Source organism: Leptodactylus fuscus, chromosome 11 (genome assembly GCF_031893055.1).
Source record: "Leptodactylus fuscus isolate aLepFus1 chromosome 11, aLepFus1.hap2, whole genome shotgun sequence".
In the NCBI taxonomy this organism is placed as follows: Eukaryota; Metazoa; Chordata; class Amphibia; order Anura; family Leptodactylidae; genus Leptodactylus; species Leptodactylus fuscus.
Genome location: NC_134275.1, coordinates 40,532,020 through 40,775,812, shown reverse-complemented (window position 1 = coordinate 40,775,812; position 243,793 = coordinate 40,532,020). Strand labels below are relative to the sequence as shown.

The window sequence follows — 243,793 nt, the reverse complement described above, 5'->3', positions numbered from 1 at the left end:
AGGATCCATATCAGATATGTATAGGTCTTACCTTACATCACCTTGGCCACAAACACAAGTCTTTACAAGGTCACCCACTTTCTCGAAGTAGGGTCATTGATACAAGTCGTCAACCAGCGACTCACATCATGTATACTTTCCTTACAGGAAACAGTAGCTTGCAATAAAGAAAAAAAATGTGGCAAGATTGTATACCAACAGTGTGCTGTGTACTGTATATGCCAGCGGCGGGTACAGCTAAATAGTCAAAATGATTCATGGAAACGCTGGAAGCTGCTGACAGAATAAAATGGAACTTTGGTAAGAGAAGCCAACTTGGCGCCCGTAATACGCTTATCCCACACATCTATATTACTTTCATGTCACAAACCAGACGCAACACAACACTTTGCCAGGTACGTATCAAGTGTTGCTAATGGCCAGTATGCTATTAGGTTAATTAAGATTTAGTTTCATGCTGAGCCTCTTTGTACTGGCAAGTGATGTGGAGACAAGGAAATGAGAGGAACCAGTGAGTGCACAAAAATATTATCCTCCTGACTACGTAACCCTGCTGGAGAAAAGAACTGGAGATTCTATAGAAAAACAACCGCAACGCCATGAGCTATACCAACTAGTTTGGCATTTGTACCCATTTTGTAACCATTAGTGGCAAAAAAAGATCAAATGTGGATCCTTCTAGAAACACCACTGTTCTTACCTGTCCTATTTACACCTAAAAGGGTAATGGATGATCCCCAATACTGGCCTTCGCTTTAAACCTTAATCCCTACGAGGCATAAAAGGGGCCCAATAGCCTAAATTAAAATAGAGCCCACCAACTTGGTTGAGCAAACGCCTACAATGTTGGATTGAGGCCAACAAGATAAAATGATTTAAATGTTTCACCCCCAAACAAGCCCTAGAAAATAGACCAAGTTTTGGTGCCCCCTGAACATTTGTCCCCATACAGTTGTGCTACAGATGGGCAATGATCAAGAACAATTGTTCCTAGGGATGTCCGTTCCTGATTTGGCTGGCTCATAGGCCTATCTAAATGGGGCCTTAGAAAATGACTGGAGAGTTGAAGGACCTGGTGACGGAGGCAGGGGTAATGTGGTTCTCCCCCTATGCTCTGCAGTGATTGTTTGTCCTACCATGTAACATGCAAGGGTAGGAAGCTCCAAAAATATTGCTTGGCTTTTCTACGCCTGGGTGGTAACTAAATGCCCTTGGCACGGCACACCAGAGAACATTTCCTTCCTGGCCATGTCCCTGGGCACATCCCGCAGATTTGTTTTCACTGTTATTCCATTTCTGCTGTGTCATACAATCATGTTTGGTCACTTGTGCAAACATAACCATAAACTGTGTCTGTAGTGAAAGAATGTCCTGTTACGTGAGGTCCGGCCACGATACTCGCTTTATCACTGTGTGAAATCCAGCTCATGTATGACTCTCCGTTACATATTAACTAGACTAGAATGGTTTATTTTAACATATGTTTGATGGCACAATGATATAATACGACCTATAACAGAGAGTAAAATACACAAGTCGTCTCACGGTATTGGTAGGAATCTGTCCATGAACAAACCTTGGACCCAGAGGAGATGAACCCAACGCTCTGGTATGAACTGTAAGGCATTGGATCAATGGTAGAGCCATACTTCATGAAGAATTAAAAAGTTTTCAGTACGACATGATTAAGATAGAACTTTTACTACAAAGAGGGGTGAATCTAGAAGTAGCAGGCTCACATGGGATAAGCAGACCCCATTATTAGTGTGTGCACTTGGTAGACAAAATATCATAAAAGTTATCCCAATATAGAAGCTACTTGAGGATTCGGAAAAGAGGAAATGAGGACAAGGTTTTGGGGCAGGCAACAAGACAACTTAGAGTTTAAAGTAAAGAAAAAAACTCAAAAAGTGGTCAAAAGAAGCAGAACTTACTTGGAGTGAAACCCTTTTGTAGAAGATGACCCCAGGTTATGGTGGAACTCCATAGTAGATACGCCATCAAATCGAATCCTTAATCATGGAACATTTTAAGCTAACCCTTTAGATGCAAATATGTACAAATCCTGTCTCTCTGTGGTCCTGTGACAACAAAGTTCTGTGTTATTGGTATAGGTGTTGACAGATGTTATGCACTATATACTCTATATATTACATTACCTATCCCGTACTAATCCTTAGTTACAACTTGTATTATACTCCAGAGTTGCACTCACTATTCTGCTGGTACAGTCACTGTATACATACATTACATTACTTATCCTGTACTGATCCTGAGTTACATGGTGTATTATACTCCAGAGCTTAACTCGCTATTCTGCTCGTGCAGTCACTGTGTACATACATTACATTACTTATCCTGTATTATACTCCAGAGCTGAACTCACTATTCTGCTGGTGCAGTCACTGTGTACATTCATTACATTACTTATCTTGTACTGATCCTGAGTTATATCCTGTATTATACTCCAGAGCTGCGCTCACTATCCTGCTGGTACAGTCACTGTGTACATACATTACATTACTTATCTTGTACTGATCCTGAGTTACATCCTGTATTATACTCCAGAGCTGCACTCACTATTCTACTGGTACAGTCACTGTGTACATACATTACATTACTTATCCTGTACTGATCCTGAGTTACATCCTGTATTATACTCCAGAGCTGCACTCACTATTCTGTTGGTGTAGTCACTGTGTACATACATTACATTACTTATCCTGTACTGATCCTGAGTTACATCCTGTATTATACTCCAGAGCTGCACTCACTATTCTGCTGGTGCAGTCACTGTGTACATACATTACTTATCTTGTACTGATCCTGAGTTACATCCTGTATTATACTCCAGAGCTGCACTCACTATTCTACTGGTACAGTCACTGTGTACATACATTACATTACTTATCCTGTACTGATCCTGGGTTACATCCTGTATTATACTCCAGAGCTGCACTCACTATCCTGCTGGTACAGTCACTGTGTACATACATTACTTATCTTGTACTGATCCTGAGTTACATCCTGTATTATACTCCAGAGCTGCACTCACTATTCTGCTGGTATAGTCACTGTGTACATACATTACATGACTTATCCTGTACTGATCCTGAGTTACATCCTGTATCATACTCCAGAGCTGCACTCACTATTCTGCTGGTACAGTCACTGTGTACATACATTACATTACTTATCCTGTACTGATCCTGGGTTACATCCTGTATTATACTCCAGAGCTGCGCTCACTATTCTGCTGGAGCAGTCACTGTATACATACATTACATGACTTATCCTGTACTGATCCTGAGTTACATCCTGTATCATACTCCAGAGCTGCACTCACTGTTCTGCTGGTGTTGTCACTGTGTACATACATTACATTACTTATCCTGTACTGATCCTGAGTTACATCCTGTATTATACTCCAGAGCTGCACTCACTATTCTGCTGGTGCAGTCACTGTGTACATACATTACATTACTTATCCTGTACTGATCCTGAGTTACATCCTGTATTATACTCCAGAGCTTCACTCACTATTCTGTTCGTGCAGTCACTGTGTAAATACATTACATTACTTATCCTGTATTATACTCCAGAGCTGCACTCACTATTCTGCTGGTGCAGTCACTGTGTACATACATTACATTACTTATCTTGTACTGATCCTGAGTTACATCCTGTATTATACTCCAGAGCTGCACTCACTATTCTGCTGGTGTAGTCACTGTGTACATACATTACACTACTTATCCTGTACTGATCCTGAGTTACATCCTGTATTATACTCCAGAGCTTCACTCACTATTCTGCTCGTGCAGTCACTGTGCACATACATTACATTACCTATCCTGTATTATACTCCAGAGCTGCACTCACTATTCTGCTCGTGCAGTCACTGTGTACATACATTACACTACTTATCCTGTACTGATCCTGAGTTACATCCTGTATTATACTCCAGAGCTGCACTCACTATTCTGCTCGTGCAGTCACCGTGTACATACATTACATTACTTATCCTGTATTATACTCCAGAGCTGCACTCACTATTCTGCTGGTGCAGTCACTGTGTACATACATTACATTACTTATCATGTACTGATCCTGAGTTACATCCTGTATTATACTCCAGAGCTGCACTCACTATCCTGCTGGTACAGTCACTGTGTACATACATTACTTATCTTGTACTGATCCTGAGTTACATCCTGTATTATACTCCAGAGCTGCACTCACTATTCTGCTGGTATAGTCACTATGTACATACATTACATTACTTATCCTGTACTGATCCTGAGTTACATCCTGTATTATACTCCAGAGCTGCACTCACTATTCTGCTGGTGCAGTCACTGTGTACATACATTACATTACTTATCATGTACTGATCCTGAGTTACATCCTGTATTATACTCCAGAGCTGCACTCACTATCCTGCTGGTACAGTCACTGTGTACATACATTACTTATCTTGTACTGATCCTGAGTTACATCCTGTATTATACTCCAGAGCTGCACTCACTATTCTGCTGGTATAGTCACTGTGTACATACATTACATTACTTATCCTGTACTGATCCTGAGTTACATCCTGTATTATACTCCAGAGCTGCACTCACTATTCTGTTGGTGCAGTTAGGGCTCATTCACATCTGTGCCCGGGAGTCCGTTCTGCAGGTTTCAGTTTCCTGCCCGAAACTGGGCAGGAGACTGAAATCTGTAGTCATTTTTCAAACCCATTCATTTGAATGGGTTTGAAAAGTGTCCGGCCATGAGCGCCGGTGAGGGTTTTATGCTCTCCGTGGCAAAACTGTTTTTTTTTTTTTTTTTAACCAGACACAGAGTCGGACATACAGGACTTTGTGTCCGGTTTACAAAAAAGAAAAAAAACGGTTTTGCCGCGGAGAGCATAAAACGCTCACCGGCGCTCACGGCCGGACCCAGTCTGACAGGTTTCCGTCTTCTGCATATAGAAGACGGAAACCTCAGAATGAAGATCGAACACCGGTGTGAACCCAGCGTCACAGAGTACATACATTACATTTCTTATCCTGTACCGATCCTGAATTACATCCTGTATTATACTCTACAGCTGCATTCACAGCTCTGTAAACTTCAGAGCTTAAATCTCCCTGCACTCCCTGCTGACTAAATGTCTGTACAAGCTAGACTGTGGAGATTTACATGGTGGTAAAAAACCTGTACATGCCCTATGCTTAATGTAGGACCTGAAGTGGCACAATATGACACACGGTTTAAAGGCAATGAGTGATGCTCCCGCCCCTGCACTAAGTGGACCACCATGTTCCTTTAAGAAAAAATGCAGACAAAGCTAACATACGATGGTATACCTGGTAGGCTGAGGCGGCGGAGCATGACAAGGTTTTCTTTTTGTCATCCTGCACCTCACATCTGTCACCAAACATCATTTTATTCCTGCAGTGTAGAAGGAACATATCGCCAAGCCATGAGGTAGTGGGCGCCTCCGACCACAACAATGCCAATCATTTTCTTCAGATCAAACCCTTCCCATCAATTCTTTAAAAAAAAACGAAACAGTCAAAAAATATAATTTCAATCGACTTTATTATTCTGTAAATGTGAATTTTACAAAGCATCTTACAATGAATGGTCATGTCTGATGAAGCCAGTTTTAGTTACTCTCTCGTCCATGATATGAAAACCCGCTATGACCATTTCTTTGTTTTTCTTTTTTGGAAATGTTGGAATTTTTTTTTTTCTCCTCATTTTGATATATTAGGAAAGCCATGGTTACAAAATAACAGTCGTAACTATACATAGTAACAGCACATACGTACCAGTGGATGGAACAAACAACATAAAAAAGCAAACCGAGACTGGATAATAATAACTCAGCAGTGGATCTGTGAAGTCCGTGTCTAACAGTCATGAAATACAGTACTAGGCCCAACCTAAACAAACCTTAAAAAACACAATGTACTCCGTCTTTTCTCCCTAAACATCATGTCCCAAGGATTAATGTTTTATTTGACTCCGATGCCATCCAAGTGTTCAAGTCAAAATATTTAGAGGACTTTGCACCATTTTATTCGCTAAAAATAGTACTACATCACCCACCGTGTGCAAAATGCTTTGAATGGAAGAGACCGATTAAAATTAGAACCAAGGGGTCTTCAAGCTACATTCCTCCAAGTTTATGGTGAAACTACAATGCCCAGCATGCCTGGAGGTCACAACAAGAACGTGTAGGTTGGTTTTTTTAGATCAATGGGTACAAATGATGTTCCAAATTCTAGGGCATTTTCAGATGGGAAAGAAAGATCAGGGACAATGTTGGATTGGGCCACCAGAATATCAAAGGGATCCTCGGGTGGGCTCAGGCTTTAACACAATACTGGTCCAATAGAAGACACCTAAAGGTTGTTGGACGGCGAGTCCAAGGAACCTTAGTCCAACACTGACTAGCTTCTTTAAGGGGTTGTCTAATAAGGATAACCACTTTTTTTTTTTTTTTTTTTTTTTAAGTGAAAGGCTACCACAATGTTACAAATTTTACTTGCATGTAATGGGGTTTTGTGGAAAGACCCCCTCTACATAGTTGGCAACAATCCTGAATTTTGTGGAAGGCTTCCCTTTACATAGTTGGTAATAGTCCTGAGTTTTGTATAAGGACCCCCTCTACCTAGTTGGCCACAATTGTACTGAATTTTCAGTAACAATCCCAGGAAATTCAGCTTGTAGCTGCCTGAAAAGGTGCAGGGATTGTGCAAACCTTGTTTCAAAATTGACATTTCTAGGCAGATTAGGGGCACTTCTAGGGACAGGACTTAAATATCACCGTTTTTCAAACAAAAAATTGGTATCTGTGAATCGGTGACAACCACATGCCTTTAAGGGGTCGTCATAAGACAACCCTTCTAATTTTGGTTGTTTTTGAGAAATTTGGGTGTCAATATGGCTGGCAGTCAATGTGATGCCACCATGTTTTGCCTAATACTGAAGCAGTGAATAAGTCAGGAGTCTGTGAGAGCTGTAATGGCCACGATATTGCTTGTTCTATGACAATCTGACAATAGAGTGCGGCTTAGACTTGGTTTTAAAGGATTTATTTTAAAAGGGAAGATTACTTAAAGGGGATGTCCAACCATTATACAGTATAACTAATATTATCTGGATTTTATATTTTCATAAAGATAATGAAAAATGTATCTTCCTGGCTTTCTTCTAAGCTATGTCAAGGTGACTTATTTGGTTAGACAGGGCACATTGGGACTCCAGTGGTTAAAAGAGAGTGGTATGGTCCAGACCAACTAGAGTCCACCTTTTAGTGCAGGTAATAAAGTAAAGCAGTGTTCTGATTGGCTGCTATGGACAATGGCTTAATGTGTAAAAGCTACAGTGTGGTACATGGAAACGGATGATAAAGTCATGGGGGCCATATTTTGGTCTGTAACCACTAATCTGTTCACCACCCGGCAGGACATAGTGAGAGTTGTAGTTTTACAGCCTAGATTACTCAGCCTGTCAATTCACCAGAATACAGAAGTGTCTAAAGCCAAATCAATGCCCTTGGTTCCTAGTAAAATGAGTCGGCACATAAAATGGCAGCAGGGACTGGCGGCCATTATAATTCTTTCACAGTCACATGATGCAGCATAAACTGTTTACTTATACAAGAGTGGCCATTGGGGCTAGAAAATAGAACCTTATATGTAAATTATTATTATTATTTTTTTTTTGTTAAAAGGGGTCGTTGAATGAAGCCAAATCCTGTCCTAATGTCCTATTAGGGAATACAGTTATAATAGGTAAGGGGGATTGGGGGGGTTCACTTGCTTGGGAACCAGAATGCTCTGTTCTGGTTGACTAGAACCATGTATATAATGGATGAATATGTATAATTTATCTGAATGGTTACAATGTAATACCAAATCTATCCTGTAGTGGCCTCTACATGGAGATGCTCATCTGTCCCATGGAGTGACCCCCATTTTAAAGTGGTATTCCAGTCTTATGAATGGTAGTGGTCTGACTCTGGGACACTCATGATCCTGAGAATGAAGGGGCTTGCTCCATCATTCTCAGAACTGGTGGGAGTTCCAGTAATGGGACCCCCACCGATCATAAAGTGATGACACATCCTAGTGATTTTCTAACACTCAATACCCCTTTAACAGGAATACCCCTTTAACAGGGCCCATGACCAGTATGATGGATCAGTTATGAAAGTGATCCCAATGAATTTTAGACAGATATTTGCCAAATTACAAATGATGAACCTGCAATTACAAAAAAATGGCAAAAATTCTATCTTTTTGGATTAAAAAAGGTGTTTAAAAGTTTAGGGGAGAAAACGCAAACCCCAATGTGCTCATGAATATGGCAGAGCGATTCTGGCAGACCGTTTTTAAAGGTTGCATAAAATTTTATAAAATTGATCAATACAGGCCATATTATATTTAGTGCTGTTAATCTGCTATGTGGAATATAGGTTGGAGTATTTTGGTTACGGCTATAAATCTCCGGACAGTGACCCCTATAGGTTAGAAAGAGTATTACTCTCTGATGAGAAACGGCATATTATCGGAAAGCATTCATGGGCACACAGTGTGACTTGTGAGGAGTAGCCATACCCATCTTGGCACACCGTATCTTGCCTTCTGTAAGGAACAATGAGAACCTTGTTCTGTCTGGAGAGTCTGCCTGCGTTCTCTGCCTGATCCACAGGGGTTAACATCTATCAATTTCATGGCATGAACTTAAATTTTTTTAGATGCAAAATAACTGCAGGACAATGAAACACGGTGAAGTGAGACTGGAGGTCACTGTGCCCTTTAATAATGCAGTGTAACCATAAAACAAAAAAATAAAGTACAGTGTCATTACATGTGTGTGGAATTCAGAGGAAGAAGACACAGCAAGAATTTCAGCTTCTGCTTCATCCATCAATGTCCGATATTAAAGGGGAACAAAACCTATTATATAGAGTTCCCCTTTAAATGGGGTTTCAACCTTCAGATTATTTTTGGCTTGCACAGACCCTCCTTCAAAACCTTTAAAGGGAATGAGCCACCCCACAGACCCATTTCAATTACGGTACCTGTGATACATGCTTATAGGGAGTGTCACCAGCATCCAGCATATCAACTCAGTGCTGCAGATAGATAGGTCAGGGTCTTCTAAAACAAATGGTGTTTCCACGTTGTCAAAACAAGGGCGTTGCCATTACTCCATAGTAATGAGTGGCAACATCCTCGTTGCTCCAAGCAGCACATTAGCTTATTCACAAAAACAGTGATATCTCGGAAACAGAGGCAGCAATTCGCACGGGGAAAACAGCATTTGATTCAGGTGTCCCTAACCTATCTATTTGCAGGGTTAGGTGACAAGCTGAGTTCTGGTGACACAATCCCTTTAAGTAACCCCTGTCAATATTCCTTGTCAATCAGAAGGCAAGGTGGTTGATAAAGGCGCTTTCCCACCCCTTTAGAAACATATAAATATAGTGAGCCTAAGGGGGAGGGAAATACAAGAGAACCGTCCCTCTGACAGGAAGGTTTATTGAGGGCCGTTAGCATATTTTAGTGCAGTTTGCTTTGCTGGTCCATAATGTAAAGGGGTCTGTTTAATGGCCAGTTCCCTTTCACTAAATGGATTGACTCTAGTCACCATTATAGACTTACTCTTCATCTATATCACCAATATAAACTATTATTTTAGACGTGAGATGCGACATGAGATACAATCAAGCAGTTATTCTGAAGTGTCATATCTCATGGCAATGAAAATCCACAGTTCTGGTACAGAAAAACCGAGGACAGCTTGTAGCTGTGTACTCGGGTCAAAGTTGCAGGAGGACGCCATGCACAAGTTAAAGTTATCTGAAGGCAACCAACCCCTATAGGATCCTAAATCTTCACAAGACCTAGGATTAAAAGGTGCTTTATAGCATGCAAATACTTTTAATATTGCTAACAAATAAACATAAAGTAAAAAACATGCATTGCAATGATAACAAACGTCATATCAGGCAGACCTTTCTGTGAATACTAGACAGCCCACATCTGGCTAAATCGAACAAACTGTTGTAAACAGGAGGGATTTAATAAAGATTATTCAATCCCGTTAGGAAGAATTTTTTTTGACCTTCCACCCACAGACATAGAGGAACTCGTTTTTTGTTTTGTTTTTTTTATTAATTTTTCACATATTTTAGCAAAAAGAATCCTCTAAGGCACTCAGGAAAGCCTGTACAATCACAATTCTCTGTACATTCGACACCCACTTTTTTAATTTTGTGAAGTCTCATCCACGCAGTTTTTCCAATTATCATTAACCCTTGACACACAGAAAACGTTAGTGCAAATTTCTCACGTACGTCAGGGGGACGTCCGCAAGTCCTATACCTTTCACATTTTTTTTTTTTTTGTACATTTTTTTTAACCCTACATATTCTGCTTTCCTAAAATCAAAAATATATACAGGAAGAAATGAGCTAAATAAAAATATATATATATACTCTTCTTCTCTCCCATTGTGCAAGGTGCCTGTCAATACCCCATAAAAGGTTCTCCTTTCCCTCTCTCTATAGAGTCTGTGCAAGAAGTGAACTTTATTCTATATTTGCCCCTGGGGGCCCAAACATTTCTTCATTGTTCTAATGAAATTGGGGGTAGAACGTACATAAAACTTATGTATTTTACATTCAAGGCCATTCCGTAGAATTCCCATTTATTCACAGATCATGATCACTTATAACACACACACGCGTTTCACTCCCAATATAATAAGTGCTTTCTTATTCTTTAGATACTACAGATTAATACCACTTTGGTTTAACCTTATTGATCTTGAGCTATACTAATACCTGCACTGCAGATACCACTGTCAAGGTACACTGTGCAAGAAGGTACCTTGTTTTTTTATTTTCCCATATACGTATATTAAGATCTGGTAATTTGTGCCTACAATAATCTCAGCACTATGCTGCTAGAAGTACCGTACCTAAGTACGCTTATTGGTTTTAGCTTAAGGATATCAACACTTTTTGCCTCCTGAGTCGACAAGAGGTTCTTTTGTTTAGTTCTTGTATACACAAAATGTTTTGGTCCTTTCTAATTTGTGCACATTTTATAACTGGGTTGGGTAAATCTTTATAGGGAAATATAAGATTAAGGAGCCAAGAAACAGACATCCATAGTTCATAGCAAGCTGTATAGGGTTTTGTTATCATGGGCCTATTATGGTTCCTTGTAGGGCCAGAAAAGATGGGGGTCAACCCCGTTTTGGCACTAGCTATCCATCTTGGACAAAGTGCCATAATAACTGCCATGTTAAAAAGACCTAAGGGTATTTATAAAATCCTTTTCACCAGCATTGTGTAGGGTTATGGGTCCAACAAACTTCATGAACACCATGCAAACAATAACAGTCATCCTGCCTTCACTTAAAGAGACCTTTCCACTCCTCCAGCTATCATCCTTCAATAGGTGTTTTTTTTACCATTCCCAAGCAATTATTTCTGTTACTTTCTGAACAGTCAGGCTCCTTGTGGGCGATCCTTGGCTGGAGCAGAAGGACAAGGACCACCCCCCAGGAAGGAGACATCATAAATGTGCTGATACTAATAGAAATGATTGCTTAGGAATGGTAAGGACTAGAGAAAAAATTCCAACTGCACCAGAATCAGTGGAGTAACATCTATTGAGGAATGGAAAGAGTTGGAGTTAGTGGATGTTGCAAAAGGTCTTCTGCAACTATGAAAAAATAAATGAACATTAGAAATGGACTGGCACAAGTGCTATAATAATACATTAAAATATCTCCAAACCCAGTCCCATATAGTCCTCATCATCACTCAATCTCCATCCCATCATCACTCAATAACCAGTAGGACCCAAGAGGCCACATGTAGTTTGTCATAAATTATGTCAAAAGTGGTCAAAGTACCATCTTCTAATTGTTAACAACTTTGGCTGACCATTGCCCTACCCAAAGTCCTAAAGGTCTATGAATAATTGATACATATTTGTGTTATGGTCCCTTTCAAAAATATTTGTTCTACATTATAATTTTAGGAAATCTTTAGGATCTGTTCGATTTACTTTCCAAAAACAAGCTCCTCCCACCTCATCAGCTACGTATACCGTGAAAAAATGCCTAATCTACTCAAGCAAAAACACCTCCTAACGTAAGGATCCCATGGTTCATTTATTGGGTTCTAGGGGCATAAAGCGCCTATAGCCCTGTATTTTTACATACATTATTCCCGCAATAAAGTGCTTCACATTAATTTCAATCTGACTGAAAACAAACCAACAGAAGAGTCTGACGGTGTGACCTGATACTACCTTATCTGAAGAGGCCCCATAGGATTCTGGGAAATGCATGCATCAAAAGTAGATTCCATTAATTTGTCAAGTCTTGGGAGGTATCCAAAGACAAAAACAGAGGGTGGGGTGGTTTCTAAAATATACATTAAGACTGATACCAAATCGATAGACTGCTTTTACATGATAAATTAATGCACTCTTAATCCATTTTGAGGATATCGGGATAGCCTGAAGCTGTGTTAGCAAGGTTCAAGCGTTATCCTGCTAGAACTTCTGTAGATGACGTCTTACCCTAGAGATAAACATCCCATTTTAGAGGATGACTTTTTATAGAAGAAAAAAAAGCAATAGCTAAGCAAGCCTGAAGCCCTCTAATGAGACCATATCTCTAGCGACTTGATATTGGTCAAGTAGATTCATATTTGTTTGAGAAATCCAGGCCCATCTACCTTCTAAAGTAGTCAACCTAGTGCTGATTGACAGACTGGCCAAGAAGAGCTCCACAACAGTCAAGCCAAGACTATGCACTAGAAGTCCAAGGACAAGCTTGGTTTTAAACTCTCCATCGAAGTAGTCACTGTTGAGAAGCCCCCTAAATCAAAGCCTACAACATTGCATCCACTGACTTGTGGAACTCCCAAGCCAAGACCTGGAATACTCAAACCAAAGATGAGCAACAGAAACTCAATCCCCGAAGACATTATTACTGCTGATAAATAAAGGCCAAGGATCTCAAAACTTATCAACAAAATATGAACTCTATAGCAGGCCACAATAGTTGTCAAGACTGGTGGGTAAATGGGTTGAATTTGCCAATGGTTGTCAAGTTGTTGGCCATATGCCAATCACATGGACCTAAAGTCTACAATAAGATCCACCAATGACCATTTGTTCTATAGAAATTTTTCATGGGCCTATAGTCTAGCTAACCAAATATTGGCACCGAGTCTATCACTTTTTGGAGTCGTGCCCAATTCGGAAGAATCATTCAATACTTTTCAGTAACATGAACATCCTTCGAGAACACTTGCTCCTGTCCAGAGGACTAACTGACAAATAAGGGACTAGTACTTGGGTCTACTGGGGGAAAAAAAAAATCTATAGATTTTTAGCAGACTGTAGGTTTTCATGGCCATCTTCCCACCTACTACTTTACACCTCGTTGTAACAGTGCACATATTTCAGATATTTTAGTTCTGTGGAAAAATCATCTACATTTACATAGTTTAAGTTCTTCAACAAATTCCTGGACAACATTCCCGAAATGACAAATCCAGACTGTCTGTGGCCTAACCTAGTTCTTGAGTAATATCACCAGCCCAATGAACGACACAAATGATATTTTATCTGGTTTCAGATGTCCGTCATCGGTTTATGGTTACTATGGTGACATGTGTGTCCAAAGTTAGGTGGTCAGCCATGCAGCTCAGCCATGTTCTTCGACTGTCTATGTACCTAAAATACTGAATTAAACAACGGGGTACATGAACATGGCCTACTAATACTAGTTGATATATTAAAAGTGCATTTTTATAGGAAAATTTACAAGTATAACCTTTGTTTCACACAGAGGTGTGTTTGGCATTGCTATATATTTCAGCAACAACTCTCAAACGTCTATGAAGTTCTGCTGAGATCATCTGTTCCTACTAACATGTATTGATATCTTAATATTCTCATTTTTTGCTGCCCTTTCTTACTAATATAATTACTTCGTCCAGTCATTGCCTACTGCAGGATCAGCCCACTCATCTCCTACTGCTGTCATCATTCCCATCATAGGATCATTGCTTGGATATTTTCACTTCATGACACTAGTCCCGTCCTCGCTAACAACAACAGGAATGACAGATCACTGCTTGCCACAAGATTAACTCACTTATCTCCTCCTGCTGTCATCAGGATAACAGGTCAGTGCCCTCCATAAGATCAGCTCACTCATGTCCCGCTGTTGTCAACATTCTCATCATCATTTGACCATTTTTTGGATAATCTATCCTTCTTCCTTTCACGATGCCTACCTTGAGAATTACAGGTCACTGTCCACCAAAAGTTCAATTCACTCCTCTATTGCTGCTGTCTCTATTACCATTATTTGACCAAGTTTGGATATTTTATTCTTCACTTCATGAAACTAGTCCTGTCCTCGCTCGGTCATGGTAATGACTGGTCACTGCCTCTCACAAGATCAGTTCACTCTTCATCAGCTGTTGTCCCTTTCAGTCACCACTATAGTCTGACAAATTACTGAAGATTCTTTCCTTCTTCACTTCTAATTACTAGTCATATCTTCATTAGAAAATATGGGATGACAAGTCACTGCCTTACACAAGAACAACTCGCTCATCTCCAGCTGTCATCATTCTCCACATCATTTTAACATTTCTTAGATAACTTATCCTTCTTTGCTTCATGACACTAACCTTGTTACATTTAACTCGGTCCACCCTTATAAGTATAGCAACTGCTCTCCCACAAGATCAGCTTTACTCTTGCTCCGCTGTATATATCATCTTTCACATAATCTGACTGTTTATTGGATATTCTATCCTTCACTTCTAAACACTGGTCCTGTCCTAACAATCATGGGGATGACTGGTCACTGCCTCCCTCAAAATCAACTTATCAATCTACTGCTGTTATCAATATGGTCAACATGTGATCATTTACTGTATATTTTATCCTCCCCCCCCCCTTCATGATACTAGTCCCATCCTCACTGGTTATTATGAGAATGACAGGTCACTGCCTCCTTCAAGATCAACTCACTCGTCTCCTGCTGTTGTCAATATTGCCATAATTTTAACATTTACTGTATAGTTCGTCTTTCCCTCCTTTCACAATACTAGTCCTGTAATTATGAGAGTGACAGGTCACTGCCTCCCGCGAGATGAACACACTCCTCACCTGCTGCCATCATTCTTTACATTCATCCAATTGGCTTCCGAAGTAAAATGCACCATAAAAACAAGCCAGACTGCATCGTCAGTTGTCAGAAGCAGTTACATTAGTCTTAATGCAAGAGAAAAAAAGTAAACTAAGGAATGAGAAAAACCCAATAGTCTCTGTTGTACAAAAACGCCTCAATATGGCACCTAAACTTGTTCTGTGGATTCCAATTTCCATTAGGTCCTCTACCTTGAATGACTGATGTAAGTGACGGTGACATCTGTTTTACCCATGAACAGATGAATGGCGCTGATTATATTATTTTTTTGAGTTTTTGTTTTCTTACGTGCTTTTTGGATGATAGATCGTCCAACCTGGCTGGAAGAGAAAAAAAATCTAATGGATGCATTCATTTCGTTAGAGTAAGTTCTGTTAAAAAGGAGCCCGTTTTGTTGTCTTCTTATCTAATGAGGCCACTTCCGACCCGGTAATTTACAGTATAACGAATGCGATTATTTTTTTCCTTCATATTTTTTCTTTTTGTTTTTTTTCTTTTTTTAGTTTTTGTTTTTTAATACAAGCAGAATAAAAATCACATTTTAGTCAGGCAAAAGTAGCAGTTCTGAGGGTAAGTGGCTGATCACATTTGTTTTGTATTAGTAATTCATGCAAGCAGTGCTAATATTACACATCCCTTATCGGTCACCGTCTGGATGCTCGGACGCTTTCGTTCTTCCGTTCTTTTTTTTTTATAAAGTCCCACTGTAAGCAGCGTCTTGTCTTCTCGCCGGAGTTTCTGGCCTGCTAGTAGAGCCGGTGGTTTGTTCAAATGGTGGTGGAGGTGTGCTCTGGCTATCGGATGCCAATGGATCGGTGCCACCTACCTCCTGGATGACGGAACCTGTTGCCCCCTCTGTCTCCGGGGTCTGTTCAAACGGAGGGTTGGAGTTGTTGGTGAGGTCAATGTTTGCCGTGTTAGTTCTCAAAGATACTATGGCGCTAGAATCGCTTCTCCGCTCTGCATAGATTCGTTGCTCAAACGCCTGGGCTGGACTTTGCTGGAAGTCAGACTCTAGTGTGACCCCAGTGGCTGTGGCACCCATGACAGAGCGATACATCTCCACACCCTCTGGCAACATAGATTTTATTTTGGGGAGCCAACGCTTGCGCACCCTGCGGGCGTTGGTGCACATGTCTGCGGCTATGACATTCATCTCACTCTCCTTAAAGTTTGGTGCAAAATTCTGACAATATACTGGAGAGACAATACAAAAAATTAGAGCAGTATTATAATACCGTAAAAAAAATTACAGTCATACAGAAACACTACATCAAAATGAATCAAGGCTGAAATTTTGTGAGTGGTGGTGACAGCCCGTGGTCCAATGGTAATGCTCCTCCCACCTAGGTTTGCCATTTTGCACTGTGTAGGGTGATTTTATAGTGACCCAGTGATCTTATCCCCCCTGCCCCCATAAGTCTATACCCTAGATGAATAGATAGGCGTACATATCTATGTCAATAAAGGAGGCGCCCAATGCTCAGGACAAATATAGATTTTCTTCAACATATTATATCCCACGTTATCATGTAGGCCTTTCGCCCGCAGCAATAAACCAAGTGAGTGTTACTTTTATAGACTTCTAAGAGGTCGGATCAGGACTCCTGTGTATAAAACTAGTAATCTTTAGTGACTAAGCAAAAAATACCCAATCTCTTATATACACAAACATCTAGAGATGACGGTAGTAAAAACATAAGTCAACCATCCCCTTAAACCAGCATGCATTTGATATACATGACCCAACCCTTTAAAGCGGAGTTGACCTGTGTTGGATTTGCAAGATGTATTCTGGACAATGATTTGTAAAATGAAGGCAACTGATCAAGTTTAATTTGGCCGCCATTACAAATCTGCATCATTCAGTCCATGCTGGGTCACATGCTGCTACAATATGGCCGCCACCACTGTGTGTAAGGGACGAGGGCGCTTAAACTTTTTCCTACCACAACGCAGAAATAATATGTTCTTACACTTTACGGCATTGAGAACCCTGCTGTCCAGAGGCTTTCTACTTGGGTCGCTGGTGGAGGAGCGGATTCCTGTTCCACAGCTATTAGCCAGGGTATTCCTAAAATGAAGAAATATCAGCAGGTCAAAAACAGGACTAGAGAGCAGGTGAGATGATCACGGCAAAGACCCCAAATGGTCACTACTATTTATCACATTTGACCATTACCATCAGTTCATCAATGAAGTAGTATAGAAAAAAGGGTGGAAACCATCAACAAGCAGGATAACAGAAGATCTTCGTATTGCTTCAACAATCGTTAACATACTTGCCCGATTTCTACAAAGCCATGACCCTCTAAATAGTCTGATTGGCTAACAACCCAATTAAGTAAGGCAAATAAGCAAATTAGATCTATTACAAGCAACTTGTTGATGGTTTCCATCTAGGTCTACTGTATGTAGTGGCAACAGCAGAAAAATGGCTGATTGGCCACAGCACTGTGCATTGTATAGCGGCCGTGCTTGGTACTGTGCCTCAGCTCTATTCAATAGAATGGGATTAAACTGCAAGCAGGCCATGTGAGGAATGAGGACGTGATAGGTCATCAGTATGTAGATCCTGGAAACCCCTTTAAGCAATGCTTCAATGCCTAATCTCATGCTTTTGGTAAATTGCAGGCTTCCGTTTTGCTTCACCCCCTACTAGTGAAATGGTATGGTCCATATCCTGCATCAATTACTAGCAGAGTCCGGCTCAGATCATTGCTAGCTGTAGCTGCAGAGGTTTTCTTATACAAATATCTAATCATATTGGACACAGCGTGATGCTGTCAGTGACTCCGAGGGTTCCAGCTACGCCAGACAATATTAAAGTGAGGATGTGAGCGCTGCAGCTGAGAGTCGGGTTGTGGGCAGACAGAATTAGACACTTATCCCTGACTGCAAGAAATGGAGAATAAAACCACATTTGACTTATTGTCGCCTTTATCTGAAAATGACTGCGCCATAAAGAACTCTGGAAAAATTCAGCTTGGATTTGGATATGTACGTTATAAGAGATTACAAAAACACGATCAATTTCTTCCAAGCAACAGCGCCCCACCTGCCCACTGGATGTGTCTGGTAAATTGCAGGCTTCCGTTTTGCTTCACCCCCTACCAGTGAAATGGCATGGTCCATATCCTGCATCAATTGCTAGTAGAGTCCAGCTCAGATCATTGCTAGCTTTAGCCGCAGAGGTTTTCTGCAGCTACACATCTGCAGCGCAGACTTTTGAAAGGAGTCAGGTTGTGATGCAATAACACTCTCAACCCATGGATAGGTGAAAGCAGCCATGTTTTTCTCATCTTCTAGAATCCCTTTAAAGAAGACCTTTCACAACCTCAACCAACTCCAACTTTTTGCATCCTTCAATAGGCACTGTCCCAATGATTCTAATGTAGTTGGAATTTTTTCTATTGCTCCCATTGTTCCTGAGCCGTGGGCGCTGTTAGATTCACCACCAAATATGTCAGGTGGGAAGACCTTGGCTGGAGCAAATAATCTGGAACAGCCTACCTGACAGTACAGAACCTAAACAAACATGCTGGGTGATAAAACTAACAGCACCAATTGCTCACGAACGATGGGGGTGAAAAAAAATTCCAACTCAATTGGAAATAGAGGAGCTTTGAAAGAACCAAAGAGTTAGAGTTGGTGGAGGGCGGTGGTGAGAGGTCCTCCTCAAGGCTCCAGCGTTCGTTGGTGGTATTGTTTTTTGAACTGGTGGGTTCTTCTCATCTTAGACATTTATAAATCAAATCTGCCTGACTAATGAGGTTCCCTCTCCTCTCGGACCCTGACCAACTAGGACGAGGTAGATGTTTACATGAGAGGTCTGGAGAGATGGCCTCTCAATTAAGTCTTCTATGGAGGCTTCAAACTTGTCGCAAAGCTACCACAACAAAATTTGAGGTGGGGGAATAAATGAGACATGCCTACTCAATGGGGCAATGTGTTTTTTTTCACATGGCTGCACGATATCTTACAGATGGAAAAAAGGAATCCAGTTCTCCAGAACCTACCGGTCAAAGAAAGTGGCGAGGAGTCGTCTTAATAGGACCTTATGTTTCACGCCTGCACAAAGATGGCAATTCATGAGTTGTCCTCGGGTGATATAAACTCCGGAACCTAAGGAAACATGAGTTATTAAAGATTATTTCCCCTGAATACAAACAGAAAAACCATGAGCTGTCCTCTTCATATTCTCATAAACTATTTTTGGACTTGATGGCCTTCCAAAAAGTGCCAATGATACCCAACACTGCACCTATAACAAATTTCTGCCAGCAATCCACCAGGCCTCTTCAGCCCAGCTCCCGGCCTATGTAGGTATATAGCATATGGGATGGAAAGGCAATCCAGGTTTAAAGAACAAACAAATAAAATACATGGCTAATTCCTACCCCACCCACCCCCAAAAAAGAAAACCGCACACTATCAGTCTACAAGTTATGACTGATATTGCAGCTTAGCTTCACTGTAGTTGATGGGGGAGTTGTAATACCGGAAACAACCTCTGGACAAGGGTGGTGTGATATTTCATATTTCCAATTCTGGACAAGTCCTTTAAAGGAAAAAAACCAGGAGCTCAGGATGAACAGATCTTGACAGCTGAATGGAATTGTAGGATGTTACACAATCCAAAGGTAATTATAATAAATGATGTGATTAAAAGAAGTAATGTTATTAAAGGAGGCTCCTCGAAGAGTTGAAGAGGACCTTTTCCCACCTCCACCCACTCCAACTCATTCCATCCGTTAATAGGCAGCGCTCTGCTGATTCTGACACAGTTGAATTTTTTTCTTTAGCCCTCACCATTCCTGAGGAATCAGTGCCATTAGTTTTAGGATCTAATATGTTAATTAGGGTCTATACTGTTATGTGGGCGGGTCTCAAACTATGCGCTAGAGCCCATGACCACACACCTGACAGGAAAGAGCCTAATTGTGCTGAAACTATTAGCACCGATTGCTCAGGAATGGTGGGGACTAGAAAAAAAAATTCCAATTGTGCCAGAATCAGTACAGCAGTGATTATTGAAGCATGCCAAGAGTTGAGGAGAAGCAATCGTTATAGTAATAGTACAACGTCACTCAGTCTTAGGTGTAAGGTGCCAGGAAAAGACTTCTCACGGCCATAGTCTACAGTAGGAAGAATTTCCGGCACTCAAAATTGAAGCTTCCAGAAGTGTGTATTTATTTACATTCGACAATAGTGAACAAACGTTTCGGTCTGTTATAGATCTTCTTCAGGTGATTGGGCAATAAATGGAGGGGTGAAATGAAAGCCAAAGTAGCAGGTATGGAGTCCAGGTCAGATGGAGTACTAACCTGGACTCCATACCTGCTACTTTGGCTTCCATTTCACCCTTCCATTTATTGACCGACACACTGAAGAAGGTCTATAACAGACAGAAATGTTTGTTCACTATTGTCAGATGTAAATAAATATACATTTCTGGAAGCTTCAATTTTGAGTGCCGGAAATTCTTTCTACTGCAGAGTTGAGGAGAAGATGATGGACAGCTTTTTAACCCATTTAAAAAATATCCTCTATTTCTTTTTTGTAATTTATTTCTTAAATTTAGAGCACCACACCTGGTTATGTACGGTATTGCAAAACCTACTAAAGGGGGCTAAGCTGCAAGACAAGACATAATTTATGGATCGGGATGGTGCCACTTCTGAAAAGAATGGATATTTTTTGTTTTATTCCAGGCAATATCTCTGATCTCGTCTACACCACCATTGACATCACCATTTCTGCCTTTCCCCAACGCTCAGTTCTAGAGCCGAACTGGTTAACCCCATCGTCATGTGAAACTAAGGGTGAAAATGATAATTTCTCACTCCATTAAGGAGAAGCCGGTGGGGGGTGGGGAAGGATGCTTCGAGACGATGAAGAGGCCGACGTTGAACCTTTTTACAAATCACAGTCACCGATAAATCGATGGAATCAGAAAGCCAGCAATGGTCTCCGGTTAGCGCGCTCTGCCTCCCCCTCCCCAGTCCTCGTCTTCTTTACCTTGAATGAACTCCCACACACAGACCGGCAGCTCAGAGATCTGCGGGTATTGATTCTAATTATATACTGCTGACTGCAGAGGAGCGGAACTCCATCCCCTCCAGTCAAGTCAATATGCACACTGTGAGATAGGGAGGGTGTCTGCATTATAACACAGGCAGCTTCACCCTACTCTATAGGCGGGCACAACAGCTGTCTGAATGGCATTCCTGAGCACGGGGAAGGTGGCACTGGGAAAAGGAGACATTTTTATCACCCTTTTATATGTGGAACGTAAGGGTTTTGCAGAGGCAGGAGTCACATAATGCACAGTAGATCTGACGGGTAAGCAAAATGGACTGAATGGACAAAGCCAAAGTCTGTGCCAGCACGTGCGTCAGACCCTATGCAGTAGTTCTGATGCTATGCCATGGCACGAGAATTTATATACTGCAATAAATGTGTCCCATGATGATGCTAGAGAGTAAAGAGAAATTATATATCGGTTCAATTCTTCATCATCTCTGGAGACAACTATAAAGGACACATAGAGATGTAGCAGAGCTGGATGTATCACACATGTAGGGGTACTGGGGCTACATCACTTATACAGTGTAAAAGCAAGTCTTTGCAAAACCAAAGAGGCTAGATGATGGAGTGAAGGTGGAAAAAGAAGGGTCTATGCAGTTTCGGGAAGCTAGGTGACTCTGTGACTAAATTTGGGGCAGTAAATGATGGCTGTCAGCTAGCTACTTCCTGTATCCGCCTATAAGGGGAAGGTCGGATCAGAAACGTAGATTGCTAATATGGGAAGAACAAGGTGATGGGCAAATTTGGACAAACCTGCCTATCTTGTTTATGAGGCCTCCTGACTCTGTTTCTGGTAGCGGTCTACCACCCTCTCTATTGAGAACACATGCATACTCAGCTAAGCCATGTGTATGGGGGGAAAGGCATCTTCCCTAAATGCACAGATAACACACTGGGTTGCCAAAAGACTTATTCAGCAAGGCTGCGTAGTATTGCAGCCCGATTCTGGTCACTCTGCAGTACCGGTCCAAAGCCCATAGAGAGAGGTGGTGCTGTTTTTTTTAAAAAACAAAGCCATGTTATCCTAATCTTACACATCCCAGAGATTTTGGTGTAGCACGATAAGAACAACCTTATCAGAGGCTCAAGTCTAGTGCCCATATACCCACTGCCCAAATTTTTGGACATATTGGTCATGGAAATTTTTTATAGATACAGTAAAAGAATAATGCTTCACTGATACCGGAGGTGAGAAATAGTAGTGCTAGTATTAGTAGTAGGGGTAGTATCTGTATTATTAGTGGTAGTATTAGTAGTAGGGGTAGTATCGGTATTATTAGTGGTAGTATTAGTAGTAGGAGTAGTATCAGTATTATTAGTGGTAGTATTAGTAGTAGGGGTAGTATCGGTATTATTAGTGGTAGTATTAGTAGTAGGAGTAGTATCAGTATTATTAGTGGTAGTATTAGTAGTACTAATGCTGGTATTATTAGTAGGGTAGTAGCAGTAGTAGTCATTCAAGGAGTGGTGACAGAACTGGTGGTGGTAGTATAAATAGTGGGGTTAGGCGTATGATCCATACAAGGGGTAGTGCTAGTATCCATATTGGTGGTAGTCGAGTTAGTGATAGTGTGAGAGGTAGTATTAATATTCATAGCAGCGAACAAGGTGGTAACAGTAATAGTAGTAGTGGTAATAATAGTATAAGAGATTGGGTTAGTATTCATATTGGTGGTTGCAGTAGTAGTAGAGGTAGTAATAGTAGTGGTATTATTAGTACAAAGACTATTAGTAGCTGTAGTGGTGGTAGCAGTAATAATAACGGTGTTATTATTAGTACAAGGGATTGTGTTAGTATTTATAGTTGTGGTAGGAGTAATAGAAGTAACAGTAGAGTAGTGGAGGTAATAAAAGTAGTAGGAGTAGTGGTATTATTAGTGTTTGTATTAGTAGCAGCCTTAGTGGTGGTAGTAGTAACAATAGTAGTAGTATTATTAGTATTTATAGTGGTGGTAGCAGTAATAGTAGTTGAAGTTGTGGTGATGGTAGTATTATTATTATCATCGGTACAAAGAGTAGTGTTAGTAGTAGCAATAGTACTAGTACTGGTGGTAGTAGCAGTGGTAGCATCAGTAGTGGTAGAGGTAGTAGTACCAGTGGCATTATTAGTACAAGGCTAGTGGTAGTAGCAGTAATGGTAGAGGTAGTAGTACCAGTGGTACCAGTACTACTAATGGTAGTAGCAGTAGAGGTAGTAGTAGCAGTGGTATTGTTAGTACAAGGATAGTGGTAATAGCAGTAGTGGTAGAGGTAGTAGTACCAGTGGCATTATTAGTACAAGGCTAGTGGTAGTAGCAATAGTGGTGGAGGTAGTAGTAGCAGTGGCATTATTAGTACAAGGCTAGTGGTAGTAGCAGTAATGGTAGAGGTAGTAGTACCAGTGGCATTATTAGTACAAGGCTTGTGGTAGTAGCAGTAGTGGTGGAGGTAGTAGTAGCAGTGGTATTATTAGGACAAGGTTAGTGGTAGAAGCAGTAGCAGTGGTATTATTAGGACAAGGCTAGTGGTAGTAGCAGTAGTGGTGATAACAGTAGTAATAAAAATAGAAGTGGTAGTAGTAGTGATAGTTCTAATGGACTCTCATAATTAAGCCTACTGTTTAATTGCACTTATCAGGCACCTCAGAGGTTAATGCTACAGGTTTGGAAAGCAAAAAATATGTTGGCTTCTGGGAGGAAGTAGGAGGGGGGATAAAGAGCCCCTAACACCTGCCAATGGTGATATTAATGCAGGGGAGAGGAAATAAAACAGGCGCTACATGTATTATGAGCTGGAGATATTAATCTGCCTTCCGCAGATTGAAAAATGCAAATTGTCCTCATCCACAGGTGTGCCGAGACACGATTTACAGTTGTGCCTCACTGTGAAAATAACCCATGTCACATTTAATAGCAGCACATAAAATGTAAACTGCAACAAAATGAATATTCTAGCAGCATTACGAGTGTTGGTATTCTGTATGCTAACAACCATTTACAGTGCCCGGGCTATTGTGCGCTGCAAGTAAATTGATTTTGTTGGAAGTGTACACAGCACTTTGGATGTCAGGCTTGTTTAGTGGATGTGACAGTTTAGGAGAGGCCACTTAGAAAGGATAAACCTGAAGTCTGGATACGGAGCGTCCCCCGGATAATGTCTATGTTTGGAGGTGTTTGCCAAGACCACCCATGGTCACTGTTAACAATGCGTCCTATCTAATTGCTTGCTGCTGGCGAGCCGGATCGCCTGCAGATACCAGGTACAAGCTGTACCCAGAATGGATAGCATCTGCAACAAACACAATAGACTCCAGATCTTATGTATATTCATGTGAGAATGCTGGCTCTAGGAGGAGGTAGCCTAAAGTGTCTGCTATAGATTTCAATGCTCCTCATCCAACCTCACCTGCACCCTACACCCATTGCAGCCAAATGGATGGGGTAGTAAATGCTAGATGACACCTCTTTTGGCAGTGAGTATATGCTATCCTGAAGAGGAGTCCAGCTTGGTCTGGAAACATGTAGTTTGTTGGTTCCCCTCTTGGTCTGAAACCATGGTGCACCAAATACGAGCATTTTAAGTAATAATTTTTTATGGTTACATAGTTACATAGTAGATGAGGTTGGATAAAGACACTGGTTCATCAAGTCCAATGGTTATTTTGTACTATGTCGCCAATCCATATTGAATGACTGCCAGTGGCCAAAAGGTACATCTAGCCAAAAAAATGAAGATCCTTCCTTCAGACGTGGTCCTACAAACTCAATAAGTAAGGTAAGGTTATGGCCACCATATCTTAAACAGCATCCAAATGATTTTCCATTGAGAAAGAAAATTTCTTCCAGATTTTGGTTAAAACTGGTTTCCAACTCAAGATGCCACTAGTGATGTCACCAAACCAAGAATGTTACTGGTTACGCATCATAAGCCTGATAGCTTCAGGTGGGATCTTGTGTAGGACATTGCTCATGATCTGTAGTCCATACAAAGACCACATCCAATTGCCCAACACTCCACCCCCACTTCACCCCATTAACCCCTTTCCTCTCAGTTTTCAGCTTTTGTCTGGATACCAAGGCAAACATTTATTTCAGCCCAATCTTCTAAAATAAATCGAATCTAGGAAAAAAAAAAAATCAATACACAGAAGAGCAACATTGAGTCAACACAGTTCACTACAGAAGAAGGGGATTGTTACCTGCAACCAGTTCCAACTTTTCCCCAGGGTCTCCTTCCGAGTAGAGCTTAGGGTGGCAGCGGTATCCAATCTGACTTATCAGGCTGGCGGGAAGTGCCACCAAGTCTCGGCGGATTAGGACGCAGGAGCGATTCTCCATGGAGTTCTGGCTTTGATCCGCTTTCTCCTGTCCCACTAATTGGAAAACAAGAATCGCTGATAAGAAACATATCATGGTCCTATACTGCGCCATACACAAGTACTCTGGTATTGGTAATATTCATTAGAATTTTATTTATTTAGCACCAAGATATTCTAGCCAGGGATGGACTAACCATTGGGACATTAGGACAGAGCTCAACAGTCCACAGGCGTGGGAGACTACACTTATAGTATCTCTTTAAGGATATCCCGACAATTGGCATAAATGTCTGATAGGTCACGATTCCACTAATGCCAATATTTGGGCCCTGCGTCCTAGGTTGTGCTTTTAAGCCTGGCACTGTGTGAAGCACCAACCCAAGTGCACAAAGGCTTTAGTGGACTATCCCATAACCACCGTCCATCTGCCAAAGCTGTAATGTAAAAGTAATACTGACCCAAACAGTACCGCACAATAGCAGACACGGAGTCATTTTCTCAAAGATCAATTTGTCCGTCAACCGGTCACTAATCCTGACAAAACAACACATTAATATCGTAAAATACTCTGTGCTGCTGGAGCCCTGATCCTTTCACTATTTTCCTATGGTCTCTAGATATACAGCCCTGTCCACACTAATCATCACAACTTTGGTCACTGTCTCCCCCAAGATCAACACACTTATCGCTTGCTGCTAGGAACAACCCCAGAATCTGAATTTAGGGCCAAAAATTACAATGATCATCCATGTTATGGCAATCCCATATTGAGTAGAGTGTAGCGAGTAGACAGACAGATATAGAGACAGATAGGAGATAAAGAGAGAGAGAGAAATGCAATAAATAGAGAGACATATGAGATAGACATCAGATAAATATAAATATGAGATACATAGAGACATATGAGACAGAAAGATATAGCAGATAAATAGAGACACACATGAGAAAGAGAGACAGATGAGATAAAGAAATATCAGATAGAGACAGATATGAGATAAAGAGAGAGAGAAAGCTAGAAGATAGACAAATATATACATAATGAGACAGATGAGATAAAAAAGAGACAGATAGGAGATAAACATATGATGTAAATACTGAAACATATGAGAGATAATTAGAGAGCTATGCCGAAAGATAGACAGACAGTCGGACAAATCGAAGATCTGGCCGTCATCTGGGTCTCATCTCATACTGTCCTGTTATAGCTGGATGACATCACAGAGAACATAGATCTGTGGGTATCCTTATAGGACGAGGAGCCTCAGGTACCCATTATGGTATATGGTGAGGTGCCCAAGTAATGTTCCCCTTTCCCCTCTTCCATCTTCCCTCAATTCATAATCTCATTAACTCATTAGATCTTGGATCCCTTCGCCAACCTAAATCAAGGGATGGTATTCTGGGAAAAAGTGCCAGATCTTCCCTCTACGGGCCCCATAGCAACCACATGGCCCATCTCCATGGCAAATACACTACTCGTTCAGGCCAAGACACTTGAGGGTCATAGCCAAGGGTTCCAGTCACCCCCAGACCCAAAGCCCAAAATCCTAATAGGTCCATAACAAACCACTAGAGAGACTTGAAGTCAGGAATTGCATCAGCTAGTCAGCAACCACAGGCAAATTTTTACGGGTCATAGGAAATTTATATAAGTGCAACAATAGTGCAGAAGTGGGTGTAAACAGCCCCTGGGGTCAGCGAGCTGAGAACATGCCGAGGGCGTCATTCATCTCAATAAAGACCATGAAAGGCGCACACCAATAGCCGGGCACTGCACGCGGCGAGCAGAATACTAACACCAGCACTAACAATGACACTTTCTTCAGCAAACCTTACATAAAAGACACAATTCATGTACCCTCGGACATTCCCAGTATTAGCATAGTCTCTAGATTGCAAGCTCTTCAGCCTTGGTGATGTGTATACTATATGTATAGGATCTGGGCAGGTTCTAAAGAAAGAAAAGATTTTGACAGAGATTCAGTCCATCACTCTACTAGCATTGTGCTTCCAGTTTTACAATAATCTGACCAGTAGGTGGCGCCCACTTGAATAAGACTGAGTTGCAAACAGGCCAAGTGACCCCTGAACATCTCCAAGGGCCCTGACAGAGGATTCATGGTCTACCTATAACAATGAGCTTTTCTACTGCAAGCAAAATGGCAGCTCTTATTGTATTTGGGAGACAGGTCCACTTTATTGCCAAAAGGCTGCTCTTGAGGCAGGGTATTTATGGGTAGGCTCCCCTGCCAATGTTTGCACATATTATACACACATAAACCATCCTAAAGTAAGCATGGGTGACGGTAACGTTTGGCCAGGATGTGGCATAAGAGTGTATGAGATGTCTTGTTGTACAAAGTGCCAGGGTCTACATTAACAAAGATCAGTTATATCGGAGAAGACTGTCACACGTGAGACACTACAAAGGAAAGCTATTCCTGGGATGGTCTCCTCAACAAAACATAGCTCTCGCCATCCTGACTTACACCCGTCTAAAAGCAAATACTTCTCTGCCTTTGTTTGGGGCATCACTGTGTGTGCCAAGGTGCCCACCAACTCTACAGGCTACCAACAGAGCAGTGGGTATATATTAAAAATCTACATATAACATGGTAAAAATGGGACTACTAGGCTTCTGCCTTTGCACAGCAATATGGCAACAGAGGTCCATAGCATTACAAAGCAAAGCTGTCAAACTGCAGCCCTACCCACAGTGTAAATTATGGGGTCAGGAACGGGAAAATGTCTCAATTTAAAGAGGATTTTTCACCGCAAACTGTAGCTCTTTCCACAGATTCCAGCGCAGTTGGATTTATTTCTCTAGCCCCCACTATTCCTGAGCAATCAATGCACTTAGTTTTCTACCTGATATCCCAAATAGACTCTCTAATATCTAGTAGGTGGTGTTGGGCAGGAGAAGGCAAAGGGGGAGTCTCCCTTACCTGCTCCTGGCTGACATCACCCACTGGACATTAGGGAGCCTAGTTAGCATATAGTGGGGGCTAGAGAAAAAAATTCCAACTGCACAGGAATCCATGGAGGGGCATCTATTAAAGGAAGTTTTTCTAATGTAGCTCCTCACCGTAAAGCATCATGGTCGTGCCAAGCCCTGCAAAGGTTCCATAGTGTATAGGGAAATACATGGTCACTGCTTATACATGCTCTAGATCAAAGAGGGAGACAATATAGTGGTACGTCTATGGAGGTATTATATTGACAAAATTTATGGAAGTAATATGGTAATAATATAGAAGATCAATACGGCTGTATTATCTTGCTATTCTCATATGTATTACATACATATATACAATTTATGGGATTAACATGGCGATCATACATAGGCTGTATAGGGAAGTATTATAGTTGCACTATATGATGATTATTTATATATATATATATATACACACACACACAAAATTTATGGGAGTAGCATGATAATAAATAGACTACATATGGCACTGTTATATTGACACTACATAGCAGTATAATATGTACACAATTTACAGGTGTAATAAGGCAATAATATATAGGCTGTATACGGTAATATATGTTGCATGTATTAATATTATCTTTGAACTATATGGAAGTATATTATACAATTTATGGGAGTAATATGACAATGATTTATGCGGCTGTGTATATATATTATATATATGTTTGTCATTGTTCAGCCGGGGCCACATCATGTATGATTACAGTGGGCTTGCCACCACTGACCCCTGAGATCTCCAATAGCCGCTGTAATTTATATATAAAATATATATATGTTGCATATATTAATATTATCTTGGCACTATATGGCGGTATTTTGTGAAGTGAAATTACAGCGGCTATTGGAGATAGGCCCCGGCTGAACAATGACAAACAACAGGGACCTACAAAAGGGGCTATTGGGAGTGAGGATATGTGGGGTCATGTTGCATCCAATCTGGCATAGAACTGCATACAGATTCATGGGGTCCACAGCGCCTAACTCTTTGGTCTTGAATTCCGCCGCCCCCTCCACAAGTCTAACTGCCCTCTGTCAGATGGAAGAAATTGTCAGGACTGGAAATGACAGGTTAATCTCTGCGGCATATAAGGGATTACAGAACAGGTTACATGATGTTCTCCTAAATGGCAGCTCCTCCCTGGATTTTTCATTCCTATAAATTCCAAGGGAGCAGAACTTCTTCTTCTTCCTGTCTTGTAACTGGCCTTATCTGTCCTTTTTTAGACCTCGCTTCTTGTCACAACTTTCATGGTTTATAAATACTCGTATTTCAGCAGCACTTCAGATCTTGTGGAAAAGTCAAACCATCTGCCAGGCTGCATGTGCAATTAAACATCATCTCTGGAGTTTACCCGTTGTCAGCCAGAGAGAACCACAAAGCGCGCCGGGGTTATGTTAGGATACGCCGCTGGTTTACATTAACTCTTCCCTCCCTGGATACCCTTCCATACATATAGAATATTGAGATCCTCAGGGCCCACTAGAATCATTTCTCAAGAAGTTGTTGCCATGGGGCCAGGGAACTTGACCGCGGTTTTGTCACAAACCTTTGTAAGGATACCATAACCTTTTCCGATATTTCCAACAAGCTAGATATAACAAAAAATAACAAATACGCTCGGCACTTGTACCCCCAATGTTCGTCAGGTGCTGTTCTCCCCTTTCGGGTCTCTGGACAGCATTACATTCCAATTTTGGAACCATGGTCCTGTCCATACCGTCATCAACGTAAAAATAACAGGCCCAGGATAAGAGGTCATAGGATTGTCCAGTGACAGCCAATGGAGGACAGCAGCAAAGCTGGCAAAGGAACAGTAGACACATAAGTATCCTCACCAGGGAAGCAGGAAAGCAGCCACCATGGGGTCCAACAACTAAATGAACCATCGCCATTCAGTCATAAGGTATTGTTACTGATAACTATGGGCAATGGAAAAGGACAATAACTTTTCATTTTTTTATCATCTCCATAGTGTGACATCATCACATTGTTCTTCCTAGCGCTGTGATGTCACAGTTTAATGTGCACATAATATGTGCTATAATATAATTGTGCGTATTATCCCTGTACTGTGACATCACTGTGTGTATTATCCCTGTACTGTGACATCACTGTGTGTATTATCCCTGTACTGTGACATCACTGTGTGCATTATCCCTGTACTGTGACATCACGGTGTGCATTATCTCTGTACTGTGACATCACTGTGTGTATTATCCCTGTACTGTGACATCACTGTGTGTATTATCCCTGTACTGTGACATCACGGTGTGTATTATCCCTGTACTGTGACATCACGGTGTGTATTATCTCTGTACTGTGACATCACTGTGTGTATTATCCTTGTACTGTGACATCACTGTGTGTATTATCCCTGTACTGTGACATCACAGTGTGTATTATCCCTATACTGTGACATCACGGTGTGCATTATCTCTGTACTGTGACATCACTGTGTGTATTATCCTTGTACTGTGACATCACTGTGTGTATTATCCCTGTACTGTGACATCGCTGTGTGTATTATCCCTGTACTGTGACATCACTATGTGTATTATCTCTGTACTGTGACATCACTATGTGTATTATCTCTGTACTGTGACATCACTGTGTGTATTATCCTTGTACTGTGATATCACTGTGTGTATTATCCTTGTACTGTGACATCACTGTGTGTATTATCCCTGTACTGTGACATCACAGTGTGTATTATCCCTGTACTGTGACATCACTGTGTGTATTATCCCTGTACTGTGACATCACAGTGTGTATTATCCCTGTACTGTGACATCACAGTGTGTATTATCCCTATACTGTGATATCACTGTGTGTATTATCCCTGTACTGTGACATCACGGTGTGTATTATCTCTGTACTGTGAGATCACTGTGTGTATTATCTCTGTACTGTGACTTCACTGTGTGTATTATCCTGTACTGTGACATCATCATGTACATTATCCCTGTATTGTGACATCACTGTGTGTATTATCCCTGTACTGTGTCATCACAGTGTGTATTATTCCTGTACTGTGACTTCACTGTGTGTATTATCCTGTACTGTGACATCATCATGTACATTATCCCTGTACTGTGACATCACTGTGTGTATTACCCCTGTTCTGTGACATCACTGTGTGTATTAGCCTTGTACTGTGACATCACTGTGTATATTATCCTATTAGATTTGTAAACTTGCTGCTTAATGTTGCTATTGCCGAAGTAGGACCTAATCCCACATTTTGCTATGGGATGCCATGGTTGCTTGTTACACCATTAAGCAGGGAGTTATTGTCAGAGGCTCTTTGGTGTTTTAGGCATATGTAGCTATTAGACCATTACTGTATAAACTTGGAAAGCCCTTTAAATATTTAACATTTCTATGTAACTCTATTTTAGCCGCCACTTTATGGCTGAAACATTCATAAGGAGTTGAGTAAATCTACAATGACTTTGGGTTACAGATTTTGTACAGGTTTTGCTATTGTAAGTCCTGTCTTCCATTGCACTCATTATTATAAGCACAGTTTGGTTGCCCTTGGACGTGGAGAGAAATTTATCGCAACCCAATGTCAGACCTAGCAAATCATGTGGATAAATTGGCCTTGATGGCCAATCAGGGCTCAGCTTTCTATCCCTAACTGCTGACAAAATGGAAGCTGTGCTGTGATTGGTTGCTATGGGGAACAAGGATAGTTTTTCTACTGTCCAGTTTTGGTAAATGAGGCCTAGTATAACGGTACTCAGAAATCCCACAATGCATTGCTCTCGTTCTTAAATACTGTCTGGACAACCGTCTGGTACTGTAACCACAATGGGAGAATAGCTCCATGGCGAGGCGATGCACAGCATCCTGGGAAATAAGACCAATGTATTAAACAGATTTTACAGTTTTATCATAAAATTAGTCCTCATAATACCGCCATAGAGAATACTTCTATATGAAGCCTACATAATACTACCATATAGTGCCCAAATAATAAACATTGTCCAAATGACATGCCCTTAATGAATACACATAACACTACAACATCATTCCACCGACTGCCATAAAGAATTCACATAATACCGTCATATAGTGCCAAGAGAATACTTCTATACAACACCTACATAATAGCAATATTTAGTGCCCAAATAATACACAGCAACCAAATAACACACCCTTAAACAACCCACAAAATACTTACACATAGTTCCTACATACTGCCATATAGAATTCACATATTTCTGCCATATGGAGGCCACCTAAACCATTTGGCTCTCTGTGTCGGAGGAAGGATAACTTTTTTGCATGGTAGCATTAGGACCACTGGCCTAAAATCATACCATTCCTGCCCTTGGGTTGTGTCAGTTTAGCTATATTCACTTCAACCCAAGTTGAGTTGCAGCACCAGACACCAGTGTCAAACAGATGTACCTTGGGCCCGCCAGATAAAATACCGTCCAAAACCCAAAAGAAATAGATCATAGTACCCTTCAAATTTGGGTTTCTTGTGCTGCACTATTATTGTGTTACACCCTTAGCCTATAGGAGAATCCTCTGGCACTCTGAGGGTAAGTTCACACTGGGTTTTTTGATCAGGGTTTTGAGGCCGTATTCAATGGGAGCCGCTCGGGTCTTTTTTCTGGGAGCCGTTTCTTCTGGCTCCTGGAAAAAAGAAGCGAGGTGTTCATTCTTCAGGCCGAGTCGCCTTGTGATTTGGCCTGAAGACACTCCCTCCTCCGCACTAGGCCCATTCATTGGGCCTCCACTTCAGATCCAGAAAACCTGTGTGAACTTACTCTGACAGTGCCAGACACACCTAAGCGGTGTTATTTTGGGGGTAAAAAAAATTGTAACAATGATTTTATTTTTTAACAACCTGGACAGTCCCTTTAAGATCAAGGCCCGAATCTGCCCAGCGAATTGATCAAGAGTCGAATCTGCCCCGTGAATTGATTAATAGGCAATAGTGCAACCTCAGCACTGCTACAATCGGTAACCTCTGCCTAAATCGGTCTCGCTAGATACTTTGCTAAGCTACATAATGAGGATAGGAACAAAGCTGTAGCATGTAAACAGTGAGCAGCAGCGGATGTGGCCGCTCTCGGCCCATAATTAGAGGACTTTGCTGCCTGTCTAGACACACAGAGCCGTTGCTGGTGCTGAATATTGTTGTGTAAAGGCCGGGCCAACTCCCGAGTAAATAGAAGCAGTAGCAGGAGGAAAGCTTAGTGCTTATTGTATAGCAGGGACACAGAGATTAAATCCTGCTACCGCAACGTATCACAGCAAACACGGGAGTATTACAGGGAAATCAGCACAATCCCTACCCGTCCTATGTACAAACAGACGCTGCTTAGTGCTAGGAACAGCAAACATGGCTCAACCGCTTCAAGGACGGGGATAGATCTGACCTGATGGCCACTTATCTCCAAATGGCACAGCCTTGGTATAGCTGATCATAGTCGCCAGAAGAATATCTGGTCGCTCATGGTCAACTTTAAGAATTCATTTGCCTTTGGTGATACCCTGATTGAAGATGGCAAAAAAACCCAAAACAAAACACAATTTTAGTCCTCATAATACCGCCATATAATGACAAGAGAATACATCTATATGTAGCCCACATACCAACATATAATGCCCAATAATATGCAGCATTCGAAGCCCATGTAATACAACTTAACTCCACCGACTGCCTTAAAGAATTCACAACACCGCCATGTAGAACCAAGAGAACCAGCGCACATAATAAGATTACATTGTGTCCAAATAATATGTAGCATCCAAATAACACACCCTTAAAGTGTCTGCATAAAACTACAACATAGGTCCACCAACCGCTATAAGGATTTCTCATAATACCGCCATATAGTGCTAAGAGTATAAGTCTATATACAGTCTACATACCACCATATAGTGCCCAAATAATAGGCATCATCCAAAGAACACTACCTTAAAGAACCCACATAATACTGACACATAATTCAGACTTACTGCCATATAGAATCCACATAATACAGCCATATGGAACTCACATAATCCAGTTTTCTCTCTGTACTGGAGAAAGGATCACATTTGATCAAGGTGTCATTCAGAAGTAAGACAAAATTTAAGGGTTCCCAATTGTAATCACTGGCTGAGAAGCAATTAGTAGCAGGCCATATATTCCATTCTCAGCAGTAATCCTACATGCTGACGGTTTCCAGGCACTAGCAGGAAGTTGTAGATATTATGGTTACTACGTATTGAATTTCAACAGGCTTTCCACCCTGGGACCTTTAAGACATGTGGGTCAAAGTCGCCCCCCTGACACATTAGGAGCGCCATATTCTAATAGGGATTTCCTGTTTTAAAAAAAATGAAGTCGTTTTATAATAAAAAGCTATTTTCTTATATATTTTCTGCACAAATTCCTCAATACTTTTGGACATATCTGCTTGAACATGTATTGACCTAATACTTCTTACAGCTGATGGTTTGCTACAGTTGTATCCAGACTAGGCAATACCAAGACTGAGCAGACTTATTCATGGTAAGTGAACGTACCCCAGGATGTTGAGGTATGTTCACACATATCAGATGGGACACAGATTTTCTGTCTGGATTTGCAGATTTGAAATCTGCAGGTTATCGATTATTTTTGCATATTTTACCGCGACTTCATCTCTTTAAATGTAATGGGGTAAAATCCCCTGAAAAAATGATATTCTATGAAATGGCACAAAGTGGATCTAACTATTCGGGTTACTGGCTCTTTAAAAGTAAAAGTCATCAGGATGTCTCAACCGTTTCTTCGACCACCTGCGATCTCGGGTCTCCAGGATCAGGACTGTATCTCGGTAACATCCACCTGATATGTTGACTTGTGAGAACATCTGCTTAATGCAAGTGATAAAATTGCATTATCATAGGAAGGAAGGAAATGGAAGTCTTACTAATCCCACAGCACAGTCTAATCGGCAGGCAGCGTACCGGAGGGCTGGGTGAGGGCACAACACCCGGTATTAACCCCTTAAAACCACAAGTTCATCCGTGCCCTATGTACAGAAGACCTCAAGGCGTAAGAAATGACTGATCTTATCTTAGAAGATGGGCTACTGCTCTTGTACTTGTCTGCAGATATATCAGGACATCCTCCACGCTCCTCCCTGGTTTGATATTCTACTGCATAAACAAAAGTGTCCCTGTCCGATATCTTCTTCTGCCTAGACAAAGGAGATCAGAAGAAAAGGATGATCTACTGACCAACTGCTTCACTGCAAATTCTCTGAAGGATCCCGTCCAACAACCCAGGAGATCACAAAATCTCAAGCTATACCTAGATGTCTAAGTCGCTGACCAATTTGCAAAAACATCAACACCTGCATTGACCCACTAGGACTCTACAACCTACCCAAATACTCTCCATCTGCCTATCTTCAGACCTGACAGGCGGTGAAGGCCACCTTTCAACATCATAACCTCAAACTTTCCAGTTTACAGTGTCCATTGCTTCACCTGACCACAACATGTCCATTGACAAAGTCATTCCAGATGTCTCCACCAACTGAGCCCTAAAGTGATTACAAAGAATTCCTATTATATCGTATTGTTGGTGGTCCCACAAATAATATCCTTACATTGTAAGACTGGATGTGCCTAATGCTATTGAATTTTTTGGGTCTACATGCAAATTCAGAAGTAACTAACTTCAGTGAGGTCTTCATCAGGTTGTGATCCTCAAAGAAACACTATTCCTTCATTTTTAACTTTAAGCCACATTTTTTGGCATTTTATGGGTCATACATATGATCGAATAACAGATTACCAGAAAACATTTTTTGGGTTGACCAACAATGTCTCCTGCATGCATAGGTAGTCCCAAGTTGTCAATATTTGCCCCTCCAAACATCCTTGTTGCTATACAAGACCATGTATAAAAGTGGACGCGGCCTCATGCAACGGAGCAAATCTCGAAACCTGCTCACAAATAAAATTATACAATATCGTGATGGAAATAAACTGTTTGTTCTGGGGAAAAGGAGCAGTTGTCGTGGGGAAATAGAGAAGTCGTCGCATGGAAAGTTATCATAAGGAAATAGATTGGTTATTGGGTTGGTAACGAGTCTTGGAAATAAGTATTACCCTTTCTAACTGATACATAATACCAGAGCAATATAAAATGTTAAATAATTCATCTAGATGTCTATAGCAAATATACACAAAAAAAATCTGTCGCCATGTACAAGATGATTGTATACATCCTATCCTACTAATATTAAATGTGAAAGTTTGTGAGTTTGGACGTTTGTTCCTCAATCACGCAAAAACGGCTGAACGGATTTGCATGAAATTTGCCACATACATAGATAGGAACCCCGATTAAAACATAGGCTACTTTTTATCCCGGTAAATGACATCACTACACGACCGCAGTGAAGGAATTTAGGTTCACACTACACTAAAGGACCTGTGATGACATCATCACAGGTCCTTGAGCCATTCTCAGATAGGCTCATGCTAGGCAGTGGGTGGAGCTACACGCTATTCTGAGGGCTGAGCTATATAGGATGAAGCTGGACAGTGTGAAAGCTGAAGAAAATGGAGTCTCATAGAAGATCAGGAGACTACAGAACGTGCAGGCTGTGTGCGGGCAAGAGGACTATATCGGGTGTAGAGTTTCAGTGAGTACTACAGGGAATGAGTTGTTCTGCCTGTGATGGGGGAGGGGGGAGAATTTTGGCACATTTCAGCAACATCCGTTCAGCCCTTTGTAACACAGAAGCTGCTCAGACAGTCACATAACCAAATCCCTGTAATCACAATTGCCCGATGTAGAAAAGTTTAGGCAGCGCTGTAGCACACCTATCTAGGCTCTCCATATGCAAACATGTACATACAGCTGGGTATCCTATGCATATGCATCGATGTAGCAGAGCCAAGACGCAGGAGCAGGTTGATCGAACTGTGGTAAATTTCTGCAACATCCGTTCAGCCATTTCCAACACAGAAGCTGCTCAGACACTGACATAAGAACACCTCTGTAATCCAAATGGCCAAATGTACCAGAGCTTAGGCAGTGCTGTAGCACAGCTGAGTACGCTCTCCATATGCAGAGATGTACATACAACTGAGTATGCTGCACATATGCAGCGATGTAGCAGAGCCGAGATGCGGGAGCAGGCAGATCATCCACAACAGCAATTGGCTAAATATAAGCAGCTCAGCGCCAACACCAACCCGCAGACAAAGTCGTGGGCAGATGCTAGTAGGATATATACTCAGATTCAGACAAAGCCTGATAAATATGGCGGCAGCATTTCACACCTTGTGGTTTATATGTTACATTTTATCACTCCTATAAAAATCTAATATAATCAACCACCATGTCCGATACACAAAACATGTTCCGGATGAGTTTGTCGCAGTCTTCACTTGGTACACTGCTCTCAGAACCCCTTTTCTTCTTCTACATATTTGCTGGGACCTTTTGGGTCTTATAGAGTTCACCATCAGACAAGACAATCGGCTATATGAGTAATATATAGCTAGCCATACAGTCCTATGGTGAAGCGTTTTTAGGAGGAGGAATTTGAGTCAGTTTCCTGACCAAATTCCTAACCAAAAAACTCTGTGTGAATAAGGATTATCATTTCTTACATCTTATCTTTATGACCAGACACTACTCCTGTCTGGTTGGTACTGATAAATACCTGCAACTACCCTTAAAAGGAATCTGTCGTCACTAGAACCCAGCACATCTCCTCAACCCCGCAGATAGATAGGTTGATTTAGGTGACCCTAACCTATGTGTTCCACTTGTGAATTGATGCCTCCGTTACTTACTCTATCATACAGAGTCCTACTCTCGCTAACATGTCACTGCCTGCCACAAATTCGACACACTCCTCTCCTGTATACCCTGCAGTTCTATAAGAGTGTGCTCCCTCTACTACACTACTTCATGGGGAACCTCACATATCCAACCACAATCAGTCCCATAGCACCAAGTGTTTCCTGACTATAATATGAGAGAATGGGTCACTGCCTGCTACAAGATCACAATACTCATCCTCTTCTGTTAACATTATGGCCAAAGTCGGGTGCAAAAATCCCTTACATGTAGAATTCAGGACACATATTTTCTGGATATATTGATAAAATCTACCCATTTGGTACCATTATTTGACATATTTTTCAAGTTGAGGGGAAGTGAGATCTATGGAGTCAAACCCATTTGTTGTCTTTATATCCAGTTCATGCTATAGACTGAGTTCAGGGGTCACTGGTTATCCAACCACTTCGCTGTCCTGGTATTCACCAATGCCAATGGAACTTATAGGTGGTTGCCCACCAAAGCAAACACATATTGGTTGTAAATAACCAAATCACAATGAGCAACTCTCGACTGGTATAAAACGCTCTATTTTTAAATACATACATAGAATAAGTTACCAAAAATAACAAAAAGAAAGTACCTGAATAGCCACCAGTAGATTTAATGTACATATGTCCGTAATGTTCCTCCACCATGGTGTCATAGGCCTCATCGTCCTCTTCATCTTCTTCATTGTGGTAGGACGTGGGGCTGTCGGTGGTGGGAATACTGCTGGCCCCCGGGCTTGTGCGTTCCCCTTGAGAGTATTGTACTTGTTGTACATTGGGAAAAAGTGCTGCTAAGCTAGACATGCCATAGTATGATACACGGGGAACTTTTGTCGGAACAACAGCTGTAACACCCCCACCAGAACTGTCTCTATTTTGGGTCTCTGACGTCTTTTTGCCCGGCAAATTGGGCATGGCAATGGGTTGGCCCTCCAGACTTTCATTTTTCACTCTGGTTAAGAGAGGGATGGGCATGGAAGGGGACATGACGTAGGGTACCGTAGCGGCCTGCGTCTGGTTACAGGGGCTTTGTGGTTCCGAACTGGCATCTTCGATCATAGTAGTCTGAGAGTCACAATGGGGTGAGCTGACCTTGAACATCAAGTCCGTACCTCGCTCAACAATGTGCTGGATCTGAAGAAATCCTGCTGTGTACATGACCACGAGCTGCTCGCTGGCAGCCATAGTTAGCTTTCCAGTGTAGCAAAAAGAGAGGATCTGCTGAAAACATGCCGGTGGCACGGTGGCTGGCAACTCGAAAGCACTTTTGCTGTTCCCGCTGAATAAATCTCTAAAGTACAGACTGCTTGCTGCCAGCACGGCGCGGTGTGCCTTGAACGCTTGACCTTTCACGAGTATGGAGACATCGCAGTACAGTCCCATGAGCCTCTGCTCATTCAGGCAACCCAAGACAGTGTTCCCGAAATTGGGTATTTCAATGTGTAACATCTGTGACATGGCTGGGATTTTGCTTACAGAGACATTCAACAGAATCGTGGCTGAGACCGTTCACATCTGTAAAGACAAAAAAAAACAAACACCACAACAAAAAATTATTAGTAAAAAAATTTCAAAATAAAGTAATATCTAAGTCCATGCAAAACTAACAGTACATTGTAAAACCCAGCATCAGATCTGTGAGGCTCAGGCCCACCAGGGACAATAATCCATGGATCATCATCTAGGCTTGATCCATTTGTTTGGTGGCGGTCTCATTATTATATCTGAACCAGCCCCACTGGAAGGTCCTACCTCCATATGACACACTAACACGAGTACAGGAAGCTTAGATATGGGGTACTCTTTGACAAACCCCTTTAACTAGAGAGAACGAATGGTCACCACTTGACTCTTGTGGGACCAAATGTGTCATATTGTGGCCATGTCTCACTATTATTTTAGAGCTTGGTACACTGGAGGATCCTCATTCCTTTGGTCAAATTTCCATGGGTACAGGAGGCTGAGATATGAGTTGCTCTTTGACAGGGACCTCTTGCTACAGACCACTGTAGGTCACCAGTTGACTGAGATTGGAGACACTGCCATAAAATACCACATGTGGTCCAAGAGGGGTGAAGTGGCGACCTCCTCTTACTTCCACTTACTTAAGTCACATTTACATAGGTACAGAAAGATGAGATTTGGGGTCATGTTTGACAGGGTCTTATCAATGGAGAGAACTGGTGGCCACCACTTGACTGTTGGAGCACATGTGTCGCTCTGTGGCTGTACCTGGCATACTAGTGTTTTGTGCTTCCTTATGTCACACTTACAGGGGTACAGGAAACTGACATATAGTTCACTGTCTGACAAGATTAGCCCACTATAGAGGCCATCAATAATTAGATTTCCCTCCGAGCCATCATTTTAGTAAGACAAAACCCCCCAAGACCACAAAGCCAAGAAAATCTCCCCAACTAAGTGGGTAGGGGATTGTGGGATGCTCTGCCTGGCTACATTTTGACGTTTTTAGTGGAGCTGAGCATAAAAACAAGTAGCTCGGAAGTAAACAACGCTAAAGATACTTCCACTGCCGCATTACCACATGTGAATACATTCCTGAGCAGGAGCCGCGCGCTCGCAGACGTAGAGTTATCGGAGGTGACAGTTCTGCAGTATACACATATAAATAAATAAATGCTAAAAAATCCCTCAAATATAAAGAGAATTGGAAAGAAAAAAAGAAAACAGAACAAAGCAAATGTTCCCTTCTGGACTCTAGAAAGCTGGGTGGCAGTTATATTACTTTCCCGGGATCAGATATAACACAAACACAGTAGACGAGCAGTGACTGGTCATGGCATTGTTCAACAAGCATTGCTGTCTGGAACAAAAAGAATCATAAAAAACTATAAAAACATATAAAATACATCGCACAAGAGTGAACAATTTATAATAATAAAAATATATATATTATATAAAATAAATGGTAAACGTAAGCGAAAGCAATCCCCACGTAATTTTATTTACCGCATCCCGGCCTCGGAGTGATTACAGTCTAATTATACAATTAATTTGCTTTAGTAACGGAGTGTTCTGAAGTCAGACGACGCTACACATCAAATGGGGGCTCTTAACATGAGTGTCAACAGATGCCAAGTCACTGAAGATCCAAGTACATACAGTACATGCAAGGCAGACGTGGCGTAGACACACACATAGCAGAGCTGAGTTTGTCTCCTGCCACATAAGATTTAATAGGCTTTCCAGACCTCGTGGAACTAGAAGTCACAGCATATCCTGCCAGTATGACACAGACATTGCAGATCAGGACTTCAAGTGCTCATTTTTCTAAGGTACTACAAGTCCCAGCAAGTAAAACCTGTCTTATTAAACTGTACAGTGCAATTACCAGGGGCAAAACCATAGAGGCTATTAGGGTAACCGCTACTCAGCCCTGGATAATGCGGGGACCCAGGAGCCCCCATCTGTATTGGGGCTCCTGGGCCCCAATACAGATTTTGCCATGGGGCCCAGGAGCTTCAAGTTACACCTCTGGGAATTGCAACAGATTTTTAGTAAGTTTGGATAATGAATGATGGCTTGTAACAGAATCCTAGATATGCTGGAATTTGTGGTTCTACGACAACTGACGACTGACAACTGAGTATTGCCCACCAACTAAGACAAGCTCTGACTTGCAGGATACCCATAGTTCCACGGATCGTGAAGAGCCCTAAATCTAAGATACTGTGACTTGTAGTTCTACAACAGAATAGAATTTTTGCCTGAGATATTGAAAAAAATGAAAGTGATATGAAAGACCACAAAAAGTGCACGTCTAGATGAGAGGGCCGTGACCATTCCCTAACTCTTCAAGCAAAATGGCTCCTCAAGGGTCAAGAACAGAGGCCACCCACTCGCCAAAGTGTACTGCAACCATTTAATCACCTCCCCAATACGGGTATGCTCAGTGTCAGACCGAGGTTCCATGGGCCCACCAAATAAAACAATCTTGGCGCTCGCCCTCTAACAACCCCTAAGAAATAGACCATGGCAACCTTCAAATTTGGGCGTCTTCTGGTGGACCATTACGGTGTTAGAACCTGGGCCCACCAAAGGATCTTCTGGTACTTTTGACCAGTCCACCACTAGGTACACTCCAACTAACTACTGTAACATACTGAATTTCCTCATGATGGGACTATTAAAGGATTATCTTATCTTATCTTGGGTTTGAGAAACCTGACTAAATTCTGGTACCCATTACATAAATGTTGGCCAAACCCGCTACTTTTGGCAAGACCTGTGGACTCTCTAGGGTGTCCACCAAAAGAAACATCTGCACCCTGAAAAGTCCTTAGCCCAAACACATGAGGTGCTTCCTGGCCATAAGTAGTTCCTAAATATTCTGCCAAGCCAGAAGCGTCTGGAACGTGGTAGTCTGACAACTTCGTATCTCGATGGAACCCTGCAAAAAAAAGATCAACTTCTCCCAACGTCCCCAACTAGAGTCTTGAAGCTCCAAACTTACGGAGAGCAGATGGAGAATTATTATGTGTGCTGGCATGGAACTCGGTGGAAAGCCCAAGTTCACACAAAAAGCCTGTAAATCGTTCCGTCTCCTTATTACGCCTCACACATGCAATATGTTGTGGATTTGCAACTTATGTTAACACTCATCGACTCAGCACTGACTCATTTCATCTCGCCAGCCACGACTAAGAAGGAGCACGGTGGAAAGATCATCTGAACAAAACACCGCCCGGCGCAGACGGGGAAGTGCCATACATCATGCCAGCCAAGGGGGGCACATATTTTTTGAAGTGACAATTGTACCTTTAACCGCTCTCTGTCAAGGATTCGGGGATTTTTTCTGTTATTTACTGAAAGGAGTGATGTAACCATGGTGATAAAACTTTTCTGGTGTCTCTTTTCTAGTTCTTAAAGGTGTAACTTACTGGAAAATCAGACACGGTCATCTCTGGCACATCTGTATTTGTATATATGGGGGCAGCAACATATTTGACTCCTGGCTGATAACAGAGAGCAATATGAATTCGCCTGCTCAACAAACATGTTTTGTCTGCTCGATCCTGTCCCATCATCTTCCTATAATGCTAAAATATGTCGGAAATATAATTCTACATTCTGCGCATAGACGTCCAGCGTTAAATCGGAACATTGACAAAAAAATCTGAATGTTAATTTGGAACGTTATCGGAGCAAAACCACTTACGCAACAATCGGATGAAACTACAGGTGAAGCAAATCTTATTGTAGTAAGAAGGACTGAAAACTCGTCTCGTTCCTGCCAATTACTATTAGGTTAATTGACTGCCCATGAAATCGGCCCCTGTGTGTATGTATGTGAGTGAGCGGAGGAAATGAGATTGTGAGCCCACAGGGAGCAGGGCTGAAAGGAAGGAATTTGTCTGTTTCCCAAAATTGTGTCACAATATCTATCTATCTATCCATCTATCTAGTATCTATCTATCTATCTATCCATCTATCTAGTATCTATCTATCTATCTATCTATCTATCTATCTATCTATCCATCTAGTATCTATCTATCTATCTATCTATCTCATATCTATCCATCTATCTCTCTCTCTCTCTCATATCTATCTCATATCTATCTGTCTGTCTATCTGTATCTATCTATCAATCAATCTATCTATCTGAGAAAAGTCCAAAGCAACACAGCAATACTCAATGTGTGGGTGCAAATCCACTTGGGAAGACGGCCACTCCCAGCATATACAAAAAAATAATAAAAACAGCAGCACACCAAAGGTCATATAGCTAGTGTTTCTTTAATCCAAGGCGACATTTCGGTCTCCTTTGGAACCTTTCCAGATGGGACCGAAACGTCGCCTTGGATTAAAGACACACTAGATATATGACCTTTGGTGTGCTGCTGTTTTTATTATTTTTTACATCTATCTATCTATCTATCTATCTATCTATCTATCTATCTATCCATCCATGTCATTTCTATCCATCTATATATCTATGCCATATCCGTCTAATGTATCTGTCTGTCTACAGCAGCACATGTGAATACTAATAAACCCATAGTGGGTAAAAATCCCAGGTACCAGGCAGTAGGTCCCAAAGAGTACTCAAAGGAAGAGGCGCTGCTCCAGATATGCTGCCCATGCCTATAACTGTCTGTCCGTCCATCTATCCATCATTCTGTTTATCTACCTACCTAGTCATCCATCTATCTATCTATCTATCTATCTATCTATCCATCCATCTATCTTTTCATCTGTTTCTGTTTTATCACTCCATCATTTACTTATGTATTTTTATCATTCTCTCTTATAACTATCTGTCCATCTACTTCATATCCATCTCTCACTTTCTTTTTATCTCTCAAATATCTATTTCTCAAGGTCTTCATCTATCACATATCTATCCATCCAATACTATAGAAATATCCCACATGATATTACAGGGATCAGGAGTGAAATAAAGAATTTACAGACAGTGAACGCCTATGGGAACCTCAGCCACTTCCCCACCTGCCACATATTACAACACAATGGATATCCATATACTCTGCTAGAATCGGCTCCGGAGTCCTAATGAATATCGCTGCCAAATCTCAGGTAGTTAAAAAGTTAAATTCTGCCGATTTTCTGACCTCCCTTGCCAGATATATAAGGGGGTTCTAAACGCTCATGACACCGAAATAACATGTCCCGTATGCCAATTATTACTGGAGCCGTGGGGTCAATCACCCACTAAAAAGGGCACCACACTGGGCAGCTCTAATCTGATGCCAGGGCAGACGGATGGGGAAATGTGCCAACTAATCAAGATACTTCTCAAAGGTAATCCCCATTATTGCTACATTTGGGTATCAAAGCTGCCGAAGTACATATAGTGGCACTGACTATTACCATTGGGGTCTTCGAAACTGACCAAGTGTAAAATTCATATGGGAGTCTAGATACGTCATTTGGCTTCCTATAAAACTTTGACCTTAGAATGGTTGCTTGAAATGATGAGCCCCACTAAGGACAGGAATGGATACGGGTGCAGTGCTACAGCGTGTGGTGGTGGTATACAAAAACATCTTCTATATCACATACATATGCATAACATATAAGTTATATACATGTACCCAGGGCACCCTGGGTACGTGGGGCCACCGGCAATCCACTCTGTCTTAGGACTGAGCAAAAAAACTGAATCATTGCCCCAGGTGAAGGAAAGCTTTGCCATGACCACATACAAACACACATATATGTCAACATACGAACACCTCAGACAATGCACAGTGCCCGTCAGGACTCCTATATCGCAATACCGTCATCCCTGTAAGGCGTTAACTCTTTCCTGCCTCTCGCCAGCATCCGAATAAACATTTGCATAACGAGTAAACTTTTGATTTATAGACCGGCAATAGCAATGTGCTTCCAGCCGTCGCCAGCCCAGCCAGATTTCACCCTCTCAAAACCACGGAGGAGACGCGGCGTTGCTCGGTCCCTCTGGGTGCAGAAGGGGTTAACAATCTCAAGTAACGTGGAAGAATAAAATGAACAATGGAGATGTCACAGGGAGACAGAAGCAGGTCTGGCGGCTGGCTGTGTAAGCATGCAGTGGTCTTTTACTTACACGCTGCAGATCGTCTCCCCCCGTCCGGTAAGATTTCGGGTCTGGGAGAGCTCCGACGATAAGAAAAAGGGACCCGATTTTAAGTGTTTGGGACGTAAACATGCCATGCGGAGATGTGCCAGGACAGAGAGGGGCTCCCGTTGAATTATGTGGCACTGCTGCCTCCGAAATGATCTGAGTGGGCATTACATCCTATAGAACATGCTGCAGTGCGAACAGAGGAGTCTAAATTTTTAATACCCACTGGGTGGCTCGGGGGGGTATATGGGGGGGGCGTGGAGCAACGAGCACCTCTGTACTTCTGTCTGGAGACTCCTATGATCTCCACTCCGTGAAGATTTAAAAAGGAGAGTTGACAAAAGTGCAAGGATGCTTTTTCAAGTCAGACATGAGCCCATTAATGCATCCCCCCCCCCCTTCCTCTCCTGCCCGCCAGTGTCTGGATCTAAGGCGATGCAGCTCACATAGAGCCTTTAATATCTTGCACTGAAAACAACTCCAGTATCCCCAGTCTGTGTTATAGTATTGCATCAAATCGCCTCGCCATGGGCGAATTCAGGACAATAGCCCTGGTACTTGCTCTAATAAGATTTGCCTTTTTGCTGCATTAAAAAAAAAAGCAAGTGTGAACGCTACCCCGCAATAATCCCAAAGACTTAACCAGCCCAACAGTCCATGCGAAAAAAAACCCCAAACCCTCCCATGTATACTGACCACAAGTCAAGAGTCAATAGCCAGGGTTGACGGGCACCTGCATGGGCACCGGCTTTGCCCCTCTTCTTAGGGACGAGTGATCAAAGGCTAATATATCCGTGAAATAGCTCAACATATTCTGTCCAGTGGGGGCAAGAATCAAACTATTGTGTCCCTGAGTAGATGAGCAGCAAATAGACGGTGCAAGAGAATAGAGACAGTAGACAGACAGGCAAGAGGAGGAGGAGGTGGTGTTGGTGGAGGGGGGGGTATGTCCCATTTTCTTGTGTCTGCAGACTCTAACACATACACCGACACATACAGAACAAACCTTGGGCTAGAGCTGCCAACTTCTACGTGTCCGCCAGCACGAGAACCTACCTTAAAATTCCAAAACTGGTCCCAAGTTGGGGTTGGAGAAAAAAAAAAAAAAAGAGACAGAGGTCCTCCTCGTCGTCCCGCTTTCAGCCCGTCACTATGAAAACAAAAATAAAAAATAAAAAAGCGCCCATCGGAGGGAAAAAAGGAGGTTAAAAAAAATATATAGAAAAAAAAAAACTCTGTCTCAAGATTTTAGCAAGTCAAAATGTCCACGGCAGTACATAGCATGTCAATGAATTGGCCGGATGCAGATTAACATTCAGCTCGCTCTCCGCAATGAATAGACTCCTTTGATTAGAGACTTGGAGTAAATGCCAGTTCTGGGCTGAAGCTTTAGAAAACAGAGGAAGATCAGTGCCAGAATAATGCCTTCAGTGTTGGTACAAGACAGACTTCTGATGAGTCACTGCAATGCAAACAAAGATGGCAGGATTACTGTACTGTATGCTGATGGAGTGCTTAGTGGTGCCACAGCAACACAGACAGGTTGGAAATTTATAGTGCAGTTTTGCATATGAATTACACTGTAAACTGCCTCTCCTGCCATCCAGCCCTGAGTGTCAAAGCATCTCAACTATTCCAAACAGTCTGCAGAGCTGGCAGCCACCAGGTTTAACTCCTGCAGGCGGAGGATGCTGGAGAGTGGCCAGGACTTTACATATTATTACAGTGTGCAGTTTGCCATCCCCTTTGCTTCTTCCCTGCTACTTTCAGGAGTAGGGGAGTAGTTTGTGTTCGGATGTGTCTTCTCCCTACAGCCTGACATCTGGTCTGCAGCAGGATTCCAGACACAAGGGGAAAGCTGGGAGGTTTATCTGCAATAACAATTTAAGGGAGGGAGGGGAGGCATCAATCCTCACGGTTATGCTTCACATCAGGTCATTACCGGCCAGGTCAAGGAAATACCTAGCGTGGGGCTCCTGGAGATGTTCTCATGGTAATGGGGGAGGTGGCAATTTAATACGTGGGATTTGGTTTTTGTCTGGAGTTTGTAGAATTGATTCAATGTGGGTTAGACGCTTAGTTCTTGGATGAGCTGTTGTGCTGTGTTGCTGGGGAAGGGGTTAATAAAGGGGCCGTTAATCAGTGTCAAGTTTGGGATGGGGCAAAAGTGGGTATTTAACCTATAATTATGGTATCTACCCCCCAACTCCGATATCTACCCCTCTCTGACTCCGATATTTCAACTTCTCCGATATCTACCCCTCTCTCACTCCGATATCTTACCTTCTCCGATATCTACCCCTCTCTGACTCCGATATTTTACCTTCCCTGATATCTACCCCTCTCCAACTCAGATATGTAACTCCCGACTCCAATATCTACCCCTCTCCGATATCTAACATTCTCCAATATCTACCCCTCTCTGACTCTGATATCTTACCTTCTCCAATATCTACCCCTCTCCGATTCCAATATCTACCCCTCTCTGACTACAATACCTTACCTTCTCCGATATCTACCCCTCTCTGACTCCCGACTCCAATATCTACCCTTCTCCAATAGCACTGCTTCCGTTTTACAGGCCACAGCCATTCAAGTGAAGAAGTTGAGAAGCAATACGAAGCATGGCCATTACACAAAGTATGGTGCTGTGCTTGGTATACAGTGAAGAGGACACAACACTCACCTGAATACTGCAGTCAATGGGGTCTGATTGTTAGACCTCCACCAATCTGATATTTATGAACTATCTTAAGGAGAAGTCATTAATATTACAGGCCCAGAATGCCCCTTTCCATGTAATGAATGTAATCCACTGGTGGCTCCTGCTCTGCCTTCACTACTATCATTTAGACCGAGCCAATAGGTGCCCTCCACTGATTCTGGCGCAGTTGGAATTTTTTCTCTACCCTCCACCATTCCCAAGCAATCAGTGTAATTAATTTCAACACAATGATGTCATCTGTTTTCATGTGGGCGGTCCTTAACTGGAGCAGGTAGTCTGGGACCGCCCACCTATTTAACTGAAATGACAGCACTGACTGCTCAGGAATAGTAAGAGCTAGAGAAAAAATTCCAACTGTGTCCAAGTTAGTGATGCAAAGCCTAAAGATGGATGCAAAGTGTAAGGATTGGTAAAAGGTCCCCTTTAAGCTGCTAATGCCACTTTTCTCCAGTAGTGGATGCTGTGCGGGAAATGAACAAACAGCCTCATTTCTACCTAGAAAAATTGGCTTTTTAGTGGTATCAATAGTCAGAACCGCTCCGCCACTCATTTAAATGGGTTGCTGTGATAAGACAACCCCTTTAATAAAATTGTTACACGACAGTAGAGTTAATAGCCAAATAATCCTATATTATTACACTGACCTGTGACCTCACCACTTCCTATATTTATAGGATATATTTCATGGTAAACCCATCCATATTTTCAGTGCATTTAGTCAATATTGTACGGCTTCTATTAGGTACTCCGCCGCTGCCGGAGCTGTAATCCTCTCATCAGCATTCACACAAGGCACAGCTGCACAGGGCAAAGATTATCCCAATAATGCACTAAATGCTCACTGGCTTCCCTGCTTGTAGACAGGAAGGGGGCATCTAATCGGTCATTACAAAATACGTGGGCATGGTCGCAGGTTAAGAGCAGATTATGACGGCGCCAGCCAATACCAGGGCTGACAAAGGTATTAGAAAAATCTACAGTATATACAAGTCCTTGAGTCAATAAGATGCAACAGAAAAGATTCTGGTTTTGGTAAAGCTGGGTGACAACAATATGGCCGCCATATCATAGCCATAGGCAGAATTGATACTATTGATACTCTCTTAACATGTCTGTCTCCCTGACACCTTTCTTATAACTCTGTGTTGTGTCGTCCTTCTGTTATTCTTCCTGGAAATTTCGGAATAAATTGACAAGTGTGTGTTATCAGTTGGGACGTGTCCTTATACACTATGACATTGTCCAATCTGTGTTATACTCTGTAAGGTAACACCCCTTTGGAGAGGGAAACAGTAGCACCCATTTGTCAATTTATTCATATATTTCCAGGGAGGAATGACAGAGGAACCGCACGTTGTAGAGTTAGAAGTAAAGATACCCCAGAATGATTTACTTTTATATTTACTACAATGGACATGTCAGGAGAGTAACAACAGCCATATTGTTCATCACCCAACTTTCCCAGATACAGATCTTTATGTAGCATCACTTTTTAGCAACGGGAAACGACGAACCAAAGCTGTATATTTACCGGAAGAGTTTATCCTCTAGGGGGAGCTGCTCTGTCAGCTGCTGACAAGTAGTGCATGAGATGTAGCAGAGCTGAACTTATTATTTAGTAGTGTCTACATTTATCCAATAGCTCTGGGCGTATGAACATATTAGACCTCTACCGTATGTAACCAGCAGAGGGCACTGGCAGGAAGGGTGGAAGTAGCACTTAGTGTGACCATTGTATGACAGCTGAGGCAGTCACATTCATTCATAGGCTGCTTGATATGGTCTATGGCTGGCTACATTATGGGGTCACTGGGGTCTGCACTAGTTACTGCAGCTGGAAGGTTTGTGGTGGTCTGGTATTATGAGTACACAGACCACGGCTGGCAGCATTATAGAGGCACAGGTCATGGGTAACATAACGGGGACCAGAATACGGCTGACAATGTTATGGGAAAACAGACCATGTCGGGAAACATGACGGGGCACAGATCATGGCAGGAAGTGCTATGGGGGGCACAAATCATGACTGGCAACATTTTGAGGGCACAGATCATGACTGTCAATGTTATGAGGGCACAGACCAAATGTTGGCAACATCACAGAAGCATAGACCATGGCTGGAAAAGTTATAGGAGATTAGATCATGTCTGACATTATTATGAGGGCACAGGTCATAGCTAGCAATGTTATGAGGTTATAAATGACAAGATTATGAAGGCATAGGTGGTACTGTTATGAGGGTACAGGTCATAGGTGGCATTATGAGGGCATAGATGGTATTAAGAGGGCATAGGTCATAGCTAACAATATTATGGAGGCACAAGTCATAGGTGGTATTGTTATGAGGACACAGGTCATAGTGTCATTGTTATGAGGTCATAGGTGGTATTATGAGGGCATAGGTCATAGCTGACAACATTATGATGGTACAAGTCATAGGTCACAGCTGACAATATTATGGGGGCACAAGTCATAGGTGGTATTGTTATGAGGGCACAGGTCATAGGTGAAATTGATATGATGACATAGGTGGTATTGTTATGAGGGCATAGGTCATAGGTGGCATTGTTATGAGGGCATAGGTGGTATTGTTATGAGGTCATAGGTCATAGGTGAAATTGATATGAGGGCATAGGTCATAGCACATATGACACATAGATGGCATTATGAGGGCATAGGTCATAGCTGACAATATTATGGTGGCACAAGTCATAGGTGGCATTATGAGGGCACAGAACATAGGTGGTATTATTAAGAGAGCAGAGGTCATAGGTAACATTATGAGGGCACAGAACATAAGTGGTATTATTATGATGGCAGAGGTCATAGGTGGCAATGTTACTGAATGAATGAAGGGTTAAATGCTATTATTTGTCCTCTCCATACTGCAGCACATTGAGAAGTTTCCAAGTACCCGACACTGCAGTATATAGCAGTAGATATAATAGGAGCGGACAGGTACAAGGAGTGCCAACCTGCAGCAGTACGGGGCACTATCTATTGGGTAAAAATAAACCATATATATTTTAATTCTGCGCTGTCATATAATCCTGTTCTCTCAGTTTATTTTGTAGCACATAATAGGAGGTAAAGTATAAAAGATGGCGATATTACCAGCCTGCGGCGAACGTATATTACGTATTACTGTACTAAAATAGTGCTGAGCCGTGGAGCAAATCCTAAAAATATGGTTATAGGATAGCCACACACGGCTACCTATAGAGACCCAATGTAATATACCTTCATACATATATAGTCACAAGCTATATAAATAGAAACACAGTAAGATATACAGGGATACATATAGCACATGATATGGTCACATTATATATAGAATGGTATGATATAACATCCTGGCGTAGATCACTTCAGTACATGGGGAACCAGCTTATATAGAAGGATGTAAAGATCAGATTCCACATTATAGCAGTGTATGGTATATATGTATGATTAAGCTGCAGTATATGGTGTCATAGTGTTGGTATATAGGACAGTATTTTACATTAACTTGTCACACAATAGGCCATATACATATTCAGTATCCTACAGTATATACTCACATTACAGTACGTGGTAGTATAGTATAGTATAGATGTATAGCAGTATCCAACATATATGCTGCACTACGTCACCATATACTGTTAGATACTGGCATACTCTCATATTATAATATGCTATATATATACACACACACACACACACACACACACACGTTATTTACTTTATCCATATACTGTAAGATCCTAACGTATACTAAGACAATACCATACTGGAAAATACTGTAGGATATTGGAATATACTAACAAGAAATAATGCCACCATATACTGTAGGTTACTGATATATACCCATACTATACTGTGCCACAATATACTGTACTTATTTTATATGCCTCTATACTGTAGGTTACTGATCTATACAAATACTATACTGTGCCATAATATACTGTACATGTGTCATTTTATATGACTATATGCTTTAGGATAATGTTCAATACCGTGTCACAATATACTGTATGCATGTTATTTTATACACCTATATACTGTAGTATACCGGCATATTCAAACATTATATCAACGTCTACAGTCTGATGATGCTGGCATATAATGGCACCATCATATACCGACATGTACTGTAGGATACTGGCAAATAAGACTATATCATGCCCACATATACGTTATAATACAACATTATCATATGCTACCACATACTTTAATATACTGACTATACCATGGAAGCATATATTGTTGTCTGAACATATATACATGTTATTTTATGTGCCCATATATTGTAAGATACTGCAATATACAAGCATGATTGTATGCCAGCATATACATGTGCAATATTGCCCCCATGTACTGGAAAATACCAGTGATATACTATGCAACCATATACTGTAGATTGGACATATAGAAGTACATGTGCTATATCATGTCCCCATATACTATGCTGACGTTACGTGTGTGTGTGTGTGTATATATATATATATATATATATATATATATATATATATATTAGTTATATAGTATGGTATAGTATACGTAAAGAGGATACATGTAACCACTGCAAAATGCAGGCACGAGAACATCTGGTATACACTGTCATACATGTGTCACTATACAATCTAGTATATACTATGTAGTATCACATCCAATATATACCATATAGGTACAGTATGCCACACAATGACATCATGTGTACTACAATGAGGAATATTCTCTCCCATGTACTGCAGTGATACGTAACCTGTTTTTATGCCAGTATAATATCCCACCATACACTGAAGCATATGTACTGCCCCATACCCAGTGACTGTACAGTATATGGCGTCCTAGCCTGGCACACTGCAGTATGTGCTGACATAGTACAGTACATTGGCATCCACGCAGGCAATGTATCACTGCAGTACACGGGGGCCGCTGCAGTCTGTACAGGACACTAGTGATAATGTAGCACATGGCGTATACTAATCCAGCACTCAGACATGTAGCAGTCTGGGTGACAATGCAGGGATGTGCTCTGCCATACTAACAAGTTCTCTCCCCCTCTCACCCGTCTTATCAAACACGGGGGGTGCTGTTTTCACCAAACTCAAAATGTGCGAGGATCAGCAAGAACAGTGTCAGACTGGCAGTGACTTGGCTGGGAGGCAAATCAATTAGACATCAGGCTATCATTTGCCCTCACGCTTATACGAGACGACACCGACCGCCTCCATTCCTGCTGCAGACAAGCTGGTGGAGACCCACCGCCGCCACAGCTGCTGCGGAGCTCTTGGAGGAAGTACAAGTGTCAATCAAAGTTACTGAGTGACAAGTCAGCTCCAGCTACGCCTGTGCCCTGCGGTACTGATCTCAGCATCAGAAAAGCCTCTTGTCCCTGCTTACCACTTTCACAAGGGCCTTATTATACACCGTCACCCCCCCACCTCTTCTGCACAGCAGCTGGGTACACAACATGCAGATACCAAACAGACAGCATATGGCTGGCACAGACACTGGCAGTCAATATACAGAGTATAGAGAGTACACGGAGTATGCAAACTTCATCGCCATATTGTACCACTTCAGAAAAAAACATCATATGACGGGGGTATTAGTACCAGGTCAGGCACTGTACATAAGTGTGGCATATGTTTAATAATACCAGCCACCAAGTTTAAGGATGCTTTGGCAAGAGAAGAGTTAAACGACCATCAAGGCTGAAAGATGAAGCGTGGAATACAAAGAGTTAATATTCCCATCATGACCCGTCTATGCATCACAAAGCGGTCCGGACAGGGGGGCACAAAACTAAGCCGAACTGCAATATAATGCCTCAGCCTGCCCAGCAGCAGAGCTCCCTGCCATGCCGAACGCTACACAGCTTCTGCCACAACCCGGTAGCTGCTACTGAGAAAGAGAAGGCCGGCAGCCAGTCCAAGACCCCCAGAAATCACCACCCTCCCCTCCCCAATAAAAGTACAAAGCCGTAGAGGATCTTACAAGACATGCGGTGCAGTTCCTTGGCTGGGCTCAGTCATTACCTAGTATGGAGGAACAGTCTGCGTGTGTGTGTTTTCTCCCTCTGTCTTGTGCAAGTTAGTCTGTGAGTCAGCATTAACACACATGAGGAGATCAGGAGCCCTGCCGAGCTTGATGCAATGAATGTAGACTGGGAAAAAAAAAAAAAAAGAAAGTGAATTTTGTTGGACTGGAGCCCTGTACTGTAATTCAATTGCCTTTACTTTTCAATTACTGCATAGACTACTGGTAGCCGGAGGCAGGGGATGTGTAAGCATTGCTTACTGCTTACTGCCTGAGCCTAGACAGACATGGGGGCCTGAGCTTTATAGGGATCACATCTGGATGGGATGATGTCCGAGTACTTAGGAGATCCCCGCCAGAGGTCTTTATCTAGGTACAGCGAAGAAACTGGAACCTGGAGCTGCCCCGGGGCTATGCAAGCGGAGATCAGGCAGCACAGCGGGTTGTGCTTGACCAGGCATTGGATAATCAATGGCGGCTGTAATCGGTGTAGACCAGACATGTCCAGATAGAGAGTCTGGATTTGAGTGGGCTCTTAATCTGTTTTCATGGTCTCTACGTGACCTGCAGTCTATTAAGGGCAAATTCAGACAGCCGTGCGTGTGGTCAGGGTAAGGTAGTTTTCATGGCAGCTGCGTTATCCAACGCTGCCATGCCCAAAAACAGGGGTGACCACCTGGAAGACAGGGCAAATCTCATAGGATGTCTGGAAAGCTCCTGAAAACAGGGGTTAAGAACTGGACTCCTGTAAGACTTGGGAAAAACTCCTAGGACACCCAAGAGGCTCCCAAAAACAGATGTGACCTAGCAGTTTCCTGGAAGACTGGGAGAATCTACTGGGATGTCCATGAAGCTTCTGAAAAAAACCCAGTAATGACTACTGTAATCCTGGCCAGATCTCCCAAGATGACCAGGAGGTTCTCAAAAACAGGCATGAACTTCCAGACTCTAGGCAGACTGAGCCAATCTTCTGGGACGTCCAGGAGGCTTCGGATAAGAAGTGACCTTCTTGGTCTGCTAAGAGACTGGCCAAACCTATCAGGATGTCCCGGATGCTCCTCTAGAACAGTGGTGAGCGCCTGAACTCCTGGAAGACTTGGCAAATCTGTGGGGACAGCAAGAGATCATCGCTGTTTTGGGAAACCTCTGGGGACTATCAAAAGACTGGGCAAATCTCTCAAGATGTCCAGGAGGCTCCTAAAAACAGGGGTGCCCTCATGGACTTCTAGAAGAGCAGGCAGGTCTCCCTGGTCTGCCTGAATGCTCCCACATCCAGAGTTCTCTGTGAATTAATACATTATGTTGGCATGTTATGTGCTGGTAACTTCTCAAAAAAGGGGAATGACCAGCATCTTAAGATGTCCTCCTAACATAAAAAGTGGTGTGACGCTCAAAAAGGGGGCACGTCATGTCCCAAAAGGGGGTGTCTAAATTTAAGGCCACATTTGATTGGTCTGCTGCAGGACAACTGTCAGGGTCTCGGGTTTTGGACCTGCCAGTCGAATCCTAAGAATAGGTCATCAAGCTTGGAAAAGCCCTTTAAGGTGCTGTAGTTGTTAAAATCCACAGCATGTGTATGGCTAACGTAAATTCTACAAGAAAAGCCATAAAATAGTTCCATTGAAGAAAATTCGGTGGCTAACCTGCGGCAGAGATCAGAGAACTTCAGACTTGTGCCACAGATTGCCAGATCCATGCCATGGGAACATAATCCAACATGGCCTATGGGTAGGGAGAGTGACTGGACATGTGTGTCCACCAATCCTCCGCTCAGCAGGTGGATCCGCATGTTGCTATGCATTTTGAACACCAGGTGGTGCCATACTAAGCAAGTAAACGTAACTCTGCTTCAGTTTCTTTCATGGAAAATATTCATCTTCTATGATCTAGATAAGAAATATGATACTTAATGGTAGGACAACCCCTTTAAGAAAAGGTACAATTTTTTGAATGTGATGTTGGGAATTGTAAAAAGGTAGTCTACAACCTCTCCAGATTCACGCACACCTCTTCCCCATCACCACTTCCTATAGTTTTAGACAGAAATTTCTCTAAAGTTTCATTTCCTTGTGAAACTATTTGCAGACATGATCAGAAAATTAGATTGTTACTTAATTAAATCAACTTGAAATTCTCCTGAAATACTCTGCCATGCTGTGAATTCCCCATTCATTTAATACTACATAGTACTTTAAAACCAGACCAGCATGGACACACCATGAAGAACACTGACCAGAGTCTTAATGCTGTCAAAATGTACCCTGAGCCTTGCTGGTCTTTGTCACTTGTAAACTGTCCCCTAGTGGTGGCAGCTATTGTAGACCCTGAAGAAAAAAAAAAAAAAAAAAAAAAAAAAAAACACAACAAAAAACATAAAAACAGAAGAATCATAACTACATGCAAAGCCTTTAACTCACACGTTGATTTACCGCTATACAGATGCAACAGATATAAATTGGTCTGATATATTTTCCAAAGGCTTCATTTTGTTAATGGTTATTGTAAGAGAAAAAAAAAAAAAAAAAGATTCCGCTTTACTTTCCAAAGACAGCGCCACGCTTAGGCAAGGGCTGGGTCTGGAACTGCAACTCAAATCACTTGATTGAGGATGAGCTGCAATACCAGACACATCCTAAGGACATGTGTGGCGCTGTTGCACAAACAAAATAGGTCTGTTTTAGAATACCGTACAAAAAAAAAAAAAAAATCAGCTCTGCTACCTCTTTATGTATGTGATAGTAGACATACAGGAGAATGACCTTGGGCAAATATTGATCTTATGAAGAGAGGCGAGGTGCGGATTAAGTTAATGATGCTTGTGGTTTGGCTAGTTTAGTGACAACATACACAGTACGTGCACAATGGGACATGTGATAGATCACACAGCTTGTTGTGTTACACACACATCCAATAAACTTGGTTAACTAGGGCATGTTCTAAATAGGTCATGCAGATTGGTCTGGCCAAGGGGGATGTGTGGCCGGCAACCATCATGTTTACATATGCATGTGAAACAATTGTTTAATACATTGCTATGGGTAAGTGGCTTTATTTTATTAAAGGGGCATTCCCCCTATAGTAAATAATGGGCTATCATCAGGACTTTGAATCGGACTTTGGAAAGAGGATTCAGATTGAAGGGTGTGCAGTCAGGGGCGTAACTAAGGACCTTGGTGAAAAAGCTCAGCTTGGACCCACCTGCACAACTTCTCCTAAAAGGCATCAGCAGGTCCCATCTATACATTTTAGCAGCATTTACATTTCACATTCCTTCTCTACCTGGGCCCAGACTGCCATAATGACTTGTTCACAACATGTCTGTGCCCAAGCTTCCATTCCCTGTCTGTGCCCCCCACATAGTAATGGTGCACCATTTTGTCCCATATCATCTCTCCTCAACTATATACTGAACAAATACTCCTCTTAGCATTAAAACGTTACTTTTATTTCCTTTCTGAAAGTGGAAGGCTGTGTATCATAAATCTCCCTCCAGTGCACCAGAGGGCAGGGGAAATCAAAAACAAGATCAGAGAAGTTTATCCAATCCTAGAATGGTGAAGGTGACCTGTGGAGCCTCGTCTTGTGGGCCCAGTCAGAGTTGCAAAAACTGTGACCCCCTATACCCACTCCAATACATTTTGTCCCCCAAAGACTCCTGGGCCTGGGTTCATCTGCACCTGCCTCATGTACATCTTGCTGTAGTACTGTAGTTCTTTATAGGTTTGCCCTGTGCAGCGGTGTACTGGATTACCCAATCTACTTTAAAGAGTCCCATTTATTTCAATGGAGCAGTGATTCAGTCATTTGCATACTTAGTTGCTGACAGAACTACTGGGCAAGAAACATCCACAAGTTAGCCCTGTGACCCCGAAGGCTGGACCTCCGATTACAATGTGATAGTAAGTGCAAGCCAGGTCATTCTTTCCTTCAAGTCTTTATGTCTTCTACAAAAATTCACCTGATTCCTGTAAAACGTCTTTGAAGGTCCATCTACTGATTTACTGCCATTTGTTATACAATTAAAGGAGAATCCTCTGTGATGCAGCTTCAGCCTGTCTCCCCGGCCTCCTAACTGAGATAGGTTTCTCTCTGTCAGTTCTCACAAGCAGGAGGGAGGGAGAGTAGGGTAAAGTTTGGGCTAATTCACACAGAGCAAAATGGTCAGGATTTTGACACGGAATCCGAAATCAATGGGAGCCAGTCATTTCTTTTTTCCACAAGTCGTTTGTTCCCGCTAGCAGAAAAAAGCGAGCTGCCCTTTCTTCAGATGGATTCCACGGCTGATTCAGCCGTGGCATCCACCTCGCGACATCACCCTCCGGACTACGCCCATTAATTTGGGCCTAATCCGGAGCGGAATGCCGCAATGGGATGTCTGTGCACTGCACCGGCATCCTGTCGCAGCAGCTGCAACGGAATGAGTACACGCGGAACTCCGTGTGAACTTGCCCTTACAATTCATAGAAACACACAGGAGATTCTGCACACAGCACACAAAGATATATAGACAGACAGGGTAAGTCCGAAGAGTTATACCCTATTATATCAATAAGACATTATTGAATGACATCTTCAACAACCCTTTATGACTGTTGTGCAGGCCACATCCCCTTCTCTTCCAATGTTAGGAGTTGCCAGGCCAGGCTCACATGACCACGGAGATCAACCACTGGCCTCAGCAGTTGCTAGTGACATCACCCATTTGTTTATTAGTGATCGCTAACACCATCAATTGGTCTCAATGGTCACATGAGCCTCTCCACTTCTGCCTGGTGAATGGTGGCAAAGGAGGGAAAGGGAACATTAATGCCGGGGTAAGGACTGAGGAGTCAGAAGTTCTTACCAGTGGGGGTTTTGGTCCTGAGACATTTAGTAATTACTAAAATGAAGGGGCTGAACTTTGTGCCCCTTAATTTCTAATGGAGGTCTCAACAACTGGAATTCTAAGAACCAAATCTTCTGACATATCACTATGACACATCAAAAGTTTTTGATATGATAGGAGCTCTTTGAAGCCTTGGCAGATGGGGATGCCAACAATGGAACCATGGAGCACAGGCAGATGATCCTCTTCCGAACCTCTTTTGGGACGATAATGTCACTAGCCTAAACTAGGATTAAGGGGGTATTGTCACTCCTTAGGCAGAGACCACCATATAGGTGTGTGGAGACTTATTAAGCCTTTAGCACTCCACTTCGCAAAGGACCATGGGAAGCATATGCAAATCTGTCTTCCATGATGTAATTAGGAAGTCAGCTGCTGCCTCAGTGTTGCAAACCAATAGAGGGCGCTCACTGGAATGTTAACGGCCGTCCTTGATTGAGAGACTATACCTGGTAATAATCCCAGCGTCATTGCAAAACAAAGGCCTCTTGGAAGGTCGAGCATGATGCGAAAGGGAGCAGCCTTTATTGGGTTATTTCACTGGAGTTCTGTCTTCCTAACTACATCAGGGAAGACAGGCTTGCACATTCCAGTGAGCGCCCTCTATTGGTTTGCAACACTGAGGGAGCAGCTGACTTCCTAATTACATCATGGAAGACAGATTTGCATATTCTTCCCATAGCCTAAACTATTAATACAAAATTGAGAACCGATACTGAACATGCAGAATGGAGCTTCAATGTTCGCTTCATTGAGTTCCTAAATCAATGATGTAGACCCTTAGGGTATGTTCACACAGTGGAACTTGGTGCGGATTTTGTGGCAAATTCTTGATTCAAAGCAAAATTCTACCCCAATTTTTCCTCTCACTGTATTCAAGCAGAGATGGAAGCAGGACGATGCTTGTTCTTGCCGCAGATTCAGATGAAGAACCCTCAGCGGGAGCCACTCCGCTTATCGGCCCCCATCAGCAAGTGAAAGCTGCGGAAAGACAGAAACTGCAGAGGAATTTGAGGTGGAAGTCTGCCTTGAATTCTTCTTTCTTTCCATTATGTGAGCATACCCTTTGACAAACCTATATGTAGACGGCAGCATTGGCTTGGTGTCATGTTATTCCCATGCCCTAATAATTAGATTACACTTTGATTGGGAAGAACTTTCTGTGCCCGGCTAAATATAATCTCACCATTATTATGTCATGTGAAAGCTCCGTTATACAATGAACAACAAGTACACGACCATTAGCATTTCTATCAGTTTTGACTGCAATGTTCCTTAAAGGGGTTTGATGATCTTAGACATTTATGGCATATCCATCATGAATGGAGAGGTTACCAATTCTATTTTCTGTCCTTGATTATTGGGTCGGCCATCTTGCTTGAGCTTCTTCTCTGCTCTTTAAACAGCATTTAGGGACATGCTTTGCAGCATAGGCATGACCATGGGCAGCAATAGTCTGGGGCCAACTCATTCTATAGGAGAGTGTTCGGCACTGAAGGGAATAAGCCGCGACATCATCTATTGTCAGTAGTACATGTAATGATGGCTCAGCAGTGTTATCCTTAAACCTAGCCCCCGGTCTCTGTGCACACGATCTCCAAGCGATGACGTGTGGCCACGTCAATACGACATCAATGGAGGCAGAAACCAGCGGGAAATCATGGAAGCACCGCCATAGGAGCAGCAAAGTGCTGAATATAACGTTTTGGGTATTTTTTGGACTTGAAAATTTTGTCGCAGATCTGCCCCAAAATCCACAACAACATGGAATTTACAGGAAATGCTTGTAAATTTCTTAATCCCCATTGAATTCAATGGGGACAGTCTGCAAAAAATCTGACATGCTGTAGACTTAGAAATCTGCAATGCAGGTCGCACAGTCAGTTTTTGCTACATATGGATGAGACTTGAATCTGCAAATCTGTATTGAAACTCTGCAGCAACTCTGGTATGTGCAAAGGTACCGACAAGCTTCCTGCACATGGACAAATACAGTCTGAAAAAACGGAACGTGGTAGGAGTTCTTACCTGCCCACTGCTCTATATATATTACCAGACCAGACCGTAGATCTCCAGGGAGTCAGGGAATCGGAGCATCCTAGATCACTACAAGGAGCCGTTCCGTCCAGGAAATGCGGACTATACAAGGTCCAGATTTTTCTGAGGAAACATAATATGTGGGGGCCACTGAAGGCACTTATATCGGGGACACTAAAGAGATATAAGGCTTCATCACAATGTGTTACCTATTGAAGAGCACTTTACAATGCCAGGACATGGAAGGGAAGGGTGGCATCCAAAAGAGACAAAGGACAGGGCTAAAAAATCTGCGAGTCACCTCACTTGTCCATCGTTGTGTTCTCTAGAAAATATGAAGTATAAATATGGAAGTGACGGTGGTGGAGCCACTCACGAAACTTTTGCATTGAGTCAAGTGTTAAATGGCCTTATTTGCCCGTGTGGAAAAGGCCCAAGCTAGTGTAGTACCAAAGAACGTATAACCCTTACAGTGTTCGCACCCCCGCAATTCTGTCAGATAATACTCATTTTCTTCCAGAAAATGATTGCAATCACTAATTCTTTGGTATTATCATCTTCATTTAATTTGTCTTCAATGGAAAACCACAAAAAGAATTGTCAAAAAGCCAAATTGGATATAATTCTACAGCAAATATAAAAAGGGGGTGGACAAAAGTATTGGCACTGTTTGAAAAATCATGTGATACTTCTCTAATTTGTGTAATTAACAGCACCTGTTACTTACCTGAGGCACCTAACAGGTGGTGGCAATAACTAAATCACACTTGCAGCCAGTTGAAATGGATTAAAGTTGACTCAACCTCTTTCCTTTGTCCTTGTGTGTACCACATTGAGCATGGAGAAAAGAAAGAAGAACAAAGAACTGTCTGAGGACTTGAGAAGCAAAATTGTGAGGAAGCATGAGCAATCTTGTTCCTGTGTCTACCGTGCGTAGTGTCATTAAGAAGTTTAAAGCCCATGGCACTGTGGCTAACCTCCCTAGATGTGGACGGAAAAGAAAAATTGCCGAGAGATTTCAACGCAAGATTGTGCGGATGGTGGCTAAAGAATCTCGACTAACATCCAAACAAATTCAAGCTGCCCTGCAGTCCGAGGGTACAACAGTGTCACCACGTACTATCCGTCGGCGTCTGAATGAAAAGGGACTGTATGGTAGGATACCCAGGAAGACCCCACTTCTTACCCAGAGACATAAAAAAGCCAGGCTGGAGTTTGCCGAAACTTACCTGAGAAAGCCAAAAACGTTTTGGAAGAATGTTCTCTGGTCAGATGAGACAAAAGTGGAGCTTTTAGGGAAAAGGCATCAACATAGAGTTTACAGGAAAAAAAAGAGGCCTTCAAAGAAAAGAACACGGTCCCTACATTCAAACATAGCAGAGGTTCCCTGATGTTTTGGGGTTGCTTTGCTGCCTCTGGCACTGGACTGCTTGACCGTGTGCATGGCATTATGAAGTCTGAAGACTACCAACACATTGTGCAGCATAATGTAGGGCCCAGTGTGAGAAAGCTGGGTCTCCCTCAGGGGTCATGGGTCTTCCAGCAGGACAATGACCCAAAACACACTTCAAAAAGCACTAGAAAATGGTTTGAGAGAAAGCACTGGAGACTTGTAAAGTGGCCAGCAATGAGTCCAGACCTGAATCCCATAGAACACCTGTGGAGAGATCTCTTGATGGCAGTTTGGAGAAGGCCCCCTTCACATCTCAGGGACCTGGAGCAGTTTGCCAAAGAAGAATGGTCTAAAATTCCAGCAGAGCATTGTAAGAAACTCATTGATGGTTACCGGAAGCGGTTGTGCACAGTTATTTTGTCTAAAGGTTGTTCTACCAAGTATTAGGCTGAGGGGGCCAATACTTTTGTCCGGCCCGTTTTTGGAGTTTTGGGTAAAATGATCAATAATTTGACTTTTTTTCATTCTCTTTTGTGTTTTTGCATTGCAAGCAAAATAAATGAAGATATTGATACCAAAGAGTTTGGGCTTGCAATCATTTTCTGGAAGAAACAGTATTATCTGATAGAATTGCAGGGGTGCCAATACTTTTGGCCAACACTGTATATATGTATGAATAATTTCCTTTGATGGGCCTCACAGAAGCCTGCCTAACAATGGTTTTCATGTACTATTAGAATCTATAAAATATCACAGTATGTAAAGATATAATGCCGGTGAAATGTTCCTACATGTAAATCGGCCATGACCCGATAGCCTCCAGTCATATAAAACATGGTACAATAGAAACATAACTCAACCAATGTTCTAAGAGCTGAAAAGACAATACAACTTTGAATCAAGCACGTGTCGTAGACCCGAATGTCATGGTCGCTGGCCATTACAGTGAAAAGACCCTTCATAGACAATGGGTCGGTGGAATTCAATAAGTTATCTGCTCGGCAGAATCCATTTTCAAAGACAACGGTTTAGAGTTATCGGGGACAATAGAAAAGTTTCCTAAGCATTGTCCGCGGAGTCAGTTCTTGCCGCCACACACAAAGTGAAGCCTTCAATACGAAAATTACATTTCACTTGTGCAGCCACGAAGGTTGAGATTGAGAAATGAAGCAGAGAAATTCCTTTCCATTGCAAAAGAAGGGTCAGGGAGACATTGCCATGTGTAAAGGATTTTATCGGTGTGAAGACCTGAATGTTCCCGACACCTCTATACAGTGACAGTTTGGGTTATGACCGCATTGTGTTGTCAACACGTCTCCAAGGTAGCAGGGCTTGCAGTACCTTATCTGCCTATCTTGGGCTTTTGTAAGCTACGAGGAACTGTTTGTGACATATTGTACATTAGACGTGTCTAACGCCTCAGCTCTGCTTTGTCCCGGGAAGGGTTTTTGTTTGCAAGTTGGTCCTGGCAAGTGACCAAATTACATTTGTGTGTGCATGTCGGCAAGATGCCAGTCTACAAGTGTGGGATCTCATAGTCGTGTAGGCCAAGATAGCTGGTGGTGACACACGGGGGAAATCAGGGTGTAGTTCTTGTTTCGTCTTAATAGGTGGTGGTGGTCTTAGAGGTCTCCTACGTTTTTTGTTTTTTTAAATAGTGACTGCTCAAAGTAGCCCCGTTTAATATACATTTCTCAATGGACAGAGATCTAGTGGAGAACACAAATGCCAGTTACTAGTGATCTAGTGGGGTCTAAGTGGTCAGAAATGCAAGTTTTAGTAAGATGAAGCCTTATTGAAAATATTGTCACTAGATCCTGCTTGGCCTTGTTGGGACAGTACCAAATCTAGCCAGAATTAAATTGGGTAAAATTAACCCAAATTGGGTAAAATTAACCCAAAAATGGGCAGTTTGTGGTCATTGGTTGGATGCTGAAGGGGGGTATTCCCAATTTGGGTTAGGGCTGGGAAGGAGCTAAAGTCTTCCAGAATTTTGGTGTCAACTATAAGAAATTATTTCCTGTTGAGCTCATGTGTGATCTAGTGATTGTCCTAAATCAGATCAGTGTGAGATCCAGTGACTAACCACTATCAGACCGACATGTAAACTAGTGATAATGTGGACAAGTGTGAGATCTATTGCCCAAATGCATTTAAATCAGTGCAGTGTCTACTGATCAGCCCCCTTGTGTGTGATCTAGTAAGCCGCCGCTCTTGGACCAGTATGTGATCTAGTGAGCAGCCCTACTGCAAACTAGTATGTGATCTAACCCTCAGACCATTAGAGGCCAGGGTGAGATCTACCGCCCATTCCATTTTGGCTACGGTGGGAGATCTATTCACGCAGCTGCTTTAGTTGCAGTGTATGATCAAGTGATCAGCCCTTGTAGAGCCAATATGAGATCTAGTGAGCATCCCCTATAAACTCAATACGAGACTTAGTGATAATCCCAAGGGAGATAAATGTGAGATGTTGCACAAATTTAAAATGATCCTATCATTGGATACCCTTTTTTTCTTGATAACATGTCGGAATAGCCTTAAGAAAGGCTATTCGTCTCCTACCATTAGATGTCTTCTCCGCGTCTCCGTTAGGTAGAAAACAGGGTTTTCTTCGGTATGTAAATGAGTTCTCTCGCAGCACTGGGGGCATCCCCAATGCTGCGAGACCACTCTCCAGCGACACCTCCATCTTCTTCAGGAACCCGCCTCTCTGCGTGTCTTCTTCCGTCCTGGGTTTTCAATTATCTAGGCCTCAGGCAGAACCGACTGCACATGCCCAGGCCACAAGAAAATGACCGCTTATACAGCTTACAATGTAAGCGGATATTTTTAGTGGCCTGGGCATGCACAGTCGGCTCAGCCCGAAGCCTAGATAATTGAAAATGCAGAACGGAAGAAGACGCGCAGAGAGGAGTGTTCCTGTAGAAGATGGAGGCGTCGCTGGAGAGTTCTCTCGCAGCATTGGGGACGCCCCCAGTGCTCATTTACATACAGAAGAAAACCCAGTTTTCTACCAAACGGTGGCGTGGAGAAGACATCTAATGGTAGGAGATGAATAGCCTTTCTTAAGGCTTTTCCGACGTGTTATCGAGAAAAAAAAAGGGTATCCAATGATAGGATCCCTTTAAAATCTAGTAATGACCCTGTGTTGAGCCTTTCAGAGATTTCTATAAAGGTTTAGTGACATAGCAGTAGGGATATAAAACTATATAATCTTGTATCTCTGTCACATAGGACCTATAATAAGTTAGATCAGTAGTCTTCAAAACGCAGCTCGGCAGCTGTCAGGGACATGCCGGGAGTTGCAGTTTCAGATGAATGCCTCAGCTTTAAAGGGATGGTCAAGAAACAGTTAACCAGACTTCAGTCCCTTTATAGCCAACTATTACCGGGATTCAGCGACATCTTACAACACATTCTAACGGGTGGGGCCCAAATTCCAGAACCCTCAATCACGTATTATAAGAGGTGATGGGCACAATGCAAAACATTATCCCACAGACCAGTCACATCTGATCACGATAGGAAACGGGAATGTGCATGACCCACACAATGTGTATTTTACATGTTAGTGCCCACGCATCTTCTGGTTTATTTGGTCTTTTCTGCAACCGTGCAAGATTGCGACCTCCGGTAACATATGCAGGGCTGGGATAACAATGTACGTATTGTTTAAGCTATGAATATCTGCACTGGATACAAAGGCAGGTCACACGGAACAAAGCGTCTGTGTCACACATTTCCACATAACCACACACTTGTTTAGGAAACAGGGCATAGAGACAAATGTCACTATTTCACTTTGGCTACTGCCGATACGTAAAGGAGAAGGGTGAAGAAATAGAAGAATATTTATTTTTGGGAATAAGTAGGAAGTGTCACCACCACAATCACCGGTCCTATTGGCGCATACCAGGATGTGGACTGATCCGGTAATGGTAAAGTTGGTGCTGGCTGTATCGGGACGTGGCGCTAAGTTGTCCTTAGGCTATATGCACATGAATGGCATAAAATGGCCAAGAAAAACAGATGCAATGTCTTGTCTTCATCATGATTGTATTGAGTCCATGGGGCAACTTTTTTTCATGGATCCCTCAACTTGAGTCTATTACCATATCCAAGAAAACAGACAAAAATAATGCAACCTGGTTTTCGACAGTCTGTGTCATGTGCATGAGGCCTTAGAAATCAGATGTCCAGCAGCTGTTCCCAGCCATCTCCATGGGATCTGTCGACATTCTAATACCTGTGGTCTGGCACCAACATATTTTGAAGAAGTGCTGTACAAGGTATTTGTCTCCATTGGGACAAAAAACCTAATTTCCAAGTTGACGGAAGTATATTTTTGAAATATGGAAGAAAATTAAAATGCTTTCATATGGGCCAAGGAGACGCCATGCACGTTGGTTCACTCAGTAAGATTTAGCCTTCTGGCCTCAGTGCTCACCACTAACCACCCGTCTTTAAGGGCTGTTTCACGAGGCCAAGTCAAGGTCAAGAAACTCTGTCTACATATTGGTCAAATCTACCAGCCCATCCTGGCTTAGCTGAACTGAACTAGTCTAGGTCAGCTGACCAGAGTTTGGACCATTAAATCCAGCCATTGCATGGACCAAGTTTTCTGCCATGAATTCGGCCTAGTGAAGGAGTCCTAACACAACAACCAAAGATGGTCCTCTGGAAGAAGAAAACCAATATACAAATGATTTTGAAATCCACTTGCCATTGGTGGGGGAAATCATGTATATTAAGTTGTCGGTGGTCCTGCTGAAATCTTTGGGTAGACGGACGTTCATCTAATGTGTATAGAGGTTTTGGATATGCAATGATAGATTTGACTACTCTTTTTCTAAGCCCTCTCTATTGAAATTTTATGAATTTAGGGCAAAAATGATACTACGTGGATAAGTACTCATAGGGACACATAAAACCATAAGTAGAACTGTTCGTAGCCATTCCAGGAAAAGACTCTTAAAAAGGACAGTGTCATATAAGATAAAACACCACCACACATGTCCTTGGAGCTGGTCTTGTAGCTCAGCTCCACTAAAAAGAGAGTATAATATGTTTGGCCGCTTTAAAGAAACTAATGGTTTCTTCATTAACCCCCACAAAAAATTATGGATTTTACTAATTGGATATCCAAGCCACAAGAACCTAAAGTAGTCACCTGTAGTCACCTACAGGCACATTATCAGAGTCAAAGAACCAAGCTGTTTAAGAAGATGGTCCTAGCTGTAGTTGAGTCATATGCAGCTCTGTAGACTTGCTAAAGTCAGAGTTGGTGGATTTTGTTGGGTTCAGATGGTTCAGGGAGCTGGCACTAAGGATAGGACATGTACAGAATTTCTGCACTTCTTGAGTCTTGGGCCCAGAAAACCTATTTGTTCCTACCTCTACTGTAGTTCAGATGACCCAGTTGATTATGGTTGGAGAACTTCTTTCCAAAGTGACTACAAAGTTTGTGATGAAAAGTCTGAGATACAGGACATGGTAAAATTTCTTGAGAAATACTTGAATTTTCCATAGTCTACCTCTCTCGACTGGAACATGCATGAGGTCGCTGCAGAATGAGCAGATATTCTTAGGTTTGGGAAGGCAAGGCTATTCACTGTGTAGACATAAAAGACTCCATGGTTTCAGAAAGGCATTCCAGAGGGCAAGCATCAGGCCTAAACATTACAATAGTAAAGTATGTCACATCTCCTTTAACAATTTAACTCCTTCTGTTTCGAAAGCAGTTGTAAGTTTGTAACACACATCAGTTCTTGGAGGGCACCATAGATTTTAGGTACAGATTTGGCTTGGCTTACTGATGATCAGAGATATCATAAAACTTGTGGTTAGAGAATCTGGAAAGCTTCCAAAAACATTGAGGTTCTTGGTCACACAGGATATCTGAAGAGGAAACCAAACAGGTCTCTGAAACTTGTATAGGCAAACCTTCCAGACGCCATCTCACAATCTACGGCACTATAGTACAGTTATCAGTGTCCCCTCACTGGCCAAGTCTCCAGTCCTAAACTTTGTGGCCCATGGAAACTACAGATTACAGTACGGTAAAGAAGGAGGACTTGGCCCTAAGGTTACTGTAATGGCTGCCATTAACATTGTCCAACAATACCTACTAACTATGTAGGACACTGAGGCAATGAAGGAAAGGCATAATACACCATTAAATGGATTTTCCTCTTTGGACAATCCCTCTCTGTCAATGGATAAGCTGATCACTACTATATTACAGCTATAATCTGTGTGGGAACTTGGCAGCAAGTGTTCAATTCTCCTGCAGCGCCACCACAGACTAAATGAGGTATTACATCATTCTCATTTTTAGCTGTAGCATTTGGTAACTAACAATACTATAGTGGCACGCTATGATAGGATGGGACTCTACGAAATTAATACATGGAACATGGAATTGGTATTCAAGTGGGTGTGGCTAAATGAGAATGGACTTGGCTTACTCAAACAAAAAGCTGGTGCAAAATTTTGCTGCAAAGCAAAACCAATAGGTAGAGTTTAATTAAACTTTCTAAAGTTGCACCAAATTTATCATCCCGTATGAGCCACTATGATAAATCAGACTGTACAAATATGCAGCAGGATTAGTAAATCTGCCCTGGTATCACCAATGTATAAATTGCGTTGTACAGGGGCTCTGAAGATTATGGTACGTAAAAAGGTATTAATATTAGAGATCATTGGAGGGACCAGGTGCAGATTTTTCACTGATGCCCAGATCCGCACATCATGTCTCTACTCCTAGTGTAGGGAGTGCTCCCATGTAATTCAGCCGGATCTCTACTACATAAGCAGAGGCTCTGTTCTGCCATTATATATTCATGAAATGTATTAAACAGACTGAAGTGAGAGATATAAAATCTGCTTTCACGCCGTGTGCAGAAGCCTAAACAGCATCCAGCAGTAATTGGGTTAAGTCCTTATCCGCCCCTCCTTGTTAAATCTGTATAAATCAGTGGAAATAGGAACCAGCTAATCGCCCCCCGCTCAGCACAACCCTGAACAAACCCTCAAAATCTACTAACTAATGCAGTGTGACGCTTCTCAGGATCAATGAGAGATTTCATGGCTGATCTGTCTTATTCTAGACTCAAAGTGAGATTACCAGAATTTTATCCAAAAATGTCAGATTTCTGGAAAGTTTCCAACTATATACAGTTGTATAAGGCAGATATTTACTTGGATCCATTGTATATCATAGTGCAGCCCCCTAACCTATTAGCTCTTCCAAGATACAATGTTTTTTTGATTGGACTCAGTCTTTTTACAAGTACAACACTGGATTTGACCCTATGGTTCCAACATTAATAGCCCAAGCACATCTGAGGTTCAAGACTCTATAAGCATGGATATTGCTCCCCTACGTTTGGGGTAACCTTTGTGCTTTGGAGGAGGAGTCCTGGAGGTGATGAGATGGTCCCAATAGAGCCCTCATCTCAACTTCATCTAGTCTGTCTGGGATGACATGAAGAGACAGAAGGATTAAAGCAAGCCTACATCCACAGAAGACCTGAGCTTAGTTCTCTAGGATGGTGGGAACAACCGGTCTTCCAAAAACGGAGCGCAAGTATACCGAGAAAAACTAAAGTGAAGGGCAAAGGTCACACCAAATATAGATTGTATTGACATTTCTCTTTTCTTTATTTACTTTTTGGTAATTTTGGTAATTGACAAAAATAAATTATTAACCCTTCTATTTGAAAAAAATTATCTGAGCAGAATTTTTCCACACCTAAGGGTAAGTTCACACGATGTAACGTGCAGCGTGATCTGGCACAGATAAGGCGTGTCAGAGTTTGCGCGCCGTAAAAGCTCCCATTGATTTCAACGGGAGTTAGTATCGTATACGCCGCTTTATTTTGCACCCGTGATTTTGCGGCGTATACGATCCTAACTCCCATTTAAATGAATGGGATGTTTTTGCGAGCGCAATCTGCTCACTCGTGTATACGTGCCAGATTGCGCTCCACTTTCCTCCGTGTGAACTCACCCTTAAAACATTCCACTGCCTAAAACATTTGCACAGTACAGTAGGTGTCTCCATGGTTACAGACTAGAAAACAAACTTTGTGTAGTCTGATCGTGTAGTCACGTATTACGTCCTGCTCAGTCTCTTGATAAACTATAGACTGTACCGAGAGAAGTTTGGTTCTGTGAACCCCCTTAACGGCTTTTTTTTGCAGGCCCATTACTCCCTGTTCCTCACACAGATAGCTCACTGTTGCCCTTAGAGATCATTTAGGGTTGTTGTTCTCTAACCTCTTAGTACATGCCTCCCACTACTTTACTGTCCATCAGACATTTTTCATCTTGCATCAAGTGGTACCAAAAATGTGTAACTATGGTAATAATTGGGTTACCTAATGTATTACACCCATCACATGCAAACACATGTACAGTAGAAAAGAATTAGTGGTAATCCACCAATACTTACAACCTTGCACTTCTCCTCAGGGGCCTACACAGAAAAAAGGGGAGGGGTGACAGGATGGCAACGCCCATGAGGAAGTGAGCTAGAGATAACTATCTGCAGACTCCCTTGTCAAGGCTACTTCTATGGTACATACATGAACACGACCCTGAATTGTACCATGTATGCCATTTAGGACTCTCATATACCCAAACATGAACGATCAGCAGGTGTGCACCGTCCAGCAACGGACACTTTATTACAGTAATTCCAGTTAATACAATCTCAGCCTAATGAGAAGTGAAAGTCAACGTTTGCGTATCTTCACATGCAGCACACTCTGGCTTAGAGCCTGGGTCTATTTTTAATATTGTTTACTAGAAATCCGGTGAATTAAAAGGAAATACAGATAAATGTTGTAAGAATCCTGGGAGGCCACACAGAAGCTTTAGCGTTGTTTTCCTCCTGCATTAGAGGAAGATTACTTAACCACAAACACCAGATCCCCTTGCAGCTTTACACAGCGGTGATAAAGGGCCTTCTTCATCTCACCATCAAAACTAAGTTCCCAAGACAGACTTTAAAGGACAAATAAGACGTTTTATCAATAAGCACCCTCCATCCAACTTACAGGATTCTGAAGTGCTACATAAAGGCAGAAAACTGTGCCAAGGAGATGCCGCCGGTATATCCGATTGGTTAGCTCATCAGCTGGCTCAACATAAGGGAAGTGATAAGACATGAGAGTGCCCCAGAGGGAGAAAAATGCCCACAGGGCCCCTATAGTAGCATCCTTGTTTTAAAATGTTCCAAAATTCAAAGGCGCAATGGGAGGAATTTATTACTTGAATGGGTGCCGGCATACGTGCGCTCGCCATTGAAATCAATGGGAGGCTTTTTTACCTATTGTGCGTATCACATTGAAAGCAATAGGTAAAAAAGCCTCCCATTGATTTCAATGGGTAGCGCGCGTATGCCGGCACCCATTCCAGTCAATGGGATTTGTTTTTCACGCCGCTCACTCTGAACGAGTTTACGTTCAGAATGAGCAAGCGTAAACTCCGTGTGAAGGCTCCCCGAAGATTCCCAAACTTTATCAATTCCTTTATTGGCATGAGATCCTCCAAAATGGTTAAGAGGCTCTGGCAGGGATCAGGAGGTCTCGCATACCAGAAAGGAAATCTATGCCGGCCAGGGACTGGCAAAGGTTTCTGTTATAATTTGCAAGTTTTCTTTCGGCCGACACTGGATCGGGCTGCCTTGATCTCTGCCCCGCCCAGTTAAAAAAAAAAAAAAAAATCATAGGTGAAGTAAAGGACAAAATTGGAAATTTTTTGTTGCAAAATCATCACTTTACGCCAGAACATAAAAAAAAATTAAAAAAAAATCCACCAAATGACACAGATATATTCATATTAACTTAAAAAAAAAAAAAAAAAAAAAGTGTAAACTGAATTAGATCTATCACACCAGATCTATCACAGTGGCTGATGCTGGATGATAAATCTGGTGTATTTTTAGATGGCCTAGTCTATCTTTACACCTCTTATTAGTTGGCTTAGTTTACGTAAAAAAAGTTTCTTATAGCACAAATGATGTCAGAATTCTGCAGCATTTTTGTCTTCCTTATTTGAAAATGAGCCTGTGTAGTGTAACATTACTGAATAACTTTACAGTAAAGCTTCTAGTACGGTATGTGCTCCCTCCTCAGGAGCGCTGACCTCCTCTCTGCTCCTCTGATGCACAGTGTGTTACCAACAGGAGATTTAACGACCATTGCAGGTCTCAATTTGCCACCCAAAGACTTGCACTGAGTTTACCTCCTGTTCATACAGAAATGAACAGGAGGTGAAACTCTCATTTCTGGTCTATGGGAGTCAGACACTTGCACTGACAGACTTCCAGTTCATAATGGAAACACTGTGTGCATCAGAGGAGGTCAGTGCACCCCCATACACATTACATAGTTACACCATAGATGAGGCTGGATGAAGACACCGGACCCTCAAGCCCAACCTATAGTCATACAATAAACTACAGAGTCGATCCAGAGGAAGGCAAAAAATAAAAATAAAAAAAAATCCATGAAGCTTATGCCAATTGTCCTATTTCAGGGGAAAAAATTCCTTCCTGATTTCATTCTGGCATTCAGTATAAAACCCTGGATCAACTACTCAACAAAATCTAGAACCCATCCGTGATATTTTTCATTAATGGATTAAAAATAAAAAATTTAACAAAATCATCCTCAGAGGGCAACATTCATCTATGCATACCTTAAAGTACACGTCAGAATAGCCTTAAGAAAGACTATTCTTCTCTTACCTTTATTATTCTGATCCGCTACACTGTTCCTGAGAAATATCTTCTTTCTTCCCTATGTAAACGAGTCTTCAGACAGCACAGGGGGTGTTCCCCTGCGCTCTAACAGCAACCTCTCCCTCTCGGCCACAGGAAAATGGCTGACGGACATGTGCAGTCAATGCTTTAGAATGAAGATGCGACGGTGATGCTAAAGAAGAGGCGGAGAAGAAAATGGAGGCGTTGCTGGAGCATTGATGGAGAGTACTGTCTAAAAACTTGTTTATATAAGGAAGAAAGAAGATAATTCTCAGGAACGTTGGTGCGGATCAGAATAATAAAGGGTAAGAGAAGAATGGCCTTTCTTAAGGCTATTCCAACATGTACTTAGTTAAGAGAGGGATTCTAATGATAGAATCGCTTTAATAGTGTTAGGATTGCTCCATTAACGAAGAACCCTGTTGCAGGGAGACAAATTATGAGAACACGAAATATTGATGTCACTTCAATTGTACTTTTGGCCATTCACTTAATTTTGTTAATTGCCAAAAATAAAACTATTACGGCTTCTATTTTTACTTTGCATGTCTCCATGGTTTTAGACTACAAACAAACCTTGTGTAGTCTGATCCTGCAGCATGTATTGCTCATTGCCTTGCCTAGTCTTGTGTGTGAACCGGCTGCCAAATAAAGTATAACGGTATCGATTAGATACCAAGAGGTTCTCCACTGTCTGGCTCTCCACTATCCGCATTATTAAGAAATCTTGAGTAGGGACCCTCCCCCCTAAAGTCCAAATCACTCCCTTTAAGGCCAACTAACCCTTAACTCATTTGCAGCGATCGCCTCAAGCAGCCATAAAGAGAAAAGCTCCTTCCACACAGCAATTTTGTTTTTGTGAGTAAAAATATTCTGCAACGGCTACAACAAAACATATAGCGAGCCATAATATGTAATCACGCACTTATTTCTAGTTCATTACGGTTTTATTACACCGGAAAATGGAGCGGCTGCCTTTGGGATTTAAATGAAGGGTTTGGTCATGCAATTGATTCTCAACTATTATTGGCTGAAACCACGATGAAACCTTAACGTCTGGTACAGAGAAGGGGAGGAAGAAAAACAGCAGCAATAGGACAACGGGGACTTTTGTAGGATGAAGATATATGAGCTGAGGAGGGGACGCTAAGTGGGATTCTGACTGCAGTTAGCTCTGATCTAGTACTGCAGAGAAATTCCAAAAACAGCATGCTGTGAGGGAGGCGCATCCCAGGAACTGCTGTCCAGAACTTTTTGGTGTTCGACCAAGAAATTTGTTTAACTTTTTGGGTTGTTTGTATTTATTGACGTCTACAAAAGATCTTACTACTGGAACACAAAAAGTCACGTTGGTTTCACGAATGGTCTACACACACCACAATCACCTGTCCTTTGGTCCACTGTTCCAACCACAGCTTCCTCGTCCTTGGCACCAGTAAGAGTTTTGGACGTTCCAGTGATGGTGTCAATTGCCCTCCATGTGGCTTCTTCCGTCAACCACTGGCTTCAGCCTCAATGTGCAGTACTGGTTTTACTGCAGAAATCAAAACTCTGCAGCAATGATGTCCCCAACTATTGAACATAACGGTTGAGGCCAGTGATTGGTTACAGTCAGGTCATCATTTGCGCACCAGAACAGAAGACCAGCACCGACAGCCACGTATGTATGATATGTATGATATCAGATAACAAAAGAGGCCAATTGGACTCCACATAAGTTCTGTCCAGAGATTTTTTTAAATAATAAAAAATGCTCTTAAAAAGGGTCCTCTGCTTTGGATAAACCCAATTTGTCAGAAGTGTCCCTTAACAAACGTCTGATCACAATGTCTCTTCCTGCTGTGACCCCTAGCAATCAGCTGTAATAGGTGGGGAAACCTGGCAGTAAGTGTTCACTTTACCTGCAGCGCCACCACAGGGGAAATTAGGCATTACACAATGACCAATCAAATAAATGGGTTGTTTGCATGATTCAAGGCAGGAAGGTCCTCCATATAGTCAGTCACTCTTTGTAGTCTCTGTACAATCCGGCCAAGAGAGAAGGATCCTGAACAGAGAACGCCACCCAATTTAGTCAAAAGAAGGGTAGCCTAGACAACACCGTTAGTTCACCCGAATTTTACAGCCTGAATTTACCTCTACCTATATCGGACTAGACAAATATTAAACAATTATGCCTCCAATGTGCCTAGGCTCCATTACCTGAACCCTTCTGCCATTGGGTCACATAAGAACATGCAGTGGATTCCGTGAAGTTTGTACATCCATAATGAATTCTTTACCAAAGCCCAAGAAACTTTGGATTTCTTAAGTTATTTCAAGAAGCAGCATTGTAAATCAGGACAGCTGGACAGGATGCTGGGAGCTGTGGCTCTGCTAGTTCTAGATAGCGAGAACTTCAGACCTTAAGAAGGCGGTGGCGTCTGAAAGACAAGCTGGCAGAGACCATCGCTGCCAATTCCAATGTCCTTGTTGTGTGTCGTCTAAGAAATATGCTATCACTGCAGTAGTGGATTTCTCTTGTGTGTTCATCCCGTAGTGGAGTGTTCTTACCCTCAGAATCTGCTTTCCCAGTAAATGTCTCCAAGGTGAGAGAAATATTCTATTGGAAGGTGACCAATACATCTCAAGAATGGGAGAGTGACCTCTGAAGTTGGAAAGACAAATCTTTTCAGAGCGTCCATTTACTATAAAAAAAAAAAACTGAACTCAAAAAGTGAAAACTTTATGATGCCCATATAGATTGGAAATGGTCCATAATTCTATACAGGGCTTGCGTGGACATCAGTTAAAGTAAATGGCAGGGGCTACCCAATGTCAAGTACGTTCAACAATATGATGAAGTCGAGTGTAGGGTAGACAAGGTGCTCACTGGGACTCATTTGGTGCAAGCCCTGTCTCCATGTTTAGTCTCCGCTCATACATCTCTTGGTGATGGCTACTCTTGCTATTAGAATAGCAGCTACAGTGATAGACCCTATTTAAGGGTTTGTCAGGGCTTTTTTATGGCCTTCCATCAGGATAACATATATATAAGGCAAATGTAAATCCCACCAATATTTGGTGTGAGTTTTGGAGAAGGAGGAGTCCTGTAAATGACGATATGGCCCCCACAGATATAGCCCTGATCTCTTCACCCAGTCTGTCTAGGATGACATGAAGTGAAATGAAGAGACAGATGGATTGGAGCAAGCCCACATCCGCAGAAGATCTGTGCTTAGTTCTCCAAGATGGTGGAAAAAACCTCCCTGCTGATTTCTGCCAAAAACTGTCTGCAAGTACCTAGAACAACTGATGGAAGGCAAAGGGCAAAGGTTGATAGGGTTTATTTTTGACATGTAACAAAAGTAAATGAAGAAAAATGAAAAGTAAACCCCAAACACTTCTATTCCTGAAAGCATTCCCCCCACCACATGCCTAAAACTTTGGCACAATACATCAAAGGGCTCGGTGAATCCTTCACATCTTTAAATCTTGGTCAGGTCCACTCACTGTTCCTACTTAGGTCTGCTCTTACCAGAGGTCAAGGATCTGAAGTCTCCCTTACCCTGGTTTAGGGTTACAGAAATGGGTACATTTACCATTATCACATATGTTTACCGAAACATAACACGATTTATTGCAGATTTACACAATCATAAACAGAATAGCTTTTAAAATTCTACTGGTTGCCCTTGGAGACAGACAAAAATTCGCCTCCCCACCTGCGGTCAGACATGGGACTCATTGAATGTCCCCTGCCTCAGGGTCCCGCAGACATGTCCTATCTGACCAGTCCCCTTTATAGGTCTTCACAAATACACACAGCTTAGGCATAGGCAGATCACGCCGCGCTGAAAAGGCCATCCCAAACAGAAAACACAAAGCAATAATTCTCCTTCCCCCGTATTATAAGTCGTCAATTATACCTGATCAGAGCTTTGTAGGTTCAAGAAACACTGGCAGAGAATCGGAGAGGGGCAGAAGAGTTTGTATTTAATACTAAGCCGTAAAACACGCATGGCTTCATAAACTATTATGGTATTACGACCGACAATAACAGAAGCAATTGAGGGAACTCTCTAAGAGAAATGAAGCTTTTCAAATCCTCCGCAAACCATATTAGTTCCAGAAATTGTATCTGGCGCTAGAACCTGTTGCTCGGACACAGCGATTCTTACTTTCCTATATGGAGATATATAGCTGGACAGCTGATAGAGAGTGTATGGTGATGGCTTTAACGGGGCATCAAATGCATGTAGTAATACAAGTATTGCATATGGCAAGTACGGTCTTAAAGGGAGTCTGTCACTAGTCAGCGGCCTCAGGAGAGGACATGGGGCATCAAATTTAAAAAGTGGACAACCCTTTTAACATCTTTGTTTTCTGTATTTCCAATCACACGAGTGGTGTTCTAGGGCAAGGGCATGTGCCCTGGGTACTAAGTGCCAAGGGAGACACCAAGTTATTCGTCCGTGGCCAGTTTATTTAGATATGGGGCATGGATGAAGGAAAGTCTAGCTACAACAATTTATTTCAATGGGTGCCATGTAACACTTTATCCTGTGGGGGGCACTGTAGGTTGAACTTAGCACTTGTAGCTGGGGTCAAACCATGAAAAATGGATTGTAAAAAGTGAGTACTTTATACCACGACACGTCAACTGCTAAGTCTCTATGAGGCATGTAGGTCGAAAACAAATCAGCTATCTGAAAATGCAAAACCAGACATATGTACAAGTTGTTTATCCAAGTATGCAAATCTGTACACCCCCCGTTCCAATAAAAATAAAAGCAAAAAAAGTTGTAATTGTTACGAGTATGGGAAAATCAGATTGGTGAGAGTGTTTGTTAACAAGTGAACAATCTGCATATGTATGGCCACCTTCATTAAATACATAACATCTGTCACTTACCATTACATTACAACAGACGTTTTCGCATCTAAATCTTTCCATGGAATGAAAATATGTAATGCCCAAAAGATAATGAGATCATCTCTAGGCTCATCATTGGCCCATCTGTCGGGTTAATCTGACCCCTTGTACGGTAGCCAGTCTTCAGATATCAACACACAATAGGATAATGTAAGGAAAAGATTGACGGAAAGTAGAAAATTATCTAAAAGGAATTGTTATTTGATTGCAAGCAGATGTTGCCTTATAGCAGGGGATCAGTCATGAGTAAAAAACACACGAAACACAAGTATCAATCATTGTCTCCTACCAAATGCAGAAGAGTGATTTCTTGTGGTTTACCCTACGTTATATGTTAACCGAAGGTTGCAAAATACAGGAAAGCCAGTTGTCCACCTGTCAAGAAGCTTGGGTTCCCTTCCTAAAACACACAAGGCACTTCCATGATTTAGCTCTGCGAGAGTGGAAACAGCGCTGGCTGCCCAGTATCATTCGGAGGCAGATGGTCAGAGATGAACATGGGTGACATGTACTCAGCATGGAACGTAGACTAGACACTTACTCACATGGCACTTAGTCATCCTCGTGAACTGTACACTGCAATACTTCATGTAAATGTCACAGGGACTGACGTCGTAGAGAAGAGAAGAGGAATTTGCTCAGTAGATTAATAGAACACAATAAGTGTTATAGGAGGAATCTAGGTAGATCCCCTCCTGGTTGTTGGTTCCCCATTTTGTTTATTCCCATCTTCTTTTTTGCTTTAAGACAATGATTATGTAAATTTTCATCCAGTTCTGCCCCCCTAACCTCATTTTATGCTACCCCCTCCATAGATTACACTGAACGACCTTGGTCCATCGATGAGAAGATCTCACCAACATTGTTGGTTGGTGGTTATCCTGCTTATTCTTCATTAGATATGTTGTGGACAACAATGACAAACACTTTCCACTCCAGAAAGATCGAATTTGATTCAACTTGTGAGAACCCCCCCCCCCCTTCCCCAACTATCTTTTCAATGACTAGGTCTTAAGACACCACTAAGAATATTTCAGTAGCCAATTCTTACCATATAGTTGGCCTGATATCTATATAGGACCATCTTAGGAGTTCATAGTAACAATATCGGACCTCAGATAATGGCTACATGTCCTCCTTTAAAATATATTTCAATAAAGACAATGCTTCCTTCCATCGATAAATATCTGTAGACAAGATTCTGGAGACAATATTCTTATTATTTATTTTATTTCCAGGGTGCTGGCCATTTCAGGGATTACATATAGTACACAGAACAAGTACAATACTAACAATGACCAACTGGGACAGTGGGATGGAGATCCCTGCCCTCAAGGGTTTACAATGTAAGAGGGCAAGGAGATAAAGGCCATAGGTGAGGATAGAAGCTGTTCAGATGGTGGTGTGGTGGAACTAGTGTTATTGGAAGTTTTAGGCCTTCCTGAAAAGGCGAGTCTTCAAGGTCTTTTTGAAGCTTGTCAATGTGGGGGACAGAAGTTTTGACTGCAAGTGCTTCTTTGTTTTAGCATTTTCTTCAGTAACCCCTATTTGGTAAGCCAAGATCTGAGCAGTAGGTCAACCATTATCACGCTTCTTGAATAGGTCGGTCGGTCTACTTTGATGTGTTTGATTTCCATGTAAAAGTTCCTTCTCCGCTCTTTGTCTCATACAGAACTCCATAACCTGGCATCTATTTTGTGTACATGCAAAAAAATTTTTTACAGTAATGAAACTTTTCTCTTAATAAAATGATCCCGTAGTCTTGTATCATGCCTTTCCAGTTTTCTTCTGCCTCCGGAATCCCTCCGCGCGGACTTCTATATTAGTATGTTCCCGGTTTTCCTCCTGCTCATCTAGCAATGCTTCTGATCACCCTATGATTCCAAGCTCTTTGATGTCTCCACAAGCTTAAATCTTTTAGTTTGCTGAGTTTGCAAACTCCTATCGCGAAGGTGAAGAAAAAAAATTAAAAAGCTTCAGAAGTCTCAAAAAGAAGTTTGCATCTAACATATCACATAGCAAAGTACTAGTGCTTTACAAACAGTAGTGGAGTACTATCCAAAGTTGAACAGAGGGAAGGCATTGGGTCCTAAAATAAGAAAGATTGGGAGAAGTAGGCCAAGTCTTGAAAACAGGGCAGCGCAAATGAAGATGGAAGATTGGTAATGGGATGGTTGACACGGGCAGTAAGAGACAGGTGACCGGACCCAATAGGTATAGGAGATCCTGCAGAAAATATTAGTCTTTAGGGTACTGTCACAAGTGCTTGGTATATCTGGATTAGCACGGGTGTGTATGTATACCACTGACCTCCAGTAAGATCGCCTATTATAGAAAACCCTTTGAATTTGATGGGAATCCATTAATTTTCGTGTATGCTTGCAGCCCTCCAGAGAGCTGGGAAATCTTGATCTGGGAATGTGGCCTCAGCTCAACATTTTTTTTCCCAATGTTTTTTTTTTTTTGATCAATGTTAAAAATATTCCAGGTCACCATTTATATACTATATACATATACGTACTATATCCTGTAATTTTTGCTCTGACCACTAAACTGAATAATATGCCAGGCAATAGCCAATTCAGAAGAGGTGTACTTTAGCTGCAGTGATCTCATTTACATCACAGATAGGCTTCCAATAGCAGATAACAGCTCTACAACCCCAGTGACCCATTATTACATCCACTACTGACAGTAGGTGATGTCACAGGTCATCTCCTCACAGAGCATGCCCAGACCTCACAGAGTCAGCTCCAGAGTATTGCTGCCTATGGTCATGACTATGCTGTAAAACACTAAATGCTGTTAACAAGACAGAAAAAAAGCTCAGGCAATATGGCGGCCCACATAATGATGTACAGAAATACATTTCATCATGTATGAAGAAATAAAACATTTAGAGACACATTCCTCTTAAAGGGGATTCTCAGTTTGTGGCTTATCTTTAATCAGTGGGGGTCTGACTTTCACATTCCGGTAGTTGCCAGTACTCCAAGAAAATAAGTGAGAAGGGATGTGGTAAACCAGAAAAAGGTCAGGGCTTGGATAAGACTAATCCCCAAAAGTGGGCGGTTGGTGGGACTTTAAAGGGAGGGGCTAATTCTCCCAGAAATTTATTGGACTCTAAGTACCCCTTGCAAGTGTTTCATGGGGATGCAAGTGAGTGCTGTGAACTCTTCCCTGTTTACAATGCATCATACACTTGCACGCCATCTACCTAGTAGTGGCTGCGCAGGGTACTGCAGGTTTGTACAATATAAAGAGGTGGCCTGCATGGGTGCCAAGAGCCAGACCCTCACTAACCACACTGGCTATCAAAATTGTGAACCCAGGAAGACATCTTACTAGAGGATTATGTCCATTGGTTGGTCACTTCCACATTACCGCCATCTAGTACTGGACTCAGATCTTCAGTGCTTTAGATTGATGTCATTATATTGGTGTCCTCAATGCACATTAAGTTACTTTCTATTAGTGAAAACGCAGCTTCTATGCAAATCTGTCCTCAGACGCCAGCGCAGGAAAACGTGTAATGAGAGGCGGCGTATGAAGACATTTCTGTCTACCCTGTAAAGCCGCACACACGCCATGCATTTATAAATCACGTCTATATACTCTTGTGCTGTCTCTCTATGGTCTCCTGATTGCTGTACTAATTAATCTGGTTATTTTACCCCGAGAGAATTCCAAAAATTAAAAAAAAAAAAAAAAAACATTCAGACGGGGAAGGAGCAGAATCTAATGCCTGGATTCAGCATATGCATGTTTGTCGAGATAAAATATGAAATATCAAAATATAATAGCGTACAGCCAGAATCTCTCAGCTGGGCTCCAGCTTCAATCCCTTCAGTCCTGAACCTAAAGGCTGGAAAATGCAAATCTGCCGTAATTCAGGGAGGAGAACTGAAGTTTAGGTAAAAACGACATGAAAAACATTTCAGCCGGTCCTTTGTGTCGGGGATCGTTTTGCACGGCATTACCTTTTTAATGAGGCCGTGCGCAGTAATAATTGTACTTGGCCTGAAAACCCATCGACAATGGTATTTTCTGTTTGCAATTTAATTATAGGTTTCCATTAAGTGTATCGCACTATGACCGGCATGATGTGGAGGTTTACTGGAGTGGTGCAAGCTTTAAAGCAGGAAACATGCCCCTGCTGGGGTAAATTTAGCTTGTATAAAACTGTTCCAGGGTTAGGGACCACTCAACGGTGCGGATAGAAAGCAATGGACGTCATAGCGTCTTATTTTTATCTCCACCATCATAGATGTCCAATAGAGGGAGGTTCGTGATGAGATCTTGTCTGACAACTGGACCTACAGAGTGACTAGGGGGTGCCTAAACCAGACATCTTTTAATATGCAAAGAGGTTTTCCCAACATAGACATTATCACAGCTCTTGGACCACCACCTATGTGGAGGAGAGCGGTACTATAACTGCATTCCCCCTTCTGAGAGGTGAGGCAGCCAACACATTGAGGTGAAGAATGAGTGGAGAGATGGACACATATAGGACTCATTCCATGTCTATAGGAGCTGTTAAAACAACCAAGGAAATTGGTTGACCCCTACCTAGGATTTGGTGGCTATGGGCCCATCTGGACATTAGACATTTGTTGCCAAAAACTTTAAAAACTTCACAGAATGTGTACTGGAAACATTAACATACAGGCAGTCCATGCAACTGACATCGGGCATCTGGAGAGAGGCGAAAGAAGCCCAGGTCGGCCCGGATTATTATTTTATTGGGTAAAACCACTAGGCAGCAAAATATCACCAGGTCCTCCTCTCCTAGATAGTTCAAGATGCAGAGGTTTTAATCAGAACCATAAGGGGACTCCATTTTAAAGTCGTTCTCCAGGACTTAGAGAAGGTCCAAATGGTATTGTTGAGTCTCAGCTCCTTTGACTAGAAGGGGACTGAATTTCTCTATAGTGTAATATCAGGCAAAGTATGGAGCTGGTAACTAGTGATAAGGATGGGGTGTTTCAGTTGACCCCCACAGGTTTGATGATAATGAGACTGCTTAAAAGAGAATTAAAGTTCCCTACTGGCAGGGATAGTTATAAAGTTGCTATAACTCGTCCCCTCATTCCCATACTTGCCTAATTTTTAGGAGCAGACTCAGCAAATCTAGCATGTTCCGGTCAGAATAGTGGCATCGCATTTAAATCTCTATGTCAAAGAAGGTGGGCCTAGCAACTTTTGGAGTGGGCCTGACCAGTATAGGGATGGAACTAGGAAATTCCATGGTCAAGAATGGGACTTACTCAGGTAAATTGGCAAATATGCAATCCATTATGGATTGGTGGCTCTGGTTCTCCTAGCAAGGCTATGTTGGATGACATGTCCCAAGATCACCCAGTTCTGTCGCCAAACTGGTCAGTCCCACTCCTATAGTGACTGGGTCCACCCTCTTAGTGGTAGGAATTTGTATGCAACGCCAAGTTTAGGAGAATAATAGGATATGCCAAATTTGAAGGGACCGCTCCTATTAAGTACGGGACTGAGGAGGGGAATAGCCACTTGTTATCACTATATTGACCACTAGAAACTTTTATTCCTCCTGGATAACCCCTTTAAGTAAAGGCATCAATTTTCAAGGCCTGGAGAACCTCTTTAATCTTTGCAATGGGCTCTCTCACTTCTAAATATGACCCGTGATCATGTGAGCAGTTCTGAACTTTTTCCATTTTTCTTATTCTTCAAAAATCCAAAAATCTCCGAATCTGGTGCCCGACGTGTCCCGTAAAAGCTGATTATCAGACGTGCTTACTGCTAGATGATCTTCTAAGTAACACAACTACTTTTTCTTACATTTAATGGTCCGTTACAAAAAATATAGAGAAGAAGATTTTACAGGACATTTATTAAAAAAAAGTCATCTCGTAAAGGCGAGGATACTCCATTAATTTAACAAGAACTCTGTTTGCAACCACTGCATTTGGCGCGAGTGCACCGGGCTGGAGATTTCCCACCGAAGCACATGACCTAAACTAATACACATAAATCGCCATAAAGAGGCTTCCACGAGGGGTCGATTTCATTAGCTAATTTTATCTTCACTTATGCCGGAGTTTACGACTTGTGAGGTTAAGTCCCGACTTTATAAATCCCGTCAAATTTAAGAGATGCAGAGAGGGAGAAATCTCTGTGTATATTTTATGATCCCTAATAAATTCTGCCGGCTCAGATGTGCGCTCTGACATACAGCCGTCTCATTGATCCCGTTACCTCAAAACAAAGGAAATTTTGCATGAAGAACAACAGAATTTTTTTTTCCTTCCTGGCATGAATACAAAAGCCGCAGGAGATTTCCATTCATCCAGGAAATAAAGTAATTACCACAATTCTCGGCTAAGAATTGGAAGCCTTCAAATATTCTGCTATTGATCCAGATGATACAGACACAACACAAACTTCACGCCTTTGGGTGTAAAGTTTGGATGGAGTACTACACACGGTTAAAAAGATTGTCCAGAGTTTTGATACTATGGCTCCAGGGCGCCCCCTACCATGCAAAACCGTAGAAGACAGAATCGAGATGTACCTGGAAGGTTTGAGGTTGGAAATGTATAATAGACTGGTTAGGATTCTCTTGGACCAAGTGGTAACAAAGAGTGTCTCTTGTTCTGGAGGACTTGTCCTTTCCTGCATTACATACACAGCCCAATGAGTTGAACAGGCATTGTGTAATTCTTAAACTTCCCTGTGGTGGCGCTGTAGAGAAATTGAACAGGTTTCCCCAAAAAGGTTACAACTGCTTACTGAGGATCCCAGCAGAAGTCACTTCCGATAATAGATAGGATTGTCAAAAAAGTCTCTGAAGTCAGGACTGTCCAAAGTGGAGAACCCCTTCAAAACAAAGACAGCCAAATAGATCTGATCTAATCAAATGCTTGAGTAAACTTTTATATACATTGAATTACTTAAAAGAAACCTGTGACGCGGTTTCCCAAACAGCGTTGTTGTAACACCATCCTTGCTTGTATTAAAGATACTTTTTACTTGCCCAGTGGCTATACTCCCTGCATCTGTACAGTTCTTCAGTGAATGCTTTGGTGCAAGTTCCAGCGCATGCGCCGTGAAGCCAAGGTGTGCATCCCCTGCTTCTAAGAAGACCTGCGCAGGCCACAGGAGCACCAGAGAGGATTCTGATGAGACTATAGACTGAATTATAAAAGGTTTTTTTTTTGTTTTTTTTAATGCAGGTATGGACAGTATACAAGAGGTTTATTTGGAGCACTAAATCCCAGATTCATAAGAATCTATGGGTAGTTTAGTGTTCCAAATTGACCTGAGAGGTTCCTATTAACTAATAAAGAGTCAAAGTCTGTATTTTACTCATACTTGCCATCTCTCCTGGAATGTCTGGAGGTTCCTAAGATAAGGTAGACCTCCCGGAAGAGCTGTCAAATCTCCCAAGCCTGTGCCTTGTCTTGTCACAAAAAGGGATGTGACCAACATATTTTCATGCTTGCTTTGCAAAAAGTGGTGTGATCTCGCAGAAGGGGGCATGGTGGCCCCCACACATTCTTCTTTTCAGGCAAATGCCAGCAAGTATGATTTACTCCAGAGATGCATTCTCGGTTCTGCTGCTTGCTATTGATTTCAGTCAACAAGCCTGTTGACAGACTCACCCCTAACAGATTAGTTGAGCTGCTAAAATACAGTTACAGTATTTGTACATCATATTACTATAAACTATAAAGTACTAAAAACTATACTACCAAAAATGCAAACCGCCTAAAGCTTTGCAGATATTACTGGGAGAAATTCAAGAGGTTGTCCAGCAAGAGTGAACTCAAGGTACCCATTGGTCTCTGCTTCCTGGTCCGTCTAGACTCCCAGGAAATGCCCATTCAGCCCATCAATAGTCACAACCATGACCTGCCCCAGTCAATGATTGAGTGGCTTCCAATTCCTGTGTATTCAGAAATGAAAGGTGAGACTGAAAGGTGAACTGGTAAGCATGGGAGTGGGATTGGTAGGGGTTTGGTAAGTGAGCTTAATTTCTTTTTATTTTGTTCGGATATTTTGACCCTTAAGGCATACGGACATCACAGATGTTAGACCCTTCTCTCCATCAGCCACAGCTTAAAGGGGTTGTCCCATCACAAGGATCCTATCTATATTGCTTGTTAATGTGGATGTAAGACTTTTCCTAAATACACTGCTTCAGCAAAACTGCTTTGTTTGTCCACTATATTAATTTATTCAATTCATTGTTGACACAGCCCTGACTTATCTGCTCAAAAGTCAAGTGATGTATCTGCTGCTCTCAGGGGGGAGGGAGGAGGGGCTAAGTGCACGGGAGCGAGCCTGTGTTTCTAGCTATTCCTGTGTCTACACCACGTGACCTAGCTTCCTGCTCTCAGATAGAGGAGAGGAGCTGCTTCTGAACTCGTCTTCTGTTCTCCCAGTTATCAGGCTAGCTAATTCAATTGTGTTCATTATGGCAGAGACAGGCAGTCTCTGTATGTAACACAGAATGGAGTTGCTCCTGCCTGTACTTCATAGTCCAATATTGTGCATATAGTGTTGTTTGAGCACCTTTGATGACATCACAGGCCCTTCAGCCGCCCCATAGGATCACGCTATGTGGTGGGCGGAGCTACACACTAATTTGGGGCGGGGCTAAACGACAGGTTGCATATGAAACCCCGCCCACCAAATGACGCAAGAAACCAGGAAGAAAGAAGATTTTACAGCAGTAAAGATTGGTGAGTATGTGACGTGGGAATACCCCTTTTATCATTCTGACCCAACCAGGTCATATACTATACTTGCAAATGAATGGGCACCATGTAACGCTACCTTCCAAAGCCAACACAAGGATAATGTGTGGCCAGCAGCAACTTACTCAGAAGTTAGAACTTTGGCCATCATACCGAGAAAAACCCTGATTTAGCAGGGGGTGACAATGAGCACCAAAAAAAAGCAACATATGTTTCTTGAATACCATTTTAGCAACGTTCACTGCACTACCAGAGCTGCTCTTAGGAAAACCTTGTTTTACCGGAGGAGATGATTCCTAATTTTGCAGCACAGTCTTAATAGACACATTTCCTCCTAGCCATGCCTGTCACTTTACTTGTCTATAATCCGTATACCCAATACTAAGTGCACGGCTGTACGAAAGCAATCTTGCCTGGGTGGTCCAGTATTTTTATGAGGAAGGCAATTTCCTTGAAGTGTATTTGGTGTGGAGTATTCTTCTAAGCCTCTTCACATTTCAAGCATCATTAGAATGGCATTTTTATAAGCCCCCAACAAAGCCCAATGCCTGCCCTCCACTGCCTGTCATTGTGCTGCGCACACTTCTGCTGAACGCACATGAGGCGAGCTGGTCTGCGGCTATGAATCACATATTAACAATGCCGTAGAAGGTGTTACATGGGGTAAGCGCTTTCGTTTTATTGCGGCTCCCGTATATCTTGCTAAGTGGCTGTAGCAATTTAGCATTATCGTTTTAGCGCTGCAGCTGAAAACCAGATGCTAATGGCACCGTCCCTGTGACTTCGGAAAAACCCTTGGGCAAAACTGAATTTTAATAGCCATAAAAAGAATTCAATCAGTATATAATTTTACATTTGCACAGAGAGAAAGAGAAATATTTTATCTGTGATGGGTCAGGCTGACTTAAATGTACATATTAGCGCTGCTCTTCTCAGTCCCATTTTGTCTCCATCTGACAAGGTTAAAAAGCTAATGTACTCTGAGGCTTACACGGAACTGTGTCGATGTCACTAACAGCCGCCGCCATTAACACTTTACGCCCTCCCCTTTGCACTAGACGTTTCAGGTCAGGTCGCCTTGATGACCTCTGCTTGGTATGGCCGATATGACTTGGACTGACTACTTTCGTACAGATATTTTCCAATCGAACAGATGATGAACTCCATTTCTAACCAGGGCCTCTATGAAGAAGGTAGGAAGAAGTTGGTAACAAGTGGCAACCCTTTCCCCATAGAAGACAGGAGAACATCGGTAGATGATAGGTGTTGGTACACTCAAGGACACCCATTGCTCTTTGGGAGGGCCTACCCATGGCAACAAGCTTACTTCTATTAAACATAGAAGGATTGATCTCAAACTTTTGGACCCTGCCGGAGGGTCAAGGGTTCTTCCTTTTTCCCCATATAACCAAAGGATTTCTGTCTCTCATTTGGACCCATCCAGGTCATATACTAAAGGAGCAACCTTACAAATTTCTGGCAGCCATGTAACAAATTGGGGAAGAAACATATTGAACTCGTGGATCCACCATCTGTCACCATCCCTGGTCTCAGTGAGGTCTCTTTCCATGTATGGTGCAGCGAAATAATGCCAATCTTCCTTTTCCTAATAAAATAGAAAGACTTCTTTCCCCCCTTGCTGACATGGACGGGCCACGTAACAAAGGGCAACCCTATTAATTATTGGAAGCCATGTAACATTAAATTAGGGAAAAAAAAACAATGAAGAACTGGTAGATCTTTCACCATCCCTAGTCTCAGTGAGGCCTCTTCCCATGCAAGGTGACCTGCAATGTTGGCAACACTTCTATTTCTTCCTAGATGTTGAAAGAATCATCGGGAGTACCACGCTAGGCCCCAAAACACTAAAGGAATGTGTATGTATGCTTCAGCTTCCAGCTTTCTTATCCATACATTTTTATTCCAGCTTTCACTGCACAGTTGTCATGCAGTTTAGACTATGAGTAATTTAATTCGGGTTAAGGGGATCACAATACTTTAAAGGAATCTTCTAGAACTGTTCTCAGCAGGCTCAATGTGGGTTAAAAAATAAAATAAGCAATACACACATCAGCAACCCCTGCCTACTCCATTCCAACACTACCTGGGTTCCTCTTGGTCTCTACTTCCGGGTCCTGTCTCGAGACCCACAGGAAATAACTGCTCATCCAATGACTGGACACAGCATTGACCCGACTGGCTAAGTGAACATGTCCTGTTGGACAAACTGTGATAGTTGCCCCTCTTGCCCCATTATTTAAGCATTTCTTACATATGTCCATTAGTCAGTAGGGGTGAAGATGAATATGTGCTCCCCACGTATGGCAAACCGAATTTTGACTCTTCATACTACTCATATAATGTCACGTTAGGGTCGCACATTGACACTAGGGCAGAACCTAGAATGTATGGATTCCTAGGAAATTTAGGCACCACCTACTGTATCCATATGACTTCCTGTGACTGTTACTATTAGGTACCCCTCCCTGTACCCCTGTGCCTTCTAGTGACCGTCAGCATTAGGCACTATCCTGTGTCCATGTCAAAGCAGGTAAATTGGGGTTGTATTTAGGAGAGACATATTTACTTACTGTGACTTGGACCTCGCTACAATAAGACATGGAGGGTGTGTTAGCTGTGATGGGTTGGTGGATGGATTCCACTAGACTGCACAACTAACAAGTCTGGAGCCAAACAGCACCAACTACTGGATCCACATCTAGTGGGATCCTCCTATGAGCCCATACATTCTAGGGACAACCTTGACATGAGCCATCTCTATCCTTGGCAGCTGTAGCAATAGAAGGCGATATTGCTGCAGTGGTCATAAAACGTCAGCCGCATTGGATTGCACCTGTTTATGGACAGGACAGGACAACGCAAAGCATGGCACAGGGCCAAGATGGCAGCGTTGTCACACCTCGTCTGCATAGTCCTGGCCTAAGACACATGGTAGAGGACATTTATGAATGACTGCAGATATTACAGAGGAATAATACTAATAAAATAAAAATAATCTATGTTCCTTTAATTGTCCTGAAAGACATCTATAATGCGTATCAGTTTCCGTACAATCCTCCCCCCACATCTCATGAAACCAAACAGAAAGTGCTGACCTGGTTTTCACCAGTTTTGGCTCGAGCCCCTCGGCTGCCTCTGTTTAACTCACTGCTGTCCTTCTGTAGGGAACTTCACATGATTCACAATAACTGAGTGTGCCTGGATTACTTTGTGGGGGGGTTTTTTGGTGGGGGAGAGAATTTCTTCTACACCCCTGACTTCCTAGAACAATGTCATCACGTGTTTTAGTTAATTCTAAGCAATCACATACCCTGGATATTATGGACCTATAGGTTCATGTGCCTTGCCCCAAAGCCTGGTATGGAATGAGCATAACAGGTGCTGGGTGACAACCACTTATAGGGACCATTACATTGGTAACCAGGTTGTCACTCAGTCTTCCACAAAGCACAGTCACCGTCTATTCCTACACTGCCATATCCTACTCCTCCACAAACTAACCACAATATTGGGGTGGTGGTCTTGGTGCCCCCATCTCAGCTGTGGAGACTGTGCAGATCTCCCCACACACTAAATGGGAAACAAGACCAAACTGGAATGGGCTTCCTATCTCTTAAGGCACCATTGCAGCCACATGGGTTTCCTCAATAGTACATACAACCTATAGTTCTAGCATCTTAGCCATGAACAAGGCATCAGGAATGTAGATCAAGGTGGTATTCATGCAAAGGAATTTGATGCGGATTCCACCTCAAAACCAGACTCAAAAGTGCATCCTATTCATTTCAATAGGAAGAAGAGCCTGGTTTGTTCATCAGGAAGTTTCTGCCTGAGAACTCCCATTGATATGAATGGGAGGCAGAAAATAGCACTTTTTCTGTCCAAATTTGATGCAGAATTTTTCATATTCTGTGGTGTCTTTTGTCAAGCAGAAAAAAAATCTGCTTCAAATTATTCAAAAGGCCAATAATACAAAAAGGGGACATGGAATGCCCTTAATGGTTATGATCTTGTAGGAAAGGTGGTCACCACAGAAAGCTGTACCTCCCAGAATACTGCCAGCAAATGTTGATACACAGTGAATGGAGCAGGAAGCAGACAGCTCTGTTCTCTGTGTACTGATCCGACATGGTACTGTAGAACAGTTCCCATTGACTTGAATTGGAGACCAGCTGTAGTGACTAGATTCAGCCAATACACAGAGAACAGAGCTGTCTGCTTCTTGCTCCATTCTCTGTGTACCAGCTGCCAAAAACAGATGATCCATAGGGACCCTACTGATCTGAAATTGATGACCTATACTTATCATAGGTCATAAATATTTTTGGTCTGGAAAACCCCTTTAATTCTAAAAACATATACTCAGCACTCAACATGATACCACTATCATAGGATGATCCAACCATAGATATTAATAGATTTAATTTTCCAACGTTTAGGCACATCCCATAGCATAGCCATAAAATGTATGCACCGTTTCCGATCTAATTTTAGGTGCAATAAACGTCTTTTATTTATCGATAAAAATAAAATACGGCTCTGTAAAAATGAGGCATCTGCATATTCATGGACACAGAGCTGGTGTAACCAATCAATGTCAATTATAACCCTGCCAGATGGAAGACATTTGCATAAGTAAATGTCCTGTTGTTTAAACCTGCAGAAGTATCTTAACTTTCGGAAAGCCGGGAATAAGGGCACAGCAGATCTCTGGAAAAGCGCTACCAGTGTAGAGAGAGGCTTATGTAGAGGGGTTGTAGGAGATCTCAAAATCAGGATGATGTTCTTTCAGAAGCTTGTCCATGAGAGGAGTATGGCATTGCAGCTCAGCCACTAAGGTGGTATCAGTCCTTAATCCAGATTATGTCCCTTGGAGTAATCCCTCTTAGGTTCCCCAAGAGCATGGCCCATATGATTAACTGGAACAGAAGTCATGTAATGTAAGGTCATGGACACTGCGTAAAGTTCAGTTGGGTCTACTGAAACTTGGAAGAACAACTTTACCAGTTGGCAGTTCTGTGGGCTGGTATAAAGTAACTACTGCTTACTAGTGACAATTGTGCCGACACAAAGGGAATCTTCACCATCCGTTCAACTTTGCAGACTATACAAATCTTGGCCTCCACTCTGGACTCTTTGTAGCTGTGTCATCTGGTACCTCCTCACTCACATGGGAACTCAAAGTCTTGATGCCAGCTGACTTGTACATACCAACAACCAGGGTTTTACGTTTCCAGCACTTGACCAGGGTCTTCATATGGTATCACTGTGCCAGCCTCACAGCTATTTGTTGTACATAATCTAGTCATGGCTAGCCATATAACTTGATCTCAGAGTGGTACTTTTTCTAGTCTCCACACACTAGTTGCATTGGGCATGGTCTCTATTGCGTCTCAAGGCAGCAGGCTAACTGGGGACTATACAGGTCATTCTTAATAATTGGCATGGTTCACGCTTTCCGCACAAGACCCAGTCTCATTCCAGTGGTCTCAGTCACTTTTGGCACTACATACTTGGTTGCCCACTCTCTAGCTAATCTCAGAAAACAATCTCCCTAGTTTTTGTAGTCTTGGGGCTGCACTAGGTCAGTATTGCGTACCAATACGTCATTTTCTGGTCTGGTGTATGTAAAATATACATCTGTCCTTCTTGACTGATGAGAAAAGAGAGTCCACTTGGGTGACACCAAGAAACATCTGGAGTCCAAACCGTAGTGAGATGAAAGCAATAAAAGGTTTAATTAGGTTACATGAAGGCCAAAAGTTAAAATAACATAGAAAGTACATGACAGATGCCAAGTGTTAAAATGAAGACTAGGTGTGAGGGTGGAGTGAGTGCTCGCTCCTCATGCTACCAATGTCTGCTTTATAAAGGCTGAGGATGCTTTACCCATATCCAAGCTAATTCCTCATATATAAGTCTAGGTATGATCCTTCTATGTACTCTGGATCGTTCCTTGTATGGCCATAGCCCTAACTTTGGCTACAATGATGTATTGAGCTGATAATGAGACTTTTTTTTTTTTTACCTCTACTCAACATTCCACCAGCTCTTACGTCTGTCGGGAATGACATGCCGCACACAAATGCTACTCCAGGACCTTCTCCATACGTAGACTCTAAGTTTAGCAAACCATGAGATATAACAGTGTAGGATACGGTCACCCTCTCAGATCTCTATGGTTAACCATTCCAGGCACAACACTCCTGTCTCGCCGCTCACTACTTTTTCATTGGGTTGTGTGCAGCTACTGCCATGCATTTACACCATAAAATATAGGAGCATGATTATGTGGGGTGCACCTACACCAAGCCTGTGCAGCAGTAGAGGTAGTCTACTGCCTTACTTGCCAACATTTGGTGCGACTGGTCCTGGCAAATAAGGCAGTTGTTAGGTTGGGCACATCCCCTTTTGGCAAGACCATGGCTATGCCCCCTTCTTGTCACGCAGATATGAAAATGTGCCAAGTATGCCCCTGTTGGCAGCGTGCTCAGGAGAACATAACATCATTTACAGAATTATAGACACCCATGGGCCAGGAGATTCGTCAGCTCTTCAGAGACTTTGAGCTCACCTCTAATTTCGGAAGCCTCTCTGTTTTGGGAGAGTTGGCAGGTATGCCTATTGTACAGCAGACAGAACTTCATGGGAATACTTCACTTTGTTACATGTAGCTACTGAACATGTACTCAAAGGGTGGTCACCCATGTAAGAAGTTACATGGTTGCTAGCGATACAGTAGGCAGAATAAACCGGTTGGCACACACATCCGATAACTCATCAGGAGATGACATCCCATAGGGAAGTCCATGTGACCAAAGTCTTCTTCTGACTGGAAGCGCCGGGTTACCGTAGGACGTCTTTGCATGTTCAGTAAGGCACAACAAAATAAATTCCAGTGAAGTCCGAATTCTCACATGAAAGTTTATTATTTTTATCCTTCAATGTAATTCTCACTTACGGAAATTACTCAATTTGACATTTCAACAGTTTTCTAACTAAATAAGTTATTGAGTAATTTTTGATGATTTCTCAATATATTTTATATACAGTTTTTGAATATATAGGATGTATATAGATTGCAAAATAAATATAAAATGCCCTGTCATATGGCCCATATGTGGTATATGTAGCTACGGGATGAGCTCCCATCAGGACCCTCCAGCAGCATCTAAAGTGGACTTCAGACAGGCAGGTTTGGTCCATGAGTTATGGACCGGGTGTCAGATGTATTTCCCAGTCTGAGCCCGTAGCCTGGACCCGGACTGCCGGCATCATAGTCATTAGAAGACCCTGCTTTCCCCCGTGCTAAAAACATGCATACAATATGGAACAGAAAGCTGGGGCCCCCTAACATCATGCAAATGAATATGATGCTAGGTGTTAGGATCAAGGTTCATTGTAGGAAATACAGCCAACATCTGGTCCATACCAAACTCGCCCATGTGAAGCAGACCTAAAGCACTGGAGAAATACAAGGTTTCCCATGGCACAGGAGTTAAAAAAGGGGTTTCCTGGAACTTAGGATAGGTGATCTATGTGTTTTCGATGGGGTCTTGACACCAAGAACCTATGCTTATCCACTGTCTGAAGACTTTCTAAGCCAATGACGTCTTGTACATTAGACACATGGTACAGCAGCAGCTCTATATACCAATGCCAAGCATCGCCTGTATGATACGCATAGCACATCGTATGCCGTGAAAAGGCTGCAGTGCTCACCCGAACACTGTGACCTCTTCAAGCAGCTGATCTATTGCGGTCCCAGGTGTCAGACCCCCACCCATCACATACTGATGAACTATCCTAAGGAGAGGTCATCGATATTCATGTCCCATAAACACTTTAAAACTTTTCCCAAGTTTAGGATATTGATGGTCTACCCTCAACATAGGTCATCAGTATCAGACCAGTAGCGGACCAACTATCGGCAGTCCCATCGAACAGAGGTTACTCTGGGTACAAGTGTCATGTTTAGTGCAGGCGGTGAGTGCTCTGCCCCGAAGTATAACAGTATATCAAACTTTTACCCAGAGTGCTCTTGTAAGGAACATAACCCTTCTTACACTTACTCAACAGGCAATAAACTGCTGGAAAGATGGAAAATGTGGTAAGAAGTCCTACAAACTCAGTGACCCCTTTAAGATCCACACTCTGATAATATATAGAACATGCTACTGACTATTCCTCGCAAACTTATCAGTATAGAAGGAAGACAAAACCCCTAACTCCTTGCAGATGGAGCCCTGGCCAGACCTACATATGGCCTCACAACCACAAGGCGAATCCTACTAACCACTACACCACCCACCGTGCAGCATATCTGACACTCACAATTAGTTATCCTCACTCCAAAGGATTTCTGCTTCTTTGCTTGTAAATTGCTGAGAATTTTACAATTTGCACTTTATAGTGTGAAGATGTACAGAAAGCAAAGCCGAGTTACTTACTGTGCAGCGTATACGGAGAGAGTGGCCAACAGGGTCAGACTAAGTGTCACAAAGCGGTTACAGGGGGGGGGATGGGAGCTCCTGGTGGTCAAGTTATTTGTAGATTTTCAGGAGGAACAACACACCATAAACTGATAAAGATGCCAAAACATATGTCCTAAGACAAAGATTAGAACGTGATCCTCAGGGGAAAAAGGCTTAATGTGAAGATCCGGGGCCCCAGTACAAAATATTTAATAGGGCCCAAAGGTCTCTCTATCACATAAGACATCACCAGAACTATAGATAGAATATGGTCAGTGGGTACCCCCTTATATAGTTGGCATTGGGGCCCTGGATATTCACATTAAGCCCTTACCATGTGCTATCTACAATTCTGGTGTCTTATGTGACAGAGAGTGCTTTGGGCCCCTTGAGACTCCAGGGCATGGTAGCATTTGCTAACTCTGCCCCCTATAGTTACCACCCAGATCATGACGGGAGCACTAACATACATGAAATCAGCCAGAGCGATATCCCTCCCAGTTTTTGGAATTGCGGGGATGCCAGAGGTGGGGCACCTCTAATTCAGAATGTTAGGCCCCATTGTATAATTTTCATATAACATTACAAGGTGGGATACTCATTATTGGCAGCCAGTAGTACTAACAAGGGATTGTCACCCAGCTTATTACAGAAGCTATTAGTCGTTGCCATATGCAGAAATCTCCCTTGACTGTGCATTTAACTATTGTCGATGTATCCGTTGGATAGGCCATCAATATCAGGTTGGTGGGGGGCAGACATCATGGACCTCCAGAGGTCAGCTGTTTGAGGACACTATTGAGTGCTGCGACCTCTTCACTGAATACCAATCACAGCGCCATACAAGTTATAGTGGCAGTGCTTGGTATCTCAACTCAGCCCCATTCACTTGAATGGGACCAACCTACTGCTATACTATGTGACTGATGAACGTGAGGTTATCGACTGTCTCTTCAAACAGCTGATCAGTACAGCCCCCGCCCATTAGATATTAATGACCTATCCTAACAACAGACCATCAATATTTAAGTCCTGAAAATCCCCCTTACACTCTTATTCAGTTCATGAAGATCAGGATGAATATAATTATGGATTATTCCTACATAGACGATGCTGCAGGGCGGTGGGATTTTAGAGAAATGCATTCAATCTTATTAACCCTCTAAAATGTTATGAGAATAACTAATAACTGAAGGGGTTAAAGGATTAAGAAACCAACAAAAGCAACATAGAAAGTGCAGTAATTCCGGGTCGGCGTCCTCTTGTATGGCTCCATACAGAGACCCCATTGTTTGATTCTCCCGGACTGTTCCTCAGATTAGCACATATGCTCCACAAACCTTTACATCAGTCTATTTATAAGCAACCTAAAAAAAGATTTCTGTGCAGAAGGAGCACGATTTAGTCGTGTGAAGGATAAGAAGAAGAAGAAGTGCTCGGGTCAGGAGACACGTCTCATTCCAATCCACCAAGTAAACACATATGGTGCGGGATCACAAGCGGTGACGTGGAGCTCTGTGCACAGCCACGTTCCAAAATGGACCAATTATCAAAATATCATGAACTGTCTATGAAAGCCAATTTAGGGAAAAGGGCCCGAAATGTGTTTCTCTAACCTAGAAATAAAGGACTTTAAAATCTAGACCGATGGTTACACATGCAATGTGGAAGATATCAGATAGATACATAGATATGTGATAGATATGAGATGGCAGGATTAGATAGACAGATAGATAAATCCATTATAGGATACGGGACTATAGGGACTCCTATGTGATATCTGACAGACGTCTGACTCACAATCCCCCTCAATCCTTCATATACAAGAAGTGAGGACACTCTGGTCATGGCGCCCTGACCTTGATGTTCTGTGGATAAGTCCTCCAGTGTTTACTGAGGATATTCTACAGTTATTTAATAGTCACAGTTAGTATAACATATATTGTTATCGTGCTTTAAAGGGGTTCTCTGCTATGAGCAATCCGCTTTTATTAAAAATGACCCAGTGCAATAAGCAGATCACATGATGCTGGGACCCCTAGTATCCAACTGTAATCTATGGTCTGCAGCAAGTGCTTCAATCTCCTGCAGTGCCTCCACAGGCAAAATAAAGCATTACATAGGTTTCTATTAAAATGAATGGACTGCACATGTAATGTATGGATGTTCTGGGTTCTCCAGAGCAGGATACACTCTTTGTAGCTGTTCTCTTCCTAAAAGGTAATCTGTCATTATCTGCGCCTCTTTGCATCCCACAATAAGGATTGTTCTACTGATTCTGACACAGTTGAAATTTTTCTAGCCCCCACCATTCCCAAGCAATCTGCACTGTTATTTTCAGCACAACCAGGTTCTCAACTGTCAGGTGGGTGGTCCCTGCCTTCCTGTGTCAGCCCAGCACCACCCACTTGTCAGTAGATAATTATTCTGAAACCAACAGCAACCATTGCTTGGAAACGGCATAATAAGTGGAGTGGCGCCTATTGAAGGATGGCTTGATGGATTTGGTGAAAGGTCCTCTTTAAGGGTCTTCAATGAAGGACCCCCCCCCCCCCCCCCCGCTTCAATTAAATTATACCTTGTCCTACGTAATGAAGTGGCCCCAAACATTTTCACATTGCAAGACACATTTAGACACCTATAGGCGAGAGGGGCCATCAGTAGGTGATCATGGGGGTCTGACACCTGAAAGTACAGGGATGATGTAAGACAACAATGCTTTTAGAGGATGCCGCAGGGCTATGGAATGAGAGACGCGAAGAAGGACACAGACTGGACTTCATTGGCCTTTCTTCTTACACGTTTCATGATGAGGGGCGAAAGGAAAGGATCACAGGAAAAGATACAAACTGTTCGGAGAAGACGTCTTCACCTTACACTAGAACTGTACATAATAGCCAGGACTGAGCCAAGGCTGAATCAATGACAGGGCATACCAGCCATTTGCTGCAACCTTCACTGACCAAGCATGCAAAAGTAGAATCTGCCAGTACAAAGACACAGCCAGAGACTGCTGCACCCACAGCCAGCAATAGGGTACCGCTCACTTGTGGAAGTATTACTGGGGTTTCATCCAAATTTCCTATTTCCTACCATACTGGCTGTGTACATGTCAGTGTTTACTGTACATATGGAATTCTATTTATGAAACAGGAGGATCAGAATGAGCAAAACTATAGTCTTGCTGTTAGTACGGTATAGTACATAATACTGAGTGTATGGGTGGATTTGTATAAGAGGCTGATGGTGTGGCTGGTATCATGTGGCTACCAGGGAGGGGAAGAGTATACATGTCACGGAATGAAATATATCACATACTGTCACTGGAACATATATTTATCTCCAATAGCTGTGCCAGTGTAAAAGTGCCTGAATGTCATTCTGTTCATGAACCAGGAAGATTAGGATGAACAGGTCTATATATCTGCTCTGGAGATGTGGATGATAATGGTGAATATGCTTAATTTAAGTAATTTTAAAGGGGTTGTGAGGTTGTGTCTGGTATTGCAGCTCAAGCAAGTCAAGCTACAATACTACATAAACTCAGTCTGTGGCACAGTCTTTGGATACCCCAGTAAAGAGAACTTATCACCGTGTTTGGGGTCCCTAAACCCCCAGACCTCACTTCATTTATCGCGCTAGGAGTGGATTGGAGCAGAAGATAGAAGTATAAGAAGTTTATATATATCTCCCATTCCTTGTGTAGCCATTCTTAGCTTTGGCTCAAAAAACTGCAAAAAAAAAAAAAAAAAATCTGCGTTTCCACAATGTGGGGCCTTAGCCTAAATTAGTTTTCCAGCACTTTGGTCAGTTTTCATACCTATCCTTATGGTAATGTGGGGTGAATGTGGTGGTCAGACACCTGGACCCTGCACCAATCACTTATTCCAGCTGCCTCCAGGCCTCAGAAGGTATAAGAGGGCAGCGCCAGAAGGAGAAGGCCACTGAAGTGAAAGCTTGCAGAGCTGCAGTACCCCAGCTAAACTCCTATACAACAGATGGCGCCGTCTTCTTCTGACTACACTCCCTATATAGCAGCCAGAACAACAGATCTATGTAGAACTCTAACAAACAAGGGGAGAATACACAAACTCCTTGCAGATGTTGTCCTTGGCAGGATTAGAACTCAGGACTCGAGCGCTGCAAGGCTGTAGTGCTAACCACTGAGCCACCATGTTGCCCCTTCACGTCCCCTTGTGTGACATGGGTACTTTATGTGCTGGTCAAGCCTCTTTTTCAGGACATAACCTGCACATAAAGTGTCCAAGTCATGTATTAAATGACTTCTAGGAGATCACCCATCTTTTCGGGAGACTCTTGGACATTTCAAGTTGTTATGTATAGGATTGGTCAACAGTATAAAAATTGCTGGGGGGGGGGGGGGGAGAGACAGAAACCCCCTTTAACTCTTTCAGTTCTACAAGTACAAAGTAAGACTGCCAGGAAAAGATCTGATTTTGCACATTATTATAAATGAACTCATACTCCAGGCCTGGCGGACCGAAGCCGCAGAATCATTAGATTTTGTACTATATTAAAGTGAAGCACAGATGTGACCGGAAGCCTGAATAATTGTCCGACGTACACTGTAATAATCTCTAGAGATCTCGTCCAAGCTGAAATATTAATTCACCATTCAGCCCCCTGGGAGTAGCGAGAAGACTATGTAGGACTTGGGTGCTGGTGCTGTAGGATCAGATGGATTCAATGAAGTCATTAGACCTGCAAAGTGTAAGACATAGGGAAAATGTTTCTTAAAGGGTCACAAAAACTAAAAACTGGAGTCATGGGGTGCCACATAAAACGTTGCAAGCAATTATGGGGATCACAACGCATTCTGTGCAGTTTTTTGTCCACTTACTTGCTACAGCAGCAGCGACTGACCCTTTGGCGTGCCACGCTATTCATGTAACACGACAGGCGTTTGAGTTTGTAAGCTGCTATATATGTTCAATACTGGTTATCCAAGCAATATAGTGAATCAGTCATACATTGGACCCATCTATCTGATTCTTGCCTGAGGTTTTATCTATATAGTGTATGGTATATATCCCTGAACAGACTTCAGAACTACATAGCCCAGCTTACACAATCACGCCAGTGTATGAGACAGACATAGAGCACTAAGAATGAAGGCGAGTACACCCTTCAGATGGAACGCCCACGGAGCTCTGAACTTGTAGCACACCAAGAATATAAGGGTGAGTGCATGTTTCACAAGGGAACACTCACTGAGCTCTGAACTTGTAGCACACAAAGAATAAGGGTGAGTGCATGTTTCACAAGGGAACACTCACTGAGCTCTGAACTTGCAGCACATGAAGAATAAGGGTGACAGCATGTTTCACAAGGGAATGCTCACTGTGCTCTGAACTTGCAGCACATGAAGAATAAGGGTGACAGCATGTTTCACAAGGGAATGCTCACTGTGCTCTGAACTTGTAGAACTACAAGAAAACATGCCAGAGGAAGCAGGTCTTAAAAAAAAAAAAGAAACAAAGTGCAATAAGACTCCTCCCCCTATGCAAAGCCAGAGGTATAAAGAGAAATATGGTCTGCATTAGGAAAACCATATCAGTGGGGGAGAAGTATTACAGCTAGGAGGCAGCACATACATGATACATCAACTAAAATGGGTACATAGGTGGTATACACAATAGCTTCTACATTACCTTTAATAATAGCCAATATTTACTAATATTAAGCAGCATCAAGAGAGCTGTAACAACAAGCTGTACATGTCCCTTTGTTATGGGCAATGTACAGAAGGTAGAGAAAGAGAATTGTCACTATACACAAGCATCCAGGGACTGCAGAGCTGTGAAGGGCATTGTCCGCTCATGAATCACACTTGCCTCTGCCTGAACTATTGTTGCACTTGATATAATGTACGGACCATGGAGATAAATGGAGGGCATTTTTTACCAATGGCGTCACCGTAAAGCAGAGTCAATTTACTTCTTCACATACTACCTGTCAAATGTCTTATTATTCAGTGCTGGCCAAAACAAACAGAACTTCTCGTAACATGACAGTCTTGCCGTCCTGAGCCTCAGTAGTGTTCTGAAATATTTCCGTAGTCTCAGACAATAATAGGCCCTACCCAAACACAGTACATTCAGTTTATGGCAATTGAATGAGCAGTAAGTGATAGGGTGGCAGTTCCAATAGAATCCCTGGATACATGACTGATAGGGAAAGAGGCGTTATGCAAAAGATCTTGGATCACAAAATGTGAACCTATCTAAAATGAGCCATTTATAAAGTGGAGAGTCCATGGGTCCACATAGACATAAGGATTCGGGTTCAATGGCTATGTTCTTAAGGGGGGGGGGGGGGGGGGTTCCCACAGTCCACCTCTGGTGGCTTTATGTTAAAAAGTATCCACGAAGTACATTTTTGGAAAAATCTGATTAATAATTTAAAATAAGATGGACCTTTGAATAGGTTAAAGAAGACCTTTCACCGCCTCCAAAATCTTGAGCTCTTTACATCATTTAATAAATGGCAATCCATTTATTCTGGAAGGGTTGGTATTTTTTTTCTCTAGCCCCCATTATTCCTGAGCAATCACTGCTGTCAGTTTTGCCTGATATCTAAATTAGACTCTCTAAGGGCAAGTGGGTGGTGTCAGACAAGAGCAGGAGGCAGGTCATGTCTCAGAAGTCCAATCAGAGGCACTGTTAAGAGCTCATAACCATGCTCCATTGCCTGCTCCTCTCCAACATCACCCATTTGCCATTAGTGAGTCTAGTTTACATATCAGGCACCAAAACTAACTGCACCGATTGCTCAGGAACAGACAACAGAAAAAAATTCCAATGGCACTATAGAGGAGCGGTTATTGAAGGATGAAAAGAGCTCACGGTCTTGAAGGTGGTGAAAGGTTCTTTTCAACGGCCTACCCAGCATTGCCAAGTTAGAGAGGTTCTTAGGTAGTCCTAGATTTGCCATTTATAGCATATGCAAAGTATATGTCATATAGCTTTCTTAAGAAATGAGGTGGTCACAGTGCTTGAGCCCCAACCTTTAAGAATTGGGGTCATCACCAATTCATATGGATAAAATGTCCCTGACTAACCCATCATATTATTAACACCAGTTATCAATGGTGGCTCAAGAGGGTCAAAAAGACTTTTCAGCAATTGAAGGAAGTTTTCCTCTAATTTCTTTAATAATCAGATTTTTTTATGGAAATACATTAAGACGAAGAACTTCAAGAGAAGGAATCACTTCAATTTTTTCCTAAACATTCAGAACTTACTACACACAAAGCCCTTTTTTCCTTGGCATTTTCTAACGCGTGGAAGCTAATGGTTTTGCTGAGCAGTAAGATTACCATAAATAAATGGCAGGCCTATGTGCCTGGCATTATCAAGCAGTCGATACAGAACATAACACCCCTAGGAAGAAGTGAGGAGACGGATATCTTAATCAGCACAAATAGGAGACGGCTTTTTCTTCTTTTAGTTTCCGAATATTACAAGCCACTTGCCTTACTTTCCATAATTGTTATATAATCTTTCTATTATTTCTATAGAGGCTGGCATACAATCTGTAAACACTCATACAATCTGTAACAGGCCCCTGTGCTATATCATTTTGCCAGGGGTGCACACAAGGGGGGTGGTTTCATAGTTAAAATGGTCCACTAGACGGCCACCATTATGACACAGGAGAGGCGTGGACTGGTAACCATTGAGAGCTTCGATCAGTAATGATAATAAAGCACATTGGTTCCTGGCGGAGTCTACAGAGTGAGCAGAGAATAGGACAATGGTACCCTGTGCCACGGGCCCTGTACTGTGTATGGGCTAGAAGCAATGCCATAATACAGAGTGGAACCTGGGGGCATTATACTATGTGAGGTTAATAACGGGAGCAATATACTAGGTGTATGTGTGTGTGTGGGGGGGGACCCTGTGATCCCTCTTAACCCAGAAAATCCTGAGCACACCCCTGTCATTTGCTATAGGCCATTACTCCACTGAATCTTGTGACACACACCAGTCAACAGAATAAAGGGGCTGCAAGAAGTATACCCTTAGTATAGGCCATCACTTTTTGGTTGGCTGGGTTCCAAACTCTTGCAACCTTTGCCTAGCAGCATACGTAGCAGACGTATATGTTGTTGTCAACAAGTCTTTCCATTCTTCTGGTCGGCATTATTATTTATTATGCTTACTTGTATAGCGCCATCATATTCTGCAGCGCTTTACAGACATTGACAGTCACTGTCCCATATAGGGCTCACAATCTAAATTCCCTATCAGTATGTCTTTGATGTGTGGGAGGAAACCGGAGTACCTGGAGGAAACCCACACAAACATGGGGAGAACATACAAACTCCTTGCAGATGTTATCCTGGGCGGGATTTGATCCCAGGACTCCAGCCCTGACACATCTCAACCATATATTGGTGGCCTTTCCTAAGGATACTTCATTAATGTTATCTAACCCCTTAAAAAGGATGAATGTTCTTCCAGCTCCACCAGTCACGTGTCGGCAAGACACATGACCAAAGCAGCCAATCACTGACCACAATGGTGTTGACCACATGTGACTGGCTTTGGTGTTGAGATGTCGGAAAGGTGAGCAGAAAACCTTGTCTTACTTTACATCATTTTAGCCTTAGTCTCTCCCCTTTAGGGCTGAGAATGTGTACATGGGGTTAGACATTTTAGAGCGTTCAGCCCATTTGTTCTTTCGTCTATAGGATCACACAAGCTGATATAGGGATTCTAGTAGTATTCATGGAAAAAGGTCTTCGGAGTCGAAATGTGTAATAAAAAGGGTCGTGCACATGACTTGAAAGGAATTGCGGAATGTTTGCAGCATCTTCCTGAAGCATGCGATTGTATGAGAAGTGTATAGACTTGTAGATCTGTGCCACTCTCCGTACTTGGATTGGCCCTCTGTTATCACCATCACAAAATCTCTTCCCTCCAAATCTGATAAATGACAGCCTGACGTTTCATATATGAGGCTACAAATAGGAGTAAGGTGTCAGGTTTATTTTAAGATGTTAAGGTGGGAAAACAGCTACAGTAACAAGCTCGGATAGATTTATTCATCGCTTCCCCATCTTTGTTTTCATCAATTAAAAGTTCTATGTTATGATGTTAACCCTGAAAATGTTTATTTTTGTCGGTATTTTGGGGGGTGGCGGTGAGGGGGCTGCTACGTAATGGGTTTGGACTTCTCATTTCGGAGTGTTCCATACATCTGGGGTTCCAGGTTTATTGCTATTGACTCAATACGAAGAACAACTGGGAAACTAGAATGAACAAAAAGTGGAATGTTAATGGCTTTCATTAGTAGTGTCAGGTCACCAGGCCTGCGCAAGGGAAGTCTCCTTCTCCCTCACAAGAAGCTTATGGTTCTGCTACTACAGCTGCCCCGTTTTCTTTAGTTACCGATGACCCCTGTCACTCTCTTAGGGCTCTCTGGATTCCAGTGTTTTATCTCCGCTAACTCTGTCTTCCAGGCATCCAGGCGGTATCCTCCAATGAATCAGCCCCTCCTGAATACCTGCACTTAATGGGTAGGACACATCTGTAAGGCCATCGCTGCCCAGTGACAAGGGAAGGCGTGCCACACTGACTTTCTGAAATGCTCCACAATGGTTAAACTCAGGGCAATTTGGAACACTAAAGACACTAAAATCCTCAATGGCTGTGATAAAAAATAAACATTCATACTTGGTTCCAGTACTCCATTACTTAGCAAGGTTCCTGAACATGGGATCTATGTCTTAAAAATGCCCAGGATTTACATATTGATGACCTATCATTAAGGTCAGTCATCATAATCAGCTTGCGGCGGATCTGACACCCTTACACATCAACTAAAGAGACCGCAGCTTTTGGGTGAACGCTGCGTCCTCTTCTTCTTCACTGAATACCAAGCACCACATAGTGGCTGTGCTTGATATTGCAGCTCAGCTTTATTTACTTGAATGGGACTGAGGTGCAAATAGGCTACGTGATGAAGGAACATGACATCATGTTGTGGCATTCACCTGAGCAGCGGGTAGGATACGTCGCTTGTTCATGAATATACATTAAAAGAAATTAACCAAAAACCAATTGGTCACTATTCTGCACCAAGACGCGACACCAGTCCCAACAGTGAACAAGTCACATTGCTTGCGGTTTAACGTCAAGGTTGACCCTGCATAAAGCCGGCGTGAGCACATTGTAATTCTTATCTGTCTCATCAGTAACAATGGTTTATAGTTATGGAAAATTCACAGCATACAGCAGCCCGGCCACAATACATACAGCTCCGCTCTGCATCTAATCCTGAAACTCAGACTATAACATTCTCAGTGGGTTTCGGTATAAACTGAGCCCCTGCCGTTGTGCTCGGCAGGATAATGATTACAGCTCCTGGAATATGATGCTGAAAAGTAGAACATTGTTCAGTCCTAATTTCTGGATTGTTTCTGTAATGTATTTTTCCGTTCACTGGAGCAAAATTCTCTCCACATAATGATTGTATTTGGCAGGGGCAGAGGACGGATCTCTAAAGGACAACTGGCCATGAAAGTAATAACATGTCATATACATGGCGGTTATATAAGGTTTCACTGTCAGAGTACCGATGGTCAACACAGAAATCGATGGATAAAACTGCCCTATAGGGAAAAATGGGACTCCTTGGAGCTTATGATGTGCTCAAATATGCAGACAAATACCCAAAGGATTCCAGAATACTTTCTATGAAGCTTAGAGGGTACAGATCCTCACTGACATTATTATGCTGGTGGTCAAAAATGGCTGCTGAATGCTCATCATTGTGGATACAATACTCTGTCTACCGTCATACCCAACGCATCAGCAGCACTAACCTTATGGCTACTGTGCTCTCCAAGACTTCTCATGTGCTGCACCTAAGGCCTAGAATGCTATTTCTACAAACGTGCTGGAAAGGACATTTTTTTAGGAATACATGATAATCCTAGTTACACTGCAGGGTGTAGTACAGTCTAGGGACCACCTACGCTCCTCACACCATGATGTACTTTACAGTATCTGCCTTAGCATACATAGTGGATGGTTTATACAGTATATTCACCATGACAAACAGACCATATTGCTCAGGCACAGAATAAAAAGTCCGTTTAAAGCATTGACTGGAGCCAGGGGCATTTATCACACAGTGGCCCTGTAAGAGACAGGGAGATGGCTCATGTGTGTGGCCAATGGCCAGAGCAGCATCATGATAGACCAGAGCAGAGATCAAGACGAAGATGCCGGGCATGTGAAAGAGTAGAATGAGCTATAACAACTACTCAAACAATTGTATAGCGCTCTATGCTGCCTAAAAAGTGCAAAAACGACTGCCTAGATCATATGGTCATGTAATAATCGTGCCATACAGTGATCAAATCATGCAACACCACAATAATACACCCAAATACCATCATTGTCCTAAAAAAAAAAAAAAAAGCTTTAGATGATCTACAGAGAGGATCTTTAGACTGCACAAGAAAGAGACGGGGTGATGGCGGAGCTACCTAAATGTATAGTTACCAACTATTACATTACAGGGACTTTTAAAGAGGGCCTTTCATGTCCTCTAACATGTGCCATGGTAAATACTGCAGGAAGGCTGACAGTGAGCTGAATTTAGCATTATGCCAGTGTATGTCAGAGTTGCAGAGATATTGGTGCTGTTATTTTCAATACCAAGATCCTTGCACAGTCAGAGAGGCTGGCCTTCAATTTCATTGTAACCATAGGACGATGAGAGATATGACCTAACAGTAAAAGACCATATTAGTGTACTGTCAGAGGGGAGTTCCTCACTGGCCAGGGTGTCACTGAGCTGTAAGGCCATCTGCTCTGACATTGCAGGGATATCGGTAATAAAACAAATGGCACCAATATCTCTGCAACTGGGCCTGATGCTGGCTGAGTTCAGTGAACTCTCAGCTTTCCAGTGGTATATAACATGGCCGGTGTTAGAGGACATGAAAGGTCATCTTTAAGTCCAGCTTTGGTCTGTCCTTATAGAGCAGGGGTAGGGAACCTTCGGCTCTCCAGCTGCTGTGAAACTACAACTCCCAACATGCTCCATTCACGTCAATGGGAGTTCCAAGAACAGCAGAGCAAGTAAGCATGCTGGGAATTGTAGTTTTGCAACAGCTGGAGAGCCGTACGTTCCCTACCCCTGTTATAGAGCCTCAGAAGGCCCCTAAACTGTGTAGAGCCGCCTACTTTTTGGTTTGATTTACTAAATCTTGCCAATATACTGGAATTTTTTGGGATGGTTTCCAAAAATTTCAGGACAGTTACGCTAGGTCTACACCAGAGCTGTTACTCCATCAGAGGACCAGAAGAACAGACAAACAGACCGCTAAAACACTGGAGCCTGAAAGACCCCATTGACGGTATTGGGGTCAGCGGTAGACGGACACCTGCCGCAGATGCAAACTCAGCCTTAGCAATAAATAAAGCAATTACATTACGGAGACCCCTGGACACCTGTCCCTTTAGCATGACCCCAAAGCTGAAGAATAGATTGATGGGCAGCATGGTAGCTCAGTGGTTAGCACTGCAGCCTTGGAGTCTTGGGTTCAAATTCTGCCAAGGACAACATCTGCAAGGAGTTTTGTATGTTCTCCCCGTGTTTGCGCTGGTTTCCTCCCACACTCCAAAAAAACATACTGAGAGAGCATTTAGATTATGGGACAGTGACTGACAATATCCTTAAAGCGCTGCGGAATATGATGGCGCTATATAAGTAAGCAGAATGAAAGAATGACCCTGTGTTTCTCCTTTTTCTTTGTGGCATTGTTGTGCGTATCCTGCACTGGTATTGTGGCTTGGGGCCTATATCCTGGCCGCCTTTCTTGCCTGTTTATTTGCTTTTTGGATGCTGCACAGTTTACCCTATGTCTGTATGTCATAATTTTTGAAAAATCTTCAATAAAACCCGTTTATACATAATGAAAGAATGAATGAACGCTACTGTACAAATATTACTTTGTTTGTACCGGTTCCAAAAATAATCCAAAATGTAAGCATGAAAAAAAAATTGTGAGAAAAATTGGCTCAGAAAGCAGAAAAGTTGCAGCCCAAGAGAAGTTTCTCCCTAACAAACTTAGGAAAGCCTTGGGTTTGGTTTACTGACGCTAACTTTCACTGCTGTTTAATATTTTAGCTTTCAAAAAGATAAAACAATGTGATAGATCATCAATTACTCAATACACAAGATACCCGCTTGGCAAGCAGACGGGCACATCGCTGCCCACAACACAACATAAATGCCTCTTAAAAGGAAGGAACACACCAGCAGTATGCAGATTAATGAGTCAGCATGTAATGGAGGCTCCATTTAAAGTAATCCGAAGGAGAGCGTTTTACACAGAGAACATAAAGTACTCGTCTCAAGACTTTCTCAGGTTTTTTTTCAGGGATAAGCAGGTTTGAATAATGCATATTAAGGAACGGCAAATATGATTTAAAGGTGACATGTTGTACTCAGAGTCATCCTGCAAGGAGGGTCGGGCCAAATGGCCAATCATTTATGGTAAACAGAAGCATAAAACGGAAAATATAGCGCTTTTTTTTATTGAGCGAGTGTGTGTGTGTGATGGGGGGAGGGGGAGGCAGGGAGAAAGGGCGGGGGCATCAGTCATTGCCAATAAGGCATCAGGGATATGTTTCAGTAAGAAATGGTTGTCAGTAGTGGCCTTATGTTGATTTGAGACAGTAAGCCACCCATAGGTCCTTATGGACAGGGGGTTTAGTGTCCCAAATAGTCCTAATATAAAGCTGTCCAAAACCTGAATTAAAATAAAAATTTGAAAAAAAAAAAACAACAACTTTATATTAACCTAGAGATCGTCTCATCAGACTCCTCTCTGGTGCTCCCAGCACCTGCGCAGTTCTTCAGTGAGTTCAGGGACACACACCTTTGCCTTAGAGTATGTTCACACAGAGTTTTTTTGCAGGTTGATTTTGAGGCGTAATCTGCCTAAAGGATAAAAAAAAACCGACAAGACCTATATTGAGGTGGATACCACCTTGAAAAACCCATTGAAATCAATGGGAGGTGGAAAAAACATGACACAGAATGCTGCAACTGAATGCTGGTGCACTGCTTCTGATTAGGCGCGAATAAATGGGCCCCAACAGGAGCGTGTCTCAAGCCATGGACGCTGTGGCTGACTCAGCCGTGGAAATCGCAGCAAGATAGGTCATGTTACTTCTTTTTTCCGCTACTACCTAGCAGGAAAAATAAGTGAGCGGCTCCCACTGAAGTCATTGGGAGCCATTTTTGGAAGCAGATTTTGAGACGGATTCCACGTCAAAATCCGCTTGCAAAAAACTCCATGTGAACATACCCTTACTTTCTCCAGAGTTTTTAGACGCTGGGCCTGGGGATTCCAGGATGAGTAGGATGGTTGTTAGATCTTCATCGCTTCATTGGTTTGTGGCCACTCAGACAGGTTTCTGCTTCTGTTAAACATGGTGCTATTATTGGTTTGGGACCTGACACTCCCTTTAAGATGAGGTCTGATTAAAGCAGACAGGAGGCTGAACTGCAGGAATATGACACAATATAAATAAAATGTGCAGAGTGTAAAAGACTATCAGGATAGAGAAAAGATTTTTCTCTGAACTGTGTCCATGAATGATAAGATTCAGGTGGACTGTAGTCACCACTAGGGGGAGTTTAGTCGCTTAGTGTATACTGATTAATGGTATTCCCAACGAAGACACAAACCTATATTCACACATTGTGTTAAGTTCATGTTCTTGCTGCAATTTCCCAAAATTTCTTAAATAATGCAGCAATTTTGCCACAATTCAGAAAGTCTTGAAAAAAACACAACCTTAAAGGCATATCCATATGTATACAGTATCATAACTATTTGGCAGATGAGGGTCCCAAGTCGGGACCGTATGTAGAGAGTGGGGCTCCTGCGATACGTCCTAGCCTAATTCAGACTATTCACATAGTATATCCATATATATAATAAAGCTTCACTTTTGCAATTCCCTCTATATCCGGGGGTGTATATTCTGTTCTTCACAGCAGAAAGTAAAATCCTTTGTTATTTTTTTATTATCCCATGAAAACCACAAACCACCCAAGCAAGACTTGATGTTGCAACTATGGATCCGCCATCTCTCCTGTGGTCAGACATTCACCTATTTTTTCCTGTATGAATCCTTTCTCAAATATGCAAGAGTAACTGCCTGTGGTCAAAAAGGACATTGTGTACAGTGGCATCTACAAGATTGTGCCCTGTATGCCCTCACCCAGGACCCAGCACCCGGGCACATGCCTCACCGCAGCCTCTGGGTGTGTGTGACCTAAAGTACAAAGACTTTCCATGCAATAGGAAATAGTGATGTGACTAAGGCTGAAGTCACCGTATACAGTGTGTGCACTTTAAAGGGGGTTTCCAGTTAAAGACACTTCTACAATTATCAACAGGGCCAGACATGTACAACATAAATCTCTAGTAGGAAAACCCCTATAAACTGCATCTATAGCGGAATGATTTGAGAGTTTGGTCTGGATTATGTAACAAGAAGGCTATCTTTATTACCAAGTTGGTTTGATTCTCCATGTCATTTAAAGGGGTTTTCTGGTCATTGCGGAGGTTGGTAATAATGACCTATCATCAGGATAGATCATCAGTATTACATCAGTGGGGTCTGACATCTGGACCCCGCACCGATCAGCTGTTTCAACTAGCAGTGTACGGCGTCGTAAGCAGAATGATCCGTACACTGTATAGAGGCTGTGCTAGAGTACTGGAGTAGTGCAAGTGAATGGCAGAGTTGCAGTACTCCAGTAAAGGGCACTACACAGTGTACGGATCACTCTACCAGCTCCATACACTGTACAGTTCTGGAACTTTGAGGCTGCTTGGAAAAGCTGGACCCCCCACCCATCTCATACTGATAACCAAAACCAACCCAGGACCAGAAAACTCCATTATTAGGGTGCATTCACACTACGGATACGGTGACTGATTCTGAACGTTAAAACATGTTCAGAATCAGCGCGTATAAAGCACATCCCATTCATTTCAATAGGAGCTGGCATACGAGCGCTCCCCATTGAAATTAATGGGCTGCTTTTTACTCTACGAGCGCTCCCATTGAAGTGAATGGGAAGCACTCGCATGTACGGCTCGGACTGAGCCGAGCGCCGGGCCCCTTCACACGGTGAGCCGTACACGCGAGCGCTTCCCATTCACTTCAATGGGAGCGCTCGTAGAGTAAAAAGCAGCCCATTCATTTCAATGGGGAGCGCTTGTATGCCGGCTCCCCATTAAAATGAATGGGATCTGCTTTATACGCGCTGATTCTGAACGTGTTTTAACGTTCAGAATTAGTCACCGTATCTGTAGTGTGAATGCACCCTTAGGCTGAAGCCCCACATTACGGAAACACAGCTTTTTTTTGTTGTAGATTTTGTTGCGGTTTTTTGAGACAAATCCAGGAGTGGATCAAGCAGAAGGGAGAAGTATAAGAACTTCCTATATATTTTCCATTCGTTTTGTAGCCATTCTTGTCTTTGGCTCAAAAATCCGCAGCAAAATCTACAACAAAAAAAAGCTGTGTTTCCGCAATGTGGGGCTTAGCCTTAGGCTAAGGCCCCATGTTGTAGAAACGTAGCTTTTTGTTTGCAGATTTTGCTGCGCTTTTTTGAGGCAAAGCCAAGAGTGGATTAAGCGAAGGCAGAAGTATAAGAACTTCCTATATATTTCTGATTCCTATTGTAGCCATTCTTGGCCTTTGCTCAAAAACATGCAACAAAATCTGCAACAAAAAAAGCTGTGTTTCTGCAACGTGGGGCTTTAGCCTCAAGCTAACCATATACAGATGTAGCAGAGTTAACCCAAACATTTGTAGAGTGATATTTTGTCATAGAAGGCAACAAGAACCAATGAAAGTCATTGAAAAAAAACATTTTTAACTTGTCATTGATCTTCTTTGTCTTCTGCAGTTTAACCAGCTGCAGAAGTTTGGGTCAACTCTGCTACATCTGTATATTGTAAATGTATTCCAGACATTGTAATGAGTGACCGATAGCTATCTATGCATGCACACCAAAATGGAGAAGATCGTTTCCCTAAGCCCAGAATCAGCAGAGTTTTACATAAATAAATGACAAGTTATACTGAATCTGACTCATAAAACTATATATCACTGTATGTATTCTGCTCTATAACATCATGTCTGGTGCGCTCAGGGTTAGAAATAACCCCCTCCACCCCATGTAAAGTGCCCCATCCACAGGATCCATCACAAATATGTGATAGATGCAGGTCTCACCCATCTGGAGAGGGGTCCATGGAATAGAGTTTGTCGTGCATGTGTGTCTCTCCTATTCATATCTATGGAAGTCCAAAAATAGCCAAGGATGCAGCGGTATAACATGAAACTCCTGATCTGTACAGGGTCGGACAACAATACACTAATGTTTATAGTACTGGTCTCCTCTTATTGGTAAGAGACACCTTATGGGCCTTCTAAGACTCCTAGGCCCATGTGGGACATCACTCTCTGCACCCCCTGCATGGACAAATTTCTAAGGGGGGAAGGGAAAAAAAACATAATACCATAGTGGAACGAGGAACTCAACGCTGGACCTGGGGATGGCTGGTCCACTGTTGGGTCCCCCGTTCCATATTAAGCCTCATGATGTATCAGTGTAATCTATGAACTACATGACAGTATAATACAGTACTTAAAGAAGTCTATAGAATCCTACATCATGTGTATCCCTCCATTGGTTGCCATATTGTGGAGGTATTCTCCCCCTACCAGCATTGCTCCAATACAAATCCATACCAAAGCACCATGTGGCGACACATAGAGTCTACGTAGTATGGAGTCACAAGGACTGTGTGTGCCCCTGTACAGAGACTAGAAATCGGGATCATTGATTTAGATAACCAGCAATTTGGTTTTCATGCAAACTAATTATGAGCCTCGTGTCCTGATGAGATTCTCCAAGACCGTACATGAGCGATCCCATCATCCTCATCGCCCTCTCTCATCCCTTCATTACCAGTAGAGGAGAGAGAACTATTCATAGTCACTTCCACCCAGACAGATCATCAGCAAACACTGCCCTGAGACACAAGTGGTTAATCTGACTCTTGTAGTCAGTACAGCAGAAGATGTGACAAGTGACACTGGCGATCTGTGGACACACTAAGAGCTGGCACCTGATGAACGGAGGCATTAAACCCATATGGGTGCATGCACTGGACACATATGGAACAAATGTACCTAAGATTTAAAGTGAACATTTCATACAAAAAAAATTCCTTCTGCACAGCTTTAGATTGCAAGCTCTGCAGCACAGCAACTAAACTAGCACAAGAACTCACAAACTCTGGATGTCACGTGTGAAAGTGCTGGATGAATAAAGCCAGGGACGTACCTGCCAGCGTGCCCATAAGGAGGAGGAGGCTGCCAGGCTGTGGATGGGCAGGGATGGGCAGGCCTCTGCTGGGCACCACACAAGCTCCGGCTCACTCCCTGGTCTTCAGACTCGCAGCTACAAACAGCGGCAGCAGGAAGTGATTCCAACTCGCATGGACTTTCTCTGACCTCACCCTCCATGGCAACAGGGAATTTAAAGGGACAGCTTTGCAGGTCCTGGAACGGGACAAGACGGATTTCTAGCAAGTTTATGCAGAAGGTTTAGAAGTTCGAGTATCAGAGCATGCAACATAAACTATACAACAGTCACAGAGAAGGAAAAGCTACAATCATAGAAGAAACTGATTTACAACCTTTTTTCAGGATAGTCTGTCATTTCTTAGCTGTATCTGTTCCTATAACCACAATCAATGTCCTGCTGCTAAGGACGCATTCACACAGTGCAGTTAAAACTGCTTTTTTATTTACATTTTACAAGTGAAACATTTGACAAATTTGTAAAAATAAAAACTTCATGCAGTTGTAAGGCCGTGGCCCTACCTTGTATTTTACAGTACCTGCAAAGTGAATGGTGTTCTGTCTAATCCAAGTCACACATTGCAGAAAAAAAAAAAAAGCTGCAGATTTTAAAAATTCCCACAGTTTTGTAAATCTCAGCAGGTCACTTATATTTCTCTATTTAGCTTATTTGTATAGCGCCATCATATTCCGCAGTGCTTTACGGACATTGTAGACACTTCCCTTACGCTAGGTTCACACTAGCGCCCGGAGTCCGTTCTGTGGTTTCCGTCTTCTGCATGCAGAAGACGAAAACCTGTCAGACCGGGTCCGGCCGTGAGCGGCGGTGAGCGTTTTATTTGACATTGAATTTGCCGCAGATTTTGACAAGGCCTCAAATTCCACCTCCCATTCTTTTCAATGGGTGGCAGTAGCTGCTTGTTTTTCAGGCAGATTCTGCCTCAGAAATCCCACTAAAATGAATAAAATGGTGGAAGATATGCTTTTTCCGTCTGCGCAGAATTTGTCATAAACCACTAGTAGAATTTGAACTTAGTGCCTGCCCAATAAAGGCAAAATACAGAGGCACTCTGCTCCAAATTCCGCTTCAGATTCAGTGTCAAAATCCTTGTCAGTTTTTGTCTAGCAGAATCCGCTTCAAATGCCTCAAACAGAAATTTTCTGCTTGGCAAATTTAGCACAAAATCCCTACATATTAACTGACTCCTAGTTGGTGCCAGAAACAGTCGTTTATCTCCGGGAAGAATAAAAGACGGGCACTAAAATTCAACATGAGGACTGGTAGGGGTCCGACACCTGGGGCATCCACAAATCAAATGTCTGAAGCAACAGCGGAGATACAGCGAGCTCTGCTTCCATTTCACAGGCCATATGATGTTACTTCCATCAGTCACATGACCGGTTTGCAATTCAGTCCCGTTCAGATGAATGGAACTGAGAAGTAATGCCAAGCACAGCCACTATGCAATGGTGGCGCTGCTCTTGGTATTGAATGAAGAGGCTGCAGAACACTGCAGTATTTTCAAGCAGCTGATCTGGCGGTGTCCCGGGTGTCAAGTCCCCATTGATCTTCAATTACTGATCTATCCAACAGATAGGTCATCTATTTTATATGCTGGATAATCCCTTTAAATTTCTCTTAGGCAACAACACAGAGGACATTAAACATTGCATCATGGCCACTAAAAAAAAGGATTATCCACTGGTCCTTCATAGTGACAGTGTCTGCTTTCATAGGTTAGGTTCTGAACATAGGGTTCCCCTTTAACCACAAGCATTTTCAGGAGTCTTCTGACTAGTGACTGTCCACTCCATTCCCTTAGCTAAAAGACAATTAACAACCAGTCTTGAGATTATATACCGTAATCTGACTTTATAGGACTCCTATAGTCCTCAATATTAGGACAGACCAGGGTGGGCCCCCACATCTATGGACGGGTAATAGTACTATCATTCAGTTTGGTATGTGCTATATTTGACAGCAGTGTCAGATGTGTCCAGCTCTCATAAAGCAGCTCCCTGCGTCACATGAACATATCATGCATATCATATATCATACAGGCATGTCACAATGACCACATCGGAGAGGAATCTGCTGTCCTCATATATCGGTGGGTAGGGGGGAGTGTGGAGTTAGATACCAGGTTCCTGCTATATGTCAGGCAATGCCAGCAAGTCCATTTTAGTATCAATGCAATGGAAAGGGAAGAATCTGCCCATTGTCATACATCAGATAAGAGAGATCCAAGTGGTTGCCATGGGCAATAAAACAGTTTTTTCTATGCACGATTACCAAAAAAATATAATAGCATGAATGACATGACGGCACTGCCACCCCTTGTAGCACCCAGGTCTGGGTTCCATGAAAAACTAATTATATATAAAAAGGGGCCAAGGTTGCCCACGTCAACCAATCAGAATCCTGTCTTTACTTTCTAATTACTCTCAGGGCATGTTCACACTAAGCAGACTTGTTGTAGCAAACTATTAGCACAGAGATTTTGACTGTGGGTATATTTAGCTCACAGAGGATTGTCTAGACTGGATAGAATTGTAGCAAACCCTCAGCTGCAGTTTAAATGGATTGTCTCAAGATCGGCACTTTTTTGGGGGTGACTGTTTGGGCATTCCGTCCTCTTTTCTGCTTGAAAAATGCAGAGAGAAGAATTTTTCAGGTGGAAACCTAGCGGACCCCATTATAGTCTATGAGGTCCGCATGTAATAGCTTTTTAAGCGGATTGGGTGTCCAATTTTCAGGTCCCCAAAAAACAGAAACCCCAACAAAGGTGTGAACCGTTAGTCAGGCCAGCTTTACACTGCTATATTAGGTTTGGAAATCTGGACTTGATTTTGGTCGTATTTCCCAGCTTGAACAATGAGAAGGGATCCAGACTGGGAGTAACATAGTCCTTCATAGTTGTTAGGAGTCCCTCCCTGGGATTACGGTCTTGTAATGTAATGCTGTTTACAGTATGGGACAATAGTCTTGTGGTTAGGCAGGAACTCCCAGCATCGTCTGTTTGGTTCTCACTAGTCTTGGCTCTCCATTGTTCTGATCCACTAGAAGACCAGAACAATGGAAAGGCAGACAATAATGAGGTCTGCTGGATGGGAGGCTGAAAAATACAGGACTTTTTCGTCTACTCATTTCAGGCAGACACTGCTGCGAAGTCAATGATATAACTGTGAACGTAGCCATAGATGACTATGATACTTGAAGCCTAAGTCCTTGCTTCGTTTGGGAAATATGGCTGACATACAATATTGCAGAGATCAAATACGCCCATGTGAAGCTGGCCTTCTCCACAAGATAGCTCAAAGCCCTCTGAACAATGGGGGTCCCATAACTGGCTCCCCCACCATTCACAAGAACAGGGATCACATGCCTTGCACTTGAATCGTGCAGTGACATGGTTGCACACTACTGCTCCAGCCAAAGTCTGTGTGAATGAAGACAACAGAGCACTATAGTCAGACAAATTCAACAAATTGGGGAGGGGGGACAAGGCTACAGTCCCTTTGGTCAGGCCATATTCCAATCTGGGGTGTGACAACTCCATTATTCAAGGCATGGGCAAGACAATGTGCTGGCCGCAACCCTTTTTTCGGGATGTGACTGGCATCTAGTTTACCCATGTCACAGTTAAATAACCAAAAACCTGGCGGATGCGGCAACACTCCACCGAGCCTGATACAGACACGCGTCTGGAACTATGGGAGTCGACCCCTCTTTTTAGGAACCTCCAGGACATATGGGGAGAGTAGGCAAGTATGCCATAAGTCCCACAGACATCTCACTGCTGCTCCATTCAAGTGGGTTACCCACCCCCTGCACTTCCCTTTTTTGGGAAAAGTAGTGAGGGCAGTGCAGAAATTCAAAACCGCCATACAAGGCCTAATAAATCTGCCGCAGTGATTATTTTTCTACTACATTTTCAGTTAGTGACAGGAATCGAAGATCCTGACAACAGTGAGGCATGGGACCATAGAATATTTGTGGGGTAAACGGTACAGAATCCTTATAATAGGTACTTAAGGGTTAGTTCACACATAGTGCCTGCCGCGGCTAGCTTTCCGCTCCGGATTAAGCCCAATAAATGGGCCTAGTCCGGAGGGATTGTCTTGACGTGGATGCCGCGGAATCTGCATTAAGATAGGACAGGTCCGCAAGCGGTAAAACAGATTCCGCGTCAAAATCCAGACCCAAAAAAACTACGTGTGAACTAACAGGCTGAGTTCACACAGAGTTTTTTGGTCAGGAATCTGCCTCAAAATCCTGACCAAAAAACGCCTCACCATACAGTTCTATGTAATTTTTTATTTTTTATTTTCTGCTAGCGGATTTTCCGCTAGTGGAAAAAAAGAAGCAACATGTCCATTCTTCAGGCGGATTCCGCCTCGGGAAATCAATACCAGTCAATGAGAGGCGAAAAAAACGCTAGCGTTTTTTTGGTAAAAAACGCCAGGCGGATTTTCCGCCTCCCATTGACTTGCATTGATTTTTTTTCAGGCGGAAATGCCTGAAAAACGCGTCAAAAAACTCCTCATGAATTTTCCTGAAGCGGATTTTTCCTGACCAAAATACTCTGTATGAATTTACCCTTAGGCCTTGTTCACACTGGGAATGGAAGGGCGGATTTTGGCACCGAGAGCGACGCGGAGAGCCACGTCACTCTCTGTCCAAAATCTGCCTGCCACAACTGTCTGGCTCAGACAGTCGCAGATTTTCCCTCCGGAGTAGGCTGAAATGAATGGGCCGACTCTGGAGGTTTCTGCCCTTAGGCGGACGCCACGGCTCAACGAGCCGCGGAATCTGCCTGAAGAAAGGGCAGCTTGCTTCTTTTTTCTGCTAGCGGCAACATGCCACTAGCGGAAAAAAGATTGCGAGCTGTCTCCATAGACCACCATTGTGAGGGCGCGGATTATGACTTGGATTCCACGCCATAGTCCGCCCTCTCTGTGCCCATGTGAATGGGCCCATATGGTATGTACAGGCAGAACAGTTGCCCCTAGCAACCAATCAGCTCACAGCTTTCATATTCCAAGCCTTACTGGAAAATATAAACTGTCTTCTGATAGGTTGCTATGGGCAACTGCTCTTCTTTGCCTGGATTTGTTTTTACACATAAGGCCTAGTTCGGTCTGTGAAGATTTTGGCGCCATCCTGGTTCTGTCAGAGACTTCCTCGGTGTGTTTGTATATTTAGGCTGTAATGTCCTGCTCTAGTTCTGGGGCAGATTTTAGGCAGGATAGACATATATTAGACATGTCAGACTCACCCGATGAAGTAGTCTTCACACCCGGGCTCCAGACAGAGCAGAGACAACACAAACAGTAGTAATGGGAACTGGCACATGAGGCAAAGGCAAGGCAGCTGCACCAGGGCTGGAGTGATGGGGACTCTACCTGACAGAGAATATAGAGATGGCCGGCAGTCACTACCTGACAGGGAGCATAGAGATGGCCGGCAGTCACTACCTGACAGGGAGCATAGAGATGGCCGGCAGTCACTACCTGACAGGGAGCATAGAGATGGCCGGCAGTCACTACCTGACAGGGAGCATAGAGATGGCCGGCAGTCACTACCTGAGAGGAAACATAGAGATGGCCGGCAGTCACTACCTGACAGGGAGCATAGAGATGGCCGGCAGTCACTACCTGACAGGGAGCATAGAGATGGCCGGCAGTCACTACCTGACAGGGAGCATAGAGATGGCCGGCAGTCACTACCTGACAGAGAATATAGAGATGGCTGGCAGTCACTACCTGACAGGGAGCATAGAGATGGCCGGCAGTCACTACCTGACAGGGAGCATAGAGATGGCCGGCAGTCACTACCTGACAGAGAATATAGAGATGGCCGGCAGTCACTACCTGACAGGGAGCATAGAGATGGCCGGCAGTCACTACCTGACAGAGAATATAGAGATGGCCGGCAGTCACTACCTGACAGGGAGCATAGAGATGGCCGGCAGTCACTACCTGAGAGGAAACATAGAGATGGCCGGCAGTCACTACCTGACAGGGAGCATAGAGATGGCCGGCAGTCACTACCTGACAGGGAGCATAGAGATGGCCAGCAGTCACTACCTGAGAGGAAACATAGAGATGGCCGGCAGTCACTACCTGACAGGGAGCATAGAGATGGCCAGCAGTCACTACCTGACAGGGAGCATAGAGATGGCCGGCAGTCACTACCTGACAGGGAGCATAGAGATGGCCGGCAGTCACTACCTGACAGGGAGCATAGAGATGGCCGGCAGTCACTACCTGACAGGGAGCATAGAGATGGCCGGCAGTCACTACCTGACAGGGAGCATAGAGATGGCCGGCAGTCACTACCTGAGAGGAAACATAGAGATGGCCGGCAGTCACTACCTGACAGGGAGCATAGAGATGGCCGGCAGTCACTACCTGACAGGGAGCATAGAGATGGCCGGCAGTCACTACCTGACAGAGAATATAGAGATGGCTGGCAGTCACTACCTGACAGGGAGCATAGAGATGGCCGGCAGTCACTACCTGACAGGGAGCATAGAGATGGCCGGCAGTCACTACCTGACAGAGAATATAGAGATGGCCGGCAGTCACTACCTGACAGGGAGCATAGAGATGGCCGGCAGTCACTACCTGACAGAGAATATAGAGATGGCCGGCAGTCACTACCTGACAGGGAGCATAGAGATGGCCGGCAGTCACTACCTGAGAGGAAACATAGAGATGGCCGGCAGTCACTACCTGACAGGGAGCATAGAGATGGCCGGCAGTCACTACCTGACAGGGAGCATAGAGATGGCCAGCAGTCACTACCTGACAGGGAGCATAGAGATGGCCGGCAGTCACTACCTGACAGGGAGCCCAGAGATGGCCGGCAGTCACTACCTGACAGGGAGCCCAGAGATGGCCGGCAGTCACTACCTGACAGAGAACATAGAGATGGCCAGCAGTCACTACCTGATAGGGAGCATAGAGATGGCCGGCAGTCACTACCTGACAGAGAATATAGAGATGGCCGGCAGTCACTACCTGACAGAGAATATAGAGATGGCCGGCAGTCACTACCTGAGAGGAAACATAGAGATGGCCGGCAGTCACTACCTGACAGGGAGCATAGAGATGGCCGGCAGTCACTACCTGACAGGGAGCATAGAGATGGCCGGCAGTCACTACCTGACAGGGAGCATAGAGATGGCCGGCAGTCACTACCTGACAGAGAATATAGAGATGGCCGGCAGTCACTACCTGACAGGGAGCATAGAGATGGCCAGCAGTCACTACCTGAGAGGAAACATAGAGATGGCCGGTAGTCACTACCTGACAGGGAGCATAGAGATGGCCGGCAGTCACTACCTGACAGGGAGCATAGAGATGGCCGGCAGTCACTACCTGACAGGGAGCATAGAGATGGCCGGCAGTCACTACCTGACAGAGAATATAGAGATGGCCGGCAGTCACTACCTGACAGGGAGCATAGAGATGGCCGGCAGTCACTACCTGAGAGGAAACATAGAGATGGCCGGCAGTCACTACCTGACAGGGAGCATAGAGATGGCCGGCAGTCACTACCTGACAGGGAGCATAGAGATGGCCAGCAGTCACTACCTGACAGGGAGCATAGAGATGGCCGGCAGTCACTACCTGACAGGGAGCCCAGAGATGGCCGGCAGTCACTACCTGACAGGGAGCCCAGAGATGGCCAGCAGTCACTACCTGATAGGGAGCATAGAGATGGCCGGCAGTCACTACCTGACAGAGAATATAGAGATGGCCGGCAGTCACTACCTGAGAGGAAACATAGAGATGGCCGGCAGTCACTACCTGACAGGGAGCACAGAGATGGCCGGCAGTCACTACCTAACAGGAAACATAGAGATGGCCGGCAGTCACTACCTGACAGGGAGCATAGAGATGGCCGGCAGTCACTACCTGACAGGGAGCATAGAGATGGCCGGCAGTCACTACCTGACAGGGAGCATAGAGATGGCCAGCAGTCACTACCTGACAGGGAGCATAGAGATGGCCGGCAGTCACTACCTGACAGGGAGCCCAGAGATGGCCGGCAGTCACTACCTGACAGAGAACATAGAGATGGCCAGCAGTCACTACCTGATAGGGAGCATAGAGATGGCCGGCAGTCACTACCTGACAGAGAATATAGAGATGGCCGGCAGTCACTACCTGAGAGGAAACATAGAGATGGCCGGCAGTCACTACCTGACAGGGAGCACAGAGATGGCCGGCAGTCACCACCTAACAGGAAACATAGAGATGGCCGGCAGTCACTACCTGACAGGGAGCATAGAGATGGCCGGCAGTCACTACCTGACAGGGAGCATAGAGATGGCCGGCAGTCACTACCTGACAGGGAGCATAGAGATGGCCGGCAGTCACTACCTGACAGGGAGCATAGAGATGGCCGGCAGTCACTACCTGACAGGGAGCCCAGAGATGGTCGGCAGTCACTACCTGACAGGGAGCCCAGAGATGGCCAGCAGTCACTACCTGACAGAGAACATAAAGATGGCTGGCAGTCACTACCTGACAGGGAGCCCAGAGATGGCCGGCAGTCACTACCTGACAGAGAACATAGAGATGGCCAGCAGTCACTACCTGACAGATAATATAGAGATGGCCGGCAGTCACTACCCGACAGGGAACATAGAGATGGCCGGCAGTCACTACCTGATAGGGAGCATAGAGATGGCCGGCAATCACTACCTGACAGAGAATATAGAGATGGCCGGCAGTCACTACCCGACAGGGAACATAGAGATGGCCGGCAATCACTACCTGACAGAGAATATAGAGATGGCCGGCAGTCACTACCTGACAGGGAGCATAGAGATGGCCGGCAGTCACTACCTGACAGATAATATAGAGATGGCCGGCAGTCACTACCCGACAGGGAACATAGAGATGGCCGGCAGTCACTACCTGACAGGGAGCATAGAGATGGCCGGCAGTCACTACCTGATAGGGAGCATAGAGATGGCCGGCAGTCACTACCTGACCTATTTTATTTCCATTTGCAATTGGTATATCTATCCCATATTTAACTATCTGTTGTGCTATGTATTTCATATCTATCCATCTATTTTATTCTATTTAATATCTAAATCTATATTATATGTGTTTTATATCTTCCCATTTTTATCTGCATATATCTATCTTACGGCTTGTTCACATTTGCGCCCGATCTCCGTCTGTCGGGTTTCCATCTTCTGCATACAGAAGACGGAAACCCGAGAGTGTCCGGCTGTGAGCGCCAGGGAGCGTTTTGTGCTCTTCGCGGCTAAACCATTTTTTTTTTTTAACCGGACACAAGGTTCTGCGTGTCCGACTTTGTGTCCGGTTAAAAAAAAAACGATTTCACCACAGGGATCACAAAACGGCCACGGCCAGACAGTTTCAAATGAATCGGTTTGAAAACTGATTGCAGTTTCCGTCTCCTGTCCAGTTTTCGGCCAGGAAACGGAAACCTGCATTACAGAGGCCGGGGTGCAGATGTGAACCTGGCCTTACATGTTTTCTATCCGTCCATTTTCTATTTGTATATTTATCCTCATGCACCTTTATCAGTACTATTTATCTTTGCACCATTTATTAGTTGGCTTATTTTTCGACAAAATTTTGATAACATTTTGGTGCACCGTTTTGCATATTAAGCTCCACCCACCTGCCAGTCAAGGCACATAAACTGTTAGTGTCCAGAACAAATTAAAAAAAAAACGTGGCATAAAGCATGTACGCCAAAGTTTTGCCAGAATTCTGGGGAATTTTTATTAGTTTATCTGCCTCGCTATATTGTACCGATTATACAGCAGTTTAGGTGCAGAATTCGTGCCTAAATTTTCATGAAATCCAGAACACGTCAACATCCTTTTAAGGTTACATTACAAAAGTGTGGTGAGAGCTGTAGAAACAGGTGATACACATGGGGATTATAACAACTATGGACGTGTATATGGGGCCATGGAAATAAAGGGATCCGTATACTATTTGAAATTATGGAAAACAACTACGATCGTGTGCATGAGGCCTGACTGTGCTATATGTGCACAAGCTACTCAGCTGAAAACCCGAATCACAAAACCATACAGTCACTGGACAAACAATTGCATGTGGTTTTACCATGGTTTTTGACGCTTGAAAAAGTCTCATGTAATGTATATATATATCCTTAGCCTGGGGTGACATTATGGAAAAGCTGCCTGTATAAATATAAAACGCTTCTACTTCTCTCTCCCTATGGGCTCAACTTTAGATAGTGCAGTATACGGGTCAGTAAAAACAGCACAGATGACGCACAGATTGTATCCTGGTGTCATCCGTGGTTTTCACTGACTCATACATTGAAATAAATTGACTGAGCTGCAAATACGGATAGGTATAGAACCTGCTCCATATATTGTGGCTCTCTTCTAAGGTCCAAACACACAACTGCAAAAACTACAGCTGTGTGTATGTGGCCATAGAAATGTACAGTTCTGTATTTATATCCACAATGATGTATAAAAACTACGGTCATGTGCACGAGGTCTAAGGGTATAGTCACATATAGCAGTCATAAAAAAACTGATGAAATAGGTTAGACAATTGTTTCATTTGTAAGAAGCACGGCTGCGTGAGACAGTTCATGTATGTTACTTACCACATCCCTCCTAAAATGTATGTCTTTTTCCTGGCAGTTTGGTGACTGAGGGTCCAAGGTCTTCATTTTAGCTTCAGTGCCGGTACATAGCTATGAGGTATTCCAGTCTGAGTTTTGGATAATCTGCACCTGACAACCCAGAAACAAAGTATAGCACCTCCTACCCAGCCCCTACACCTTGTCTCACCTGTGGAGGCCTCTCATTAGGAGACTGGTGTCCATAGAGCTGACCTACTATGACATTGTAAACTGACTGGATAAGCCGGTACCCACCACAGAGCAACCCTTATAACTACCTCATGGACTCTCTGTATGGAGAAGAGAACCTGACCACCACTGAGAACTATAAGGTATGGGTTTCCGAAAAGCTTTTTTTTTAATGTTCATATGTGTTATATTATGCATGTTCCAGACACAGTGGGGCAAATTTAGGTTTGGCGTACGGTCGGACTGGTGCAGGGAAAGAAAAATTTATGCAGAGGTTGTGGCTTCTTCATAAATCAGTCAGACATCCCAGTACCCGAATGGAAATCTACAGCAGTTAGGATTTGGCGTAGATTTCCATTATAACTCATTCAGGAAACTGATGTGGGATATACTGTAATAAATATGTTTGGCTCAGTCGTCCCCAGCACACCCTGATCTCTGCCCTGCAGCGCCCACATTTGCCCATGTGGTGGTTGAGGTGTGGAGCTGGGCTTTTGGCACACATTTGAAGCCAGAAAGGGCTTTGCACCAAACATGCATAGAGGGATTGATGAATTCCCCCACTAGTAGTCACATGGTTAGCCCAGGGCTCCATGCCAAATTACGGTTCATTCACACAGTGCAGTTCCTACTGAATCATAACTGCATGCAGTTTTCATGTGGATTTTGGTGCAGTTTTTGAGTCCATAGTAAATGAAGTCACATAGTTAGCTGAAGTTAGAGTCTAAGAATGGAGAAGGTCATGGAGTAACATTTGTGAGTGGCATGTCATTTCTGACAGTGATCTGGTGAAGTGTTAAGTAGATCTAGAAAAAGTCTGACTACACAGCACAATACGTCATAGCTAAAGTTAGGGCTATGTTCATATAGGGAATGATCTAGAGTCCATGGAAGGATCATACTTAGCATGGATTACATCCCTACACCAACTGTGGTTTTTAGCCTCGCATATGCTTCTATGGGCCATTCCATAAACACTGAAAAGAATTGGACCTGCTCTATATTTATGGCACAGCGCACACACCGATCAGTGGAAATCATGGTAGTGTATATGGGTCCTAGAAATGAATGGGTCAGTGTGCTATCTGGGAAAAACCTGGATAACACACTGATCTCGCCCACGGTCGTCAACTAGAAACTTTAGATTTATCCATATGAGGAATTAGGTTTGAGCAGGATAAAGGTTCCTCAGTCTTTATAAGCAGACATTAGAAGTGTGGAAGCAGAGCATTACCTCCACCTTCACACCTGCTCTTGTGCTCTTTGTGTTAACACTTGACATCTGTCACGTACTTTATTTTAACTTTGTTTTACTTAAATGGCCTTTTTGTATCCTAAATTGTTTGGATTAAACCTTTTGCTTCCACCTATTCAACGGACTCCCACTGTTTTCTGGTGTCACCCAATTGCTCTTCTTGTCTCATCAGTCAAGAAATATGGAACAGTATTTTACATAAATAGCCACAATGTGATAAAAATGTACAAAAATTTAGATTTTTTTTTTTTTTGTTGCCGAGTTTGCAGAAGTTTTTTTCAGCCAAAACCAGTAGTGTTTTCTAAAGGAGTGAAAAATAAAACAAGCTTTTATACTTCTACCTGCATGTAGTTTTGTTGTACTGTAATTGCAGTGTGTGAATTGCACCCATACTGTGCATGCTCAGGATATTGCATTGTGATATAATGTATCATGATCTCATATAGACAACAGTATTGTATATACTGTGACCATTCCATCAAATTGGCTCAATGCTCCCTCTTAATACTATTGATTGTACAATATCGCAGGTGAGTTTCACTGCAATTTGTTATACCCAGATGGCCTACACAGTGGCCTATATACCGGGGTAGCAAAGGTGGCTGTGATCAAGAGCGAGGATTGGTAAGTGAGGCTGCGGGCCCGCGAACCTCAGCACACGCTACTATCATTGTACTCTAGGGTCTTTTCAGAGTATAATGGTCGGAGAGCCAGGGGAGGTGAGGGAACATAAAAAACACTGTTAATTACCTCTCCTGTGCTCTGGTAGTCTGCACACAGTATTATGCCCCATAGTGGCGCCTGCACACAGTAATATGCCCCATAGTGGCCCCTGCGCGTAGTATTATGCCCCATAGTGGCCCCTGCGCATAGTATTATGACCCATAGTGGCCCCTAGACACAACATTATACCCCATAGTGGCCCACCCATGAACTATTATTATACTCTGTGGTCTTTGTTATTTACCTCACCCTGGCTCCAACTCACTACCTGCTACTTTTGGCCATTTCAATATTTGGCCCAGATGTGACGTGAGCCAGATCAGCATCACGACACAAAAAGAAGCCAGCCTGGGCCACGTGATGTCTGGGACGTCACCAAACAGGCCTGCAGTCTGCCAGAGTGAAGTAGAGGTAAATAACACTGTTTTTTATGTTCCCTCACCTCCCTTGGGCCTCTGGTCATTATACTCTGGGGTCTGAAAAGACCCCAGAGTATAATGATAGCAGTGTGTTGAGGTTCACAGGCCTGCGACCTCACTTACGGATCCCCTGCTCCTGATCATAGCCGCACCCGCAGAAGGGGAAGCGCAGGCAGCCATGAGCAGAAGCGGGGATCGGTAAGTGGATAGGATCCATTACCTGCTGGGGTAATCCAGCAGGGAACGGCCTATTAAAAACAAAAAACATCAATGGCCCTGTGGCAGCTGGTTCGGCTGCTACCCTGGTATTTAAGCCACTGGGTAAGTTTACAGCAGAAAATGAAGAGGAATTCTTCTTTATTTCTGCCCACGGGCTACCCATGATGAGATACCATTGAAGGCTTTCTGCTGTAATCTCTGCCTGCCATTGAAAACAATGGGAGGCAGAATTCTTTGTGTGAACTTACCCTATCAGTGTTTTTTTGTCAATGGTTGATATGGTTTTATTTTTACACCCATGGAAAACAACACTTTTCTTTGTTTTTAAATGGCTCATCAGTATGTAAAAGATGGGTGCCCAATACCTGGGACCACCAGAGCTACATTTTTGCTTCACAGACCAGTGACATTCATTCAAGTGCCAGGCATTAGGTGAAGAGACTGCAGCACTCGCCTGTATAATCCAATCTCTTCATACAGCTGATTGGTGGGAGTGTATTGAGGGATCTTTGAAAGAGGACATGACAGACTGTCAAAATATGGGTCAAGTGAATAGCTCCCATTCTCATTCAGTGGATTAATGCCGCTGTGTGATGGCCATCACACTGCCGATACTTCACTGTGAATATAGGCTAAGGCTGGGTCATCAATATTACAATCCCAGAAAAAAACCCTTTAAGACATTACTATTTTTTACATTGGTTTTCACTCAACTTTCTCATACTTCTGAAGTACAAATCTTCGTAGTATTGCAGAATGCAGTTTTAACTCTTGTGCACTAAAGCTGTGTAACCGCCCTGGCAGGAGCTATATGGCTCCATCCAGGAGCTGCATCTTGAGACTGGTGTTTAGGAATAGAAGCTGAAAGTCTTAAAACCGATATTGGAAACGGATGGCGATTCTTTTCGTAGACCAGATATAATTGAACGGGCATGGAAAATCAAAATGGCAGATCTTTGGCAAAAATACGGGTCATGCCATAAAGTTGTGCCACACCTACACCCTTCTATGCCTTTTCTTTCTGACGTAAATAGATTAGTAACTCCCCACCGTGTTCATCTGTGACACGTAAATTGTATTTGCCCCCATAAGGGTAGCTTTACTTTGCTGGAATGTCTTCCTATCCTTCCTCAGTTGGAGGAATTGTCTACAAGTAATGCATTTCCTCCATCTTTTGTCTTCTCCCGCCAACCGTTTCTCGCAAGACATCAGCATTGTACAACACCTTAGAGGAAGTTGTTGAAAAATAGATAAAATGCTGAGGGCGAGGATGCTAGTATTATAGGAGTTAAACATTAATGCGCTACCTGTGGTCGTCTCCCGGATAATGCTGTGTTTTTACCCTTGTTAAATTTAGAACACTGGGAAGAAAAGCTTGTAGCTAGGAGGCATTGCTCCTTAAATCATTAGTTCCTCTGTAGCCTGCAGCAGAATTGGATCTCGACTCGCACTATCCACAGAGATGGTTTTGTTTTGCTTGGCCTGCAATATCTTGACAGATTTGACTCCATCCTGGAGCTGCATCTTGAGACTGGTGTTTAGGAACAGAAGCTGAAGGTCTTAAAACAGACATTGGAATTTCTGACACTGCAGTGTGTCAGGTCACTGATACAGAGTCACACAAAGTGCTGTATGCATTGAAATAGGAGCCCCGCTTTTGCTTCTAGCTCACATCCATCTGCTGCAATAATAGGAATCAAGATGGTGTTTGTTGCTTAGGAAAATCAGACATCTGCTCTTGTAAAGATCATTTGCTGCCAGGGTGTTGCATTGAAAAGCACCGTAGCTGGGGACAATCCATCTGCCACTCTAAGAGTTAAATGGCATCTTCATTGGCAGTCCCAGGAGTCTCCATTGTTTGTCATGATATTATTATATAGAAATCACTTTGCAGGCCTGTAAAATACGGTTACAGTCTGTGCAGACACCATAGCTGAAGGGGTGACTGGTGAGCACCACCAGTCTTATCGTCACCAAAATCTCTTCTGTATGTTATTGTAGGGGCTGCTACTTATTCCACCCAACTTTCAAAGGCTTGAAAGGGACAAAACCTGTGAATTTAGTCATGCCTCAAGTCCTGCCCATTCCCACTTTGGCTCCGCCCATTACCAACCATACCCCTTTGTGCCCTCACACAATATAATGCACCAACATTGTGTGATGCTTATTGTGGGCCCCAGACGATATAATATCCCCTTGTAGCCCCCACTGTATAATGGCCCTCTTATTGTGGCCACCATCATATAGTGCCCTGTTCATTATAGTCCCTATAGTATAACACCCCCTTTAACATGATCCCCAAAGTGTAATGTCCTGTTTATTGTTGCCCCCACAGAATATACTGTCTAATGCCTTCTTCATCATGGTCCCCACAGTAGAATGTCTCTCTTTAATATGACAGTATATTTAATGTCCATCTCCTAGTGCCTCCACAGAAAATAAATCTAATACTCCCCTCATCCCATTCCACTGGAGTCTCTGCTGAAAGAGTCTTCAGGCCCGATGTGATGACATAACTATCCTACCCCTGCCTGCCATCAAGTAGTGGTAGCAGAAACTGGCTGAAGGCAAAGCCGGGTCCGGACGGCTCCTAGCTTCACCAGCATTCTCAATGCCTCTGCATTCATAGGGAGGGACATGCCTCCTGCCATCTGGGACAGGACCTGGAATTCGGGACGATCCTGCTGAATTTGGGACAGTTGGGAGGTATGGAGTGCTATAGCGAACATACCTGTTTGTGTCCACCTTGCTGCTGAGAAGATCTTTGAATCCACATGCAAATGCATATTTTGGTGCACTGAGGATATGGCCCTGCCTACCAGAGCACCTATTTTCACCTGTGGTTGTCACTTGGTGCCATCCCGTAACATGTTCCAATGTGTTGTGGCCAGTTTTCTAATCCAGCAAGTCCCTTTAAGGTTTCCTGCAAAGGGCACATCCAGGACTGTATTACAACCACAAATCCCATCTTGTCCTTGGGTCTAATAACCAAAATTTATAGCATCATAGATTCCTAGAATATTGTAAGTTTGGGCTCATGTCACCACGATGGGCATGGAATTTGTGGTTGTAATACTGTACAAAAAATCCAGACACGTTACAGTTGTTCGCAGGAGGTCTAGTGATCTAAAGTGAGGTGAAGACTTTTCCTGAACTCAATCTTCCCTCCTGGCTTCTTTGGTCTGCTAGCCATGACATTAGGCTAGGCAAGATTGCAGGGTCAACACTGTTCCCCCTCCCTCAGCCATCTGCAAGCGTCCTCTCCTGATACCCCACTTTCCTGGCTGGAGTACAACCAATTAACTGCTTTCTCCACAAGTTCTCCTTACGGCCCCTGCTCACTTCTACTCCCACTACCCTGGAGAGCATCCTCCTCCAGACCAAGGCCCCGATGAGTACCCTCTTAATCCTCTATGTCAACCTGCTGATGGCTGCAACCTCAGGTCCCCCCTACCCCCACCCCTTACACCAGACTTTGGGAAATGGACCTTGACTTGCGTCTCTCTCCTGCTGATGGGGCTCGTTCCTCCTTGTTTGCTCACAGACTGCCTCTGCCCTGTAGTGCCCTGGAAAAAAATTTAAAAATTCTGACCCTACCGATGCCGCGACCTCCTTCACATGATTTAGCCTACTGTCTCTGATAGTTGTTGGCGCTGTGGTTTCACTATGGGCTGTCTCTTCCACATTTGGTGGGAGTGCACGGGTATCCAGTCCTCCATGTGGTCTCTCTATAGACAAAAGTCTAAGGAAAATGTTTTTTTCTCGTACCGTGTTAGCCAGTGGGTAGGAAATCTAAAAAAAAAAAAACCTTAATAGTCTTCAGTAGTTGATACCTTTTTAATGGCTAACTAATAATGATAATTAGTTGATAATTAATAATTAGTCATTATTAGTTAGCCATTAAAAAGATATCAACTACTGAAGACTATCAAGTTTTTCGGTTTTTTTTATATTTCCTAGACAATAGTCAGCAGTCACCATATGGTTCCTTCTCCTCAACTGGCTCTCCTCTCCCTCATCCCGGGTAAGATATCCAAGGCTAAGGGAGATCTTCTGCGTCACTTTCTCACGGTCGCCAGGACGGTTATTCTTCGACACTGGCGAAGCACTACAACCCCATCATTAATAAAGTGGCTACAGGAGTTCCTTCTCATCAGGAGGATGGAGGTTTTGGTCATGGAGGATTCTACATCCTCCTCTAAGTTTGATGCCCAGGAATGTTCCAGGAATCATTCAGAGTTTACCAATCTCTTCTCATAAGCCTTCCTGGTTTTGTGAGACCCCCTTCTACTGCCTTGGCGGTTTCTGCCCCCCTCCCCCCCCCCTTTTGTCTTTGTTTTTCCAGGTGCTTTTTGCTCTACTTCCTACCATTCCTACTTCCATGCCCTTCTCCTATGTTTTATGGTTCTTGTTGGACTCTTTGATTCTTGTTGACTTGGGTACCATGGACAGAGTTTCGCTTTGCCTCCTTTCATGGTTTTTTTTTTTTTTTTTTGTTTTTTTTTTTCCTCTTGACGTCCTTGTTCTCGGACTTGATGGTTTACCTATACACTGGCTATTGGCATTGTTTATGCTCTTTCTTGTGTTTTATGCTTCATATTTGTTTTGTTCCATATAAAATTTCACTAAAAATTTGATTAAACTTAGTCACGTGAAGAAGTCAGGTGTAAGCCCGATGTTATACAGTGGCTGGTGAATATTTAGGCTGCCTCGTCTAAGTTTATACCACTTATATGTTCGCTTACTCTGAGCTAGAATTTTACATCAAAGTTGTTGTTTTTTTTAAATGTAGATTGTGAGCCCCATTAAGAGATCACAATGTACTTTTTTTTTTTCTTTCCTATCAGTATGATTTTTTTTTTTGATAGAATGGGAGGAAATCCATGCAAACACAGGGAGAACATACAAACTCCTTGCAGATGTTGGTCCTGGAGGGATTCGAACTCCAGCACTGCAAGACTGCAGTGCTAACCACTGGGCCACCATGTTGCCCCAGAATTTTACAACAAAGTTTTGTCACAATTTTGATGCATTTTTCTTGACTTCACTCTTCTTCAGAAAAGTCCTTTCCACAGGTTTAGCAAGTCAGAAAATCTTTAGCTCAAATGAGATGAACTGAGCCATAGATACACCACATTTACATCTAGTCGTAAACAGAATAGTGCCCCACCAACTGATATGTGAATAAAGCCTAAGTGAAGTCTTTTATAATGCTGACCGTGCACACATCATGTAAGACTGGGTCTATGTCTGGCTGCTGTCACACTTGTATGGTTTTAGTATATTCTTCTATTCAGTCCTAGGAACAGAAGAACAAGCTAAACCTTTAAAATAGAAATTTACTTACAAACACTACAATAGGGCCCATTGGTACTTGTTGTTTTCATTGTCACATCACCAGATGAAAAAGTTGCGTTTTCAGGACTTTCTGCGCTGGAGTCTCTGGATGGATCTTCAGACACTTGATATGGACATACCGCTATCTCCCCTGACTTTACCATGAAGACGCATACTCTGATAAAGCAAACGTGCATGTTTACTATCATAGGGTGCTAGTGAGAAATGACTGCATATCTATATGCCCAGGGGAAATAAAAATTCAATATTCTTACTGCTTGGCCCCCATAAAAACTGGGCTACAATCATACTCTGCTTATAGATATTAGTTTGTTGGACCAGCAGACAACTCCTATAATTTCTTTGGGCAGTTTTGGGAATCTAATCTTTATAACCCATGGCCTTTAGGACCATAATGTACCTTCACCTAGACAGAGACTTGATACAAAAAATTGTCATGTGACATCACAAAGGAATTTTCTATTTACAGTAATGCAGTGCCATATGATGGTACAGAGAGTAGTACTATAGGTCCATACCATAACCTATAAGGGGAGCAATGTGCTGCAGTACGCTGCATTGAAGCCGGAGGCCAAATCATCAGTATGCATTGCTACAACTGTGACAATGATCAATGGGGCCTCCTGGTGGTGATCACAGGAGTTGTCAGCCTTGTTGTCTTGCAGCACTGGGGTCTCAAACAGAAGGTTTTATAAGTTCCCTATTAGATAAACCTTACCCCCACCTCAAGATCCCAAAACACTGCCAAATAAGACTGCAAGCAGTAGCACTAATACATATTGTACAGCGATATAAGTGATTAGACAAATATTTCTGACCTGAACTAAGGGCTTATTCACATGTCTGCATTTTACAGACGTGTAATGTCCATGTTGACTGCATACAATCCTGCTCCTTTAAAGGTCGTGTGCTGTGAGTGACTGATGGATTTTTCACATGCATAAAATAAAAGGGGCCAACATTTTTATTTTTATTTTTTTTCATTTCTTATGCTTTTTTATGTGTCTGTGAAAACCAGACAGCACACGGATGGACGGATAGACATGGGCACCTATGAGCCACAAAATAGAACATGTTCTTTTGCGGAAAATGAAGGTCTGTATTCTTCATAACATCGATGGGTGCATGTGCAGTCTGTAAGTAATACGGAATAAATGTGTCTGCAAATTGCAGATGTGTTTAATAAGCCCTGATAAAGCGATATATGTCATTATATTTGTGGTCAGAGCTAACACCTAAAATATTTTTTTACCCTTTCCATAACTTATAACATTTTTCACAACTGTCAGTAAATTTGGCAGCGACAAAGGGCTTATTTATACGGCCACATTCTGCAGACATGTAATGACTGTGTTATTCATGGACTGTGTGCGATCCTACGCATGTACAGGTAGTGACCGTGGGTGATCTTTTTTTTTATATCTGTGAAAAATTGATCAATACATTTTATATTTTTCATTTCTAATGCTTTTGTATGTCTCTTGGTCTGTGTAAATCAGATTGCACATGTATGGCATCCATGTGCTGTCCGTAATTTATAATGCAGAATGGACTACAATAGAGCATGGCTCCATTCTTTTTCCTTAGAAAATGATGAAACATCTGGATACACCTATATAATTGGTGGGTGCACATTCAGTCAGTGAATAATGCAATGTCAGAATACGGAGGTGTGAATAAGCCCTGATAAAGTGATATGTCATGGTATGTGTGACCTGTACATGACATGCACAAGGACAACTCTACCCAAACTATCTTTACACTGCCCAGGTGGGTGATTCTCTTTCCATTACAGATTTAATTTTTTGAATCGGTCAGTAAATTTGACAGAGACTAAGAGCTTATTCACATGTATACGTGTTATGTCCGTGTTATTCATGGCCAGTGCACTGTCCTGCTCATTTGCGGTTGTGTGCTGTCTGTGGCAGAGGCCAACATATTATTTTTATCATTTCCTATGCTTTTCTACACTGCATGCATGTGCTTTAGACCTTATGGGGTTGTTCACATTTGATGCTGATTTGGGGCATATTCCGCATTCTTTACAATGGCAGACAGAGATTGCGGCAGAATGCTTTATAAAAAAAAAAAAAAAATTGCCCTGCTTCATCTTGCCGCAGCACGAGACCCCCTGCTAAGGGTCCATTCACACGGAGGAAAATGGTGCTGAATTTGACTTCAATGGGTTCCTTTAGCAGAAAAAGGAACCCATTGAAGTCAATGGGAGGCTTTTTTTCAGCACTGAAATTCAGCACCAAATTCAGCGCCATTTTCCTCCATGTGAATGGACCCTAAGGCTAAGTTCACACAGAGTTTTTTTTGGTCAAGGTTTTGGCAGAAATCCGCCTCCAAACCCTGAACCAAAAAAACGCCTCACCATTCAAACTATACAAAACGCTTCTGAGTCTTTTCCGCAAGCGTTTTTTTCCGCTAGCGGCAAAAAAGAAGCAAGATGTTCATTCTTTTTTGAAGCCTGAGCGTTTTCCAGCTCACGGCTTCAATGGAAGTCAATGTGAGCCGGTTTTTCCTGCTCACGTTTTTTGGTCAGAAACCTGAAGCAGAACCTGATCAGGAAACGCCAGGCGGTTTTTTAAAATATAAAGCTGAGTTCACACTGAGTTTTTTTGGTCAGGGTTTTGAGGCCGTAAACGCCTCAAAACCCAGACCAAAAAGATGGCTCTCATTGAAATCAATGGGAGCTGCTCAGGAGGCTTTTCCGGGAGACGGTTTTGCCGGCTCACGGAAAAAAGAACGGACATGTCCATTCTTCAGGCCGAGTCGCCTCCTCCCTCCTCCGGATTAGGCCCATTCATTGAGCTTGATCTGGAGGAGGATGCGCGGCTGGAAGTCGGTGCCGTGCACCAGCTTTCAGTTCCACAACACGTTTTATGGATCGGAACCTGAGGCAGCCTCCGCCTCAGGTTCCGATCCAAAAAACTCTGTGTGCACTTAGCCTTATTCATGACCACATCCCAAGAGGAAATGGATCAGGAAACTCCTCGAAAAATACCTCATAAAACGCCTCACACGTTTTCTGGTCCGGTTTTGACAATGCCAAAACCCTGATCAAAAAACTCTGTGTGAACTTAGCCTAATAGGGCTCTACATCGGCACTCCACAGCTGAGCCGACGGAATGAAATTGGATTGGAATTCTTCTTCATTTTCCGCCCCTTAATGGTCCAAAATAGAGCACATTGTTTTCACTCAAACTTCTGGTCCATGGAAAATAAATGCACGTGCGAATAAGCCCTGATCTAAGAGATAATATGTGTGACCTGACCTAACAGTGACTCCACTCCAAAAAAAAAAAAAAAAAAATTCACTACCCTAGGTGGTGACGCCATTTCCATAATGGATAAAATTTCGTAGCGACTAACACAATCTGTATCCACCATCTAGTTATATGGGAATTTAGTGGAAGGTTAAGGCCCCATTTACACCTCCATTGTAGACTCCTGAATATTTAATCTCCTGTGTCTAATTCTGCCCAGTCACTGCTATCTGTACAATTAGAGGGATCGATAGGATTCGGGAACGTTGCGCGCAGTACTGAGGACGCTCCGGTGGTGAAATAGCAATAGACTGAAAAATAATGCAGTGTTTAACATCATGCTTTCTACTTTGATTACCAGAGAAAATGTTATAAAACTTTACGAGGGACTATTTGTCACCAGTGGAGGAATATTATGAAGCCGCTCAAATGCCCCCAAGGAAATGAAATGGGAAATCTAAGGACAGGCTGTGAATCTCAGCGCTGCAATTTCTTCTAACATTTTAAGAGGTTCCCATTAACATTACAGGGCGCTGCTAAATATTCATGCAATTTAAATATTCTCTGATGTGCCAAAGCGGGGAGGGGGAATTACAAGCTATATATAATGGGATATGTAAATACCAATAGGACAGGGTATTTGCAGTTTGCCATCCGTCTTAAGCGAGCCGCAGGTGTGCAGGGTTTAGATGGCATCGATGGCTGTTTTCTGTGCCCTGAGCTCTTGACGGGGTTAACCCAGTCAATACTGGGGGGTTCTCTGTGATTTCCAGTAATCAGTAAAGGGGTTTTCCAGCCCCAAATGGAGTGTAGGTCATCAGTATAGGACCTGTGGGGGTCGCACCTGGATCCTGTTACTACGTCCTGCTACTGGACAATGAGTGTATGAAGTCTGGTCCTACTCAAGTAATAAGAGTGGCACTGTAATTCTACAGAACCACCACTATGTACTAGAAGCTGCCGAAACAACTGATCTGTGTGGGGTCCAGGTATTGACCCCCACAGAGAACATACAAATGTCCTTTCCACTAAAGGTGGTTTTCAGACATTGCATATACACTCACCGGCCACTTTATTAGGTACACCTGTCCAACTGCTCGTTAACACTTAATTTCTAATCAGCCAATCACATGGCGGCAACTCAGTGCATTTAGGCATGTAGACATGGTCAAGACAATCTCCTGCAGTTCAAACCGAGCATCAGTATGGGGAAGAAAGGTGATTTGAGTGCCTTTGAACGTGGCATGGTTGTTGGTGCCAGAAGGGCTGGTCTGAGTATTTCAGAAACTGCTGATCTACTGGGATTTTCACGCACAACCATCTCTAGGGTTTACAGAGAATGGTCCGAAAAAGAAAAAACATCCAGTGAGCGGCAGTTCTGTGGGCGGAAATGCGTTGTTGATGCCAGAGGTCAGAGGAGAATGGCCAGACTGGTTCGAGCTGATAGAAAGGCAACAGTGACTCAAATAGCCACCCGTTACAACCAAGGTAGCCAGAAGAGCATCTCTGAACGCACAGTACGTCGAACTTTGAGGCAGATGGGCTACAGCAGCAGAAGACCACACCGGGTGCCACTCCTTTCAGCTAAGAACAGGAAACTGAGGCTACAATTTGCACAAGCTCATCGAAATTGGACAATTGAAGATTGGAAAAACGTTGCCTGGTCTGATGAGTCTCGATTTCTGCTGCGACATTCGGATGGTAGGGTCAGAATTTGACGTCAACAACATGAAAGCATGGATCCATCCTGCCTTGTATCAACGGTTCAGGCTGGTGGTGGTGGTGTCATGGTGTGGGGAATATTTTCTTGGCACTCTTTGGGCCCCTTGGTACCAATTGACCATCGTTGCAACACCAAAGCCTACCTGAGTATTGTTGCTGACCATGTCCATCCCTTTATGACCACAATGTACCCAACATCTGATGGCTACTTTCAGCAGGATAATGCGCCATGTCATAAAGCTGGAATCATCTCAGACTGGTTTCTTGAACATGACAATGAGTTCACTGTACTCCAATGGCCTCCACAGTCACCAGATCTCAATCCAATAGAGCATCTTTGGGATGTGGTGGAACGGGAGATTCGCATCATGGATGTGCAGCTGACAAATCTGCGGCAACTGTGTGATGCCATCATGTCAATATGGACCAAAATCTCTGAGGAATGCTTCCAGCACCTTGTTGAATCTATGCCACGAAGAATTGAGGCAGTTCTGAAGGCAAAAGGGGGTCCAACCCGTTACTAGCATGGTGTACCTAATAAAGTGGCCGGTGAGTGTAGATGACCTATTCATAGGATAGGTCTTCTGTATGTGATTGGTGGTGGTGGTGGTGGGGTATCCGACACCTGGGAGTACTACAGATGAGTAGTTTATAGAGACCACAGTGTTTGGTAAGCACAGAAACCTCTTTCTGAATACCAAGTGCAGCGCCATACATTGTTTAGTGGCTATTCTTGGTATGGCAGCTCAGCCAATTCACACGACGAAAGATTGTGATGTCACTGGCCTGCGAAGTAAAAGCTGCTTGGGTGAGTGCCGCTTATCTGTGGGGTTCCTGGTTGTCATACCCTACCGACCACATATAAATGACCTACCCTAAGGATAGATTATCAACATGTAATTCCTAGAAACAGAGGAGTAACATGAAGCTGCTGGGCCCAATGCAAAATTACACTTACAATGTACTATGTATATTACCGGTGTCTTCTTATATTGTAGAGAGGCCTTTGAGTCCCCGACACCCCCTATAGCTACACCCCCTTCCTGGAAAATGCCTTTAATATTAAAAATGGTCTTGCTTAAGGCATGAATTAGCAGGGTGCTGTACCCTGCTGCTACGTTAGTATTGCTTGGCACCTGCAGGGTAATACCATGTTATCCCTTGCTGTGTACAATTAATATCAGTGACAACCGCTATCTGCAGGGGATCTCAAGAACCAAAAACTTGAGGCGACTTCAAATTTAACATAGATTTTGGCACAAAATTCAAATTGCACTGCATTATAAAGGAGAAGACTGCAATGAAAATTCACAGTATTCTACAATCTGCAGCTGATTCTGATTCTCATGTAGATTTTATCTGCTAAGTGTGAATGAGGTTTTGCAACTTCCATCTATGACTGTGTTTTACATTACCTGCAAAGTGGATGGGCTTCTAGCTAATCCCACCCACCATTGTGGAAAAAAAATCTGCAGCGGAAAAGTTGTATTTTCAAAAAGCTCATATTTTTGAAGAACGCAGCATTTCAATTACAGCTATGGAAACACAGGGCCTTGAGCATGGGTTTCTGTTCAGGGGGCCACTTGGGGACCCCCAAACGGAAGCCTAATCAGCATAAAAAAGTGGTTACCTTAGGAAACCCGCAGTATCCGTAGATTATAATGGGGTCTGTGTGGTTTATGCTCAGTTTCCACACAAAAAATGCGGAGAGAAAGGTGCTGCTTACAGGACTTTTCTCTCCAGATTTTTCATACAGAGAGTAGAAAGGAATCCCCAAATGCAGATGTGAACCGGGCCTTAGTGATCTGTAATATCCTATCATTATCCGTTCTCAGCATTGAAGTCTATGAGTGATCTGTGAAACAGTTGTCCCATGGATGGCGAACTGCCATGGAAAAACGGATTGTTCTATCAGATTTTTATTTATTTTTTTGGCCGTTTTAATCCAAACTTGTATGACTGAGACCTTAGCGTGCTGCACATTGGGGGTTAGACATTGGCAATCTTTAATACGGTTTATCTCTTACAGGTTGCAACTAGTTTCAAGGCCGTGTTCACATGTAGCAAATTACTATGTACAAAAACAACTATGTTTCACAGGACTGCAAAAATGTAACAATTCGCTGAAAAATACAGTGAACTGAGCCCCGAAACAGTCCTAACCTGGAGGTTTATTATTCTACCTATTTTTTACTCTGTCGTCCTCCCGTCTATACCCGATTGCTACAGACCTTTGGCGCCACAGATTTACGTCCCAATGACACCGCAGAGTTTCCTCTGACGTACTGTGCCCACTTACAAAATTCCTAGACTCCACATAACCATCTTGTTTGCAGCAGTTTAGGCATCGGAATCAATCTAGGTCTCCTTTTTTTTTTATCCCCCAGCAATGTAAATACTTTTTGCGGCGCAGCACAGAAGGACCCATTTTCAGTAAATCAGCCGGTTAAGTGTTAGTGAGAAGTGATTTCTGCTACAACCTGATGTGGCTGCGAGTTTAACATATGGCGACTGTAGAGTTACATGCTTATAATCAGGCAGGAAGGCGCGCAGATATACAATTGGTTTTGGCTCGCACACAAACTCTCTCCGATAAAATTACCGAGCACTACTTCAGCCACAGCCAGCTCGATAGTCCCGAGCTCTGATGGCATCCATTGTGTGCTATACAGGATGCTCTCTGCTCAGTGACATCATCTCTGGCACGTAGGGTTATTTTTTAATGAATATTCCCTTAGCATTTCAGTCAAATGCAGCCATTAATATTCCAATAGAGAACAATGCACATCCTAATATAATGAATGGTTTCAGAAATGTATTTCGGAGCTAATATTACTCTCGGCTTGTGCAAATATATTCAGATTAAACCAGATAAAGAGCAAAGAAAGGACGGGCGGAAACAAAAAAGGAATATTCATTCTGTACAGATATTTATAATTGAGCTATTCAGATAGTATAGCTATAAAGGTGAGACGTGGAAGGGGAATATGAATTTCTTATAGATGGTGAAATGTAAGATTCAGGGGAGCGGTCATTGCCACTGATCCAAACCCAGATGAGATACTTTGAGAGAGCCTGCACATGGAGTTACGCTCCGCTCATTGTGAACGTAAAATTAGTTCAGAATGAGCGCGTAAAAACCAGATCCCATTGATTTATACATATTGCATACGCGTGTATCTCATTGAAAGCAATAGGGAAAAAAGCCTCCCATTGATTTCAATGGGTAGTGCACATATGCCGGCACCCATTGAAATCAATGGGATTTGGTTTTTACGCGCTCATTCTGAACGAATTTTACATTCAGAATGAGTGGAGCGTAACTCCGTGTGCAGGCTCCCTAAGGGTAAGGCCCCACGTAGGGGCCACAGCAAGGAAAAGCTCTCAGAAAAAAACGCAGTGGAAACGCGTCATGGTTTGTCCCGCAGCACTTTTCACATAATGTCTGCAGAGTTTTACTCTGTGCACTTTCTGCTTCTATTAAACCTATATGGAAACTTCCAGTGTTTCAATAGCTATAATTGACATGCTGAAAATTACAAAAATGCAAGCATTTTTTATATCACAGCATTTCCGCTGCAGATTATTGTTCTGCAATGTGTGAATGGGTATAGCCAGAATCCCATAGACCCTTGATGGCAAACCTATGGCACGGGTGCCAGAGGTGGCACTCGGAGCCCTCTCTGTGGGCACCCATCTGTGGAACAGCTTATACTGTAAAGGGCCACTGTGGAGCAGACTGGACTGAATTCAAAATTATAGTAAATGCAGTACAAAGGTGCTTGTATCATTAAAAGCTCTGTAAAGCCCTATTCACCGACCCGTTTTTTTTCGGGTCCGCAATTGTGGATTCGCACAACAACCGAAACATCAATACTGATTGATCTAGTTTGCCTTTCAAAACTATTATTTTGCATTGTGTCAATGGCGTATATTCTATTGTAAAATAGATGATTATATTCCTTCAATACTACCTTTATGTGCAGCAAGATTTATCTTCCTATGATTATATGGGTCAGAGGACGCCTTCTTTGCTAGCACCACAAAAAAAAAAAAATTTATGAGTGTGCAGTACCACTGATTTCTCCGTATCTAAAAGGTCTGCCATAGACTTTGAAGGTGCTATAAAATCATGGTGTTTATGCTATGTGGGGCTTCGGCGTAAAGAGGTTTTTTTAGACTATCCTCAAGATTGGTTATCGATTGAAGATGAGCAGGGTCTGACACCCGGGGGAGGAGGGGCAGAGCGAAGGGGGCGGGACGGGGCGGCGTGAGCAGGCAGGGAGAGGACCTGCTCTCTTCCTGAGCGTGAGGGGAGGCCGGTGGAGCAGCGCTGCGTCCACAGGGCCTCCCCAATCCACCACTCTCTTCCCGTGCCGGGCTTGTCCGGGACTGGCTTAGGTCAGCAACAATGCCCCCCCCTCCCCCGGGGCCCGGCATAGCGCCGCCTGGAGCTGTCGCTTCAGGTTGCCTTATGGGAGGTGCGGCGCTGCCGGGACCACAGCGATAGCACTACACCTTCCGCTTCACTGGCTGTGTGACATCAGGTTCATAAATCACATGACCTATCACCTGTCTGTAGCTCCATCCCATTCAAGGTATCTGATTAATGTGGATCTAACACCTGGACCCTGCACTGATCTAATGCGGCTGCCTCTGAGTGTCAGAAGCTACAGCAAAGGACAGAGCTGTGACCAAATCTGCCTACTCCATCCACTTGCCATGGCATTGTAGCTCTCTATCTATTACCTGGATCAGAAAACCACTTTTAGCACCCATGGACTGCCTTTATGGTGCACATACCTTTTCTATCCGCATATATCAAGCAGAATGGGGAACAGAATCTTCCAGCAGGGAGCAGGCACAGGTGTGAACCTAGTCTTATGGGGCCATTCTGATGTAGTGCATTATATTAGTTATAGGCCCAAATGAGATGGCACGCAACATTCCCACTCCCATTCTATGGCATATCACTATGTAATACCAAGAGTCATAGGTCTTCAATCTGTTCTTTGTGTAAAATAAAGAGATTACTTTGCGTTATTGCGTTGTTACAGCAATGATCCATGCAGAAATATGGGCTGAAAGGTTTGTAGAGAAAGGCATTGATAATTTTGATTACTTTTCAGCTAAAAGCCTCAAAGTGTGTGTAAATCATATTATCAGATGGAAGATATGATTTGTCAAGGAGGGGAGAGGCATTTAAAGGGTCATTAAATACTTTAATGTCAGATCTTGTATTGGGCTTCCCTCCATGGTTTGAAGCCTATGTATACCATCATAACAATTACTTTTATTGGTCAGTATTAGAGATGAGCGAACAGTGTTCTATCGAACTCATGTTCGATCGGATATTAGGCTGTTCGGCATGTTCGAATCGAATCGAACACCGCGTGGTAAAGTGCGCCATTACTCGATTCCCCTCCCACCTTCCCTGGCGCCTTTTTTGCTCCAATAACAGCGCAGGGTAGGTGGGACAGGAACTACGACACCGGTGACGTTGAGAAAAGTAGGCAAAACCCATTGGCTGCCGAAAACATGTGACCTCTAATTTAAAAGAACAGGGCCGCCCAGGTTTGCGTCATTCTGAGCTTGCAATTCACCGAGGACGGAGGTTTCCGTCCAGCTAGCTAGGGCTTAGATTCTGGGTAGGCAGGGACAGGCTAGGATAGGAAGGAGAAGACAACCACAACAGCTCTTGTAAGAGCTAAATTCCAGGGAGAAGCTTGTCAGTGTAACGTGGCACTGACGGGCTCAATCGCCGCAACCCAGCTTTCCGCGGATCCTGAATGGAATACACTGACAGTGTATTCCCGTATACCCGATATATACCCCCGATACCCGTTCCAACGGTGTGCCCCCCCACCTTCACCCCAGAAATACCCTGCAAGTCCCCTAGCAATAGAATTGGGGCTATATACACCCACTATTTTTGCTACTGCCATATAGTGCCATTGTCTGACTGGGAATTCAAAGAATATATTGGGGTTACGTGCACCCACAATTTTTACTACTGGTATACAGTGCCAGTTTCTGACTGGGAATTCAAAGAATATATTGGGGTTACAAATACCCTCATTTCTTGCTACTGCCATATAGTGCCAGTTTCTGACTGGTAATTCAAAGAATATATTGGGGTTACGTGCACCCACAATTTTTACTACTGGTATACAGTGCCATTGTCTGACTGGGAATTCAAAGAATATATTGGGGTTATAAATACCCTCATTTCTTGCTACTGCCATATAGTGCCAGTTTCTGACTGGGAATTCAAAGAATATATTGGGGTTACGTGCACCCACAATTTTTACTACTGGTATACAGTGCCATTGTCTGACTGGGAATTCAAAGAATATATTGGGGTTATAAATACCCTCATTTCTTGCTACTGGTATATAGTGCCATTGTCTGACTGGGAATTCAAAGAATATATTGGGGTTACGTGCACCCACAATTTTTACTACTGGTATACAGTGCCAGTTTCTGACTGGGAATTCAAAGAATATATTGGGGTTACAAATACCCTCATTTCTTGCTACTGCCATATAGTGCCAGTTTCTGACTGGTAATTCAAAGAATATATTGGGGTTACGTGCACCCACAATTTTTACTACTGGTATACAGTGCCAGTTTCTGACTGGGAATTCAAAGAATATATTGGGGTTACAAATACCCTCATTTCTTGCTACTGCCATATAGTGCCAGTTTCTGACTGGTAATTCAAAGAATATATTGGGGTTATAAATACCCTCATTTCTTGCTACTGCCATATAGTGCCAGTTTCTGACTGGTAATTCAAAGAATATATTGGGGTTACGTGCACCCACAATTTTTACTACTGGTATACAGTGCCAGTTTCTGACTGGGAATTCAAAGAATATATTGGGGTTACAAATACCCTCATTTCTTGCTACTGCCATATAGTGCCAGTTTCTGACTGGGAATTCAAAGAATATATTGGGGTTACGTGCACCCACAATTTTTACTACTGGTATACAGTGCCAGTTTCTGACTGGGAATTCAAAGAATATATTGGGGTTGCAAATACCCTCATTTCTTGCTACTGCCATATAGTGCCAGTTTCTGACTGGTAATTCAAAGAATATATTGGGGTTACAAATACCCTCATTTCTTGCTACTGCCATATAGTGCCAGTTTCTGACTGGTAATTCAAAGAATATATTGGGGTTACGTGCACCCACAATTTTTACTACTGGTATACAGTGCCATTGTCTGACTGGGAATTCAAAGAATATATTGGGGTTATAAATACCCTCATTTCTTGCTACTGCCATATAGTGCCAGTTTCTGACTGGGAATTCAAAGAATATATTGGGGTTATAAATACCCTCATTTCTTGCTACTGGTATATAGTGCCATTGTCTGACTGGGAATTCAAAGAATATATTGGGGTTACGTGCACCCACAATTTTTACTACTGGTATACAGTGCCAGTTTCTGACTGGGAATTCAAAGAATATATTGGGGTTACAAATACCCTCATTTCTTGCTACTGCCATATAGTGCCAGTTTCTGACTGGTAATTCAAAGAATATATTGGGGTTACGTGCACCCACAATTTTTACTACTGGTATACAGTGCCATTGTCTGACTGGGAATTCAAGGAATATATTGGGGTTATAAATACCCTCATTTCTTGCTACTGCCATATAGTGCCAGTTTCTGACTGGTAATTCAAAGAATATATTGGGGTTATAAATACCCTCATTTCTTGCTACTGGTATATAGTGCCATTGTCTGACTGGGAATTCAAAGAATATATTGGGGTTACGTGCACCCACAATTTTTGCTACTGGTATATAGTGCCAATTTCTAACTGGGAATTCAAAATGCGCAAGGCTCCCGGAAAGGGACGTGGACGAGGCCGTGGGCGAGGTCGGGGGAATGGTTCTGGGGAGCAAGGTAGCAGTGAAGCCACAGGGCGTCCCGTGCCTACTCCTGTGGGGCAGCAAGCATTGCGCCACTCCACAGTGCCAGGGTTGCTTGCCACATTAACTAAACTGCAGGGTACAAACCTTAGTAGGCCCGAGAACCAGGAACAGGTCTTGCAATGGCTGTCAGAGAACGCTTACAGCACATTGTCCAGCAGCCAGTCAGACTCTGCCTCCTCTCCTCCTATTACCCAACAGTCTTGTCCTCCTTCCTCCCAAAATTCCCAAGCTTCACAGAACAATAACCCCAACTGTCCCTGCTCCCCAGAGCTGTTCTCCGCTCCTTTCATTGTCCCTCAACCTGCCTCTCCACGTCACGATTCCACGAACCTAACAGAGGAGCATCTGTGTCCAGATGCTCAAACACTAGAGTCTCCTCCATCTCCGTTCGATTTGGTGGTGGATGACCAGCAACCCACCCTCATCGACGATGATGTGACGCAGTTGCCGTCAGGGCATCCAGTTGACCGGCGCATTGTGCGGGAGGAGGAGATGAGACAGGAGTTGGAAGAGGAAGTGGTGGATGATGAGGACACTGACCCGACCTGGACAGGGGGGATGTCAAGCGGGGAAAGTAGTGTGGATGTTGAGGCAAGTGCAGCACCAAAAAGGGTAGCTAGAGGCAGAGGTCAGCAGCTTAGGCGAAGCCAGGCCACACCCGGAATCTCCCAAGATGCTCCAGTTCATACCCAGCCCCGAAAAACTCCCACCTCGAGGGCACGTTTCTCGAAGGTGTGGAGTTTTTTCAAGGAATGCGCCGAGGACAGATATAGTGTTGTCTGCACAATTTGCCTCTCGAAATTGATTAGGGGCTCTGAGAAGAGCAACCTGTCCACCACTTCAATGCGCCGTCATTTGGAATCCAAGCACTGGAATCAGTGGCAGGCAGCAACGGCAGGACAAAGGCCGCCTGCCGTTCACGCCACTGCCACTGCCTCTGCCACTGCCACTGCTGACTGTGCTGGCGATGCACTCCAGAGGACGAGCCAGGACACCACTTCATCTGCCTCCGCCACTTTGTTGACTTCTCCCTCATCCTCCCCTGTTCCTGTCTTATCTCCTTCTCCTGCACCATCAAAGGCACCATCAGGCGCTTCTTTACAACAACCCACCATCTCTCAGACATTGGAGCGGCGGCAGAAATACACTGCTAACCACCCACACGCGCAAGCCTTGAACGCCAACATCGCTAAACTGCTGGCCCAGGAGATGTTGGCGTTCCGGCTTGTTGAAACTCCCGCCTTCCTGGACCTGATGGCAACTGCGGCACCTCGCTATGCCGTCCCTAGCCGTCACTACTTCTCCCGGTGTGCCGTCCCCGCCTTGCACCAGCACGTGTCACTCAACATCAGGCGGGCCCTTAGTTCCGCGCTTTGCACAAAGGTCCACTTGACCACCGACGCGTGGACAAGTGCATGCGGACAGGGACGCTACATTTCACTGACGGCACACTGGGTGAATGTAGTTGAGGCTGGGACTGCTTCCCAAACTGGCCCGGTGTACCTCGTCTCCCCGCCTAACATTCCTGGCAGGGACACGAGAAGAACACTCCCCTCCTCCTCCTCCTCTACCGCCTCCTCCTCCGCCACCGCCTCCTCCTCCGCTGTTAGATTGACCCCAGCTACGAGTTGGAAACGTTGCAGCACTGGCGTTGGTAGACGTCAGCAGGCTGTGCTGAAGCTGATCAGCTTGGGGGACAGACAGCACACTGCCTCCGAGGTGAGGGATGCCCTCCTCGATGAGACGGCAATATGGTTTGAGCCGCTGCACCTGGGCCCAGGCATGGTCGTTTGTGATAACGGCCGGAACCTGGTAGCAGCTCTGGAGCTTGCCGGACTCCAACATGTTCCATGCCTGGCCCACGTCTTCAACCTAGTGGTGCAACGTTTCCTAAAGAGCTACCCCAATGTTCCAGAGCTACTGGTGAAAGTGCGGCGCATGTGCGCCCACTTTCGCAAGTCGACAGTAGCCGCTGCTAGCTTAAAATCTCTCCAGCAACGCCTGCATGTGCCACAACACCGGCTTTTGTGCGACGTCCCCACACGCTGGAACTCAACGTTTCAGATGTTGAATAGAGTGGTTGAGCAGCAGAGACCTTTGATGGAATACCAGCTACAAAACCCTAGGGTGCCACAAAGTCAGCTGCCTCAGTTTCTCATCCATGAGTGGCCATGGATGAGAGACCTTTGTGACATCCTACGGGTGTTTGAGGAGTCCACAAGGAGGGTGAGCTCTGAGGATGCGATGGTGAGCCTTACAATCCCGCTCTTGTGTGTTCTGAGAGAATCCCTGATTGACATCAGGGATAACTCAGATCACACAGAGGAGTCAGGGATAGCATCCGATCCGTCACAGCTGGAGAGTAGGTCCACACATCTGTCCGCTTCATCGCGTTTAATGGAGGAGGAGGAGGAAGAAGAGTTGTCCGATGATGTGATGGTGATACAGGAGGCTTCCGGGCAACTTCGAATCGTCCCATTGTTGCAGCGCGGATGGGTAGACATGGAGGATGAGGAGGAAATGGAGATTGAACTTTCCGGTGGGGCCAGAGGAGTCATGCCAACTAACACTGTGGCAGACATGGCTTAGTTCATGTTGGGGTGCTTTACAACCGACAAGCGTATTGTCAAAATCATGGAGGACAACCAGTACTGGATCTTTGCTATCCTTGACCCCCGGTATAAAAACAACATCTCGTCTTTTATTCCGGTAGAGGGGAGGGCCAATCGCATCAATGCTTGCCACAGGCAATTGGTGCAGAATATGATGGAGATGTTTCCAGCATGTGACGTTGGCGGCAGGGAGGACAGTTCCTCCAGTAGGCGACCAAGTTCTCACTGGTCCACACAAATGAGGGGCACACTGTCTAAGGTCTGGGACACCTTGATGGCACCCCCTCGCCAAAGTGCCACCACAGAGGGTCCTAGTGTCACCAGGCGTGAGAAGTATAGGCGCATGTTGCGGGAATACATTTCCGACCACAGCCCTGTCCTCTCCGACCCCTCTGCGCCCTACACGTATTGGGTGTCGAAGTTGGACCTGTGGCTTGAACTTGTCCTATATGCCTTGGAGGTGCTGTCCTGTCCTGCCGCCAGCGTCCTATCTGAGAGGGTGTTCAGTGCAGCCGGTGGCATCATCACTGACAAGCGCACCCGTCTGTCAGCTGAGAGTGCCGACCGGCTCACTTTGATAAAAATGAACCACCACTGGATAGAGCCTTCATTTTTGTGCCCACCTGTGTAAAGCACCCCAACATGAAACTCCATGTCTGTACTCAACCTCTCCAATTCCTCCTCATACTCATCCACCATAAGCGTTGCACAATTCTGCTAATACTAGGCTCCCTCCAACATGATTTCCCCCAACTCTGCTGGTTAGAGGCTCCCTCCACCCTGATTTCCACCAACTCTGCTGGTTAGAGGCTCCCTCCACCCTGCTTTCCCACAACTCTGCTGGTTAGAGGCTCCCTCCACCATGAATTGGTCCAAATTGGGGTTTTTAGAGGCTCCCTCCACCATGAATTTGCCCAAACTGGGCTGGTTAGAGGCTCCCTCCACCATGAATTGGTCCAAACTGGGCTGGTTAGAGGCTCCCTCCACCATGAATTGGTCCAAATTGGGGTTTTTAGAGGCTCCCTCCACCATGAATTGGTCCAAACTGGGGTTTTTAGAGGCTCCCTCCACCATGAATTGGTCCAAACTGGGCTGGTTAGAGGCTCCCTCCACCATGAATTGGTCCAAACTGGGTTTTTTAGAGGCTCCCTCCACCATGAATTGGTCCAAACTGGGGTTTTTAAAGGCTCCCTCCACCATGAATTGGTCCAAACTGGGCTGGTTAGAGGCTCCCTCCACCATGAATTGGTCCAAACTGGGTTTTTTAGAGGCTCCCTCCACCATGAATTGGTCCAAACTGGGGTTTTTAGAGGCTCCCTCCACCATGAATTGGTCCAAACTGGGGTTTTTAGAGGCTTCCTCCACCATGAATTGGTCCAAACTGGGGTTTTTAGAGGCTCCCTCCACCATGAATTTGCCCAAACTGGGCTGTTTAGAGGCTCCCTCCACCATGAATTGGTCCAAACTGGGGTTTTTAGAGGCTCCCTCCACCATGAATTGGTCCAAACTGGGGTTTTTAGAGGCTCCCTCCACCATGAATTTGCCCAAACTCTGCTGGTTAGAGGCTCAATCCACCCTGATTTTCAAAACAAATGTTGGTGCCAACCTCAACTTACTACAAGGGCCAAATTCACTGCTGGTGACAAGCTCTCCTCACTGCAAGTGCCAAATACACATGTTTCAAGGTGTTTTCCTACTGTCAGAGAGGTGGTATTGAGTGTGTAAAGTGTGTAGTTGTTAGGCTGTGATGTTGGGGTAATAGAGGGTCTTTGGTGTGTTAGATGCCCCCAGACATGCTTCCCCTGCTGTCCCAGTGTCATTCCAGAGGTGTTGGCATCATTTCCTGTGGTGTCATAGTGGACTTGGTGACCCTCCAGACATGGATTTGGGTTTCCCCCTTAACGAGTATCTGTTCCCCATAGACTATAATGGGGTTCGAAACCCGTTCGAACACACGAACAGTGAGCGGCTGTTCGATTCGAATTTCGAACCTCGAACATTTTAGTGTTCGCTCATCTCTAGTCAGTATCTCAATAATGAAAAATAAACTTTGCTAATATTTAATTTTGACGTATCCTGTCTATAGGTCCTTTGCAGAACTAGGAGTCTCCATGGTTACAGACTACAAATAAAGCATGTGCGTAGTCTGATCCTGCAGTCCTATATTAAATCAATCCTTTACTAGCTTGTAGATCAGGGGTGCTCACACTTTTTCAGCATGTGAGCTACTTTATAAACTGACCAAGGGATAAGATCTACTACCCACTTCTTGTGGGCGGGGCCAGGGGCAGGCCAGGGCGGGGCCTGTGGGCGGAGCAGGAGACAGCTCTCCGGTGTCTGCTTGTTCACAGCGCAGGTTGAGAATCATCTCTGGACACTGGCAGGCCAGGACCTTGCACTCGTTCGCAGTCAGGGCTGCAGCGGCCCCGCCTGCAAGTGTATGGAGATTACTCTCAGCCTGTGAACAAGCAGCACCCTGGCTGCTCCTTTCATCCCTAAGAGCGGGGAGCGCGTCATCCCCCGGAGCTGCTGCTGCCCGGCCTGCAAGTGTCTGGAGTGCTTGTTCACAGCGCAGGCTGAGAGTCATCTTTGGACACTTGCAGGCGGGGCCGCCGCAGCCCTGATTGCGAACGAGTGCAAGGCCCCGGCCTGCCAGTTTTCAGAGATGATTCTCAGCCTGTGCTGTGAAACAAGCAGACACCGGGGATCCCTGGCTGCATCCCACGATCGACCCATACGTCCTTCGCGATCGACCGGTAGATCGCGATCGACGTATTGGGCACCCCTATTGTAGATAGCCTGAAGTGTAAGACTGGCTTAGGTCTAGATTCCTACTCTTCATATGTTACAAATTTTACAGATTTGTCCCAAGTTTGTAGAAAGAATTCCCAAAAATTTGTCTTACGCAAACCCCTCCCAAACACGGGTGTTCTGCCCTCTTTGGGCGTAGTCCTTGATGGGTGTGACTGAAATGTGCCGTCTACACCAAATTGTAGGATGTTTTTAGTCAAGATTATCGCTATACCTTGATATAAGGGAACCCAGCCTGCAGTTCTCATATTCCGCACTAAAATGCAGGATGAAGGGAGTGTTTTGGCGTTTGGAAGACTAAACTTATTTTCTTAAAGGTTCTTCTTGGCTAAATTTCCTGAATGTTAAAGTCCCACTTAAACAGGTAACTACTCTTTATTATCCCATCGGCTGCAGGGAGAAGGGATTATGGCGTTTCTTTGGAATTAATCTCCCTAATTGTCAAGCAAAGCGTGTTCCCCTTACTTAGTCGTCCATGGGGAGGGAAATGAACACAAACAATGTCTTGTCCATGAAATAGATGGGGAGTCGTACCCCGTTGCTATGCCACCAGTCCAAGAGTAATAGGAGCGGCTCTGGCACGTTGTAGATGTGTGCTTCTTGTGGTGAGATTAGACGTCTCACCTTCTGGTCTATGTCCTGTAAGTGTCTGACCTCTACCGCCATATTCTGAGCAGAGGCCGCTTCATCCTCTCTTCAGTCTGATTCATTATCAGGGAGAGCCATTGGGACTGTGAGCCAGATTCTGTGTAATGATCGTTTGTGATAATGGGTCCCAGTTGCATGTTTCCTTCCATCTTTCATTTCGAAAGTGGTGAGATCGCAACTGCTGACAGTAAATATCCTTGCAGATTCCAATCGGAACTCAATATATGCAATAACATACGATTAGTAGGAAAGAAACCAGTCCCTTTACACCCCACCCCTATTTCTCTGGGTGTCCAGTGGCTTTCTGCAAATGTTCTTTCATGTCCCATCAGTCACTTGCTCTTTTTTCACCTAGAATGAATTGCTCATCCTATCCTATTATAAAATAAGTAGATAGTAAGTAGGACCTGGACTGTTCCCAAAGCTTAGGAGACTTTTTTCCTGACTTGCCCTGTCATGTTTATAAGCTAATATTTTTGTGCTACCATAGACAGCTAGGTATTACAATTTCCCTTTTCAAAGACCCTTACACACTATCAGTATCCAGTTGTCACCGTATCAGGCTGTGTAAGGACTCATCCCATTGACAAGAAGAGTGGCAACGTCCAGCTATCAGTTAGGTTTGGGCTTTGTGGAGACTTTATGGAGAATACAAGGATTTCATTTAACAGACGTAAGGAGAGGTGACAGATCTTCTATAAGTTTAGTTGACCCGTGTGAGGTCCTCACTGATATGAGTCCTTCTCTTCTCCATACAACCCAGACCACCATGATCATTTATCGTGATAGCTACAGAGCTTGCTGCTGAGACATTTTTTAACCCTTACCTTGAAACCATCCCCAGCCTCTAGTAACACAAATAGATTCAGACCAGACCCAGGCATAAATACAGACCCCGCCCCCACCACCATATATTACACTCTAGACCAGACCCCTAAATATATAAAGACCCCAGAACAGACCCAGACTCCTTATGTAATTTCAGACTTCAGAACTCCCAATACAGACCATAGAGCAAACTCCTAGTTGAATATAGACCAGAACCATCACACATATCCGAAATTAATGGAGACCCAAGAACAAAAAATCCACTCCAAATCCTTGGACACCCTGATAACAAAATCTCAACCAGGTCACTTAGAGTCCCCAAACCAAACCCTCTAAATACAGACGCCATATAGTTTTACAGAAGATCCTCGTTGGCTTTAGGACCTGCACAGAAATGGTCAGTTGATCTTAAGTGTGCAGGTCCTTCAACAGATCTTGTGGATTACTGCACAAAATAGTTTTGTAATGGTTTTTGCAGGGCTATTTGCATGAAATCTTTGATTTTGCTGCTCACTTACCATAAAATGTATAGTGGTGGGTTTAGGTACTGCAGCGTGATTCCATAGACTTCTGTGAGTCAGCACTGCAGTACCTAAACCCACCACTGCAAATAATATGGCAAGTGAGAAGCTCGGCTCCCGGAGTGTAAACATGACAGGGAGGCGCACTGTCCAAAAACAGCTAATCTGTGGGGTCCCAGCTGTCGGACTCTCTCAGATCTAATACTGACCTATCCTAAGCAGATAACCCCTTTATGGAAAACTTACTTATTTGCAGAACAGCTCCACTTCTTTGAGATGTACAGGACTCTAAGACAGCTGGGTAAAAATCTTTCAATCAGCAGCCTTATTCGAACAAACGGCTGAAAACTGTTTTAGGCTGAGGCCCCACGTTGCGGAAACGCAGGGTTTTTTTATTGCAAATTTTGTTGCGTTTTTTGAGCCAAACCAAGAATGGCTACAAGAGGAATGCAAGATATATAAGAGGTTCTTATACTTCTTCCTTCTGCTCAACCACTCCTGGATTTGGCTAAAAAAAAAACAAAAAAAAAACACAAAATCAGCAACAAAAAAAGCTGCGTTTTCACAATATGGGACTTTAGCCATAGGCTGAGGCCTCATGTGGCAAAAATGCAGGTTATTTTGCTGATTAGCAGATTTTGCTATGTTTTTTGTTTTTTTTGGCTTGAGAAGAAGGGAGAAGTATAAGAACTTCCTTTAGACTTCCCATTTTTTAGCCATTCTTTGGCTTAAAAAAAAAAAAAACTCAGCAAATGCGTTTCCACAATGTTGCCTTTCAGAACTTAAGAGGACATCTGAAGGACTTGGCTTACCTTACGAGGTCCTAGTTCTTAGATTTGACATCTTATCCACAATTAGAAAAACATGGCTAATTGCACCTAAACCAGCGCCACACTTCTCCACAGATTCCATGTAATATGCAACTCAGCACAATGCACTTTGGGCCGAGCTGTAATACCAGTCACAACCTAAGGACAGGTGCGGCGCTGTTTTTGGAACTAACCAGCCATTTAATCCTTTCCCTGGACCACCCCTTAAATGTCCAGTTTCTGGATGACCCCAGTCCTGTACGAGTAGCTGCTCCCGCACCTTTCTGTATCTGCGGCACTGAATAGTTAATCGGCTCATCCTGCGCACACAGAACACTGCAGTTTTTCCTCTCCGAGAACACGGTTAGAATTTTTGATTTGCCGCTGATAAATTTGCATTGCAGTTAATGCGTGTGTCTAGACAGACAGCAAACTGAAGTCCTTTGTTCTAGCATGTAACACGCATAGCTTAGCGGGATCAGCCCCATTGTTTAGAGAGTGCTTTAAACTTCATACTCGCACAACCCTACCAGCCTCCTGCGCAGGGACAGCCAAGGTTAAACTCCACTGTGAGCTCGCTGTATGGATAAGGAGGGAGGGAATAGACTGCCCGCTTGTTACAAGAACTCCTTAGTAACTCCTGGCACAAGCAGATAATCATTTCTAGCCTGACAAATCTTAAAGGGGGTTTTCCGGCCCCCAAATGGAGTTTTCATACTTGTGATAGGTCATCTGTGGGAGTCCGACATCCTGACCTTACACAGATCAGCTGTTATGGTAACCTCTAGGCACAGGAAGCTGCTATAGTGGATTTGGAGTGCATGCAGACTGCTCCTATTCAAGTAATACCCCGACCACTGTGTGGCGGTACTACATTAATCAGAGAAGTGCTGTACCCATCACTCACCCACTACCGCAGCTTCTGGAGGTGCCAGTACAGCTGATCTGTGTGGGGGCCAGCTGTCAGGCCCCACAGATCACATATTGAAGATCTATCATAAGTATGAAAACTTTGTTTGAGTTACCATACACCTTAGGGTAAATTCACACAGCATACCATAATTTGGAGTTGATATTGAGGCTGATTCCACCTCAAAATCAGCTCCAAATTCCATCCAGAATCTGCCTATCATTGTTTTCAATGGGAGGAAGTACCTTGCTCCATCTTCCTGCGGATTCCAAGGCTGATTCACCTGCAAAATCGTGGTGCAAGGCTCAGGGCGATTAACCCTGTTGTGTCTGGGGCTAATCTGTGAACAAAATTATGGCAGAAAGCCAAAGATCTGCGCTAGCTTTCCGCTGCAGAATCCACAGGGCTAGAAGTGGGAGAGGAATCTGAGGAGGAAGACTGCCTGCAAATTTCTCTGCAAGTTACGCCATGTGAACCTATCACCGAACACCTATGCATACAGGGCAAAGCCAAGTGTCAGTGAGCAATAAGGCTATATGTTTCATCCTTCTTTCCTCTGCCATTGGGAGTCAGTGAAGATACCGCTATACATGAGTCATATGGTCCTTCCAATATTAGCAGCCTCAGACAACTTATATCTAATGTGTATGGACAGACTTACAATATAATGCACTCAATGCATTGGCTAATAATACTTTTATCCTAAGGGACAACAATAGAGCATACTTGCCCAAATGGCCACAGGCCTCTAAAGCCTTGGTGGGACCTCTGTAAATATTTACTGGTGTCTACCAAAAGACACATGGGCAACGTACTTGATTCAATTTAAAGCGTTTTTCCAGGAGTTAAATATTGATAACTTATCTTTAGGATAGTATCTGATCAGTGTGGTCCTATATCTGAGACCTACACAGATCAGCTGCTTTGCAGGTCAGTGGTGTGACATGTTTGTCACCTGCCCCTTTTTTTGCTGCTTAGATGCCTTGTTGTAAATGGGCCTGAGCTGCAATACCAAGAACAGCCACTATAAAATGTATAGCATTGTGCTTGGTATACAGTGAAGAGGGAACAGTGCTCAGCTAAATGCTGTGGTCTGTTCAAACAGCTGATCGGTGTCGGACCCCATGGATTGGATATGGATGAACTAAGATAGGTCATCAATATTCCAATCCCAGAAAGTCCTTTAAGGAGTTGTCTCATGAAGCAAGCTGTTTGCTGTGGGTCTGACTTTAGACCCTGCTGGTTCAGTATGTGCCATGTACTTCTTACCTGTCTCTGTGAGAAATGAAATGCATAACCAGTCTCTCTCTAGTTCAGATCACCTCACCTACAAGGGGTTGGGAACCTCACAAGCCACTCGGAAATGTCATTTTTGTAATCCAATTTACAGTATAATTTGAAACTAAGTAATAACTAATATAACATGTTAATGTTTTAGGTCCATAAATAAAATGCAATAAATAAAGTGAAGACTGACACAAAGGCACTGAACGAGTAGAAGAGAGGGAAGGTAAGTTTGTGTGACAATGTAAAGTTATGTGGTACTCGGAAAGCTGAGTAGCCAGACCTGTGAATGATGACTAGTCTACATTACAGCCAGTCCCTGAAAAACACATTTAGTGTCAACCACAACTGCATTATATTATATATTGCGGTTGTCCCTTTTACAGTTTCCATGGTGACTGGCGCCTGGACACACCTGCCCTTAAATAATCTGAGATGTCATCATTCATGATATGTTGAGAAAATGTTAAATGTTGTTGTAGGGGCGAGAAGCTGCAACGAGACGCCGAAGAAGCCGAAAGCTTGTTAAACAGTTGCTGGACACTCTGTAAAAAATTATTGTCAGCTAAAGTTCAGGGTAATTAAAATGCAATTCCTGCTCCATATATCAAGTGATCTCTCCGCAGCAGAAACAGCCTAGCTCCAACACACAGGGATGCAGAGGAAAAGGATAATAAAAAGAATTGGAGCAGTGGGTAAGAGCACTGACTCAAAATCCTCACCAACCACAGGTCCTGATTCTGGAAGACTACCAGTGGCCGTATCAATAAATGCCATATAGTTTTGCAACCAAAATAAGCACTTAAAGGAGAGGTATGAGTTAAAGGGGTTTTATGGGATCAAATATGTATAGTCTATCATTAGGATAGGCCAGTAATATCGAATCAGTGATGGTGCGAGTCTTAGCAAATACTGACAATTGGTGCTGCAGCCTATTCATTGTTCATCACCTGGCAATACAGGATATTGCACCTTCATCCCATTCAGGTGACCAGGGCAAAGCTGCAATACCCTGCACCACCACTAGGTAACTGGCGAGCAGGTGGACTGACTCATGTAAACAATTAGGCTGTAGCACCAAAGGCCCCTCAAACAGCTAAATGGCGGAGGTGCTGAGAGTCAGACCTTAATTGTACTAATATTGATGACCTATTCTAATAAATCATCAATATTCTAATCCCAGAAAACCCAATTAAAAGGGCTCATTTAGGATATTTACCCAAAGTGGCTATTCTCACTCTGGAGGACTCGGCACGTCTATGCATTTCAGCAGCTGTCTATTGGGGTAAATTAAAATTGTGCAAAGCTTCATTTACCCTGTGGGGGTGCTGCTGGTGAATTGAACATGTGCCGTCTGGTTCCCACCAGTGATTCCAGCTGATAGCTAGGTTTGTTAGCTTTTTACTTAAGTGGTTTGCTACTCTTGCACCTCCAGGGTGCTGTAATATATATCACTACATACAAATGTTCAGTACTATCATGTTTGGTCGTGGCGGCTCATAACAGTGTCCCTTACAGTGGAGTTATGGTCACGCTCATATATATATATATATATATATATATATATATATATATATATATATATATATATCTCAAAGGCTGTCTATTGAGTTCAGTTAAATTTGTGTAAAGCTTGATTTTACCTGCGGGGGTGCTGCAGATAAACTGAACACGTGCTATCTGGTTTCTGCCAGGGATAATAGTTAGGCGTCTTAGCTTTGTACCTAACTGGATTGCCATTTCCGAACCTCCAGGATACTGTAATAGAACATGTACTATATACATCACAATATACAGGTATTTAGCCACTAAAACCTTGAGATTATCCACTGCGGACGACGCGAGCTCTGCAGTCTCCCCGCTGCAGCTGGTGTTAACCTGTACACTATGTCGCTTTGTACTGAACATTTAATTTGCTAGTGCTGACCTGCAGTATGGATTTTTCATAAAATTTCATTAAGCCTTTTATTTCCATAAGTCAGATGGTGCACAGGGTGTGGAGAGATTTATGATTTTCCCAGTAACCCTTGGCATACCTGCAGGTTTTTTTTCTTGCCTTAGAGCACCACCTGTCTTGTAGAACGGTTATACAAAAGTCATCCAAAGGGATGAAGTCAATGGCCTTATGTGATCTTAAAGAAAAAAGACTGTCTACAATGCTCCACTCCCTACACCAGATTCTGATCCAGGGCGATCACATGGATCAGTAAAGAAGCCAATGAACCAATACTGCCAGCCACTGTAGGCTACATCTCTATTTCCATTACTTATTATTACGAAGCTGTTCTGTAGTGAACAAAGTCTTGATAAATTTGACTGATTCCAGCGACTAGTCTTGCTGTGTCAAACTCTTTCTTTTTTTTTTTTTTTTAATCAGCAGATACAAGGGCTGGACATTACCCCAGTCATTACTAGATGTATTCTTATCCGAGGATACAAGGGCTGGACATTACCCCAGTCATTCCTAGAATTATATGTATCCTAGGATACAAGGGCTGGACATTACCCCAGTCAGTCCTTGGTTTATTCTTATCCGAGGATACAAGGGCTGGGCATTACCCCAGTCAGACCTAGTTATTATTATTTTGTTCATTCTGTATTTCATTTATTTTTGTATACTTGATCATATATACAAAATTCAAAGATAGTTGGGGAAGGGGGGTGGGGAGAAAGGGGAAAAGCATCATGAAATGAGCAACCAAGAAAAACCTGACTGCGCAAGGACTAACAGGACATAAGACAGTAGAGACATAGGGTTGGAGGGACAACAAAAGAGGAGAGAAGGGAGACGAAGATCAGAGACTATGGAGAACGCAATATGTGTCCCATGGGAACTGGACCGATTGGAAGGCATCCGTTGTGTTATTGAGCATGGTAGTAAAGTACCGCAGGTGGCGCACATCCTTGACCCGGACTACAAGGGCAGGGCCAGTAGGGGGGTGCACACTCTTCCAGTGGAGGGCCACAAGTGTTTTTGCTGCAGTGCAGAGATACAGGGAGAGTTTAGAGGCCTTTCTACCAAGGTGTTAGGGAGGCAAATTAAGTAAATAGACAAAAGGATCCAGCGGGACACCCTGGAGAAAGAGTTTGCCGGTTATTACCTTAACTTCTGCCCAGAAAGCACGTATCAAGAGGCAGCTCCTAAACGTGGTACAATGTGCCCTCTTTAGTAAGGCATCTCCATTAAACAGTGGGAATGTTGGGGTTAAGAGTGTGTAGGACAACCGTGGTATGATACCAAAACATCACAACTTATACTGAGCTTCACAGAATGTAATGCATTTGGATGATTTGGCTGCACAGGACCATATGATCTGCCATTGTGCTCAGGAGATCCAAATCAAATCAAATCAAAAAATGCTTTATTGGCACGTCCGAATAGGTATTTGGCATTGCCAAAGCTAGTAAAGTGGGCGGGGGGAGGGGGGGGGGTTGGGTGGGTATGGGGGGGGGGTTTGGGTTATAACAGTCCGTGGAGTCTCATCTTCCTCTTCGTTGGTGACTGCTATATGGGGAGGTGGGGGTGGGGCGGGTGTATTGGGATAAATATAACAGTCCGTGGAGTCTCATCTTCCTCTTGTTTGGTGACAGCTATACACATATTGGGCAGCGATCTCCACAGTGGCCATCCACTTACCTAGAGCCTCTGTCCACTCAAACATGTATTTTTAGACAAGGGGTGCATGGCTCTCTGGAGCAAAAGAAAGGATGCGATAAATATCCAATATCAGTCCCTTCGTAGAGGTATGAGCATGGCAGATTTTTTCAAAAGTAGCAGGGACAAACACCTGCGAGACCCCAAAGTGGTCATGAAGTGAGCAATCTGCTCATAGTGAAGCCACTCTGTAGATGGCAAGTGCAAATTGGAAGTAAAATAATCAAAGGGACGGTGTTCCAGGGTCGACAGGTCAATCCGCCTTGGTTCATACTTATTGGAGGATACGAGGGTTGGACATTTACCCCAGTCAGTCCTTGGCCAATTCCTACAGAAAATGACCTTATGGGGAGCACCACCTGCTATATAGACTATAGCTGTTGACCTCTTGGCTGCTCAGCTATCTACTACCTATGTGTATGTCTAAGACCGTGGACACTATTTGGTGTCCAGAGTGGATGTCACCTTTTATCACCATAGGTTATGTAGCATACGGTCTATAGGGGCTTTCCCACAAGCGGTATTTATGCCTTAGGCAGGAGATAAGTGTGTGATTTACTGGGACTTCCAAGAAAAGAATGGAGGTTACCAAGTCCCCTAATGAGCAGGTTCAACCTCCACTCCATTCACTTCTAGTGCTGAACTTGTCTAACGCTGTCAGTCACATAGAAGTGAATGGAGCTTGGTTGCGTCTGTTAAATTTATTTAAAAAAAGTTCAATAAAAATTACAGTTAAAATACAAAAAAAAAGTGACTGGAGCGGTGGTTGACATCTGGGACCTCCATTCTTATGACTGCTGGATTTTCCTTTGGTTGGACGCTAAGAAATCAAGCAACACTAGCTTCACTTCATTAACAAACCCCATAAGAGACTATTATACCAACATCGATGGATCTGGAAAGATGCCAATGTGAACACAGTCTAGTGATTGTGGTGATGGTGACTTAGGAGTATCCAGCCCTGCTGTTGGTAGATGCCTGAGTGTCCCACTATTAGTTGCAGACTGTCTATGATGGAAAACAGATAGAAAGGCTTCACAGAAGACCTACACTGCCTCTTCTGACCTGCTGTCGTCATAGAAAATGCACTTTTTCAAGAGAACTATATATATCTTCATTCAGGTGTGACCCTTTTGGTGATTGTAGAGCAAGCAGAACAGAGGACAATGGCATCTACTGTAAGGTACGCACAAAGACTAGTTATAAAACTATATTAGTGGACAGCATGGCCACAATGAGTCACCTGACTGTCAGAGGCGTCCACAGGCTGACACAGATCAGACACGGTGTTTATAGTTACAGGTATAGCCACAAAGAGAAGAGAGAACATGAGCTGCCCATGAATAGTGACAGACTAGAGGTATAAATATAAATGGGTCTGTCATCTGTGTCTGATAATAGCCAACAGAATACTGAGTGCAGCTCTGTAGCATAATACAGGATATAACCCACATTACATTACATAGTACATTACTGATTCTGTAATGATCCTATGTACACAGTGACTGTTGCAGCAAAATATTTAGGTGCAGCTCTGGAGTATAATACAGGATGTAACTCAGGATCAGTACAGGATAAGTAATGTAATGTATGTGCACAGTGACTGCAGCAGCAGAATAGTGAGCGCAGCTCTGGAGTATAGTACAGGATGTAACTCAGGATCAGTACAGGATAAGTAATGTAATGTATGTGCACAGTGACTGCAGCAGCAGAATAGTGAGCGCAGCTCTGGAGTATAATACAGGATGTAACTCAGGATCAGTACAAGATAAGTAATGTATGTACACAGTGACTGTACCAGCAGGATAGTGAGCAGAGCTCTGGAGTATAATACAGGATGTAACTTGGGATCAGTACAAGATAAGTAATGTATTTACAAAGTCAACTTTTCATGTACATTCTTTGTAAATTGTGAACTGGTTTTCAAAGTAAATCTTAATTTAAAGGTGAGATCTATATGGGCAAATTTTTTAACATCGGATAAGGTGGTTTCTGATCAGTAGGATAAATCTGGTGACATGAGATATTTATCTGCAGATCATTGGCACATTCAGCTTCTCTTAGTAGCATCTGCGGTTAATCCTATGTGTATGACCACAGACATTAGATTCTCTGCAGATTTCACCAAACATAGTTGAATCTAAAGATCTAGAAACTACTTTATATGTCCGGCCAGCTTAAGGCATTTTGTGTCCGATGTCCATGGAGTCCTAGCATACAAATCCACAGGATGAAAATACCCGCCTGCTTCAGTTACATGCAAATAGGTTATAATTTGGTACTTAACCTTTACAGCACTGGAAATCTGTCATGGTACTGATCCTATGACGATGAGGACATTGCATGTATTAAGATTAATTCTCCCTATGACCATAAGGCTTTCCAGTGTAGTTTGCCCCTGTATGTTCCCTCTCAATCCAACCAAGACAATAGCTCCTCCTGTAAAAGTCTTACTTCACTACTTACTTGGGATCTGAAGTTGGGATATGTGATAAGATGTTAATAAGAAATATTAAGATTTTGGCTTGGCTGATGTTGCTTGCCGGGCAACTTGACGTGTATTTACATGCCTTTATTAAAAAAAAGACTACCTTTGCATTGATAAATAAAAGAAAAACAAGACCGACTCGTACTTGGACTGCCAAAGAACATCGTTCTCTATGCGCATGCATCTATTTACATATCTATAAACACCATAAAACACCACCCCAGTCCACCGACAAGCAGCATGGTTACGTGAATTCCATAAATAAGCAGTTCGTTCAAGAGGCTAAAGTCGACCCGCCTCCTCCCCAGCAGCAGCAGGATGATGGACAGTTTGTATTGGAAGCGCAGGAATACTCGGATGCCCAGATACTGAAGGCAAAACAGGATAGAGAGTGCCACCCAGAGGATGGAAGTAAAAAGGCTGCAGCTGAAGTACAGCAGGAAACGGATAAACCCATACATCCATCTGGACTTCAGGTAGATGTCAAAGTTGTTGTACTTGGTGCGCACCAAATGTGTAGTCCGTACCGGTCCGCAAGCAGAATGCAGGCAGGTGGTATGTGGGCCGTGGAATGACCGAACACGCCGGGGAATGGGGATTACAGGCATTGGGGACTCCACCTCTTGGAGAGTCTCATGGGAGGTCTTGGTCGGGTCATATCATCAGGTTGGAAGCTTGGAATGGAACCAGAAAATGGAGGAAGAGTGGGAGGTCGACCAACGATTGAGATCTGTATACACCTGTAAACAAAAGGAGCCGTGTCAGTCACTTTACAGAATAAAATCTACAAAAAATTGCAGGACCCTCCACACACAGCACAAGGGCATGTGAAAACCCTAAAGGGCATTGGATTTATACATATACTGCTTCGCAGTGAGCACCTGTTCACACTGGCTTGTGCAGTCTTACCTTTTTTTTTTATTTTTTTTGTGTGTGATTATATATATATATATATATATATATATATATATATATATATATATATAAAAATCACAGTGCAGTGATATTTCCATATGCCCAAATTAAACACCCAGACTGGACTTGCCATAGAAAAGAACGCCATAAAATACCTGGGTCGGGGTGTGTAATATAGTCAACGCTTCCTTTCCAATATGGCGTTTAGCTCGCCTGAAATTCCCGAGGTAGAAAGCTGTAAACTTGGAGTGTTGCCACAAGACTAGAGCTTGCCCTACATTTATCTCACTGGTAACTTGTACGTTGACATTCTGTTGTCTTATCTGACTTGTACCTGTAGGTTCTGGCTAGTTCGCTACAATTGGGACAATTTTCCTTTTTGTTTCCGGTCTCCCCGCTTTTCAAGAGCCTTAACTTTTTTTTTTTTTTTAATGTTTCTGTTGATTGAGCCGTATGAAAGATTGTTTTGGGGTTTTCCATTTCCACACATGACTAATATAAAATATTTTTAAAAGGCAAATTGCGCTGTATTTTTGTGTTTTATTTTTATGATGTTGACTGAGCAGTAAAATGTTACCTCACTCGCTCACTCTTCTGCGGGTCAGCACAATTATTAACATGACAAATTTCTATACTTGTTTTTATGTTTTACGATTTGTTTTTTAAAAATTATAAATTTGTAGAAAAAATTGCATATACTGACACCCATAACTATTTTAACTTTTTTATTTTGTGAGCTGTAGTTTGCGTTGGTAGCATTGTGGGATATATACGGCTTTTTCACTTTCTATTCCATTTGTTTGGAGAGGTGACTTGTGCTGCCAGCACGTATGGAGCTAAGCCTGCACCATATAGCACATAATAGGGGATAAGTGTATGGTTAGTGTAGTCGGACTGCTGAGCCCTCCACAGATCCCAAAAATGGGACTCCAGGTCTCTGGTCCTGCTGGAGTAGCAAGCTGAGGATCCATCTTCGTGCTCCATTCATTCTCTATGAAAGCAGCGGAAATAGGTGAGCGTTCTCATACACAATGCACTGTTTGGATAAGTTCAAATCAGCGCCGTAGTCAAATTTGTTGGAGACTCCGGAAATCAGTGGAAAGAAAAGTCCTGCACAAAGGACTCTTCTCTCCGCTGGTTTTAGTATAAAAACAGCAGACACATCAAGGACCCCATTATAGTCTATGTGGACCACCGGTGTCCGTGGGTAACTGCTGTTTCATAGCCATGCACAGATGTGAGCCTAGCCTCAGTCTGCCAATAACTCAGGAGAAGCAATCTCTTCAGAGGTATGTTCACACAGCAGTATTTTCAGCTAGGAAAATTTTAAGAGAATCTGTCATGTCCTCTGGCGCCAGAGGTATTCTACAGCACTAGAAAGCTGACCGCTTACACAGTGCGCACCCAGGTCACTGAGATATTGGTGCGCTTAATATCAACACCCTTCACCATCAGAAGGGGCGAGACTTACTGCTCAGTGTCCCCTCTGACAGTACAAGGCTATTGAAGAGTATTGTTGGGGCTGGGGCTTCTTACTGACTAGAGATGATGTTAGACTATAAAGCCCGCCCCTTCTGTCAGCGAAGGGATATCAGCGCCTTAAATTCAGCTCCAAATCTGCCATGCAAATATACCTTTAGGGAGCCTTCACACGGAGTAAACGCCCCGCTCATTCTGAATGTAAACTCGTTCAGAGTGAGCGGCTTTAAAACAGATCCCATTGATTTCTATGGGTGCCGGCATACACACGTATCACATTGAAAGCAATAGGTAAAAAAGTCTCCCATTGATTGCAATGGGTAGCGCGTGTATGCCGGCACCCATAGAAATCAATGGGAACAATGGGATGGGATCAATCTGAATAAGTTTATATTCAGAATGAGCGGAGCATTTACTCCGTGTGAAGGCTCCCTAAAACTCCAACATATAAACTAAAGAATTGCTTCTATATTAATGCAGAAATGCAACGCTCACCGCCGTATATGCTACATAAACTAATAGGAAAATGTGATTTTTTTTTTCTTAAAGGGGTTGTCCCATCACAAGGATCCTATCTATACTGCTAGTTTATGTGGATATAAGACTTTTCCTAAATACATTGCTTTATCCAAACTGCTTTGTTTGGGCGCTATCTTAATTTATTCACTTCATTGTTAGCACTGGCCCTTGGGGAGCTCCTCATATAGGGGAGGGGGGAGGTGAGAGCTCCAGGATTGCTGTGCTATCTTCAGCTTTTCCACTTATCAGCCGATTTAATTGAATTTGGCTGATAAGGGCTGAGATAAGGAGTCTGTTACCTCTGTATGTAATGCAAGCGGACTCAAAGCCAGCTCTGCTACATCAGTTTCCACATCAGCGTCATACTGTGAATCATAGCAGATAGCAGAGCAAGTGAAACCCCGCCCACCAATGTGCGAGAAATCCAGGAAGTGAAGAGAGTACAGAGCCTTCAGGCTTCAGAACAAGAGTTATGGGAATACCCCTTTAAGTTGCAAAATCACATTACTGAATAGATCACTTCTAAACTAGCGTAGCGCACTGGATAATTTGTGTACTTCACCGGATTTTCTATGTCACATGACACAACAGAAAATCTGGTGCAGTTTATGATATTGTTGATGGACATATAAACATCTGATTCTTAGTTTATTCCACCAAACTAGTGTTGTACATCGCTTATAGATAACTTGGCACTCACGGTTTTATATACCGCTCGAATGCTTAATGCTCAGCATCATCGCTGGGTGGTAAGTAATACCCCTTTTGACAGTGTGATGCTATGGAAAAGTACAGTCGGGGGAGGCAGTCCTTACCACCCAGTGATGACGCTTGGCGGTAAGGCCTGCCCTTCTGATGACACTGATACCTCCTGCACCTGGGCGCACATTGGGAAAGCTGTTCTATAATGCCAAGGGTGCCAGAGGACGTGAAAGGTCCTCTCCAAAACTGGAGTGTCATATGAGCCTCGGGGGGGGGGGGGGGGTGTTTGCCTTCCCCTGGATCAACACTGTAGGGTTATAGGTTGGTCTTGATGAACTGATGTCTTCATCTAACCTCATCTACTATGTAACCTGATGTGAGTACACCCTTCGTGTCTCCGGCCTCACTGACTATCAGATCGGACAGATTGGATCTCACTGGGCAGCAGAGAAATAATCTGCCTGATAAAAGATCAGTGGGGTCTGACTCGTTGCACCCCCACCAATCAGTTGTTTGAGGAATCCATGACATTTAGATGAATGCAATGGCCTCTTCACTGAACACCAGGCACGGCTCCATACATTGTATAGTGGCTGTACTTGGTATTGCAGCTCAGTCCCATCTACTGGAAGCTTTTTTGGTAATATATATGCAAACCACTACCCAGCATGTTTATTACGTGTCTTAGAACACTCAGGGCTTAGTGGATTAGGGGTGAGGCATCTTGGGGAAACGGCTGCGCAATGTGGCCAGATCTGTACCAAAATCCTGTTCCAAATAAGCCAATAGGTGGAAAATATCAAGTCTAGAGAGTCTATGGACATGCCAGATTCATCATCCGGCATCACTTAATGTGGTAAATCTGGTGCAGGGACAGATTTGATGTTCTTGTGCACGGACTGTCAAAATCATTAAGAGGGACGGAGGACTGAAGTGGATTGGGAATGACGCCAAAAGTTGCATCCACAACCTGTAGGAAGCCATTGTAAATAAAGCACATAGTGCTAAATATTATGTTACGGCCACTTCTGCTGTATGTGGTACAGTCCCCCTACCATACATTTATTTGGGCACCTCTTACATGACTAAAGTCTACCTGCAGATTGGTCCCAGGGTGCCTATGTGTAAATGACTCAGTAGTGGCCACACCTCTCCCAATATTTTGCACCTTCAGGGGACAGCCGGTAACTTGCACACTCCTACAGTTTATACATGCTCTATAATGCAAGACACAGGTATGGCTGTATACGTCTACACTCTCAGCATGGCTTCTGTATACTGTGCCCTGGATCTGTATCCACGTCTAGATATATCACCAAGATACTCTAGCAAACAAGCCCCTAACCCATCCTTTACTATCCCTGGTGCTGACCTCTCACAGCGCCCCCTGCTAGGTGTACTACTATCATACAGCATGCTAGGACCCCAGTACTACCCCTGGTGCTGACCTCTCACAGCGCCCCCTGCTAGGTGTACTACTATCATACAGCATGCTAGGACCCCAGTACTACCCCTGGTGCTGACCTCTCACAGCGCCCCCTGCTAGGTGTACTACTATCATACAGCATGCTAGGACCCCAGTACTATCCCTGGAGCTGACCTCTCACAGCGCCCCCTGCTAGGTGTACTACTATCATACAGCATGCTAGGACCCCAGTACTACCCCTGGTGCTGACCTCTCACAGCGCCCCCTGCTAGGTGTACTACTATCATACAGCATGCTAGGACCCCAGTACTACCCCTGGTGCTGACCTCTCACAGCGCCCCCTGCTAGGTGTACTACTATCATACAGCATGCTAGGACCCCAGTACTACCCCTGGTGCTGACCTCTCACAGCGCCCCCTGCTAGGTGTACTACTATCATACAGCATGCTAGGACCCCAGTACTACCCCTGGTGCTGACCTCTCACAGCGCCCCCTGCTAGGTGTACTACTATCATACAGCATGCTAGGACCCCAGTACTACCCCTGGTGCTGACCTCTCACAGCGCCCCCTGCTAGGTGTACTACTATCATACAGCATCCTAGGACCCCCTGTACTATCCCTGGAGCTGACCTCTCACAGCGCCCCCTGCTAGGTGTACTACTATCATACAGCATCCTAGGACCCCCTGTACTATCCCTGGAGCTGACCTCTCACAGCGCCCCCTGCTAGGTGTACTACTATCATACAGCATGCTAGGACCCCAGTACTACCCCTGGTGCTGACCTCTTATACACCAACACACACACTGATCCATCGCAGCACCCCATGCAGGTAGCACTCCAACACACACTGCCCTGTCACACAGCACCCCCTTCAGGTGACACCCTATCACACAGTCCTGTCACACAGCACTCCGTACAGCTGACACCCCAATACACACATTTTCCTGCATACACAGCGCCCCCTGAAGGTTACACCCCCCTTACACACACTGCTCATATACACAGCGCCCCCTGAAGGTTACACCCCCCTTACACACACTGCTCATATACACAGCGCCCCCTGAAGGTTACACCCCCCTTACACACACTGCTCATATACACAGCGCCCCCTGCAGGTGCCCCACCACCTCTATCTGTAGTACATTCCCCCTGCAGGTGCCCCGGAGCCTACACTCAGTACAGAGCATCCTCAGCCGCCTGATCGCACAGCGCCCCCCTCAGGCGATCCTTTCTGCAGCCTCCGCTTACTTACACTTGCAGGGGGTCTCCGCACAGCTCCCAGTTATAAGGAGTCCCGCAGGCTGTGGAGCCTCCATCCCCCGCACTTCAGTCTCCGGCAGCCGGTATCACGCCCCCCTGCATGAGCCAGACAGCCCACCACCACCACCGCGCTCTCACTTCCGGCTTCCGGGTAGCAACCATCGCGAGAGCCACAAGCCGAGTACGGTTTTCTTGGTTAGAAGGGAAGCGAGCCCGTTACCATGGAGACAGCTGCAGAAGCCTGCTGGAGGCGGAGCCCAGACACCGCCATGGGGACCAGTCAGGAGGGCGCCGGAGCGGGCACTGCAGGGGGCAAGCATGGCCTCTATGTGGGTGCTGTGGACAACAGGGTCACTTTTCTATTGGGCGCCATTCTGCACCACGAAACAGTCACAGATGCCAAAATGGCTTCTATGGAAAAGTAGCTTATTTATATTAAGGGAACCTGGCAGATGTTTAGGGGCCAGTGACCGCTGGCATGTTATGGCTTAGTAGTCAACATTAGACCTTCACTATGCAGAAGAATGGCGCCGCACGTACATTTTCCGGTATGGCCACGCTCCAAGTCCTCTCTAAGTATTGCCGTATTGAGGTCCAAATGAGTACAATTGGTATATGAGCCGGCCATGTACTGTATGTGTGTAAGGGAATGTAATGGCGGATGGTGAGGTTTTTGTATATTGTAGGTCAGGGGTCCTCAAACTTTTCAAACACGGGGCCAGTTCACTGTCCCTCAAGACACTGGAGGGCCTAAATATTTCACCTCAGGCGGCAAAAAGGCTAGGTTCACCCCTGCTCCTCAGTACCCCCCCCCCCCCCACACTGTATTGTATACTCCTCAGTACCCCCCCACACACTGTATTATATACTCCTCAGTACCCTCCCCCCACTGTATTATATGCTCATCACTACCCCCCCCCGTATTATATGCTCATGACTACCCCCCCCCACACACACACTATATTATATGCTCATCAGTACCCCCCCACACACTGTATTATATACTCCTCAGTACCCTCCCCCCACTGTATTATATGCTCATCACTACCCCCCCCCCCGTATTATATGCTCATGACTACCCCACACACACACACACACTATATTATATGCTCATCAGTACCCCCCCACACACTGTATTATATACTCCTCAGTACCCTCCCCCCACTGTATTATATGCTCATCACTACCCCCCCCGTATTATATGCTCATGACTACCCCCCCCCACACACACACACACTATATTATATGCTCATCAGTACCCCCCCACACACTGTATTATATACTCCTCAGTAACCCCCCACTGTATTATATACTCATTAGTACCTCCCACCCCACTGTATTATATACTCCTCAGTACCCCCCCCCCCCCACTGTATTATATACTCCTCAGTACCCCCCACTGTATTATATACTCCTCAGTACTGTCGGGGACATCAATGGGTCCTTGTCACAGAGTATGTTGCAGAGTTCCAAATTAATTAATTAATTAACAGGCCTGGAGAATTCACACACAGTCACACACTGCTCGTGGTGTATCAAGTGTAATTCTGATTTATTATAAGAAAAAGGTAGTTTAAATACATTACAGACAAAGAGCTGGCTTGGCTATTCTAATCAGGTACAACACGATTGGTTATAGAGATATAAGACAAGCCTGGCACATGACTATTGGCTGAGGTCTGCATATCATTATTACACTCCAACCTGGGATGATCTTTCTCATGACATGAAAAAGTATCTAAGATATTTATGTGTAAGCCAACATCATACACTAGTTCTAGATGTATATCACAGAAAGAGAGATAATGATCACGTACTGGTCCGCTCCGGCCTTGGGGCTAACGACCAAACAGGTTATTTGAACCGGTTTCTACACCCACCCTCAAAGATGACCACAAATAGATAAGGAGTTATAACCCAACCATTAACATTCCACACGCCTTATCCCCTAAAGGGGTCTCTTAGACTCTAAACAGACGTCCTTATGAAGCTTAGAACAGAAATTGCTTACAAAATGGCTGACAGAATACAAGATGGAAGATGTGATCCTAACAAGTACCCTCCCCCCACTGTATTATATGCTCATCACTACCCCCCCCACACACACACACTATATTATATGCTCATCAGTACCCCCCCACACACTGTATTATATACTCCTCAGTAACCCCCCACTGTATTATATACTCATTAGTACCCCCCACCCCACTGTATTATATACTCCTCAGTACCCCCCCACTGTATTATATACTCCTCAGTACCCCCCCACTGTATTATATACTCCTCAGTACCCTCCCCCCACTGTATTATATGCTCATCACTACCCCCCCCCCCCGTATTATATGCTCATCACTACCCCCCACACACACTATATTATATGCTCATCAGTACCCTCCCCCCACTGTATTGTATGCTCATCAGTAACCCCCCACTGTATTATATGCTCATCGGTACAATCACACCCACACTGTCATACTTACCCATGAAGAGCCGCCGCGGTGTGTCCTCCTCCTTCCAGACTGCAGGAGTGATGACGTCATCGCGCCTGCGTCGGGGGCAGAGGTCACTCTCTGCCATCAGTGTAGGCCGCGGTCGGGCGGCCCCTGACAGCTTTCAGTTGTATATGCAAATGCACATACAACTGAAAGTGGCGATCCGCTCACTAACGGGGAATCGAATTCCCCGTTAGTGAGCGATCCAGGTGACAGCGCGGGCCGGATAAATGTCCTCGGCGGGCCGCATGTGGCCCGCGGGCCATAGTTTGAGGACCGCTGTTGTAGGTTATACGATGTATAGACAAAGATAAGGTATGACTAGTATAATTAACAGAATATTATTGGTTATAAAACTGTCACAGAGGATTTAGCACATAACTATTGGATAAGGAACAAAGATTATTCCTCCCATTATAGATAACAATTTTCTGCAAGGAGAAGGATGAGCTCTGGGCAGTACCCGAGAAAGAAATGTGAGATGGAGACGGGGCACAAGCTGGCATCCGCCAAATAAAATCACCATGTCAGGGACAGAGATCTGGGCCCGGGAGAATTTCCTGCCCTTTTGAGAGTACAGAAGTTTTCCCCTTATTTCAGGAGCCTCTCGAATGATTCAGTAGAGATGGCAAATATAACTTATGTATCTGAGGATTGGGGTCCAAAACGTATAAATTATAGCCGTTCATCCTCAGGGGAGGAGAGAATTAAGTTTATGGGGCTTTCCTGCCCCAAATGGAAGTTTCATACTGATGACCCCCTATCACAGGATAGGCCTAGGCCATCAGTATCTGAACCCCGCACAGATCAGCAGTTCTAGCAGTATCTGCATGCTGAACAGTGCCGGTGGATGGGCAGTGTGGGGGAGTTTTTCTGTAAACCAGCGGCCACGTACTGGGGCACCATATCACATACTTTATAGAATTGGGAAATCTGTTCTGAAATTACAAGCCGCTGATCGTTTTATTGGCTAATCACAAAATTTCTACATCTGTGAAAGTCATTTGTCTAAAACTCATTAATATCTCTGTCACATTGTGTCTGATGTGAATTATTAATTCATGCAGGAGACACTTGACAGAGCTGTTGTAAAGAATTACCAGTGTAATGGGAGATGACGCAGCGACTTACAGCGAAGGGGTCTGCAGTGGTCTGTCATAGTCACCATAGAGCATCATAGTATAATGCAGCAGGTGTCAGCCCACTATTTCACCTAACCACTATGGCTTTGAGCTACTATGGAGGGCACTTTCTAAGTGTCCTCCTGATTTTCACACTTTAACCTCTACACCAGGGGGGCTCACACTTTTTCAGTGTGTTAGCTACTTTATTAGCTGACCAAGGCAAAAGATCTACTAGGGTGGGCCTGTGGGCGGGGCAGGAGTGTATGTGGGTGGGGCCGAGCATGTGGGCGGGGCCAGGCGGATCGAGACAGCAGCGTTCTGTGGCTGCCCAGGGATCCCCGCTGTCTGCTTCTTCACAGCGCAGGCTGAGAGTTATCTCTGGACACTGGCAGGCTGGGGCTGCGGCAGCCCCGCCTGCCAGTGTCCGGAGATGACTCTCAGCCTGCACTGTGAACAAGCAGACACCGGGAATCCCTGCATCCCGCGATCGACCCATACGTCCTTTGCGATCTACCAGTAGATCGCGATCGACATATTGGGCACCCCTGCTCTACACAGAGATATACTACTTTTTTTTTTTTTTTTTTCCGGGAAGTACAACTTTCATGTGGTGTAGGGGTGCCCAGTGTGGGTGATAAGATGGAAGGAGGGATGTATGCAGGGAGAGAAGTGTCTATGTGAGTGCTTAGGTGGGAGAGTGCACAGGGATATATTCTTTGTTGCAGGGGACCACTATGTCGCTACCTCTAGGAGTAATGCTGATGTAGGTAACAGCTGACTGAGGTGACCCAAGAGATATCAGTGTGTGGTACCCAGGCATCAGGCAGGAGAGTAGTCTAGGTAGGGGCCAAGATCAGAGATGGTAGAGTACATTAAGAAAGAGTGGGTCAGCCAGTATGTGTTCAGAAGTCAGGGACAAGCTGGGGTCAGACATGGGTAAACAGAAGAACACGGCTCAGGTAGCTGATAACTAGTGGAGGTCAAACATAGATCATTGCTCAGGAACCTTCAAGTGGGGGAAGGTGCGTTTTATAACCAGGGACTACTGGGAATTGGTTGGTGACACAAAATACAGGCATGCACAGGACGAGAAGTAAGAACAGAACAGAGCTTATAAGAAGTCTGGTGCCCGTGACCATCAGGAGAAGTAAGATCTCATTAGTCATAGCCTGCCAGCATTCTGCACGCTCTATGGCACTCATACTGTATGACCTTACATATGGCACATACTAAGGACAATCACATTTTGCTTAAATACCTTCTGGTTTCCATACAAGCCTACCTACCTTAGAAGAGTCAAGTGGCTACAAGTAACTAGCCAGACTGTTAGTCAACAGTCCCTCCTCATTTAGGTGACACCACAGTCAGTACATTGCTATGATACAAGTCCTTTTTTTCTCATAAACCACAATGTAGGCTACAGTCAGATCTGTTGTGTGACCGTGTTGCTGGGGCCAATTGTCCCTTGTCAAGGCAGTTTTCTCCTATGAACATGGTAGGAATAATGCAATAATACAATCTTCATACCATGTGTTTGGGGGCATGTGATTGATACTCCTAGATGAATATAAAGAATTCCCACCTATGTGGTTTTTATGTTGACCCATATTGTATAAGTTGGCAGGTATCTACTGTCTGGTGACCGCTTTGCTGTAGGACCATGTCCATGGCAGTGATCTAGTCCACGGTGGTGCATTGGATTGTGTACAGACCTATTCTACTGGGTCTCTGGTGTTCAATACATATCTAACCCGTTTTACAAGGAAGCAGAGCTGTGCATTTATCTTACCAAGCATGCACATTAGCTCTCCTCTAAGACTGTCCAGAAACCCTGTTCTGGTGTCTGTGGCTTGGCTGAAATCCCTAGTCATATTTCAAGGCTCCTTAATAGACTGAACTTTGACTGGGTGGCTGCCTATAGTTGGCATTAGAGACAAAGATGTTTTGGTTTGTTTTTTTGTTTTGTTTTTATTTTTTTCCTTTAGTTCAGGGGTGTAACTAAAGGCTCTTGGGCCCTGGTGCAAAAAGACTCCTCAGAATCATCAGCTGTTCCCATGTGTACATTATAATAGCATATGTCTCTTTCCTTCTCTATCTGATCCCAGGCTCACTTGAAGACTTGGTTGCAACATGTCTGTGCCAAAGAGCTTCCCAATATTCCCATCCCTGGTGCCCCACACATAGTGATCGTGCTTTTTTTGTGCCACAGCTTGCCTCACAGAATCCATCATTAACTATACAGTATGTTGCTGACAAAACTGCTATTTTTGCCATTGAAGAGTTAAAAGGGTTATCCCATTATGGAAACTTCTCCCCTATCTACAGCACGATGGATAAGTGTGTGATCACTGGGTCAAAAAGTCCCCCTAAGGCCCCCTCTGATACTATGGACTCCAGTAGCAGCAGCCAAACTTCTGTAACGCCATCCGCTGTTGTTGGCGTCTAGAACATCCAAGGGTAACCAAAGAAGAGGTCAGGAGACGCGCTGGTCCAAGTCAATTCCTTTTATTTAACACAAACGCGTTTCTGGTTAACCACCCTTTTTCAAGTGTGTACATAATGCATGTAAAACCAAGACATATATATACAATAGGAGAAACTGGAAAAAAAAAGTGTGAAGAAGGCAGTAGCCCCACCCCCACGTGGACCCGGTCTCCTTATACCTCCATCATTCCACTTTCCCCTGTGTGTCTTATCTATTCTCGTCCTCCATTTCACTCCCTCTGCTATATTATATGTTATTTATCCCCCTTGTTGCCATTAGTGTTTCCTTCCCTTCTGACCTCTCTTGATGACTGTCACGGAGCAAAGGTATACGTCTTCCTCCGGATGGTCTTTTGAATCAACACGGACGCAAGAGGTCGGGAGACAACAGCAATTTATTGTAATCCACAAAGTTAGTAGCCGGCGGCGGTCACATCAACCGTAATAACAATAAGTCCACAGAAGTCACAATCCAATGATAACTTTGGTTCCTTGGTCCTGTAACTATATCCTGGCTCTCTGCAGAGCTGTGCACAGGCCGGCTAACACATACTAACTCCAGCTACAACTATATACTAAGACTGTTACACCTATATCTGTGGGTGGGAAGGGCTGAGTCACAGATCCTTCCCCCCTCACCTATACCAAGGAGAGCAGACTCCCTGTCTACTATGGACAATGCACCATCCAACATCTTCTTGGAGACACTGATCAGATTATCTCCACCCATTGTCCTCACTGGTCCTCACTAGTTAGAGGTATTTGCATACAATGTGCTAACACACTAGACCCTAATCAGCCAACTACACATTGATGTATACAACAGGTTAGAGAATACATTCCACATGAAATATATATTACACATTGCCTATAGTATAGACTCTAACCATCCCGTGACAATGACCTATAGGGAGTGGGGCTTACTGTCTTTTTCACACTTGGACCAGAGCGCCTCCTGCCCTCTTCTTTGGTTACCCTTGGAGGAGCCATCTAAGGAGATCATTGAAGTTCATCCATCCCTATTGTGACCAGGGTGACCTGATCAGGGTGATTCTTGTTGGCCAGTCCCATAGACAACATCGTTGTAGCTCAGCTGCTCCATACGGATCCATTGGATCACCAGGCATAACATGTAGGATGCCACAGCATTAACACCATCAGGGGCTGATGTAACTTGAAATACCTAAATCTTGATATACTCCTCACTCTTCAGGTGATATACTGTCAATGCGTTATGAGCTTGTCTACTTGTGAGTTTTTCAGACAAGTCTATTTCTAGGGTGATGTATCACGTCCAATAGATTTTAATGGCACCGTAAATGAGAGCCATAGAAACATTAACATCTTACTTGTTGCTAAGTGCGAAGTAATAGATATTTCAGAAGTTGGAATGAATTATCCACGCACCATAAGATTTATAGGAAAAATCCAAGGATTCAAGAGATTGTTCTAAACAAATCCGTCACCCTGACAGCCGTGCAACAAATAGCGGCAGATCCAGCATGGGGAGATAAATCATAAATACATAGATTGTGAGAGGCCGGGGTGTGATTGTCAGCGACTGATGGAAGCCCCGACTCCAAGCATCACATTAAATTATGCAAAATAAAAAAACAAACCTCATAATGCTTCATCAAAGATGCATAAAACTGTCAGGACCAAATAAATCTTCCCAATTAACTCGCTTTAGATTGGGATTGCATTTATTAATTTAATCAACGGCGGCTTCATTTGAGGGCTCTGAGGTGATGAATTGCAAGACTAAGTAGACATTAAGGCAGCTTAACCCTATTTGTACCAGCGTTGCGGAACTAGCCCAATAGAGGAGAGAAGATGACAAGTCCTTGCCACTTTTACAGGTAGTGTTGTCATAGGCACCTGAGTGGTTTCCCTTAGGACTTATTCCCAACGACAATGAAAAATGGCCGTTTTAAAAACAACAAACGCACACACGCGAAGCGAAACAGTCGTGAAAAATATAGAATTTTTTTTTTCACAGTTGATTTGCATTCAAGAGCCACCTGTTTTCACCAGTCCCTTATGCTTTTGAGGGAGCTGTGAAAATGGGTAAAAATACGACTTGACCTATTTTTTGATGGTCAGTTTAAAAAAAATACAATGGTCATGTGAATAACCCCATTCACGTTATTGGCTGAAATAGCTTTAAGCCTTATTCACACAAAGGCTGTATTCACAGATCGCTTAATGGACGCAAATTTTTAAGAGACCTATGAAAACATGTGCCCCTCGGATGCGAAATGGCCTGGAAAATGTCCAATCGGCTGTGTGAATATAGCTTTACAGTAAATTACCGTATTCACATTTTCGTTTTAATGGATAAAAAAATTGTCAGATAATCGTAGGTGCTCTATCTTTGGTCGTTTTGAAGGGGCGCATGGACCCAATAGAAATCAATGGATCTGTTTTAAAAAGACTTTAAAAACTGATCAGTGGGTTGGGTCAAGAACTAAGAACAACCAATTAAATTCATCTGTTGACTCTGTAAAATACGGGTGGAACACGGTTGGCACTGGCAACAAAAATGGCCGAACAGTTGCTATTGATGTACAAGTATTGCTCTGTATTTATCCAGTACATATGTATGTTATCTGCTGTTATTGCTGTAGAGAATATTACTGCCTATGTTTTTTTTTCTCCTGCAGATACTGTCATGTAAAAAAAAAATGAAAAAAAAATAAAAAAATGGACGAACAGACAACATATGCACAACAGAAATCAAATACTGACATATGAGTGTCTATTTTTTTGTGGACACTAGGTCTGTTAAAATTAGAATGTCATGTGATCAAGGCCTTAGAAGAATAGTTAAAGCTATCAAATTAATAATAAGCAACTACCCAGAATAATGGAGACAAAACATATTTGCTAAAGTTGTAAAGGGACTTTTCAGTGATATAGTGGAGTAAAAAAAAAAAAAAAAGTCTCCAATGGATTTTCCTACCCTTTGACTGTTTTCCAACAGGATAGTGTGGGGTAAAAAAAAAAAAAAAAAAAGTAATATTCACTGATTTCCTCCCTGCTGTTCCCATTCCAAAGCTGTCTGGATTGCTGACTGTTTCCACTTCCTGGTCCCCCATCCACCCCTAACCATCGTGGGCCCTTTAAGGCCTTTAGTTTCTAAAACCTAGAGCACTACCCTATTACTGGGGGTTTTACTTTGGGGAGGGGGCACTTTTCCTATTTGTAAACAAGTTTCTATCTTCTTTAAAGCAGAACACACTAAAATATTAGTTTAATTCTGCATAAAAAGTTTATTATCTTTCCCAATATTTGTGGTCTGCTGCATTATAGAATTTTTTTTCACACTTTCCCCATATGTGCTGTCAAAATTCTACTTCTTGCCTTAGAACAGACAGTTCTTTACATATTGTTATATGTGTGAGCAAGCAAAGTACAGGTCTTCAGCTTCAAAGACTGGATGTCGATAGGGACCAATCCACATGAACAGGTTGTGGTAAGGTCTGACTTACAGGTGTTTTCCCCACTGCAGCCATGGCTCATCTGAAATGAACTCATAGCACCATATTGATTTATAGTATTGTGAGTTCCAGGATGGCCACAGCTTTCCTCTCGAATACTCGCATGGTGCTGTCACTTAAGGTCTTATAGTTAAACTGTTTTAGTGGCCACAGTAACCTAAGATTCTGCAGTTTTAGGTTCCATTCAGATGGCCATGTTCAGGAGGAAACCTGGTCCATATATTGGCTGTATTTACCAGTTTATCTGCACTAAATTCACAGACCCTTCTTCCTGGCCTTAACACTCGCTCTGGAGGACCCGACCTGTCCTGCATTACCTACGCAGCTTATTGATTTGACTGTGTAATAATACTTTTAACCTGTGGTGGTGCTGCAGAGAAATTTAACACTTACTGCCAAAATTCCCTACAGTTGATCACTAGGGGTCCCAGCACAGGAACTCTTTGTGATCTTCTTGTTTTCTGAAGGTCTTGGATTGTCCAAGCAGAGAGCTCCTTTAACGCTGTAATGTGAAATCTTAGTTTTTATGTATAGAATAGATTCTCCTCCTGTACACAGTGACCCTGCTGAATAATGCAGCAAGACATGAAGTTACAAGCAGTCTACCCAGTTTATGGCATCTTACAAGCGACGTTTTATTATACTTGATAGTTTGTTGTTGTGTAAAGCTGTAAAATGGTGAAGATACAGAATATAAAAGTTTTGACTCCCGCTGTTGCCTTGTTGAAATGTGGAATTAGAAACTTTTTTGCCCCATTGCCAAATATGAAATGGGGCAAACAAGAATGTACTCTTTATAATATTGGTGCCTTACTATGGTGTGGGAAGGCCTTTGGGCCCCCTAAAAGTCCAGGGCCCAGTTGCTACCTCTGCACCCTTATAATTAAGCCCCTGGTATTTAGTATATTCTTACAGACACGTCCATATTTTGTCTATATTATAAGTTACAAGGACAGTTCTGTTATTTACCCTATAGTAGGGTGAAACTTTTACTTAAACCTTTAAGGACTAGGTCAATTTTCATTTTTAGGTCTCTTTTTTTTAGAGTCATAACTTTTTGACTTTTTCATTCACAGAGTAGTGTGATGACTGATTTATTTTTTGTTGTTTTGTGTGACCAATTTTGCTTTACAAAAACACCATATAATGTGCAATATATATAGTGCAATGTACTGGGAAGCTGGAAAAGTTATAGAATGGGGTTGAATTGGAAAGAAAAACACACATTTGCACTAATTTCTTTTGGTTCGTTTTTACGACATTCTACCACCTGGAGTCTTCCACTGGCAAAGAAAAGACGCACGTGGCACCAGGCTGAACACCGTGGTTTCCTTCTGCAGCATACACTCACCGGCCACTTTATTAGGTACACCATGCTAGTAATGGGTTGGACCCCCTTTTGCCTTCAGAACTGCCTCAATTCTTCGTGGCATAGATTCAACAAGGTGCTGGAAGCATTCCTCAGAGATTTTGGTCCATATTGACATGATGGCATCACACAGTTGCCGCAGATTTGTCGGCTGCACATCCATGATGCGAATCTCCCGTTCCACCACATCCCAAAGATGCTCTATTGGATTGAGATCTGGTGACTGTGGAGGCCATTGGAGTACAGTGAACTCATTGTCATGTTCAAGAAACCAGTCTGAGATGATTCCAGCTTTATGACATGGCGCATTATCCTGCTGAAAGTAGCCATCAGATGTTGGGTACATTGTGGTCATAAAGGGATGGACATGGTCAGCAACAATACTCAGGTAGGCTTTGGCGTTGCAACGATGCTCAATTGGTACCAAGGGGCCCAAAGAGTGCCAAGAAAATATTCCCCACACCATGACACCATCACCACCAGCCTGAACTGTTGATACAAGGCAGGATGGATCCATGCTTTCATGTTGTTGACGCCAAATTCTGACCCTACCATCCGAATGTCGCAGCAGAAATCGAGACTCATCAGACCAGGCAACGTTTTTCCAATCTTCAATTGTCCAATTTCGATGAGCTTGTCCAAATTGTAGCCTCAGTTTCCTGTTCTTAGCTGAAAGGAGTGGCACCCGGTGTGGTCTTCTGCTGCTGTAGCCCATCTGCCTCAAAGTTCGACGTACTGTGCGTTCAGAGATGCTCTTCTGGCTACCTTGGTTGTAACGGGTGGCTATTTGAGTCACTGTTGCCTTTCTATCAGCTCGAACCAGTCTGGCCATTCTCCTCTGACCTCTGGCATCAACAACGCATTTCCGCCCACAGAACTGCCGCTCACTGGATGTTTTTTCTTTTTCAGACCATTCTCTGTAAACCCTAGAGATGGTTGTGCGTGAAAATCCCAGTAGATCAGCAGTTTCTGAAATACTCAGACCAGCCCTTCTGGCACCAACAACCATGCCACGTTCAAAGGCACTCAAATCACCTTTCTTCCCCATACTGATGCTCGGTTTGAACTGCAGGAGATTGTCTTGACCATGTCTACATGCCTAAATGCACTGAGTTGCCGCCATGTGATTGGCTGATTAGAAATTAAGTGTTAACGAGCAGTTGGACAGGTGTACCTAATAAAGTGGCCGGTGAGTGTATATTGTAGTACAGCAAATCTTCAAGGAGTTATCCAATATTAGAAAACATGGCTGATTTTTTTTTCTTCTTAGGAAAATGACATCTTGTCCATTGGTCACATGGTCATGCTTAGTCCCTCCACTTCAATGGGACTGAGCTGTGGCATTTCCATATGACCAATGGATGTAATGTAACTATGCAGGCCTACAATAAGGTACAATAAGCAGCAGTATGCTCCTTCTTCCCTATCCATTATAACTACTACCAGTAGTAACTGGTTTCTTTACATATAATTCTGAGAGGGGTAATAATAAAATAGCAAACAAGTGGCTGAGAAAATATGTCTGAGTTCCCTGACAATGAAATAGAGAAATCTGAATACAATAAGGAAAGCGGCTTACTCTCCGTGACAACCCATCAGCACAAACAGCGAAGCTAACGTGTAGTGTAGAAGATGGGACATTGGTAGGGAATCCTCCCCTCTCCATTCATTGTATGAAAAAAGCCCAGCCCTTCCCTGCTGCACTAACTGTGAAGCCGTCTTGCTATTAATAGTATTTATGGATGGATCTTACCTAGTAACAGACAGTGAACAGCAAACTTGTTAGAAAGGAGTGGCAGCAACTTTAGAGAGGGTTTTCAGGCAGAAAACAGAAATATTTTTAATTAAAGTGCATTACATTTTGATTCAGAATCACCCGCTCTATTAAATGAGACTAAGTTATCTATAAAGTTAGTGACCATATTTCCCACCTTGGGTAGCCTGGGCAACTCTTGACTTCAGTAGAGCATAAGAGAGTATCAAATAACTTCTGCCATGTGGTTTAATTCATGGGCAGTGGGGCACTTGTGGATCAACCATCAGTAAGGGGATGCTTCTACCACAAGGATTGTCTTAAAGGGCTTGGCCAGTGAAAAAAAAAAAGAAGCATACTCACCTGTCCTTGTGGCTCTTTTGTCCTCCAGCACGTCTCAGTTTTTCTGCTATGGTGGCGTCTTCCGGCGTTCCAGTGAATGGCCTGAAATGTCACTACATGTGACATCACAGGTCCACTTCCTGAGGCCGCTTATTGGCCTCAGCAGTTGCTGAGGCCAATCAGCGGAACGTCAGAAGAGACGCTACCAAGTTGAACAACCAGGACGCACGGGAGGACACCGGAGCAACGGGAACAGTTGAGTATACAATTTTTTTTATTTTCTTCATTACCACTAACTGATTTAAACGTTAAAAGGGTTGTCCCTTTTTTCCTGGACAACCCCTTTAAGGTAGGTGACCCCTTTACAGACTATATGGCCCCAACCCGTATCTGTCTTGTCATGCTCCTTTCACTTTTATCACTCCTTTGCTGGTAGTAACTTGGGGGCTTAAAGAACATATGTATGTCTACCACATGAGTAAACTCAGTAATAAACTTTATAAGCAAGCAGTTGTACTCTTCTTACAAGGCTGATGGTTAAAGCTAATATTCCCTGTAATACTTCCTTTTACTGCTCCATAAAATCGACATTATTGCCCATAGTTGGCACACATCTGTGGGCTGTGCCTGGCAGTAAAAGTTGTTTTGTACAACGTGTGGGATTCCTGGCCGGAGTACTTTCATGTTTTTGCAGCGTCACTGTTTTCATGTGTCATGGGATTATTTGGTGCCGTTTTATGACTTGATTGCCGTCAATTACCTATTTTTTTGCTCTGTCACCTTTTAAGCATTTTTCTATCTTGTATTTACTAAGCGTTTTGCTGCATCATACAATTCTACCCATGTTTATTTATAGAGTGTAAAAATTTCATGACTAAGTGTCAAAGGGCAATTCATTCATGATGGCTCGATACTGCAATAGAGGAGACAATAGACGTTATTATAGTTTAAAGGGGTTAAGAAAATGTTCCTTGTGGACCACCAGGAAGCCACACGTCTTCCCCAGAGGCTGCAAACAATCTTGCTTGTTGGTTTTGCTGGCTATGTGGCTATTACAATGTGACCACACACTTTGGGAGAAGTTTAGAAGGGGGTGTACAGGATAAAAGGAAAATGGCTCCCCCCCCCCTCAAAATCAGTGTTACACCTGTCCCTGGGTTGTGTTTATATTTGCAGCTCACCTTCATTTGAAGGGGTTATGCCATGAAGCATATTTATCCTCTATCCATAGGTGGGGATCTGACCAATGATCCCGCCACCAATCCTGAGAAAGCAGTGGTGTTGTAACTGCTTCAGGCTGCATGTAGTTGTACCCCTGCTGGTCAGGATACATCCCTGCTCCCATTCACTTTAATGGGAGAAGCGAATTACAGTACTTGGCTGTCTCCAGCATTCCCATCCATAAACTGCTGAAGTGATCAGTTATCAGGGAAGACAAAAAAACAAAAAACAATGAAAAGTCACTGAAAAATTATTTTCTAATGACTATTCATGTTGTCACCTGTTATCACACATCTGCGTTGTAACCAATTGCAAAAGTTTTGGTTAAATTTCTATATTGTAAGTTTGGTTCCTGTGCTGTCTCAGTGTAGTAAGCGGAGTTCCTGTACCGCATCTATGGAGTTATCTTGGTTCTGTTACCAGACTTATACTTTATGATATAGAAGAGAAAGAAACTGAGGGGCACTTGCCAAGGTGTATTCTTAAAAGTGTCTTTTATTTCACAGACATTAAAACAGCATCAGATCTGGAGAGAGGATGAGATCAGAACCTTGGCAAGAGCCATTTCACACTCCTTGTGCTTCTTCTGTCCCTCCCTGTACAAACGTATAGTTTATCTATGTTGTGATCTTGAACCGTATCTATGTAATAATGTTGCTTCGTGTACTGTATCTATGTAGTAAGCTTGGTTCAGTATCTTATCTAGGTAGTAAGCTTTGCTCTGTAGTGTATCTATGTAGTAAGCTGGGGAGGAGAGCTCCAGTCACGCATCCTGAGGCAAACACCTTATCTGCCTTACCGAACTACCACATAGTTGTCAACCTTCAGATCTTGAGACATCTGGTACTGGTGAAATGACTCCCCTGTAAGCACCAACTTTTCATTTTTGGGTTCCTTTTGCAAAGCATCTTAAAACTTATAATCTTTAAGGGGTTGTCCTGGATAAATTTAAAAACTCACTCGGGGCCTGGGGTGAAGTAAAATAAGAAGATAAATGATACTCTTCTTCTCCTGGTCTTCAGTACGCGGACACGTCTGCCATCCCCTCCGGCCCATAGACTGCCAGGGTCGGAAGTGCAGAAAGTCAGGTGACTGCTGCAGCCAATTACTGTCCTTCGTCACATGTTTAATACCAGTGACGTATCAGCAGTGATGTCACCAGTACCCAGCATGTGACAGCTGAAGCCAGCAATTCGCTGCAGAAGTTACCTAAGCCTCTCCGGCAGTCCATGGACCAGAGGGAATAGGGGACACGCCAACCCGGAACCAAGGCCTGGGGTAAAAATATCATTTAATTGTTTAATGGCCTGAGAGAATTTTTACTTTATCCTGGACAGCCCCTTTAATGAAATGGGTTCACCGTCACTCGATAAACTGATTCCTAAGCCTCCTTTTTTGGGAGCCTATGTGTAATTCATAGGTGCGGAGATCGGCCAATCAAACATGCAGCAGTAAGTGAGCCCGGTCGGAAAAACACTGACTCTTGCTTACCCTAATATTGTCAATGCACCATCAGCTTTCTCCTCAAGTAGTGTCAAGTCTTCTTCCCCCTCATTGCTATATCTGGGGTCCCCATACTTCCTATTCTGCGTGGTCTTTATCATATACAGTATAATGCAAGTCATTGACATTACCATCTACTTGGCACCAGTCCCCTTGACCAGCCTGGCCCAGCGTGTGATATCTTAGGCTCTCCAGCTCTCTAGTGGCGGAGTCATAAAGTGTACAATGTGTCAGCTCTTTTCTAGGCTTAGTATATTCTACCTTTTTGCTGTGTCAGATTTCTCCCAGTGTTTACTATGGTCCTTTTATGAGCAGTTTTATAACCTGTCATGTCGGCTTTTGCAGAGTAATCTTTACTGCTTTACCTTGACCGGGCTGCTTATCTTTACATTCTATCATGGATCACATTCTGCTTTGTCACGTTTTTCTCCATTTTGGATGGGCATTCGGTGCTGTAAATAATCTATTACAACATAATGATCGCATTTAAAGGAACTTGTACTTGTTGACACATATGGGTTATGCAAAGCCAATGCTATTGACATAGAAGATTTTAGGAAGGGCATTTTTCCGTAGTACATGCTGTAAAGGCCTTTATGGTGGTTTTTGGCCTGTAGATTGGTAAGTAGCAAGTGGCTTTGCTGGTTATCCGCATCATTATCTCCATGGAAATTGTAAACTTGGTGATGACTCCCCCAGTCTATACCGGGCTCTTCTGTCCTGGTGTAGGAAGATTGTAGTGGCCCCAAACAGGGGCGTAACTACCATAGAGGCAGCGGAGGCGGCTGCCACAGGGCCCGGGCCATTAGGGGGCCCGGTGACAGCCGCTACCGCTGCGTTGTTTTTTTTTTTTGTTTTTTTAGTAGGCCGTAACGGGCCGTATTCACTTGCCGATCCTGGCTGGGCCGGGATTGGTAAGTGACACCGCGGGCCCCACATATACTATCATTATACTCGGGGGGTCTTTGCAGACCCCCCCGAGTATAATGATCGGCGGACCGGGAGGGGTAATAAACATAAAAAACACTGTTACTTACCTCTCCACGATCCTGCCAGGTCTCCGTCCTGACGTCCTTTCTGACGTCTGTGACGTCACATGAACCCAGCCTGCGTCCCGGGTCATGTGACGTCTGACGTCATTTCAGAAGGACGCCAGTGGAGAAGACAGCGTAGGAGCCGGGGACAGGTAAGAAACAGTAATTTTTATGTTTTTATTCCCCCGGTCTCCGATTAGTATACTCTGGGGTCTGAAAAGACCCCAGAGTATAATAATTGTTTATGGGTGTCCACTATGGGGGATAATACTGTGTGCAGGGGCCACTAAGGGACATAATAGTGTGTGCAGGGGCCACTAAGGGACATAATAGTGTGTGCAGGGGCCACTAAGGGACATAATAGAATGCGGAGGAGGGGGCTGAGGTCTTCGACGTCGGCGCCGGTTAGGGAGGGGGCCCATGTCAAAAGTTCGCCACAGGGCCCCGCCATTCCTAGTTACACCACTGGCCCCAAACACTTTAGTGGGTAGGCTGAAGTGTTGTCACAGTGTTGTCACCATACAGAGATAATACACACAGTGATGTCACAGTACAGAGATAGTGGCCCCTGCACACAGTATTATTTCCCCATAGTGGCCCCTCCACACAGTATTGTACCCCATAGTGGCCCCTGCACACAGTATTATGCCCCATAGTGGCCCCTCCACACAGTATTATTTCCCCATAGTGGCCCCTGCACATAATATTATCCCCCATAGTGGCCCCTCCACACAGTATTGTACCCCATAGTGGCCTATTATCCCCCATAGTGGCCACTCCACACAGTATTGTACCCCATAGTGGCCCCTGCACACAGTATTATCCCCCATAGTGGCCCCTCCACACAGTATTGTACCCCATAGTGGCCCCTCCACACAGTATTATTTCCCCGTAGTTGCTCCTGCACACAATATTATCCCCCATAGTGGTGCCTGCACACAGTATTGTACCCCATAGTGGCCCCTGCACACAGTATTATCCCCCATAGTGGCCCCTGCACAGTATTATCCCCCATAGGGGCCCCTGCACACAGTATTATCCCCCATAGTGGCCCCTCCACACAGTATTGTACCCCATAGTGGCCCCTGCACAGTATTATCCCCCATAGGGGCCCCTGCACACAATATTATCCCCCATAGTGGTGCCTGCACACAGTATTGTACCCCATAGTGGCTCCTGCACATAGTATTATGTCCCACTGTGGACACCCATAAACAATTATTATACTCTGGGGTCTTTTCAAACCCCAGAGTATAATAAACGGAGACTCAGGGGGAGAATACCTCTGTTACTCACCTATCTCCCGACTCCTACACTGTCTGCCTCCGAAGCAGTCGATCTTCAATTACGTCAGACGTCACATGACCCGGGAGGCAGCCCGGGGTCATGAGACGTCAGACGACTAGGCTGAAGCCTGCCCAGTGTTTATGTTTCTTACTTCTCCCAGGCTGCTGATCATTATACTCGGGTGTCCGAAAAGACCCCCCCGAGTATAAGGATAGCGGCTGTCACCGGGCCCCTAATGTCCCGGGCCCTGTGGCAGCTGCCTCTGCTGCTACGGCGGTAGTTACGCCACTGGTTTCCACACCTCCGTGCTAGAAGATCCTTTATACCTTCAGATCTCCATGTTTATCTTTACCTCCATGTTTGCAAATCACAAAAAACTGCAATAAATACAAAGGCCTTTATTGGCCCCTAAGTGCAATGTTTCACTCTACAAAGGATCTTTCTCAAGAACTTTTCTAAAATGGATAAAACTAACCCAGACACCCTATGACAAATGGCTAAAAAAAATGTTTTCTTTTTTTTCCCTCCCCGGCTCCTCTCTCCCTCTCAGGGTGTTTTTGCTCGGTTGGGATTATTAGTATTATAATTTGGGTTTCTGTAGAAATGTGTCTTTTTATAAGGTTAATTATTTTAATATGTGAATTATAATTAGTATTATAGTATTTGAGACGTAAAGATGATTTGATGAATTTTGTGAAACTTGGGATCAGTCTTGCCAGCGGCAGTAAAGTTGAAGTCATGTGGGTAACATCATGGTGGCCTCACCAAATACTTGACTGACACAACCCAAAAAGGAAACCAACAGAAAGCACATGCAGCAGATGTTTATAATAACATGCGCCATTTCCATCTATAAGTGAAATTTCCATATGTCACCAGTAGAGGGAGGTAGAGCCAAATGTATGGTGTATATCTCCTACACACTCCAGTCATGGATATATAGCATGTAAGAAATATCTAGCTAGTGCAGCGGTGTCTTTCCATGTATGGAAATGATAGATAATACTGCGGCAAATCTGTATTTAATGCTTATAGGTTGTCTCTAATGTGATAGTCACTCCCCTTATGTCTTTAGACCCCCAACATATTGTATGATCAAGGGATTTCATTGAATGCAGGGCCGTCGTTGCCAGAAGTTTTGTACCAAAATATTTTTTAGATTGATCAAATAATCAGTTTTTTATTTTTTTTTTTTTTTTGCCTGATCAGTTCAAAAAGGATTAGTCTGAACCTGAAGCTTGCTGGAAGTGTGAACAATGCCTTATAAAATTTTTTTTTACCCCTAATATAAGTATTAAGAGAATTAGTCAAACCACAAGATCCTTAAAGGGGAGTCTCATTTAGAAAAACAAACTATCTATGAGGCATACCGCTAACATTGAGCAGGGTCTATGCAATAAAGAAGGTTTTGAGGGTGTTTTGGGGTTGATCAGGATTGGAGATTAAGGCATACTTGGCAGTGTTTCTAAATTGGCCCCTGAGAGACCTGATGACCACTCCTCTCTCACTAAAGCCCCACTCGGCGTGCCTTTTTTTTGTTGTTGTGCGTCACAACACTGATTGGCCTCTGTGATCACGTGCAGCGAGGCGTTTTGCACAACTTCTAGACTAGACATTGGCAGGGAAAACTAGAGCACCCATGACAGGTGAGTGTGTTTTTGTTTGTTTGTTTGACCCCTGCCTCTGCCTCTTGCCCAAGTACTGGAATTCCTGGACATCCACTTTATTAGTAGGAGTCCTATAGAAAGAGCACTCCTCTCCCACTCTGGAGGCATTCATTACACACACAGTGATTTAAATGGGAACCTTATAATTCCCCTGTGGTGGTGCTGTCCCCACCCCTATGCCAACAGCAGGTTATCTCCTGATCACCCTATATTTGGGGAACCCTTCCTATAAGAAGGTATTGTCAGAATAATCAGTTAATCTTTCCCCTTATAGCTAATACAGAACTAAATCATGGGGGCCACATTCATCTGTTCTAGACTGCAATGCTCTGATTTCTCTGTAGGTGGAGCTGCAGGGATTAGACACCTATATAATGTGGATTGTGAGTGGCTACCAGCTAAGCGGGGTGGGACCTCCACAAGTAAGGCCGCACTTTGTTTTAGAATTTAAAAAAAAAACAAAAACCTGGATAGACAATAGGATCAACCATGCTTGGACTCTGGGGGTCAGTGTCTGTAACCCTAGCTGTACCACAAAATATATAGACAACCAATTATAAGGTTTTGGACAAATAATGTAGACTGGGCCCCCCCACCCCCAGCATTTGCATAGACAGTCAATGCACTTTTTATATGGACCTTTACAACAAATAATCTTCAGTCCTAATATTTCTATAAGTAAGAGGACGGGCCGCTATCCATCATGGCGCAGAGAGCCAATTATCCGCTTGTGTGATCTGCAGAAAGACACTTGTAGTACAGGACAAATATCTACCTGCGTAATAACATACTGTGCAGGGAAGAGGGGAAGCTTGAATTGTATTTGCATTGCATTAGGTTCCCGTGACTCTTTATGAATTCATTTATTTACAAGGACACCTATGCTGCCGCAGGTTGCTAAGAAACGGGTACCACCTCCTCCAAGGAATACATTTGCATAATATTAGTCTGGAACCTCTGCAGATACGTATTTGCACAGACCGGTCATTTGTCTAGCCACAATTGCAGGTATACAAAAAACTATCACCATCTAGTTCAGGGGCAGGGAACCTTTGGCTCTTCAGCTGCTGTGAAACTACAACTCCCAGCATGTTCCATTCACTTCCATGGGAGTTCCCAGAACAGCAGAGCCAGTATGCATGCTGGGAGTTGTAGTTTTGCAACAGCTGGAGAGCCGTACGTTCCCTACCCCTGATCTAGCACATCTAGGTTGGCCATTGATCCCATACATGCACAGCTGAGAATAATCTTCCAATCTGATTGTCCAGTGTTAGGCCTCGTTCTCACAATGATTCCACGTGTCATGTTCCGTCGGCATCCTGTCGCGGCTCTCCACTCCGGATTAGGCTAAAATGAATGGGCCTAGTCCGGAGGGTGCTGTTGCGAGGCGGACACCACGCCTGATTCAGCCGTGGAATCCGCCTTAAGAAAGGGCATGTCAATTCTTTTTTTCCATGAGCGGCATTTTGCTACATAGACCTCCATTGTGAGGGGGCGGATTATGACGTGGATTCAGCGCCATAATCCGTCCCCTCTTGCCCCGTGTGAACGAGCCCTTAATGATTGACACTACTAAAACTACTTCAAGGGAAAATATTTAGGACTGACATGTTGAAAATGCTTCCACCAGTTAGACAGGGCCTATGCAATTTACTGCTACACAGTAACTTCTACTGTTGTCATGTGATCAATAAAGACTCCAATATATAAGAAACCATCTAGAGGGTGTTGTGGGCATGCTTTCCAACATCCTCCTTGAGACATCTCAGAGAGAGTGTTGTGGGCATGCTCTCCAAGGCTCCAATCCCTGAGACTAATATGGAAGAATGTTGTAGGCATGCTCAACCAACATCCATCTCACATCTGCAATGTGGGGAGAGTATTCCATGCATGTTCAGCTTTCTCCATTCACTACAGTATTTTACCCTATAAATCTGACAGCAAAATTCAGGCTGTCTTAACAAAAATTTGTACCCAAATTGGCTATTTGGGTAAAAGGACCAGTTGTTGCTGTTATGGGGTGTTCCAAATAAGACAAGTCATATGAATGGCTCTTTGGTACTCCTTGTTTTATTCACAATCCTTCTGCAACACTCAGGAGGGCCAGGACTGATGTCACGGGTAGTATGTAACATGTGGCCGGCTTGTAGAAAGGCCCTTGATCCCAAATGTGCACAAAGCCTTTTTGATGTCCCCGACTACCCGTCCCCATGTGGTACCGGACAATGACAACAGACAACCAGGTCTCGGAGGTAGTTGTTGCTCTTTTACTAGCAGGACAAGGTAATACAAATGTACAGATGATGGAGTAATTCTTCACTTACAATACCTGATCCCTGCAGGTAGTGTCCAGTTAAGCAGGACATAGAGCTTGGAGAAGGAATACTTTGAGTAGATTAACTGGTAGTTGCTTGGGTAGTTTAACTTGGATATACTTGTAAGGAAGGCCTGTATCCAGGGGGGTTAGTCCTCAACAAACTGGGTACACATATGTAGAAGAGGAAATAGGGGTGTTGACAGTGGGAGACCCTCAAATTCTGTCAGACTAGCTACGGGCTCCTTAAATATAGATTTGTCCCAAAGACTTACTTGCATAGAGATACGTGTGGAGTTCCCAGATGTGTGGTTAACAGGTCAGTATACTTTAGTACTTACAGACTTGAGTCTTCAGAGGAAAACACTCTCTGAGGAGAATCTTGAGCACAGAGGAAGAGACATCTCTGGTTGAAGTGCACTGATGCTTGGCTAACATGTCTAACCCTGCTCCACATGTGCAGATCTCTGCACACATACCAATCAACAGGGTTTCCAACACTCTCCAGAGAGGGCTGTAACTCGACTCCTCCTCCAGGCCAATCAAGGGAGCTTGCTTGGTTCTGAAGGTCACCTGATCATATTGGACACTCCTTTACATTGACACACTAGGATGATACAATCACAGACATAAATTAAAATGAAAAGTTTAGGCAGGTGCAGTTCACAAAACATCCACATAATGGTGAATTAATAGACCCCCATGTGTGCTGGCTCTTGTGAAATAAATATATATATTAAATATATAGGAAGGAATGGGGAGATACCGCTTTACTTCATATGTAAATGTCCATTCCATCTCGGTCTGCAAGGACTATTAAAGGGAATGGGACAAGCAGTACCAGGACATTACACTTCCCTTTCATATAAGAACTCAGTCGGTCGAACTCGCCTGTCCCCAGTGCTCTGGTGTCCTCCCGACACAGTCTGGGCTTGCCGCTCTACTGTCTTATTTTGCTGGAAGTCCTTACTGGATACAATATCCCTGTATCCCTCTCCTTAGACACGTGACTGCTGAGGCCAATCAGTGGCCTTAGAAAAGGACATAGGATGTCACTACCTATCAGCAGTGAGGCCACTTGGTGATTTTGCCTCAGCGGTAATGTGTGGTGGAGGCTTAAGACCGGACTGAGCTGTGAGACACTGAAGCACTGGGGACAAGTGAGTAGAGATGAGTGAACACTATTCGACTAGCACGCTCCAATGCAAATGAATGGACACAGCCGGCATGCGCTGGCTAAGTCTGCGTGCCGGCCGCTTCCATTAATTTCTATGGGAGCGTGCTATTCGAAAATGCTGTTTCAAATAGTGTTCGCTCATCTCTACAAGTGAGGGATTTTTCACACTTGAGCCGGTGTCCAGTTTGTACATTCCGTTGGGTTTCCATCTTCAGCCTCGGCGAAACTGGACAGGGGACGGAAAACCGGAGGTCAGTTTTAAAACCCATTCACTTGAATGGGTTTGCAAAGGTGACCGCCCATGTGTGTCTTCTGCCTGTCCGCGGGGAAACCGTTTTTTTTTTGTAGCCGGACACAAAGTTCTGCATGTCCAAATTTGTGTCTGGCTAAAAAAAACCATGACAGGCCGCGGGCAGTCACCTTTACAAACCCATTCAAATGAATGGGTTTTAAAACTGACTGCCAGGTTTCCATTCCCTGTCCAGTTTCTCTGGACAGAAGACGGAAACCCAACGGAATGCACAATCCGGACACTGGTAACAGAAACAGCAATTCAAAAGGTCAAAACATCCTTCGGTTAGGATTGCCTGAATCAATCTATCTGTGGGGCTGGATTGATATGCTGGGTTCTGGTGACACTCCCTTTAAAAATTTCTGTTCCTGTTTTCCTTGTTAAATCTACTTCAGAAAGTGGGTGACAACCAATATGGCTCTTCTAGAAGTTGTCACCCAAGCTTGAGAATGCCACAACTTTCTATTTTTAGGGGCACATTCTCTCTACTAATTCCTAAACGTGTATTCTCGAGCATTCCCATCTCAGTCAGTTCTGAATATTGGAGGCATGGCTGTGTCAGATTCATTATTACATGCGTGCAGTTTTACAGGCACAAGTCTAGAATTTCTGTATGGTTTTTTTTCCCCTGTGAAGAATCTGGAAACCTAATGAAATCAATTACGGTGACTAATAAAGACCCTGAAGACCTTTAATTAAACCAGGTTTTAATTAAAGCTTTGAGAGCTCATGATGTTCTACACCAGGCCCTGGAGACCGCCGACTCGTCCGGGTAATTTACAAGGAGCAGATCAATCAGGAGAGGCAGAAAAAGTGAGGACTTTGTCAATTTTACTGGGAGAAATACTATGACACGTCTGTTCGACTGCGGGGCCCTAACTAACCAATACTGCAAACAAGATATGACAGATCTGACCTTTTCTGTCCTCTGCAAAACATTGTCAAAGATTAATGCAAGAAAAACTGCAAAAACTTTACACTTCTACAAGTTCCACTACGTAAATCTGGTCTGATCATACACGTTGGGTAAAAGCACAGCTTGAGCCCTCCTCAAAATCTATAACTGGCCCCTGTACAGAAACCACCCCCACCTCCAGCATCGTTGCATCTATCATGAACTACTAATTTTTCTGGCATTAAAATTATTGTATCAATGTCTTAAGATTTGGTTTTGGTTTTTAATCTTGGTGGAGTTTGTGAACCCAAAAATGGTGGGCCCCACAGTCATTGCTACCTATGGGGCGTCCATCCTGGCTTTTGTATGCTTTACATCTTATTTTTTTGTGGTATGTTCCTCAAGGCGTTTGTTCCTTTTTCTTTTTGTGTATGTAGTGCTGGAGGGAAGGCCATGATGTGAGCAAGCACATATGGAAGGAAGTTTCATATATAGGGGAGAGAGCTCTCCCCCAGTGCTAGTCTTGCATGACTTGACAGGCAGAGGTAGGGGCTTTTGGAAGATAGGCCAGGGAGCATGACCCTTGAAAAACCATGAATTCAGTTGGTGCAATAGATGACCAAGGGAGGAATTACAAAACAGCTATGGAGTGAGCTGAAAGTTGGGCCTAATGTAGATTCCACAGGATGGGGCCCACAGATGAGTAGGCCCATGGAGCGGGACCAGAATGGGTGTTGGAGTCAGAGCCGGCCACAGTGGGAGATCATAGATGTCTGTGCCAGGGACAGTGACTATCCTGACAGATGGATAGTGGGGACAGTGACTCTGAGGGAGACTCCCCTTCCACAGGCCCGGCTCCTGAAAACAGAAGTGTTACTGTGGAATTGCTTAATCGGCTTCTGTTTTGTTTCACTGTTTAACCCTGTTAAAGACTTAAGAAAAAACCCTTTCAAATCCGTAACCCGGTTGATGTTTTCATATTCATCCCTACACCTGTTATTACCTGTTATCCGTATACCATACAACAACCACACTCGCAGTATGGTGGAGTCCTGTCAAGAAAAAAGATAATCTCATCCAGGAAATCCCTTGGCCCTCACCACAAGACAGCAAGTGTGTTTTGCTGACAATATGTGCAAAGCATACTTCTACTTTAAGAGGATAAGATTTGGTATTATGGCAAAAAATAGGTTACGTACCCAAAGTCCTTAATGGGTTAAGAAACCCTCAAACATCTGCACAGGCAACAGCGGGAAGACAGAACAAAGCAAATAGAGTAATATTAATATACAAAGTGATGCAAACACATGCACGCAGGACAGGCTCTGAGTCAGATTGAAGGTGTTTTTTCTGCAAATACATTGGAATATATGTGATATGTCTACAAGGACTGAGCTACAAACCCTCCAAACCTTTAGGAAGACGTTTAAAAGGTTATGTTGCCACTAGATGGTAGCAGTGCAGGAACATGCCATACCACTGCCACATCAAAAGGCTACAAAGCAGTATGTTAAGTGGAGTTGTGGCCTTGTTTCGCGTGTAGAGTAGGACACAAGAATGGCAACCAAGTTGTCGATTTAATGGGTTTTATTAAAGTCTTTAATGTAGTTGGACAGTTTAGCAAATGGGAACCATGCTCCACAAATGTATAGTAGGTTATCCGCATTCAGACACCATACCTGTGCAAAGGGAGTCTCCGTCTCTATCATATGGAGCTTGATGATGAAACCAACAACTGAGTCCTCTGGCGGTAATTTGGTATAATGTGCAACTCTGGCTGTCTTCATTGTCTGTACTCAGATGGCCACTTTCTGTTATATAGTGGTCCTTGACCTTCTGCTATATGCAACTCCATCACTGCTAGCCATGATCCTGCTTGGTCCTCATCTCTGGGAACTCAGACTAGGTCTATCAGCACTATAAATTTTCCGACACATACAAACTCAGAAACCTTTCCTTTGAATTGTATTAAAAATATGGCAGGTGGGAATTTGTGAAGTTCCAAAAAAAAGTTTGCTGCTGGGCCTTTGGCATTTTATTCCAACATTGCTACCACCATCAGCATCTAGGCTCTGGGTTTCACCACAGTACCCCATATAGCTACACATTACTTCCTGGTCTCAATAAACTTTTACCTAATTGTAGACTAGATTATAGGACAACTCTTCAAGGATGCCAATCCATTCACATTATCTGATGTAATAAAGATTACACATCCTCATCCGTCAAAATGCCAAATGTTCTGGCGGTGTATTTCATATCTGAGAGCACTGGGTATAGTTACTGGAAAGTTCTGAAGCCTGGAACTAATATATAGGAGAAAAATGTTGCGGTAATAAACACACAATGCCGTGTTAAGAGGCAGCAGCACAGGCACACATCCGAGCGGAAAAGGTTCCCGAAGTAGAAACTGAGAAATTAGGCCATAATATGAAGAGACACCTGGTGTTTAGCCGGGAACAAGAGGAAAATCTAAGACCTGTTATTAGATGGCAAGAAAGGGACAGATGGTCGGAGGATCAACCAGCCATCGAGGCAAGTAATAATGACCAATCATATCCCATATAATTAATTAGTATCACCTATATGAATACGATACCTATAATAGTGCAAAGAGATTACATAACTGCAGATATACAGAAATCCATCTTTTATCTGTACTGGCCTAACACAGTGCAAGGAAAAACTGGACTGGAGCTTTTAAAGAGTCCATGACTAGAGATGAGTGAGTAGTATTCGATCGAATACCTCCCCTGCATAGTTATTGGTGTAATCAGTCGAATACCACGCGGTAAACACAGTAAAAATGTGATGCCCCTCCCACCTTCCCTGGCGCTTTTTTACACCAATAACTATGCAGGAGAGGTATTCAATTGAATACTACTCGCTCATCTCTATCCATGACCAGAAATAACTTGTTTATTGGGAAAATCTGCACAATTAGTCGGAGGCTCTAGCTTCAATACAAGATGAGATACCGTTGGGCATGTTCATTTCCAGTTTTTGTATGGTACATTTGTCTGTAGCTCCTGCACCCTCAGAGATTGCAGAAGCTAGCATCCCAGCTGGTCCCATAAATGCTTGACTGATATTAAATATGGTGACCAAATGGGCCAGGGAAGTGTAATCTGGTGGAGACATTCCTGGGAAACCCTTGCTGTGTGTGGGTGAGCATGATCCTACTGAAAAATACCACCTGGATGCCCTGCCATTGGAGATAACACATGTGGCCACAGGATGTCCAGCATATATTAGTTGTTAGTGTGTCTCTCGTATCAGTACTAGGGGTCATCGACTGTCGTTTGTGATGGCTCCACAGATTATCACACCAGTAGGGGGCAGGGAGTCACACCACAGCAAAGGCAGGATTGAAGAGCTCACTACAAGGCCTCCATACTACAACCTGGCCATTGTATGAGCCCAAACAGAACCTGGATTCATCGCTAAAGATGGTACAATTCCAGTCTATAGTAGGCTAGGTTTCTTGTTAACACACATGACAGAAGGTAGAAATGGGGCCCCATTACAAATTTTGCACTGGAGCTTCAAGTTTCAGCTCTGGTGGGATCTGCTTGTGTTTGTTGACGTATCAGAAAATACTCTCTTCTGGTTGTCTGTCATGTGCACGTTCACTGCTCCCAATGCCTCCTAACAGCTAGGTCAGAACAACCTAGATGGTGGGTAACTCATTGGAATGACCATCCTGATTTCTCAGTCCAGTGATGCATCTCCTCTGGAAGTCTGTGAGCTGGTCTAAATGACTTTGAGTGGGTGGTAGAGGCATATCTGGCAGTCAACAATCTCTCATTGTCATTGGAATCGGCCAAGATTGTTGTCAAATAGGTCCTTTTAAAACTGCTAGAAAAAAAAAAGGTACTGATATTTGTTTGGAAATTGTACCCCATTTATCTACTAGTTGTATAAGGTTTAGGTGTTTTAGACCCATTTACCTAATTGAGGAACAATTGCAATACGAGCCACATCCCATGGACTGATGTGATTCTGTTTCTGAAAAGAAAAGTAATACTACTCTTTGCAGTCCTGGACAACATTGAATCCTTGTCCAGGCAACCTCTTCCCAAAAGGGAGCTACCCCGGCAATCCGCTGTGATCAACAGTGTGGCTACTAATGGCCAAATGTTGTATTACACAATACACGCAGTCATAGGAAAGACTGTCACACTGTTCTGACAAACAGGGTTGGCATTGGGGGGGGGGGACAAACTGGGCAGTTGCCCAGGGCCCCCATCTGCAAGGGGGCACCTGGGATTCAGAGCATCTGATGGCTTGGATCCTGGAAGCTCCCACTGTATCAGCGTGCTGTGCTGTTCACCAATGACAGAGCAGGGAGCTGAAAAGTCCCTGCACTTCCATAGAGGATAGCCGGTAACTTACAGGACATTGCGCAGGTGGTGTGATAACTTCACTGCATCGCGCCACCTGTGTCACTACTACAGGGAGAATCTTTGGCTGCTCCGCTCATCATGGGAGCGCGGTAAGGTGAGAACAAGATTTTAAAAACCTACCCCATTGTGCCTGATAATCTGGTGAAAGTGCAGCCATTTTTGTAAGTCTAAAGTATCCGCTGCTAGTCAGAAAACAGAGCACACTCCTGTCATCTTCTCACCGTTGGATGACAGAGGAAGAGGAGGAGGATGAAGTGGCATTTGATGCTCCTATTAACCCCTAAGTGCAAGAATTTCAAGTGGGTGGGAAAAAAAAAAACAGGCCTCAAGTCCAAGGAAGGGCCAGACAGATAAATACTTGAAAAAACACTGTATTTTTTTCTGCAGAAGTATACTTAATTCTGCTCTTCAGCCTGAGCAGCGGTCCTGTGACTGTAGACCGCGTAGGAGCGCAGGCACATGTCGGGTGCAGGCCTGATTTACGTGGCCACGTCACCTGGCGTGTGGGGAGAAGGGGTGGGAGGGGGCGGTGTTAGCATATACAGAGCAGGCAGGGAGACTACCTGCTCTCTGCTAGGGATGAGGGGTGGCCGCTGGAGCAGCGCTGCTGCTAATAGGTTAGAGTTAAAGCAGCGCTGCGTCCACAGGGCCGCCCCAAACCACCGCTCGCTTCACCTGCTGGACTGCCGTAACGCTAAGCCAGTCCAGGACAGTTCACACACAGTTTGTCCTGGACTGGCTTAGGTCAGTAAAAATGCCGCCCCCCGACATTTCGCCGCCTGAGGCAGTTGCCTCAGGTCGCCTCATTAGAGGTGCGGCGCTGAGCGCTATTATTTATGAGGGGGTATTATTTTTAAGAGGGCTATTATTTAAAATAGGACTAATATTGATAATGTGGACTATTATTTATGAGAGGGCTATTATTAATAAGGGGGACTATTTGTATTAGTGCACTATTATTTATGAGGGGGCTATTGCTGATAAGGGGGAACTATTACTGATATGTGGCACTGTTTATAAACAGGGACTATAATTTATAATGAGGCGCTATAATAACTGATGAGGGGGTGCAAATATCTATTAGGTGGTACAAAGGTGGTTGTTTGAATAGTGTGTGGGTATACGGAGGGGTGGTTGTTACTGTTTTGGGAGCAGAAAGGGGGCTTTATTAAAGGGTCTGCTACTGGTAATATGATGGCGTTGTTGATATATCAGCATTTGGGGCCCCGCTTTTAATTTTGTCCAGGGCCACAGTTTGTCTAAAACTGGCCCTGCTGACAACGTGTGTATTTTGTGATGTCAGGCAGTTTGTAGGGTCCTATGTTATTATATCAGGAAACTTCTAATCACTAGATTCAGTAATACAGTCTTCAAACCAAATTTTCAAGACTTCTTACTGGTTTGGTTAACCCCTTCCTTTGAAACTTGAAGCTGCTGAGCCATAAAGGAACAAACTATAACACAAAGAACTAATCTCCTCATATGGAGCCAAGGAACTTCTAAGACCCTTTAAGTCTTTAGAGACTGCATTTGACCACTGCAACTGTAGTGACACCCCTGCCTAATGTGCACGGAAGAGATCAGATCCCTTCATCTGTGGAAGCTTGCTTTGCCTAATCTTTCAGGACTGGATCCAATTCTACATTTGCCATAAATTTCTGTATGCTCTGCGGCTCTGTACACCATCTGTAATATGGCGTAGATATAATTTCTGGCACAAAGGACCTCTCTCTGTGCTTCAGGATTATTAGGAGTCCAGATTTTTTTAATAATTCTGTCGCCATCGATGTACGATACACTGGTCTTAAACGGATTATCTGGGGAATTTAAGTTGGCCTGCCTGATCCAGTGAACTCTTGATGATGGATCATTCCACCTCCTCCCTTGAGCTTGCAGGTAATTAGTTACCTGTGCTATGGGGCTTTACAAATAGATCAGAGGACGGGGGAGATGGCGGAGCTTATTTCGATCACATAACTCGGGGGTCGGAACCAGGCCCGCAACCAATGGGCCCTTCATCAAGAGTCTGCTCAATCAGGTAAATTAATCTAAAATTTTTAGACAACTCCCCCAATAAATTCCCCCAATGTGCCCAATGAAGGGCTGCATACAGTGTTGGCCAAAAGTATTGGCACCCCTGCAATTGTGTCAGATAATACTCATTTTCTTCAAGAAAATGATTGCAAGCACAAACTCTTTGGTATTAATATCTTCATTTATTTTGCTTGCAATGAAAAAACACAAAAGAGAATGAAAAAAAGTCAAATCATTGATCATTTTACACAAAACTCCAAAAATGCGCCGGACAAAAGTATTGGCCCCCTCAGCCTAATACTTGGTAGCACAACCGTTTCCGGTAACCATCAATGAGTTTCTTACAATGCTCTGCTGGAATTTTAGACCATTCTTCTTTGGCAAACTGCTCCAGGTCCCTGAGATGTGAAGGGGGCCTTCTCCAAACTGCCATCAAGAGATCTCTCCACAGGTGTTCTATGGGATTCAGGTCTGGACTCATTGCTGGCCACTTTACAAGTCTCCAGTGCTTTCTCTCAAACCATTTTCTAGTGCTTTTTGAAGTGTTTTGGGTCATTGCCCTGCTGGAAGACCCATGACCTCTGAGGGAGACCCAGCTTTCTCACACTGGGCCCTACATTATGCTGCAAAATTTGTTGGTAGTCTTCAGACTTCATAATGCCATGCACACGGTCAAGCAGTCCAGTGCCAGAAGCAGCAAAGCAACCCCAAAACAATAGGGGAACCTCCGCCATGTTTGACTGTAGGGACCGTGTTCTTTTCTTTGAAGGCCTCTTTTTTTTTTTCCTGTAAACTCTATGTTGATGCCTTTTCCCAAAAAGCTCTACTTTTGTCTCATCTGACCAGAGAACATTCTTCCAAAAGGTTTTTGGCTTTCTCAGGTAAGTTTTGGCAAACTCCAGCCTGGCTTTTTTATGTCTCTGGGTAAGAAGTGGGGTCTTCCTGGGTATCCTACCATACAGTCCCTTTTCATTCAGACGCCGACGGATAGGACGGGGTGACACTGCTGTACCCTCGGACTGCAGGGCAGCTTGAACTTGTTTGGATGTTAGTCGAGGTTCTTTATCCACCATCCGCACAATCTTGCGTTGAAATCTCTCGTCAATTTTTCTTTTCCGTCCACATCTAGGGAGGTTAGCCACAGTGCCATGGGCTTTAAACTTCTTGATGACACTGCGCACGGTAGACACAGGAACATTCAGGTCTTTGGAGATGGACTTATAGCCTTGAGATTGCTCATGCTTCCTCACAATTTTGCTTCTCAAATTTCTCAATTTGGTCTTCTTTCTTCTCTCCATGCTCAATGTGGTACACACAAGGACACAGGACAGAGGTTGAGTCAACTTTAATCCATTTCAACTAGCTGCAAGTGTGATTCAGTTATTGCCACCACCTGTTAGGTGCCTGAGGTAAGTAACAGGTGCTGTTAATTACACAAATTAGAGAAGCATCACATGATTTTTCAAACAGTGCCAATACTTTTGTCCACCCCCTTTTTTATGTTTGCTGTGGAATTATATCCAATTTGGCTTTTTGACAATTCTTTTTGTGGTTTTCCATTGAAGACAAATTAAATGAAGATAATAATACCAAAGAATTTGTAATTGCAATCATTTTCTGGAAGAAAATGAGTATTATCTGACAGGATTGCAGGGGTGCCAATACTTTTGGCCAACACTGTAAACCCAATACGAGAGCAGGTAATAATGACCCTATCTCATGGGTTGTGTCCACTGACAAACACCGCTCTGCTACATCTCTATGAATGTGTATATTAGGTATGATGTATGACTTTGTCTGTGAGTGAGTTCAGCCTTGTAATACGAAGGAGCGGACTCGTGAGCTCCAGTATATCATGTATAATCAGCTCCAAGTTACGCCGCGCTGACAAATATTAAATGGCTTTTTCTGAAGGACAAATGCTCGCCTGCAGCATCCATCTACTGATCACGCTGGCTGCTCATTTCTTAAATAACAGATCCATCCTTTCTATGAAGTGTCTCGTCTTTCCCTGTGACCGCCGATTTCTCCGGCTCTTCATCAGCCCTGGTGTAACTGCTTTAAGAAGCAATGTATAACGCTGATAGACAGCCGCAACTTCATTTCAATTTATTCAATACTGCTTAAGTCAGTCCTTTGTATTAGGCAGATTGAGTGACAGGCGGATTCCACACGAGGCAGGTCGCTGGAAATTAAACAGCCCCGGAGACTTTGCTTTCCCTCGGCTTGACTGGAGCTAACATAACCATTCCTTGTAGGCGTAGGGTTTACACGTAACCCAATACCTGCAATACATACCTGTCCATGTCAACAAGACGCGCAGCCCAGACTCCGCTTCTGGGAATGTAACGTAGAAGGGCTGGGGGATATAAAGCCTTCCATATCTTAAAGGGGTATTCTCATTGTAGACATTTGTAGCATAGCCTTCTATAGCTTGAAGGGGAGAGTCCTATATGCTCACCCACGGTCCATCTACCATCAACCATACAACCTTCCTGAGTGAGGGATGAACCCAATTTTTACAAAAACTTGGAGTCGCAGACCTTGTGGATATGCTATATATTTCTAGAATAGGCTTTTCCCCATAAACTGCTTAACTTGAATAGTGTATAGCTGCAATACCAGACACGATCAACAGCGATCAACACGATCAACACGATTTACTGATCAACTACGGCCTCTAAATAGATCACCAAGCACAACATTGTGTATATATATATATATATATATATATATATATATATATATATATATATAATCAGTGGTAATGCCAGGTGTTGGACCCCAGGCTGATATTGATGACCTGCCCTTTAAGGTGTATTCATATCAAGAACATTTATGACATATCTACAAGATGAGCTATTGATATCATAGGTATGGGCCCCTGCAGCATGACCACAGGATAAATGAAGCATTACTGCTCCCATCAATGGACTGTCTCTGAAATAGCTGGAGGGCTTTTTGGAGACTTTGATTTTGATGACCTACCCTTAGGTTAGACCACTCATATTAGATCAGTAAAGTTTAACACCTACTTGATGAGCTTGCAATACTTGATTGACCTCTACTAACTCTTCTCAGGTCACGGACATCATGTCCATTGGTCACATGGCTATGCTGCACCTCAGTCCCATTCAAATAAATGGAGCTGGGCTGCAATACCAATTACATCCACTATACAATGTATGGTGCTGTGCTTGATAAACAGTGAATAGGACATGGATGTTGTGCAAATGCTGCAGCCACTTTAGTCAGCTGATCTTTTGGGGTTCCAGTTGTCAGATCCCTACTAGTCTAATCACCTATCCTAAGGACAGTTGATCAATATCATAGAACTGGAAAACCCTGTTATGTCTTTCCTTTATACTTTCCTTTATAACACACAAGTGTAGATTACATAAGAATTGGTCTGGATGAGCTTGGCAAAGTCATGTTCCAATAATGGACATAACTGACTGTTTGGTCGGGGTAGGTAGGATGGGGTCGGTGTCGGTAGGACTCCCACTAATTGGTACGTAGAAACAGATAACCCGTATATCTTTATTTTCAGTGAACGCTAATTTTCCACTTTTTCCCATGGAGGCGCCATTGTTGTTCTTAACGTCTTAAGACTCCGTCTTCTCTGACCTCTCCAGCATCACAGACCCCTGTCTGCAGCTCCTCACTTCTACTCTTCTACAATTTCTTTAATGTAATAGGCTAGAGCAGGATTTCCATCAGCCGAGGCCGGAGCTGTCATTCAAGCCCTCCTACTTGTTCCCTCAGTGCCAGAGGATAAACCTCTTTTATGGACATTGAATAATCCAACTTCATTAGTTAAAGCTTGAGGAATCAGTTCTTTCCTTAGAGCAATTTTGCAATCCATCTCCAGGAGGCGAATATTGGAGAAACATTTACAAGAAGGAGCATGACGCCAGGGGCGGAGCTGGGCAGCGTCGGGGGGACCTTCTAGTGTGGAGGTTAACCGATTCTCGGGAAACTTGTAACCCGGACAAAACTATATGAAATATCAGTACCACATGTGAATTTCCATATGGTGCCATATTTATGTGGTCCCCCATTTGGGCACTAAATCCATATACTTTGCATTTGAATAATCCGCACCTACAGAATAGTATTGACTGACTTTTCTCAGGAGTCTACACAAGAAGGTTCCCAATGTCATACCAACATATGATGGCAGACAGAGGAACAGAGGCTTTAACGTGACAAACTTACTCCCATATTGTAGTTCTACATGTTGTATCCTAGCTGGCTGCTGAACAAAACCCCCATATGGACCCGGTAGTATAATGTAGTCACGTCAGAACTTACATAAGTGCTTGTAACATCACTCCGGTTCTGGCACCTCATGCACAGGCTAGGTCTCTGGTGCCTTGCAATGCAGTGGTTGATTTACAAGATTGTATGGACTGACCAACAAAATGGACTTAACCAACTTTTTCTGAATATCCACAATTTTGTCCCATCTTCAATGAGCCTTTGACCCGGTTTAACCAAACATCACACTGCAGGTAGCGTCGGGTCATACCATGGACATGTGCAAAAACTTCATGTGTTGCACCTGCAAAGGAAACCCAGTCATATCAACAACAGTTACACAGAACATCCAGACAATGATAACAGATGAACACAACATCAAATATATGGAGTCATTCAGGGAATCTTACCCCATCTTGGGTAGGGACACCCTATATGACCATCTATGGTCTCCCATCCAAGGTTGCTTCACTTAACCTTCACGCAATATGATCATGTGCAGGAGAATTTACCAGGACAGACTACATTTAGATTAGGACGACTATAAGGACTGAGGATTTACCTTTGAGAATTATAGTGGGTTCTCAGGGGAATATAACTTGTCTATCCTTGGTCCTGTTCTGGAATGATATGAGACTCCTTTGTGTTGTGTAGATATAGTTAACGTTGTACAACCCTTGAACTCCGTAAATATGTTCTTATGAGCCTATAGTTATCACTTTGTATTTTATATTAATCTAGTGGCGAGGCGGCATATACCATGAGGCTGCTATGGGCCCTTCAAGAGAAAGGTCCGGCTGCGATTCAGTTATTCTTATGATATTATCAAACTACAGTGTACAATACTAACCCATGAATGGGAGATGGGGCAGAAAACAATCACCAAGTCCTCCTGTCCAAGGCTGTGGAGCAGTAGAGGGGGACCCCAATCTTATGTTTACCATGGGGTCCCCTCAGACCTGTGTCTACAGATGACAGCTTACATGTTTTATAAGCCTTCCCGTCAGATCTCACTGTAGGACCCTGTAGTGGACTATTCATCATGATAGCAATCTCATTGTACAGTACCTTAGATGTAGTGTGAGCCCAACTATTATAGAAGAGTTTTAGTTGAAGGGGTAGTACTGTAAACAATGGAAACATAACTATCTGGTATGTATTATATATTCTTAGGATAGGTCATCAATATGTGATCGAGGCCCCCTACAGATCAGCTGGTTGAAGAAGCTGCATCAATTGTAGCAGCCTTTTAAAGAGGACCTTTCAACTCCTGGGACACATGCGGTGTAATACACCGCTAGAAAGCCAACAGAACGAGAAAGCCGATAGTCTGCTTTCTAGGGGTGTATTACACCCCATGTACCCGAGGAGGTGAAAGGTTCTCTTTAACTAAATATCAAACACAGCACCGGGTATATCGTAGAGGCTGTGCTTGGTATTGCAGTTTAGCCTAATTTGCTGGAAAGGGTCTAAGCAGCTGCTGTACCATGTGACTGACAAACGTGATGTCATCAGCGATAGTGAGCGCCATGGTCTCTTCACACAGCTAAACAGTGGGGGCCAAGGCAATAGACCCCACCAATCACATATTGATGACCTATTCTAAGAATAGATCATCAATCTATAACTTCTGGATACCCCTTTAGCCAATTTTACAGCACTTCTGGAGATGGATGAGCATTATCCCATAGATGGGGCAGGAGTGTGTTTCTGTGACTACCGCTCTATTTAAACAGGGGGGGGGGGATTGAGACCCCATTTTTTGTACCCAGTGGGGTCCCAGTTGTCAGACCTCCACCAATCAGACACTTTATACCCTACCATGTACATAGTCTCTTTTGGATATTGAATGCACCATTAAGACCCAAATGTGATTGCGTAAGCCTGTCACGATTCAGTGTAACACAACCATACTGCTGTGATGTACCTTTAAGATGTTGGCTTCCACCCCATAGACACTGAGCCGCCAGGTTAGAGCGCTACAGTATACAGTCTCTATCTCTCCAAGAAAGTCTACAAGATCAGAAGCCGTAAAACGTCCCCCACCCTAAGAAACGCCGAACTCCCCACCAAACACAGGCTATTAGTGTGATTACTGGAGGTCGGAAAGTTCAAATGAAAATGTCAATTTTCATTTGGTAGAATGGGCCATTTCGAAGAGCCAAGCTGTCTGATAAGGACCCACCTCGAGACCCCCCCACCTGTGAAATCATTGCTCCCGAAAGGCCTGCAAATCTCATACAGTCAAGAGGTGCCAATACAGACTCCTGCCAATAAAAAGATTAATGGGGAGGGTCAGTCCTGCATGGCTCCTGCTTTGTACTCAGAGACTTTGTGGCCTATTTTCCAGATATTAACAAACCCACCTACCCCCCCTTCCCCCTTACATATACACGTGCCTGTGAACGTTCTCCGTTGGCTTTTAGGCCTCCATAGATTTATTGGCTGAATCCATGCCATTAATCTTTCTAGCTAAATACCTATACACGCATCTGTCACCGCCACGGCTGAAAGTTCATAAAATATGTACTATTATGTGTGCAAATGTCACCCAATAGTTTCTGGAAATCGCTTGCTATTTTTTAACGTGATGTTGGATTTATTGCAGTTTAATATTTCCTGAAATCATTAGATAGAAATATAAATATATAGGCCATGGACTGTTTCTGGTATTGCAGTTCACCTGCTTTGTACTCAATAGGGTAGACCTGCAATACCATGCTCAACCTGTGTACAGATGTGGCACTGTAAGTATCCATATCAAAGGCAATCCTAGTGGTTCAAGATTAGAAACCATACCACTCTTGTCCAGAGGTTGGACATAGTACTGCAGTATTCACGTATATAAGGACCAGCCGCCAATACTGGACATAGCCATTGGACCAAAGTGGAGCAGTTTATGACAAATTCTTTGTAATACTAGAGAACCCAAATAACATTAAGCACTGCAGGGTTAAAGGGGCTGTACTAGATAGGAAACACGTGGCTGCCTTCTTCCAAAAACATCACCACACCTGTCTATGGGTTGTGTCTGTTATTGCAGCAGAATGCTGCCAAGCTGCAATACCACATGTAATCTGAGGATGGGGTGGCACTATTTTTGGAAGAATGCAGCTATGTTTTTCTTATCCTGTACAACCACATACTGTAGATAGCATAAGTAGTAGAGGGGAAGCAGTCTAACATTTAGATCACCAATGTCATCAACAAGGGTAAATAGGAATCCAAACCTGTGTAAGGTTCTCCTATCCCATACCTCCCAACTTTTGAAGAACTGAAAGAGGGACAAAATGTGCGGCGTGCGTAGCCCCGCCCACTTTTGTGTTGACTCCGCCCACTTGTTAATTTTCCGTGTGCCCGCACACAGTATAATCCTCCTACAGTCACCTGTAAATTATATGTCCCCCCTCTATCTCTTCCCCAGTTTCATATACACCCTTCATCTGCCCCCAGTTTCATGTCCCCCTTCCATCTCTGCCCCCAGATTCATGTCCCCTCCATCCCTGCCCCCAGCTCCTCGCTTCAGCCGCATATGTGTCAGCGAGACCGGCGGCAGCGGCGAAGCGAGGAGCTGACCTGTCATCTCCTTGCTTCAGCCGCATATGTGTCAGGGATAGAGGCGCGCAGCGGCGAAGCGAGGAGCTGACCTGTGTCAGCTCCTTGCTTCAGCCGCATATGTGTTCAACTCAGATCTGCTTCCTCTGGACGCAGATCTGAGTTGAAATTGGGACATACCTCCCTCCAACCGGGACCACGGGACATGTCACCCAAATCGTGACTGTCCCGCGGAAATCGGGACGGTTGGGAGGTATGCTATCCTTGTAAGAAGGGGTTTCCTGGATAGTCTCAATACAGGATCCCCACTTCACCACCCTTTCTACTATCCACAGGTGCACTTCTATTCAGAACTGACCAATCCAGATCACAATGCAGACCTTGCTATTGGACCCCCATTAAGACCACTTTACAAGCCTACAGAGTAACTAGGCATCACCTTGCTTCTTCTGGCCTACCCAGTCAAGGGATCTTCTTCTGTTTCCAAAAAAACCTCCATGCAGCCCACTTAGGTTTAAGAACGCCACTAGTTTCCCCTCATTGATTCCCTTAGACTGATTTCATTCCCACAGGCCCGATGCACTGTAGATCTAACCCTCCAGTAACATACATGTCTTCAGATATGGCCTATACAAAAACTTTTTGGTCACCCTCCTTCACAGGCAGACTCCTAGCTCCAAATTACTAGCAGTCACTTCAGCTTTTGCTTTATGACACTTGCTCCAGGTGATGCAACTGAACTAGTCCTCTTCAGAAATTCACGCAAACTCTTTCACGCGACCCTCTTAAACAGACCCACATCACATCCACCCGCTGACCACCAATGGACAATGTGTCACTAGCCCCCAGTCTACCACCTTGACCATTGCCTTTAGCCCCTCTACCTCTCCTGAAGGCCAAACCTGCTTCGCAGGTGAACAGGTCTCAGACCTTGTTAAAAGCAAAGGCCAACAGCACTCTGTCTGACGCTCTCATAGACCATATGCTTACTCCCTGAAATAGCACCAAAATATTAGCTCCTGTAGCCAAGCCTAGTGGGACAGCTCATCAGTCCAGCACTAGGCTCATCCAGGGCCTATCATGTCATCCGCACCTCTCACTGTAACTGACAGCCCAAGACCGGGAAGCCCAGGACCAGCCACAACAACCCATGATGGTGACCTATAGACAAGTATAGTGCTATGTGAATGGACCATACTCAGGAGGTGTCAGGTCCAATAGCTGACCTTCAGTGTTTTATACTTGGGTGCTAGGCTTGTTCTGTACTGTCCGATAACTTTTTTTCTTTTTTCCCCCCTTAATTTCCGCAGGTTATGTTTCTTACGATCTGTGGTCTGTATGGCTTAAATCTGCCTCTACTTCTTTGCATCCAAAAACGGCAAAAGGACAGCAGCATAACAGTCTCAGTCAAGAGTGTCAGATGACAAGTCACCTTATCCCGGCTTTAGAGGTAAGTTTTTCATGAATATCCTACAAGTACTGGTGAGAGCTTGTACATGTAAAGCTAGTAAATTATGCACAGCCGCTGTGAGCCTTGAGCAGATGGTGCTGCGGATGGTGTAACATAAGAAGGTTGTTTAAATGAGACTGTTATATCTATAAAAAAAAATAGAGAGACTACTAAAGTTGTCTCGTAGAAAGTGCATAAAAAAGATTCTATGGAAATATAGATTTCGAAATTCAGTTACATTCATGTTGCCCAATGAAATGGAGATAAAGTTGGCCTTGCATGACAAAGGAATTAGACTATGGGGAGACTATTTGGGAGAACAGTTTTATCATAAGCTAACCCTGGATGTAGAAGTTTTATTTCACCCAAGGTTGTTCCCATTAAAATATTTTGGCCACCAGTTGATGTGAGGAAACTACATTGAACTACTCTATACGAGACCTTCATCTAGTAGTGGAGTTGGACCTCTATTGGTGTTCAGAATGGTAGGAGTTCTTTACGGCATGCCAAGATGGTTGTGCATTTGGACACCAGCGTTGTATTGGGCGGCAGTTTTCTTCTCTATTCACCAGCTGCTCATCAGAACAATTCCTGACATCGTACTCTGATCCCTCTCATAGATGAGCTTGTGTAATGTAACCTGTAAGGAGGTGCGTAGATATAAGGGGAATCAGCAGTAGCAGTTACTACTGGTCAATGTACCATGAGGGTGCCCCAAAAGTCCCCCTGTCACCCCAAAAAAGACTACTATATTAAACACATAAGGTAGGTGGGAGCCCCATTACATGTTTTGCAGTTTGGCCCAGGAGCTTCTCTGCCTATAGGCCATGATTCTTCCCAGAAGGGGTTAACTACATTATTGTCCTTTTTCCTGAAAAGCCAGGTGTGTCCCTTCCAATGGTTTGGATGTTAAATGACCTCCTGGTGACAAGAGTCTGAGCGAGGTGCTCAATATTAATGCTGCTTGACCTGTCTGCAGCATTCGATACTGAGCATCATGCAAGTTTAATAGGCTGAAATACTACGGTGGATTTGATAGTGCGATCCTCTGCCCGTCTCAGTCCTCTTTTGCTGACAGGTCACTGAGCGTTTTTCTTAGATTTTACCCTGTGCGTTCAATCCTCTCTGACCTGGAGACTTTTCTAGAATTGAATCTCGTTCCATTCCGAACAATTTATTTATTTATTTTTTTATTAAATTTTAGTTTTTGCAGCCATTTTAATTTTTTTTTCCAAGATCTGCAAATTTATTATTTGTCCATAAACATATTTCTAAAACTTTTTCTAAAACCTTTCTTCCAGTTGTTTCATTTCACTATTTCTGTACATAATGTACTTTGTACAGTATATAATATAATGAAAACGTTGCAAAAATTATTTTTTTCGGTAGAATTGAAAAAAAAATTAAATTCTGTAATTGTGTTTTTGTTTCATTTTGACTGTGTTTACTGTGCGGTAAAAATTACTAAGGGTGGGTTCACACCTGCGCCCGGGTCTCCGCTTTGTGGGTTTCCGTCTTCTGTCTGAGAAACTGGACAGGAGAAGGAAACCCGACAGTCAGTGTCCGCCTGTGAGTGTCTTCTGGTCTCCTGTACGTGCGACTGTGTCCGGTTAAAAAAAAAAAAAAAAACGGTTTCACCACGGAGAGGCTGAAAACGCACACAGGCGGACTCTTTGCAAACTCATTCAAGTGAATGGGTTTGAAAACTGACTGCTAGGTTTCCAACTCCTGTCCAGTTTCTCGGGCAGAAGCGGGAGACTGGGCGCAGGTGTGAACCCGCCCTTAATGTATTTTGCGGGTCGGTATAATTCAGGCAATACCAAAGATGTATCGATATTACTATGTTTTCCTACTTTAGCAATGCCAACTATGTCTTTTTTTAAAAAAAATTTTTTTAATGTTGTTAAACTCTATATATAAATTATATATACATTTAAAAAAAAAATAATATATATATATGTGTGTGTGTATATATCAGGTGATAGAGGAGTACCCAAGCTATTTAACCACTCAGATGCCACAGTGACTATTGGTAATTGGAAATTGGTAGGTTAGGGTCACCTGAATCAGTGTTTCCCCTTGTGAATCAGTGCTTTCTTTGCTAAGATATTGCTGTTTTTGTCAATATGTAAATAAGGTCTTTGGAGGAACAAGGGCATTGCTTCTTACCTCTTTGGAGCAATGGGCACACCTTCGTTGCTCTAAAGAGCTCATTTGCATATTGGCAAAAAAGGTGATATCTTTGCAGCAGAGACAGTGATTCAAAGGGGAAAATGTTTGATTCAGGTGCCCGCACAGATAGTTAGGTTAGGCCTCATGCACATGACCGTATTTTACTGTTAGCACACTGACATTCATTTCTATGGCCCCATACACATAACCCTTTATTTTCACAGACCCATGTATGGCGCAAAATTCAGGACAAGTCCTATTCCTGTCCGTTTTGTGGCCAGGGCTCACTGGGATCCGTGAATGGGGCTGTAGAGTCATGGGCAGAACATGTATGTCATCCATGTGCCATCCATGCCATTCAGTCATGGCCAACCACATGAACCACAACCTTAGGGCTAGTTCTCATGGGGCTAGTGTTGGGAAGCGCGTCACAATTAGGACCAAAATACGCCTGCAGCGACTAGCCGCGACTGTCGTAGCTTCCGATAGTCGCGACTTCCCGCTCCGGAGTAAGCACAAATTAATGGGCCTAGTCCGGAGGGATTGTCTTGACACGGACGCACCGTGGCAATTTCCGCCGCAGCGTCTGCCTCAAGAAAGGGCAGCTTGCTTCTTTTTTCTGTGAGCGGGAACAAACCGCTTGCAGAAAAAAGATTGTTAGCGGTCTACTTAGATCTCTATTGTGAGGGGGCAGATTTTGAGGTGGATTCCGTGCCAAAATCCGCCCCCTCTTGCCTCGTGTGAACTAGCCCTTAGGGTCACGGTTGATATGCTGGGTTCTAGTGACAGATTCCCTTTAATACAAGTCAGTCTAGTGTGAGAGACTGTCCTGGTTTCCTGATGAATGTCCTTCATGGCATTTATCACCCAGTATAAATAAAGCTATTATTTTAATGACCCTTCCTAATGTGGGATAGAACGATGCTGATTCATTCAGAGCAATGAAATATAAACGGTTTCATATATTTAATCTACAAAGTGTTCTACATACACCGCAGCGAGTGTTACTGCCACGCTCTCCGTATAATACAGCTAGTACGTGATAGATGTACAATGTCTCACTGGTCAACAGTTACATGACAAACGAAGATGTATCCCTGCTCAGACTGTAACATACATTCATCTCAGCTGATGGCAAGGGGTTGCTTACTAATGCAAAAAGACCTATAGGACAGTCACATGATCTAAAATGCCCAAAAGAATATTCTTTTGCCCTATTGTATAGATGATGGTTATGAGCTGGGACCTCTACTGATGATACCAGACCCACATAGTCACGATTAAGGAAAAGCAATAAGGGGGTGTTCACATGTAGGAATGTGATGCTGATTTCAGGATGGATTCCCCCCCAAATCAGTGGCAGATACCGCCTCCCTTTGAAAACAAGATTGCAGAAGAACGTGGAAAAAATAAGCCTCCTGCTCCATCTTGTTGTGGATGCCACAGCTGATTTAGTCGCGGAGTCCACAGCTTAAGACTCCCCGCGGATTAGGACTACTCAATAGCAGAAAGTCATGATGGGATGCCAATGGTCTGCAGCGGGGAGTCAGCGACTGGAAAATGGATGGCCCATTAATGTTACAACTTTTGGTCTTGTGGATTTTTTGGTGGCCGGAACTGGAAACTACATGCTACAAGTTTTGTGGCGTAGTCAGAGCCCGTACGAGTACACATACAGGAACTGTCAACCCCTATTTAGGACCGTCCACTGGACCCCTAAATTTGAAATGATAGTGGATACAAATGAGTTATACAATATACTATATATATATATATATATATATATATATATATATATATATATATATATATATACATATATATATCAATCTTCTCAGCTCCTTCTGCTCTAACACGCTGCATGCAGATAGATTGGACCTTTTAAAGAATCTAGGATTAGAAAAAAAATTGGCAACCCCATGTGTTATTGAGATGATCCAATATTATCTAAGAAGGACAACAAATGGAAATTGCATGCCATTACTGCTTGACTAGTTCAAAAATATGAGGAAAATTTGTTGTTGGACTTTATGGCCCCATCCTAGCATATTACTGGCCATTCTATACAGGTATAGTATTATGTTGGTGAGATCAATCTATTTTTTTCCTCAACAATTCAAGGAATTGTACAAATATGACTGTTTTAATAGGATTTTCTGGGACGTCTGTACTAATGATCTGTTCTTAGGATTGGTCATCATTATGTGATCAGTGGGGTCAAGCACCCGGGACCACCGCCAATCAGCTGTTGAGGGTCGGCACCCTTGACTGCAGTGGTCTCTTCCCTGTGCTGGTGACATCACATCAGCTGCAATACCAAGAACAGCCACTTCATTTGGTATTAATGAAGAGGCTGAGCACTTTCCTGAACACTAGTCATCGGTATAGAAGCCCAAGAACACCCCTTTAAGATGAACCACGCCACACCATACGATCACTTATATCTGGTTTTGCAACTCATCCCCATTGTATGGATTAAAAAGTGCAATACCGCACACAATCTGTGGATAGGTGTGACAGTTTTTTTTAGCAATAGCATCCAGGTTTTACTAATCCTGTACAACCCCCATAGTGACCTATTTCTTCTTGCCACTCTCAATGTGATTTAGGTGGACTGGTCAATAATCAGTTTAGGGTGTGCTGTTAACATGGGGAATCCTTGCCCTGGTAAACCATAGATATCCACTGCTATGGCATTGCAAGATTTGCCCACAGGCAAAGGGGCACTTGTAGAATTTCATCATGGTCCCAGGCTTGATTTAGTGGCTTAAAAGACTGTATTTTTGGGCTACTGTTAGTAAATGCAGCATTTTATTACGTCCATCATTCAGTGAGATGAGAAGAGCCTTCCTTTGTTTACCAGGAGTACATGTCTTTAAGTGATACCTTCCCTTAATGATGTTGTGGATAAGATGTTTGCTGGAGAATATTACATTTCTTCGCTAGGCTTTGTTGTATGAAGTCTTCATTTTGCTCCCAGTTTATGCATATTCAGCTATTTAATTTGCTCAGTGCATATGTAGGTGGCAGACGTGATTTGTCAGACCAGACGGATAGTTACAGAATGCATTAAACGCCTCCAGTTAATTAGAATATGGACATCTTAAAGAAATATGTCACCAGGCCGGTGATGGTTCTGAGACGAGGATTACATTTCAGATGTCTCCTTTGTCTTGTTTAGAACACCTCGTGGCTGATACAAGAAGTACTCCAGTCATTTTTTTTGTCCCTTCTGTTTTAATAGAAGCCTGAGTGTAGTGTAATGTTATTAAATAACTTACTGGCAGATTTATTTAGAAGTTATGTGCTTCCCTCCGGAGCATTGACCTCCTCGCCACTCATATGATACACTCAGTGCTTCCTATATACACTATCAATAAAGGCCTATGGAAATCAGCTTGAGGCCCTAATAGAGGTGTATTATATTATTCATGTGTATTCAGGTGTATTCATATTACACTAATAACCCACAACAGGCAGACTCCTCCTGGTCGTACCCCACACAGACTGGCAGTGTAGTGCAGTCATGTCAGAAAAAACCACCAGATGTTCATATAGCAGAGCCAACATATTACTAATCTTGCTTGTAGAAGAACAGCACAAGATACAGTTTACAGAAATTATTGTACTCCTCAAAGAAACTTAAAGGGGTATTCCCACGTCGCATACTCGCCAGTCTTCAATGCTGTAAAATCTTCTTTCTTCCTGTTTTTTTGCGTCATTTGGTGGGTGGGGTTTCACATGCAACCTGTCATTTAGCTCCGCCCCCAAATTAGTGTGTAGCTCCGCCCACCACATAGCCTGATCCTATGGGGCAGCTGAAGGGCCTGTGATGTCATCAAAGGTCCTCAAACAACACTATATGCACAATATTGGACTATGAAGTACAGGCAGGAGCAACTCCATTCTGTATTACATACAGAGACTGCCTGTCTCTGCCATAATGAACACAATTGAATTAGCTAGCCTGATAACTGGGAGAACAGATGGAAGCAGCTCCTCTCCCCTATCTGATAGCAGGGAGCTAGGTCACGTGGTGCAGACACAGGAATAGCTAGATACACAGGCTGGCTCCCTGCACTTAGCCCCTCCTCCCTCCCCTCTGAGAGCAGCAGATACATCACTTGACTTTTGAGCAGATAAGTCAAGGGCTGTGTCAACAATGAATTGAATAAAGTAAGATAGTGGACAAACAAAGCAGTTTTGCTGAAGCAGTGTATTTAGGAAAAGTCTTCCATCACAAGGATCCTATCTATACTGCTTGTTAATGTGGATGTGACAACCCCTTTAAGTCATCCGGACGTCTCCACAAGTGACAACACTCACAACTTAGGCTTATGGGTCTTCGTACAGCGCTAGGTACTTCCTGGGATAACAACGATCAACCAGATGGACTCTGCTCATGAACAACTTTCCACATCAATGGCTCCAAAAAGGTGCAAAAGCTGTTCCTACAAAGCGCACCTTCATGCCACAACCAGCATGGGGTTATACGATGGGACTTTCCAAAGTAGCTCCTGCATCTACAGTTAAGTCTTGCACTATACAATTGCAAGAAAACACGTACATTGCATTACATGGCAATACAGCAGTCAATAAAACGCCACAATAATAAATATACCCTAATGCATCACTACTTGCCTACATGGAGTTGGTAACCCTTCTTGGGCTAAGGTTTCCATTCTATTAAGGTTACATACATTTGTATAGCAAAACACTGTGTGCATCAAAGGAAGTCAGTGCATTGGAGGGGAGCATATAACTTTTCAATAAAGCTGTCAGTAAGAATTTTAGTAACATTACTTTAACTATAGTGCTGTAATAATATTCCAGAAACTTAAACTCCTAGCATCTCCATGAAGGTGTCCATAGTTTTTAGATATTTTGGTGGTATGTGCCAACAGTCTAATGCAATGGTTACAAATGGTATATCCTGATGGAACCAGCAGACCAGTGGCGTAACTAGGAATGGCGGGGCCCCGTGGCGAACTTTTGACATGGGCCCCCCCCCCCCCCCATCCCAACTGACGCCGAAGACCTCGACTGACCCCCTCCTCCGCACTCTATTATGTCCCTTACTTACTGTCCCCTGCACACACAGTATTAACCCCAATAGTGTCCCCTGCACACACAGTATTAACCCCAATAGTGTCCCCTGCACACACAGTGTTAACCCCAATAGTGTCCCCTGCACACACAGTGTTAACCCCAATAGTGTCCCCTGCACACACAGTGTTAACCCCTATAGTGTCCCCTGCACACACAGTGTTAACCCCTATAGTGTCCCCTGCACACACAGTGTTAACCCCAATAGTGTCCCCTGCACACACAGTGTTAACCCCTATAGTGTCCCCTGCACACACAGTGTTAACCCCTATAGTGTCCCCTGCACACACAGTGTTAACCCCTATAGTGTCCCCTGCACACACAGTGTTAACCCCAATAGTGTCCCTCTGTGGACACCCATAAACAATTATTATACTCTGGGGTCTTTTCAGACCCCAGAGTATAATAATCGGAGACTAAATCGGGAATAAAAACATTAAAGAAAAAACCACTGTTGCTTCTTACCTGTTCCCCGGCTCCTGTGCTGTCCTCCTCTCGCGTCCTTCGTTAATGACGTCGGACGTCACATGACCCGGGAAGCATGCTGGGTTCATGTGACGTCAGACAACAGTAGGACGGAGGCCTGGCAGGATCGCGGAGAGGTAAGTAACAGTTTTTTATGTTTATTACCTCTCCTGATCCGCCGGTCATTATAATGATAGCCCCTGTGGGGCCCGCGGTGTCACTTGCCGATCCCGGCCCAGCCAGGATCGGCAAGTGAATATGGCCCGTAACTGCCTATTGAAAAAAAACCGCAGCGGTAGCGGCTGTCACCGGGCCCCCTAATGGCCCGGGCCCTGTGGCAGCTGCTACTGCTGCTACCACGGTAGTTACGCCCCTGCAGCAGACCCTGACATTAGGTCACCAGAATGCTCCAATGACAGCGAGACATCAAAGGATGGCATTCAGTGTACCTCACCTTGGTACCTTAATACATCACCTAACTCAGACTCTATGAAAAGTAGACCCTATACCTATTTGAAGTTCAACCATCCTGAATTGATGACATTAGATCTTCACCAGATCCCACCAAAGTAAATTAAAGGTAAACCTACACCTTAGGCAGATGTCAACCAAATGCTCAGTTGATCTCCATTAAGAACAAATGGTTGACATATTGAAGTCCAACATGCCTGAACCTTTTTCGCCAATATCAGGGAAGATTCGGGACTCCGCCTTGCACATTAAATGGTTTGTGTGTGTTCAGACAACGTTCGTGTAATGTCTTTGGCCGCTTTTACTGAGCATGTGCCATGGAATCATTCAGTGGCCCAGCGGATCACCTACTGTAGGCAGCTGTGGGAAACTAAAGGATGGAACAAGAAAAATGCACAACATGTGGGTCGGACTACCTATGTCCCTTTGTTCTCATGATCTGCAGTGGTCCCAGAGGGTAGACCCCCATTGATAAGAATGTATGATATTCAAATGAATGGTCACCCATGTAATACATGGGCAGACCCGGTCCTACAGCGTAGGCTTCCTGGACTCAAAATATAATAATAATAATAATAATATTAATAATAATGCAGCCCTCATGTTTCTTTCTGTACAGGATTAGAAAAAATTGGCTGCTTTCTTTCATAAATAGCACCACACCTGTCCACAGGTGGTGTGTGGTACTGCAGCTTAGTTCATTTCACTACACATGAGCTGAGTGACAGTACCAACAACAGTTCATAGCTATAGACCTCATGTAGTATGTGGTATTGCAGTTCCATTTACTTCAATAGTACTGAACTGAAATACCACAAACAACCTGTGGACAGAGGTGGCGCTGTTACTTGAAGAAAGCAGCCATGTTTTTCTAATCCCATTTGTCAGGAACAAGTTCGGATACAGATTATCAGAGCGAGCAGATGAATTTTCTGTGTCGACTTTAACATTCCTTGAATAAAATAACAGAAACAGAAAGAATCAGCACCTGAGAATTGATTTAGAAAAAAAAATGCAAATTGATATCGACCGATTAAATACGTAAAACAAACAAAACCGCCATCATGCCCGCCACCCTTCTCTGGACTGTCGCCGTCTTGTTTGTGTTACCATAATTACATTGCAACAGGCGAGAACATTGCACTTAGCACAAAGCTTTACAAGCTGCATCCAATCTGCATGGCCCGATACATTTACTAGAGCCCCGTGTGCCCAGCTGTTAGATATACCCATTATCCTGGCAGAGGAGACCACAAATCAAAGTGACAGACCAATCAACAGCCCCGGAGATCTGATTCCCCCCCCCACCTTCATCTTCGTCTCAGCCACCTACCCACATACACAATGTGTTTTACAAAAAGAAATCTTTTATCCCAATTTTTTTAAATGTTTTTTATTTTTTTAATTTTTGTTGCTGCCTTTTAAATGGATGTTGGGGGTTGTTATTAAGCCAAATTTCTCCGCTATCCTTCTCCTGCATACATATGTGTGTGCTATTTATCTGCCTTTGTTCTTTGCTAGAAGAGTCAGCCACATCCTAATAGTCCCTTTAAGGGGGGATGATGAATGCATAAGGTGTATATTGATCACCGCGGTGATTGATTACAGGACCCTTTTGACAGATGACTACAACACAACAACTGCCAATATGGGGGCACGCACGTTAAGCCTCTCTCGCTCCGCCGCCTAATACTATCTGACCCACCGGGCCGTAGGGTAACTCCCTCATCTCGCCACCTAGGAAGGACCCTCTCCGCTCTCTGTAGAATAATTCATCGCTAACTTAAGATGCTCCGACACAGAAAAATTGGAGATGGGGAAATATGATGGATTATAGCTTGAAAGGAGTCGACTCTCGGAGGTTAAATTGATCCCCAGGAAAATGGTTTTGTCTTCTGTGAGAAATGGTCAGAAATTTCACAGGATTTTTTTTTATTTTTTTTTTTTGTGAGCTGAAATGTTGGAAATAATTCTCTTTTTTAACCCATGCTCCCCCTCCCATTTTTTTTTCCAGCTGTCATCGCCTTTTAGATTGTGATGTTTTAACAATGAATGTAGCAGACTGGTATATCGCTCTTTGAAAGCGGTGCTATAGATCAGGGGGGGTCCGTAGAGGATTGTCTGCATTTGGTTGAACCATAAGACCCAGCACAACCAGAGTTCTGGCAATAGGAGCGCTTAATATGTAAAGTGTCAAATACCACCTTGATGTGTCACAACCAGGTACTGACAAATTATCATCAATTAAGAATGTTCATCCTTTTTTGGCCACTAGGAGTGCTAAATTTTACGTTAGTCTTTAACATAAGAAGTTGGTGGTGACAAATTCCCTTTAAACAAATATACAAATATTTTTTTTTAATTTATCAATTATTTTTTTACTTTTCCATGTCACTATCTATACTTTAATAAAGTACTATATTCTGCTATTTTCACTCTGGCCACTAAGCCTAATAGACTGACACTTGTCAATTCTGTAAGGGTTTTCTTTGCAGCAGTAACCTCATTTACATCACAGATACTTTTATAGTTTTAGACAACACCACTGAGTCATCATTACATCCACTACTGACATTATCTCTTCCCACTCCTTGCACAGAGCATGTCTAGAAAACTCTCCCATAGATCCAGCTAAAGATGCCCTGGCACTTGACTAGTGGCCACCATGAAACTTAGTAACACTAGTATATCATTATTACTGTATGGTCATGTTATTAGGGTTGGTTTTAGGCATACGTCCCAACCGACCCGGATTCTGCAGGATATTCCCGGATTCAGGGTCATGTCCCGCAGTTCCGGTTGGCGGGATGTATGTCCCAGTTTCAACTCATCTGCATCCGGAGGACGCAGATGAGTTGAATACAGTATTGAAGGAAGCAGCGCTGAGCTCCAGCTCCAGGCGCAATGTGAGTGACGTCATTATATCGTGCCTGGAGCTGGAGCTCAGCACTGAAGCTGAGACTACAGACAGAACGGCAGGGGATCGAGGAAAAGTGAGTATGTGTTTTTATGTTATAAACTTTGACGACAAATTGAGGAGGAACATTAACCTAGGGACAGAGATGGAAGGGGAACGTTATACTGGGGGCGGAGATGAAGAGGGGACATTATACTGGTGGCAGAGATGGAGAGGGAACGTTATACTGGGGGCAGAGATGGAGGGGGAACGTTATACTGGGGGCAGAGATGGAAGGGGAATGTTAAACTGAGGGAAGACAAAGGGGAGACATTAAACTGGGGGCAGATGAAGGTGACAAACTGGGGGATTAAGAGGGACATTAAAATGGGGACAACTGGAGGGGGACATTAAACAATGGGGATCACTGGAGGAGGACATTAAACTGTGGGAGTAGCTGGAGAGGGATCCGTTTGCCTCTAGTTACCCCCAATTTCATGTCCCGCTCCAGCTGCCATTAATTTATTGCCCCCCTCCAAATACCCCCACTGTTTAGTGTCCCCACTCTAGCTGCTCCAGTTTCATGTCCCAGCCTCTAGTTTCCGTGAGTTTAAACTGGGGCACCAGGAGAGGGGCTTAATACTGTGGGGTAGTTGGAAGGGGACATTATAATGTATAGGCAACTGTAGGAGGATTATACTGTGTGGGGACACCTGAAAAAATGAATGAGAATGGGCGGAATCAATGTAAAAGTGGACGGAGCTAAATTTGCCATGGGCGCGCACAGCACGCCGCACATTTTGTCCCTCTTTCTGTTTTTCAAAAGATGCCAGGTATAGGTGTTAGGTTTTTTTTTCGCCTATTGTATGTTGGGTTTATTTGAGCACTGTATGACCATATTTATTTGATGTGTACTTCATATTATAAAATAACCTCTCCTTTATGAATAGTGCAGGTGAATGTAAGGGACTTTGTGATATTTCTTCCTCACTAAACTCTCCCCTCTACAATCTATTCTGAATGCAGCGGCCAGGCTCATCTATCAGGCTAGACGCTACAGCGATGCCTCTGGTCTGTGCCAGTCACTACACTGGCTGCCTATTCATTATAGAATAAAATATAAAGTTATTACTCTCATCCACAAGGCTCTCCATAAAGCCGCACCTCCCTACATTTCTTCCCTCATCTCTGTCTACCGCCCAACCCGTGTTCTCCGCTCACTCAATGATCTAACACTTACATCCTCTATTATCAGAACCTCCCACGCTCGTATACAAGACTTCTCCCGAGCTGCACCACTTCTCTGGAATGCTCTACCCCGGACAATAAGATTAACTCCCAACTTCTACAGTTTCAAACGCAAACTAAAGACGCATCTTTTCAGACAGGCCTATCACAATTCCTAATGCACAAAATTGTCTGAACACTGTATAAGCAATGCCGCCCCTGCTACCTCTTGTGTCACCCCCTCTACCTCGTAGATTGTAAGCTCTTTTGAGCAGGGCCCTCAGTCCCATTGTGTGAAATGACGTTCTTTGTTATGTATGTCTGTCTGTATCTGAACCCTATAAATTGTACAGTGCTGCGGAATATGTTGGCGCTATATAAATAAAATGTATTATTATTATTATTATTATTATTATTATTATATTTCTTATTAAAGAAAAACTTTGTCCTCCATTGATCAGGTTGTGTAACTTCTAATATGGACAGGGAAAGGGGAGGAGGCTGCAGCTTCTAAACTTAACTAAACTCAGTAACTAAGACCGCTCTTGTGACTCCACTGTATCTAGTAAGATATCGTATATACTCGAGTATAAGCTGACCCGAATATAAGCCGAGACCCCTAATTTTACCACAAAAATCTGGGAAAACTTATTGACTTAAGTATAAGCCGAGGGGGTGAAATCCACCATTGCAGATAAAAAGTCTGGTCATGTGCATTGCAGCTTAGTAACTCCATGTACTTCATAGTAATAGCAGTTAACCCCATCATGTCCCTCACATTAACCCCCTGTGTGCCTCACATAAGGGTTACTGATATGTGGGACATGCTGAAAAAGTCGCAGTATACTCGAGTATATACGATAATACTCTAACTCTGTACAGTCCTTATATACAGTGCCTACAAGTAGTATTCAACCCCCTGCAGATTTAGAAGGTTTACACATTCGGAAGTAACTTGGCATTGTGACATTTGGACTGTAGATCAGCCTAGAAGTGTGAAATGCTCTGCAGCAAAAAAGAATGTTATTTCTTTGTTTAATTTTTTTTTTTAAATTGTGAAAACTTTATTCAGAGGGTCATTTATTAACAACCCCTCAAACCACCAGAATTCTGTTTGGTTCCCCTAAAGTATTAAGAAGTAGTTCAGGCACAAAGAACAATGAGCTTCACATGTTTGGATTAATTCTCTCTTTTTCCAGCCTTTTCTGACTATTTAAGACCCTCCCCAAACTTGTGAACAGCACTCATACATGGTCAACATGGGAAAGACAAAGGAGCATTCCAAGGCCATCAGAGACAAGATCGTGGAGGGTCACAAGGCTGGCAAGGGGTACAAAACCCTTTCCAAGGAGTTGGGCCTACCTGTCTCCACTGTTGGGAGCATCATCCAGAAGTGGAAGGCTTATGGAACTACTGTTAGCCTTCCACGGCCTGGACAGCCTTTGAAAGTTTCCTCCCATGCCGAGGCCAGGCTTGTCCGAAGAGTCAAGGCTAACCCAAGGACAACAAGGAAGGAGCTCCGGGAAGATCTCATGGCAGTGGGGACATTGGTTTCAGTCAATACCATAAGTAACGTACTCCACCGCAATGGTCTTCGTTCCAGACGAGCCCGTAAGGTACCTTAACTTTCAAAGCGTCATGTCAAGGCTCGTCTACAGTTTGCTCATGATCTCTTGGAGGACTCTGAGACAGACTGGTTCAAGGTTCTCTGGTCTGATGAGACCAAGATCGAGATCTTTGGTGCCAACCACACACGTGACGTTTGGAGACTGGATGGCACTGCATACAACCCCAAGAATACCATCCCTACAGTCAAGCATGGTGGTGGCAGCATCATGCTGTGGGGCTGCTTCTCAGCCAAGGGGCCTGGCCATCTGATCCGCATCCATGGGAAGATGGATAGCACGGCCTACCTGGAGATTTTGGCCAAGAACCTCCGCTCCTCCATCAAGGATCTTAAGATGGGTCGTCATTTCATCTTCCAACAAGACAATGACCCAAAGCACACAGCCAAGAAAACCAAGGCCTGGTTCAAGAGGGAAAAAATCAAGGTGTTGCAGTGGCCTAGTCAGTCTCCTGACCTTAACCCAATTGAAAACTTGTGGAAGGAGCTCAAGATTAAAGTCCACATGAGACACCCAAAGAACCTAGATAACTTGGAGAAGATCTGCATGGAGGAGTGGGCCAAGATAACTCCAGAGACCTGTGTCGGCCTGATCAGGTCTTATAAAAGATGATTATTAGCTGTAATTGCAAAGAAGGGTTACTCCACAAAATATTAAACCTAGGGGTTGAATAATAATTGACCCACACTTTTATGTTTAAAATTTATTAAAATTTAACTGAGCAACATAACTTTTTGGTTTGTAAGATTTATGCATCTGTTAATAAATCCTGCTCTTGTTTGAAGTTTGAAGGCTCTAACTTATTTGCATCTTATCAAACCTGCTAAATCGGCAGGGGGTTGAATACTACTTGTAGGCACTGTATATAAAACAACTTCCCGTAAATGTATAGTACAGGTAAATATAAGAAACGTAGTTATATATTTTATTAAAGAATAATGCTTCCTTCTCCACTTATCAGGCACCTATATCTATATCCAGAATCATCCATAAAAGCCTATCAATAGGCCGTGTAACCTATTCCGTGACTGCTGTCGCTGTATGTCTGACACATAACAGATGCCACAGTTGTTGCCATGGCTGTTTTATCAATTCCATGTTCTCTATAGGTTTGGGGTCTTGCATACAGACCAGGGAACTCCATCCCAGAAATCATACTGGGTCCTGTAGCTTCTCTATGACACGGAACACCTCCATCCTTCCCCTTTGTCATAGATATTTGCGACCCTCAGACTGTGGCCCCTTTCCCCTCTGGAAAGTAGATTGGGGCCACTGAAGCCCCTATGCTGCCGATTTACACTTTTTTGGGCACCAGTTCCTGTTGCACATGGTGCAGTATACCACCAGCACTTGTTAACAGATCCGTATACCATGGCAGGCAGCAGGAGTCCATGAGCAGCTAATGTATAGAGCACTCACAAAGGAGCTGGCACCGTGACTGACAGGTGAATGAGACGCTGTCATGTTTTGCTCCCACCCTAGATCATCTCTTCTATTATCCTGATGTAGCCAGCATGAAGGGCTATTTATCTGTCCGTCCACTTGAAGAACCGACCGGAAATTAAACAAAATAATAAATACTTGTAGACAGTCTTTTGCATATAAAGCAAGGTTGGCGGTGACAAGGCTGCCCCGACGCCGTCTCATTTATCTGGAGAGATAAAACTGTATACCCAGCAATATTCTGATGCCACGATGCAAAGTGAGAAAAATCACCAGAAAATATAAGTCCTTGACTTGTCCTCTTGTGTCTTGTTATGCTACCAGTCTTGTTATCTGTACCTAGGAAAGTTGGGTGGTGACCACATTTTAGTTCCCACAGGGGTTCACATACTGCTTTACTAGACATCTGAACACAATTTTTACAATGGTACATTGCTTGGTAAAATCAGATCAATTAAAGACGACCTTTCACCATTGTCACCAACTCCTTAAATAGATGCCCTGCAACTGATTCCCGCACAGTTGGAATTTTTTTCTCTAGCCCCCTCTGTTACTGAGCAATCAGTGCTGTTCATTTTAGTGCCTGATACACTGTCTGCCAATAAGTATTTGGACACCTGTGGTCCGAGCGGCACCAGCGGCAATTACAGCCTCAGCCCTGCGGGTCATGCTTTCCACGAGTCCTTGTATAACAGTTAATGGTGTTTTATTCCATTCAGCTTGGAGAAGACAGGTAAGCTCTTTCACCGATTTTAGTTGGCTGTTGCACCCCTTAGTTCGGTGATCCAACTCGTCCCAGAGGTGCTCGATAGGGTTCAAGTCTGGGCACTGGGCAGGCCAGTCTAGTCGGTTAACCTGATTGTCACTGTACCAAGCCATGGTAGACCTCGCTACATGATAGCTGGTGTTGCCATCCTGGAAGTAACATTAGTCCGACCCATAGAACCGCCATATTATGGGAAGCACACTGTTATCTAAAATAGTGCAATAGGTGTCGGCGTTGAGTTTACCATAGTCCAAGGGTCCCAGTCCATACTTATTGATAGACCGTGTATGCTAACTAGACTCTCTACTGTCATGTCAACAGGCAAGCGGGCGTGATTCTAGCACTGATTGGTGCTCTGAGTCACGCCCCTTTGCTTACTCCTGCTTGACACCACCCACTTGACATTAGAGAGTCCAGTTAACGTATCAGGCACCAAAACCATCTATAATGATTGCTCCGGAACGGTACGGGCTACAGAAAAAATTTCAGCTGCGCCAGAATCAGTGGAGAGGTGGTTATTAAAGGATGGAGTTGGTGAAAGGGGGTGATAGGTTCTCTGTAAACACCACCCCATGTCCACTTTTAGGTGGGGTAGGCATAAACCACACCTGTTATTGAGCAGAATTTACATGACATACACTGGCAAATTTGGGATAGTTATCATGTATGCACCTTGTTGGTTATGCAGTCATGCTATATAACTATATGGATAAGCAGATTTGCAGTTCAGAAGTCTAGGAAAGCTGGGTGACCACCTCTGTAGGAATTGTAGCTGCTTGTTCAAAAAAAATAAAAAAATACCCAACAGTAATCCCCTATAATGGGTTCTGCACTTTTCACGATTGACGGAATCTTCCAAGGCTTTGTCCATATGTGATCAGTGCAGGTCTGACAGATGGGGTCCCATGGTTAGTCAGGCTGTAGAGACCCCCTATAAGATACTTTTGTCCAAGTGAGCTTTTGGGGTTGTTCAGTAGTTGAACTTTTTTTTTTTTTTTTGAAGAACTGTAACACCAGACACCGCCTAAAGACAGAAGTGGCGCTATTTGTAGAAAACTTCTGGACAACCCCTTTGATTTAGAATTTAAAATTACAATTTATTCTTCTGTTCTGTGAAATTGTTTCATTGGATTAGATATCTTTTAACTCTCTAATATCTGTATCTGGTGAAGCTGAGCTGCTATTACAACTTTCATAACTATATAATTCTATATACCCTTGTCATCCCATACCATTTACAACATATAAGGGCTCGTTCACATCTGCGCCCGGGAGTCCATTCTGCAGGTTTCCGTTTCCTACACAAAACAGGGCAGGAGACCGAAACCTGCCGACATCTTTCAAACCCATTCATTTGAATGGGTTTGAAAAATGTCTGGCCGTGAGCGCCACAGTGAGCGTATTATGCTCTCTGCGGCGAAACCGTTTTTTTAAACCAGACACAGAGTCGGACATGCAGTACTCTGTGTCCGGTTTAAAAAAAAAAACGGGTTTCGTCGCAGAGAGCATAAAACGCTCAATGGCGCTCACGGCTGGACTCGGCATGACAGGTTTCCATCTTCTGCATGCAGAAGACGGAAACCTGACAACGAAGTCCAGACGCTGCTGTGAATCCAGCGTAAGCGAAACTGTGTGACGTGTGCTGCAGCAAATTTATTCCCACCCACTGCCCATTCCCATCCGTTTCTCTTTCTGCTCCCCGTACAGTATAATGCTCCTACAGTCACCCTAATATTATATGCCCCCACATTATAATGTTCACTCAGATTGACCCCACAGTATAAAGTCTCTCTCCCTAGTTTAAACTGAGGGCAACTAGAGGGGGACATTATACTGGGGAAGCTGGAGAGGGATTTTAAACTGTGGGGTTAACTGGTGGAGAACATTAAACTGTGGTCATCTAGAGGGGGACATTAAACTGTGGGGGCAGCTGGAGGGGGACATTAAACTGGGGGCAAATAGGGGGAATCTTAAACCGTTGGGTGGCTGGAGGGTGATATTGAACTGGGGGCAATTAATCTACACCCAGTTTAATATCCTTCTCCAGTTGTCCCCATTCTAATGTCCTCCTCCAGCTATCCCCCCCCCGACTTAATGTCCCCATCCAGTTGCCCCATTTTAATGCCCCCTCCATCTATCCCCAGCTTATTGTCCTTCTTCACCTGCCTCCACAGTTTAATTCCTCTATCTGCCCCCCTCATATGCCCCCCTAGTTTAATGTCTCTCTTAATCTGCCAAAATTTAACATTGAGGACACTGATACTCATCTCTCCTCGCTTCCCTACTGCGCATTCTGCAGTCTCTCGTCCTGGAGTCTTCAGGGAGCTGCAGGCGCGATGTGAGTGATGTCATCACATCGCGCCTGGAGCACCAAGGTGGCACAGTAGTGAGGTAGGGGTTGTCCGCCTCTGCTTCACCACTGTATTCAACTCATCTGATTCCTCTTTGGACACAGATGAGTTGAATCTGGGACATACCTCCTGCTGACCGGGACGGTTGGGAGGTATACGTATTGGATATTACTCAGCTTTCCCAGAAACAAATAAAACTGTGAATTTCTATTTACCTCTCAGCAGAGGACCATTCATGTTTTTATATGGGGGTTCATAATATTTTAGGGGGTCACTGCTAAGGCTAGTATTTATAACACAACCTACCCCACCCCCGGGATACTGTACTGGAGAATCCGGGATTAATACATTAAAGATCAGCTCAGTTCTTCAGAAATACTTAAGATGTGAACCATCTGTATGAGGATCTAGGACAGATTACACTTAACCTTCTTCTAGATTTGCAGATTACGGCTATTGTAATTAAGACGGGGCAGATGTTCTTGGCTCTCTTTACTTTTCCACAGTCGGTAAAGCCATACAGCAAATCTGGCCTTAAAAACATAAGGAGCATCTCTGGCAAAGATCAGAACGTAATCTGGAGTGTCGTCCAATTCTATATGATCACTTCATAGGAATGGCTGACTTTTCCATAGCCCTGAATATATGAGATATATGGGGAGGTTTTCAATGCAGGTACCTGAATAAACCCTGTGAAAGTTATAAGGTGTTTATACTGATTGTCACACAGCTTTCCCATACTTCTGAATGACTCTGCTACCTACTTTTGCTTTTTCCTGAAGAACCGTATAAACTTTTCATTCATAGGTTTGACTAAATCCTGTAGCTATAGTATGGTAATATTGATTTTCACCCAGCTTTTCTATACTCCTGAATGGCTCCACTACCTATATATTCCAAACTATTGTTTTGGGTAGTTGTTTTTTTTTTTTGTTTTTTTGTTTGTTTGTTTGTTTGTTTGTTTGTTTTTTTTGGGGGGGGGGTTACTGGACAGCTGGACAAATTTTCCATTTAGAAGGTGGAATAAATCCTGCAGCAGCTATTTTGTCGCAGTGTTGATTCTCACCCAGCTTTCCCATACCTCTGAATGGCCTCTACAAGCCATATTTATAGGTTTTTTGGTAAATAACTGGGCACATTTTTCATTCAGGTGTCTGAATAAATCCTCTAGGAGCTATGTTATGTCAATAATTACTCTCACACACTCTTCCCATAATCCTGAATGGCTTGGCTACCCATATATTCCATATGATCAGGAATTTTTTTACTGACAGTTGGGTAAACTTTCCATTCAGTGGTCACTATCGCTTACCATTCAGCTTTACCATACTCCTGAATGGCTCCACTATCTACATATTCCATATTACTGGGGCATATTACTAGGAAAACTTTGCTATGTTATGGCAGTATTGATTCTCACCCAGCTTTTCCATAAGCCTGAATGGCTCATAAGGTCATGATAAGTAGAAGTCTGACACCATCAGCTATTTGAAGAGACTTCAGCATTTGGTCAGCACATAATGCTCTTCCCTGAATACCAAGCACATATATTGTATAGTGGTTATGCTTGGTATTGCACTCGGCTCCATTCTCTTGAATGGGACTTAGCTGCAAAGAGGCAGCTCAATGAATTTGGTGTCACAGGCCTGTGAAGCGGATATGGCCTCCATCATCACAGCTGATCTGCGATGGTGTTGGGAGTCAAAGAAATAATTGGATTTGATATTTAAAGGGAGTCTGTCAGTGGGAGTCAGCATACCAACCCAGCCCTGCTGGGTTATCACTGTCTTTGTCAATATGTAAATGAGCTTTTTGTAGCAATGACAGCGCCCTCATTCCGTAAGTATAATTGGCACGCTGCGATTTCCAAAAGCACGCCAGTTTTGGAAATTGTGGCGTGTCCACAGCATGGTTTTTACCACAAAGTGGGCATGGGATTCGCAGCGTTTACACCATGAGACCCCGGTCTTTTTTTTTATTTTTTCGAGTTCTTTGCAACTTTCAGTATATCGGTTTGCCTTCAGTGAACCACAGTGTGTCCTTCTGGAGGATTAAAATCTGTCCTGGTCATGTGATCACACAACTGCGGTCATCTGATAACTGCAACAAGTCATGCACCTGTGTGTCCATCATAAGGACCAGGACTGATCCTTCATCCTCTAAACAGTGAATTTGTTCAGAAATCTTGAAAATGACAAAAAAAAAAATTGCTAAAAATTAAATGAAAAATTTGCCCAGTTTGTCATAATACAATGAATAAACTTTTTTTTTTTCTGAAGCCCAGAATCCCCCTTTAAATGACTTCTTCAGTTTATTGGCTTGGACCTTTAATGATTTCATCCTTGTGATTAGATGGTTGGTCAGATTTGTTTAGCTGTGTTGCCCTTGGATATGACACATAGCTGATCTGAGAAGGTCATTGATGCCGTGTACAGGAGAACAACAACAAATCACTTGCCTGCCCTCCCTCCCAACATATTGCAAGGTGGAATCCTGTTTTACGGTCTTCAACAAATGAAAACCTAAACAATCTCCCACCAAAACTTTAGAAATAATGTTGGGGCCGAAAAAAAAAATCTGAGCAATATATTTATTGGTTTAACCCATTGTAAACCTTTTCACAATGTCTTTTTTGCTGGAAACCCAATTTAATGTTAATTAAAGAAACATACCAAGCAAGTGAATACAATAATACACTGAAATACTGAGATCAGAGGATCCTTAGAGCCTGAGATTCTGGGTGACGCTGGAGGTCCCATATAGTTGGCCCCTGACCCACAGTATGTCAACTTTAATTGATGGAAAAAAAGCAAAAAAGAAATAATGTTTTTAATATAAAATGTATAGATACAATATAATACAATACATTTAAAGACTCATTTTGTAAGACATTATCACAGGCAGAACATAAGCCTTGGGGCATAGTGACTGTATGATATATGGGCCTCCGTGTGTTTTTCCTCCTGTGATGTGTGACACAGCTTCTGTACCAAACCTAAACAATCAATTACTGGGAGGGAGGGAAGGAACTTAACCAATTTCTCTTAACCTTCCTTGACCCTTGTTATCATCTACAAGAACATCCACTTCTTCCAACAAAAGGCTACACAAGTCCTTTTGGAATAGTCAGGCCTACACCAATGAACTCCACTGTGTGTGTGATAAGAGACTGTTCATAAGGTGTGATCTATTAGACTGCAACACGTTACCCTGAGTATACTGAGCAGAAGAGGAGACCTTCCCTGTCTAATGCATTTCTAGAAAAATCTGATTAATAATGCAGACTGAGGTGAGCAGTCATAGATGACCCATTGCCTAAGAACTGTATATGGCAATATTAAAAAGTTCCAAAAAGTTTCCAGTTGTGTGATAGCTTAGTCTATGGCAGTATACTGTACTGAGTGGATATATGGAATCCAGTATAATTAATGCTGCATTATAGAGTCATATCTCCCCATAATAATGTACCAAATGGAGATTCTCCAGCTAAATGTATTTTTAGAAAAATCTTATTAATACTGTGGGCTTAGGTCTATGACATGACATGACTTTTCTACTCTCTGAGCAATATCTGAGTCACTGCCTAAGACCTTAAGCACATGGCACGGTCATATTAAAAAGTTGCTAAAGGTTTCAAGTTCTATGATGTCTTAGGCTAGGTTCACATCTGCGCTGGGCTCTCTGTCGTTTGGATCCCCCGGTGGAGAGTCCATCCTCTTAAACAATGATTACCTGTGGACCCCATGGGATCCGTTGGGTGTCTGTCGGGTGTCCACCATTTTTATACTGAGACCAGCAGAGACAAAATCCCTCCATGCAGGACTTTTCTCTCCGCTGATTTTCATGGGTTTCTGTAGCGGAGACTCTGGCACAGTTGTGAACCTAGCCTTAGAAGTCTTTGGTACTATACTGTGCTGAATATATATGTGTAATCCAATAGAACGATTGCTGTGTTATGGAGGTATATCTAAGGAGGAATAGTAAATGGTCATCTGTGAGTTTGGACTGACTCCATCAGCCAAAAGCCATTTGACCAAATGTAATTTTGCCCAACACCCTTCCATACACATGCACACTTGGCTCAGCCAAGCTTGCTTCTATTCTGAATGGGGAGCTTGGAGTAAGCGACTGCCAGATACTTCTGTGTTATGCCTAGTTCATCTCCTGGTGAGTAGAGTGGTGCGCGACTTCTGTTCTGTGATCGTTGAATACCTGAGCTGCACACTGCCCCCTGTGGCTCCAAATTGTATGGCCACACACAGTCCTTAAGATTAAATACTACTATCCTGTGTGCCACCATATGGTGCACCCCATATGAATCTAACAGAATAAACTTCCATGTGAGTAGGGCCCCATAGGTGTGCTGTATTACATATCAGTCATGTGTCTGAAGCGAATAAATGTCTGTGTCGCTCTTCCATCATACTGATACATCGATGAGGAATAAATTTAGATGTTCTCGGGTGATGTCACTGCTAAATCTTCCGTAAGTGATATTTATTGCCCTTATAAATCGCGCCTGGCATCAAAGAACTGGGAATATTCATAATTTCTGACACGGTCGACATTCGTATTGACAAACTCTCCGAAGTCTTGTTTTTTTAATGGGGATTTTTTTTCCTCTTATAACTTTATTACTCTCTCAATGTGACGATCGGCGACCTGAGAATTTTCTCAAAGATTATAAATTTCTCCTGCCCTGATACAGCAGATGTTGACCCCGTTCCTCTCTTCGATTGGTCCCTGGTGACGGAAAGCTATTGATTTTTGAAGCGGTCTCTTTGGTAGGATTAACAAGGTGATAAATGGCTCGCCATTGATTTTCTCTTAATTGACAATTTGGTGAACCTGTTTTAAAATCCCAAGGTTTGTTCTGGGGACGAAGTATTTGCAAGTAATTTATAGCCAACCTGGCCTAACGTCTCTTTAGATACAGCAGTCATGACATTTACACTATAGCCAAGTCCGATAGGGATTTGCTTGCAATGCAGACAGAACTCTAAGCCAGCCAATAGATGGCAGTGTAAGCATTATTATAGTGGAGGCCCTGGCTGTGTATACTTGGAAAAATCCCTCAAAAACCTTTGGCGTTCCAAAATAAACTATGCAAATTCTATTACTAGTTCTAAGTATTTTTATAGTACTATATAGTGCCCATAGAAAATCACAATGGAGTTATATGGATACATAATGGTAGAGATGGACCAACCGCTTCATCATGAACCCGATTCAATCTGTATATCCCAAACAATTGGAAATTCATCCTGGAGAAACTAAAATGCAGTGGTGTAACTAGGAATGGCGGGACCCCGTGGTGAACTTTTGACATCCCGCCACCCCCGGACCGACACCAACACCGCCCCCCTCCTACGCATTCCTGCGCGCTCTATTGTGCCCCATAGTGGCCCCTGCACACAGTATTATGTCCCTTAGTGGCCCCTGCATACACTATTATGTCCCTCAGTGGCCCCTGCACACTGCACACAGTATTATGTCCCTCAGTAGCCCCTGCACACAGTATTATCCCCCATAGTGGCCCCTCTACACAGTATTATCCCCCATAGTGGCCCCTGCACACAGTATTGTACCCCATAGTGGCCCCTGCACACAGTATTATCCCCCATAGTGGCCCCTCTACACAGTATTATCCCCCATAGTGGCCCCTGCACACAGTATTGTACCCCATAGTTGCCCCTGCACACAGTATTATGTCCCACTGTGGACACCCATAAACAATTATTATTCTCTGGGGTCTTTACCCCAGAGTATAATAATCGAAGACCCAGGGGGAGAAAAAAACAAAACAACTCTGTTACTCAACTATCTCCCGGGTCCTACGCTGTCGGCCCCCAAAGTAGTCCATCTTCAATGACGTCCGACGACTAGGCTGAAGCCTGCCCGGATCGTGGAGAGGTAAGTAACAGTGTTTTTTATGCTTCTTACCTCTCCCGGGCCTCCGATCATTATACTCGGGAGTCCGAAAAGACCCCCGAGTATAATGATAGCCCTGTGGCAGCTGCCTCTGCTGCTACGGCGGTAGTTACTCCACTGCTAAAATGGCTGCTGCGATATTAATTGCAGCAAATTATTATACTCTTGGGACCCCAGAATATAATAGGTGGAGGCCCAGGAGAGGTGAAAAATAAACATTTATACTCCCCTTCCCTCACCTCTTTTGGGCCACCTCGCAGGATTTGGCGGTCTTCTGGTGACGTCATATGCCTCAGGTCACTGCTGAGGCCTGTGATTGTCCAAAGCCACAATGCTCAATGTGCCCATATCCCCAATGAGACCCAATCACAGACCTCAGCGGTGAGCCAGGTATATGATATGACAAGGAAACCAATAGAGAGTGCCGGACACCAGAAGGAGATCCAGAAGACGCGAAGGAAAATTAATATAAATGTTGTTTATTTTTTACACCTTCCCTGGGCCTTCAGCTATTATACTGTGAGATCTGAAGAGACCCCAGAGTACAATAATTTCAATTCCGTTTCTGTCAGTACTTGTTGGACCCGAAACAAATCAGGGACAAGAGCCACCCAAACCCGAAATGAAACAAATCTCGGCAGGTTCGCCCAAAAATTAGATGGTTAAGAGAAATCACATGAACAGCTCTTTAGCATTTCACTACTGGATTAATGCGACATATAACAAGGAGCATTACAATGATAGAATATTACACTTATTAAGTCTTGTATTTTTGGGTAATTCTTGCCCGTGTATGTATACCTGCAGCATCTTCTGTATGAAGTCTAGATATGACGACGCTTCTGGTATCAAATGAATTTTGAAAGCATTTGACCTCCAGCACACAACAGTCCTGCCCATGAAATGATTCCCATTTACCAGCTGTAGATCTGACCTCAAGTCACATCCATATCATGCAGCCGTTTCAAAGCTTTGAAGGGCCCTGATATATAGAGGCATCTAATCTCATGTTCATGACCTCTCCTGCAGACTTATAAAGGCGAATAAATAGAGGAGGGGTCACAGGGCTGACAAATTGTCTTTAAATCCTGGAGTTTCTCTACTGCAGATCGATTCAGATCACTGCTTACTTTAAAAGTATAGGGCGATCGCCCCATCCAGCCCGCACCCTTATTTATACAGGTAGAGAGGGAAGGCTATCACTGAATTATATAGGAATTCTCCTGTATTAACATCTTGCAGAGCAGACTGATATGTAAGAGTGAAATGCACCTTGTTGTTCTATGCATGTAAACAGAAATTCTGAATGATCTTTGTCATCTCCAACTCGTGGCTGTCAGGCGTTAGCTGAACTACAACTCCAGTGGTTTACTAAGTAACCATGAGGCCCCATTCCAAAATGTTAAATGTGTACAATTATTTTGGTCTATTTTACACACAAAGATAATGCTTACACTTATTTTACACTACAGATTATACACATGGTGATATCATAGTAAAGGGATAATGCCCAGAGTGATGTCACAGTACAGGGGATAATACACATAGTGATGTCACAGTACAGAGATAAAACACACAGTGATGTCACAGTACAGGGATAATACACACAGTGATGTCACAGTACAGGGATAATGCACACAGTGATGTCACAGTACAGGGATAATACACACAGTGATATCACAGTACAGGGATAATACACATAGTGATGTCACAGGACAGGGATAATACACACAGTGATGTCACAGTACAGGGATAATACACACAGTGATGTCACAGGACAGGGATAATACACATAGTGATGTCACTATGTGTGTTACATAGGGATAATAAACATAATTATACATGTAAAAAGATCACTGTGTACACTCTATCAGATTAAACAAGTAGTTATGATGAAGTCATAGGCAGGCAATCCCAGTCCAGTGATGGAGGTGCAGTCACATCCCCTTCCTCATCCATAGTTCTCTCTAATCGCACACTAGATGGAAATGGCTCTGGCTGATGATGTTTCCAGTCCTGTGATTGTACAGAAACCTCTTACTGACCATACATGACAAGATTCCCAGGTCCGGACTCCTGACTTTATCCTAATCTCTGCCTGCCATAATTTATGGCCATAACCAGTCTTCAAATAAACAGCCTGCCTTAACCTATGCCTGCTGCCTGCCTGCACTTTCCAGCTGATACTACTTGAGACCTTCCTGAGACCTGGAGATTCCCTCTGGTAAACAGAAAACCTCATAGCAGGGGTTATGGTTAAAGGACAGATAATCCCTTCAACTCTGTAATCCAGTCTAGCTATAAATCACATCTAATAGTAATCCAGTGGGTCCATGTCCAGGTCTGACTCTGCAGGAAATTAAAATTCCCAGTCTGAGAATAGCTACTTCTGTTTTCTTTTGGGGGCTAAAAGTCTGCCGTGACCTAGTGTGGGTTATAGCTGAGAATTTGGGGTTGATAAGAGGGTTTATACTTATACTTTGTTTACCCATTTCTTAAAGAGGAGCTCAGCTTTAAACCACTGCTCTTTTTTAAAAAATAAATTCTTTAGTTATAAGCAAACCCCCCCCCCCGTATATTTTTTTTGTTTTTTGACAAGTGTGCATTCAGCCTCTGGCACTATAGTTATTATTATTATTATTTTTATTTTTTTTAATTTTATTTTATTATTATTTTTTTTAATGTAGATTGTGAGCCCCACATAGAGCTCACAATGTACATTTTTCCCTATCAGTATGTCTTTTTTTGGAATATGGGATGGAAATCCATGCAAACACGGGGAGAACATACAAACTCCTTGCAGATGGTTTTTTGCCCTTGGCGGGATTTGAACACCAGGACTCCAGCGCTGCAAGGCTGCAGTGCTAACCCCTATTATTATTATTATTATTATTATTATTATTATTATATTGTGCCTGCTGCTAACTGAAGTCACCAGCAACAAAGACTGGAGTGGATTGGAGAGGAACGGGTCAGTTGTTTGTTTTTGTTTTTTTTTATTATTGATCATTTTCGCATGGGATATTACAGTGTCTGAGCTGCAAGAAGAGGTCATTATAATGTGAGAGCCACAAGAAGGAGGCTTTACAGTGTGGGGGCACAAGAAGGAGGCATTACAGTGTGGGGGCACAAGACTGGAGCACCACACTGTGGGAGTTGTAAGAAGATAGCTTTATAGTGTGGGGACCATCAGAAGGGGGCATTACAATGTAGGCTGCAATATTGGGGTTTATAGTGTGGGGACTGCGATGAGGGAGCATTATAAAGTGTGAGGATCACAATAACAGGGAAGGATTATGGTGTGAGGACACAAAATGGAAGCGATATGGTATGCGGATATTATAGTTTCTGAAGACCATAAGGCAGTGGTTCTTAACCTTGTTTGAGGTACCGAACCCACCAGTTTCATATGCACATTCACCAAACCCTTCTTTAGTGATAAATCAAATATGATTTTTTTCCAAATTCAAGACATAGGTATATGTTTTTTTACTGGTACACAAAATGAACCGTGCATAGGGCCTAGGGTTCGATCGAACCCTGGTTGAGAACCACTGCCATAAGGTGAGTACATTATCTCCCTATATTATAAAAATGAATTTCTGTCTGTCTGTCTGTCTATCTGTCTGTCTGTCTGTCTGTCTGTCTGTGCTCTAATGCGAACCAAACGACTGGACCGATCTTCACCAAACTTGGTACAGAGATACTTCAGATATCCGGGAAGGTTTAAGACGAGACTCCAACTCGCTCGGACGTACCGTTGCTGAGATACAGCATTTCAAACACAGTGCCCCCCCCCCTTAGCCAATACAAACCTGCAAGACTTTCACTCATATTCCAACTGCAATACACACGGTCACTCCACATGCACAATACAACCCTGATATCCAAACTGAGATACACGCATCAGAGGATTAGATACACAGATCAGCACACAGTATCACACACCAGAGGATTAGATACACGGGTCTGCACAAAGTCCCACAAACCAGAGAATTAAATACGCACTTCTGCACACAATTCCACACACTGAAGGATTTGATACACGCATCTGCACAAAGTACCACACGCCGGGGGATTAGATACAGGCATCTACACACAGTTCCACACTCCAGAGGATTAGATACGCGCGTCTGCACACATTTGTACACGCCATAGGATTAGATACACGCGTCTTCACACAGTTCCACACTCCAGAGGATTAGATACGCGCGTCTGCACACAGTTGTACACGCCATAGGATTAGATACACGCGTCTTCACACAGTACCACATGCAGTAGGATTAGATACGTGCGTCTACACACAGTTCCACATGCCGAAGGATTAGATACGCGCCTCTTCACACAATACCACACAGGGAAAGATTAGATACGTGTGTGTGCACACAGTACCACACTTTGGAGGATGACATACATGCCTCTGCACACACTACCACAAGCCAGAGAATTAGATACGCGTCTCAGCACACAGTACCAAATGGGGGAGGATTAGATAAGCGCGTCTACACACAGTACCACATGCCATAGGATTATATACGCGCGTCTGCACACAGTACCACATGCTGGGGGATTGGATACATGCGTCTACACACAGTTCCACACACCGTAGGATTAGATACGCACCTCTTCACACAATACCACACAGGGGAGGATTAGATACACGTGTCTTCACACAGTTGTACACGCCATAAGATTATATACACGCGTCTTCACACAGTACCACATGCAGTAGGATTAGATACGCGCGTCTACACACAGTTCCACACGCCAAAGGATTAGATACGCGCCTCTTCACACAATACCACACAGGGGAGGATTAGATATGTGTGTGTGCACACAGTACCACACTTTGGAGGATTAGATACATGCCTCTGCACAAAGTACCACAAGCCAGAGATTTAGATACGCGTCTCAGCACACAGTATCACACGGGGGAGGATTAGATACGCTCATCTACACACAGTACCACATGCCATAGGATTATATACGCATGTCTGCACACAGTACCACATGCCGGGGGATTGGATACATGCTTCTACACACAGTTCCACACACTGTAGGATTAGATACGCACCTCTTCACATAATACCACACAGGGGAGGATTAGATACACATGTCTTCACACAGTTGTACACGCCATAGGATTAGATACACGCGTCTGCACACAGTACCACATGCCGTAGGATTAGATACGCGCGTCTACACACAGTACCACATGGGGGAGGATTAGATACGCGCGTCTGCACACAGTACCACATGCCGTAGAATTAGATACGCGCGTCTACACACAGTTCCACACTCCAGAGGATTAGATATGCGCGTCTGCACACAGTTGTACATGCCATAGGATTAGATACACACGTCTGCACAGAGTACCACATGCCGTAGGATTAGATACACACGTCTACACACAGTTCCACACTCCAGAGGATTAGATACGTGCGTCTGCACACAGTTGTACACGCCATAGAATTAGATACACGCGTCTGCACACAGTACCACATGCAGTAGGATTAGATACGCGACTCTTCACACAGTACCACACAGGGGAGGATTAGATACGTGTGTGCACACAGTATCACACTTTGGAGGATTAGATACATGCCTCTGCACACAGTACCACAAGCCAGAGAATTAGATACGCGTCTCAGCACACAGTATCACACGGGGAGGATTAGATACGCGCCTCTTCACACAATACCACACAGGGGAGGATTAGATACAGGCCTCTGCATACAGTACCACATGCCAGAGAATTAGATACGCGTCTCAGCACACAGTTCCACATGGGGGAGGATTAGATACGCGCATCTGCACACAGTTTCACTTACTGGAGGATTAGATACGCACCTCTTCACACAATATCACATGGGGAGGATTAGATATGTGCATCTGCACAAAGTACCACACCAACAAGAATTAGACACTTGCATCTAAACACAGTACTACATGGGGAAGGATTAGATACAGCTTTACTCCAGGTATCCATAACAACTGATCACAGGTTTTTCACTGATATCCAAAATGAGATACACATAACCACATGACGCTTATGGACATACACACAAACCACATACAAAATACACCAGTGCAAAACTGGAAAATTCTTATGGGGCCACTACACAAACATAAAATGTAATATACCCGTGCGAAGCCGGGTCCTCCCTCTAGTAGTTTATAAGGACCACAATGAGATGTTTATGCTATTTTAGGGCCACAAGGGGGCATTATACTGTATGGAAGTGCAACGGAACTGGGTGGAATTTGGCAGGGCCAAACGGAGAATAGATGGGGTTTAGAGGCTTGGCTTAGTTTGCGTAAATTTTGTCCCTCTTTCAGTCCACTGAAAGTTATGAGGTATGCTGCCGATTGTGGACTAGGTGACAACCAATATGGACAGTATATCACACGTCACACTAAGTTACAGTCATACTAATAACTCTGGTTAGTCACCATGATGAATACTTCCTGACTGTACAGGCAGCCATTTTGGAGTGATCTCCTGCTTCGTGGGTTCTTTATATACTATGGGTCAGGTAATGCGTTACCCCCAGTATATTTGTCTCCACGGTCACTTACTGTCCAATCTGCCACTTTTCTGCAGCCTCACAAGCAAGTTTTGACAAATAAATTCTCATTTACAGCCCTCTCCTCATTTCCCTGTCTTTCTGTCGTAGATTTCCGGCTTTGAGGACTAATCCTCTCGAGGAGTAATAAAAAATTTTTAATCCTGTGTTTAAAATATGAGATTTACTTGTCAAAATCTGGGTCTGCAAAAAGTATTATAATATCAGCGGAGATGGGGGTGAGTTGTGTGAGGTCCAGGCTGAGGCTCTGGGAGAGTTTTGTGAGCGCTTAGTGCTAATACGCCTGCCGTACAGAGATGTCTGGGCAGAGTTCAGAGGAGCTTACTCCAAAAACCGCCTTCAATCATCTATATACTCATACGGCCTGCAATTAATAAAAGCTCTGTGTGGTTTACTACCTAAGAACCTGCTCTATATACAGATGCTACATGCAATATTGTCTAATCACCCCCCCATTGTCATAACTGTATTATCATATTATAGCTATACATCTGCTATTTCATCTATACCCTGACTTCCTATACAGGGGTGAATATAACAGGCAGGCAACCTGAACATAGTCCCAGTATATTTCAGGACGTAAAAAGAGACTTGGAGACTCACAAGGTAGAAAAACATGACTGCTTTCTTCCAGAAGGCTTATGAAGTGTCCAATCACTGGAGGTCTGACCACTGAGACCAGCAGTGATCAGAAGAAGAGAGGACTGAAAGGCCTCCTTGTGAATGTAGTGCTTGTACGCTTGTGTGACCAGTGATCCTTTCGTTTCTAACGGTCTGCTGGAGATTACAGTCCAAGCAGCCTCATAGAAGTGAATGGAGCACTAGTCCTGCTCCATTCACATGGAATCTTTAGGGAGGATTTTTGGTCCCTCATTCTCCCCATTGCTGGGGGAGCCGCTCGGGAGACCCAAACTGAAACTTACTCTCTAACTCTCAGATAGGAGATGAGTGTCTTTAAAGGGGTTGTCGGTGATAATATGCAATTCCTACACTAATCTAAACACCCTCCCCCTGCCTAATTTCTAAATTAGTTACTTTTGCAAATCTCATATCCTTGGGTGGTCATGTGACCGCCCCATGAATATTTTCTGATTATTCGGTGACATTCCTTTTCCCCGTTTCCAGAAACAGAACGTCGCCAATACTCCCCTGCCCTCACCCCTCCACCCAATCATACTTGCATGTCTTCCTGTCCAGACTTCCTTCTGAAGGGATGGCTCCTCCTCTTCTTTGACTCTGCCAACGCATGCGTAGGTCGGAGGTGCCTCTGGTGCCTGCACAGTAGAGGTGGCACTTTATCTCTACTATGCAGGCATCAGAGGCACCGCCAGCCTGCGCATGCACCCGCAGAGTTAAAGAAGTGGAGGAGCTGTCCCTGCAGAATGGAAGTCTGGACAGAAAGACAATTAAGTATGATGAGGTGGAGGGGTGGGCTGAGTTAGTTAGTTGGGAAGGGCTAGTAGTGCGTAAGTTAGCTAGGGAGACAGAGAGGGGGAGGGAGTGAGAGGAAGGTAGTGTGAGTTAGCCTACAACTACCATGATGCATTGCATGAGCTAAGACAGCAGGAAGCTACACCATGTAAATAAATGCAGAGGATGCCAGGAGCTCCCAGAGAAACCCCAAAATCATTCAAAACACTGCTAAAGGTATTCAGGTGCACTTATTAAACCATTAATATTTAGGTGCACTTATTAAACCATTAATAGCACTAATAGACCTTTTTTGTTTAAAAAAAAAAAACTCTTTTAAAGAGAATCTGTCAGATCAATTTTGTACACTAAACCACCCATAAGTCATTATGGACTGGGGGTTAAGTGTGCCAAATCACCCTGCTATAAAGCCATCCATTCCCACAATAAAAAAAAAAAAAAAAAGCTTTAAACTCGCTTCCCGCCCCAAAGCAGTTCTCCACTGAAGCCAAATGAGTACACCTTGGCTTCAGTGCGCATGCGCCAGGAAAACCAGGGATGAGTCCGCTGAGACTCATGTCCAGGTAAGTATAAAGGTTTATTTCTATTGCGGGCATGGATGTATTTTAAATGAGACTATTTAAGAAACCAAACCCCTGGTCTATAAAGACTTGTGGGTGGTTTAGTGTCCCAAATCCACCTGACAGGTTCCCTTTAAGAACTGAAGTTATTTTTGTTAGGAATGCTCTATTTTTACTTCCCCAATACAACTCTATCATTGTATATTATTTTGGGCTATATTTTTTTCACAATAGCTATAAACCTGTAATACAAAAAGACAATATTCCAGTAGTCAACCGAAGCGGCCAGATTTAATTGGTTTTCCTATTTACATGGCAATTTATGCATGTTGTGTATAGAGAAGTGAGAAAACTCCATGTAAGCATGCAAATTTATTTAATGTGATCACCCAGAACAAGTTGATAGGAGGCAGGATTTATGGCCGTTCACTGCACCCACTTTGAATTGTCATTTGTTTAATAAAATAAAATATTCGGGGTCGGCCCTCTCCAGCCGCATCCATGTTAATGGCCTCCTTACAACATCACTGATTTTAATTATACAAAGAGGCCGAGCAGAAATATGTAAAGCGATCCCGCTGTAAAATGTAAACATCGCCCATCTTTATAGCCCTCCGTAATTCTGTCTTTGTCTAGTCTTCACTCTCATATAAATAGTCTGAAAAATCAGATATTGTGGAAAATATCTTTTAGGAATGCCTAAATTCAATACCATTATATTCAGTGCTGGTCAATTTCTTAGTATGTCTTAATGATAGGGAGCAACAACCCCACTGCTTAGACATATAATTAAAAAGGTTATCCTACAAAAACATTTGCCACCTATTCACAATTGAATTGTATGATCATAGGGGACTCCACTTTGGTATCATCTGAAAGCTGTATCATACAATGATTCCTTAAGGGTTGAACTAAGTGGTGCCCAAGCTTTGCATTGCGGGCAAAGCTGTTTGGTGCTCTCCCATGGTGCAACTCACTGATGTCAGGCATTATCATGGCTACTGAGGGCCGGAGACAGTTCACTATTTAAGAGATGTTCCCACACTTCCTAAGGGGCGAGACAGAGAAATGGTTTGTGGGAGTAGGAGGTCCACTCTCTGCTGGAGGACTACTTGGTCGGTGGAGGCAACATCTAGTGAGACCAATCAAGCTGAAATGACCATAAAAACAATAGGCAGACAGGAAATAGACACATGGCCTCCTTCACCTAGACATCAACTAGTTCATCAAACCAGATTGTTCAGAATCCAGCTGTTCCTCCAGGTAGAGCAGAGTGAGGCCCGGTTTACATCTGCGTTCGGTATTCTGTTCGGAGAGTCCGCTTGGGGACCCCCCGACATGGAAACCTATACTCATTAAAAAGTGGTTAGCTAAGAAACTACACGGATTCCATAAACTCTAATGGGGTTTCTGCCCCCATATTAGTACAACAT

At 43.5% G+C, this 243,793-nt stretch overlaps 2 protein-coding genes across 9 annotated transcripts; both read right to left on the bottom strand.

Annotated features, from left to right (window-relative positions):
* Positions 1 to 5,573: 5,573 nt before the first annotated feature.
* Positions 5,574 to 114,601, bottom strand: NACC2 (NACC family member 2). Of its 8 annotated transcripts, none has more exons than XM_075259511.1 (7): positions 114,503 to 114,601; positions 47,144 to 47,549; positions 39,093 to 40,014; positions 25,535 to 25,708; positions 19,287 to 19,392; positions 17,244 to 17,341; positions 5,574 to 16,464 (listed from the first exon to the last, which is right to left on the bottom strand). In XM_075259511.1, exons 3-7 carry the CDS (start codon positions 39,955 to 39,957, stop codon positions 15,959 to 15,961), a joined length of 1,749 nt encoding a protein of 582 aa, XP_075115612.1. In that variant the 5' UTR covers positions 39,958 to 40,014; positions 47,144 to 47,549; positions 114,503 to 114,601; the 3' UTR covers positions 5,574 to 15,958. The 8 variants fall into 8 exon arrangements, with proteins under 8 accessions (XP_075115612.1, XP_075115614.1, XP_075115610.1 ...); XM_075259513.1 differs by having other exon boundaries at positions 47,144 to 47,237; XM_075259509.1 differs by lacking the exon at positions 114,503 to 114,601 and adding an exon at positions 54,836 to 54,949.
* A 48,334-nt stretch (positions 114,602 to 162,935) lies between these two features.
* TMEM250 (transmembrane protein 250) lies at positions 162,936 to 169,307 on the bottom strand. The gene is made up of 2 exons (XM_075260531.1): positions 169,163 to 169,307; positions 162,936 to 163,606 (listed from the first exon to the last, which is right to left on the bottom strand). Exon 2 carries the CDS (start codon positions 163,472 to 163,474, stop codon positions 163,055 to 163,057), a length of 420 nt encoding a protein of 139 aa, XP_075116632.1. The 5' UTR covers positions 163,475 to 163,606; positions 169,163 to 169,307; the 3' UTR covers positions 162,936 to 163,054.
* Positions 169,308 to 243,793: the final 74,486 nt, after the last annotated feature.

Bases quoted from the DNA above. Each gene is read 5' to 3' on its own strand.
- NACC2 (XM_075259511.1), bottom strand. From the start codon at position 39,957: ATGTCACAGATGTTACACATTGAAATACCCAATTTCGGGAACACTGTC. The intron at 17,342-19,286 runs GTAGGTTCTGGA...TCTTCATTTTAG, and splicing joins CTCGCCACTTTCTTTGACCG to GAATACCCTGGCTAATAGCT. The intron at 16,465-17,243 runs GTAAGAACATAT...TTGTCTCTCCAG, and splicing joins GGTTCTCAATGCCGTAAAGT to TATATTGTCAGAATTTTGCA.
- TMEM250 (XM_075260531.1), bottom strand. From the start codon at position 163,474: ATGCCTGTAATCCCCATTCCCCGGCGTGTTCGGTCATTCCACGGCCCA.